This window comes from Salmo trutta, chromosome 10 (assembly GCF_901001165.1).
Source record: "Salmo trutta chromosome 10, fSalTru1.1, whole genome shotgun sequence".
Lineage (NCBI taxonomy): Eukaryota > Metazoa > Chordata > Actinopteri > Salmoniformes > Salmonidae > Salmo > Salmo trutta.
The window spans coordinates 18,843,593-19,131,950 of record NC_042966.1 but is presented as its reverse complement, the minus strand read 5'-3'; the positions used below and the strand labels follow the sequence as shown (position 1 = coordinate 19,131,950).

Here is a 288,358-nt window from a genome sequence, read left to right as displayed (position 1 = left end):
GAGAGAACACAAGTCCTCAGGTTTCAGCCAAAATTGCTCAACACGCAAGCATGGTTCATTGAACTGCCTTCAGTGCAGTGGGTCTACTAGTAGGTCTTGTTTTAACACAGTGTCCATGTCTGACAAACATTGCTTTTTTGATGTACTGTATCACATGCAGCCAAGAACAGAATTCGCAAACAGTTTCTTCCTCCCTCGACCATCCCTCCTACTCCTAATTGAATTGGAAAGCCTACTTGCAAACAATTCAAGATCACAAGACAGTGGTCCATATAAAACAAAAGCAAACCTTTGACACAAAACCCCAAATCCTTCTTAAACTCTTCTTCAATTTTTATGAAAGTTCTACTCAGGTGTTTGTTGGAGATGACGGACAATGTAAAATAAATAAAGACGCATTATTCCCAAAGACTTAATTGCAGACCAGCCATTTCGACCTGGGATGAACAGTCAGCTGCATGCTTCACTGATAGGATCTCCAAAGCAATGGCTCGGGCCGACCAAAATCTCAATATATGAGTTGGTATTCTGTTGTTTTTGCTCTAGCCAATTCCCATAGTCAAGCGGCTGGTATGTCAGCTGAAACCTTTAAAAATACGAGCCTCACAGCCTCTCTGCCGTGTTTTGTTTGGCCTATGGGATAGGCAGCTTTCAGGAGGAGACATCTGAGGCAGCATGTGTTGGATTCTCTGCTCTCCACTTTAATGAAGACCACATCCATAACCAGACGAGGAGGTTGGGTCTATTGGACTGACTGGGTGTGTAGGCCTACCAGCCACTGCACTGGTTCATTCTACTGTATCTGCAGGTGAACCACATGTTGGCTCTGTTGTGGGAGGTAATAGATGGCACCGACATTTCACTCAATCGTCTCCCAAAGCACCCCGTGAACAAGTGTAGTTTGCAACTACATCAAGAGAATAGAGGTGAGGAGCGAAACTGGGATATCTTTCTATTAAACACCATGGAGCTTTTACAACGTCATTTTTGGAAGAACAATTTCCAGACTCATCTAACTGCAGTAAGCCTTATTCCAAACACCTGTTGAGGTTTGGTTGCCTGAAAATCCAATGGAAACCTTGTGCTTTCCGCCCGCCTCAATGACTATGTTAGGTCCCTAGGACAGGTGAGAAGGTTCTGAGGCATACATGCCTTCATGCTGGGAAGGAAATCATAAACAGATTATATTACTTTTTTTATAGAATAATAAAGTGCCTTGATGTTGAGAGTCTGTGTTGCTGTCTACCACACAAATCACATTGCTTCAAAGTGCTTCAAAAGGAGGCATGTGGGACCTGGCGACGCCATTTTGTGTTTGTTGGCCTGCTTGTTGATATGAGTTCTTTATACCCTATAATTGTTCTGATTTACTGATCATTGTCCAGGGTACCGGGATGTCTCGGGCAGGTCTCTGTGAGCACTCCTATCATCCACAGCATGTCTATAATCACAACCACGTGCTATCCCATTCAAATTAACATATGGTTCTAACTTTCCCCCTATTTTGACTAATACATACCTGGGTTGCTGACTAGTAAAACCGTAAAATGAATTCTTCTTTTGTTATTTGCAACACATGAGGATGGTTTGGGAGTGGGGAGTGGAGAGGGAGGAATGTTACTGAGAATGATTTCACCTTGCATGCAACCTGGCTTCATCTCTCTCTACCCTTTATTAATAGTCTGATTGTGTACCTTTGTAACATAGTTGGTACCACAAAGATGTTTAAATTCTCCTCTGGTTTTCTCTGTATCTTTTGTTTTAGCAGGTGTAACTCTATCATTCTAACGTCTTTATCAGGCTTATATGGCAGAGAAAAGATTTTGATACAGTGAAGAAGGAAGCCCCACATCTAAAACAGAAGACGCAATCAATTTCATATGAGAACTTCCTCATACAGCATTCATCCATTCACATACAGTACATTCGGAAAGTACTCAGACCCCTTTACTTTTTCCTCATTTTGTTATGTTATAGCCTTATTCTAAAATTGATTATTTTTCCTCATCAATCTACACACAATACCCCATAATGACAAAGCAAAAACAGGTTTTTAGAAATTTTTGCTAATTTATTCAAAATGAAAAAACAGAAACACCTTATTTACATAAGTATTCAGACTCTTTGCTATGAGGCTCGAAATTGAGCTCAGGTGCATCCTGTTTTCTTTGATCATCCTAGAGATGTTTCTACAACTTGATTGGAGTCCACCTGTGTTAAATTCAATTGATTAAACATGATTTGGAAAGGCACACACCTATCTATATAAGGTCCCACAGTTGACAGTGCATGTCAGAGCAAAAACCAAGCCATGAGGTCGAAAGGAATTGTGTCGAGGCACAGATCTGGGGAAGGGTAGCAAATATTTCTGCGGGGGAGATGGGCCTTGTTCAGGGAGGTGACCAAGAACCTGATGGTTACTCTGACAGAGCTCCAGAGTTCCTCTGTGGAGATGGGAGAACCTTCCAGAAGGACAACCATCTCTGCAGCACTCCACCAATCAGGCCTTTATGGTAGAGTGGCCAGACGGAAGCCACTCCTCAGTAAAAGGCACATGACAGCCCACTTGGAGTTTGCCAAAAAGGCACCTAAAGGACTCTCAGGCCATGGGAAACAAGATTCTCTGGTCTGATGAAACCAAAATTGAACTCTTTGGCCTGAATGCCAAGCGTCACGTCTGGAAGAAACCTGGCACCATCCCTACGGTGAAACATGGTGGCAGCATCATGCTGTGGGGATGTTTTTCAGCAGCAGGGACTGGGAGACTAGTCAGGATTGAGGGAAAGATGAACAGAGCAAAGTACAGAGAGAACCTTGATGAAAACCTGCTCCAGAGCGCTCAGGACCTCAGACTGGGGCCAAGGTTCACCTTCCAACAGAACAACGACCCTAAGCACACAGCCAAGACAAAGCAGGAATGGCTTTGGGACAAGTCTCTATATGTCCTTGTGTGGCACAGCCAGAGCCCGGACTTGAACCCGATCGAACATCTCTGGAGAGACCTGAAAATAGCTGTGCAGCCACACTCCCCATGCAACCTGACAGAGCTTGAGAGGATCTGCAGAGAAGAATGGGAGAAACTCCCCAAATACAGGTGTGCCAAGCTTGTGGCGTCATACTCAAGAAGATTCAAGGCTGTAATCGCTGCCAAAGGTGCTTCAAAAAGTACTGAGCAAAGGGTCTGAATACTTATGTAAATGTGATATTTCACTTTTTTTCAGTATTGTGTGTAGATTGATGAGGTAAATAAAACAATTTAATCCATTTTAGAATAAGGCTGTAACGTAACAAAATTTGAAAAAAGTCAAAGGGTCTGAATACTTTCCGAAGGCACTATATATTAAGTCGTAAAGCATAAGGGACACCTCATTTGATGTCAAAATCAATGTTTTGCTTTGTACACATGTATAGGCCTAAACAGTGATGAACGACTAATGGTTTAAATTAAGATTTTTAAAATATTTTCAGCGTTAGTGTATTGGTAAATTGCAGTCATCTTCGAATTCTGGGCATTTATTTTGTTGAATTCAGAGATTCATTTGTTAACCCTTTACACTCGTGGGAGTCGGCCTGTAGGGATTGGGCTAAACTGAAATGTTTCTTCATGAGTTTTTGGCTCGTGGGGTATAAATTTGCAAATATTTTTTTTTTAAATCAGTTTTTCTTTGTCATTATGGGGTATTGTGTGTAGATTGATAAGGTAAAACAAACTATTAAATCCATTTTAGAATAAGGCTGTAACATAACAAAATATGGAAAAAGTCAAGGGGTCTGAATACTTTCCGAATGCACTGTTAATGCCACACATATTATCAATAACTGAGAATTCAAAATTATCTCTATATCTTTGTCTCTTTCTCCCAGAGTGGAATGAGGTCTCTCTCTTTCGTTTCTCCTCTCCCGTGAGCTGGATCAGAGCTGTATATTGTGTTTCTGTTTTCCTTTCCACTGAGTGGATTTCTCTGCTTGGTAAAATTCACCATCAAAAGCTCTTGTATCCACAATACAACACCTGGAAAAAGAAACTCTCCATTAATCTCCGCTGCCCTAAGAATCTGATGTGTTTAAAGCGCTAGCTACTGTCTACCAAACCACATGTGAGAGCTGGGCCGGCAGCGTAGCGCACTGTGGCAGGCTAGCAGGAGCACACAGCTCTTTCACAAGAACTCTGTGGGTTAGATTCAGGTCATTGTGGCCTTTCTTGACTGAGCGCTTTGTTTAATGTGCCACCGTTAATATCTAATAATAGAATACACTGGAAGTGATGGCCTCATATTTATCGGCAGAGCGGGAGGCGATGGTTCTGCAGAAAGATTTTCATTCCAGATATGTTTTATCTTCCTGGTGAAGGGCTGATGAATTAATAAACATGCCGTGCCTTAGATTAGATTAATGGCAATGTTTACGCAACGGCATTTAATCATACCGTACCACACTGATTACTGGTACCGCCGAGACTATATGCTGCGTACTTAAGTTACCCAAATCTTTACTCACTTTGTGTTTGTGTGTGTGTATGACACAGACCAAACAACAAAGTTAACATCAATTCCAGGTAACCTTTAAGCTTCTTTAATGAAGTTAATTGGTCCGCCTCTAGTGATAGATGATTTTGAGGCAACAATTGCTCTCCTAATTCACCCACATTAATCAATGATTTCCTATTTTGTCAAACCCCTAAGCCCGATCCATAGTATTTCCATCTGATTGCTACTTCCCTGTTGGCAGAGGCTTAGGTGAGCAATAGCTTACAATTACCTCTTAATTCAAATCAAATCAAATTTTATTTGTCACATGCGCCGAATACAACAGGTGTAGACCTTACAGTGAAATGCTTACTTACGAGCCCCTAACGGACAATGCAGTTTAAAAAAATATGGATAAGAATAAGAAATAAAAGTAACAATTAAAGAGCAGCAGTAAAATAACAATAGCGAGACTATATATACAGAGACCGGTACAGAGACAATGTGCGGGGGCACCGGTTAGTTGAGGTAATATGTACATGAAGGTAAAGTTATTAAAGTGACTATGCATAGATGATAACAACAGAGAGAAGCAGCGGTGTAAAAGAGGGGGAGAGGAGAGGGGTGCAATGCAAATAGTCTGGGTAGCCATTTGATTAGGTGTTCAGGAGTATTATGGCTTGGGGGTAGAAGCTGTTTAGAAGCCTCTTGAACCTAGACTTAGTGCTGCGGTACCGCTTGCCGTGCGGTAGCAGAGAGAACAGTCTATGACTAGGGTGGCTGGAGTCTTTGACAATTTTTAGGGCCTTCCTCCGACTCCGCCTGGTATAGAGGTCCTGGATGGAAGCTTGGCCCCGGTTGTTGTCAGTGATCAGGCCTACCACCATTGTGTCATCGGCAAATTTAATGATGGTGTTGGAGTCATGCCTGGCCGTGCAGTCATGAGTGAACAGGGAGTACAGGAGGGGGCTGAGCACGCACCCCTGAGGGGCCCCTGTGTTGAGGATCAGCGTGGCGGATGTGTTGTTACGGAGGCGGGCCGTCCAGGATCCAGTTGCAGAGGGAGCTGTTTAGTCCCAGGGTACTTAACTTATTGATGAGCTTTGAGGGCACTAACGCTGAGCTGTAGTCTATGAATAGCATTCTCACATAGGTGTTCCTTTTGTCCAGGTGAGAAAGGGCAGTGTGGAGTGCAATAGAGACTGCATTATCTGTGGATCTGTTGGGGCGGTATGCAAATTGGAGTGGGTCTAGGGTTTCTGGGATAACGGGATAATTCCCGTGTAGCTGGCTACTGGGAGTGCCGCCTCTGGGGGCGCGTTTTGCTGTTTGCTTATGGCGGAATACAGCTCATTCAATGCTGTCGAAAAATGCAGATGAAAACTCTCTAGGTAGATAGTGTGGTCTACAGCTTATCATGAGATAGTCTACTTCAGGTGAGCAATAGCTCGAGACTTCTTTAGATATCGTGCACTCCTTCCGTGGCCTCCAACTGCTCTTAAACACTAGTAAAAACAAACAAATGCATGCTTTTCAACCGTTCGCTGTGCGCACCCGCCCGCCCGACTAGCATCACTACCCTGGACGGTTCTGAGCTAGAATATGTGGACAACTACAAATACCTAGGTGTCTGGCTAGACTGTAAACTCTCCTTCCAGACTCATATTAAACATCTCCAATCCAAAATCAAATCTAGAATCGGCTTTCTCTTTTGCAACAACGCCTCCTTCACTCATGCTGCCAAACTTACCCTAGTAAACTGACTATCCTAAAGATCCTCGACTTTGGCGATGTGTCATCTACAAAATAGCTTCCAATACTCTACTCAGCATACTGGATGCAGTCTATGACAGTGCCATCCATTTTGTTACCAAAGCCCCTTATACCACCCACCACTGCGACCTGTATGCTCTAGTCGGCTGGCCCTCGCTACATATTCGTCGACAGACCCACTGGCTTCAGGTCATCTATAAGTCTATGCTAGGTAAAGCTCCGCCTTATCTCAGCTCACTGGTCACAATAACAACACCCACCCGTAGCACGCGCTCCAGCAGGTATATCTCACTGCCAACACCTTCTTTGGCCGCCTTTCCTTCCAGTTCTCTGCTGCCAGTGACTGGAACGAATTGCAAAAATTGCTGAATCTGGAGACTTATATTTCCCTCACTAACTTTAAACATCAGCTATCTGAGCAGCTAACTGATCGCTGCAGCTGTACATAGTCCATCTGTAAATAGCCCACCCAATCTACATACCTCATCCCCACATTGTTTTTATTTACTTTTCTGCTCTTTTGCACACCAGTATCTCTACTTGCACATCATCATCTGCTCATTTATCACTCCAGTGTTAATCTGCTAAATTGTAATTACTTCGCTACTATGGCCTATTTATTGCCTACCTCTTCACGCCATTTGCACACACTGTATATAGACTTTTTTCTATTGTGTTATTGACTTGTTTATTCCATGTGTAACTCTGTGTTGTTGTTTGTGTCGCACTGCTTTGCTTTATCTTGGCCAGGTCGCAGTTGTAAATGACAACTTGTTCTCAACAAGCTTACCTGATTAAAAATAAAACAATTATACAAAAATAATAAAAAAAACAGCTGTTATTTACAAAAATACATAGTCTTACCAGATGCCGCTGTTCTGTCCTGCCGATACAGCGTATAACCAGCCAGCTGTATGTTGATAGTGTCGTCGTTCAGCCACGACTCCGTGAAGCATAAGAGTTTTGAATGTCCCGTTGGTAGTTTAATCTTCCACGTAGGTCATCTATTTTATTGTCCAAAGATTGCACGTTTGCTAGTAGAATGGAAGGAAGTGGGGGTTTATTAGATCGGCTACGAATTCTCAGAAGGCAGCCTGCCCTCCGGACCCTTTTTCTCCGCCTCCTCTTCACGCAAATCACAGGGATCTGGGCCTGTTCCCGAGAAAGCAGTATATCGTTCGCGTCGGGCTCGTCAGACTCGTTAAAGGAAAAAAAGGATTCTGCCAGTCCATGGTGAATAATCGCAGTCCTGATGTCCAAAAGTTATTTTCGGTCATAAGAGACAGTTGTGTCAACATTATGTACAAAATACGTAAATAAATAAGTTACAAACAAGGCAAATTTACAAACAAAAAATCAATCGGTTGGGGCCACGTAAAACGTCTGCCTTCTTCTCCGGCGCCATTTTACTGCTCTGAATTTAGATGCTACTCTCAAATGCAATCCAGGCCACACTGCTTCTTCAGCCCACATCAAGCCAGAGAGACAATCATTATTATAGACAATCATTGTGTTATCACACAATACTGCTAACCGTTTGTACTAGATTCATGACAGAAAATATGACAATTCAGATTGGTTTCAGTCCAGCCAGGAGACCATGTTTCAGTAGTACAGCATCGTTGGCCCATCTCTTCAACGGATCCTGGTACCATGAATTGAACTTCATACAGTAATGGAATGACTCCTTGAGAGGTATGAGTGGCAGAAGAGCAGCTGGTCCCTCACAGGGACTCATGGTTAAGGATTTAATCTGTGACATCATCTCATGTCGTTAATTAACTGTTGGAGATAGACGGCAGACGCACAACTATACTAGTGCCACCTCATCCACTTAAAATACATTCAGAGTGAACCATAGTACATGTCCAAATGATGACGTGTCCTCAAGCTCAATTATGAGGGAATGAATGACGAAGAGTTAAATCTACTCAAGAGAGGGTCTGCTCTCTCTCTCTCTCTCTCTCTCTCTCTCTCTCTCTCTCTCTCTCTCTCTACTACAACTGCAGTCAGTGCCCCTTATTTATATTAGCTGCAAACCAACTTCAACTGTACATTCCAGCTAGGTGAGCATAGACTTGGCGAAGGGGGAGCCAAATATTTGAAAGCTTACAACAAAAAGTCAACTATCGATGTCCAGTCAACATGCAGGCAGAACTCTTGGCATAATACAGAACATTTTTGCAACAAAGGTAACGATGCCGTATTTATATGGCTGAGCTCAGAGGTCCCTGCTAGTATACGTTTCAATAAGGTTTTACTGTAACACAAGCACAATGTGAAACTAATTACCAACCAGCCCAGGGTCAGTCGGCACTACAAACAGCGTCTCCTGGCCTCTCAGGTTTTATAACGTATGTCGCTCAGATACAATTATTTATTTTTCTGTTCTCCCATTCAGGGGGATTTTCACCACGCATTAATAAATAATACATGTGTTTACGACTGGTCTTGCGAACTGAGGTAATATTTGCCCTGAGAAATGCTCGATCCATCAACTAATCCTCCATCGTCTTCGAGCCTTTCTCCGTTCGGAGCTGAGCAGCGGTCCGATGATGAATGAACATCTGAGTAATTTCACGGTTGAATTAAGAGCTTAAAACAACAGCAGAGGAAAGTACATCGGCACACATTCCACCTGTTGCCTAATGAGACAATGCTGGGCCCTAGCTGTTATTGTGTTTTTATTTTCACATCTGAGATATAGCTTTTGGCAATTGTGTAGAAAGCTCTTTTTGTAAGATGCCATGAAGTAAACAAATGCTTAGAACAGAACATTACCATATCCACTGAAGTATAACTGCTGTCTTCAGATCTCCGGCGTGAACACTATCCTATACATTAGTTACAATTACAGTTTTTAGACATACATTTGTTTGGCAACATAGCCATTCACCAGGTGGACGATATGAGGGGAACATCAATGTACTCATGATGACATTTCATTAATCAGTCCTCTTATCATTAGTGTGAAAACGGTGTGCGGGTCCACTTAACTGACCCGACCCAGGATCCCAATTATCCCAGTGATCAAGTGATCATCTCCGCTCACTTCATAGGCCAATCTGCTCCAGATGGGTGTAATCTCCCATCCGTGGACCAATAATCCTCACCAAATCACCATGGAATCCACATGAAAGCAAGGCATGCAGGGAGAAGAAGGTGCGGCATGCCACGGAACCCAGATTGAAACAATATGGTTCTCCACTGCAGGTGTCGGAGAACCCAGACGTGCCAAACAACCTTTTTCCCTCAGACCTCTCCTCCTCCTCATCTCCTCCTCCCTCGTTTCACCAAACGAAAATAGTATTTTTTTCCAGATTTCTATCAGGTAAAGCTGTGGGTTTGTTTTCACATGAAAACCCTGTGAAGAATTACACTCGCATTGAACCACCTTACAAATCGGTAACCGGAACGCTACCCAATCAAGATCTTTGATGTGGGGCCAGTGAGATTTGATTGCAAGTTTATGAGGCTTGTACTCTGGAAATACCTATCCCATAAATAAAAGAATATCACTATTGGTCTCTTCAATCTAAATTTCAGGAAGTCAGTTCTTGGTTGAAGTATTTCAAGTCTCACGTGATGGGAGTAATCGATCATTTGAATCAACCTGCTCTTGAGAAGGTAATCTGACGTTTAAGGGGTTACAGGAGAACATCTGACTTGGGGTGTATATCAATAGTGCAATCGTGGCTTCATTTCCTTGTTTCCTCTCCTTCATCTGCATTGATCTGGAAGATATGGATCTGGATGCATTAGGAACTTGCTGTCCAACTTTTTTATGCCAGTGCAGGATAGAGGAAAGGAGACAAGGAGAGGAAACCACTTAAGCCTATCAAGGGGCACCCATAAAGTCCTCTGACTGAGTCACGTCTTCCATACTGAGCAGTGGAGGAGGAAGATTTCTGTGTTATTTCATTGCAGTGAAAGATGCCCTATGAGCTACAATGGGAGGGTATAGGCATCTGTTGCCAAACTTGTGTGAACGATGCCATCCTGTGGACTCTTTCAACACCTTAAAAGACTTGGTATGACTTGGCAAGAGATCTAGCTCTCTTTTCAACTCTAAATCATGATATAAGCAAGATACAAGATACAACAAGTCAATTCAAAGTTTTTTTAATGCTAAACCCGGCAGAGATTCTTTGAAATTAATAAGGCTGCATGTTGACCTTTAAACAACATATTAAAAGTCTACATTAAAGTTTCCCCCTTCACAAACATAACACTGATTAAATCACGATTTTGCAGGCTGTGCTTTTCTACTTTAACCGACTAGGGTGGTCATATGTGATGCTGCGTTTAGGAGTTACAAGGTTATAACGACTGCCAGAATCACACGTGAGAAGCATTCATTCACCCCGAGAGAGAAGGGGAGAGTTCTCATGATTAGATGCCGACTAAGAACATGACCGTCTGGCTAGAGGCCAAGTTTGAGACACTGCTGGGTTTATGTTAACACACACACAGATGGATGTGCACACACACACACACACACACACACACACACACACACACACACACACACACACACACACACACACACACACACACACACACACACACACACACACACAGAGCGTGAGTGCTGTGCGTGTCCCAGTGGTGCTTGCTGAGGGAGGTGTGTATTGCGTGTTTCCGCGGCTTGCTGCTGTTAAAGAGGTGTGAGGGCGGCTGCGGACTGCAATAAAATCCTAGACGGTCACTGTAACCGTCTTCTTGCTGGGATCTAACTCCTGTAAAACTGGACTCACATTTAACCTCTTAACTGTATTTTCCCTGCTGACATTTACAAAGTGTTCACTTACAATGAGCCTCAGAAACCAGACATTAGGATTATCTTATCACCATTACATAGTTGCGTAAATTAAAAAGGCGACTATGACCAAATCAGCCTTATCTTTACTTTATATTTGGACTCTGTCGTCAAGTCTTTGGCAAGAGCACCGGGAGACATGGTCAAGATCCTGAGGCATTTTACTGTTGTTTCTTTTCTCCACTCTCTCGCCCTCTCTATCTGTCTCAGGACTGATTTGAAAGAAGAAGAAGGGAGAGAGAGAGAGAGAGGAGAAAAAATGAATGGCTAAAAGTTGAGGAGATTCCAGTTTATGTTTGTCTGTCTCTTCCATTACTTTTAGCCACACATGACATCATGGAAAAGAAGTGAGGAGAGGAGAGGAGTGGGCTTGAGGAGGAGTGAAGTGGGAAGAGGCTGTATTTCTCTCAGCGTCGTTCCTTCGTTTCGCAGGGAGTCCAGGGGGATACATCATTCTAAAAATACACGTTTATATCACTGGATTCCGCAAATACTTTCATCTTCAGACCCTTGTGATGCCAGTGGCATTTAAGCTGGTTTGATTAGGGCTGTGAAGTTGAAAAGCAGAGCGTACAGATATTTCAACGCAGATTAATCATCAGGTGGCTTTAATAAAATGTTCAAACAATCTTGTTTTATCTGGCGCGGGAAGGAACTTGGCAGGGACTCACCGTACATACTTACCTATTTATCTGGTATGTATGTTGGTAGAAAATATAAGTGATTTACTTTAAAAGAGGCCTGTATGTAACTTTAAGTTACAAAAGAAAATAACCAAAATTATTTTTGGTCTTAGATTCACGAAAATCTTGATATAATTTGTTATCTTGTGTGATTGATTCAGCCAATCCAATCAATCTGCTGATCACTATCATCAGTATCATCGTGGGCGGCAGGTAACCTAGTGGTTTGACCATTGGACTTCGATCGAATGCCCAAGCGGACAAGGTAAAAATCTGTCGTTCTGCCCCTGAGCAAGGCAGTTAACCCACGGTTCCTAGGCCATCATTGAAAATAAGAATGTGTTCTTAACTGACTTGCCTAGTTAAATAAAGGTAAAAAAAATCGATCTATCTTTACATGATCTGTGTAGTAATATTATTCGTATCTCAGAGCCATTTGCATTGCTAGTTGTAGCCTAATGTTAGCTAGCTAACACATAACCTGGTTGGTTAGCTACTTGCAGATTCATGCAGGGTAGTTACGTTATGAGTTGGGATTATGGTTCATTGTTTAGCTTGCTAGCTACATGTCTAAACAAAAGACTCCACTATGCCAATTTCAATAGAATGTTCATGATGTCACTGAGACAACTGTCGATAGACATTGCTGGTAAATTTACTCTGGCTATCTACTCCGATTTCAGAGCACTCTCCTCCGAGAGTGCTTGAGCACAGAATAAATTACCAATTTACGAACGCTCAACACCCGTTGAATATGGCCGGTGTCAGTAAACATTGTCAAAAAAGCATCATTAAATAAATGCCAGCAGCACAGTTGCCGTCACCAATGCTCTGGATAACATAAAAACAGCCTAACCAGCTCTACTAGGGCGAGTAAAATGGTCAGAGTGAGCTGTTCTCTCAGTTGTGTCTGGAAGTAGCTAGCAAGCTAGCCAACGTTAGCCAGCTAGCTTGGGTGCTTGACTGCTGTTGTTAGGTCAGAACGCTCGGATCAACCCTACTCCTCGGCCAGAGCATCCAGTGTGCGTTTACGAACTGACAATGTGACAACACTGAGTTTACAATCGCCCAGGGCACACTCTAGCGCCCAGAGCACACTCTAGCACTCCAGATTAAATTTACGAACACACCCGTAGTATAAACCAGCCTTTAGTCTTGAAATCTTTGGTTGTTTAGTACATGGCCTCACATGTGAATCCTTAAGGAGATGGTTGGGGCTAAAGCTTAAGAGTGTGTGAACGATAGGTGTAGACAAAGAAGAGCTCTCCAGTAGGTGTACCAAAGCATTCAAGGGCCATTTTCTCAAAAGCTGAGGTAACAAGTTTATTAACTTTCAAAGCAGAATTACTTTCCCATTGTTCCTCAACTGTAGTGTATGATATACCATTTTGTAGCTGTGAGTCTCTACTTGTATGCAATGTAAACAACAACATTTCAATGTTGCTACATAAGAGTGAATCGAGCCGGTCGGTCACAAATGTTAGTCCTGTTAACATTTTCATTTAACTAGAATTATAACTAATATTATTGAAACTCACCATTCTTGCCCCCATTGGTTGAGGGATGCTTCCTGGTTGTGTGGTTACTGGGGTCCTTCCTGTCCCAGGGGTCCTCATCGTCCTCTTTAGTCTTTAGGTGTCCAGGACTTTGCCTGTTCTCTTTACTGTGGACAGACAGCTCAGTAGTTTTCACTGCATTCATGTCGCACACTGCAACGCTGTGTTCCCCTCTGGATGACTCCTTTACTGGGGGTCCCCCTGTCAGAGAAAGAGAGGACACATCCTGTCACGACTCCATAGGTTGATGTCATAATAACACAGAGGTCACCATGCTGGATATTGTTGCTGCCTCAGCGTCTGTCAACTCCAGATTAAAAACAACAACTGGTCATTTCATATCCAACTGACGTCACAAGACGAGAAATATACGCCATAGATAAACGTCACACAACGAGAAATCTACGCCTTGACATTTTGAACGACGCCGTGGTTCTAAACCATTATGTCAGTGTGTGCCGTTCCAACAGCCCTACAGCGTTTAGTATTGTCTTTGGTTTAGAAACCATCTGAGCCTGCTGAGACTGGAGACAGCACAGCGACCAGCACGCTGCATGCGTCTGTTTGTTTACAGAGCTTAAGCCCATGGACACGTCCTGCTTCTCTCGCCATCCACCCTCCACCGCCACAGCAGCCAACTTCTTAATTTACAGAATTTACAAAGAGCAGACCTTCTTCCCCCTCTGTGCAAATATTAAACACACCACACTCTCCAGATTCAGGAGCTTTGAGAGCCCCCACAACGTGTCGAGGTGAAAAACGAGGCCCCTCACTCTCGTCCGTAGACTAGCCAAGTCCTCTGTGCTGTTCTGTCTGGGCCCCGTACATCATCATCCACTGAGAGGCCTCACAGGCCACCACAAACATACATCAGTGTTTTCTTTAATAAGCTCTGTTTGGAGAACCACTCTGATGCTTAGAGGACAATCATTCCCTCATATGTGATGCCTCATAAAAATAGCAGAGGTATCAAAAAGCTAGGCTACGTCAGCTGGTCTGCCCGCTTAGAGTGTTCAGTAAGTAAAGGCCAAGATTGGAGGGAGAAAACTATGAAAAATCTATTGAATAATGAAATAATCAGTTCAAAAGAAAACAATAGTGTAAATGTATAAAGAAAACATATTTGAAAGGAATTAAACAAGTGTAATGCTTGGTTCTGCTTCTCTGCCAATAACACTTTACAAGTTCAACTAATGGTCCCAACTAAATCCTTTCCACACTTGTTAACAATACTGCACTATGATTCAAATAAACTTTTACGCCACAGCCATTCACCAAGACTTGACCAAACAGCCCTGTGAGGGAGAGGAGAGCCCATCGGATACACACTTATCTGTGTGGTAAGACAGATACAGTATCTCGTCCCACAGATACGTGTAGAGTTCGTTGAGCAGACAAAAAGGGGGCTTGTGTACGGTACATAAACATGAGCTAGGGGGAAACAATAACAAAGCCCAGCATTTACCTCAGAAATAAGACAACACTTACAGTAAATTATCCTCCATAAAACAGCAGAACAGAGAAAAAATGCCTTCATGCAGTCCTCCTTTAATGAGGTCTTAACTGATGGGCCGGAGGTTGAAAGCCCACCCATCGCCATTGACCGAGGAAGCCCACCCTGGCCATTTTATATAACAGGCTGGGATGGCTGGGACTGATGTCCTGTGTGGCCTACATGGCTCAGCTATAGGATGAGAACTACACCTTTTTCTTTGTAAAAAACGTTATTCCCTCAGTCAATCCGTTTTAGGTGGTAGGGGAGAGGGCTGGGTAAATTGAGCCATTTTTACATCCAGCATCACTCCATCAAGGGAAATATAGTATTCTTTCTAACAAAGATATCTACATATAGTTCAGGATGTTGTGTATCCCTGGAAATAATCAGAATGAATGTAAACATTACAGTTTTGATAACATAGCTTGTCCAAATAAAGTGGTCTCTTGGCTTCAGGACAGGGTAAATTAAGCCGCCTACACATTTCTGTACTGGATGAAATATTACCACTACCTTTTTAAAACCATGTCTATCTTTATTTTCCAAATACAATTCAACACAATCGCCTTTTTGTCTTTTAACCCTTTACACTTGTGGGAATTGGCCTTTATGGATAGGTCTAAATTTAAATGTTTCTCACAGAAAAAATATGAAAATGTGAAACCATGGTAGAAATGAGTGCTGAGCGATTGACCGACATTTTGGTTAATCGCTCAGTCGATTCAATTACTTGAATTCCATTAGTTGTTTTTGTTGTGAGCCCAACTCACTGTTTCTCTGGAGAGAAATTGAATCATTCAAATCACGAGAGAAATCAACCCAAGAACTATGTGAGACGCTGGGCTGAAGGGAATTGTAGTTTTCACTAAGCAAATATTCAAACTAGTACAGCCCAGAACATGATAATTACCTACTGCGACAATAATCCATTGAGACATTTTTTCCGGCTCAGGCAGAGACTTTTTACGCCTGCTTTGTTAGGTTAGATGCACACAGACTGCAAGAGAGAGGAATGTACACAACACGACAATGAGAGAAAGGGACAGAGACAGTTCGTGAAAGTATGCCTTATCTTCTTTGAAGAACTTGTAAAATGATTTTGTCAGACAGCTCTGCAGCTAGCTTAGCTAAATAGATGACTAAAGACAGAACAGTATGGGGAGTACAGAGATAACGTTGTCTGGCTGTTTGGCTGCTACTGCCTGAGCAGAGATGAGATGATGACTTTAAGGAATGAAAAGTAATAAAGGCATCTAATAAAAACAAAGTAATATATAACTAAAATATTGTATTATTTAATAGTCATTTCCTATTTTTCTATTTGTGTCTACCCAATGTGGACCTGACAGAGAGAATAGAATATTTTCAATGTTTTGGCAATTCAATGTTCACTATTTTGGATCTTTGGAATTTCCATTAAAAAAATATACAAAATATTTGATATGTCATTATATCATAATGCATTTAATATATACAATTTTTTATCTACACAGAAATCGAAAACCATGATTATTGTTTTTCTAATCACACCGAAACCGAACAAGAGAAGCACTAATCGCTCCGCACTAGTAGCAATTGAAAGGGAACAGTTATGAGATAATGGGGAAATGATTAGACCAAAGGTGGGTACACAACAGTTCAGCTGACACAAGACTGAATCCAAACATTACACTAACCATGTTCCAATCCACCATTTTTTTCATGCTAGTAAAGTCATACCTTATAATATTTTTTTACGACAGCTGTGATGGAAACAGGAAGTTTCAGTACAATTTTATAAATGCTGATAGATCAAATTAATTATGCGAGAAATGGCAGTGGATATATTGATATAATAACCATCATATCGAAGTAAACTTGGAGTCACACGATGACATGGTGTGTGGTCCTCCCACTATCACTCGGGAAATCATGCAGTTTATTAGGCTACAGATGAAATAAATGATGATGAACTTCACACCGTGGTGAAAACGCACTGTGATCTTGATGCTCCTTTCCAATAAATATCGAGGGTCTGATTCTAGTGACGTGATGATCGATGCTTGACTTCCGTTTGACAAATTGAAATATTATCTTATCCATAATAATCTCATTATGTAGACTAGCCTACACGCACTGTATCTGCGAGCTGTTGGCTAGAGCACACAGTGCCAAGACCAGAGTAGGAACATTTACAATTGAACGTAACAATTTTTGTGACGAAATTATTGGTAGAGTTGAAAATGCAATGGAAAATATTGAGCTTTAGATTTTTATTCGGTACATGGAAACTTAAGCGAAAAAGTACATTTTGTGTGCATTACATCATCACTCACTGACTTTAATCTGTTTGGTGGAAACAAACCACTGGTGGGAAAATGATCATATTTTCTTTATGCAGATTTTAGAATAATCGCATGAAAATCTGATGCCAATTGGATGGAAACCTACTACTATTGTTTTTTTTGTGCATTTTACATTTACTGTACTTTTTTCTGGGTATTTTCAGTAACATGATAAAAAATATTCCTGGAAGATGTGGGGTAGGTGCAACATAAGACAGAACAATGACAAGGGTTTGAGTGAGAGGACTGACTGGTGTCTCCAAGTGGACACACACCTCTCCACAGTGTGCACAGTTCCTAAGTCATTTCAATCAAAGAAGTGTTTTCAACTATAAAGTACTTTTTTTTGTTTTCCTAGCTGTGCCGTTTAGGAACTACACCAAGCACACTTGTAGTTGTTTCATTTGAAACACAACCCTGCAATCACATATTTACTGTTGTTGTTAACGCAATCAAAAAAACTGTCCATTATAAATCGCAATCTGGAGGGCATGATTTGAAAGCTTGTTCTATTTCCAATATGACTAGCTAAACTATATAATACAATCTAACAGTGTTAGGCTTTCACAAGGCAACTCAGAGAAACAGAGTTATGAGTACATTCAGGTGCGTGTGCGGCAAATTGTTCTTCACAATAAACAAACATAGGCTCATTCTGTTCAGAACAACCCAGGGTGTGACACCATGTCATCTTATAACTGCACAGCGAACGTAGTGATCACAAACATTGACACTGTATATGACATTCGTTTTTATGATTTGGAAATGTGAAGTACACATTTGTACGGCTTGCTTGTACGACATCAAAGCGGTATTTACTATAATCCTCAACGTCTCATCTTTCAACATATGTAGAGTCATCTTAACTTACAGCATTTCCATAAAAAAACTGCCCAATTACCGGGAGGGATGGGGGCAATTTCTTGTCACACGTGGAGCTCAAGTTCAGAACGCCTGTCAGTCAAAACCCCTACGTCGCTGTGAAGCTGTCACGCCCTGGCCATAGAGAGGGTTTTGTTCTCTATTTTGGTTAGGCCAGGGTGTGACTAGGGTGGGCATTTTATGTGCCCTTTTCTATGTTTTATGTATTTCTTTGTTTTGGCCGGGTATGGTTCTCAATCAGGGACAGCTGTCTATCGTTGTCTCTAATTGGGAACCATACTTACGTAGCCTTTTCCCACAGGGTTTTTGTGGGTAGTTAATTTCTGTTTAGTGTTTGCACCTTACGGAACTGTTTCAGTATTCTCTTTGTTATTTTTGTTTTAGTGTTCAGTTTATTAAAGAAAGCATGAACACTTACCACGCTGCGTTTTGGTCCGATGATTCTTCCTCTTCAGATGACGAATACTGTCACAGAAGCGCAGAGCCAGGGCTCTGACGTCATGTATAGCATGTTACTGTACAGCCACTACGTTCCAATTTATTAGTGCCCAAATCTGCACTTCGTAAGCTGTATACAGGTACAAGTGTAAAGGGTTAACACCTAACAAACTTTTAAAATACTTTTAACATAGGCCATGCCATGTTGCTACCGCATATCCCAGCGATAATGCCTTGCATTATGCCCTTGAAAGAAAACACTTCAATTTGCTGAACTTGCAATTGGCTCAAACATTGGCTCAATTTACCCCATGGTCATTGGCTCAACTTACCCCAAGATAAAACATTTTGACTATATTAGCCTACACACCTACAAGGATGCACTTTCATGCTAGGTTTAGGCCCTCAAATTGAAGATTATATATAGAACAATGTTAAACTTATCTACCTTGGTTTAGATACAAGCATCATGAATCCTGGTGAAAATTGGTGAACATCTTTTTTTTTAAACTAATTTGCTTACCACTTTCTCCAAATTATACATTTTTTGTATGGTAACCTAGAAACAAGAGTGGCTCTGCTTACCCCTTTGGCTCAGCTTACCCCACTCTCCTACAGTCAATGTGATGAAACATTGGAAAAGCTCCAAAGTAGTTCTAGAACTAGAAAGAGTTCTAATTCTATGTTCTGAGCTCATCTCTAGATATGTCCCCAGGCAATAGGTCCAGGGTAAGGTGGGAGTGAAGTGCACGATGTGGCTAAGGGGCTCAAGCCACCCAACTCTGACGCTGTAAAAAACCGAGACCCCCCTCATCAAAATACTTTTATTTTATTGTCTGATGTTATCTGGACGCTTAGAGTGACCGGAGACCTGAGTTACAGACCAATCAGAGGTAAGAAACAAGTCTGAAATGTAGACTTCCATCTAGGTGTAAAGAGGGCCTCCTATTTTTCCCCTTCGGTACGGGGGACGACCTGTGTGTTATCTTCCTTTCTAATGACTAACAGATAGAGTCGTGAAGAGTAAGTCACTGTCTTGTCATTAGACATGGTGCAGTTTCTCCCTCTTCTCCTGACCTTATCAAATTCCCTTAGTTTGGGGGTAGACCCCTGGATGTGCTTTCTTCCACTCTCTCTAATGAGAAACAGATCAAGGAGTAATGCGAGTAAGTCTCCTATCTGTGTCATCTGTGCCACGTTTCACGTTTCAGTGACTATAATGGCTATTCCAGGAATATATTATGCCGTAAAGCATTAGTGACACTGTTTGTTTGTGCGGTCAAATTAGATGTTATTGTCATTAGGTATCTATGTCATCTGACAGCATTTACTTTCCCTTTTCTTTTTAAAGATCAGCTTTAACATTGCAGATAAATTGAGGCTTCCATCAATGTAATTGTCTGCATCATTTTCAATACCGCATATATATGTTTTTTTAACATTAACATTAAATTAACATTAACATTAACATTAAATTAACATTTTTGTTTTATTCTATAAACTACTGACAACATTTCTCCCAAATTCCCCTCAAAATATTGTAATTTAGAGCATTTATTTGCAGAAAATGACAACTGGTCAATATAACAAAAAGATGCAGTGTTGTCAGACCTCGAATAATGCAAAGAAAGGAAGAGTTCAGTTCTGGAGATCGGTGATGATCAGGTCCCAGATAATCACCGATCCTCCACCAAATTTCACAGTGGGTGCGAGACCTGGGAGCGGCCTACAAGCCACAGTGTCTCACACCCACTGTGACATTTGGTGGAGGATTGGTGATGATCTGGGGGTGCTTCAGCAAGGCGGTCACGTACAAGGTTGTCCTGGAAAAAAATTTGCTTCCTTCTGACAATGTTCCCCAACTCTGAGGATTGGTTTTTCCAGCAGGACAATGCTCCATGCCACACAGCCAGGTCAATCAAGGTGTGGATGGAGGACCTCCAGATCAAGACCCTGTCATGGTCAGCCCAATCTCCAGACCTGAACCCCATTGAAAATCTCTGTAATGTGATCAAGAGGAAGATGGATGCTCACAAGCCATCAAACAAAGCCGAGCTGCTTGAATTTTTGTGCCAGGAGTGGCATAAAGTCGCCCAACATCAATGTGAAAGACTGGTGGCTAGCATGCCAGACGCATGAAAGCTGTGATTGAAAATGTACATTTACATTTAAGTCATTTAGCAGACGCTCTTATCCAGAGCGACTTAAAAATTGGTGTATTCACCTTATGATATCAAGTGGAACAACCACTTTACAATAGTACATCTATATATTGTTTGGGTGTGGGGTGGGGGGGGGGGGGGGTAGGGGGGGTTAGAAGGATTACTTTATCCTATCCCAGGTATTCCTTAAAGAGGTGGGGTTTCAGGTGTCTCCGGAAGGTGATGATTGACTCCGCTGTCCTGGCGTCGTGAGGGAGCTTGTTCCACCATAGGGGTGCCAAATCAGGGTAATTCCACCAAATACTGATTTCTGAACTCTTCTTAAGTTAAACCATTAGTATTGCGTTGTTTAAAAATGAATATGAACTTATTTTATTCTCAATTTTCAAGGTCTGACAACACTGCATCTTTTTTGATATTTTGACCAGTTGTCATTTTCTGCAAATAAATGCTCTAAATGATAATGTTTTTTATTTGGAATTTGGCAGAAATGTTGTCAGTAGTTTATAGAATAAAACAAAAATATAAATAGCAAAACCAGTGGTCTCTTAATTTTTTCCAGAGCTGTATATATAAAATATATATATATTTTTATATACATTTCCTTTATTATTTTCCCCTAACCCTACTCGGTAGGGGTGGTATACAGACAATAGCCCTATTTGGAAAAATACCAAGTCCATATTACTGCAAGAACAGCTCAAAAAAGCAAAGAGAAACGACAGTCCATCTTTACTTTAAAACATGAAGGTCAGTTATGTTATGGTTGTATCCCCCATATTCAGTACATTCAGAAAGTATTCAGATCCCTTGACTTTTTTCACATTTTGTTATGTTACAGCCTTATTCTAAAATGGATTCAATTACATTTTTTTCCATCATCAATCTACACAAAATATCCCAAAATGACAAAGCGAAAACAGGTTATCAGATATTTTTGCAAATGTATTAAAAATCTAAAACAGAAATACCTTATTTACATAAGTATTCAGACTCCTCACCATGACACTCAGGTGCATTGAGATCAGGTGCATCCTGTTTCCGTTGATCACCCTTGAGATGTTTCTACAACTTGATTGGAGTTCACTTGTGGTAAATTCAATATATAAGGCCCCACAGTTGACAGTGCATGTCAGAGCAAAAACCAAGCCATGAGGTTGAAGTTTTTGCTAACCTGCCCATGTTAGCAAAAAATGTCTGCAGCATTGAAGATCTCCAAAAACACAGTGGCCTCCATCATTCTTAAATGGAAGAAGTTTGGAACCACCAAGACTCTTCCAAGAGCTGGCCGCCCGGCCAAACTGAGCATCGGGGGAGATGGGCCTTGGTCAGGGAGGTGACCAAGAACACGATGGTCACTCTCACAGAGCTCTAGAGTTCCTCTGTGGAGATGGGAGAACCTTCCAGAAGGACAACCATCTCTGTAGCACTCCACCAATCAGGCCTTTATGGTAGATTAGCCAGATGGAAGCTATTCCTCAGTAAAAGGCACATGACAGCCCAATTGGAGTTTTCCAAAAAGGCACCGAACGACTCTCAGACCATGAGAAATAAGATTCTCTGGTCTGATGAAACCAAGATTGAACTCTTTGGCCTGAATGCCAAGTGTCACATCTGGAGGAAACCTGGCACCATCCTACGTTGAAGGATGGTGCCTCGCCTGGTTCACTAACTACTTCTCAGATAGAGTTCAGTGTGTCAAATCGGAGGTCCTGTTGTCCGGACCTCTGGCACTCTCTATGGGGCTGCCACAGGGTTACATTCTCGGGCCGACTCTTTTCTCTGTATATATCAATGATGTCGCTCTTGCGGGTGATTCTCTGATCCACCTCTATGCAGACGACACCATTCTGTATACATCTGGCCCTTCTTTGGACACTGTGTTAACAAACATCCAAACAAGCTTCAATGCAGTACGACACTCCTTCCGTGGCCTCCAACTGCTCTTAAACGCTAGTAAAACTAAATGCATGCTCTTCAACCGATCGCTGCCCGCACCCGCCCGCCTTGCATCACTACTCTGGACGGCTCTGACTTAGAATATGTGGACAACTACAAATACCTAGGTGTCTGGCTAGACTGTAAACTCTCCTTCCAGACTCATTAAGCATCTCTAATCCAAAATTAAATCAGGAATCTGCTTCCTATTTCGCAACAAAGCCTCCTTCACTCATGCTGCCAAACATACCCTGGTAAAACTGGCTATCTTGCCAATGCTTGACTTCAGCGATGTCATTTCCAAAATAGTCTCCAACACTCTACTCAGCAAATTGGATGCAGTCTATCACAGCGCCATCCGTTCTGTCACCAAAGCCCCATATACTACCCACCACTGCGACCTGTATGCTCTCATTGGCTGGTCCTCGCTACATATTCGTCGCCAAACCCACTGGCTCCAGGTCATCTATAAGTATTTGCTTGGTAAAGCTCCGCCTTATCTCAGCTCACTGGTCACCATAGCAACACCCACCCGTAGAACACGCTCCAGCAGGTATATTTCACTGGTCATCCCCAAAGCCAACACCTCGTTTGGCCGCCTTTCCTTCCAGTTCTCTGGTGCCAATGACTGGAACGCATTGCAAAAATCACTGAAGTTGGAAACTTATATCTCCCTCAATAACTTCAAGCATCGGCTGTCAGAGCAGCTTACCGATTGCTGCAGCTGTACACAGCCCATCTGTAAATAGCGCATCCAACCAACTACCTACCTAATCCCCATATCTGTTTTTTGTTTTTTGTTTTTTCTGCTCTTTTGCACACCAGTATTTCTACTTGCACATCCTCACTGCACATCTATCACTCCAGTGTTAATTGCTAAATTGTAATTACTTCGCCACTATGGCCTATTTATTGCCTTACCTCCTTACTTCATTTGCAGATCCTGTATAAAGATTTTCTATTGTGTTATTGACTGTACATTTGTTTATCCCATGTGTAACTCTGTGTTGTTGTTTTTGGCGCACTGCTTTGCTTTATCTTGGCCAGGTCGCAGTTGTATATGAGAACTTGTTATCAACTGGCCTACCTGGTTAAATAAAGGTGAAAGAAATATATATTAAAAAAATATATATAAATACATAAATGTAGCATCATTCCACGTTTGGTGTGATTTGGTACTGTGGCTCATGAGAAGATGATTTTGAAAGTATTTTTGGCATATTTTAACATATTAGCTTATGTGCTAATGTGCATCTACTGGTATAGTGTGGGCATCTTTGAATTCATCAACACTATTTCCTCAAACTATTTAGAGACTATTGTGATGAGTCAAAAGACCACATTTGGGGTAAATCTGACTTTTATTCTATGAGAATTTTGGGGGGGATTATTTTAAACATTAGTGCAAAGGCCCCACAAAGGCCCTGAGTTGAACGTAGATTCCACCAATGTAATCTTACAGAAAGCGCTTCACACATCTAAGATATCCTCCAAATCCTCTCTATCAGTTTACGGGTCCTCTGACTGACAAATTATTTTTTTGAGTGGTTTCTCCAGGAATGTTTTCTTTCCTTTTGTATCTTTCCTGATTCTCTCACACTCTCTCTTTTCTTATTTCTGTTCTTCCCCCTGTTGGACCACCAGCTAGGCTGAGGGCTGACTGGCTGGCTGGCTACATTTATTTATGTTGGGGTTAAGCCAGGAATTCCTGATTGGGAATTTACTGAGGAATTAATAGAGGGATTCTCTGTTGAAGCTAATTAGCATATTTGTGTTTCTTATCATATTCTATTATGGTACTATGATAGTTGCTGGCAAACAAACTGTGATGCTTGAGGTATGTGCTCATATTTTTTAACTGTGTTATTTGGATGCACCTATTGTAAGCTGCTGTAGATACTATTATCTGCTAAATGATTCTAAATGTAGCAGTTGTACGGCATCTTATCCTGGACTAATTCTATATTTAACTGCTTCAGACTTTGCTCTACCATGACTTACTTACTTCGAACACTTAACGGAGTCTGAAAGAAACACATTACTCTGGTCCATGTTTGTGGACAGGCCCCAGTGGAGCTTTAGAGTAAGTATCAGTAAGTAGTGTTTTGCTCTCTCGTACTAACATAGAGTATTTCCCTGTGGTCTTACAATGTCTAACGTGACCTAATGCTTCCTGCTGGACAATCCATAGAACTTAGGAAGAAGGAGAGGACGAAGGAGCCTGAATCCAGCAGCATGATGGGTAATATGAGGATGACATGTGAGCGTGTATCAATGAGTGGTGACATTCACTGTTTCAAACATAGACATAGATTGCATTCACATTGGTGTTCACCATCTCATTCTATGTGATGAATTATGTCATTCTTTGGCTTTAACTTGATACAGTGCCCCCTGGCAAGGCGCAGGCATGTTTTTATCCCAAACTGTGATCTCAAACTGTAGAATCCAATATTAGCAGCCAACATTGTCATAGTCTGTGATTTGTGTGATAGACGACTACAACCGGAGCCGTTCCACGTGCTCGAGAGAGAAAGAATGTTAAAAAAAGATGGTGTTTCAGGATTTGTTTGAAAGTAAATAGACTTTGGACTAATGAAAAGGTACTGGTTCTATGTACGCCTCGCTTTGCAGCTCCGACAAGTTGTTATTAAATGATTTTTTAACAGAGGATTTGGCAAGATTTAGAACTTTTGCCATTCTATAATAAACAATGGCATGGACCATATTGAAAATATTTACTTAATTTTCCAAAGTGACTTATGGCAACACTGGCCACTAAACAGAGTGTCGTGAGTGTTATGGCGTCAGGTGCCACGGACTGTATAAATACCGCCTGTACACTTGTTTATAGGAAAAGCCCATCTGGCTTTGGCTAACACAGGCAGCCCGCTCTGGTGACCCCTCGGCTTGTTCGAATGGAAAATATAACAGGAGTATTGCTAAGCGGGGATTGCAGTTACAGCAGTCAATTGTCAAGTGACGGACAAGATAATGTTGTAAAAGACTGCAGACTCCAGATCTGAAAACCAAGCCCCTCTCCCAACGAGTAAACACACCGACAGGAGGCTTTTGAAGAACTATCCAGGGGAAAAAACGTATTGTCTCTCTTTTTCATTCCTCCCATTTTGGGGGGGTTATAAATGATTACAGCGTTATAGAAGCTTAGCAAAATGAAAAAGTTCAAGTAGGTGATGACTGGACGAGTGAACCAAATATGTATTTCCTGCTTGTTTCATTGATATATAGCTATGCGTGTAGAGAGTAGGCTGATTTTAGGATAAATGCCTTCACTTTACTGCAAGTCTCTATTGTAGGTACACTACCGGTGAAAAGTTTTAGAACACCTACTCATTCAAGGGTTTTTCATTATTTTTACTATTTTCTACACTATGAAATAACACATATGGAATCATGTAGTAACCAAAAAAGTGTCAAACATCAAAATATATTTTATATTTCAGATTCTTCAAATAGCCACCCTTTGCCTTGATGACAACTTTGCACACTCTTGGCCTTCTCTCAACCAGCTTCACCTGGAATGCTTTTCCAACAGTCTTGAAGGAGTTGTGGATTGGCTGCCTTTCCTTCACTCTGTGGTCCGACTCATCTCAAACCATCTCAACTTGGTTGAGGTCGGGAGATTGTGGAGGCCAAGTCATCTGATGCAGCACTCCATCACTCTCCTTCTTGGTAAAATATCCCTTACACAGCCTGGAGGTGTGTTGGGTCATTAACCTGTTGAAAACCAAATGATAGTCCCACTAAGCCCAAACCAGATGGGATGGCATATCGCTGTAGAATGCTGTGGTAGCCATGCTTTTTAAGTGTGCCTTGAATTCTAAATAAATCACAGACAGTGTCACCAGCAAAGCACCCCCACACCATAAAACCTCCTCCTCCATGCTTTACGATGGAAAATACACATACAGAGTTGATCCGTTCACCCACACCACGTCTCACAAAGACACCGTGGTTAGAACCAAAAATCTCCAATTTGGACTCCAGACCAAAGGACAAATTTCCACAATTCTAATGTCCATTGTTCGTGCTTCTTGGCCCAAGCAAGTCTCTTCTTCTTATTGGTGTCCTTTAGAAGTGGTTTCTTTGCGGCAATTCGACCATGAAGGCCTGATTCACACAGTCTCCTCTGAAAAGTTGATGTTGAGATATGTCTGTTACTTGAACTCTGTGAAGCATTTATTAGGGCTGCAATTTCTGAGGCTGGTAACTCTAATGTAATTATCCTCTGCAGCAAAGGTAGCTCTGGGTCTTCCATTCCTGTGGCGGTCCTCATGAGAGCCAGTTTCATCACAGCGCTTGATGGTTTTTGCGACTGCACTTGAAGAAACCTTCAAAGTTCTTGAAATTTTCCAGATTGACTGACCTTCATGTCTTAAAGTAATGATGGACTGTCGTTTCTCTTTGCTTATTTGAGCTGTTCGTGACATAATATGGACTTGGTATTTTACCAAATAGGGCTATCTTCTGTAGCCCCCCCTACCTTGTTACAACACAACTGATTGGCTCAACGCATTAAGAAGGAAAGAAATTACACAAATTAACCTTTAAGAAGGCACCTGTTAATTTAAATGCATTCCAGGTGACTAACTCATGTAGCTGGTTGAGAGAATGCCAAGAGTGTGCAAAGCAAAGTCTTTAAGGCAAAGGGTGGCTATTTGAAGAATCTCAAATATAAAATATATTTTTATTTGTTTTTTGGTTACTATATGATTCCATATGTGTTATTTCATAGTTTTGATGTCTTCACTATTATTCTACAATGTAGAAAATAGTAACAATTAAGAAAAACCCTTGAATGAGTAGGTGTTCTAAAACTTTTGACCGGTAGTGTATTACCCAGCAACAACATTGGAAAGGCAACAGTGATTATTGCTGAACAGTAAATCAAAGACAATATTTTCTTAAATATATGTGGGTTTTTCCTGTCAAAGCAAATTTGATTCACATCTTCACATGGTGACAGAAACAAACTGAAACTGTCTCCATTCTCTAAATCAGTTCTCAGGGATGTGCTGTACGCAAATAAACAACTGTAGAAACGATCTCTGCATTCAATCCACAACAGCGCCAACCTACCATCTCCCCTCATTCTCCTAAATCTCAGACTTATTCGAGGTCATTCAACAAAGGATTATGAAGCTTATTCATTTGGAAAGATATTACACAAACCAAGCTTTTTTGTTAACTTTTACCTTTTTTATGACCACTGGTGGTTTAGTCTAGTGGGCTCCTAAAAGGCGGTGTGTCTGACAGCTGATACATACACACCCCTTCTGTAACTTATGGCAGATTACAAATGTAAACTGCAGGGGAGAGTTCACAGGTCAGATGTTTTAAATAAACAGGCACAGGGTGGAAAAAATAACTGTTTGGGTGTATATCAGTAGAGAGGATGTCTTTGTCACTACCTACACTAACTTAAAAACAGTGTGTAAGTGAGGCTATGTTATGATGGGAGGGAAAATTGAGACGGAGAGCATAGACCGTGCTCCGGAAGATATGACAATAAAATCCAAGGCTTTTTTTCTCATCATAGTGTGTATACCATTTCAGAACCCGAAAATACAAATAAACCAATCAATTGTCGAACTGATTTCCTCACCTGTTTGTAAAGTGGTTGAGTATATATCTGTGATGGACATGACATGAGGCAGCAACACAGAAGCTACTATGTCTGTGATCTATCTAACAATGCAGCTGCAGCTTCTAGTATTCCCCTCCTTCAACACTGTTTAGCTCTATGGGCTTCATAGGCATCAATCACCGGAGGAATTGGGCCGGGGTGTTTCATCAACACTCTACACAGCAAAACAGTGAAGGATGTCCCAGGCCAGGACCACTTATGCGTAAATTCAACAGAAAATAACTAGAATACCCCGTGCTAAGAGCTTGCGTATGTCTGGCCACAAACGCCAAGAAAGATTAAGATATCTGAGAAAAGAGGATTCTCTAATACTTTACAGTTCACCAGATGTAGCTCGGGTGTTATGACAAATATACTAACCATGAATCCATCAGCTCCTCCCTTCCAATACGTACCGAATACATCAAAGACTTTAGACACGTGATACGGGGCAAACTACTAAAAAGTCATACACCTCAACATTTTGAATTCTACTTCAAAGAATTCCGAATCCTACTTCTATGGATTCTACATAGTGTAGATTTGTTGTTCTATGTACTCTAAATCTATGGATTAGGCCAATACACTGAGTATACAAAACATTAAGAACTCCTGCTCTTTCCCTGACAGACTGACCAGGTGAATCCAGGGGGAAGCTAGGATCCTTTATTGATGTAACTTGGTAAATTCACTTCAATCAGTGTAAATGAAGGGGAGGAGACAGGTTAAAGAAGGGTTTTTAACCTTGAGACATGGATTGGGTATGTGTGCCATTCAGAGAGCGCATGGGTAAGACAAAATATTTAAGTGCTTTTGAATGGGGTATGGTAGTAGGTGCCAGAACTGCAACACTGCTGGGTTTTTCACGCTCAACAGTTTCTCGTGTGTATCAAGAATTGTCCACCACCCATACAGCCAACTTTACACAACTGTGGGAAGCTTTAGAGTCAACATGGGCCAGCATCCCTGTGGAACACTTTCGACACCTTGAGTCCATACCCGGTGAATTGAGGCTGTTCTGAGGGCAAAAGGGGAACTCAATATTAGGAAGGTATACTCAGTGTATATTATGGATTCCACATCAAGTGCTTCCCAACACAATACAAGCAGAAAACATTACAGAACTCTGAGCTCAAGGAGCAGGCAACTCAGGGATGTCAAAATCCCAGAGCTATTCTCTTAAATCCACTGATAGGCTACCCGGCAGTATTCACTTCCAGCATGTCAACCAGCCCCAGCCAGCTAGAGCAGCGGCTGGGGCACACACACACACACACACACACACACACACATACACACACACACACACACACACACACACACACACACACACACACACACACACACACACACACACACACACGTCTCTAGTTATATGTTTGTCAGACGTGCTGTGCATGTTATTCCTAATGATACACGCTGAGGGATGTTCCTTAGCCTCACTGTCTCCTAGCTGCTGCTCATGTGATGTGTAACACAGTGTAACAGTGTTACGTCTAACAAACCTCTCTGGCCTTGTCCTGCTCTCCATCCATTCAACCCGCACACACCAGAGCAGAGCCGAAAGACTTTGATTTATGCCAGAGCTACGTGCAAATTTAGACATATTTATTGTTATAATAACTCTGAAATAGTATGATTAAAATTCATAACACACAGTACTTTTGGTTTTATTTGCCTTTCTCAAATTAAATAAAAAAGGAGGAACGACCGTGACCCAGGATTATAGTCTAAGTTTGGTCCAAATCTCAGGAACACAAAGAACTTTGGAAAAGGTTTATTTTTTGGGAGACGGGAATGGTGAACTGGATGTGAAAACGTATTTACATGTGACGAAATAAATGTATGCTCCTTGGCGTCGTAACGTCCATTTTCAAAGTGAAGTGGTTGATATTCTCGTAACTTTATTGGCTACCGCCACATGGACAGAAACCCATCAATAAGATGTAGTGATGTTACCTATCCTCAAGTTTCATCAAGGGCAAAGCTTAGCTAAATAAATCTTAATCATCATAATACAGCATTATTTTATATTCTCCAGTAAATGGGTATCATTGAACAATGAGGTATACATTGTAGATCTTCTAGCACTGTAAATGGTATTCACTCATTTCAAAATGTTATCAACAAGATGGCCTATGTTTATGAATCTTTCAAGGTCGGCCAGTAAATCTGCATTGTTGTGACAAAGACATAACCCACAATATCTTTAAACTACATGTAACTGTTACGCCCTGATCTGTTTCACCTGTCCCTGTGATTGTCTCCACCTCCTCCAGGTGTCGCTTATTTTCCCCAGTGTATTTATCCCTGTGTTTCCTGTCTCTCTGTGCCAGTTCGTCTTGTATGTTAAGTCAAGTCAACCAGCGTGTTTTTCTCCATAATCCTTTTCTATTCAATTTTGCCAGTCCTCCCGGTTTTGACCCCTGCCTGACTCTGGACTACTTTCCCGCCTGCCTGATCATCCCGCCTGCCCTGACCTTCAATCTGCCTGTCCTTCGGTACCTATTGGACCCTGAACTAGTTTTGACCTTTTGCCTGTCCACGACAATTCTCTTGCCTACCCCCTTTTAGATGAATAAACATTGTAAGACTCCAACCATCTGCCTACTGTGTCTGCATCTGGGTCTCGCCTTGTGCCTTGATAGTAACTGCCAAAACAAAGGAAACACCAACATAGTATCTTAACAGGGTGCTGGGCCACCAAGAGCAGCCAGAACAGCTTCAATTCACCTTGGCAGAGATTCTACCAGTGTCTGGAACTCTGTTGGAGGGATGTGACACCATTCCTCCACCAGAAATTCCATCATCTACCTTAAGGGTTCAATTGGGTTCAGATCTGGTGACCGAGACAGCCATGGCATATCGTGAAACATCAGCAAGTTGAGCAGTCTTTGTCACTGAAGATCCTGCCAAACGTGCCCCAACAATCACCCCTCTTTCACAGTCACTGAGATCTCTTCTTCTAGCCACGGTAGCCAAAATAATGAGCAAAAGGGCATTTCTATACATGGCCCTAAGCATGATGGGATGTTAATTCCACACCTGTGTGGAAGCATCTGCTTTCAATATACTTTGTATCCCTCATTTACTCAAGTGTTTCCTTTATGTTGGCAGTTACCTGTAATGTACCATGATAACATCTCTTTCACAAAGCTAGCCTATACTCCTCTATCAGCGTATGATTGCTTTATTTAATAGTGACACAGTGGCTGGGGATAACACAGTCAGTAATACAGTCAGTGACAGCGGTCAGAGATTTGTCCAACTGATAGCAGCTCATCCTGTAGTAACCTCCTTAGTAGTGATGGGGGAGGGAGGGGGGGGGATCTAGACAGTTACATATAGGGCTATTCTTTTTGACAATATATCGTATCGTATTGACAATATCGCAATATTATTTTAGCGCATGTTGGCTGTACCTGAACCAAAACTCCAGTATTTTACCTTCATAGTTTGTTCTCCATCTTCTTTTTAAACAGGGAGCCACTTTTTTTTCAGCATTTTTTATTTCCATGACTGAGCTCATGGCTCTCTCTTGTCCCTCTGCAGCAGTCATATGGTGAGCAATATGTTTGGACCATGGAATCGCAATGCACATAGAATAGTGAGAATCGCAATGCACAGTATTGTCACCCTATGCACAAAAAGCTTTTTACTATCAAATTTTGTGCACAAATTTGTTTACATCCCTGTTAGTGAGCATTTGTCCTTTGCCAAGATAACCCATCCACCTGACAGGTGTGGCATGTCATGAAGCTGTTTAAACAGCATGATCATTACACAGGTGCACCTTGGGTTGGGGACATCAAAAAGACACTCTAAAATGTGCAGTTTTGTCACACAACACAATGCCACAGATGTCTGAAGTTTTGAGGGAGTGTGGAATTGGCATGCAGACTGCAGGAATGTCCACCAAAGCTGTTGCCAGAGAATTCAATGTTAATGCCCCTCCACAACCCAGACCACCTGTAACCACGCCAGCCCAGGACCTCCACGTCCGGCTTCTTCACCTGTGGGATGGTCTGATACGAGCCACCTGGACAGCTGATGAAACTGAGTAGTATTTTTGTCTGTAATAAAGACGCTTTTTTGGGGGGAAAAACTCATTCTGATTGGTTGGGCCTTGGTCCCCAGTGGGTCAGCCTGGCTCCCAAGTGGGTGGGCCTCTGCCCCCCCAGCCCCACCCATGGCTCCGCCCCTGCCCAGTCATGTGAAATACATAGACTAGTGCCTAATGAATTTATTTCAATTGACTGACTTCCTTATATGAACTCTAACTCAGTAAAATCGTTGAAATTGTTGCATGTTGTGTTTATATTTTTGCTTGGTATATATGAACACAGCTGCCACTTCATGAAATCTGCTAGATGCAGTCTATCATAGCGCACTGCACTTTATTACAGGTGACAATTTTAGTACTCATCCCTGCATTCTCTACCAGAAAGTTGGCTGACCCTCTTTGATGTCACGTAGGTTGATACATTGCTATGTTTTCATTTATAAAGACATTTACAAAAAGTCCCACTACACCTAACATCTACACTAAACTTTAGACTTACAAGTTACCACACCCAGTCTCAGGTATGGCTAACTCTGGAAATTCCCCTGCTCTCTACTGACTCAGGTAAATCAGCTATTAGTTTTCTTGCACCTTATTTGTGGAACAATCTTCAAAATGTTGTTAAATGTGATGTTCTGGTGCCTCTAGGGCCGTTCAGAAAGCTGATTGAGGACCTTACTAACTGATGAATGTGATGTTCTGGTGCCTCTAGGGCCGTTCAGAAAGCTGATTGAGGACCTTACTAACTGATGAATGTGATGTTCTGGTGCCTCTAGGGCCGTTCAGAAAGCTGATTGAGGACCTTACTAACTGATGAATGTGATGTTCTGGTGCCTCTAGGGCCGTTCAGAAAGCTGATTGAGGACCTTACTAACTGATGAATGTGATGTTCTGGTGCCTCTAGGGCCGTTCAGAAAGCTGATTGAGGACCTTACTAACTGATGAATGTGATGTTCTGGTGCCTCTAGGGCCGTTCAGAAAGCTGATTGAGGACCTTACTAACTGATGAATGTGATGTTCTGGTGCCTCTAGGGCCGTTCAGAAAGCTGATTGAGGACCTTACTAACTGATGAATGTGATGTTCTGGTGCCTCTAGGGCCGTTCAGAAAGCTGATTGAGGACCTTACTAACTGATGAATGTGATGTTCTGGTGCCTCTAGGGCCGTTCAGAAAGCTGATTGAGGACCTTACTAACTGATGAATGTGATGTTCTGGTGCCTCTAGGGCCGTTCAGAAAGCTGATTGAGGACCTTACTAACTGATGAATGTGATGTTCTGGTGCCTCTAGGGCCGTTCAGAAAGCTGATTGAGGACCTTACTAACTGATGAATGTGATGTTCTGGTGCCTCTAGGGCCGTTCAGAAAGCTGATTGAGGACCTTACTAACTGATGAATGTGATGTTCTGGTGCCTCTAGGGCCGTTCAGAAAGCTGATTGAGGACCTTACTAACTGATGAATGTGATGTTCTGGTGCCTCTAGGGCCGTTCAGAAAGCTGATTGAGGACCTTACTAACTGATGAATGTGATGTTCTGGTGCCTCTAGGGCCGTTCAGAAAGCTGATTGAGGACCTTACTAACTGATGAATGTGATGTTCTGGTGCCTCTAGGGCCGTTCAGAAAGCTGATTGAGGACCTTACTAACTGATGAATGTGATGTTCTGGTGCCTCTAGGGCCGTTCAGAAAGCTGATTGAGGACCTTACTAACTGATGAATGTGATGTTCTGGTGCCTCTAGGGCCGTTCAGAAAGCTGATTGAGGACCTTACTAACTGATGAATGTGATGTTCTGGTGCCTCTAGGGCCGTTCAGAAAGCTGATTGAGGACCTTACTAACTGATGAATGTGATGTTCTGGTGCCTCTAGGGCCGTTCAGAAAGCTGATTGAGGACCTTACTAACTGATGAATGTGATGTTCTGGTGCCTCTAGGGCCGTTCAGAAAGCTGATTGAGGACCTTACTAACTGATGAATGTGATGTTCTGGTGCCTCTAGGGCCGTTCAGAAAGCTGATTGAGGACCTTACTAACTGATGAATGTGATGTTCTGGTGCCTCTAGGGCCGTTCAGAAAGCTGATTGAGGACCTTACTACTGATGAATGTGATGTTCTGGTGCCTCTAGGGCCGTTCAGAAAGCTGATTGAGGACCTTACTACTGATGAATGTGATGTTCTGGTGCCTCTAGGGCCGTTCAGAAAGCTGATTGAGGACCTTACTAACTGATGAATGTGATGTTCTGGTGCCTCTAGGGCCGTTCAGAAAGCTGATTGAGGACCTTACTAACTGATGAATGTGATGTTCTGGTGCCTCTAGGGCCGTTCAGAAAGCTGATTGAGGACCTTACTAACTGATGAATGTGATGTTCTGGTGCCTCTAGGGCCGTTCAGAAAGCTGATTGAGGACCTTACTAACTGATGAATGTGATGTTCTGGTGCCTCTAGGGCCGTTCAGAAAGCTGATTGAGGACCTTACTAACTGATGAATGTGATGTTCTGGTGCCTCTAGGGCCGTTCAGAAAGCTGATTGAGGACCTTACTAACTGATGAATGTGATGTTCTGGTGCCTCTAGGGCCGTTCAGAAAGCTGATTGAGGACCTTACTAACTGATGAATGTGATGTTCTGGTGCCTCTAGGGCCGTTCAGAAAGCTGATTGAGGACCTTACTACTGATGAATGTGATGTTCTGGTGCCTCTAGGGCCGTTCAGAAAGCTGATTGAGGACCTTACTACTGATGAATGTGATGTTCTGGTGCCTCTAGGGCCGTTCAGAAAGCTGATTGAGGACCTTACTACTGATGAATGTGATGTTCTGGTGCCTCTAGGGCCGTTCAGAAAGCTGATTGAGGACCTTACTACTGATGAATGTGTTGTTCTGGTGCCTCTAGGGCCGTTCAGAAAGCTGATTGAGGACCTTACTACTGATGAATGTGATGTTCTGGTGCCTCTAGGGCCGTTCAGAAAGCTGATTGAGGACCTTACTACTGATGAATGTGATGTTCTGGTGCCTCTAGGGCCGTTCAGAAAGCTGATTGAGGACCTTACTACTGATGAATGTGATGTTCTGGTGCCTCTAGGGCCGTTCAGAAAGCTGATTGAGGACCTTACTACTGATGAATGTGATGTTCTGGTGCCTCTAGGGCCGTTCAGAAAGCTGATTGAGGACCTTACTACTGATGAATGTGATGTTCTGGTGCCTCTAGGGCCGTTCAGAAAGCTGATTGAGGACCTTACTACTGATGAATGTGTTGTTCTGGTGCCTCTAGGGCCGTTCAGAAAGCTGATTGAGGACCTTACTACTGATGAATGTGATGTTCTGGTGCCTCTAGGGCCGTTCAGAAAGCTGATTGAGGACCTTACTACTGATGAGTGTGATGTTCTGGTGCCTCTAGGGCCGTTCAGAAAGCTGATTGAGGACCTTACTACTGATGAATGTGATGTTCTGGTGCCTCTAGGGCCGTTCAGAAAGCTGATTGAGGACCTTACTACTGATGAATGTGATGTTCTGGTGCCTCTAGGGCCGTTCAGAAAGCTGATTGAGGACCTTACTACTGATGAATGTGATGTTCTGGTGCCTCTAGGGCCGTTCAGAAAGCTGATTGAGGACCTTACTACTGATGAATGTGATGTTCTGGTGCCTCTAGGGCCGTTCAGAAAGCTGATTGAGGACCTTACTACTGATGAATGTGATGTTCTGGTGCCTCTAGGGCCGTTCAGAAAGCTGATTGAGGACCTTACTACTGATGAATGTGATGTTCTGGTGCCTCTAGGGCCGTTCAGAAAGCTGATTGAGGACCTTACTACTGATGAATGTGATGTTCTGGTGCCTCTAGGGCCGTTCAGAAAGCTGATTGAGGACCTTACTACTGATGAATGTGATGTTCTGGTGCCTCTAGGGCCGTTCAGAAAGCTGATTGAGGACCTTACTAACTGATGAATGTGATGTTCTGGTGCCTCTAGGGCCGTTCAGAAAGCTGATTGAGGACCTTACTACTGATGAATGTGATGTTCTGGTGCCTCTAGGGCCGTTCAGAAAGCTGATTGAGGACCTTACTACTGATGAATGTGTTTGTTTTTTTATGACAGTGTTTTTCTTTCTGCTTGCATTTTGTATTTATATTGATGTGTGTATTTCCTGATTTATGTCATTCAGGACTCATCTGTAAAAGAGACCTTGGTCTCAGTATGACTCCATGATAAAATAAAGGTTAAATAAAACATTTAAAAAACAGACTCCCCGCTGATGCTGGCACCGTGAGTGATGTCCTGTGTGTTTAACTTGTTCAACACAAAGAAGCTGTGTAATATAAATACATAAGGTAATATAAATACAAAGGAATCTGGTGCTGGAGGTAGCGTGTGCACTTGCGTGTGCAAGTGTATGCATCACTGTGACTATGACTGTGTGTGTGTGTGTGTGTGTGTGTATATATATAACTGTGTGTGTGTCTCTGTGCGTGACTGTGACATTTGGGTTGTGCCTCCCTGGTCCGTCTCCAGCTCCTCTGGCTGGCACTCGCTGTGTTTAAAACTCGCTCCCGGAAAGTTTACACAGAGTGTACTTCTGCCTAGCTTTGTGTGACAAGCTTTAACGCAGCATACCCATCAGCAGCTAAACAGCCACGGACCTCCCTGGACTCACACACACACACGCACGCACGCACCCACAGGCACACACACACTTTCCATTCATGCATTTCAATTTCCATGCGTTTCTCAGCTTCCATTGTTCCCCGTCTCAGAAAAGGTTTGTTGACAATTAATATAGACTCTGTTTGTCAGGCTGAGAGCTTGGTGACGGTGTATTTGTGTATTATTATTATTATTGTTGTTTGTCGTGAGTCACATTCTAGAATGGCCAGAACCAAAAGAAAAAAATCAGTCACACTTGAAACTTCTGCTCAAGTGCATCACTGGTCTTTTGAACTTCGCAGCTCACCAAGCCAGCCATGTCCATTTCAAATATAAGGTCACGCTGAAATCACTTTTCTAGTGTGTGTGTGTGTGTGTGTGTGTGTGAGAGAGAGAGACAGAGAGAGTTAGAGAGACAGAGACGGAGAGAGAGACAGAGAGTGTCTGTCCGCCGCTAAAGATTGTAGAGTATACTGTAAGTAACACTCTTGTCTCGACGAATGGAGTATAGTGTCCTATCTTATCACAGGAAGTGGAGTGTCTGCTTCCACCTATCAAGCCTTGGCCCTCATTGAGACAGCACACCTGCAGGCACTATGACAAACCTAAACAAGCCTTTTTAAACATCTCACACACACATTCCAGGAACATGATATTCCGAGGTATTCGCTGGATATATGATTCTGCATTTGTTTTGGTTGGGGAGGAGTAATATCCCCAGTTTGATGTTAACTAACGCTTTAAGTGTATATAAAAGTGGTCTTCCATGTCTTCCATTCGCTCATTGTGTAAGGTAGCAGTAAAATATAGTAATAAAAGTCACAATATGTAGTGTGAGGGAAAGTATATTGTACGTCATAGTCCTCGATGAGGGCTGGGTTGAGTGTTCTTTATGACTCATTACAGATATCCCGAATAATAACGTGCCGTGCATGAGGTTATTTCTGGGAAGCCCTATCCATACAGAGCAATATTTACATATTTTATTTTTTTATTTCACCTTTATTTACATGATCTGTTAGGAAAACATTCTAGGTTATCCTAAGCAGTGGTAATACTCTGTGTTCTATATTAGGCAGAAAGAAGTAGCTTTGATGTAATAGGAAAGCCATCTAGCCTAGTACTAAGCTAGTTGATATACAGTATATCAAAAGCAACTGATAACCTCAGAACATGCCTTGTTTGATCGACACCGTTAAGATGATGTGATAATATTGGAAGCATAATCATTCAAATACACACAGTCTTGGCAATACAACTGCTTTCACCTCATTTAAAGAGTTAATGGGGGGGGGGGGGGGGGGGATTTGACGATGGGCACAACTTTCACTGGGCACGGGGGGACATGACCCCCCACATTCTGAAATTGCATTTTTGCCCCCAACCAGTTGTATCATTGCACTGTGATACAAAACGTGTCAGCGGTGTGCTTTAGGACCATGTGGACGCTTCAGAGTGTTCAAGTCTCCAATTAGAGGCAGGGAAGTAGGGAATTAGCTAGGGAAACTGACAGATCAATAACGTTACATTCCTATGCTAACTAATAAAAACTCACGTTGCGGTGAAAAAACGCCAGAATATCGGTCTTCAATCATTTGGCTGCTGGTTTCATCGTTTGATTCAGGTCTAGTGTGATTGAGGCCAAAGATAATAGCTAAAGTTATTGAGCAATCTAGCTAGCTAATGTTTATCTAATGGTACATCTAATGTTATCTAATGGTACAACGGTACATCATCAAATTTACTTCTGTTGAAACAGGACAAAACAAAGGCTACAAAACATTTCCATACACACAACAGCTGTTAGATACTGCTGCCTAACAGATAGCTCATCATCCCTAACAAAACCTAACATAGAAATACAAACTAGAACATAACAACATAGAAAAACTAAACTAGAAAACCCCCCTGTCACGCCTTGACCTACTCTACCATAGAAAATGGTACGCCCTGTGGTCAGGACGCTTTCTATGGTCAGGACGTGACAGTACCCCCCCCCCCCAAAGGTGCGGACTCCAAACGCACCAACACAAAAACAAAAAAAACTAATGAAAACGGAGGGTAAGGGAGAGTGACAAATGTCTATGGCGGCTCTGGTGCAGTACTCAGAACCTTCTCATCCCACGGATCCTCCAGCAGAGGAGGCGGCTCCGGTTCGGGGCGTAACCCCCGCTCCACCCGCTGATCCCTCCGCTTTTGTGTCACCGGACTCTGGATCGTCGTTGAAGGACCCGGACCGTGGATCATCACTGGAGGTTCTGGACTGCAGACCGCCGCTGGAGGTTCTGGACTGCATACCGCCGCTGGAGGTTCCGGACTGCGGGCCGTAGCGGGAGGTTCTGGACTGCGGGCCGTCTCAGGAGGTTCCGGACTGCGGGCCATCTCAGGAGGTTCCAGACTGGGAACTGTCGCCGGAAGCTCCGGACTGGGAACTGTCGCCGGAAGCTCTGGACTGGGAATGCGCACTGGAGGCCTGATGTGTGGGGCTGGCACAGGCTAGTAACACGCACCTCAGGGTGAGTAAGGGGAGAAGGAACAGGACACCCCGGACTGGACAGGCGCACTGGAGGCCTGATGCGTGGGGCTGGCACAGGTGGCGCCAGGCTGGTAACACGCACCTCAGGACAAGTATGAGGAGCAGGCACAGGGCGTACCAGGCTGGATAGACTCACTGGAGGCCGGGTACGTGGGGCAGGCACAGGATATACTGGGCCGTGGAGGCGCACTGGAGGTCTCGAGCGTAGAGCTGGCACAACCCGTCCTGGCTGGATGCTCAACCTAACTCGACAAATGCGGGGCGCAGACACAGATCGCACTGGGCTGTGAATGCGCTCTGGCGACACAGTGCACATCACCGCATAACACTGTGCTTGCTTCGTCACTCGCTCCCCACGGTAAGCAGGTCTCCAACCTTACTCTGCCAATCTCCCCGTGTGCCCCCCCCCCCCCCCCCCAAAAAAAAAACATTTTTGGGGCTGCCGCTCGCACTTGCCTCGTGGTTGGTATACTGCCTCGTAATATCGCCACTCTGCTTTCGCTGCCTCAATCTCCTCTTTAGGACGGTGATACTCCCCAGCCTGCCTCCAGGGTCCTTTCCCGTCCAATATCTCTTCCCAAGACCACTGGTCCATTCCACGCTGCTTGGTCCTTTGGTGGTGGGAGATTCTATCACGGTTGTCGTAGGAAGGAGCGGACCAAAGTGCAGCGTGTGTGTCGTTCCACATTTTATTTTCACTGTGAAACTATGCAATACGTATAAATAAACTGAATAACAAAACAACAAACTGTGACGCAGAGGTGAAACATACACTAACTCAAAGACAATCTCCCACAAACCCAGGTGGGAAAAACCCCTACTAAAGTATGATCTCCAATTAGAGACAACGAAGACCAGCTGCCTCTAATTGGAGATCATCCCAAACAAAACCCAACATAGAAATACAAAACTAGAACATAACAACATAGAAAAACTAAACTAGAAAACCCCTCTGTCACGCCCTGACCTACTCTACCATAGAAAATAACAGCTTTCTATGGTCAGGACGTGACAGTCATGGTGCACAGTCAGTACACAACACTGTGCTCATCCTGTCTTAGCAGGATCAGATGGTGACAGGTGTCAGACAGCCAGGGAAGACCAGTCTATGGAGCTCAGGTGAATTTTGCAGTATATTATAACAATCAGTGAATGGATACAAAGTTCCATATTGAGTTGATGGGTAGGATACAGTCTGGGATCTGGGAATGATGGTAATTTCAATTATTGAACCATTGATTCTATTCTTGGATAATATACACCAAGGTAATTCTTTGTCATGCCTCATCTGAGCAGGATCAGAGGTGACAGGGGTCTCATCAGGGTCAGGCAACAAGGGAAGACCAGTCTGTGAACTCTTACAGATACAACACTTTATTCTCTCTGTGCAGCGAACACAAGACAAACAAGAATCTTCAAAGATTGAAACTATTTTAATGCAATCTGACAGACCTCTAAAGTTGATTTCCAAACTGTATCAATGGTTGATTGTGTCATTGGGAAAAGCCTCTAAGTATGTAAAACAGAAATGTGAGGAGGACCTGTGAGACGCTATTGATGATGATGAATGGATACAGATATGTTAGAATGCCCAGTCATGTTCATATAATCTCAGACATAAATTACTGCAGTTTAAGACCATCCATAGAATGTAGTATATGCCAGTGAACCTGAATATCATGCACTCAGAAATTGTATTATTCTGCTGGGGGTGGTAAAGGGGACATATTTGCATATGTTATGTTCTTGTGAAGGATGGCTGAATTCTGGCAAAGAGTATATTCTTTTATCTCAGCATGTCTACAGATTCTCCCTTCTCCCTGTTTTTGTTTGCTTGGAAATGTTGATACTGGAAACGGTTATCGGAAGAAACTGTGTAACTTAGCATTAATAGCAGCTAAGAAATGCATTGCCATTAACTGGAACGATGGAAGACATGTCATGGTATGAATCACTAGAATTGATTTATTACAAGATTAAGGGTATACTGTGGAACTTTCATACGGTCTGGACGCCTTATATGGAATACTGTACGACAAAAGGAGTCTGTATTGAAAACATGTCCACATCAGGGGAGATACCCATTTAGGCAATCCCTAGCTACTCAGTCCTGGACCTGGGGGTCTGCCGTACTGTTGGTTGTCACTCTGGCCTTGGCCTAACTCACCTGAAGACAATAAAGAATGTTTCACTAAGATCCTACATCTGAGTGGGGTGTGTTGGGTTGGGGACTGCAGCGGACCCCTAGGGGCAGGACAGGGTGACCCAGCTATATTATGTGCAAGAAAAAAGAGCTCTCCAGTATTATTAGGCCTATGATATGAATTATCTGGAGGGTGTCCTGTTTCTGTGTGTTAATGTGTAGGGTGTATGGGATTTTGGGTTTTGGGTTTTTATTTTCCAAACCTTTAACTTTTGTTTTCCAAACCTTTCCCTTGAGACAAAAAGATGGGAAAGAAGTTGCATTGGGGAGAGAGTGGAGGTATTGACTAGACTGGTGGGGGTCAGGCGTGCAGGCAGCTCGGGCTGGCTGGGCAGTCTGGCTTAAAATTGATATAGAGGATGTATTAACAGACAATGAACAAAAAAATGTTAATTTGTTAGGCTGTTGGTTAAAGGTGCAACACAATATTAATTATTGAATTATCATTGATCTAGGTCAATCTTATCACTCAACATATTTAATAATGATCACTTACCTAGCTTGATGACTGTGGTCATTTTTGCTTACTTTTTGTTGTTCTAAATAGAGACGGCTAGAAGCGCCATGGTCATATTAGATTGTGTAGAAATTATGGATGCAATTTCAGTCAATTATTCTACTGACTAACTGTTCCTCATTAACCAGTCAACAAACAGTAAAAAAAAAAACTCTAAACTCTAAAATGAAGTGACCAACAGAATATTCTATCAGAGATTTGTATATAATGACGAGATGCATATGTTTCCACCCTAACAATGGGAGTCGTCCTAAGGCGGGAAGGCAGGCGACAAGCTTAGGCCGGAAATAAGCCCATAGAAACGCATTGGAATTATTTTACAAAAGCTGGTTTCACTCCAGTAGCCTACAGGCTTTGAAGAGCTACTTTCGCGCTGTCCATGTTTCTTTTAGTGTGGTGCTCTTTCTTTATTTAGTTCCCTTCGCTTCTCTCTGCCGGTCCCTCTCCGGAGTACCAAATTCCAAAAACTGAGATAGCAAAAGCTCAGGTTGCCCAGCCCGGCGGAGATACAATCTTCGGCAAACTAGACTCTTTATGCTGTGCGCGTGTGATAAATAAGATGCATGACGACTAACGAAAATACACACGTGGCAATTTAATTCCACACAATTATGCAAATTCACCTATATACATGTAACGCCCTGGCCATAGAGAGGGGTTTTTTGTTCTTTATTTTGGTTAGGCCCGGGTGTTACATTGGGTGGGCGTTCTATGTTCCTTTTTCTATGTTTTTGTATTTCTATGTTTTGGGCCGTGTGTGGCTCCCAATCAGGCACAGCTGAAGCTCGTTGTTGCTGATTGGGAGTCACACATAAGGACCATGTTTTTCCTTTGGGTTTTGTGGGAAATTGTTTCTGTTAGTGTTTGCACCTGACAGGACTGTTTTGGCTGTCAGTTTTCTTGTTTTGTAAAGTGTTCACGTTGGTCTATTGGTCTCTCTCTTCAGACAGCCCTCACAGAATTACCCGCCACAAAAGGACCAAGCAGCGGAGGAAGGAGCAGCACCAGGAGAGCAGCATGATGGACTCATGGACGTGGGAACAAATCCTGGACGGAGAGGGACCATGGACTCAGGCTGGGGATTATCGCCTCCCGCAGTGGGAGATCGAAGCGGCGAGAGCAGAGAGGCGATGGTATGAGGAGAGAGAGCGCAACAGGCACGAGAGGCAGCCCCCAATATTTTTTTTTGGGGGGGGGGCACACGGGGAGTGTGGCAGAGCCAGGATTTAATTCTGGGCCAACTCCCCGTGCTTACAGGAGGCAGCGCAGTACTGGTCAGGCACCGTGTTATGCGGTAAAGCGCACGGTGTCCCCAGTACGCGTTGATAGCCCGGAGCGCTACATGCCAGTCCCCCGCAAGTGCCATGCGAGAGCAGGCATCGGGCCAGGACAGGTTGTGCCAGCTCAGCGCGTCTGGTCTCCAGTGCACCTCCTCGGTCCAGGTTATCCTGCGCCGGCTTTGCGCACTGGGTCTCCAGGGCGCTGGGAGGGTCCAGTTCGCCCAATGCCTGTTCTCTGCCCGTGCCGGGCCGAAGTGGGCAGTCAGGCTGGAGTATGGGTAAAGAGCGTAAAGGCCAGAACTCCAGTGCTCCCCCACAGCCCGGTTTATCCTGTGCCTTCTCCTCGGTCCAGGCCTCCAGTGGATCTCTCCAGCCTAGTCCGTCCTGTGCCACCTCCCAGGACTAGGCCTCCAGTGGGTCTCCCCATCCTGGTTAAGCCTGTGCCTCCTCCTCGGACCAGGCCTCCAGTGGGTCTCCCCATCCTGGTCCGTCCTGTGCCACCTCCCAGGACTAGGCCTCCTGGGGGTCTCCCCATCCTGGTCAGTCCTGTGCCTGCTCCACGGACCAGGTCTCCAGTGGGTCTCGCCAGTCAGGAGCTGCCAGAGCCGCCGGCAGTCAGGAGCTGCCAGAGCCGCCCGCCAGTCAGGAGCTGCCAGAGCCGCCCGCCAGTCAGGAGCTGCCAGAGCGGCCCGTCTGCCCGGAGCTGCCAGAGCGGCCCGTCTGCCCGGAGCTGCCAGAGCGGCCCGTCTGCCCGGAGCTGCCAGAGTGGCTGCCAGAGTGGCCCGCCTGCCCGGATCAGCCAGAGTGGCCCGCCTGCCCGGATCAGCCAGAGTGGCCCGCCTGCCTGGATCAGCCAGAGTGGCCCGCCTGCCCGGATCTGCCATCGCCGCCCGCCATCCGGGCGCAACAAGGGTCGCCCGCCAGCCGGGCGAAGTCAGGGACGCCCACCAGACCTTTGGCGCGGCCAGGTGCGCCACCTAAGAGGGCGACGCCAAGGGTGGGGCAGAGGCCACGTCCCGCACCTGAGCCACCGCCGTAAGAAGGCCCACCCAGACCCTCCACTTCAGTGTCAGGTTTTGCGGCCGGAGTCCGCACCTTGGGGGGGGGGGGGGGGGGGGGTGGGGGTACTGTAACGCCCTGGCCATAGAGAGGGGTTTTTTGTTCTTTATTTTGGTTAGGCCAGGGTGTTACATTGGGTGGGCGTTCTGTTCCTTTTTCTATGTTTTTGTATTTCTTTGTTTTGGGCCGTGTGTGGCTCCCAATCAGGCACAGCTGAAGCTCGTTGTTGCTGATTGGGAGTCACACATAAAGAGCATGTTTTTCCTTTGAGTTTTGTGGGAAGTTGTTTCTGTTAGTGTTTGCACCTGACAGGACTGTTTTGGCTGTCATTTTTCTTGTTTTTGTAAAGTGTTCACGTTGGTCTATTAAATTCTTATGATGAACACTAACTCCGCTGCACCTTGGTCTCTCTCTTCAGATAGCCCTTACAATACCGATAAGCATGACCGGTCAAATGTATTTTCGGCAGCTAACTGATTAATGGTTAACCGTTAACATCCCTAGTAGAAATGCAGGAAATTAGCTATAGACGCCCCAAAAAATAATAGGACCCCCAGATCCCCCGGTTAAGTTATGTCCCCCCCCACTTCTTAAACCAAAGTTGTGCCCCTGTCAAAAACCTTTCAGCAATCTTTTTGACTACACTCACTCTCTTTTCAAATGAGGACATAGAACCAAAGCCCTCTGTAAGATCACACACTGAGTTCACTGGCCAGACAACTTCTGAAAACATCCACTTTGAAGCGTGGTTGTTCGTGTTAACCCCAATATGTTACAACTGACAAGGGACGGTTGGACTGAATCTGCAGTTCAGAAACACTACTACAGAGGCTCTGTGTGTACCTGCACATTTTTATTTGATTAATAGAATCCAAAAGAACTGAAAACCCAGACTTAACAAAACTAAAGCGTACATCTGCTTTGTGTTAGTCTGAGCCTACAGAGTGTCGTGTAAGCTGTACAATCAGAGTTCACTACATTTTAATGCACAGACTGTCAGACCGTGTATGTTTTTATCAGTCTCCTAGTTCAGCTGTGGTTCCAGGGTGTCTGGCAAATGAGCTGATTTAAAGATATATGACTGCCAATGATCATATTTTTCGCTTTAACAACAAAATCTATAGACCTACAGTATGTTATTTGCTGCATCCATACTTAGCTTATCTGTTCAGTCCTCTTTAATTTTCAATTAGCTTTATATTTAGGCTACTATTACTCAATGGTAATGTCATTAATCAGAATTATAAGCCTGTTATTTGGGACCTCAGGTCTCTCAATGATGATGTAATGGTCTCCAGCTCTACTCTAGACTGAAGCGAACAGGAAACAGGAAACAGCAACAGTAATTATGAGTGACACTGAACACAATTCCCTGACTACCAAGGTCTCCTTCAGTTAGGAACCTTGAAACCACAGCAGACCTGGCAACTATACAGTACAAGACCAGACCTGGCAACCGCATAGCAGATCTGGATTAAAATAGTATTCATTTTCTTTCAAATACATTAGGTGTAATGGAACAAATAGAGTATTCCCAAGTGAAAAAAACTTCCTGTCTAACAACCAAAGTAAGCTAAATCAAGTGCTCCTTGAGTATTTAAATAAAAACAAATACCATTTAGATCCAGGGCAACCCTACTGAAACAGACCTGGCAACCCCACAGAAACAGACCTGGCAACCCCACAGGACCAGAGCTGGCAACACAACATTACCTTGTCAGCCATTACCTCACCTTAACATGACTCTGAAAAGTGAATTTATGTTAATCAAATTGTCTTAGGAATGGGAGCATTAGTGTTCTACATGTGTCCTTCTACTCAACAAATCACCAGCCTAGCTGTCAGGTGTGCATGTAAAACTCTTTAGTGCTCGTACTGTTTTCAAGTGTAACGTAATAGTTTCCTGCTGTACAGTCTGATTAGCTAGAAAACAAATGCCTGCTTAAAGTGCAGATATGTAGAGACCATGTAAAAAAAAAAAAAAATTCAGCCCATCCCAGTTGGTGATGGTTTTATGACTTTCCCAACACTAACTGATTATCCCTGAAACCACCTGCCTGCTGATGACAAAGTGTTCAGTCCACTTCGACCTTTGGTGCTAACGAGTTCAATAGCAACAACACAGAGCAGAGACGATCCACTGATACACCCAAGTACATTCCTCCACACAAACATTTACGTGACACGCCACAGGAGCATCTACACCCTCAGCTCTAATGCGGCCCTGTGAAGCTACTTGACAAGGACCATGTGTGGAAATATTCCTCCAAATGTCTCTTTTCCAAGCGGTTATGAATATGTGTATATCTGGAACTGTGAAAGTCAGCCAGGCTGCCAGGTCCGAGGGAGCCGTGCGTCGGTGAGATCTGAGCGGATCGGCTTTATCGGACCCTTTGAAGGTGGAGAGGAGATTATCAAGGTGTTGCTCTTGTTTAATAGGTGTCAAACGGCTGGGAGAAACACACAGCACACCTTCAGCAGACCCACAGCCAAGGAGGGTGAGTAGGATGTTCCACTCAGTGTTAAGATCATTCAAATAAATGAGGATTCACTTGAACTGAAACAATGTGTATGTCTTTTGGATTCATCAATATGCTGTAATCACACGTGTGTGTGCGCAGTTGCATGTGCATGCGTGTGTGTGTGTGTGTACACACACGTGCCAGCGGGTCTGTACGCGTGTGTTTGCGTTTGTAATCTAAACATCACAGAAAAGTTGGTAGACTGTAGCACACTCACTCGGTTTCATTGTTATATTTGTTCAAGAGGGAACTTTCTCTACTACTCTGACTGTTTACAAAAATCTAGAGCAGATAAGTCCTCACAGAATTTACAGCAGATGATGTCATCATAATCGGAGCCTGTTGTTTCAAGTGCACGTTCGTAATAGAATAAATACCTCTATTTCAGACAGAGAAATTCAAAAATGTAAATTTGGGACAAGCAGAGATGCCCAAGGACTAATATGGTGATTGCGTTGTGTCTAATTGGCAAGAGGTAGTGATTAGTAAACAGTCAAAAATGTGGCTTCGTTTTACTCTTGTTACAAATGTTCCTCTATCTCGCCAAAAATACTGCTAAGTAACCTAGATAGTCCTGGATTGTGTTCAGTAAGCACAAAATGGGAGAAATGGAGGAGGAACTATCTGAGCTTGTCCAACAGAAGCGCTCATTTTAAGTTTTCCATTTCAAAATGTTGTTTTCCCTTTGTACCCACTGAACACTACCCAGACAGGGTCTTGATATCATCTTATAGGGAGCTGCCATTTTCATATACAATAAGTCAGAGGTGTGTTGCTCATGGATACCATACAAAGATGTCTGGTCATCTACTCTTTACAAGAACAGTCAAACAAACAGAGAATTGTCTGCTTTGTCTGAGGAAGCACAGACAACACTGTATTTCATGAAACGAGCAAACACACACATACCCCCCCACTCGCTCCTCACACACACACACACACACACACACACACACACACACACACACACACACACACACACACACACACACACACACACACACCCCTCAGCTAAGAATTGGCTGTCTGGCATGTTTGCAGGGGTATTCAACTCTTAACCTACGAAGTCCGGAGCCTGCTGGTTTTCTGTTCTAGGAAACACTGTCACCACTGATAAATCCATGATCATTTAGAATTTCAATAAGCATTTTGAAATTGTTGCAACCCGTATTACTAGCCCGTTCAACCTCTCTTTCGTATCATCTGAGATCCCCAAAGATTGGAAAGCTGCCACGGTCATCCCCCTCTTCAAAGGGGGAGACACTCTAGACCCAAACTGCTACAGACCTATATCTATTCTACCCTGCCTTTCTAAGGTCTTCGAAAGCCAATTTAACAAACAGATCACCAAAAAATTCGAATCCCACCATACCTTCTCCGCTATGCAATCTCGTTTCCGAGCTGGTCATGGGTGCACCTCAGCCACGCTCAAGGTCCTAAACAATATCATAACTTCCATTGATAAGAGACATTACTGTGCAGCTGTATTCATCGACCTGGCCAAGGCTTTCGACTCTGTCAATCACCACATTCTTAACGGCAGACGTTGAGCCTTGGTTTCTCAAATGACTGCCTTGCCTGGTTCACCAACTACTTCTCAGATAGAGTTCAGTGTGTCAAATCGGAGGGCCTGTTGTCCGGACCTCTGGCAGTCTCTATGGGGGTGCCACAGGGTTCAATTTTCGGGCCGACTCTTTTCTCTGTATACATCAATGATGTCGCTCTTGCTGCTGGTGATTTTCTGATCCACCTCTACGCAGACGACACCATTCTGTATACCTCTGACCCTTCTTTGGACATGGTGTTAACTAACCTCCAGACGAGCTTCAATGCCATACAACTCTCCTCCTGTGGCCTCGAACTGCTCTTAAATACAAGTAAAACTAAATGCATGCTCTTCAACCGATCGCTGCCTACACCTGCCCGCCCGTCCAGCATCACTGCTCTGGACGGTTCTGGCTTAGAATATGTGGACAACTACAAATACCTAGGTGTCTGGTTAGACTGTAAACTCTCCTTCCAGACTCACATTAAGCATCTCCAATCCAAAATTAAATCTAGAATCAGCTTCCTATTTCGCAACAAAGCATCTTTCACTCATGCTGCCAAACATACCCTCGTAAAACTGACCATCCTGCCAATCCTTGACTTTGGCGATGTCATTAACAAAATAGCCTCCAACACTCTACTCAGCAAATTGGATGCAGTCTATCACAGTACCATCCATTTTGTCACCAAAGCCCAATATACTACCCACCACTGCGACCTGTATGCTCTCATTGGCTGGCCCTCGCTTCATATTCCTACTACTTTGGCTGCCTTTCCTTCCAGTTCTCTGCTGCTAATGACTTGGAACGAATTGCAAAAATCACTGAAGCTGGAGACTCATATCTCCCTCACTAACTTTAAGCACCACCTATCAGAGCAGCTCACAGATCACTGCACCTGTACATAGCCCATCTGTGAATAGCCCATCCAACTACCTCATCCCCATACTGTTAATTTATTTTTCTCCTTTGCACCCCAGTATCTCTACTTGTACGTTCATCTTCTGCACATCTATCACTCCAGTGTTTAATTGCTAAATTGTAATTATTTCACCACTATGGCCTATTTATTGCCTTACCTCCCTTATCTTACCTCATTTGCACACACTGTATATAGACTTTTTTTATTGTCTTATTGACTGTATGTTTGTTTATTCCATGTGTAACTCTGTATTGTTGTTTGTGTCACACTGCTTTGCTTTATCTTGGCCAGGTCGCAGTTGTAAATGAGAACTTGATCTCAACTAGCCTACCTGGTTAAATAAAGGTGAAATAAAAAATAAAAATAAAAAAACATCTAATTATTAAAATCAGGTGCGCTAGATTTGGGTTGGAGTGAAAAAACCTACAGGACGGCATCTCTCCAGGAACAGGGTTGGAGAGCCCTGTTGTACAGGATGGTATCTCTCCAGGAATAGTTGGTGAGCCCTGCTGCACAGGATGGTATCTCTCCAGGAACAGGGTTGGGGAGCCCTGCTGTACAGGATGGTATCTCTCCAGGTACAGGGTTGGGGAGCCCTGCTGTACAGGATGGTATCTCTCCAGGAATAGTTGGAGAGCCCTGCTGCACAGGATGGTATCTCTCCAGGAACAGGGTTGGGGAGCCCTGCTGTACAGGATGGTATCTCTCCAGGTACAGGGTTGGAGAGCCTTGTTGTACAGGATGGTATCTCTCCAGGAATAGTTGGAGAGCCCTGCTGCACAGGATGGTATCTCTCCAGGAACAGGGATGGAGAGCCCTGCTGAACAGGATGCTATCACTCCAGGAACAGGGTTGGAGCACCTTGCTGTACAGGATGGTCTCTCTCCAGGAACAGGGTTGGATCGACCTGCTATACATGATGGTATCGCTCCAGCAACAGGGTTGGAGCACCCTGTTGAACAGGATGCTATCTCTCCAGGGTTAGGTTTAGAGTGCCCTGCTGTACAGGTTGGTATCTCTCCAGGAACAGGGTTGGATCGACCTGCTATACATGATGGTATCGCTCCAGCAACAGGGTTGGAGCACCCTGTTGAACAGGATGCTATCTCTCCAGGGTTAGGTTTAGAGTGCCCTGCTGTACAGGTTGGTATCTCTCCAGGTACAGGGTTGGAGAGCCCTGCTGTACAGGATGGCATCTCTCCAGGATGCTATCTCTCCAGGAACAGGGTTGGAACGCTCTGCTGTACATGATGGCAGCTCTTCAGGAACAGGGTTGGAGAGCCCGGCTGTACAGGATGGCATCTCTCCAGGAACAGTGTTGGAGAGCCCTGCTGTACAGGATGGTATCTCTCCAGGAACAGGGTTGGAGAGCCCTGCTGTACAGGATGGTATCTCTCTAGGAAAAGGGTTGGAGAGCCCTGCTGTACAGGATGGTATCTCTCTAGGAAAAGGGTTGCAGAGCCCTGCTGTACAGGATGGTATCTCTCCAGGAACAGGGTTGGAGAGCCCTGCTGTACAGGATGGTATTGCTCCATGGACAGGGTTGGAGAGCCCTGTTCTAGATATACAACACCTTACCTGAGCAGAGAGAGAGAGAGAGAGAGAGAGAGAGAGAGAGAGAGAGAGAGAGAGAGAGATCAGATGAGGTGTTGAAACTGAGGAAGAGTCGCTATCAGGACATTCAAAGCCTGAGCAGACACAGTATTAATGGAATAATGTAAACACTACGAGAGATTACTTTCCATATCATTTTGGATAAGTCTGAATGTGTGTAGATCTATGGAAAAAGGATTCTCATCAGACAGGTCACTTCGATTCCTCCCATGTGCTATCTCCTATGCAGGAGTAGCCCATCACAATGTTTCACGGTGAAGTTTTATTGTAATAAAGAGAGAACGACTTACAGCGTTTTGACCATCGCCTGGGAAAACCTATAAAACAGCTTTATCAGAACATAAATCAGAGATCCTTTATCCTTTAGATGTATCGTTGTATTCACCCAGCACATGAGGAATTCTGAATGTGCCACTAAGATTGAATCTTTAAAGTTTAGTGGCCCACAACGTGTGTGCATGTGTGTGTGTGTCATGTGAAGCACACCTGTGTTTACAGATGTAGGATCTTAATTTGATTACCCTGTTGCAGAACTTTTCTACAATGCAGGAAATGTAAAACTTGTAGTGCATTTGAGGTTTGAAAAGGCTTCTGAAGTTTGTAATTTACACTTTGAAATTTCAGACTTGATTTTCCGTCACAAAAAATGTATCAACCCCTACAAAAATGTATTATAATCCATATAATAATTCACATTTCCTGTTGCTGCAGGATTATTTTCCTGCTGTAAGCAAACTGGCTCAAATTAAGATCCTACATCTGTACAGGGTCCAGGGGCAGTGATCCACAGTGTAACCACAGATACTGGAGAGGGGTCATAGCTGTACAGGACACCCCCGAGAGGGAAACAAACAGTGAGGTGTCACAGTGAAACCTGCTCCCTCTAATTGGCTGCTAATTAGTGAATGGGTCTCTGGTCTCTGGTTGTTATTCTGAGAGGGCTCTGTCTGACAAGGGTCAGAAGGTTGGAGGCCCATCACACATACAGTGAACTCTGCTGCTCATGTGCTGCCTGGATACCAAGGTGACAGGTGAATGAGAACGGAGGACAGTAGGCCTGTCTGTGTAGTGTCTTAGCTAGTACCTTTAAAAAGGTATTCATCAAAATGACTGCAAGTCAGCGTGTAAAGCTGTGTGTAACTCCCAAGATAGACTCGTACTTGATAGACTCGTACTCTCTGGTGCTCTTTTAAAGTGGTTCACTGTAGCTCTTAAGCCTGAGCGAAAGAAAAAAAAGCATACCTCTAATGTGAACTAATTCATCTGAGAAGAACACTTCACGCATTCAGTAGGTGACACACGGCCCTTTGTCTTCTAAACACATCTCAAATAAAAGTTCATTTTTGTTCAAAGCCACCATCATTTCTGTGCAAAGTTCTATGTTATGGTTTGGAGAAGTTACACAACGCAGTGTAAATTGTTTACTTTAAACCTCTGCTGGCTTTTAGAAAGTCAACTCACCGTTGTTTTAGTGCGACATACCAAAGGGAGACTGTGATTAGCTTCAAACACCTTGTGCTTTGAATTACCTGCTGGCTCGTTGGATTTAGTTTAGGAATCTAGCCATTGACCTTTTTCAAGCATTTGATTCATTTCCATATATTGTTGACTCAAAAACAATGAATGCAGAATGGATGTCCTGGGGACATGTAACTAACTATGTTCTTTAGATTATGTCATGGTAACCTTACGTCACCAATGAACACCAATATTAGGACAGTTGTTATAAGTTTAGAGGGTGAGCAAGCTATACAGAGATTATAAATGTCCAGGTAGACTTTCTCGTCAATTCACAGTTAATCTATGAAAACCAACAACATATATCAACTATAAAAACGCAACTTCAAACAATACAGAATACTTTATAGTGGATGAGGTGCGTTTCGCCCCAAAGCGCTTTGAGCGCCTGGTAGAAAAGCTCTATATAAATCCAATCCAGTCTTATTATCAGGGTCTCAGCCAAGCTGACACGAAACAATGCACACAGCCACAGCGTTGCACGTTGTTCATCTATGAAGACCAATATTGTTGCAACAACATATCAACTCAAAATGTGATATGAGAACGCTGAACATAGAGCATCACAGCATTACCACGTTCAGCCTACCAGAGTGCTCATCGGTCTCAGTCAAGCTGACATGAAACAACAGTGACTAGTAGCCCGTCACATGTTCTGGGACAGTGGCAGTGAGAAGCAGCTGTTTTCTCTCAGTAAATGCACCATTACAATGTTTGTTTCCCCCTCATTATGCAGAACTAAATAAACAGGATCGTCCCACTGCAGGCCCTGTTCTCTGTTGTGAAAGTGATTGTTTTGCCTAAAATACATTGTGTAATCATAATACTGATTCAGGGTCTGCTACAGATGTCACTATGACGTTTAGAATAAAGACGTGGCATAACGGAATATTCTCAAGGTCCCGGAAATAGCACAGTAATTGCAGGGGTCTGGTATTTCAATCTGTTCTAACGAGCCCTCAAACCTACCGTCCTACCTGTCAATCACCCAAATACATTTTTCAAAACATGACTTACGAAAAGACATATAATTGATCACAATAATGACGGCAGAGAATTGTTAATGATTATTCCGTTTCATTGTTTATGTTATTTGTTCTGGAATGTTCTGGAATGTTAATGGGGCTCCTGACCACCAAAGGCATCAATTAACTCTAAGGTCTATGTGTTTTCTATTTTGTTGATCACTTCTTGACAAACTATGTTGGAGCACCGTTAGAGCAAGGAATCGACCAATGATTCGTGTTTCACAATACTACCATAGGGTTCATATTCCATGGATAACATAATCACCATCATAAAAACATCCTCATCATCATCAAAATCATGTTCAATATACTGTAGGCCCACTCCCCTTCCAGAGGGAATATTTAGATAAATACATACATATATCTACTGATTATTTTGACAGTATCTCACATAATCTAAATGGAGCTGGCTTCTCTTTGGATTAAAGAAGATCGAAGGATATGGATATGACCGTGCAAAGGTCTACTCCGATTCAGAGAATAAATCTCGAAGTCTACTCATCTAACGCCAAGAATCCAGCATAAGACATCTAAAGCCGAGCAGATTAGGCAGTACTTTCTCTTTATTAACATTGCTCTGTGTGCAATAATGTACGCGTGTGTGTTTACTTTTTTGGGGTTTTGAGACTTGGCTCGAAGCTCCCTCTTTTCCCATCGTTTGACATGTAAACATAGCATGCAAAACACAATTAAGACCTTAACCCTCAACCTTCATCCCAAGGACAGAGAGAAGGAATCAAATACGACAAAGAAATTGCTCAAAGGAGATAGCGTTTAGTTCTGTATGTTTATCACGGCTATAGAATAAAGGAAACCCATGTATATTATTATTACTCCATACGGTTGCTTGTCCCTTCGCTCCCTTCCCTCGTCACAACGACTATGTTTTGACGGAGCACGGTGATGGCTGTTGCCGCAGTAATCCCTGATTTCCTATAACGGGCGGAGCGCAGCAGGCCGGGGCCTGGCAGAGCCCCTGACTAATAGCTTTCTTTTCAAATGACTGCTTTGCTACACAACTTCAGAAGGAGGCAGCGAGCGTGAAATTCAATTATGCTGCACACGCTCCGCGGCTTTCGGCCAGAGTTGTCCTCTCTAATCCGCACCGTGCCCCCGAGGATTCTCCACAGACAGACACCCCCCTCAGGTTCTCTCCCTCTTGTTCTTTTCTCTCCTGGCTCTCCCCCTTTCCCACGGATTTCCCCACTCTTTTCCCTGGTTTTCCCCCCTAGATCTTCTACTCACTCTCCCCTTCAGGTTCTCTCCCTCCAGGCATATCTCCCCCTGGCTCTTTCCCCTCAATTCCTCCCAGGCTCCCTCCCCAACCCTCTACTAGAATTCTCCAGTCCTCTCCCGGTACCTAACCTGTCCTTTAATTTCCCTTCCCATTCCTCAGGCCTTGTTATGTCCTTAGACCACAACCTCTAGCTAGGTTTAGTCATTCTACATGCCTTACGTCAGTGTCAATAATGTAAAAGGCAATAGGTACTAGAAGGTAACGTTTCCAGCGGATGTGACTAGTCAGCTTGTATTGCTCTACATGTGACTACAACTGTCAACTTGTGTGGGTCTCAAAACATAAAGAGCCCAATGGATACTGATTGGCCACTGAGGTAAGGCTGAGGTACTGTACTTTGGCTGCCTACGAGGAAGTCAAAGGCTAGACTTTATGAAGGCTAGAAATTATTGAATGTTACCGGAGTTGTGTCCGGGAAAAAAAACTAAAATAAAATTATATGACATTTTATTTGACACATGTGCCGAATACAACAGGTGTAGACCTTTCAGTGAAATGCTTACTTTACAAGCCCTTAACTAACAATGCTTTAAGTTAAGAAAAAGAAAGTGTTAGGTAAAAAATACATAAGTAAAAAATGTAAAATAGAAAATAAATGTAACAAATAATTAAACAGCAGCAGCAGCAGTAAAATAACAAGTGAGACTATATACATGGGGTACCGGTACAGAGTCAATGTTCGAGGTAATTGAGGTAATATGTACATGTAGGTAGAGTTAAAGTGACTATGCATAGATGATAAACAGAGAGTAGCAGCAGTGTAAATGAGGGGTCTGGGTAGCCCTTTGATTAGCTATTCAGGAGTCTTATGGCTTGGGGGTAGAAGCTGTTAAGAAGCCTTTTGGACCTCGACTTGGCGCTCCAGTACCGATTGCCGTGCGGTAGCAGAGAGAACAGTCTATGGCTAGGGTGGCTGGAGACTTTGACAATTTTTAGGGCCTTCCTCTGTCACTGCCTGATATAGAGGTCCAGGATGGCAGAAGGCTTGGCTCCAGTGATGTACTGGGCCGTACGCACTACCCTCTGTAGCGCCTTGCGGTCGGAGGCCGAGCAGTTGCCATACCAGGGAGTGATGCAATCAGTCAGGATGCTCTCGATGGTGCAGCTGTAGAACCTTTTGAGGATCTGAGGACCCATGCCAAATCTTTTCAGTCGCCTGATGGGGAATAGGCTTTGTCCTGCCCTCTTCACAACTGTCTTAGTGTGTTTGGACCATGATAGTTTGTTGATGATGTGAACACCAAGGAACTTGAAGCTCTCAACCTGTTCCACTACAGCCCTGTCGATAAGAATGGGGGAGTGCTCGGTCCTCCTTTTCCTGTAGTTCACAATCATCTCCTTTGTCTTGATCATGTTGAGGGAGAGGTTGTTGTCCTGGAAACTACACAACCAGGTCTCTGACCTCCTCCCTATAGGCTGTCTAGTCGTTGTCTGTGATCAGGCCTACCACTGTTGTGTCATCGGCAAACTTAATGATGGTGTTGGAGTCGTGCCTGGCCATGCAGTCATGAGTGAACAGGGAGTACAGGAGGGGACTGAGCACGCACCCCTGAGGGGCCCCTGTGTTGAGAATCAGTGTGGTGGATGTGTTGTTTCCTACCCTTTACCACCTGGGTGCGCCCCGTCAGGAAGTCCAGGATCCAGTTGCAGAGAGAGGTGTTTAACCCCAGGGTCCTTAGCTTAGTGATGAGCTTTGAGGGCACTATTGTGTTGAACGCTGAGCTGTAGTCAATTAATAACATTCTCACATAGATGTTCCTAACTCAATTAGGAGATTGAACCCTCTCTTAAATGTTGCCTACCTCAAATAAAATAAATGAAGTATACATTTAATTCACGTAGATATCCAAAGTTCGGGCAATTGTATTTGATTTAACAACTTGTCTCACACTTGAAACTCAGCAAATAAATGAGAAAATGACATGTTTCAACAACGTTCAAAGTAATCCTATGGGTTTTCGGTGAGTTTGTTACCAAGATTAGGTTTTATGAGGACATTTGGTCAAACAAATAAGTTGATCTGACTCTGACCTGAATGCATTTGTGTGGGGGAGCACATACTGTACGTTACTATCACTGTGACCTCTACTGTGACCTCTACTGTAACTCCTGTCCTCTACTGGGTGAGTATGACGCGTGTCTGAGACACTGCTCATGTTCACGTGGGAATGAAGAACAGAAATCCCAATTTCTGAAATCCCCTCTTTGCTCTACGGTAAGAACATTCATACGTTATCTAGTATCTAGAGTGTTCTACACAGCTTTCTTATGGGGACTGACTGACCATCAGGCAAGCATACCACAGCACACTCTGTTCCGAAAGAAAGTTAAGATTGGCCATCTCCTGCAAGCTAGCCGAGACTGATGAGTAAGTTAGGTCCAATGTTAGGATTTCTCTCCGTGTCTCTCGGTTTCTCTCTTTCGCTCTCTCTGGTTCTCTCCTTCTTTCTTTCTCTGTATATTTCCTCCCTTTCCATCTCTTCTTGGCCTAATCACTGTCTCCATGCTTGAGGGGTGAAAACACTGGTCAGGTCAGGACCTGACGACAAAGACTAGACGTGTTTTCTGACACAGATGAGAGGATGGGGGCCAGATATGGAGGAATGGAGGTGGGGAGGAAGGAGGGGGGGCCTCCATGCCAGACACACGGATCGGCCAGGATGGCCAAGAAATGCAGGGGAGGTTTCCTGCCCCGGATCCTGGGTTGGGAACAGTGTATCCCATATCCCACTCTACTCCCATCCCCAGATCCCCGGAAACACAGAGCCACAGAGCAAGGGAGCCAGTAGGGCTGGAGCGGAGCAGGAGTCAGGGAGCAGAGTGAGGAATCACACCGTGTTCCTGTACCCACATACCTTCCTCTCTCTCAGCTAGCTGGTTTTTCTCGCTCTTTCCCTCTCTCTCCCCTCTTCAGGAGTCTAGTTGGACCAGAAACACAGTGAAGGGTTCCAGTGTGTGTGTGTGTGTGTGTGTGTGTGTGTTTGTGTGTGTGTGCGCTCAGAGGAGTCCCTTGGACCCAGTGGTTAACCACTGATTTGCACTAATGACACGCTGCTGTGATTTGTGCTACAATTTGCTGCGTGGCAAAGTTGTCTGATTCTGATGTTGATGTATGAGTCACAGAGGCTCTGAAGCTATGCCGAACCTTTCCAGCTATGGCCTGCAAAACACAGAAATATAGACCTATCCCCTATTCTGACTGTGCTGGAGTTACTGTACTGTTGAATGTTCATATTATATAATTCATGAGAGAAACACGAGAGATCATATATAAAAAGCTTAACAGGGCCACACAAATGAGACAAGGGGGTGAAGTATCGAGACTGGAAAAGATTGAGGTTGATAAGGGACATTAGTATTCCCTTATCTTATCCCATAGACGGTTGTAGTATGGGAAATCCCATCGGCCTGTTCCCATCAAGAAAATGGGTCATAGGGGTACAAGAGACTAGGGACACATGAATCACCTCGTTAAATATCGTCCCCTTAAATCTATCTGCCGTTCAACAACTCACTCCACGTGACCCTTCACACTGTCTGTTTACATGCTTCTATTGGTTGACGGCAGAGCTACAGTAGAGGAGAGTCTCTCACTGTGGGATTGAGTGGCGACCCTAAAAAAAACCTAAACAAAATGCCTCTGGGACCAGTCCAAAACAAGAGGCCATATAGGGGGTATGGGGTGGAGAGGGGGAGGGTAGCTGGACTGGACTGAGGGGAAATCCCATAGAAAGACTCTGTGTGTGTCCCTGCGTGTGTGTGTGTGTGTGTGTGTGTGTGTGTGTGTGTGTGTGTGTGTGTGTGTGTGTGTGTGTGTGTGTGTGTGTGTGTGTGTGTGTGTTTGTGTGTGTGTGTGTGTGTGTGTGTGTGTGTGTGTAGATTCCATCCAGCCAGCCTGTAGTAAGAGACCCTGATGTACTTAGCAGCAGCTGTAGGGACAATCTCTGGCTATTGGCTGCTCTGCTGCTGTACCCGGCCCGTCGTGTCTGTTTGTGGACCATCAGATGGGAAACAAGGCAGACCAGCGTTCTCTGGAGGTCCTGAGGGACAAAGAGACCCAGACCGACCCACAGGATGGGGACATTGCCAACATGCCAAGATACCAATGCTAGAATGCCAGGGCACAAACTGCCCTGAATGTCTGTTACATAGGATTACATCAAGGTGTAGACAAAGCAGTTTCTCTTTTTTTTTTCTGCTATACTGGAATTGTCACTTTTTGTCACTTTATCCTATTGCTGTCAGCACAGGAGGCTGCTGAATGGAGTGAATGGAATTAAACAAATGAAAACCATGTGTTTGATGAGTTCAATACCATTCCATTTATACCAATCCAGCCATTACTATGAGCTCGTCCTCCCCAATTAAAGGTGCCACCAACCTCCTGTGTTTCTCGGGGCGTGAGCTACTTATTGAAATCTTGAAAATAGAACCACAGCCTAATTGTGCGCTCAAGCAGGGCGAGCCTCTCGCAAACCTGGTGCTTCCATTGAAATGAATAGGAGCATCTCATACTAGGAAAAGTTACGCATCTGGTGTAGCAGGCCGTAATGCAGAAGACGGTGTACGTCATCCTGCCTGTCTTCTCTGTGGGACAAAATTACTGTGGTTCTCAGTTGTCGTACAAGATGGATGTAACAATGCTAATAGTGAGTGGATGAAAACACGTTCAGGAACCTCTTCACGATCACCATCGCTCTTCACGATCGCCATCGCTAAATGTAACATGTATTGGGGGGTTTATGGCTGTGGGAATTATCTGATAACAAACGAAATGCTTGAAGTTATGACAAATTGTCTATACTCTATATGTGTGTACTGTATATGTACATTGTATATGTTCCGAGTGCAAATTAACAACATATATGCTCCTATATTTATCTGAGAGTGATGTATTATATTAGTAACAATAATAGCATCAATATCGATAACTGTATCAATATCAATTACTGATCAATCGACCAATAACTAGTCATATCTGAAAGCGAAATGTTCAGCACATCCACCCTTTGTTCCAGTCAGAAGGGAAGTTCCTCCTTGTTTTGAGTGATCTTTCAGTTTGGTGAATGTGCCACGTCCAGTTTAGTAATATCATAAGCAAACACTGAGCCCTTCACTGAGCTATGAATCATAAGTCATAGAAGACGTGTATTAAGGCGGGAGGGAGCCCTGTATGAGAATGTGCTAGCGTGGATTTAGACCTCGCCATGTCAGACTGTGTGGGAAACACAAAGAAAGGGGCAGGGACAGTCACAAGGGTCACCCTACTCCCAGAGATCTCTCTCTCTTTCTATCATCTCCATCTCTTTCTCTATATACAGGTACAGTGACTTCAGAAAGTATTAACAGCCCTTTACTTTTTCCACATTTCGTTGTGTTACAGCCTGAACTTAAAATGGATTACATTGAGATGTTGTTTTACTGGTCTACACACAATAATAGTGGAATTATGTTTTTAGACATTTTTATAAATGAGTCAATTCAACCCATTTGTTATGGCAAGCATACAGTAAATACGTTTAGAAGTAAAAATTTGCTTAACAAGTCACATAATAAGTTGCATGGACTCAGTCTTTGTGCAATAATAGTGTTTAGCATGATTTATGAATGACTACCTCATCTCTGTACCCCACACATACAATTATCTGTAAGGTTCCTCAGTCGAGCAGTGAATTTAAAACACAGATTCAATCACAAAGACCAGGGAGGTTTTCCAGTGCCTCACAAAGAAGGGCACCTATTGGTATATTAGTAAAATAAACAAAAGCAGAAACTGACTATCCCGCTGAGAAAGGTGAAGTTATTAATTACACTTTGGATAGTGTATTAATACACACAGTCACTACAAAGATACAGGCGTCCTTCCTAACTCAGTTGGCGCAGAGGAAGGAAACCGCTCAGGGATTTCACCATGACGCCAATGGTGACTTTAAAACAGTTACAGACAATGCAGTTACTCCACAATACTAACCTAAATGACAGAGTGAAAAGAAGGAAGCCTGTACAGAATACACATATTCTATAGCATGCATCCTGTTTGCAATAAGGCACTAAAGTAAAACTGCAAAGAATAAGGTAAAGAAATGTTAGAGGCAAATCCAAAACAACACATCACTGAGTACCACACTTCATATTTTCAAGCATGGTGGTGAATGCATCATGTTATGGATATGCTTGTCATCAAAAAGGACTAGGGAGTATTTTAGGATAAAAAGGAAAACGGAATAGTGCTAAGCACAGGCAAAAACTTACTGAAAAACCAGGTTCAGTCTGCTTTCCAACAGATACTGGGAGACAAATTCACATTTCGGCAGGACAATAACCAAAAACACAAGGCCAAGGATTTGCTTACTAAGACAACATTGAATGTTCCAATATGGCAAGACTTGAAAATGGTTGTCTAGCAATGATCAACAACCAACTTGACAGAGCTTGAAGATTTTTTAAAAGAATTAGGTGCAAATATGTACAATCCTGGTGTGCAAAGCTCTTAGATACTTACCCAGAAAGACTCGCAGCTCTAATCGCTGCAAAATGTGATTCTAACGTATTGACTCAGGGATGTGAATACTTAAGTAAATTAGATATTTCAATAAATTAGCAAACATTTCGAAAAACATGTTTTCACTTTGTCATTATGGATGGTGTGGATGGGTTCAAATATTTTCTCTTACACACCCACATCACTGTCCCTAAATACTTCATTTACTTACATTTCTATGTCTCCCACCTCTCACACTCTTATTCACTCCTTCATCTGCTTTCTCCTCAATACCCATCACACTCTCTCTCTCCCTCTCGCTCTGTTTAGTCTAGCAGTTTATAAACAATATACAAAAGGTCAGCCTCCTATCAAAGTATGTTTATAAGATTAGCAATATGTCTTTGATGTGTGTGTTTAATGATTGAGGATTACTTACAATTTTAATTTCCAAAGAAGCAAACAAATGTGGTGTATTATTCAAATGTTATATGATGTCAGTATTTATATTAGAGCGTCATTTTCGAAAAACACAACACAAATAAAACTATTATTTAGTTGCTATGCTGAGAATCACAAACACATCGTTGGGCCTTGGTCACATTGCACCTGTTAATAAAGCACGGGCACTAGCTGTTTTCTGAGCCTGGGAGGACAGAAGATAGAAATAGCTTTCCCATGAGCTTTGGGTCTAAAATAAAGAGCAGTGGCAAGGAACGCCCACTGCAACAGAGAGACGACCTCTGTCATGGGAACCATGTCAAACTGTCTGTTAACTTCTGAACAGGATCTACTGTACAGAATACATTTAATACCTGTATTGACCTCGCTAATGGTATGGTCATTTATCTTTGGTGGGTAAATACAGTGGTAGAAGGGAGGAAGAGTGTATGTGTGTATATGTGTATGTGTGTGTGCGTGTGTACTAGCAGGAGACCCCTACGAGGAAGGACTGCGCTGTAGCTTTGTGTCACGTCCTGACCATAGAGAGCTCTTATTTTCTATGGTAAAGTAGGTCAGGGCGTGACTGGGGGGGTTTATCTAGTTCTATGTTGTTTGGGTCTAGTTTCTTTTTTCTATGTTGGGGTTTTTGTATGATCCCCAATCGTTGTCATCGTTGTCTCTAATTGGGGATCATATTTAAGTAGTTGTTTTTCCCACCTGTGTTTGTGGGAGATTATTTTGAGTTAGTGCATGTAGCACCTCTGTCGTCACGGTTTGTGTTTTGTTTCTAGTTTATTGTTTGTCTTGCAAAGTTTCACATTAAAATAAAAGATGTGGAACGATACCCACGCTGCGCCTTGGTCTCCTTCCTATGACGAACGTGACACTTTGTCTTAAGAACCCCAATGAAAGTTATCATTACTCACTGTGCATTTATTTCTAGTGTTATTATTTTTTATGTTTCATATTAGTTCTATTTTTTTCTCTCTGTATTGTTGGGAAGGGCCAGTAAGAAAGCATTTCACTGTTAGTCTAAACCTGTTGTTTACGAAGCATGTGAGAAATAACATTTTATTTTATTTCCAGTTCAAAAAGGTTCCTTGAGCCACCCGAGTGGCGCAGCAGTCTAAGGCACTGCATTGCTGTGCTTGAGGCGTTACTACAGACCCGGGTTCGATCCCAGGCTATGTCACAGCCGGCCTTGACTGGGAGACCCGTTAGGCGCCGCACAATTTGCCCAGTGTCATCCGGGTTAAGGGAGGGTTTGACCAGCTGGGATTTCCTTCTCCCATCGGCCTTTAGCGACTCCTTGTGCCGTGTTGGGCGCCTGCACGCTGACTTCGGTCGGCAGCTGGACAGTGTTTCCTCAGACACATTGTTGCTGCTGGCTTCCAGGTTAACCGAGCAGTGTGTCAAGAAGCAGTGCGACTTCCATATGGGAGTTGCAGCGATGGGACAAGGCTGTAATTAACAATTGGGGAGAAAAAGGGTTAAAAGTACAAAAAAAAGGTTCCTTGAGGAAACCCTCTGAAAAGGGTCTTCAAGCAACCCCTGTGTAATAGTTCAAACCGGAACCTTTTTGTGATGAGAGGGGTTCAATTTTGAACCTTTTTAATAATATATTGTAGACCTCTACGATATATTAGATTGGAGGCGTTGCTTTCAGATAGTTATTTTTGGCCACCCGTTAGCGTAAATGTCATTCCTGTTCATCATGTTAAGTTTGTACACCACAAAGGTAAACTTTCCTTGAATATTTATGCATATTACATATTCTAATATACTATTAACATGGCTGATTACATACTGTATAGTAATAAAGTGGTAACTATTCAAACTTTGGGATTTTCATAGGCTCTTGAAGAACTCATACACCTCTGTTAGCCTCTTTGAAGCTACAAAACAGTAAGGGTTCAACATGTGATAACAATACAACAGATGAACAGGAATAACATTTACTCTAACGGGAGGCCAAAAAAAGGTATCTTAAAGCCTTAAAGCCTCCACTCCAGGGTTCCTCCAGGAACCTGTTGCTACAATTACCCATTAAAGGTTCCTCCAAGAACACCTCAACTAACCGAAGGTGCTACCCATTATCGAGATGGCAAACAAGTACACAATGTTAGGTAAAGCAATAACACTTACACAATGCAACGACCGTTTATTAAAAGGAAACTGGAGGAGATTCCATGAAAATTAGTCAACTGTCCGGTTGTTGTAGCGACAGTAGAGCATCCGTTGAACCGAAGCGCAGCACACAGACAGACAGGGCGACCGGTACACCTTTTTCTGGTCTTCTCAGGCTGTGCTCTACTTCAATGATGATGACTCTGTTTTGGCCATGACTCCCTTTTTCCACTGCTGAAAAGTTATTCATAATCCTCCTAATAATTCAGTGTTGTACAGAGAGAGGGGAAGAGAGAAAAAGAGAGAGAGTATTCACAATCTAAATTTGAAGTTCTTCAGAAGTGAATGGGTTTGTCATCTGCTGTAATAATAACAGTCAGTTTTCCATGTCTCTGGGCCTGTAGGGAGGCTGTTTACATGGGGAACACTAAAAGATCCAGAGGGGAGACAACAGCCCCAGATTCTCCCCACCCGCAGGGCCTCGTGGGTGGGCAGGGTTTCGCCCAGACACCCCCTGACGCACGAAGATCATCCAGAGGCGTGGACAGATAAAAAAAGAAGGGGGAAATTGACAGATTCTATGCCAAATGGCCTATTTAATGACAAAGCCCTTTCAACTTTTGTTATCTGGACCTAAGAGCTTGTCACTTTAAAGGGGAAAGTTGAAAAATGAAAAGATTATCCATAAACAAGAGACTGTGGAAACCCCCTTTCATCTATGTGGTCCAGTTAAGTGAGGGTCATAACGACAAGGTCAAACGCTGAAGGTTAGAGGTCAGAGGTCATGGTGGGAGCTAAATCAAAGGTCATGAAACGTGACAACACTTACAGCTTTACTGCACATCTGACTGTGATTTTGAATCTAAATATAGCCCATCACTTTCACTAGCAGGGGAACAAACTGTATAGAAACTGAATGCACAAACTGATGAAAAAAACTGTTCATACAATCAATTGCTCTTTAGGTATAGCCTACCAACCGATACATCCAGCAAGTAGACTAGTCCTATCTTAATCTATGACAATTAACACTACAACTTAGACTACACAGACTGTGTGTAGTGCAGTCTCTTCTCTCTTCTCTCCAGGTGTTTCTGTGCTCTGACTCCCTGTTCTCTCCTCTTCTGAACTCCTATGACTTCCCCCTCTGGGGATAATTTATGGAGAGAACCCTCATCCAACTCTACTGTCTTCTACAGTACAAAGCTTTCCTCTTCCACCTGATCTTCATTACCCTGCTATAACACATGTTTATGAGGATCCACATCTTGTATCTTGTATCTTTTCCATAGACAAGAGTTCATAGAGCAACAGGTTAGAGACTGGAGATGAACCAGTAAATTACATGGGTCGGAAAAATGTAAGTTCTCTTTAGATTCCTAATATATGTGCAGTGCCCAAGATCATCATTTTGTATTGCCTGTAACATCATAACTATAACATGTATTGTATCTCTGTGCATGTGTGTGACTGGTAGGCTATAGATAATATATTTCCCTGGAACAAAAATGTTCCAGATATTTACTTAGCTTGTGTTGAGTGGAGTCTAGGCTTTCATCGTTAATCCTAAATAAAGACCCGTTCTCCACGCAGGAGCTCATGCAAGGCCATAAATCATTCCTATTTATATGCACCTATATTTCTCCTATGAAATGGTAAACAAGTCAATCTCTTTTCAGCATCTCAGATATGACTGAGAACTCAGACCAGAAAGCTTTTTACAGTAACTCTTGTCAAGGAGAGTTCTGACAAGCTTTACTGACGTTTTTATGAACCTCGGAAGAAAAAAGATTTTCCCAAACAACAAAGCACTTCCCTTCTCTTTGGGAGTATATTAAGATTTTTCAAAATTATCAGACAAAACCTTTAAAGTGCGGCTGAACTTCCTGGTTTGGCCTAGTTTTAGATTTGGTTCATTAAGAAATGCTAGAGACCATGACTGAATTCAAACATGAGTTGGTTTCGGGGGTGTGGTTTGATGTGGTTGTCTCGTGTTTGTGTTTGCAGGTGTGAAGAGTTAGACAAATAATTTTGCAAATTAGCTTCAGCCGGTTGGTGTGTGCCCTTGCAAAGTTAGTTTCACTTGGATAGCCGATCTCCGTGGTTAGTTAGGGACCGTCAATAAATTACACAATGTAAATTAAACAATATTTCACCTTTAGTTCTCATTAAATTCTTTAAAAATATTCATTTTTACAATTGAAACTTGGTTTGAGGCTTTTAAAGTCACTGACATTTTTAACTATTGGAATTTTAACATATTGTCCCATATACATACAATGTGGAATTTACCGATGCTCCCTAACTAGCCCCATAGGGATATTCAAAGTCAACCCAAATTTACTACGGGCATTACAATCGGGTTGCGTGCAGCTGCACTTCGAATTGATGATTACTCGTGTTCTGCCAGCTGTGGGCATGTGTGCAGGATTGAAACAAACCCAACCTTAATTTATGTTGTGATGCAGTCACTACCACAAATCTCACCAAACTCAGTTTTGGACGACACTGATTTTATGACCAAAGTGATCCTATTTACTGTTTCTGACTCATATCGATGCCACATAGTTTTTTTTTAAATGACAAGTTGGTTTAAGGGCAATTGCTCTTTAACTTTCACAGGCTTTCCTATTCTCAGTGTGTTTGACACTAAGATGGCTGGATGTTCTCAATAATTTCTTATTCATTAATAGATATCTCATTATAGGCTCATTAGCCTAGTGGTTAGAGCGTTGGGCTAGTAACCGAAAGGTTGCAAGTTCAAATCCCCGAGCTGACAAGGTACAAATCTGTCGTTCTGCCCCAGAACAAGGCAGTTAACCCACTGTTCCTAGGCCGTCATTGAAAATAAGAATTTGTTCTTAACTGACTTGCCTAGTTAAATAAAGGTAAAAATATGAAGATGTTGGCCCATTTCAGCATAGAAATCCAGTCTATTTCTATGCATTGCAGCTGCAGTGTGCTCATATAGCGTCATTACTATATCACAGCTCTTGGAACTAAAATGAGATCCCTGACCTCAGATTGACCTCTGTGTTGACTTTTGACCTAAAGGAAGTGCCACATGGGCTAATCCCCTTTTAGGACAACACATTAACCTCTCCATGTCCTGGAGAGGCTTTGATGGAAGCCATGATCCCCCCCAAAACACTAGTATGCTGCTCTAATACACAGGCTACAATAAAGAAGCACGATACACACAAAATACAGACATGAAGATACACACACTAAGCTGCCCTATCACCTGGTTGTATGTGTGGGTGTGTGTGTTTCATAATGCATGCCGTCTGACCTTAACAGCGAAGCATCTTTCCAGGAAATAGAATGAGAAAAATGCAAACAAAAATAGACGTACAAAAAGCAGAGGGCTGTTTCACTCTAGCTAGTTAGATGTTATAGTTCTCCTGACGCCAAGCGGTTTGAAAACAAGGCTGCTGCCGCAAAACCCTGACATGGACAAGGCCTCATGTGCTTGTCTGTGAGATGTCAGAGAAAGCACAACTTAGTAAATGTCAAACAACTACTAAAACGTAATCGCATACTACGAGCTGCTGTTATATCATATTGACATTAGTCACGTTCTCAAGCAACTCCATTATTTGGTTGAACATGCAAAATGATTGATGTTAGAAATAAAATAAACACTTGATATTAAACATTCCCTTTAAATATTTTATGTAATGGGAACTTGGTGTAAGTTGGCACTTTAAGTTGAAGAGAAATGTGTCTGGTCCCTAAAGGTTTTCAATGAAGTTCTGAAACTGTGAATGACACCGAGGAGGGCTATTCATATTCCACTTACTTGTTTTCACAGGGGACAAACACGCACCCACACACACACACAGTAAGGCATGGGTGCGCACACACATGGGACAAACACACGCACACACATTCATATTCCACTCTCTAGCTTTTTTGACACAGGCCAAATATCACTTTGACTGACGGGGGAATGTGTTGTTTTTAAGCATTGAAATGAGTCTAGATTTGAACCCATGGACACATTCTGATGAAAGTGACACAGAAATGTGTATGTGTGCCAGAGCACTGACTATTTTTATACTATAGCGTAGATATGCCAAATTAATAAAGGCATTTTAACTTTTCACCAGTTTACATTTACATTTCAGTCACCAGTTGAACAGTGTCTGGCAACTTTGAGTGTGAAATAATATTTGGCCTCAAACAAACATCTCAACCATAAAAGGCACAAGGCTTCCAGTTATTTTGGTGAAATGTTACTGTTGGCTTAATTACAACAACAAAAAACCTTACCTGTTCACAGGTTGTAGCTTGACATTCTCCACCTACGTACATTCGTGCCTCAGAGTTGTGTCTTCAAATCTGTCACAAACACATTAAAATGTATGTTCATTTAGTACAATTATATTTAGAGCATTATGTTGGATGCGCCATCATCAGAATCATCAAGGGGATTCCTTCCTAGGGAGGGACAGGGGCTATTTTTGTATTTCAGAGATCTGAACCAATCATATCGTTGTTGTATTGTGGACGGTTGGTTTACATCAGACAGTGATTGATAACCCAGAACAGTTACACAAGTCAGAGGAGACGAGAGCTCCCATCAGTCCAGAGGCTTTGAATCACATGGGTATGGTTGTAAACATGTTCCTCTCTCTGCTGAGGCAACAAGCTGCCAAGTAAATATCCATGTAATCAGCCAGTCTGCCCGTAAACACAGGAGAATAAGAGGATCAGAATGTTCGCACAATTCATGTCAATCCCGGCATCGCCAACACCACCGATATTACCGAGCAGGTACTGGGAGAGGGGGCCATGGCCACTGTCCAGCTATTGGACTAAGGCTTGATTTGAGAAATCCAGAACAGAGTGTTTCTGTTTATTATGCAACCTGGTGGTTCCAAAAATACAACACAGGAGAGTATTCTGCCAGTTTTTCCAACTGCCTCAGAAGGATAGAAACCTACCTGACTGTCTGTTGAAAACTGGTTGGACTTAATTGCTTTTAGTTGGTGCTTCATAAAACATTTGAAAGTGAGTAGTGACAGCTCCACACACACACACACACACAAATGCACACAGACACGGAGGTACACATTAACCTACGCATACTCCCTCAGTCTATTTGACTGTTTTATTGCGAGAGAGAGAGAGAGAGAGAGAGAGAGAGAGAGAGAGAGAGAGAGAGAGAGAGAGAGAGAGAGAGAGAGAGAGAGAGAGAGAGAGAGAGAGAGAGAGAGAGGACAGCAGAAGAGACATATGAGTAAGTAGGTGGTGGCCGCACCAGATACTGACTGTTACTCATCACGTTCTGTGAATCATTTCCACGCAAACTGTGAGATTTCTCGATATGAACGTTTGCTTGAGAGTGTGCATAAATGTACACACGGGGGTTGCAACTCAATATTAGAAAAGTGTTCGTAATGTTTTGTACACTCAGTGTATATGTTGAAAATTTGTGAAATTGTGAGAGTAATAATTAAAATTAAAATCGATTTAATTGTATTTCCACTGTAAATTCATGCAACACATCTTGAAAGGCTATATCATATAATTTGACCATATCAGTGCATTTGTTATTCTAATAATCCACATAAAGTGAAGTAATTTGTTAAATTGGAGGCACGTGTGAAATACTCTACAAGATACTGTAAAATCAAATGAGAGATGGCTGATCTTGCTCTGTTGACAGATTTGGCATAAGCTGCATTTAGCAGAAAACATGTTTTTAGAGACAGTTGGGACTGTTTTGCAGAAAGTAGATTGGCTCATCAGATATCGTTTTACAAAACCAATCTTATAGGATTTCTGCGAGGATTTAATACCTACTTTAGAAAGGCAAACACATGCCATTCCGGTACACATCCAAGTGCTATCCACCCTCTGGTTTTTGGCAACGGGCACTTTTCAGTGGGCATCTCACAGGCCTCGATGAGTCAATGTTTTGGATGTAATCATTAGCAAAGCGACCAGTTACATACAATTTCCATCACACAACAGGTTGAAGTCTATAGGTTTTTTTTTGCCATCAGGGTTCAAAATACGAATGGAGCAACAGACGGCACCCACATCGCCATAAAAGGACCATCCCAAAACTAGTTCAACCTATGTGAACAGAAAACGCTTCCACTCACTTAAAGATGCAATATGTAAGAATTGCTCCACCATTTCCTGGTTGCTAAAATTATAATACTTCGCCTAATTTCAGGTTATGTGACAAAACAAGCACTCAGAGTGTAGAGAATCGATTCTGATGATTCTGTGCTTCCAAATTTGTAGCAACAGTTTGGGGAAGGACCTTTCCTGTTTCAGCATGACAATACCCCCGGTCACAAAGCCAGGTCCATACAGAAATGGTTTGTCAAGATTGGTGTAGAAGAAATTGACTGGCCTGCACGGAGCCCTGACCTCAACCCAATCAACCCCACCTTTGGGAAGAATTGGAAGGCCGACTGCGAGTCAGGCCTAATCGCCCAACATCAGTACCCGACCTCACTAATGCTCTTGTGGGAGAATGGAAGCAAGTCTCCTCAGCTATGTTCTAACATCTAGTGGAAAGCCTTCCCAGAAGAGTGGAGGCTATTATAGCAGCAAAGCGGGGACCAACTCCATATTAATGCCCATGATTTTGGAATGAGATGTTCAACGAGCAGGTGTTCCAAACATTGAGGCTAAGAACATTTGGTATTTATCAATGGTTTTCTACTACCGGTGTGTGTTTGACGCTCATAAGATTGTTTGATATATCACACTTTTCTATGCGATCAAACATTCTTAGTTCCGATCGCGAGTATTATTTTAGAATCGTTTCTACGGAATATCAATAAATTTGTGGCCTGCTATCATCTGGTATAAACACATTCTTTCCCATGTGATAAGAACTCCACTAAATAGTTTAGTGGGAAATTACGGCAAATTAGAGCAATGGCATTTTTCTCAACCATTCTGATGACAGCATGTATTTGGATAGGGAAACCTGCCAATGAAAACAGGGACAGACTTTCACATTTGCTATCTCATAACTCTCAGTCTTACAGAATATTATACTGTTCAAATTAATAAGAGCGCAGGGACTGAACATCAGGCAATAACGAAACTACCATTTACATCTAATATTATAGCTAATAAACATCACAGACAGACTTCCCCCTAAAGATTACAGGAACTGAGAAAAGACATGAGATGAACAAGGTACTGAAAAGGTGACATCCAAGTGTCCACTTCAAGTGCTCCTTAAAATGGTCCTATATTCATGGCATTATCCATATCCCGTCATCCATCTCACAGTCTTAGAAAAAAATTAGCTACCTAGAACCTAAAAGGGTTATTCGGCTGTCTCTATGGGAGAACTGTTTGAGGAACCCTTTTTTGTTCCAGGTAGAACCCTTTTGGTTCAAAGTAGAACCATTTTTGTTCCATAGAGGGATCTACATGGAACCCAAAAGGGTCCTACCTGGAACCAAAAAGGGTTCTCCTACGGGGACATCTGCAGAACCCTTTTGGAACCATTTTTTCTAAACTCAGCAAAAAAAAGAAACGTCCTCTCACTGTCAACTGCGTTTATTTTCAGCAAACTTAACATGTGTAAATATTTGCATGAACATAACAAGATTCAACAACTGAGACATAAACTGAACAATTTCCACAGACATGTGACTAACAGAAATTGAATAATGTGTCCCTGAACAAAGGGGGGAGTCAAAATCAAAAGTAACTGTCAGTATCTGGTGTGGCCACCAGCTGCATTAAGTACTGCAGTGCATCTCCTCCTCGTGGACTGCACCAGATTTGCCTGGTCTGGCTGTGAGATGTTACACCACTAATCCACCAAGGCACCTGCAAGTTCCCGGACATTTCTAGGGGGAATGGCCCCAGACCTCACCCTCCTGATCCAAACGTTCCCAGACATGCTCAATGGGATTGAGATCCGGGCTCTTCGCTGGCCATGGCAGAACACTGACATTCCTGTCTTGCAGGAAATCACGCACAGAACGAGCAGTATGGCTGGTGGCATTGTCCTGCTGGAGGGTCATGTCAGGATGAGCCTGCAGGAAGGGTACCACATGAGGGAGGAAGATGTCTTCCCTGTAACGCACAGCGTTGAGATTGCAATGACAACAAGGTCAGTCAAATGACACACCGCCCCAGACCATGACAGACCCTCCACCTCCAAATCGATCCCGCTCCAGAGTACAGGCCTCGGTGTAACGCTCATTCCTTCGACAATAAACATGAATCCGACCATCACCCCTGGTGAGACAAAACCGCGACTCGTAAGTGAAGAACACTTTTTTTGCCAGTCCTGTTTGGTCCAGCGACTGTGGGTTTGTGCCCATGGGCGACGTTGTTGCCGGTGATGTCTGGTGATGCCTACAGGCCTACAAGCCTTCAGTCCAGCCTCTCTCAGCCTACTGCGGAAAGTCTGAGCACTGATGGAGGGATTGTGAGTTCCTGGTGTAACTTGGGCAGTTGTTGTTGCCATCCTGTACCTGTCCCGCAGGTGTGATGTTCGGATGTACCAATCCTGTACAGGTGTTGTTACACGTGGTCTGTTACACGTGGTCTGCCACTGCGAGGACGATCAGCACTCTGTCTTGTCTCCCTGTAGCGCTGTCTTAGGTGTCTCACAGTACGGACATTGCAATTTATTGCCCTGGCCACATCTGCAGTCCTCATGCCTCCTTGCAGCATGCCTAAGGCATGCCTAAGGCACGTTCACGCAGATGAGCAGGGACCCTGGGCATCTTTCTTTTGGTGTTTTTCAGAGTCAGTAGAAAGGCCTCTTTAGTGTCCTAAGTTTTCATAACTGTGACCTTATTTGCCTACCGTCTGTAAGTTGTTAGTGTCTTAACGACCGTTCCACAGGTGCATGTTCATTAATTGTTTATGGTTCATTGAACAAGCATGGGAAACAGTGTTTAAACCCTTTACAATGAAGATCTGTGAATATATTTGGATTTTTGCGAATGATCTTTGAAAGACAGGGTCCTGAAAAAGGGAGTTTCTTCTTTTGCTGAGTTTATGAGTGCAGTACCCATTCCTGACAGCTTTCCTTTGGTCTTTTACAGGCGGCTTGTTCTGATATTTCACCTGATTATCTCACCTCATTTGCTCACATTGTATATAGACTTATTTTTCTACTGTATTATTGACTGTATGTTTGTTTTACTCCATGTGTAACTCTGTGTTGTTATATGTGTCGAACTGCTTTGCTTTATCTTGGCCAGGTCGCAGTTGTAAATGAGAACTTGTTCTCAACTTGCCTACCTGGTTAAATAAAGGTGAAATAAAAAATAAAAAATATTTGCAAGTGTGTTGGCCAGCCAGGGTGAGGCTATTGTTACCCACACAGGAGGACTGCCAGGGAACCCAAAAGCTCCTCTATTAAACATGATTACAATAGGAACACTCTGTACCCAAACACACCAGACATGGGATTCTAACAGAACACTAACTGGATCTATAGGTTATGTTGTTCCTGAAACAGCCCTGATGGAACGTAGAACTCTGTGCCAAGACCAGATCAAGCCTTCACTACCTCTTGGGTCTAACTAACCTAACACACAGACAACACTGCCACCGAAAACACTCCTCTGCTAACATTAAAGCAATGACGACACGAGGTTGGTAGGCTTGATCACCGACGACGATGAGACAGCCTATAGAGAGGAGGTCAGAGACCTGGCAGTGTAGTGTTAGGACAACAACCTCTCCCTCGACAAGACAAAGGAGCTAGACTACAGGAAAGAGAGGGCCGAGCATGCCCCCATTCACATCAACAGGCTGTGGTGGAGCGGGTCGAGAGCTTCAAGTTCCTCGGCGTCCACATCACTAAGCATCTATCATGGTCCAAACACAACAACACAGTCGTGAAGAGGGCACAACAATGCCTCATCCCTCTAAAGGCTGAAAAGATTTGGCATGGGCCAGCTGCACCATTGACAGCATCTTGACTGGCTGCATCACCGCTTGGTATGGCAACTGCTTGGCATCCGAATGCAAGGCGCTACAGAGGGTAGTGAGTACGGCCCAGTAACAGGCGGTGTCAGAGTAAGGCCCTAAAAATTGTCAAAGACTTCAGCCACCCGAGTCATAGACTGTTCTCTCTGATACCGCACGGCAAGCGGTACCGATGCACCAAGTCTGGAACCAGCAGGATCCTGAACATCTTCTACCCCCAAGCCATAAAACTGCTAAATAGTTAGTTAAATAGTTAACCAATTTAACTGGATTTAACTGGACTTATTTAACTGGACTATCTGTATTGAACCTTTTTGCAGTAAATTTGACTCATCACATACGCTGCTGCTACTGTTTACTATCCGTCACTCTCTTCCTACTTATATGTACATATCTACCTGAATTACCTCGTAGCCCTGCACATCGACAAGGTACTGGTACCCCATGTATATAGGCAAGTTACGTGTTTTTTTACTTTTCTGTTATTTCTCTTATTTTACTCTGCATTGTTGGGAAGTGCCCGTAAGTAAGTATCTCACTGTTACTCCCACCTGTTGTTTACGAAGAATGTGACTAATAACGTTTGATTTGATCTCAGGGTAAATGGTGCGTCAAGCTGTAACACTTCACGGCTGTCAAGGAAATCCTTTCACCTACCACAAAGAGGCTTCTGGGAATACTGTATGCAGAGCTCTATGCCCCTACTGTAGAAATGTACAAGTAAACCCTGATCTGGTAAATTCAGTTTCTTGAACTTAACTTTTTCAAGAAAGGATTATGCACTTCCAACACTAAAAAGCTGTAATTTCATTATCTTCCATTATAATTTTATCCAAATGACAGGCTGAGGTTCTTCCTCTAACTTCCCCACCACTGCACGGTTAAACGACTGCTCAATTACCAGCCTGAGCCTCGGCTGGAAGCGGCCAGCCATGACGCCGGCCACAATGGAACCAGGTAGCATTCAGCAGGAAACATCAGCTCAGCCAATTAGCCATGAGCTCATTTGTTGCCAAAACAGCCATTAATCCGAGTGGTCAGTGTTGGGATGGGGTACTAAAGCCCTCTGGGCTCCTACAGGGGTGAGATGGCTCTGAGAGACAGAGGGAGGATGGTGAGAGAGAGAGACAGAGGGAGGATGGTGAGAGAGAGAGAGAGAGAGAGAGAGAGACAGAGAGAGACAGAGAGAGACAGAGGGAGGATGGTGAGAGAGAGAGAGAGAGAGAGAGAGAGAGAGAGAGAGAACAATTCAATCGATCTTGGTTCAACAACATTTATTTTTTGCCTGAATCCTTAAGTCGGTCTTGAGATCGCCTGATCTGATCCAAGACAAAGATGATTCAGGTGTGAAGGTTGTCTAGAAGAATGTCTGAAATGACAGTTTTGAACATATAAAAGGTATTTTTTAAGAGCTGCTCCCCAAGACTTGGCATTGAAATCACCTTCTCCATTTTTATGAGGGGATAAATGAAGGATTTTATCATTTTTCTATCAGTTTTCACTCATAAAAATGACACAACCAGACAACCATACTTATTATAGAGAACAACTATTGCTTTATAATATCTTTGTTATTACATTGTTTCCAAACAGTTGTTGTTCTGATTTGATAGGTACACTGTAAGACTTGTCCTGTGGCCATATGACCCATTCCATCCCTCTCTCTCTCCTGAGCAGATGGAGCATGTTCACCTTTCCTGGGTGACAGGGGCCAGGACCGTGTCGAACTCTCCATTTCCATATCTCTCCCCACCCCCCTGCAACTCCCCAACTCCTCTCTCTCTGTTTCTCTTGAAACTTCCATCACTCTCTCTCCCTCATCTACTTTCTCTTCACTCTCTTTTTGGCTCTTTGTCTATATCCATTTATATGAGGTGTTGTCATACCTACAGATAACAGTATACAAGTACATATCAACAATGTAAAACATTTACTGTAAAACGTACAGTAACTTACTGTCAGCAATTGGCCAGAAAGTTACTCTAATTTATTATACAGTATAGCTACTGTAATCCATTTTAAGGTAATCAATTTTACGGAACCAACATTTTTACTGTAATCAAATTTACAGAATATAGCTGGAATTACACATGCAGCGACATATTACCCAGTGTTCTTTGCAAGTTTACATTTTTATATTACATTTAGCGGGCGCTCTTGTCCTTAACAACTTATTCAGTGCATTCAACCAAGGTTGATTAAAAAAAACACATATCGCAGTCACAGCAAGTAAAACTTCTTTGTAACCGTTACTTAAAATGTAGTTGTAGTTCAGGTCTTCAAAATATTTGTAATTACAACAAGATATCTTATGATATATGTCTGATGGTCTCTGGATAGTGCCAATACAATACTAAGATATTCACGGTAACTCCATGCCAGAGCAATGAAACACAGTGCAATACAGTAAAAGTGACTATAAAATGTAAGAAAATTATTTCTACAGTATTTTGCTGTAATTACAAGGGATTAGAGCAAGCAGGTTTCTATAGGCATTTGAAAATTACAGCATATTAATAAATATTCCTCCTGACAGAGCTGGTGTAACTGAGTCAGGTTTGTAGGCCTCCTTGCTCGCACACGCTTTTTCAGTTCTGCCCACACATTTTCTATGGGATTGAGGTCAGGGCTTTGTGATGGCCACTCCAATACCTTGACTTTGTTGTCCTAAAGCCATTTTGCCACAACTTTGGAAGTATGTTTGGGGTCATTGTCCATTTGTCAATCACCACCTCCCGGAGACACCTGAAACCCCACCTCTTTAAGGAATACCTGGGATAGGGTAAAGTAATCCTTCTAACCCCCCCCCAAAAAAGATATAGATGTACTATTGTAAAGTGGTTGTTCCACTGGATGTCATAAGGTGAATGCACCAATTTCTAAGTCGCTCTGGATAAGAGCGTCTGCTAAATTACGTAAATGTAAATATAAATTTGGAAGACCCATTTGCGACCAAGCTTTAACTTCCTGACTGATGTTGTTGCTTCAATATATCAAAATATTTTTCCTACCTCATGATGCCATCTATTTTGTGAAGTGCACCAGTCCCTCCTAGAGCAAAGCACCCCCACAACATGATGCTGCCACCCCCGTGCTTCACGGTTAGGGTGGAGTTCCCCGGCTTGCAAGCCTCCCCCTTTTTCCTCCAAACATAACGATGGCCAAACAGTTCTATTTTTGTTTCATCAGACCAGAGGACATTTCTCCAAAAAGTACGATCTTTGTCCCCATGTGCAGTTGCAAACCGTAGTCAGGCTTTTTTTAGGGCAGTTTTGGAGCAGAGGCTTCTTCCTTGCTGAGCGGCCTTTCATGTTATGTCGATATAGGACTCGTTTTACTGTGGATATAGATACTTTTGTACCGGTTTCCTCCAGCATCTTCACAAGGTCCTTTGCTGTTGTTCTGGGATTGATTTGCACTTTTCGCACCAAAGTACATTCATCTCTAGGAGACAGAACACGTCTCCTTCCTGAGTGGTATGACGGCTGCGTGGTCCCATGGTGTTTATACTTGCGTACTATTGTTTGTGCAGATGGATGTGGTACCTTCAGGCATTTGGAAATTGCTCCCAAGGATGAACCAGACTTGTGGAGGTCTACAAAAAAAAGATTCTGAAGTCTTGGCTGATTTCTTTTGATTTTCCCATGTCAAGCAAAGAGGCACTGAGTTTGAAGGTAGGCCTTGCAATACATCCACAGGTACACCTCAATTGACTCAAATGATGTCAATTAGCCTATCAGAAGCTTCTAAAGCCATGACATCATTTTCTGAAATTTTCCAAGCTGTTTAAAGGCACAGTCAACTTAGTGTATGTAAACTTCTGACCCACTGGAATTGTGATACAGTGACTTGTAAGTGAGATAATCTGTCTGTAAACAACAACAACGGGGTGGCAGCGTAGCCTAGTAGTTAGAGCGTTGGACTAGTAACTGAAAGGTTGCAAGTTCAAATCCCCGAGCTGACAAGGTTCAAATCTGTCGTTCTGCCCCAGAACAAGGCAGTTAACCCATGGTTCCTAGGCTGTCATTGAAAATAAGAATTTGTTCTTAACTGATTTCCCTATTTAAATAAAGGAAAAAATATGAAGATGTTGGCCCATTTCAGCATAGAAATACAGCATACCATTTGATGTTCTATATCACTTGCACTTTAGACCTCAATAAAGATGTCTAAACAGACAATGACTACAGGGCAAAACAGATCAAAAGAACATGGCTAGCCATTCAACCATTAAAGGTTTGAAACTTGCTGTCACTCTGATCTGTCCCCTATGTAAATGTAATTGTTAGGGAATTACTACCACATATATCACTTACATTGGTACAGCACTCTAACTAACAGATGCAACAAATATAGCTTCTTACAAGACACGCCTCAAAATATGTTAATGAATGAGAAACAACAATACCATGTACCCAATAGTGTTCAAAAGGTTTTTGGCACTGGTAGCAATTGGCCAGTTCGTTACTGTAGAGATGGGATCATCAACTAGATTCAGCCGCAGGCCGATTTTTGGTTGGGGGTCCGGAACATAATTCAACGTAATTTGTAGATGTCAAATTGACCGCAAGAAGCTCAAACAGATATAATATTTGACTAAAACGTAATAATGCTTACATTTGTATATGATCGCGTCTTTTAATTATGCGTGGGAATACTTGTTAACAGATTTCCAACATTAAAATATTTTGGAGCTGGTTTCGTGGGCCAAATTCATTTGGGGAACCCTGCTGTAGAGTTTCAGGACAAGGTTTGTAGAATTCCTAAAATACAGTATATTACCGTATTCTGCGGGGGGATAGCATTCTCACTAACAGGTGCAACAAATATAGCCTCTTATAAGGCGCCCTTAAAATAGGTTAATGAGACAGAGACTCCTTCCCCACCACAACATTTTTCCATAATGCACCATAACTAATACTGTAAAACACATTTAAGGTATTTTACTGTGCATTCTACAGTGTTTTACTGTTGAAATTACAGAAAGGTCTTACAGTGTGCTGTAAAACAAATGTCCGGTATTTTACTGTGAATTCTATGGCAATCTACTGTATTCAGTTTATACAGTTATCATACTGTTGATTAATACAGCAAGTTACTGATAAAATTACAAAAACGGCTAACTGTAATATAAACAAAAGACAACTGGGAGACTTCAATCTATATGAAATAGTTCGATATGAGATAGCTAAAGATATTGACATTTAAAGATGGAGTCTGCACCAGGGGGCAACAGCAGCACTGTCCGCCCCACGGCCATTGTTATTGTTGTTGTTTTGTTGACAAGCACAGGTGCGGTGCATCACGCATCCAGGTAAAAATGGTTTTGCTCCTGTTCTATCGCACGTGCAATGACGTCAGAGGGAGAGAAAAAACTCTGTTCGTTGTTTGCAGTAACTTATTTGTTGTCGTAATAGCGCAAACGGACGCGGCAGTTTCATCATTAAGGATTCCAGCTTTAAGCTGTTGTAATCCATGTTAACCAGTGTTTTTAATTACATAACAAGGGAAGCTTTGTTATGAGTTCTTGTAAGGGAGCAAAATTTACTTCTGGGCAGAAAAAAATGCTTGCCATAAAACTGCCAAGCATTTGTCAAGCAAGCCGTTATTGATCTCTGTCAAGTAATTACACACTAAAGCTGAAGTAAATAGCCAAGACACTAGTATTTCCTCCATGTAAACTGTTAGGAAGTTCAACGCTGGAAGGAGTAAACATGGGAAGCCCCCCATTCTGACATTGGAAATTCGTTCACATTCACTAGGCCAGTTGTATTGTTTGTTTACATGGGGCTGGGGTGTCCAACAAACAGATGATCCCCTTTCACCACAACTCGTATAGACAGACCAGATAGACTGTTTGTTTACTTCTGTTGAGCGCAAGTCATTGGTGGGGAATGCAGGCTGTTTAGGGCGGGATGCCGTTGATGTTTTCTGTGTGTGGCTGGTACTTAGGCCCCATAGTACTTATGTTCTACACATGTTTGTACTTCAGGGCCACTGTATGTAAACTCGGTACGAAAACCAATTTAGAAAACATGCAAGGTAAATAAGAAAATCGCAAAATGTTTATGCAAATGTGATCAGTAAACTAATGGTGCTTTGTGTCAACAAATATTGATTGAAAACATCTGTATGATGTGTGAGCTCACTGCATTCTTACAGAGGAAGAATGTTGCATTACAACACTAGTCCAATCACTCAGAATCCATATCCTACTGCCAAAGTGGAGAAAAAATAAAACAAATGTATCAGTTAGATTACAACATATGCCAATTCTGTAGTAGTTCATTACAACATGCATAATAAAAAAAAAAAAATCTAAAATATCTATCAGAGAATGTTAGAGTAGGTTATGCGTTCGGTGTATGTCTTATCTTCATGTAAACTAACTATCATATTTACAAGTCCGCTATAAACATGGAGTAATGTTGTTTTTAGAGCATTCTTTGATTAAAATATTTACAGCATATCTGATAGTGGTGATGTTGTCCATTTAACTGTGACCAGATGTTTAGGTACATTCCTCAGCCAATGATTTTAGAACACCCGGGCAGAACACTCACAACTCACACCTACAACTATGAGTGCGTCAGACTGAAAAAAACTACATTCAACGGACAGTGCACATTAATCAACATTTCAGGTTCAACCTCAATGTAAACGTGCCGGAGTTAGCAACAAAGCTAATTTTCATCTGTAGATATCACATCTCTCTACTCAATCTTACATTGTTACATATTTTTAGACAAGAGCTATTTAATCATAACGCCAAGTATGCTTTTAGTCACCAGTTCAAATTGTCTGTTTAATTCTAAGGCATTAGAAAAGGCAAACATTAATTTTTATAAAGGAAACACTGTTTGATCAAAGAGATAAAACCATTTCAAATATTAATTATTAAGAGGTGCCATAAACATTTAACAGCTTAATAGTACCTTGTTGCTAACGTCAGTTGTTCATAAGTGTAACATACAGGTAACTGCCAAAATAAAGGGAACACCAACATAAAGCGTCTTAATAGGGTGTTGAGCCACCACGAGCTGCCAGAGCTGCCAGAACCGCTTCAATGCACCCTGGCATAGATTCTACAAGTGTCTGGAACTCTATTGGAGGGATGTGACACCCTTCTTCCAAGAGAAATTCCAACATTTGGTGTTTTGTTGATGGTGGTGTCGCTCCAGCATCTCCCATAAGCATTCAAGTGAGTTGAGATCTGGTGACTGACTGACAGACACACACACACACATGCGCACATACGCACGCACACCCTGTAAACCCCCAATGCTCCTTTGACACCCCTCTTTCAAAGTCACTGAGATCTGTTCTTCTAGCCATGGTAGCCAAAATAATGGGCAACTGGACATTTTTATAATTTAGCAGAAACTCTTAAACATGATAATAAGCATGATGGGATGTTTTAATTGCTTAATTAACTCTGGAACGACACCCGTGTGGAAGCACCTGCTTTCAATATACTTTGTATCCCTCATTTACTCAAGTGTTTCCTTTATTTTGGTAGTTACCTGTAGCATTTCCCTTAAACACTTCTCTTGTGATTTGAAAGAGATATCAAGCCTGAGTTTACTGTCCAATAATTGTCTGCAAGAGTAAGGACAACATTCACCCAAAAGAGGAACTACCAAAACCATTAGTTCTTGGCTGAATGCACGTTCACAATGACGCCTCTAAAGTGATCGTAACCACACAAATATTAAGAATCTCAATCTTCATACAGTTGAAGTCGGAAGTTTACATACACCCTAGCCAAATACATTTAAACTCAGTTTTTCACAATTCCTGACATTTAATCCTAGTAAAAATTCCCTGTCTTAGGTCAGTTAGGATCACCACTTTATTTTAAGAATGTGAAATGTCAGGATAATAGTAGAGAGAATGATTGATTTCAGCTTTTATTTCTTTCATCACATTCCCAGTGGGTCAGAAGTTTACATACACTCAATTAGTATTTGGTAGCATTGCTTTTAAATTGTTTAACTTGGGTCAAACGTTTTGGGTAGCCTTCCACAAGCTTCCCACAAAAAGTTGGGGGAATTTTGTCCCATTCCTCCTGACAGAGCTGGTGTAACTGAGTGAAGTTTGTAGGCCTCCTTGCTCGCACACACTTTTTCAGCTCTGCCCACATATTTTCTATAGGACTGAGGTCAGGGCTTTGTGATGGCCACTCTAATACCTTGACTTTGTTGTCCTTAAGCCATTTTGCCACAACTTTGGAAGTATGCTTGGGGTCACACCTGAAACCCCACCTCTTTAAGGAATACCTAGGATAGGATAAAGTAATCCTTCTAACCCCCCCCCCCCCCTTAAAAGATTTAGATGCACTATTGTAAAGTGGTTGTTCCACTGGATATCATAAGGTGAATGCACCAATTTGTAAGTCGCTCTGGATAAGAGCGTCTGCTAAATTACTTAAATGTAAATGTAAATGTTAAATGTCATTGTCCATTTGGAAGACCCATTTGCGACCAAGCTTTAACTTCCTGACTGATGTCTTGAGATGTTGCTTCAATATATCCACATAATTTATCCTCCCTCATGATGCCATCTATTTTGTGAAGTGCACCAGTCCCTCCTGCAGCAAAGCACCTCCACAACATGATGCAACCACCCCGTGCTTCACGGTTGTATTGGTGTTCCCCGGCTTGCAAGCGTCCCCCTTTTTCCTCCAAAGATAACGATGGTCATTATGGCCAAACAGTTCTATTTTTGTTTCATTAGACCAGAGGACATTTCTCCAAAAAGTACGATCTTTGTCCCCATGTGCAGTTGCAAACCGTAGTCTGGCTGTTTTATGGATGTTTTGTGTCTTCTTCCTTGCTGAGCGGCCTTTCATGTTATGTCAAAATAGGACTCGTTTTACTGTGGATATAGATACTTTTGTACCGGTTTCCTCCAACATCTTCACAAGGTCCTTCGCTGTTGTTCTGGGATTGATTTGCACTTTTCGCACCAAAGTACGTTCACCTCTAAGAGACAGAACGCATCTCCTTCCTGAGCGGTATAACGGCTGCATGGTCCCCTGGTGTTTATACTTGTGTACTATTGTTTGTACAGATGAACGTGGTACCTTCCGGCATTTGGAAATTGCTTTCAAGGATGAACCAGACTTGTGGAGGTCTACAATTTTTTTTCTGAGGTCTTGGCTGATTTCTTTTGATTTTCCCATGATGTCAAGCAAAGAGAGTTTGAAGGTAGGCCTTGAAATACATCCACAAATATACCTCCAATTGACTCAGATGATGTCAATTAGCCTATCAGAAGCTTCTAAAGCCATGACACCCTTTTCTGGAATTGTCCAAACTGTTTAAAGGCACAGTCAACTTAGTGCATGTAAACTTCTGACCCACTGGAATTGTGATACAGTGAATTATAAGTGAAGTAATCTGTCTGTAAACAATTGTTGGAAAAATTACTTGTGTCATGCACAAAGTAGATGTCCTAACTGACTTGCCAAAACTATAGTTTGTTAACAAGAAATTTGTGGAGTGGTTGAAAAACGAATTTTAATGACTCCAACCTAAGTGTATGCACTGTACACTTCTGACATCAACTGTATGTGCTTTATAAAACCAGGTGCACAATCTACTGTAGATGGCCCCATATATCTGGCTTTATGGCCCCTCTCCCTTTCCTGTCTTTTTCTAGGTCTTGATGATCAGTGGCTAGATCTCGATAAGGCCAATAAAGCTGTATTTATTTCCACAGTCTCTTTATCAGGTTTACTCCAGAGACCTTATCAGTGTTTGCCACTTTGTAGTTTAGTGGACGATTTTTACTGATGCTGAACAGTACCTTATCAGCACTGGTGTCAAACAGCTTAGGTGAAACGGGACCACATTGACATGAATGGCGGAATAATTCTAAATCAATCGGTAAGATGTTTATGTCGAGTTTAAATACCATAAGTATTGGGCATTAGAGTCCCAAAAGACAACCTAAGAGAAGATTTTACACAATATAACCACATGAATCCATCTAGGATTTTTGATTGGTATCATTTACATATTTACAGGTATAACTGTAAATAGGGAAGCTGGTAGCCTAGTGGTTAAGAGCGTTGTGCCAGTAACCGAACGGTCGCTGGTTCGAATCCGAGAGCCGACTAGGTCAATGTGCCATTGAGCAAGGCACTTAACCCTAATTGCTCCTGTAAGTCGCTCCAGATAACGGCGTCTACTAAATGACTATAATGTAATAATGTAAATACAGCAAAAGTCATTATGAAGCAAAATATCATGTACCTGACATTAGATCATATGTGCCGTGACTGCTTGGGTTTACTATAGTTCAGCCAGAGGTGGTTGATCCACTATCTAAGAAAAAGTACACATAGACAAAGAGACTCACAGCACAAGTAGAAGCCTTTGATGTCTTAGAAAAACCGGTAGCAAATATTTAGTGCAGGTATCAATGTGTAGGTCAAGAAACCTGGAATTAACCAAGGGAAGGGTAAAATACTCTTAAGCATCTCAGTCCGAATGTGGATTATTTCTCATGAACTCAATCCCTTTAAGCCTTGTCACAAACCCGCCAAAGTCTTAACCAGATTCAGCTGCAACAATCCATAATGACAACTTAAACCATTTTGCGCACAGTAGCAGATCAAACTTATTAAAGTTTGTAAAGGTGTTGCTGAACTTGGCAGGAGCCTATATCTCCACTTCGGGGGCTTTTGAAGCTTATTTCCAATGTTTTATCTCCCCTATCAAAATACCACCTTTTCAATGAAAGTCAATGTCCATATTAGGTACTAAACGTCTGCTATAAATACTGTAATATTAAAAATGTTGATATGAAAAGTGTTAATTACATACCAAATAACTTTGCTGAACTTGCCTAGAGAATTATGAAAGACAAATACAGACACTAGACAATCTTCTTTAGTGTGTAATATGACTGGAAATAAACAGATCATAATCCTAAAACATAATTAAGACATACCTGTAACGTTGCAGCAGCGTCTCGCTCTAGCCGGGGTCTCCATCGGAGGACAGCAGGGGCAGGCTCACTGTGTATGTGTGTCTTACCGTCAGACCAGAGTCTGGCTTCAATAGTGTCTCTGATGCTTATTCCTCACTCTCTTTCTCAGATGATTGCAGTCTGTTATTTGTAAAGATATTTGAAGTTGAATTGAGTTCGAAAGCCAAAGGGTTGGTTCAGGCTGTAGTCTTCTGGTCTCTCTCTCTGTTTTAGCAAAGACTCATGGAGTGCAGGGGCTCCATTCATGGGGAAGTCTCCCTCTGCCTGAGGTGTCCAGCGAGGTTTGTTCTGGACCGGAGCAATGGCAGTTTCATTCACAACTCCTTATTACAAGAGAGACTTGCACACTTCAGTTGACCTCAGAGGTGGTTGCTGCGAGAAGGAGAGTATAAATATTTGAAGGTTTTTGAAACAGACAGTGAATTGTTTCATTGTATCAGTTCCTGTCTTGATCTACACTCAGTAATACAATTTAGCTGTTTTCTATGGCCACAGCACCGTCCTGCTACTGTGAATGTGCATAACATAGGCTAAGTGAACAAGTATACTAAGCAATTGACTTATTACTCTGGACAAGGGGAATACTCCTATGAGAGTTTATATCATGCTAATAAAAACACAAATATTCAACTACACCCAGCCAACCTGTCAAAAGTACTCCTATTTCTTAGGTGATAATATACCTAAGTTCCCTTTAAATGTGCTACATGTTCTAGAGAAAGAGCAGTTCTATCATGTTGTAAATGATGTGCTGTATGTACTGCAGGACCAGTATGTGCGTGTGAGATATTGAATAAAATTGACAGTACCTCACACGATACAGATTAAAACTAAGCACAGATCACCAGTCAAAAACAGATGTTTTACATTTGGCCCTGCTTCTGCATAACTTAAATACACACACACTTCTGTGTTTATCATAGTATTTAACCAATGATTACAACGCGATTACACGTCATATGACAAAACATGATCTCAGAAAAATGGTATTAAATGAATGACAGTGTCTCTGACAGAAGCCAAAGACAGACAGTTATCAGAGGTTGATAAACACAGGCCGGTGCTTCTTTCATTGGAGGCATGGTAACCAGAGGGAAAACAGGCTTTCTCAGGAAAATAGCAACTTTTTTGACTGACCAATAGTAACAGCCAAAGCCCTGCCTAGTGACTATGGTCACTTAAATGGATAAATGTAACCGTTATCTACCAGGTAAGTTAGGCCTATTGACAAATGAGTACATAGATGGGATGTAGAGTGAAAATGCAAGGTGTGTTACTACTCATAGCAGCTCACTGTGTGCATAACTTTGCGTGCCTGTCACATTGCTGTTAAAACACACTTCTGTGCATTGTTCAGATCTTAGCTCATCCTCCACTAACAGAGACCTCCTGCAGGTTTGAATAAAATAGACTGCTACTGTCAGAGTCATTCTGGCAGGGTGGTTCTTGTTTAATAGTTTCTACCCAATAGTCAGCTATGTCTCCAATATGATGATAAACTGTGTGTGACAAGAAAGAGCCCTATGAAACATTAGTGAAGCACTCAGCCTAAGCCCCAAAGACTGAAATGGCATTCACTCCATTTAAATGATCTGTCTGCTAATAAAACTTCTGTGATGTGACTTCTCCTCCGTCCAAAGCTGCTTTTATCTGGGCCAGAGATAGGGAACATTGAAGTTAACAAAGCCATCTCCCGCTCCCAAATATATCCAATATAAAAACGACTCCAGGCCCTAATGGCTTACAGTACCTCTCAGTGATATTCAGCCTAAATCAAGCCTCTCTATGGCCTCCGCTGGATTTCACAGGGGGAAACATGAAGCGCAACAATATTGTTACTTCAACTGAGAGGAATTTGTGGGCACTAAATCAAAAACACAAACCCCAGGAGGGGGATTGGGCCACTGGAGACTGTCGAAATCAGACAGAGCAACAAACAAACATTCACACACACACAAACACCAACCTCTCCACTACAGCTCGGTTGTTACCAGCTGTCATCAGAGAAAGACAGAACCACCACTTGCCAGAGACCCGCCTCAATCTTTACACCCTGCTTTCTGTTTACATATAGAAGCCATGGACCACTGCAGGCTTTATCTGAAACACAACACATTGTCATGTCCGCTCATTTCCTCAATGTACAACAGGGCCTCTTCAGTTATCACCCTGGCCAATGCTCCTCTGGACCGTTTCCCCCTTTCCTCGTCGTCAATGGCAACTCCTGTCAAGTTACAGTAATGTGCATGAGCTACTGTTGAATGGGACTGAATGGACTGAGTGTGTCCTAAAGCAAGTTACTCTGAAAGTTATTTTGCGATCAGGGCCCATTGTTGTTATAGACTGAAACATGTTTTGATACATAACAGCCCCATATCAAGGAATCATTGTCACAAGCTCCAACTAGTCAGCTTTTTAAGGCCTACTTCGACAGCTAAGCGTCTCTTCTTTGACAACATGTAATCCCAAAACTGGATCTGTATTTGATTACAGAACAATACCCAGAAGGCAGTTTGAACCAGGACACTTAGGAAGCAAAAACAAACAAAAACTGTGTCATTGAACTAAATCGTGTTTTGCCCATAATAGTAAGTCAACTAATTCTTAAGCTATGAAAATATCTGAATGCGCAGCGTTAGCTCATATTGCATGGTGCAATCACTTTATTAATAGGCAAAAGCAGTTTGTTTGGATATCATATCCCCATGATAATTGAATCCAAATGTTTTGAAAGGAAAGTTTATCCAGGACATGACTGTTAGCTATATTACAGATTAATTGATTTGGTCTATTCAGAGTCAATAAACAGGGGATTGGGGGGGGCGTTGGAAATGCCTATAAACACTGACCTTGGTCTCTGTGAACCTAGAGAGGCAAGAAATCCTATATATTTCTGACATACTTTCATGGATGAGTCAACAAAAGAAAACTGCATTATGTTCTCTATGGCTACAGAACTGATAATTATTTCCCAAATAGTCATCTACTGTGTGTGTGTGTGTGTGTGTGTGTGTGTGTGTGTGTGTGTGTGTGTGTGTGTGTGTGTGTGTGTGTGTGTGTGTGTGTGTGTGTGTGTGTGTGTGTGTGTTGGTTCTTCTGTCCTTGTGGGACCTAAAATCCCCAAAAGATCCCCACAAGGATAGTGGAACAAGGAAAATTCGCCCTCATGGGGACATTTCCCACATCCCCATAAGGACAAAGGCTATTTTAAGCTTAAGGGTTTGTTTTAGGGTTAGGGTTACAATTAGTGTTCGGGTAAGGGGTTAGTGGTTAAGGTTAGGAGTTAGCTTTAGGGTTTTGGTTAGGGTTATAGGTTAAGGTTTAGGGAAAATAGGATTTTGAATGGAAATTAATTAGGTCCCCATGAGGAAGGATAGTGTGTGTGTCTGCGTGTGTGTACATTTGTAATTATCGTTAACATCTAACATAGGCAATTCACACACTGACAGACAAATAGATTACACCTACTAGGCCTACATAACAAAAATGTGCAGTACGACACACAAACATGTATACAATTATACATAAACATACCTATACCATATACAGACTATAAAGTAGGCTTGTGCAAACAAATATACAGACAAAACAAACATCTAGACCTCTGTGTCCACTAGCTTCTAGCTCTGTCCTGGTCTGCATGTGGGGAATCGAGCAGCTGCTTTTGATTATCAGTAACCGGATTCACTTGTTTTAATTTAACTCACTACTGTAGCCTTGTTCCATAACACACATCAGAAACATGATTATCCACCAGCTTCATGTCCAATTTCCTCTTCAGTAAGGGCCTAAAGGGGAGAGATGAAAGCCTTCACACCCATTTGCCTACTTTAATAACTCACTACTATAAACCATGCAAACCACACACACTGCCATCTCATCTCTTTGCATACTGAATATGAAGGGACATGACTTCAGTCCTCTATTTTACTGACTACAGTCCGACCCAATCCCCTTACCTGGTGATGACACTGCACGTGTAGAGCTGACCTCTTATCAGCACAACATGCCATTCAAAAACATAGTTCTGACCTATTAGTGGTCAACCACGCTCGCCATGATATCACCGAAGTAGTAGCCCAACTGTGCTTTATGATGTTGACTGTCCACTATAGCCATAACGCACAGGAGGTTGGTGGCACCTTAATTGGGGAGGATGGGCTCGTGGTAAGGACTGGAGCGGAATCGTATCAAATACATCAAACACATTTCCGTGTGTTTGATGCCATTGCATTAGCTCCATTGCAGAGATTATTATGAGCCATCCTCCCCTCAGCAGCCTCCTGTGCCATGATGTGCCTGGTTATTTCACAGTCAACTCAGCTAACAATCCAATGTACTCTCTCATATCATCTGTTCTCCATGGATACTTTCAAAGACATATTCTACCATAATATTATTACCTCACACTACAACAACACAGGTCAGACCCTAGGGGAGGATTGAGCCAAAGGGTTAGTTGAGCCACTTCTGTTTCTAGGAAACCATACAGAAAATGAATCATGTGACCAAATAAAATAAGTCCTCATTTCATGGAGTCTGTGAAGGAAGAAACAACATGGAAAAAGTAGTGAGCAAGTCAGGTCCCCAAAAATTATTTTCACAAATTCAAATTCATTTATTGTGTTATTGTAATGCGGGTCGTATAAAGGGGACCAAGGCGCAGCGTGTAGAGTGCTCATTACTTGACTTTAATGAAGACACTTAAACAAAAACAACAAAACAACAGTCAACAGTTCCATCAGGTACACTTGACAAAACGGAAAACATCCCACAAAAACCCAGGAAGAAAAACCCCTACTTAAATTTGATCTCCAATCAGAGGCAACGAGGACCAGCTGCCTCCAATTGGAGATCAACCCCCCCAAAAAAACATAGAAATAGAAAACCTAGAACACAAACATAGATATAGAAAACATAGAAAAAGACAAAACACCCCCTGTCACGCCCTGACCTACTCTATTATAGAAAATGACATCTTACTAGGGTCAGGACATGACAGTTATAGGTTTCATGATTCTTTTAAACCAAAGTAGATCGTTTTCAGATTGTTTTATACCAGTGGAGGCTCCTCAGAGGAGGAAGGGGAGGACCATTCTCCTCAGTGAATTTAATAAAATAAAATAAACATCCAAAAAGTTATCCTTTTTAGATAAAACTGATTAAAATATATTCACGTCACCAAATAATTGATTAAAACACACTGTTTTGCAATGAAGGTCTACAGTAGCTTCACCAGCACTCTGTAGGGTGGCACTATGGTGTAGCTGGAGGATAGCTAGTTTCCGTACTCCTCTAAGTACATTAAATTCAACACAAAACCTAGGAGGCTCTTGGTTCTCACCCCCTTCCATAGACTTACATAGTAATTATGACCACTTCCGGAGGATGTCCTCCAACCTATCAGAGCCCTTGCAGCATGAACTGACATGTTGTCCACCCAATCAAAGGATCACATAATGAATCTAGTGCTTAAAGCATACGCTACAGATAGCTAGCACTGCAGTGCATACAGTGTGGTGAGAAGTTTACTCAAAGAGAGAGAGACAATAGTTGAACAGTTTTGAACAAATTCATTTCTTAAAAAATGAAGGACAAGCAGATAGAGGGATTTTGTTGTATTTTTTTCACTTTCGCTTACTTAGCTAGCAAATGCAGCTAGCTAGTTTAGCCTACTCAAACACCCGGCTCAAACAGAGAGGGATGCTATGTTAGCTAGCTGGCTTTGGCTATCCAACACTGGAACTCTTCCAAGCCAAGGTAGGCTTTTGTTTTAATTAACTCATTGTTGACTATGAAGTTAATATGGTGACAACAATGTAGGCTGTGTGCAGCAGTTAGCGGTTATGATATGAAGGTTTGGAATGGAAAAGTTTTTTTGTTTGGTCGGAGAAAGCTGATATCTTGTGCACAAGCAAAGGGAAAAGGTGAAAGGAGGAGAGGGCATATATGCGAGAAGGAATACAATGATCAAAGGGATCATGCTGTTTGTATGTGGCTGCTATGAACGTGAACTGTGTTTGCATGTGATCAGGGGTGTATTCATTCTGCCGATTCTGTAGAAAAACATTTCTTAAATGGAAGCAAACGGAACGAAACGGGGATAAACAAACCTGAATTTGTCTAATAGAAACTCTCGTTTGCAACTGTTGGACTAATGATTACACCCTAGATCAGCTAGATTAAGGAAAGAGTGTGCAAGGCAGTATTAAATGTGTCAATGTCTGTCCACTTGACAAAAAAAAGTGCACTTACGTTGTAAACTTTCATTCATAGGCTAGGCTGTAGAAACCTCATGATGGGTATAGAGACAATGCAAGTATCATGTAGTAGCCTAAACCTATTGATGTTACATTGAACTGCGTGAATTGAATATGAATGACAGTCATCCAATATGCTGTAATAGAAATAAGGCCATGCCCATAAAAAATTATAAATCGTCCTCCCTCATCTTAAACGGCATCGACCATCACTGTTTTATATATCAGTTGGGGTCTTCAATATGAGGTTCTAAACCTAGCATGAAAGTGCATCCTTGCAGCTGTGTGGACTAATATAGTCAAAATGTTTTCTATGGCAACCATACCAATTATATTTGATATTTTTACCATTTATGCATAATATAGTATTTTTGCAATGTATGTCATGCATATGAACTCAAGCAAGGGCTGGGCAATATGGTCAAAATATCATATCATATTTTTTCACATTTTTGACGGTATGACGGTATTTTATGTTGTGAATAATAAAAGTTCTACATCTGCTTTATGAGTAAGTAGTGTGTGACCCTACAGTGGAAACACATACATTCTAAGTGATTTCAATGGGTTTTTCTCCATTTTTATACTGTTATATACTGTTCAATTCAACTTCAACCTAAAATAATTTCCTGCATTTCCATCAATGTCTGCATTTCCTGCACTTACATCAATGTCTGCATTTCCTGCACTTCCATCAATTTCTGCATTTCCTGCAGTCATTTGAGATCATTTCCACACTGCCACAATATGGGCAAAAAAACTAGGCCTTATTTGTAATCAAATGTTGCAATTGTGATTTGACTTGCGATTTAGATCAAAACACTTGGGTGAGATTGTTGGAATCATGGAAATAGAATGTTTATTCTAATTCTATAGTGGACACTTTGTTGTTTGACAAGACAATGAATGAAAATGCCAGGGAGGAGTTATTGTGACAGGCTAGGAACGAAGTGATGTTCAGTGTTTCCTAGGGGACCTATAATCTTTGGCTACATTAAATGTTTCTTCATGTAGCCAACATATTCATGCTTCGCCTATTCCTCTTTGGTTTAGAAGATACTGTTGCACTAACAACATGCTGATTTAGGCCTACACCAGCACTGGTATCAGGCTGTTTTAGCTAGCTATGTTTGCTCTAACTCAGTACATATATTAGCTAGCTTGCTAGCCAGCTAACTAGTGATTAGCATTAGCAGCTAACGCGATGTAACTAAAACTTGATAAGAAAAGACAAACCAGCTGTTTGCAATGTAAGAAAAAACGAATAGTGCAGTTATACACCACTTGTGGACTTATATTAAGAATCAAAGTGGAAACATCGTTGTCATCAACATTGTTGCATGTGCTGAATTGCCCATGCAGACTGAAAGCATTGTCTAGTGGTCAACCAACAACAAATGTGCTCCTTGAGTGACAGGTGGCAGGGCTAGGTCTGTGTGGAAAGCGGCATGGAGCGAGAGAGAGAGCAGAGAGGGATGACTCAAGTAGCGGTGTAAACTTTAAACATGGACATTACACACAGCATATCACAGTTAACAAACCAAACATTCAAATACCGTTATAGATGGTAAATTAAAAACCCAAACCGGTGCATCAATACCGGTATATAGGTAAATATGGTATGCCGCCCAGCCCTAACTCAAGATAGTGCATTTTTATTGTTACAGGGCAGACATCATCATGCCCCGTGTATACAAACAAAACAAGCAGGGGTCTAGACCCCTTTGAGGTTCTTCCAGCCAAGGAAGGGAGAGAAGGGAAGAAGTCCATTTGAGCAGCAGCAAGGGATGAACAAAGACTGAATGACACTGAAGAGGTACATTAACAAAAAAGAAAATGAACATGTACCTGTGCGAAAGAGAGGCGATGATAGAGTAGCAGAGGCACACAAGGTCTCATCTGGTGACATGGAGTCTGAGCTTGCTAAACATATCAAAAATCTAACGGAACAGTTTACAGAACATCTCACAGAACAGTAGCCTCAAATGCAGAGAACCTGCCATGAATTGGCACATCGAAACAACATCCCTGTCCCAAACAACTGGTCAAGAAATGGAAGGGTAAGGCACCACTCCAGAATTTTCCATTAAGTGTTTAATTGGGTTGATATCTGGTGACTGACTCACACACACACACACACACACACACACACACACACACTTTGAACCCCCTAGCTCTTTTGAGTCCCCTCTTTCAAAGTCACTGAGATCTCTTCTTCTAGCCATGGTAGCCAAAATAATGCACAACTGGGCATTTTTATACATGACCCTAAGCATGATGGAATGTTAAATGCTTAATTAACTCAGGAACCACACCTGTGTGGAAGCACCTGCTTTCTATATACGTTATATCCCTCAATTACTCAAGTGTTTCCGTTATTTTGGCAGTTACTTGTCCAGTATACCACACCCCCATTCCATGAATTAAACTTTGACCTACCAGCACCATCACAGAACACCGTCATCCACCCCAAGGTGGCTCAATTTACCCTGTCCCTTAACTCAAATTACCCCGTAAATGGTGCCAAGAGACCACTTTTTTTGGACAACGTTTTCAAAACTGTTATGTTTACATGACTTCTGATTATTTCCAGGGATACATAACATCCTGAAATATATGTACATATCTTTGTTAGAAAGAATACCACATTTCCCTTAACCTAATGATGCTGAAAGTAAAATAAAAAAAGAGTAAGTGTCATCATACCCCACTCTCCCCTCTCTATGGGTCAGACACACTAACATAAACATCGAATAGTCCTGCGCTTATGATTTGCTGTATTTCTAAATTGATGTGAGACGTCAGAATTGCGCACGCTTTTACTGTCATATTTAATATTCTAAAAGTGAAATAAAACGTTACACTAATAACCGAATTCCTTAGCTGAGATCCCATTTCACTGATAATTCACTCCCAAAACACTGCTCATCACGCGCACAGATAGACGTTTGTTTCATTACGCATTCCATATTTATTATAGAGAGTAACTTTTGTATAAAAACAAAGAAATACCTGTGGGAACCGGATGGTAAGGGGTACCTCTTTGTTGCATTTTACTGGAGCTGTCGGGAGTGAAGCGACTAAGCGAGACTGCCATTTGCACTTAATTCAAAAGTCCATGAAGATGTTTCGAAGCTGTTCAACGGAGTGCTATTCTGAATCCCTGGGACGTCCCTACCCTAGAACCTTAACCCTTACCCTAAACATAACCTTAACCCTTACCTAACCTTAACCCTTACCTTAACCATTTTAAATGTCAACTTCAATGGGGGGGTATGAACGTCCCAAGGATCCCAGATAGCACGGACAGTTCAACTAAGCGGCGCTCGACTGTCACGGCAAAAGCCGTGCCAAATGTCAGAGTCACTCAATCTTCAGACAGCGTTGAAAATAGGACAGTGGCGGCAGCCAGCAGGGCAATCGTGAGAAATAGAGACGTCATTACTCTGTTTGGTATGTAGGCTTGGGGAGTGACGTCTTCTCTTTTAACATTAGGATGACCAATATGTGATGGAATGCAAAGAAGAAAGTGACGTGATTTGAGAATTAGAAATACCAATGTGAAATCAAACCAATTACTTAAATAGATGTGGACTACAGGTGCTACATACAGTATGCATCACCTAAATCATTTTGTCAAGACATTGCATGTGAGGTAGGCATAGGGTCTATAATGTATTTTTATTCCATTTGAAATATATTTTAATACGTGACATATATTTCTAAATGTTTTTGTAATACATAGATTTGTATGGAAATATATTATTTGGCCAATTCTTTACATTTCACTTTTTTTGGGTATGGGGCAAGTCAAAAATAAAGAATACACTTCCATAATGACATGAAAAGGTATAGACCTATACATAGTCCTATTTAGTAAGGCTACATTACACATGAAGATCATCTCCAAATCTATATCTGGTTGAATCATTATTTAGGCATAAATACCACAAGGATAGGCTTAGACTACAACATGTCCTACCCCCTGAAATTAGCTAATTAGCTTTACCTACAACCCATTAAAAACCTTGTGCTCCTCAATTTACCTCTGTGTTTGCCTCTCAAACTCGGTCATGTCTAGATCAGAAGTAGAAAATGTTTGTAGTTTAGCTAACCCTAACCATTTTCCTAACCTAATTCTCTTTACCTGCTACGTTAATTATCCTAACATGCTGCGTAGGCTAAGTTCTCCTACCTGCTATGAAAAGTCAAATCTGGCAGAAGCTGTATTTCTTCTAGCCAAAACCCTCATACTCCGACCAGGAGTTATTTACATTTCTTTAGCTTAACCTTGGCGTTTTTATTGTAGGCCTATAACATAATCACATTTTACCCCGGACATTGACTCTGTACTGGTACCCCCTGTATATAGACTTGTTATTGTTATTTTATTGTTACTTTTTATTACATTTTTTACTTTAGTTTATTTAGTAAATATTTTCTTAACTCGATTTCTTGAACTGTGTTGTTGGTTAAGGGCTTGTAAGTAAGCAATCAACCAATCACATTTATTTATAAAGCCCTTCTTATATCAGCTAATGTCACAAAGTCCTGTACAGAAACCCAGCCTAAATAAAACCCCAAACAGCAAGCAATACAGGTGTAGAAGCACGGTGGCTAGGAAAAACTCCCTAGAAAGGCCGGACAACATTGTTGTATTAGGCGCATGTGACAAATACAATTTGATTTGTAACTTTTAATCCACAAAACAGAGTAGTGTCACACCCTGATCTGTTTCACCTGTCTTTGTGCTTGTCTCCACTCCACCCTGATCTGTTTCACCCGCCTTTGTGCTTGTCTCCACCCCCCTCTAGGTGTCGCCCATCTTCCCCATTATCCCCAGTGTATTTATACCTGTGTTCTCTGTTTGTCTGTTGCCAGTTTGTCTTGTCAAGCGTACCAGCGTGGTTTTCCGTATCTCTGTTTTCTAGCCTTTCTGGTTCCGACCTGTTCTGCCTGCCCTGACTCTGAGCCTGCCTGCCTGACCATTCAGCCTGCCCTGACCTCGAGCCTGCCTGCCCCCCTGTACCTTTTGGACTCTGAGCTGGTTAAAGAACTTCTGCCTGTCCTCAACCTGCCTATTCCCTGCCCCTTGTATTTTAAATATCAGCGACTCGAACCGTCTGCGTCTGGGTCTTGCCCTGTGCCGTTATAGTACGAACTGGCCATGACTGACCCAGCAGATTCGGACCGGCTCCGCAACGCTGTCTCTCTGCAGGGAGCAACCATTGTAAAATATGAGGAGCTACTTTAGAGCCTTATGAAAGGTCTCCATATGCTGCCGGGACGCCATAACCAGGGTTTCAAGACATTACTAGAGCAATTCTGTGGACTATCTATAAGGCAGCATGCCACAACGGAGACGTCCCGGACGCTCAGTAATTCCCCTGCCAGTGATGATTTTGTACAGCCTACCCCGGCTTCCCGAGAACCCGGCTTACCTCCTCCTGAGCGCTATGTTGGCGCCAAGCGCCTTAATTCTAGGCAGGCCCGTTGGGCCCTGTTATTCACCAGGTTCAACTTCACCATCTCCTACCGCCCAGGGTCCAAGAATGTGAAGCCGGACGCTCTCTCTCGCCTGTATAGTTCTGCTGCCACACTGTCTGACTCTGAGACCATCCTCCCTACCTCATGTCTGGCAGCTACAGTTGTCTGGGGTATCAAGAGCCTGGTTCGCAAGGCACAACGTTCCCAGCCCGGACCCTGTGTTCTGCACCCTCATTGGGTCGTCGGCCAGCCTGTCCTCCGGGTTTCATCCCCAGTCCAACGGCCAGTCGGAGTGTGCCAGTCAAGACCTGGAAACTGCGCTTAGGTGCCTCGTCTTGACCAACCCCACCACCTGGAGCCGGCAACTTGTGTGGGTGGAGTACACCCGGGACACTCTTCCCTGCTCGCCCTTGAGTCCTCCATGGGTCATCAGACCCCGCTCTTCCCAGAGCAAGAAGAGGTCAACATACCCTCGGGCCAGATGTTTGTCCGCCGCTGTCAGCGTACCTATAAGAGAGTTCGGTCTGCTCTTCCCAAGGCCACCTCCAGGTATTGTCGACAAGCGGACCACCACCATACTCCGGCTCCCCACTATCTTCTCGGGCAGAGGATATGGCTGTCTACGTGGGACCTGCCCCTCTGGGTGGAGTCCCATAAACTTTCTCCCCGTTTTATTGGTCCTTTCCTCATCTCTAAAGTCCTTAGCCCCACTGCTGTTCGTCTTCTGTTGCTCCATACCCTCCGTATACATTCCACTTTCCATGTGCCCAAGATTAAGCTCTTGTCTCGTCCTTTGTCTCCTGTTTCCAGGCCCACCCCTCCTCCACGTCTGGCGTACACGGTGGGACGCCTCCTGAGGGTTTGACCTTGAGGCAAGGGTTTCCAGTACCTGGTTGACTGGGAGGGTTATGGCCTGGAGGAGAGGTGCTGGATCCCAGATAAGGACATCCTGGACCTGGCCCTCATTCCCGAGTTCCACTGCCAGTACCCCAGTCAAGCAGGTATGTTCCCAGGTAGTACTCAAAGTGGCGCCCCTAGAGGGGGGGTGCTGTCACACCCTGATCTGTTTCACCTGTCTTTGTGCTTATTTCCACCCCCCTCCAAGTGTCGCCCATTATCCCCAGTGTATTTATACCTGTGTTCTCTGTTTGTCTGTTGTCAAGCCTACCAGCGTGTTTCCATGCTGATGTTTTTCCTATTCTCTGTTTTCTAGCCCTCCTGGTTCCGACCTGTTCTGCCTGTCCTCGACCTGCCTATTGCCTGCCCCTTGTATTTAAATAGGTATCAGACGCGAACCATCTGCCTCCTGTGTGTGCATCTGGGTCTCGCCCTGTGCCGTTATAAGTAGGCATAGGCTAGGCCTAGTTAGACTAATTATTGTAGAATGTTCAGTTTTTTTTAAGTTGAGCTGAGTGGGCTATTTATATAATCATAGAGTTTTATGGAAACTCATTATAGCAGGTCATGATCACACCTCTCTCTGAAGTATTTGGCTAACAGCAACTGATCTATGAAACATATTGAACTCATCCTTTTCCATATTCCCACTGCCCGCAACCGCAAGGCTCTCCAGAGGGTGGTGCGGTCTGCCAAACACATTACCAGGGGCAAACGACCCGCCCTCCAGGACACCTACAGCACCCGATGTCACAGGAAGGCCAAAAAGATCATCAAGTACATCAACCACCCGAGCCACTGCCTGTTCACCCCGCTACCATCCAGAAGGCGAGGTCAGTACAGGTGCATAAAAGCTGGGACCGAGAGACTGAAAAACAGCTTCTATCTCAAGGCCATCAGACTGTTAAACAGCGATCACTAACACAGAGAGGCTGCTGCCTATAGGCATAGACTAGAAATCACTGGTCACTTTAAGGAATGGAACAATAGTCTATTAATAATGTTTACATATCTGGCATTACTCATCTCATATGTATATACTGTATTCTATACTATTCTACTGTATCTTTGTCTGTTCCGCTCTGACATCGCTCATCCATATGTATATAGTCTTAATTCATTCCTACTTAGATGTGTGTATTGGGTATATAGTGTGTAATTTGTTAGATATTACTTGTTAGATATTACTGCACTGTCGGAGCTAGAAGCACAAGCATTTCGCTACACCCGCAATAACCTCGGCTTATCACGTGTATGTGACCAATAAAATGTCATTTGTATGACTGTTGCAGTTTGCTTTCTTAATAACTGACCAGAGAGCAGTTTTGTTGTGTTAGGGAGAGCAATTCCCAAATGTATCCATGTTGGCAGTTAGAAAGAGTGGGATCACAGCCACCTCACCTTACAGTGTGTTTTTTCCATGAATGATTACCTGGTGAACTGGTAGTCATGTAAGCATGTCTATGTGTGTGAGTGATCTGGGGAGAGAGAGGCCTTCTTGTGCCAGAAGTTAAAGCTTTGAAGCTCATAGTTTGCATGTGTGTTATTGGCTATCCTCAGTCTTGCATAGCATCACCACTATTACCTTGGTCGGTCTTGCGTGGCATTAACTGAGTGTACAGTACCAGTCAAAAGTTTGGACACACCTACTCATTCAAGGGTTTTTCTTTATTTTTACTATTTTCTACATTGTAGAATAATAGTGAGGCATCAAAACTATGAAATATCACATATGGAATCATGTAGTAACAAAAAAAGTGTTAAACAAATCTAAATATTTATATTTGAGATTCTTCAAATAGCCACCCTTTGCCTTGATGACAGCTTTGCAAACTCTTGGCATTCTCTCAACCAGCTTTAGGAGGTAGTCACCTGGAATGCATTTCAATTAACAGGTGTGCCTTTAGTTAATTTGTGGAATATCTTTCCTCCTTAATGCTTTTGAGCCAATCAGTTGTGTTGTGACAAGGTAGGGGTGGTGTACAGAAGAAAGCCCTATTTAGTAAAAGACCAAAGTCCATATTATGTCAAGTACAGCTCAAATAAGCAAAGAGAAATTACAGTCCGTTATTACTTTAAGACATGAAGGTCACTCAATCCGGAAAATTTCAAGAACTTTGAAAGTTTATTCAATTGCAGTCGCAAAAACCATCAAGTGCTATGAAGAAATTGGCTCTCATGAGGTCCGCCAAAGGAAAGGCCCAGAGTTACCTCTGCTGCAGAGGAAAAGTTCATTAGAGCACCTCAGATTGCAGCCCAAATAAATGCTTCACGGAGTTCAAGTAACAGACACATCTCAACATCAACTGTTCAGAGGAGACTGCGTGAATCAGGCCTTCATGGTCAAATTGCTGCAAAGAAACCACAGCTAAAGGACACCAATAATAAGAAGAGACTTTCTTGGGGCAAGAAACACGAGCAATGGACATTAGACCAGTGGAAATCTGATGAGTCCAAATTTGAGATGTTCGGTTCCAAATGCTGTGTCTATGTGAGACGCAGAGTAGGTGAACGGATGATCTCCGCATGTGTGGTTCCCACCGTGAAGCATGGAGGATGAGGTGTGGGGGTGCTTTTGCTGGTGACACTGTCTGTGATTTATTTAGAATTCAATGCACACTTAACCAGCATGTCTACCACAGTATTCTGCACCGATACACCATCACATCTGGTTGCGCTTAGTGGGACTATCATTTGTTTTTCAACTGGACAATGACCCAAAACACACCTCCAGGCTGTGTAAGGGCTATTTTACCAAGAAGGCGAGTGATGAAGTGCTGCATCAGATGACCTGGCCTCCACAATCACCCAACCTCAACCCAATTGAGATGGTTTGGGATGGGTTGGACCGCAGAGTGAAGGAAAAGCAGCCCACAAGTTGTCATGCCCTGATCTGTTTCACCTGTTCTTGTGATTGTCTACCCCTCCTCTAGGTGTCACTTATTTTCCCCAGTGTCGCTTATTTATCCCTGTGTTTCCTGTCTCTGTGTGCCAGTTCGTCTTGTATGTTTTCAAGTCAACCAGCGTGTTTTTCCCGTGCTCCGGTTTTCTATTCTCTTTTTCTAGTCTTCCCGGTTTTGACCCTTGCCTGTTTTTTGTGGACTCCGTTCCAGCCTCCCTGACCCTTCTGCCTGCCCTGACATCGAGCCAGTCTGCCACTCTGTACCTCTTGGACTCAGAATCTAGTTTTGACCTTTTGCCTGTCCACGACCATTCTCTTGCCTACTCCTTTTGGATAAAAATAAACAACTAAGACTCTAACCATCTGCCTCCTGTGTCTGCATCTGGGTCTCACCAGATGCCATTATAAAAGTGCTCAGCATATGGGGGAACTCCTTCAAGGACTGTTGGAAAAGCATTTCTCATGAAGCTGTTTGAGAGAATGCCCAGAGTGTGCAAAGCTGTCATCAAGGCAAAGGGTGGCTACTTTTAAGAATATAAAATATATTTAGATATGTTTAACACTTTTTGGTTATTACATGATTCCATAAGTGTTACTTCATAGTGTTGATGGCTTCACTATTATTCTACAATGTAGAAAATAGTAAAAATAAAGAAAAACCTTTGATCATGTCCAAACTTGACTGGTACTGTATGCAAATGTTATGATCCATTTGAGCATATACAACCAATGTTCTGACTGATGCTGGTCCATCAAAGCTTTTTAACTCCAATCTTGCCTGAATGGACAACAGAAAACAGGTGTTATCAAACTAAACTTATTAACTGTAATTCTCATATTAAGATAATCGCTGTAGAGAATTACCTGTGGGACCGATATAATATATCAAACCATCTGTTCAAACAAGAAACAGGTTGGTATGTAGTCTAAGTGATGGTAAGTGAGTTACCCTCTTGATTGAATCAGGTCAATGAATGAGCTAGTTGAATATCAATGCTTCATCGGTACTAGAGGGGAGTAGTATGGGCTGACATGACGTCACTGCATACTTCCCATGAGTCATAGGCTGGAGGGTAGAAGGCAGAAATAAGAGTTCAGAAAGACCTTATGATGTTATAATTTAACGTAGGGCATGCCACTTTTTTATAAATAACAGCAGAGCCAGACAGAAATAGCGGCTTCTATTTTAGTTCGCTGTGTTTCTGTTGGATGCTTTCGTCTGGGGTGTGCATGCGAGCAGGCGAGAGAGCGGAGAATGTGTTTTGTTTCTCATTCTTTTCCTTGAAAAAGGAAAGAAAGAAGAGAGGAGAGAGCAGCCGGAACCCTTCGAAATAATTTTCAATCTGTAGAAAACTACCTACAATTGTCTAAATGATTAAACGTTCAGCAAACGATTGGAAAGAAGCTCTCCTCCAACCAACAGTCCAGAGTAAAGAAATGCTCATTTTGGTGTGATTGGAAATTGGTTGTTTTTTATAGGTCTTGGTTCCTTGCCCTTCTCTCTGTCATTCCAGATATGAGTATCTTTTAAATAACAGAGAGTAAATTGATTTAGTCTCATTTCAAAGCTCCCCACAATCCCTCAGACTGTAACAGTGGGTTTGGAGTTACTTCTAAGCCCTACTCTCATAGTTTGTGTTACATGATCGTGACAAAGGTCAGAAGTTATGTCGTTTTTCATAGTGAATCTTAATTATACACTCCAATAGCAGTTACAGTACCATGAATCACCATTATGTGAAGACATTATGATGTGAAGACATTAGTCATTCCTCTCAAAGTGGGCTGGTTCCCTCCTCTCTCTCACTCACTCACTCACTCACTCACTCACTCACTCACTCACTCACTCACTCACTCACACACTCACACACTCACTCACACACTCACTCACTCACTCACTCACTCTTTGTCTCTCTTTCTAAATCCCTCTCTCCCTCTCTCTGACTTTCTTTCTGTATTTCTCTCTCTCTCACACTCTTTCTCCGGTTGAAGCTATATGGTGTCCAATTACACACAAACACACATATACACACACACAAATCACCCCAGAACAGTGTCTGACAGTGATATGTGGTATGGGATCCCTCAGATCAACATATTTCCTTTTATTCAAACGTCTCTCCGGTTTTATGCTATACATAAGAGTCCAAACCTGTTCAGTAATAATAACCTCTTCACATGATTATTTCATCTACATTATGAGAAACCTCATCACCTGGTTCAAATATTACAACCTTGGATGCAGTGGCCCCGGCCAGCAGCCGCTCAGAGAAGTCCTGATGCCAAGTCAATGAGGAGCTCTTCAATGAGATGATTTGATGACAGAATTAGAGATTGACTTGAAAGGTTGAATATTTTATGTCTGGGTCCCAGTGCCAAGATGTTCTATTGCCTGACTTGGATGCAATCACTGTGTCGCCGAGGCATGGTTAGAGGGATATACTGCCACGTTCAGGTCAACTTCGCCCGTAGTGTAAAGCTCTAATGGCGTGGCAGTTTCAGCTCATGTTTGCTTAGGAAGAAAGATTGAACATAATAACAACATTAGTAAATGATAAGTGACTCAAGCAGAGTTGAAAGAGTAGAAACCAATGAGGCACCTACAGTACTGCCTGAACGGACTCCCATATGATGTAATGTTTCTCGAAGGCAATAGGGCAAGCACTAACACATGAAAGACGTTGGAAATTGGAAACAGATTTATAGATTTGACCTGACAAGTGTGTTTGTATGTATCCTGTTGTATGTGTGTGTGTGTGTGTTTGTGTGTGTGTGTGTGTGTGTGGGTGTGTGTGTGTATGTGTGTTCCAGCTAGTCAGGTGGCCCTCCTGAATTACAATTCCACACACACTAACACAGACAGGGCCAGGAAAGTCTTAATGCACAGACATGAGCCCCGAGGTGCAGTCTGCCTGCCTGCCTTTGTCAGCCAGCCGAGCCACCAGCCAAGCTCTATAAGACTCAGATCTCTCTCAATCTGCAGCCACTGAAGTGAATTCTGCCCAGTTGTTTCTAATTAGGGCCCAGCTTCTGGGATCAGCCCAGCAGATACCTTCGTTCTGAACAGACGCTGTGGACCTCCTTCTATAAACAACCAAACCGTCTGCTTTCTGATCTGACTGGGCCTCATCAGACCCACACACACATGGACACACACACACACACACACGGACACAGACGGACACACTAGGTCTCATGAGACCCAAACCCCCTATCCGCTGTTCGCCCTGCTCGCCCCAGCCAAAATGTCTACACGGCTTCGCCGCTCGCTACACTTTTGACTTATAATCTTATTTTAATATTGGTTGATGTCACAGAGCAAGTATCCCTGAAGATAACTGTGTGTGCCAGGATAGATCTAAACACAATGTCTCACAGCAAGATCCCTGAAACGCAACAATGTCAGAACTAGTGCTATCAAACCATCTTTCTGGAGCAGCACTCAAGTGCTTCCATTTCGATATTTACTCAACATGCCTGTAGTCTGTCTCGCTCTCTCACCTTCTCTCTTGTTCTCCTCTCCTTCTTTCTCACTCTCCTCTCGTGTGCACATTCTCTCTCCCTCTCCCTCTCTCTCTCTATCCCTTACTCAGTTGCTCCCTGAGTAAGTGAAAAAAAAAACATTCCAAACCTACCTGCAATATTCACAAACAGTTCCGAGCTATTTTCCCTATCCGTCTCTCTTTTTCTAAATCTGATAATCTGAGAGGGAGAATAATGTGATTCACCTTTGCATTATCACCCTAGCTTCAATGAAGGCTATTATCATCTTCTTAGGTTACCCATCCAAAGCCTACAGTTATGAATCTTAATAGATCTGTCTTTGAAGCCTGTATCACACAGCATACTTTAGTGAAATATATTCATCCTCTGTTGTCACACTTTGATTACTAAAGGAGTGAATCAAGAAACTGTTACAAGCGCTTAATATTGAGCAAGTCAAGTAAAGGACAGCTAGGTTACGAGTCTTTCATCAATGACATACGGTATTATTTCATGATATTTATGTTATAAGCTGGGTTATTTCTATGCCAGTACTAATAACTTTTAGAAGCTCTACCTGATTTTTGCAATAGATACATCCTTATCAACCAGGTGAAAAGAGGTTCAGCATTCTCTCCATACCAAGGCTGCCTGGAGTCAATTCCATCTCAATTCAGGAGAACTAAAAGTACTGAAACTCTCATTCAAGAATTGAAAAAGTGGCATATTGGATTGTTCAATTCAATCCACCCATTTATTTGAACAATATACTGAATTGAATTGTATTTCATTTTCAATTCGTAAATATAAATGTGTTTAAATTCATGATTTGACAAATTGACCCACACCCTGCTCCCTAGAACCAGGGCTAGAAGAAAAGATTGCACAATACTCACTCTGATCATTCAACAGAAGACCTGTTGCTGTAGAGAAGGGGAATCCTGATCCACCTTAGGGATGTCCTCACCCGACCTCCCCCAGGTTCAGATAGTACTGTAGTGACTGAGGTGTGAGTTCTCACCAAGTATTCTCCCCTTCCTGTCGCCTTGCTAGAGCCCAGATCTGGTACTAACTCTAAGTGTATTTATAATCAGCACTGCGTTGTTTGCCGACCGTGTCCGGGTTGTTACCAGTCTAGGGCCTTATCACAGAGCTCTATTTGAGAGCGTGGTGAGGTCATCGGACAAGAGTGATTTCTAGAAAATCATCTGAAACGATGGGTAATTAAGTGTTTCGGTGGTCACCTTGGTAACGATACAAGGCAGATACGATACAACACAAAGACAAACTATTCAGATGTTCTGGATTTCATTCATATCCAGTTATTGCTTAATCATCACAACTTTTTTCATTCTCAGGTACAAAAATCAAACACGTAAAAGAATCACGGATGTACTGTATAGTGTGCTTAGCATTGATGAACAAGTATAATTTGGGGTCAGACTGGGTCTCTCTGGGTCATATAATATTGACTACAGATGTAGGATCTTAATTTGATCAACCTGTTGCGGGACAACTTTACTGCAACGCAAGAAATATAAAACTTGTAGTGTATTTAAGGTTTAAATAGGCTTCTGAAGTTTGTCATTTCCACTTAAACATTTTTGACTTGATTTTCCCTTACAAAATATGTATCAAACCCTACAAAAGACATTGAAATTAGTAGTAGACAACAGTGTAAACTCTTCAGTGGGTATGTAGCAAATTATTATTTAATAACTGCCAATAATGTAATTGCTGCTAATAATGTAATAATGTTTGCCTTTATAATGTAATAAATGCTGAATGCATAACATACTACAGTTTTTGTGCATAATGTAATAATTGTATTATTATTATTACACTATGCGTTGATTATTACATTATAAAGTGGTTTTAAAAATGCATCAATAGTGTAATAACTTCAACGAATAATTTAAAAACAATCTAAAATCGCTCTCTTTCTTTAATGGCATGTCTATTAAAACCTCTAAAAGTCTATGCCTTTGGGGGTTTGGAATTGTTAAGATGGTCATTTAGCTATTTGATTTGGATTTTTTTGGACCCCTGTAGGTATAAAAAACGTTCTATAAAAAAATGATTTGATAAAATATTGGATTTGTCCTTTAATACTATAGCCCATAGAAATGCACTGAATAACACATTCTAGGAGATATAAGAAAGCTAAGCAAATACTTTTGTTATTTTTCGACACCTACAGTTGAAGTCGGAAGTTTACATACACCTTAGCCAAATACATTTAAACTCAGTTTTTCACAATTCCTGACGTTTAATAATAGTAAAAATCCCTTTTTTAGGTCAGTTAGGATCCCCAATTTATTTTAAGAATATGAAATGTCAGAATAATAGTAGAGAGAATGATTGATTTCAGCTTTTATTACTTTCATCACATTCCCAGTGGGTCAGAAGTTTACACACACTCAATTAGTATTTGGGAGCATTGCCTTTAAATTGTTTAACTTGGGTCAAACATTTTGGGTAGCCTTCCACATGCTTCCCACAATAAGTTAGGTGCATTTTGGCCCATTACTCCTGACAGAGCTGTAGGCCTCCTTGCACGCACATGCTTTTTCAGTTCTGCCAACAAATTTTCTATAGGATTGAGGTCAGGGCTTTGTGATGGCCACTCTAATACCTTGACTTTGTTGTCCTTAAGCCATTTTGCCACAACTTTGGAAGTATGCTTGGGGTCATTGTCCATTTGGAAGACCCATTTGCGACCAAGCTTTAACTTCCTGACTAATGTCTTGAGATGTTGCTTCAATATATCCACATAATTTATCCTCCCTCATGATGCCATCTATTTTGTGAAGTGCACCAGTCCCTCCTGCAGCAAAGCACTCCCACAACATGATGCTGCCACCCCCGTGGGTCCAATCGGGACGTGTTAGGGTACGGGTCGGATATAAGTTTTGTCATCGGGTCCGTTTGGACCCTAGTGAGAAGATTGCATATCAGTTGAGATTTTCGTAGTAGTTTGCAACAAAAAAAGCACGCACATACGCACGCACACACACACACACGCACACACACACACACACACACACACACACACACACACACACACACACACACACACACACACACACACACACACACACACACTGACTCACTGACTGACTGGGGTTATGGGTGTTTATTGGAGGGTCAATCGTGTAATTTGAAAGTCTTGATGTACTGCTTCAGGAATGTGGTTTGGTTTGTAGTCAGCTATTACTGAAGCATGAAACTTCATATGCATAAAAAAAGATAGTGAAAATTGCATTATTGATTAAAGTTATTATACTATTTATGGAAAAACATCTACCATCTTCATAATGTAATAGTCAACACATAATGTAATAATTATTACATTATGCTCAACAAAGTTATTATGTTTGTGTTCAGCATATTTATTACATTATTGGAAAAGTATTTCATTATCAGCATTTATTACATTATAAATGCAAACATTATTACGTTATTAGAAGATATTACATTATTGGCATTTTATTACATTATCAGTTGCTAAAGGGTGGTTTATTTTTGACAGACAGGCTGGTCTCTGGGAAAATTGGAGCTGGTTAGAATGATGGCAAGTTAGCAGGCATTAGGAGCTCTGTGGGATACCCACAGGCTAGCTCATCTGATATGCTGTAGAGGTGAGGAGTAATATATTCAAGTCCGTCTGGTATACATAGTAAGCTAGAGCAGTTAGCTCAGCACTAAAGCTTCAAAACAGTCTGAGGATCAGAGATGTAAAGTAACTAACTACAACTACTATACTTACTGTAATTGAGTAGCTTTTACAACTATACCTTTTTTGTATTTTTTTGTCAATAATTTGACTTCTACTTGAGTAAAATGTCATTGAAGTAACAGTACTTCTACTTGAGTAGGATATTTCAGTACTCTTTCCACCCCTGTTGAATGAGCGAAAGAGGGAGTTTGTGAGTGAGTGAGTGAGTGAGTGAGTGAGTGAGTGAGTGAGTGAGTGAGGGAAAGATTATGAATAGGTGAGTGAATGTCAGCCCCATAGACAAGTAAGTAACAGAGGGGTGAATGAGGGATTTTATGGGTGATAGACATGTTTATCTGTAGAGTCTGAAGTACAGTATATTGAAGTCTGGCAAATGTATTATTTTTTAAAAAAAGCAGAGGTAAACTGAGCCTTCAGGTGACCAAAAGCCCTGTCCGCCCCAGCTGACCACTACATTCGCACCGGTCCCCCCTTCAGCAAGGAGGTAATGGGAGCCGCTACCTGACCAAAGACCCGGATAAACCTCTGGTATTAGTTGGCAAACCCTAGGAACCGCTGCACCTCCTTAACCGTGGTTGGAGTCGGCCAATTACGCACGGCTGAAATGCAGTCACCCTCCATCTCCAACCCTGACGCGGACAGGCAGTACCCTAGGAAGGAGACGGACTGTTGGAAGAACAGACATTTCTCAGCCTTAACGCATAGGTCATGCTCCAACAGTCGACCAAGCACCTTGCGCACCAGGGACACATGCTCGGCGTGTGTAGCGGAGTATATTAGAATGTCATCTATATACACCACTACACCCTGCCCATGCAGATCCCTGAAAATCTTGTCTACAAATGATTGGAAGACTGATGGAGCATTCATCAACACGTACGGCATGATGAGGTACTCATAGTGCCCAGAGGTGGTACTAAATGCCGTCTTCCACTCATCCCCCCTCCCGGATACGCACCAGGTTGTAAGCGCTCCTGAGATGCAATTTGGTGAAGAAGCATGCCCCGTGCAATGACTGTCACACTGGCTGTGAGCGGCAGCGGGTAACTGTACTTCACCGTGATCTGATTTATACCTCTATTGTCAATGCACGGCCGAATGTACAGTCGGGGGAAAAAGTATTTGATCCCCTGCTGATTTTGTACGTTTGCCCACTGACAAAGAAATGATCAGTCTATAATTTTACTACTACGATTGATTGCTTCTGTGGAGAAGCAATCAATCGATCAGATTCCAAACTCTCCACCATGGACAAGACCAAAGAGCTCTCCAAGGATGTCAGGGACAAGATTGTAGACCTACACAAGGCTGGAATGGGCTACAAGACCATCGCCAAGCAGCTTGGTGAGAAGGTGACAATATTTGGTGCGATTATTCGCAAATGGAAGAAACACAAAAGAACTGTCAATCTCCCTCGGCCAGAGGCTCCATGCAAGATCTCACCTCGTGGAGTTGCAATGATCATGAGAATGGTGAGGAATCAGCCCAGAACTACACGGGAGGATCTTGTCAATGATCTCAAGGCAGCTGGGACCATAGTCACCAAGAAAACAATTGGTAACACACTACGCCGTGAAGGACTGAAATCCTGCAGCTCCCGCAAGGTCCCCCTGCTCAAGAAAGCACATATACATGCCCGTCTGAAGTTTGCCAATGAACATCTGAATGACTCAGAGGACAACTGGGTGAAAGTGTTGTGGTCAGATGAGACCAAAATGGAGCTCTTTGACATCAACTCAACTCGCTGTGTTTGGAGGAGGAGGAATGCTGCCTGTGACCCCAAGAACACCATCTCCACAGTCAAACATGGAGGTGGAAACATTATGCTTTGGGGGTGTTTTTCTGCTAAGGGGACAGGACAACTTCACCGCATCAAAGGGACGATGGACGGGGCCATGTACCGTCAAATCTTGGGTGAGAACCTTCCCTCAGCCAGGGCATTGAAAATGGGTCGTGGATGGGTATTCCAGCATGACAATGACCCAAAGCACACGGCCAAGGCAACAAAGGAGTGGCTCAAGAAGAAGCACATTAAGGTCCTGGAGTGGCCTAGCCAGTCTCCAGACCTTAATCCCATAGAAAATCTGTGGATGGAGCTGAAGGTTCGAGTTGCCAAACGTCAGCCTCGAATCCTTAATGACTTGGAGAAGATCTGCAAAGAGGAGTGGGACAAAATCCCTCTTGAGATGTGTGCAAACCTGGTGGCCAACTACAAGAAACGTCTGACCTCTGTGATTGCCAACAAGGGTTTTGCCACCAAGTACTAAGTCATGTTTTGCAGAGGGGTCAAATACTTATTTCCCTCATTAAAATGCAAATCATTTTCTAACATTTTTGACATGCGTTTTTCTGGATGTTTTGTTGTTATTCTGTCTCTCACTGTTCAAATAAACCTACTATTATAATTATAGACTGATCATTTCTTTGTAAGTGGGCAAACGTACAAAATCAGCAGGGGATCAAATACTTTTTTCCCCCACTGTATCCCTGTCCCAGAGATTCGGAGACATATGTTTCCATAGCCACCATCTCCTCCTGTGACAGAGGATACACGTGACTCCTGGGAAGTGCTGCGTGGACCAGTAGATTTATCTCACAATCCCCCCGTCGATGGGGTTATAGTTGAGTCGCCTTCTTTTTACAGAAAGTGAGAGCCAAATCGGCATATTCAGGGGGGATGTGTATGGTGGAGACCTGGTTTGGGCTCTCCACCGTAGTTGCACCTATGGAAACACCTACACACCTCCCTGAGCACTGACGTGACCATCCCTTAAGAGCCCTCTGTTGCCACGAAATAGTGGGGTCATGATAGGCCAACCTGGGAAGCCCCAACACCACAGGAAACGCAGGAGAATCGATCAGGAAGAGACTAATTCTCTCCTCATGACCCTCCTGCGTTATCATACATAGTGGAGCTGTGACCTCCCTAATCAAGCCCGACCCTAAAGGACGACTATCTAAGGCACGTACAGGGAAGGGCACATCAACAGGAACAATAGGGATCCCTAATCTAAGTGCAAATGAACGGTCAATAAAGTTCCCAGCTGCGCCTGAATCTACTAGCGCCTTATGCTGGGAATGCAGAGAAAACTTTATACATACACACGTGCGCAACAGGGAGCTCTGGGTGAGTTGGGTGCCTACTCACCTGGGATGATCCACCAGTGCCCTGCCTGCTGCCTCGACTCCCTGGGGAACCTCCCCAGCACCGACCAGCAGTGTGCCCTCTGCAGCCACAGGTGGTGCAGGAAACGGCCCCCCCTCCGGTCACCCTTAGAGCAGCACCTCCAAGCTCCATAGGTGTAGGATCAGAGGTGCTGGGGGATGGAATGGACGGACCCCAATCCGGACGTCCGCGGGTGGCCAACAGGTTATCCAGCCAGATGGATAAATCCACCAGCTGGTCGAGGGTAAGGGTGGTGTCCCTGCATGCCAGCTCCCGACGAACGTCCTCACGTAGACTACACCGGTAATGGTCGATCAGGGCCCTCTCATTCCATCCCGCGCTGGCAGCCAGGGTCCTGAAGTCCAGTGCGAAGCCCTGCACGCTCCTCATCCCCTGTCTAAGATGGAACAAGCGTTCCCCTGCCGCTCTCCCCTCAGGTGGATGATCGAAGACTGGCCGGAAGCGGCGGGTGAAATCCTCATAGCGGACCAATGCTGCGTCTATTCCTCCCCATTCGGCGTTGGCCCACTCAAGCGCCTTCCCAGACAGACAGGAGATGAGGGCAGACACGCTCTCGTATCCCGAGGGAGCCGGGTGGACGGTTGCCAGGTAGAGCTCCATCGGGAGCAGGAAGCCCTGGCACCCGGCAGCCGTCCCATCATATGCCCTCGGGAGCGAGAGCCGAATCCCACTGGGTCCAGGTGACGGAGGGGTGGACAGCGGTGTGGGTTGGGGTGAAGTTGATAGGGGTGTGGGAAAACCCCCTCTCTCCCATCGCTCCATGGTGTGCTGCTGGACGCGCTCCTCCACTGGTAACGGAGGACTGGGTGCACCTGCTGACTCCATATGAGGTGCGTGTTTCTGTCAGGTGTCAGTGTGCAGTGGTAGGACGGAGTCAGGTGCAGGACACAGAACTGAGTAAAATATGTACTTTACTCGAAAAGAAACAACAATAATTTCCACACAGGGAAAAGCACACCAGCGCACAGAAGTCTAGAACACTAAGCAAAGAACAAACACGCACAAAACCATGGGGGAACCAGAGGGTTAAATAATATAAATAATAAATTATAACATAATGGGAACCAGGTGTGTACAATCAAGACAAAACAAATGGAAAAAGAAACGTAGATCGGTGGTAGCTAGAAAGCCGGTGACGTCAACCGCCGAACGCCGCCTGAACAAGGAGAGGCACCAACTTCGGAGGAAGTCGTGACAGTGATGATCAAGGTGATGACAAAGGAGTTGTGTAAAGCCAAAGCAGAAACAGACTGGTATTCCAAGCTACCTCACGTCATTGCGCCACTCTAATGATTCAGCTGTTACGAAGACAAATGCGTGACTCAATGGTTTTTCTACCTCAATTATAACCATATTCTCATTTATGAAAAAAAGGTTCTAAAATGTAAAAAATGCTCTCTTGAAATGTGTGGAGAAGTCGGCACCACCACTGATTGATGGAACTGTTACAGGGTCTACCTAACAATCTAACAATTGTCTAAATTTAGATCTGATTCCGTATTGCTGTTCTCCCCCCTGTCGGTCTATGTGGCCCGGGACCTAGTTATTACATCAGTTTTAGCCGTTTTGAGTGAGTGCGCTCAAGGACTGGGCTGAGAACACAATGTCATCCAACCGTAACAGAAACTGTTGGTATGTTGAACCTAACCCAGCATGGGGTGTAATGACAAAACAAGCACGATTATTCACATCCAGATATATTATACTCTACCCAGTGCAAACTGAAAACATGCTCATATTAGTGCCTGTCTCTTCGCACAGGGTGGTATGGAAGGCCTGAGAGGCCAGAGATCTGGGTTGCCTCAAAGCCCCATTTAAAGTCCTAAAATCTTTATTAACAAATTATTATATACATTCCTATCACAATGGATAAAAAAACATTTTTTGTGTACAGGTGGTATAGGTTGATTTCAGTAAAAAGATGAAAGCGCAAAATAATGGCATCTACTGACAAACTCCTTTACAAAGTCCTTGGCTTGCTAAATTATCCACGGGGAATCAAATTGTCAAACGTTTGAAAGTACCGTAGTTCAGAAAACATTTTCATCTAAACACATAGTTACATTTATCTCTAATCTGATATACTTGATTAAATAAGGCTTTCAACAGCAACCAGCAATGGTGGCCAAATATCTGTTTTCTCCAAGCCTGGATGCTTAAGTGAAAGCCCTTAGATGTGCATTGATCAGACATGTCTTGGTGGGCTACAAGTAGGTAAGCTGAACTACACACGATTTGAGGAAGGGGAAAAGAGGTATTGCAAAGCATGCTATTCAATATATTATTACAACCATTCAGAGGGACTCTGTGGGTTTGGAACTCTGTAAGTATTACTTTCCTCTGACTGTGACTGGACCACACTGCCTCCCACAGACTACAGGCCCAGTAACTACATACAGATGCTAGGATGTTGCTTCACTGAGTGATGATACCTATCAGAGGACTAAGACTATTCTAGAAATATTGGCACAAACAGTTTAGAAGACGCCGGAGAAGTCCCGTTCATTCCATATCAGCATGATAGACATCAAAGAATTTGAAGGGAGATGGGCTAAATGATCTGTCCTGTTTGGTGCAGTCTTGTTTTCTGTGTCTGTCTCCCATTGAAAGAGATGCGAATTGGACTTGTTCCCCCCCTTAAGGAACAAGGCAATGGATCCAAAATACTGCCATGATCGTCGTTATTGAAGCTATATTAGGCCTGTATTGGATTACCCCAGTTAGAAACCACCTGACCCCCCCCCACAATGTGCATGTTTATAATGTGATGAAGGCACATAACAACTATCTTATGTCAGGGAGTAATGCATTCAGACTGTTCAATAGCAAATGCCTTTCATGCACACTGGATTTATGACTTGGTCGCACAGGCGGTTTATTTAATATATCAAAAGCGTGTATCAATGGTTTGGAAAGTGTTCACACGCCAAGGCACAAAATTAGATTTATGAACTTTATAATCAACATCCTTTCAACGTCTCTAGCTGTGTAACATGTAAGCCGTTTGTTCTGCTACACGTTACTGTTGTTTCTTCCCCATGGTTCGTCCGTGCGGTGATTACCAGATTTCACACTGCAAATCGCATGTAAGAATACAACGTTAACATTTTTGCTGACATCATATTTATATTAAACATATTTTTGTTCTATAATGTGTGTATGTTAGCTTTAAGGTGCATTGGTTTGGGAGGCTGAAAACAGATGGTTTCAGAGCAAAAGGGAATCATTTGAGAAATGTTGAACGGTATATTTTCAACAAACAGTTTTTCATAACTTTTAAACTTTTGCCGCAACTAACTTTAAAAGCCTTGATAGAGTGAGTCTAAGGCCATAACTTAACAGGCGTGTGTATACATGTATTTAAAGGCTTATGACAAACAGTGACAAATAAAATTGACATTTTTCTCTCTGCTTTCTCCCGGGTGTCTAAACATCATGTAGTCAGTGACTTTAATATGTCAAAGGAGTATGAAACATATCCTTTCCTAGCCAACATAAACACACCACTGTTGTTTCTAAATCTACTGGGACATCTCCACACAGTCAAGCTAGGTTGCACAGCTTACAGAAGAATCAATTTATGATTTGTCTTCAGTCCGCTACAAAGGTCTTCACTTCAGTAGTTTCATAGCTGTTGGACCATGGAAACAACGCGGCAGGAATAATGGATGTCTCTCTAACACTATCCAGGGTTATAGGAGTCGTAACATAGCTAAGGCTTTTGACATTTGACATTGTGCTTGTTGGTGGAGTACGCATATAGAAGTTTACATTTTTTAAATTCTAATTTTTCATACTTCTTTGAATAACATGTCTATTTTCTCAGACTTTTATCATATAATTTTACGATTAAGAGAAATACAGTGTATTAGTCATACTAACAATACATTAATATTAGACTAAAATGTCTTCTCTGTCACTTAACATGTTTAAATTATATAACATAACTCTTATCAAGCTATTTCTTCTCCATTTTAGATCATACAGACTTTATGACTGACTAAACATGTCTGATTGAGTGACTATTTGAGTCGATAGCCATAATGCGCACTTACATTTACGCCATTTTAGCAGAAGCTCTTATCCAGAGCGACTTACAGTAGTGAATGCATACATTTCATACATTTTTTTTCGTACTGGCCCCCCGTGGGAATCGAACCCACAACCCTGGTGTTGCAAACACCATGCTCTACCAACTGAGCCACATGGGTCCAGTACATACAGTACCTGCTGTATTGGTACTTAAAGGCCCAGTGCAGTCAAAATTCAGTTTATCTGTGTTCTGTGTCATATTTGTACAACAGCTGATAAAACTAACATTGTAAAAGTGTAAACAAATGTGATCAGTGTTATTTCCTGATAGTTTCTGGTTGAAAATACAATCTACACAAGAACTTCTAATCAGCAGGTTTTGCATAGGTGGAGTTATGGCCTGCCTAGTGACATCACCAGGCAATATAAGTTAATAGACCAATAACAAAGAGCGTTCCAAATCTCTCTGCCAATAACCGCTAGTCTTCAGGTTACATATCCCTCTGATTAGGCCCCTCTAATTAGGTCCCTCACTCTGAGTGCTCCCAGGCAATCCTACAATGGTTCCTCCTTGTCCCGAGCTTGCACTGCAGGACTTAGAGGTACCAAGCGTCACGGCTTCATTGCTCCAGACCACCACAAGGGGGAGTTAGAGCACTCATTATGCATTTGGGTCCCAAGAAATTTATATGACCAATCATATCGTGTGATTCCAATGACGAAGTTTAACGCGAGCCACCCTTGCCTTGTGGAGTTCTTCAACAAAGATGGCTGACAAAACATTATGGTGGAACCAGATGTAAGTTGTTATAACATCATAACGAGTCAAGCAAAAAATGTACAATTGAGAGGAATATGTTAGTTATTGTAGAGACAAACGTTTGTGCATATTTTTTGGTCATAAAGTTAATTTACGAAAATTGCAATTTAGCAAGTTATCTGACTAGCTAACATTAGCCAGCTAGCTAGTGTCAGGAGAATGAATTTGTAATTTGTGTTGTTTAATGTTTTAGGGACTGCTGAGAAAACCAGCAAACCAAGATGTCGTCTTGGGAAACAGTGGATGTAAAGAATCTTCTTTAAAAGTTATGTCATACTGCGGCACACCCTGCGTGCTGCTGCAGCATTCTGTGGCACGTCATATAATTCTCAGCCATTTCTTCTGTTACTGCAAGTTATTGCTAGTTTGACCACCAGAGGGCATCTTTGAGAAGCATTTGATAGTATTCAGTATTGGCATTACTAGAGAATGTAAAACCTTTTTTGTAATAACATAGTATATGGAATTGATTTTAGAATTCTTTCTTGGGAAATGTTTGTTTCTTTTTGACAAATTTAATAGAATCCTTAAGATTCTATTGATGCCCCAATGACTCAATCTAAGTAACATCATTTTAAAAAAAAATCTAAATCCGTCAGTTTAAACTAGAGATTTCTCTGAATCCACCGCATCCGCATATGTCGGCCTTCATCGTCAGCGGTAAAAGGTGGCCGAGCTTCAACAATGTTTGTCAGACCACATAGACGTCTGTAGCGTCTGAATGGTTTGGCCTACAAACTACTATGACCACTCTATGGAAAGATGAGACTCTCACGAACATGATGGTGTTCTCTTCAGACGAGCCCGTGGAACTCATCTGAAGTTGGTGCCGCTGATGTGCCAACTTCTGTCTGTAGTGTCCTGAACAGTTTGGGCTACAAACTAATATGAAATCGAATAAAATGTTAATTGTCACGTTTCGTAAACAACAGGTGTAGACAGTGAAATGGTTACTTACGGGCCCTTCCCAACAATCCAGAATACAATAAAAAAATGTAATAATAATAATAATTTTAAAAAATTGTAACATGAGGAATAAATACATCATGAGCAATGATAGCTTGGCTATATACATAGGGTATCAGTACCTAGTCGTTGTGGAAGGGTACAAGGAAATTGAGGTAGATATGTACATATAGGTACTGTAGGGGTAAAGTGACTAGGCAACAGGATAGCTCATAGACAGTAGCAGCAGTGTATGTGATGAGTGTGGAAGTGTGTGTGTGGCGAATGTGTGCCTGTGTGTACATGTTATGTGAGTGAGTGAGTGTGTGTGTGTGTGTGTACAGTATGTGTTGAAATGTCAGTGTAAGTATGTGTGAGTGTGTGGGTAGAATCCAGTGTGTGTGCATACAGTCAAAAAGAGTCAATGCAGATAGTCCGGGTAGCTATTTAGCAGTCTTATGGCTTGGGGGTACAAGCTGTTCAGGAGGCTTTTGGTCCCAGACTTGGCGCTCCGATACCATTTGCCGTGAGGTAGCAGAGAGAACAGTCTGTAACTTGAGTGGCTGGAGTCTTTGACCATTTTTAGAGCCTTCCTCTGACACCGTCTGGTATGGAGGTCCTGGATGGCAGGGAGTTCAAACCCAGTTATGTACTGGGCCGTACACACTACCCTCTGTAGCGCCTTGCGGATGCTGAGCAGTTGCCATACCAAGTGGTGATGCAGCCAGTCAAGATGCTCTCAATGGTGCAGCTGTAGAACTTTTTGAGGATCTGAGGGCCCATGTCAACTCTTTTCACCCTCCTCAGGGGGAAGAGGCATTGTTGTGCGTTGGTGTGTTTGGACCATGATAGGTCCTTAGCGATGTGGACACTTGAAGCTCTCGACCCACTCAATTACATCCCCGTTGATGTGAATGATGGCCCTCCATTTCCTGTGGTCCATAAGCTCCTTTGTATTGCCCATGTTAAGGGAGAGGTTGTTGTCCTGGCCTTCTCCCTATAGGCTGTCTCATCATTGTTGGTGATCAGGCCCACCACCATCATGTCATCAACAAACTTGAGGATTGTGTTGGAGTAGTGGGGAGCCACAAGTCGTAGGTAAACAAGGAGTACAGGAGGGGACAAAGCACGCATCCCCGAAGGGCCCCCGTGTTGAGGGTCAGCATAGCGGATGTGTTGTTGCCTACCCTCACCACCTGGGGGTAGCCCATCAGGAAGTCCAGGATTCAGTTACTTAGGGAGGTGTTCAGTATGGCACTATGGTGTTGAATGCTGAGCTGTAGTCAATGAACAGCATTCTCAGGTAGGTAGTGTGGAGTGCAATAAAGCTGGTGTCATCTGTGGATCTGTTTGGGTGGTGTGCAAATTGGAGTGGGTCCAGGGTTTCTGCGATCATGGTGTTGATATGAGCCATGACCAGCCTTTTTGTAGCATTTCATTGCTAAAGAAGTGAGTGCTACGGCATGGTAGTCATTTGGACAGGTTACCTTGGCGTTCTTGGGCACAGGGACAATGGTGGTCTGCTTGAAACATGTCGGTATTACAGGTCAGTGAGAGTTTGTAAAGTGAAGCCACTTGCCAGCTGGTCACCGCATGCTCTGAGTACGCGTCCTGGTAATTTGTCTGGCCCTATGGCCTTGTGAATGTTAATATGTTTAAAGGTCTTACTTACATTAGGAACGGAAAGCGTGATCACACAGTTGTCTGGAACAGCAGGTGCTCTCAGGCATGGTTCAGTGTTGCTTGCCTTGAAGCGAATAAAAAAGGCATTTAGCTTGTATGGTAGGCTTGCGTCATTGGGTAGCTCTCAACTGGGTTCCCCTATTGTAATCCGTGACAGTTGCAAGCCCTGCCACATCCGACGAATGTCAGAGCCGGTGTAGTAGGATTCAATCTTAGTCCTGTATTGACACTTTGCCTGTTTGATGGTTTGTCGGAGGTTGTAAGGGGATTTCTTATAAGCGTCCAGATTACTGTCCCGCTCCTTGAAAGCGGTAGCTCTAGCCTTTAGCTCAGTGAGGATGGCTTCTGGTTGGGATATGTATGCACTGTCACTGTGCGCACGTCGTCAGCAATGTACTTATTAATTAAGCCGGTGACTGATTTGGTAAACTCCGTAATGCCATCGGATGAATCCCGAAACATATTCCAGTCTGTGCTACTGAAACAGTCCTGTATTTTAGCATCCACTTTATCAGACAACTTCAGTATTGAGCGCGTCACTGGTACTTCCTGTTTGAGTTTTTGCTTGTAAGCACAAATGATGAGGACAGTAATGGTCAGATTTGACAAATGAAGGGCAAGGAAGAGCTTTATATGTGTCTCTGTGTGTGGAGTAAAAGGGATATAGAATGTTTTCTCTCTAGTTGCTCAGGTGACATGCTGGTAAAAATAAGGTAAAACGCATTTCAGTTTTCCTGCATTAAAATCACCTGCCACTAGGAGTGCTTCCTTTGGATGAGTATTCTCATGTTTGCTTATGGCCCTATACAGCTCGTTGAGTGTGGTCTTAGTACAATCATCATTTTGTGGTGGTAAATACAGTAGACAGCTATGAAAAATATAGATGAAAACTCTCATGGTAAATAATATGGACGCTGCTCTTCTGTCCTGCCAATGCATAGAAAACCCAGCTATCTGTATATTATCCATGTCCTTGTTTAGCCATGACACTGAAAACAATAGTATATCACAGTTCTTAATGTCCCGTTGATAGGATAGTCTCGAACGGAGCTCGTCCAGTCTGTTCTCCAGCGATTGCACATTCGTCAACAGAACAGAGGGTAGGGGCGGTTTAGTCACTCATTGCTGTAGTCTCATCAATGTGCCCGCAGGGCGACCTCTATATAGACGTTTTGTCCTCTTCAGAATGTCGGGGATTAGGGCCTGGTCCGAAGTGAGTAGTATGGCCTGTGGCGAAAACTCATTGATGTAGAAGTCTTCTACGTCAATCGGCTGAATTGGGACTTTTAACATAACAGACATGTTTGAATCTGTCATGTTTTCCATATTCCACACACACCCCATGCACGTTTTTGGTGAGCAGTGCGAGAGGGAGAGAAAGAGAGAGAGAGAGATAGAGAGAGCGAGATAAGGAGAGAGACAAAGAGAGAGAGAGATATAGAGATAGAGAGATAGAGAGGTAGATATAGAGAGAGATAGAGATAGAGGGAGAGAGAGGGAGATGGAGAGAGAGAGAGAGATGGAGATAGAGAGAGGGGGAGAGAGAGAGAGATAGAGAGAGAAGGGGTGAAGGAAATGATCCATCACCCGAGGTAAACTGTAAACAGCCTAATGACACGTGGCAATATAAAATGGAAAATTCAAATAAACACCAGTGGGCCTGTTTGGAGGCTGCCCTGGTACAATAGCCCAAACAATTGGGCATTTGAGTAATCATTACCAACCATAACTCAGAGCAGTGGCCATGTTAAATAAACAGTACACTTCTGGAAGGCATATACAACTAGGCCCACATTTACTTTAGGCGGATTACAGGAATCTGTGTGGTATGGGACACTGGACAGCCCTGGGGTCCTTGGCATCCCTGAAATGTCATATCAGTATCTTATAAGTTTTAACCAAAGGAAGACCCCCTACCGTTACAATGTAGACAAGAAACCCTTACGGCTAGTTAAAGACGGTCTACTGCATGCTAACCTGGTCCAGCTCTGTACGTGCTTTAGCCAACTCTGACTATCATTATAGTGTATGAATACCCATACTGTATTGCATACACAATGTATACACACAAAAGTGGATACACACACCACGTTTGCATAGCACAGCACTCGCACTTCCCATACGAACACCGCTGTACAAGTATAAGTCTGTTTCATCTTAAATCTGGCCCTTGTTGTAGGCTAACTTATGAGACGGTAAAAAGAGAGAAAACGCACCTCTCCCTCCTCCTTTCTCTCTCCTTTCTCTCCTTTCTCTCCCTCTATCCCTCCCTTTCCTTTGCCTCCACCTTCCAAGTCTGAAAGACTTTGTTATAGATCCAGAATTGATTTATAAAAGCGTAAACTGGTGTGTGTCCAGGAACATTCTCCACACTGACCTCATGGGTGAATTCCTGAGCTCTAATTGACTCCTAATTGGGGCCTGATTACATGGCCATTAGACAGAGTTCAGCAGAAACAACATGGCCGACCCCTCGGCGTGCTTAACTCGAGCTCTCACTGCTGCCAATTACCTTTATACAGCCCAGGTAAGGTGTCATTGTGGGGCTAAAGCCCGCTGCTATCTCTAATGGTCACTGGGCCCTCTGTCATTGTTTGAACAGTCATGAAGGAGAGGGGGAGAAACGGCACGTACCGTACTGGAGTATAGATGGAGAACATGTTGAAAGGTGTTTGTCGCTTTTAGAGGAATCCAATAATTTCTCAGTTTGATGTTAGCCATGTGTTGCTGTTGGTAGAGTTTTGTGTAATGTAGTGCTTTAGTGACTGGCTGAAATTGAAAAATTGGAAAGCCATACATTGAACTTAAGTCTTAATTCACTTTTTAGTCAACTCATTACCTCAACTATATGTTTCAGTCTTCAGTAGCTGAACAACATGACAGACTTTTGAAAGATGTTCTGTAGTCCATGGCCCTGGTTGTCAAACAAACTCTAACCCTCCCTAACTGGTTCCTCTTTCATACTTCACAACATTTGAAATGAAAACCATCACGGCCATCAGTGATTTTTCCCGAGGTTTGAGTTGTCAGCCACATGTCCATTCAAACAGCAGGTCAAAACCAAGTCGTTGTCTGAAGATCATAGGCCTGTCTATTTAACAGCAGGGTTTAACACGCATAACAACTGGACTGGCCTCTATGAAGTCTCTGTGTACAACGTGTGAAAAAAGTTTCATATTGATGTTATTCTGCAGGTCCCCGGGCGGCCATTACTAACCCAATATTCTGTTGCAGAGTGAGAGGGCCTCCAGTCTGTTGCTCTTGGCCACTCACCAAAACATGAAAGCATGAAAATGATCCATCCAGTCATGGAGCCCCACAGCGCCATCAGTGTTTCCTACTTACACAGACATGTGTGTGTGTGTGTGTGTGTGTGTGGACATGGTTGAAACTAGCACCCCCCTCCCCCCCCCCACCCACCACCACCTCTACCAAATCTCCCCAGAAAAGAGTAACAGGGCTATTTGCAGCTATTTGTAATGCCACATATTTGAATGACCACAAGGTCCAGCGTTTATAGCTGTGCGGAGAGCATAGATAAACAGTGTTGACTTCCTCTAGGCTTGTTATCAGCTTTCTCATACACTCACTGCCCTGCTCTGTAACCCTGCGGCTCTCAATGTGTCATATCCCACTGGAACACTGGAGGATGGGGCCCAGAAATAGCCTGTGTGTGTGTGTGTGTGTGTGGGGGTGTGTGTGTGTGTGTGTGTGTGTGTGTGAGTGTGTGAGTGTGTGAGTGTGTGAGTGTGTGTGAGTGTGTGAGTGTGTGAGTGTGTGTGTGTGTGTGTGTGTGTGTGTGTGTGTGTGTGTGTGTGTGTGTGTGTGTGTGAGTGTGTGTGTGTGTGTGTGTGTCTGTGTGTGTGTGTGCGTGCCTGCGCCTGCGTGTGACAACCATGGGAGAAGCCTTAGCATTGTTGTCAATAAAGCTACATTAAATCTTAACTTCCAAATGGTGCATCAAAGATGGCTGCCAATCCACCCACCAGAGAATTTAGACTTGAATTGGAATGTGATGAGGAATTGAGATGAACGTGAGGGGAATAAGGTTTGGGTAAGGGCTGGGTTTAGGAGTGTAAGGGAACAAGGCTTGGATGAGAGCTGGGATGAAGAGTGGAAATCAAGCTTGAGTTGACCCTGCACTGTGGGGTCTGTGTGGTCTGTGGGTTTGTGTTACATGTATGCTTTACAGAAACAGATGTTTGTGCTGATGGAGAGTGGCATGTCTTCAGCAACGCTAGACTTTGCGTCATGTTGCACCGATTACACAACTTTGCCAAGAATGGCTTGGAACTATACAAATGTGAATCACTATTTCGCTCACATATGTGTGCACGTTTTAGGTGTGCCGTGTACACGTCTCAATGCCAGTGTAGCACAGCCAGTGAATTGAAGGAAAATTGATTCTAGCAGAAAATAAATCAAATGGAGAGAGAGAGAGAGAGAGAGAGAGAGAGAGAGAGAGAGAGAGAGAGAGAGAGAGAGAGAGAGAGCTAAAGTTCTCAGTGAGTTATACTTTAACCCCCTCCTATGGTTACTCATAGTACTGATTGGGCAGGAAACTGTCTCTGTGTGTACCACTTCTGTGTACAGCCAACCGTGGAAGAAGGAAAGAAATCATGCCAGAAACCTGTTGTGATGAGTATGTATGTTTGGTGATGTTGCTAACATTAAACATGACAGGCTTTTAGAGAAATATTAAAGATGTAATTTACCTGTTGAGAAGCAGCAGACTGCGGTGATTTATGTGAACATGGTCTCTACTGATTGATCTATTTAGAAACAAAAACCATTACACTATAAAAACACACTGTGGTTTCTTCAAATCGGTACCTGAATAAGGAAGCATGTCATGAGAAGGTTTGCCAGGTCACCTGATAAACATACCCACATCCTTGGGGAAGGCCCTTTCCTGTTTCAGCATGACAATGCCCCCGTGCACAAAGCGAGCCAGGCCTACTCGCCCAACATCAGTGCCTGACCTCACTAATACTCTTGAGGATGAATTTAAGCAAGTCCACGCAGCAATGTTCCAACATCTAATGAAAAGCGATCCCAGAAGAGTGAGGTTGTTATAGCAGCAAATGGGGGACCAACTTTATATTAATGCCCATGATTTTGGAATGAGATGTTCGACGAGCAGGTCATGTAGTGTACAACTGTCTCCGCGGGGAACCAGGGCTATTGCTCAATACAAGCCATGTAGATCTATGGTGTTTATCTGGTGTTATTCCAGGCTGATTACATGTACACTATAAACAGGGTCCAGTTTTCCTGGTCAGGCCATGCGATCAGGAAAAACTCAAAGCCCTTTCACCCAAAAGTCACTGTGAAGTAATTTTTCTCTCCATCAGACACTGGAGTATTCAAGGACTGCACACCGGTAGCTGACAATGGTGTATTCATGAATACACCACTAAATACACTGGAGATTATACTACTGATGAAGAACAGTAATATGACACACAGAGGTTACACAAATGATAGACAGCACAAGCACATTCACATCCAACTGATTGTAATCAAATACTGTGCATAAAGAAAAACAATGTGCTTGATATTTTGTTAATTTAGTTTCTGTAGGTTTAATGAAAGATTGGTGTTACAGGATACTGATATTATTGTTTTCTACCTGTTGTCTGTACAGTGCTTAGTGATTAGCCCAATAACCTATACCGAATAAAAATATAAACGCAACATGTAAAGTATTGGTCCCATGTTTCATAAGCTGAATTAAAAGATCCCAGAAATGTTCCATATGGACAAAAAGCTTATTTCTCGAAAATGCTTGGCACAAATTTGCGAGCATTTCTCATTTGCCAAGATAATCCATCCACCTGACAGGTGTGGCATATCAAGATGCTGATTAAACAGCATGATCATTACACAGGTGCACCTTGTGCTGGGGGACAATAAAAGGCCACTCTAAAATGTGCAGTTTTGTCACACAACACAATGCCACAGATGTCTCAAGTTTTGAGGGAGCGTGCAAATGGCATGCTGACTGCAGGAAAGGCCACCAAAGCGGCCACCAATGTTCATTTCTCTACCATAAGCTGCCTCCAACGTAGTTTTAGAGATTTTGGCAGTACGTCCAACCAGTCTCACAACCGCCTACCATGTGTATGGCATCATGTGGGCGAGCAATTTGCTGATGTCAACGTTGTGAACAGAGTGCCCCATGGTGGAGGTGCGGTTATGGTATGGGCAGGCAGGCAGAAGCTACGGACAATGAACACAATTGCATTTTATCGATGGCAAGTTGAATGCCCAAAAATACTGTGACGAGATCCTGAGGTCCATCGTGAGGCCCATTTTTTTTAAAGGTATCTGTGACCAACCAATGTATATCTGTATTCCCAGTTGTGAAATCCATAGATTAGGGTCTAATTTATTTATTTAAATTGACAGATTTTCTCATATAAACTGTAACTCAATAAAATCTTTGAAATTGTTGCATGTTGCGTTTATATTTTTGTTCAGTATACAGTGAGGGAATAAAGTATTTGATCCCCTGCTGATTTTGTACGTTTGCCCACTGACAAAGAAATGATCAGTCTATAACTTTAATGGTAGGTTTATTTGAACAGTGAGAGACAGAATAACAACAAAAAAATCCAGAAAAACGCATGTCAAAAATGTTATAAATTGATTTGCATTTTAATGAGGGAAATAAGTATTTGACCCCCTCTCAATCAGAAAGATTTCTGGCTCCCAGGTGTCTTTTATACAGGTAACGAGCTGAGATTAGGAGCAAACTCTTAAAGGGAGTGCACCTAATCTCAGTTTGTTACCTGTATAAAAGACACCTGTCCACAGAAGCAATCAATCAGATTCCAAACTCTCCACCATGGCCAAGACCAAAGAGCTCTCCAAGGATGTCAGGGACAAGATTGTAGACCTACATACACAAGGCTGGAATGGGCTACAAGACCATCGCCAAGCAGCTTGGTGAGAAGGTGACAACAGTTGGTGCGATTATTCGCAAATGGAAGAAACACAAAAGAACTGTCAATCTCCCTCGGCCTGGGGCTCCATGCAAGATCTCACCTCGTGGAGTTGCAATGATCATGAGAACGGTGAGGAATCAGCCCAGAACTACACGGGAGGATCTTGTCAATGATCTCAAGGCAGCTGGGACCATAGTCACCAAGAAAACAATTGGTAACACACTACGCCGTGAAGGACTGAAATCCTGCAGCGCCCGCAAAGTCCCCCTGCTCAAGAAAGCACATATACATGCCCGTCTGAAGTTTGCCAATGAACATCTGAATGATTGGGTGAAAGTGTTGTGGTCAGCTGGGTGAAAGTGTTGTGGTCAGATGAGACCAAAATGGAGCTCTTTGGCATCAACTCAACTCGCCGTGTTTGGAGGAGGAGGAATGCTGCCTATGACCCCAAGAACAACATCCCCACCGTCAAACATGGAGGTGGAAACATTATGCTTTGGGGGTGTTTTTCTGCTAAGGGGACAGGACAACTTCACCGCATCAAAGGGATGATGGACGGGGCCATGTACGGTCAAATCTTGGGTGAGAACCTCCTTCCCTCAGCCAGGGCATTGAAAATGGGTCGTGGATGGGTATTCCAGCATGACAATGACCCAAATCACACGGCCAAGACAACAAAGGAGGGGCTCAAGAAGAAGCACATTAATGTCCTGGAGTGGCCTAGCCAGTCTCCAGACCTTAATCCCATAGAAAACCTGTGGAGGGAGCTGAAGGTTCGAGTTGCCAAACGTCAGCCTCGAAACCTTAATGACTTGGAGAAGATCTGCAAAGAGGAGTGGGAAAAAATCCCCCCTGAGATGTGTGCAAACCTGGTGGCTAACTACAAGAAATGTCTGACCTCTGTGATTGCCAACAAGGGTTTTTCCACCAAGTACTGAGTCCTGTTTTGCAGAGGGGTCAAATACTTTTTCCCTCATTAAAATGCAAATCAATTTCTAACATTTTTGACATGCGTTTTTCTGGATTTGTTTGTTGTTATTCTGTCTCTCACTGTTCAAACAAACCTACCATTAAAATTATAGACTGATCATTTCTTTGTCAGTGGGCAAACGTACAAAATCAGCAGGGGATCAAATACTTTTTTCCCTCACTGTAGATTGTTGCACCTGCATGGGTGAGAACAATGAAGTCTGCATGAATGTTATACATTGTGTTAGAGCTGAAGACCTTTCCTTCAAATATACAGGTGAGTTCATTTTGAGTGGTAAGAAATCCCCTGGGACATATGTGACATGTTTTAGTGACTTTTTTGGTTTTTAATGTTGCCAGAGCCCTCTAAAGATGGAAGAAATTCCAACCTCAACGGGGGCTGTGCCTCAGCCGACACATGCCGCTTGTCTGCGAAACTCCCCTTTACCACTAACTGCAGCCGTTGTAAAGGGAGTCCGTGTAATAAAGCCATGGGGATGAGTCTGAGCTCTCTGCCTCTTCTGCTGGGTCTCCTCATCATCTCACTGGTCTAGTTAGTGGGAGGATTCATGTTATCCCAACCATTGGTGATATGTGTCCACAAGATCAGGGAATGTTGAAGGTTAATTTGTTAGTAGAAATTCGGAAGGATGATGATTTGTATAATGCTTTTAAAATAAATTGTAAAAAGTAGGCAGTTTTAATATTACATTTTTTAATGGTGCTCTTTACTCTGTATTGGGATATGATTTTTTTACAATATTTTATTCTATAAATGCTCTTGGAAGACTAATAAAAACAATTTACCTTTAAACAGACACTGTGGTTTATTAATATTAGGGAGTGTGTACTGTGAGGACTTCACTCAGATGTATGTCTGGAGTCTGGAGAAGACATTCTGGATACAGCTCAAGTCTGAGTAAACATTTTGTTAGTTGACCATTGTGAAAATAATTAGACTGAATTATTTTTCTTTAAACGAAGGGAAGAATAAAATTGATAAAATAAAAAAAAATACTCAGCAATCTACACAAAATCCCCATAACGCCAAAGCGAAGACAGGTTTTTAGAAATGTTTGCAAATGTATTAAACTAGAAAAACTGAAACTCATTTATATTTACATCCTGTTTCCATTGATCATCCTTGTGATGTTTCTAGAACTTGTGGTAAATTGAATTGATTGGACATGATTTTGAAAGGCACACACACGTGTCTATATAAGGTCCCACAGTTGACAGTACATGTCAGAGCAAAAACCATGCCATGAGGTCGAAGGAATTCTCCGTAGAGCTCCGAGACAGGATTGTATCGAGGCACAAATCTGGGGAAGGGTACCAAAACATTTCTGCAGCTTTGAAGGTCCCCAAGAACACAGTGGCCTCCATCATTCTTAAATGGAAGAAGTTTGGAACCACCAAGACTCTTCCTCGAGCTGGCTGCCCAGCCAAACTGAGCAATCGGGGGAGAAGGGCCTTGGTCAGGGAGGTTGAACAAGAACCTAACAGTCACTCTGACAGAGGTCTAGAGCTCCTCTGTGGTGATGGGAGAACCCTCCAGAAGGACAGGGAGTCAATGCTGAGACCAAGATATTTTTTTTTTTTACAGATGTGCCCTGTAATTACAAAACTATACACATCAAACGCAAAATGCCAAACAGAACATAGAAAATAGAGATCATAGAAAACAAACATATTCATCATTAATAAGGTCCTTCATCAGCAGTCTGAACTTGTCACAATATCCATCGTGGATTTGAAAGGAGGACCAAGGCGCAGCGGAAGTGTGGACACTCATGTTTCTTTAATTAACAAAACAAGTAAAGTATCCACTGGAAAAAAAACAATAAACAAAACAATGAACAGTACTCACGATACGACAGTGTAGCAGGCTAAACCAAAAAAAGCAGTGCTCACCACAATTCCCCACAGCCCCCCAGTGACAAACATACTCCTACATATATGACTCCCAATCAGGAACAACGATCCCCAGCTGTTCCTGATCAGGAGTCACAAGACACAGAGAACATTCAAACACACACACACACACGACTGCCACGTCCTGACCCCCAAACTACTACAACAGCTCCATCTGCTGGTCAGGACGTGACAGTACCCCCCCCCCCCCTCAAGGTGAAGACCCCGGAATGCACCTAACCACAAAACAAAACACCAACAAACAAAATCCCCAACAAAACCCATTAACACTAACCCTTAAACAATAAGGGAGGGTGGCTGCCGTCACTGACGGCACTGTGCTACACCCTCCCTCCCCAACCCACCTATCCTGGAGGTGGCTCAGGTGCTGGCCGTTCCAGGCTGTCGGGGCAGTCTGGCCTCTCGGGGCAGTCTGGGCAGTCTGGCAGCTCGGGGCAGTCTGGGCAGTCTGGCAGCTCGGGGCAGTCTGGGCAGTCTGGCAGCTCGGGGCGGTCTGGCAGCTCGGGACGGTCTGGCAGCTCGGGACAGTCTGGCAGCTCGGGACAGTCTGGCAGCTCGGGACAGTCTGGCAGCTCGGGACAGTCTGGGCAGTCTGGCAGCTCGGGACAGTCTGGGCAGTCTGGCAGCTCGGGACAGTCTGGGCAGTCTGGCAGCTCGGGACAGTCTGGGCAGTCTGGCAGCTCGGGACAGTCTGGGCAGTCTGGCAGCTCGGGACAGTCTGGGCAGTCTGGCAGCTCGGGACAGTCTGGGCAGTCTGGCAGCTCGGGACAGTCTGGGCAGTCTGGCAGCTCGGGACAGTCTGGGCAGTCTGGCAGCTCGGGACAGTCTGGGCAGTCTGGCAGCTCGGGACAGTCTGGCAGCTCGGGACAGTCAGGGCAGTCTGGCCACTCCGGCAGTTCAGGGCAGTCTGGCCACTCCGGCAGTTCAGGGCAGTCTGGCCACTCCGGCAGTTCAGGGCAGTCTGGCCACTCCGGCAGTTCAGGGCAGTCTGGCCACTCCGGCAGTTCAGGGCAGTCTGGCCACTCCGGCAGTTCAGGGCAGTCTGGCCTCTCTGGCGACTGTTGACTGGCGGGCAGCTCTGACGACTGTTGACTGGCGGGCAGCTCTGACGACTGTTGACTGGCGGGCAGCTCTGACGACTGTTGACTGGCGGGCAGCTCTGACGACTTGACTGGCGGGCAGCTCTGACGACTGTTGACTGGCGGGCAGCTCTGACGACTGTTGACTGGCGGGCAGCTCTGGTGATGGTTGACTGGCGGGCAGCTCTGGTGACTGTTGACTGGCGGGCAGCACTGACGACTGTCGACTGGCGGGCAGCTCTGGCGACTGTTGACTGGCGGGCAGCTCCTGCCCCGTCAAACAGCCCTTGTGCCCCCCCCTAAAAAATTATTGGGGGTGCCTCTCGGTCTCCCTTACCCGTCGTGTCTCCCGGTCCTCGCCAGCCTTCTTCCGCTGCTTGGTCCTGTGTTGGTGGGGAATTCTGTCACAATATCCATCGTGGATTTGAAAGGAGGACCAAGGCGCAGCGGAAGTGTGGACACTCATGTTTCTTTAATTAACAAAACAAGTAAAGTATCCACTGGAAAATAAACAAAACAATGAACAGTACTCACGATACAACAGTGTAGCAGGCTAAACCAAAAAAAAGCAGTGCTCACCACAATTCCCCACAACCCCCCAGTGACAAACATACTCCTACATATATGACTCCCAATCAGGAACAACGATCCCCAGCTGTTCCTGATCAGGAGTCACAAGACACAGAGAACATTCAAACACACACACACAAGACTGCCACGTCCTGACCCCCAAACTACTACAACAGCTCCATCTGCTGGTCAGGACGTGACAGAACTACTCTAGAGCAGGGGCTCCCAACCTTTTTCCCAGGGCCCCCCTTTTCCCCTCATGACATATTTTAGATAGGCTATCTAATAATAATAATAATAACAGTAGATAAGGAAAATAAAGTCTAGACCTGATTTCTGCAAATGTTATTCCGCTACCAAATATGTTTTTTTCTGATAATTTATATGAACCTTGAATGTTATTATGCATATTCTCTTTTACAAAAAGTGAACAGATCAATTGATAGAGACCGAGTCACACATTGTATAAGATTACTTCCCAAGCAAAGTCCAATTTCTTTGACTCCACCATCAGTGGTGTAAAGTACTTAAAACCTGTTGGGGCTAAGGGGCAGTATTTGCACGGCCGGATAAAAAACGTACCCGATTTAAACTGGTTACTACTCTTGCCCAGAAACGAGAATATGCATATAATTAGTACATTTGGATAGAAAACACTCTAAAGTTTCTAAAACTGTTTGGATGGTGTCTGTGAGTATAACAGAACTCATATGGCAGGCCAAAACCTGAGAAGATTCCATACAGGAAGTGCCCTGTCTGACAATTTGTTGTCCTTCTGTTGCATCTCTATCAAAAATACAGCATCTGTGCTGTAACGTGACATTTTCTAAGGCTTCCATTGGCTCTCTAAAGCCGCCAGAAAGTGGAATGGGGTGTCTGCTGTCTCTGGGTGAAGAACAGCAGGAGAGTTTGTCAGTGGTCAGCCTGGGGACAGTGAGACTGAGATGCGCATTCATGAGAATTCACAATTTTTTTCTTTCAGCCTTTGAATGAATACAACGTTGCCCGGTTGGAATATTATCGCTATTTTACGAGAAAAATTGCATAAAAATTGATTTTAAACAGCGTTTGACATGCTTCTAAGTAAGGTAATGGAATATTTAGAATTTTTTTGTCACAAAATGCGCTCGCGCGTCACCCTTCGAATAGTGACCTGAACGCACGAACAAAACGGAGCTATTCGAATATAACTGGCTATACCAGCCATAACCCGGTATAGCCAGTGCCTGCTGTGAGCACTCGGCCCTTAGTGCGTCTCCCCAGTCCTGTGAGACCGATTCCTGCTCCTCGCACTCTCCCTCCAGTGCGCCTCCATAGCCCAGTACGTCCTGTGCCTGCTCCCTGCACTATTCCTCCAGTGCGCAGCCATAACCCAGTACAGCCAGAGCCTTCAGCGGCGGTCTGCAGCCCAGAGCCTTCAGCGGCGGTCTGCAGCCCAGAGCCTTCAGCGGCGGTCTGCAGCCCAGAGCCTTCAGCGATGATCCATGGTCTGGTTCCTCCAGACATACAGAAGCGGGGGGATCTGCGGGCGGTGGGGGTACTACACCCGGAATCAGAGCTGCCGCCATAGACATTAGTCACCCACCCTACCCTCCCTTTGTGTTTTGTGGTTGTTTTTTGTTTTTTTGCATTCGGAGTCTGCACCTTTGGGGGTACTGTCACGTCCTGACCTACTCTACATTTTCTATAGTAGAGTAGGGCAGGATGTGTCTTGGGTTGTTCTATGTTTTCTGTTCTAGTTTATCTATTTCTATTTTGGGATTGTTTGGGGTGATCTCTAATTGGAGGCAGCTGATCCTCATTGCCTCTGATTAGAGATCATATTTAAGTAGGGGTTTTTCTCATTGTTTGTGGGTTATCTTTTGAGTAGTGTGTTTTCCTCTCTGTGTCACGGTTTGTTTTGTGTTTTCAAGTTATTTATGTATTGCATTCAGTTTCACATTTAATCAATATGTGGAACTACAAATACGCTGCATTTGGTCCGCTCCTTCGAACAGCTGTGACAAAGTCATAATACTTGCCAACTATCTGATATGAGATGAATTGAAAAGATTGTAGAATTTCATCAAATAGTTCTACACTGGCTTATTTATTTGCTAGGCCTACATGTGTTTTGCTTAACTCGGGAATGGAGTGCATTGCATAGGAAGATGTAGGAATTGTACTGTATGTTCTTTATTTTCTGATACATGTATTTTGACTTTGTAACCTTTACTGTGTATGACCTTTGAGTGTTGTTTAGAAACTGTTAGGAGGAGGGTGCAGAGATCTAGCTACAAGATTTCATGCCCAAGGAAATCACATTTCCTTTCTATTGCTTGTTTAACAATAAGTGGAAATTCATCTCAAGAAGCCTGGCGTTTACATCAGTGAGAATAGTTTCACAAGGGTAAGCCTATAGTATTATAATGATTTGTAGTAGTTCGACTGATCAATAGCCTTTTGTCCAAATAAGGTAAAATATTTTATTAACATGGATGTAGGGTCTAAGGACTGTAAGATAGACAGTAGAAAGTGAGTACTTTTTTGTTTGGATTTCATACAGTACTCTGCGTGTTTGTCACTCACTTCTACTCACATTTGAGTTCTTGAACAGAACCACTTCCATCCAGTTATTTTTACTTCATAGCTATCCAAGATGAAGCTAATCCTGACAATCTCCTTCACCTTCACACTGTTCTACACAGGTAACCTTTTAAATTGTGTTTTCAATTTGTTATTGGCGTCAATATGTTCACCTTATTTCCACATACAATAGTAGTTGGTATACAAGTCTATCTGTTAATTATTAGTTAGTGTTTGATCAATATTTAATGTTTTTTAACTTTATTCCTGTTATGTGGTGTAAACTTTATTAGCAGACACACTACAGTGCTACACTTGTGAGTCTGATGAGTGCAGTAAAACAACTTTAGAGATGTGTTCTGGAGGAGAAGTGTGTTCCACTATGACAACAGTATTTGGTCATTTAGGTAAGTCTGGTTTGGTGTTGAGTCTGTCCTTGTAATGAATGGTTGCAATAAATTCCAGGCTGATTACACTGTAAATATGGTCCTGGTCAGAAACTCAAGGCCCTTTCACTTTAAAGTCACTGAAGTCACTTTTACTCTCCATCAGTCACCAGAGTCTCTAAGGAATGCACAACGAGAGAGGAAACCTGTGTGTTCATGGATGCAACAACAAAAATATCAATCAGTGGTGGATATTCACACACTTCCAATACCGGGTACTGCTGCAGCACGGACGGCTGTAACAAGAATACTCTCCCTGGTAAGATCATACGTCATAAAGTTTCTATTTTCTTAAATTCACAAGCTCTCAGAATCGCAGTGACGTGGTGTCAGTATTTCATAGAAACAGTATGGGCAACATGTTAGTTTAACATTGTGCATAGTGAAACACTTACCATAAACCTCATAATAATCTGACAACATGATTTAATTTTCTACTTTTCTTCAACAATGTGCGTTTATAAAGAGGCAACTCTTTATGAATCGCTCAGTTCACTAAACTCACCTCCTTATAACACACATTGCTGAAGAAAAGTTTTAAACAAGATTACAATGTGGTTTATGGCTCTTTTGAATTAGGAAAATGTTTCCCCTATGTATTGTCAGTGCCTGATAAGTGGAGACTACTACTGATATAGGACAGCAGGTAACCTAGGAGTGTTGGTGGGAAGTGGGCTGGCAACCGGAGGGTTGCTGGTATCAAATCCTAGCTCCACCACTGTGGCAGCCCCCCGCACCGCTCCAAAACATGTATTTACAGTATGTCTTTCGGAGGGGTTCGTTTATAAGTGGAAGTAGGTTGGACCACTTGATTTGCCCAATAAAGTGATCTTATCTTAATAAAGGTGCCACGGTTGTTGTAAGAAACGGACCAAGGCGCAGCGTGTGAGTTCCACATATTAAAGTGAAACTTCTTCAACAAAACAAATAACAAGCAACAAAATGTGACTTCGCGGTGCAACAAGCACACAACCAAACAATATCCCACAAACGCAAGTGGGAGAAATGGCTACCTAAATATGATCCGCAATTAGTGGCAATGATTACCAGCTGCCTCTAATTGGGAACCATACAAAACACCAACATAGAAATAATGAACTAGAACACCCCCCAGTCACGCCCCGACCTACTACACCATAGAGAACCAAGGGCTCTCTATGGTCAGGGCGTGACAAAAGGACAGAACAGTGACAACACATGCTTCAGATGTCATAAGTGAATGTTTCTTTGCTTAACACAGAGGCTACACAACTGAGACAACACAAGCACAGCCAAACACTCCAACCGATTGTAATCAAATAATTGATCAATCAAGGTCTTGATATTTAGTTTAAAATATGTAGGTTTAATTAAGAACTGGCTTTACAGGATACTGACGTTGTTGTTTTTCACCTGTGGTACAGTGCTCAGTGACAAGCCCAATAAACTACAATGTTACACCTGCAAGAGTAAAGAGGATAAAGTCTGCAACACAATTGTACAATGTGTTGGAGTTGAAGACCACTGCTTCAAATATACAGGTAGTTCATTTTCAGTGGCATGAAATCCCTCGGAAAGTATTTAACATCTGCCTTAATGACTTTTTTTGTTTTTCATGTTGCCAGTGCCCGCTGGTGATGGAAGTAATGATGGACGACACCTGGGCTGTGCCTCCGCTGATGTATGCCACTGGCCCGAGACATCCCCCTCTATGCCTAACTTCAACTGTTGTGAAGGGAGTCTCTGTAACAAAGCCATGGGGATGAGTCTGAGCTCTCTGCCTCTTCTGCTGGGACTCCTCATCTCACTGGTCTAGTTAGTGGGAGGATTCATGGTAATCCCAACCATTAAGAGTGATTAGTGTTGTGTCCACAAGATCAGGAAATGGAGGTTAATTTGTTAGTAGGAATTAGGAAGGATAATGATTTGTATAATGCTTTTAAAATAAATAGTAATATGTAAGACAGTTTTAGTACCTTTAATTTGGCACTCTACTATGTAGTGGGATATGATTTTCACATCACTGTATTCTATAAATGCATATTATTGCTATACCACTGCAGTGTATGTTACATAATGTATAGTACAAAGCTCAAGGTTCCACCATTCCTCTCTCATAGGGCCCCGATCATACCTTTCCTACGCACTTCTCAGTAGTTGGGATTTCAGAATTTCCTTATGAAGGTGCATAACGGGCCTTACAGGTATGGTTTCCTTGAGTGCACTGAATAAACAAATGTAATTCGGCTGCTGAAAACCCTCCCACTTGCCGGCCAATATATTTTCTCATGGAGTTTTCATTCAGTAGGGCTTTCAGTACATGTATCTTCAGCAATCCCTTTAAAGCTATAATATGTAACTTTTTGGGTGACTTGACCAAATTCACATAGACATGTGAGTTATAGATCTTTCATTTCCATTGAAAGCAAGTCTAAGCTGTAGATCTGTTCTGTGTACTATTTCTATGCTTCCCGTTCTGAAGTTCCATTTTTGCATAGTTTATTTTTGGTTTTGTACACCACTTCCAAACAGCTGAATATGCAATATTTTTGGTTATGGAAAATATATTTCACAGCGGTTTAGATGGTACAATGATTATCTACACAATGACTGCTTGTTATGTCACATTATCTGAAATTACGAGAACTATTAGAATTCTTGCAAATGGCAGAGTGATTTCTGCACAGTGCGTCTTTACAGTGTACCTTTAAGTAGAATTTTGTGGACAGACCAGAATACATTGAGAGAATGGGTTCAGAAAATAGGAATCAATGAGGGAAAGCCAACTAAATATATGCATATTCGTCACCATTTCAACACCAACTGGTAAATGTAAAAATACTCTGATCTTGTAGATTATTTAGGCACATTTTAGGGTTAGGAAAGTATCAATCATAAACAGGTTTGGAGAGCCTTTATGCACAAAAGACACAGAGTACAAAATATTAGGAATACCTGCTCTTTCTATGACAGACTGACCAGGTGAATCCAGAGGAAAGCTATGATCCCTTATTGATGTCACCTGTTAAATCAATCCACTTCAATCAGTGTAGATGAAGGGGAGGAGACAGGTTAAAGAAGGATTTTTAAGCCTTGAGACAATCGAGACATCGATTGTGTATGTGTACCATTCAGAGGGTAAATGGGCAAGACAAAAGATTTAAGTGCATTTGAATGGGGTATGGTAGTAGGTGCCAGGCGCACTGGTTTGAGTGTGTCTAGAACTGCAACGCTGCTGGGTTTTTCAGCTCAACAGTGTGTATTTTTATTTTATTTAACCTTTATTTAACTAGGCAAGTCAGTTAAGAACAAATTCTTATTCATGGCCTACCCCGGCCAAACCCTAACCCGGACGACGCTGGGCCAATTGTGCGTCACCCTATGGGATTCCCAATCACGGCCGGTTGTGATACAGCCTGGAATCGAACCACAGTCTGTAGTGATGCCTTTAGCATTGAGATGCAGTGCCTTAGACTGCTGCACCACTGGGGAGCCCAAGAATGGTCCACTACTCAAAGGACATCCAGACAACTTGACACAACTGTGGGAAGCATTGGAGTCAACGTGGGCCAGCGTCCCTGTGGAACGCTTACGACACCTTGTATAATCCATGCCCTGACAAATTGAGGCTGTTCTGAGGGCAAAGGGGGTGCAACTCAATATTAGGAAGGTGTTCCTAATGTTTTTTACACTCAGGGTATGTTGATGAATCAAAAATACAGTGGTTTGATTAATTTTGAAAATTGCCACATTCAAATCTTTAACCCATGGTAATGTTGGAAGATTAGTGTATATACAATGATAGTAGGGAGAATAGTGTGCAATAGTAGGCTATTGCCTCGTCTATCGCCTGCACTAACCATGGAACTGTGTGATAACACAGCCAAGTACTGTGCCATGTGTCGGGTTCAAACTGTTATGGCTTGGTCTGCACTCAGCTCCATAGCGATTTAATTAGCCTACATGTCTTTTTGGTAACACTTTACTTGACACCCAGTGTCATAACACGTTATGAAACGGTCATAACCATATGTCATACCAGCTGACATTACGTGTAATAACTTGTCATAATATGATTATAACACTGTCATGACACATATATTTAGACTTGTTGTGACAAATTTCATTATTTTATGGCTGGTTATGACACCTACATAAGAGTGTCAAAACCCATAAAACCTACCACACAAGGCAAAACATTCCATTACACCATAGCCTACGTGTCAACAGTATGTTTATGTTATATAACATTTTCTTAAATGTATCATATTACATTTTCATTGTAATTGCATAGACATTGATGTCAGACATGCACCTACCCCAATGCTCTGTTGCTGACGACTGGGATGAATGCAGGAGCAGATTTCAGGAGCAGGACAAGACACCCTCTTTTTTGACTGATGGCTGACATAAGGGCATGTACGTGATAGGCCTATCTGGTTTATATGATTATGATGGTCATAGTGCTTCATGGCAGTGTCATAAAGTGCATTTTCCACATGTTATTTAAAATGTTATTTCCACATGTTATTTAAAACCGACTGTAAAGATTTTATTACAACAACAACAAAGGATTTTAGAGACAAAATTTCAAACGCAAGGAAACTGAATAAATGTGAGGTTTGACATGCATCTAAAACACGTGTCATTTATACTTACAATTCCCTTATCCAAACTGATTACTCATTTAACTAGCTCTTATCAATAGCTCTTATCAAGTTACTTCTTTCAGAAAAAAACAAAGTAGATGTTTTTTCTCACTTGGAACCGGTATGTTCGCTAGACCTTATTCATGTTTTCCTTGTGCGTAAAGGTGGTGGAATTGTTAGAGAATTGAGTCAAAGTCAGGATACAATGTATCTGTAGACATACCTCTGCCACGCCTTCATTTATCTGATCTCCACCCCAAATGAATAGAGGGTCAATAGCACGCTATTCTCATGCTTAGGTTTAAGGTCAGAATACGTACTCTATAGAGAGAAAAGTGCATAAAAAGGGAATAGCGTTCCATTTACGCGCTTAAAACTCAGGTCGGAATTGGGACCATAGTGATGGGGTAATCCACGCTATGTACGGTTCAAATCAAATCAAATCAAATCAAATTTATTTATATAGCCCTTCATATGTCAGCTGAAATCTCAAAGTGCTGTACAGAAACCCAGCCTAAAACCCCAAACAGCAAGCAATGCATGTGAAAGAAGCACGGTGGCTAGGAAAAACTCCCTAGGAAAAACTCCCTAGAAAGGCCAAAAACCTAGGAAGAAACCTAGAGAGGAGCCAGGCTATGAGGGGTGGCCAGTCCTCTTCTGGCTGTGCCGGGTGGATATTATAACAGAACATGGTCAAGATGTTAAAATGTTCATAAATGACCAGCATGGTCAAATAATAATAATCATTGTAGTTGTCGAGGGTGCAACAAGCACGTCCGGTGAACAGGTCAGGGTTCCGTAGCCGCAGGCAGAACAGTTGAAACTGGAGCAGCAGCATGGCCAGGTGGACTGGGGACAGCAAGGAGTCATCATGCCAGGTAGTCCCGAGGCATGGTCCTAGGGCTCAGGTCCTCCGAGAGAAAGAAAAGAAAGAGAGAAAGAGAGAATTAGAGAGAGCATATTTAAATTCACACAGGACACCGGATAAGACAAGAGAATACTCCAGATGTAACAGACTGACCCTAGCCCCCCGGCACATAAACTACTGCAGCATAAATGCTGGAGGCTGAGACAGGAGGGATCAGAAGACACTGGGGCCCCATCCGATGATACCCCCGGACAGGGCCAAACAGGCAGGATATAACCCCACCCACTTTGCCAAAGCACAGCCCCCACACCACTAGAGGGATGTCTACAACCACCACGGTTAATAACAATGTGGGTTTCCTAATTTGTGTTTATGTTTGTTTTACATTTTCTGTATGATTTTTACTTTTTAAAGTACTCTCGGAAGACTAGCCATTGGTGGGCTAAGAGAGGTCCTAATAATAAATAAACTATTAAAAAACCCTGTGTTTCATTCAAACCTGAATGAGGGAGTGTGTCCTGAGAGTGCTTGACTCAACAGGTGTGTCTGTCTGGTCTGGAGCAGAATCCTGGACATACTGTACACTGAGGCTACAAAACATTACAAACACCTGCTCTTTCCATGACATACATAGACTGACCAGGTGAATCCAGTGAAAGCTATGCTCCTTTACTGATGTCCCTTTGATGAAGAGGAGGAGACAGATAAAGAAGGATTTTTAAGCCTTGAGAAAATTGAGACATTGATTGTTTATGTGTGTCTTTCAGAGGGTGAATGGGCAAGACAAAATATTGAAGTGCCCTTGAACGGGGTATGGTAGTAGTCACGTTCAACAGTTTTCCGTGTTTATCAAGAATGGTCCACCACCCAAAGGACATCCAGCCAACTTGACACAACTGTGGGAAGAATTGGAGTCAACATGGGCCACCATCCCTGTGAAATGCTTTCAACACCTTGTATCAAATCAAATCAAATCAAATTTATTTATATAGCCCTTCGTACATCAGCTGAAATCTCAAAGTGCTGTACAGAAACCCAGCCTAAAACCCCAAACAGCAAGCAATGCATGTGAAAGAAGCACGGTGGCTGGGAAAAACTCCCTAGGAAAAACTCCTGAGAAAGGCCAAAAACCTAGGAAGAAACCTAGAGAGGAACCAGGCTATGAGGGGTGGCCAGTCCTCTTCTGGCTGTGCCGGGTGGATATTATAACAGAACATGGTCAAGATGTTAAAATGTTCGTAAATGACCAGCATGGTCAAATAATAATAATCATAGTAATTGTCGAGGGTGCAACAAGCACGTCCGGTGAACAGGTCAGGGTTCCGTAGCCGCAGGCAGAACAGTTGAAACTGGAGCAGCAGCATGGCCAGGTGGACTGGGGACAGCAAGGAGTCATCATGCCAGGTAGTCCTAGGGCTCAGGTCCTCCGAGAGAAAGAAAGAAAGAAAGAAAGAAAGAAAGAGAGAATTAGAGAGAGCATATTTACATTCACACAGGACACTGGATAAGACAAGAGAATACTCCAGATGTAACAGACTGACCCTAGCCCCCCGACACATAAACTACTGCAGCATAAATACTGGAGGCTGAGACAGGAGGGATCAGAAGACACTGTGGCCCCATCCGATGATACCCCCGGACAGGGCCAAACAGGCAGGATATAACCCCACCCACTTTGCCAAAGCACAGCCCCCACACCACTAGAGGGATATCTACAACCACCAACTTACCGTCCGAAGACAAGGCCGAGTATAGCCCACAAAGATGTCCGCCACGGCACAACCCAAGGGGGGGGCGCCAGCCCAGACAGGAAGACCACGTCAGTGGCTCAACCTACTCAAGTGACGCACCCCTCCCATGGACGGCATGGAAGAACACCAGTAAGTCAGTGACTCAGCCCCTGTAAAAGGGTTAGAGGCAGAGAATCCCAGTGGGAAGAGGGGAACCGACAAGGCAGAGACAGCAAGGGCGGTTCGTTGCTCCAGCCTTTCCGTTCACCTTCACACTCCTGGAGTGTAGAGTCCATATCCGATGAATTTAGGTTTTTCTGAGGGAAAAAAGAGGTGCAACTCAATATTAGGAAGGTGTTCCTAATGTTTTGTAGACTTAGTACACTCAGTGTAGATCAAGTAATTGACCATTATGAAAATAGAGTCTATATGAATGTTAAAAAAAACATGATTTGTTCCAGCTTGACCTTACTGTGAGCATGATTTGTTCCAGCTTGACCTTACTGTGAGCATGATTTGTTCCAGCTTGACCTTACTGTGAGCATGATTTGTTCCAGCTTGACCTTACTGTGAGCATGATTTGTTCCAGCTTGACCTTACTGTGAGCATGATTTGTTCCAGTTTGACCTTACTGTGACCATGATTTGTTCCAGCTTGACCTTACTGTGAGCATGATTTGTTCCAGCTTGACCTTACTGTGAGCACATAAAGGAATGCAAAGGTGACATTCACACAAAAAGGACGCCGTGTCAGCAGCAAATGTGTTGAGCAAATGTTGTATATTTTGTTTGGCAGACCTTTGTGTCCTCTATGATAAACCAACCACTCTACAGCCCTTGGGAATATGGAGATAAATGTCACATTATAACAATACTGTACCTGATACATTTGGGGGAATTTGGGAAATGAATGATTAACTTATGTGGATAAGAAACGGTTTGAATAGGCTGAACTATCAGTAAATGATGTGAAACAGTTGAAAGACTCTTGAAAGACAGCTGTATTTGTAAGGAGCTCAGTTCATTTGTACCTCATAGCGGTCTATCTGTCCACGATGAAGCTCATCCTGGCCATCTCCTGCACCTTCACACTGTTCTACACAGGTAACTTACTGAATCCATGTAGATTGATTCTTACATATTTGTCAGTAGACCCAACATGTCCATTTGTACACCTTAATTTGACATACAGCAGTTATGTTCAATTTGATGTATAATAACATGATGACGATCACAATTGATGAGTTTAGTTAATTATCTGTTAAACGAATCGACCACAATTGACATATATGTTTCTTTTTTTCATAATCTTGGATGTTTTGGTTTCTAGCTGACATGCTCAGTTGCTACACCTGTGAGCCCGAGGATGAAAACTGTCGGACAACAGTATTAAAGAATTGTTTGAGAGCAGTATGTTCCACCTTAACAAGAATAGAATATCCTTCAGGTAAGTATGGAGTTGAGTCTGTTCTTGTAATAATGGGTTGTAATAAATTCCAGACTCATTACACATTGAAATATTTTTTCCCCCCAACATATTTGTATTTTATATTTCAAATGTACAATTGCACCGTTGTTACAGTTTGCATTGGGAATGATTTTTAACCTCTTCTCTCTCCATCAGATTCCATCAGAGTATCTAAGGGTTGTACATATGTAACCGAAACCTGTTATTTCATGGATAAAGTAACAGAACTGTCACTGAACAACGGATACTCACACGCCTCCCAATCCTCGCTTTGCTGCAACACGACAGGCTGCAACATAGACACCCTCCCTGGTAAGAACACCCATCTAGTCAAATTTACAAGCTCTCAGCTCTCCACTGATGGTCTAGTTTGAGAAAGGCAACGCTTGATATTTATTCGTTTGCGTAGGTTGTTATTTAATGACATGGTTGTTAATCTGTGCTCTGGGCAGCCCTCAGTGACAAGCCCAATCAACTACAATGTCACACCTGGGTGAATGGTACTTATGAAGTTTTGCAATGCGTTGGAATTGAAGACCACTGCTTCAAATATAAACGTGAGTTCATTTTCACTGGCATGAAACCCCATGAGACATGACACGTTTGAATTATTTTAATACTCTATTTCTAGATTTCCAAAGAGACATTGACAACAAGACATGTTTTAGAGTCTTTTTTTGTTTTGCATGTTGCCAGAGCCCACTCCTGATGGGGGAAAAGACACCATCTATGGAGGATGTGCCTCCAGTGACTCATGCCTCTGGTCTGAGATGCCCAACCAGACTGACCTCAACTGTTGTAAAGGGAGTCTGTGTAATAAAGCCATGGGCATGAGTCTGAGCTCTCTGCCTCTTCTGCTGGGTCTCCTCATCATCTCACTGGTCTAGTTAGTGGGAGGAGTCATGGTAATCCCAACCGTTGGTGTGATATCCACAATTAATCAATGTGTCAGTACATTGGTACATCTAAGAAATTTGAAATATAAGTAATATTATTGTGTTTGGATGTTAATTTATTCGCAAAAGAAATGGAAATTGTAGAATTGTTTTAAAATCTGTAGTCACTCATATCACTCTTTACTCTTTACTTGTACGTTACGTTACTGTATATTATAAACTGGGTGATACGAGCCCTGAATGCTGTTTGGCTGACAGCCGTGGTATGTCAGACCGTATACCACGTGTATGACAAAACATGAATTTTTACTGCTCTAATTACTTTGGCAACCCGATTATATTATGCCTTTATATAATTAAGCAATAAGGCCCAAGGGGTTTGTGGTATATGGCCAATATACCACGGATAAGGCCTGTATCCAGGCACTCTGTGTTGCATCGTGCTTAAGAACAGCCATTAGCCAATTTATATTGGCCATATACTACACCCCCTTGGGCCTTATTGCTTAATTATATAATGGCATAATATCACCACAAAACTATGTTACATACGGTACAATGCAAAGACCAAGGTTGCTCCCTCTCTCTCATCAACTTCAATTGTACTCTCTTCCTAAACAAAGGTCTTACACATCTGAAAGCAGTAAAGGAAAAGGAAATAGAGAGAAGGACCACCAAACATCTGATGCTAAACCAAAGAATGTTAACGAGGCCATAAATAGATTTTTATACCTTTTTACTATGTTTGATATGATGCCATTATCGGGTGAACGTAGCAGGGTAAAGTCAGGTCTGATGGGGCAGAGAGTAAACAGATTTAGGAGATGAGTTTATTCTCAGGTATATGATCATACCCTATATTTGAGCTTCTCTTAGTTTTTCCTGTACTGCTTTTTAGTTGAGGTTTGTAGCTAGCTGAGGGTTGTAAGATGGCAGTGTGTACCCATTTATATCAACAGTTATTATCAATCGTTTATTATATGCTTAATGTGCTTTGGGACCAATAAAATAAAAGTAAATCATCCTTTATGTGGATGCCTGTCATCTTTATTTGTTTATTTTGTAAAGATGAATAATCCCACAGTGGCTCAGACACAGAGGCATCAGTGGTAATGTACATAACCATGCGAACGGATAGCCACCCGGCTAGCTGTTAACAACAGCCCTCTTGTATCAATGACGAAGACCCTCTTTGATTGTGGAATGGAAAGCCGGACCCTGGGCTGGTCTGGTTGTTGCCTTTGGTCTGTCATGCTAATCTTCAAAGAGGGAGACGAACTGAGACTCCTTGGTCGATGGGTTCCGGGCACACACATACACTGGGTTCCCGGCACACAAACACATACACACACTCGCTCGAACACACTCGCCCACACTTACGCAGACACACACACACACAGACACTCTCTCTCCCTCCCCCTTTCTCTCCTATGGAGGTCTATGTTGTTTACTCAGAGTTCACTTATCCCTTTGAAAGTGGACAAAAGAGGACAAAGACAAATATTGTATGTTATGCTGCTGATAATGCTTTTATTTCCTCCCCACATCAGACCCCTGAATGATAATAAACACTTTCTGTTTTCTTTTGCCAGATTTGACATGTATCATCATGATGTTAGGATTGCTGATATTTACTGTACGTGACAGAAAGATGGAAAAACACAAACTGTTCATTGGTGGTTTGATCTTTTTAATCAGGAACAGAGAAAGTACATCTCAGATAGTGTATAATGAATGAAGTAGTAGTGCAATATTTAGTGTTTATGGCCAATGCTTTTATGTCCCATTTGCTTTTAGATTTATCAGTCTTTAAAGCTTCAAAATGTTATGTTCATACTATTTTCACAAGGAGATAGGATTGCTTGATGTGCTTTACATGTCAAAGTAAATAGAAACGTAAAACCTAACTAAAGTTCCCAAATAAGGTCATACTTTATTAGGGTCAGCTATTGGTTAGGACCAGCCCTTGCCCTTAATAGAGGTCACTGGAGTGGTTGGATGAGGACGACCAGGGTAGCTGTTTGTACTCCACTGGTGCCACTTTGTGGCAGGTATTGGCTATTGCATGTTTCTGTATTTGGGATAAGATAAATGGTCCGTCTATGGCCCTGACGTCTTGCTCAACATTATACGCAAAAAAATGTGGGATAGCCCAATACAAGGTCTACGATAGGAGACTGAAATTATTTTTCCTTGAAATGGTGTGGTGGTAGGCTACCCTGCATGTTTCCTTTTGCGCACAACGTTTTACCATTGTTTATCACCTGCTGCAGTGCTTCTCATGTAGGCTAAAGTGAATATTCCCCTCTGTCTTGAGAAGTCGGCACACAAACAGAAAGCGCGACTAGTTACCTAGTTAACCTATCTGGAAGAATGACATGGGTCAGAGCCAGGAGGTAGCTTTTGTACACCAAGCAACGGATGGTTCATTAATGCAAACACAGCGTTACTATGGAGGCCAGGGCACAATCCCTGTATACACAAACCCCCTCACGCCACCGGGTCACTGGCAGTGGGCTTAAGAGCCGAGGAGGATAGTAGAACAGGGCCAACATGGAAGATTCTCCGGCGGAGGACAGGAGATTCGAATTCATAGAGAAGTACGTGTTAAAAACTCTAAAACTGAAGCAAGACCGGTGGCAAAAATGTATTTCCACCGATGACAACAAGCAAGTTATTCTGGAGTTCTTGGACAAACCCGACCAAATTACACTGGTCGTGTCTCTGAATGCAGCAGGCCACTTGCTGCCCACTGTCGGGTTTCCAGCGAGCGTTAAGAACAAGGGTGTTTACTTCGTCAAAAAAAGCAAGACAGCTCTAACCCCTGACTCAGTGAAAAGTCATTTGGTATATGGAGACTTGTCCTACGCGCCGCTTGACCAGTTTTCTGCACTAGTGGAGGAGGTAAGAATGAAAGTAATGCTCACTGCGCAGGACAGCTCACCGATAACAGGTGTGTGTATGTTACAAACAATTGAACTAAAATCAACGACAATACTTTACACAGGCATCTCATATTATTTTTAGGTAATGAAATGAGCAGTGGTGGAATAAGTACCCAACTGTCATACTTGAGTAAAGGTCAAGATACCTTCATAGAAGTAAAAATGAAAGTCACCCAGAAAAATACTTACGTCTGAAAAGTAAATATAATTGCAAAAATATATTTATGTATCAAAAGTAAAGTATAAATAATTTCAAATTGCTTATAATAATCAAATCGTACAGCACAATTTCCTTGTTTTTTTAATTTACTAACGGATAGCCAGGGGCACACTACAATACTCAGACATAATTTACAAACGAAGCATTTGTGTTTAGTGAGTCCTCCAGATCAGAGGCAGTAGGGATGACCAGGGATGTTCTCTAGATAAGTGAGTGAACTGGACCATTTTACTGTCCTGCTAAGCATTGAAAATGTAACGAGTACTCTTGGGTGTCAGGGAAAATGTATGGAGTAAAAAGTCCATTATTTTCTTTAGGAATGTAGTGAAGTAAAAGTAAAAGTTGTCCAACATATAAATAGTAAAGTAAAGTACAGATACCTAAAAAAACGACTTAAGTAGTACTTTAAAGTATTTTTACTTAAGTACTTTACACCACTGGAAATGAGTGAATAATAGCTATTATTATTATACATTATTTTGTAATACTCTTTACTGTGATAAAGTTGCTGTTATACTTATTCTCCCCCTTATTCCTTTCAGGTTGTGGTCCCATTGCTGTCCAACGGCAGGAACCATAGTGAATGGCCTCAGGTGGTGTCCCAGGACATTCAGCGCCATGTTCATTCCCTGAAGACCAACGTGTTTGTGGTGTCTGGCCAAGTGAAAGGCAAGACTCTGCTGCCTTTACCACCTGGGGCAGAGAGAGTGGAGCAGGCTGCCCTGGAGAGGGACAAGAGGTAACCTAAATGACCTGCTGTCTCATATTATTACAGGACATTACGACACAGTAGAGTTATGCATTATAACGCGTAATAACATTAGTGTTCAAATATATAGGTGTGTTATAACATATACACCTGTATTTCCCCAGACTTGATAGATATCAACATGCTTTATTATTCAGCTGGTGTCACCAGATCCTTAGGCTACCCTAACCCAGACCTAACCCCTAACCCCAGTCTCAAACCCCCTATCTAACCCATGTTATCGCCGCCTACAGGGGAGATGTAGTGGACAAGAGCATCATCCATGCCATTGAGTCAGTGGTGATAGAGTGGAGCCACCAGATTCGTGGGGTCCTGAAGAAGGACTCGTCTGAGCCTCTGCTGGAGGGAAACAGTCCCACACCACACACTGAGATTAACTTCTGGAGGAGCAGGTCAGTACTGTAGTGGGCCTACACTATATGCCATGGCCCTGCGTTGTGCTCAGTAGGCAGGAAACAGTAGGATTTTTTTTTTTAAACAGTGACCCATATATAAACAAACTTTTTTTTCTCTCAATATGTATGCATATAAAAACGAATGTATATGGCACTACTTGTTTCACTCCAATTAACTTCTCTGTATAGATATGCAGACCTGGAGTGCATCCACTCTCAGTTCAAGTCCTCCAAGGTCACCAAGATGGCTGAGCTGCTGGATGCCATGGAGAGCAGCTACTACCCTGCCTTCAAAGACATGCTACAGGATGTTCTAGCAGGTAAATTAAAGCCCCATTTGAACAAATTGGCGATAAAGTAAAACCGCACTGTGGGTTCAACTAATGTTAATGCTATATCGGAGGTGTTCATTAGGTGCTACTAAAACTAAGACACCATGCGAGCTTTCTACTATCTTTGTGTCTGAAGGGACTGGGGACCCCGGATTGTCCTACTGTATTAGAATGTAGTGAACTTGAACTTGTGTGTGTCTGATTCTGTATCTGTCTGTGTGTGCGTTTGTGTGTGTGCCCCAGCCCTAGAGGAAGCTAAGGACATTTGTACGTACCTTCGTCCGCTGCAGCGTCTCTTTGAGGACCTGGAGAATGTGGAGTTTCCTGAGGTCAAGGGTCAGATCGGGCCTCTGATGCACGTTGTGTGTCTGGTGTGGTCCAACTCACGCTACTACAACACCCCAGCACGCCTCATCGTCCTGCTACAGGAGACATGCAATCTACTCATACAACAGGTACATGAATACACAGTCAATCATGTAATAGTGGTGGTAGTAATAACTCTATGAAGTACTTTTCATCCATTTTGCAGTAATGCAACATATTCTCCAGTTGCATTGAAAAACAATGTTTTTTTTTGTTTTTAAATGACTTTCATGTTTTGATGTGTGTGCTTTACTTACACGACTTACAAGACTGTGCCCATTATTAAATTCATACAGTCTCATGAGGATATATGAACGTTGTGGATTTGACTGCTAACTGCTGTTTCGATTGTTGTATATGTATAGAAAGGTGAATAGATGTACATGTATATCTATGGATATGGTCTTCATTTGACATCGCAAACTCTGATTTGTCCTCCACCTCAGGCGCGGGTGTATCTGAGCCCAGAGGAGGTGCTAAAGGGAGACGTGTCTGAGAGCCTGCGGAAGGTCCAGACCACACTGGACATCCTAAACACCTTCAGACTGACCTATGAGGAGAAGAGGGCCAGCCTGGGCCAGTACCAGAGGAAGGGCAGGGAAGTCCGACCGTGGGACTTCCACCCGCTCATGGTCTTCTCTGGCCTCGACCACTTCATCGACCGGGTAAAATCCATTGAGGTGAGTGTCAATGAATAAAAACAGAGTTTACTTTTTTTAATATATTTTTTTATTTCCTTTAGAAAAATGTATGGAATATTGAAACACATGAACTTATTGAACACATCAAAAATAGTGAAATTACACCCTACAGACATCAATATTGTACAGATATCAGGATTCATATCTATTCAGTCCGAACCCACATTAATAAGCCAAACATACTGTGTACTAGGGTTGGGCGGTATTAAGATTTTCATACCATCATACAGTTAGTTCCTGTACCATACCAGGATATACGGTATTACCGGCAGTGCACACAAGGGGCACTATTTCTTTCCAAACCCCTCAAAAATAGCAAAGAAAAGTATTGATCCAAGCTAGCCACCAAAATACCCTGGTATACGGTATATACTGTTTACCATAAACACCATAACCACAGCCAATACACTACATTAAATGCTTGATGTTTAACAGGGTCTCCTCTGTGTTTGTCCCTCTCTGTCCCTGTCTGTAGGATGTCCTCCTGACAGCAGTAGACCTGTTAAAGCTGGAGAAGGTGGAGTTTGGAGGCATCCGAGGCAGAGCTCTAAGCCAGCAGGTCCTGTGGCTCCACCAGGAGTTCCTGGACACATATAAAGTCCTCACTGAGAAGCCCTACGACTGCCTCGACGTCAACAATACGGTACAGCAGGGTTCCCCAACTGGCAGTCCGCGGACCGAATTTGGCCCCCGGGTGATTTTATTTGGCCCCCGAAGTTTTCTGAGCAAAAAAAATATATGTCATATATATATATTTTTTTGTGAATTGTTTGACATAAAAAACTGTAAAAATACCAGAAAAAAATCTGTTCCAATTGCTTGTTCCAAAGTATTCCCACGCAGAGATATATGTGATTTTATATAAATCTAAGCAAGGTTTGAAATTATTATGTTTTATTCAAATATTATATCTGTTTGGGCTTCTTGTGGTCAATTTGCAAATTATTTGTAATTATGTTCCGGCCCCCTGACCATCCACTGAAGAAGAAATCGGCCTGTGGCTGAATCTAGTTAATGATCCCTGCGTTACACTGTAATGAAGAAGGAATATGGGAACAAGGGGCAATAATCTACTGTAACATCAGATATGGTTAATATTGGCCAAACACATTTGAGGTGAAGTAATTTCTTTGTGGGCTGTCTAAAAGGCTGTAGAAAAGGGCTTGAAAGGGCTGTCTAACTATCTATCTGACTGTGTGTGTCTCAATGTAGGAGTTTGAGGCAGACGTGTGTGAGTTCAGATGTAAGGTGGAGGATACAGACCGTCGTCTGGGAGCAGTCTTCTGTCAGGCCTTCGATGATGTCTCTGGACTGGAGCACGCATTCAAGGTGAGGAGAGGCTACACACACACACCACACACATACCACACACACCACACACACACACACACACACACACCACACACACCACACACATACCACACACACCACACACACACACACACACACACACACACACACACACACACACACACACACACACACACACACACACACACTGATACCCTACTGTTCTCCCTGCAGGTGCTGGATATGTTTGGCAGCCTGTTAGAGCGCCCCCTCGTGGCAGCGGATGCTCTGGACAGATATCCTCTCCTTATCAGCCTGTTTGACAGAGAGCTAGACTGCTGCAAACTGCTCTTCAACAAACACACACACACACAGGAGGAACTGGGTAAAATACCTTGCTTTTAACTCATACCATTTTCTATCATCATTTCGTACCAAAGTAATACATGTAAAGAAATCATCAACACTCTTGCTACGATGAACGTTTGACCGTTTACTAGTTTACCTGCTACTGTTATCACTGCTGCCATGTGATACTGTTTCTCCAGAACCTTTACCTCTCTAGTTAGTTCTACAATGTGTGTGTTTCTATCCCTCCAGGTTATACTCTTGTGAATAGGAACATGCCAGCTGTAGCAGGAGGTATGAGGTGGGCTCAGCAACTACAGGAGAGAATCCAGATCCCCTTCTCCATGTTCAGATACATCACCTACCCGTGAGTCTCCTCTCTCACCCCACATCGCTACTTTACCCGTTAGATTCTACTGCTGGTGGTTGTACCAGTATTAGCTTAGCAGAAGTTCAGCCTTTGCGTGTGGTGGTTTCCTCTCAGGTGTCTGGAGTCTACAGCAGGAGGAAGAGCCGTACGGAAGTATGAGGAGATGATGCAGTTACTGGATAGGTATTTGAACTCTATTTTATCTCTGTAACTTCTCATTTCTTTTATAGTATTTTATAGTATTTTATAGTATTTTTCTTCAACCCTCTCCCCCCCGGGATCTTATCTGCTACTACTTTCTGAACAACTCTATTGAAATGCGTTTAAAAAGGAAATCCTGTAAGCTTTATAGAAATCCAGCATTTCTTTCTAATGTAAATCAGTGTAGTGGATTACGTGTATGGAAGGCAGGGCCACAGCGGAGTAGTATGGAGACATGGAGCTCCAGTCGTGATTTATGTTTTCATTGTGGCGGTGTGGTTCTGTGGATTATTTCACGGAGCTCTCATAATCTCATATGCTCTGTCGTCATACTAATACCCTGTGTACAACGGCCCTACACGTCCAACATAGGAACCTGCAAGACAAAGCATTCTATTGTGTTTCAATGATGTTCTCTCTCTCTCTCTCTGTGTGTGTGTGTGTGTGTGTGTGTGTGTGTGTATGTGTGTGTGTGTGTGTGTGTGTGTGTGTGTGTGTGTGTGTGTGTGTGTGTGTGTGTGTGTGTGTGTGTGTGCGTGTGTGCGTGTGTGCATGTGTGCATGTGTGTATGTGTTTGTGTGTGTGTGTGGGCATATTATTGTTATTTTATAGTGTTACTATTTTTTGTTGTTGTATCTATTTGTTAATTTCCTTACTTTTTAACGGCATTGTTGGGAAAGGGCTCGTAAGTAAGCGTTTCACGGTAAAGTCAACACTTTTTCTATTCGCCGCATGTGACAAATACAATTTCATTTGATATGCGCACGTACACACATTACCACTCGCATTCCGTTGCATCAAATGTGCAGTATCACCCATTTCATTGTTGTCCCTGCACCCAATCTAATATACGACGATGAACAACGTGTCCCCTGCACCCTGCTCACTCCAGTCAGACTTTAGGAACCTTGTTATACTGTTGTAATCAGCAGCGCTGCTTACATATTCCAGTCAGCTATTAAAGGCATTCACACACACACACACACACACACACACACACACACACACACACACACATACACACACACACACACACACACACACACACACACACACACACACACACACACACACACACACACATGCACACACATGTGTACACACACACACACACACGCAGTCATTACGCTAACACTAAACAGTGTGATTTATAGTTTTAGCCCAGGCGTTTGATTGCCTCAGCGTCTGCTGTGCCTAACTCGGGAGATGAACCATCAGCAGGAATCCAATAAGAACCTCAGTGCTCTGAAGCCCTCACCATAAACAGTCTATTTACAGATTGGTACAGCCGTCCGGGAGCCTGACATAATGTCTGTTCTCTGTAGTGAATGAATCCGTTTAGTCGTCCCCGACTGTATGTTCCTCCTCCTTTACTAGACTCCCTGTGTAAGTGAGAGATGAAATAAATGAAATCAGCCACCTGAGCCTGCTCACCCCGCTATGATCTACAAGGCGGAGACAGTACAGGTGCATCAAAGCCGGGACCGACAGACTGAGATACAGCTTTTTCGTTCCAGGCCATTAGACTGTTTAACAGTCACCTCTAGCCTTATTTACTGTTCTCTCTCTACCCTGCATCTTAGAGACTGCTGCCCGATGTATATAGAGAACACTGGTCACTTTAATAGTGTTTACAAACTGTTTTACCCACTTTATACTGTAGTCAAGTCATTGAACACTGGTCACTTTCATACTGTTTACATACAAAACACACCATTATATGTCTATATATACAGTACCAGTCAAACTTTTGGACACCTACTCATTCAGGGGTTTTTCTTTATTTTTACTATTTTCTACATTGTAGAATAATAGTGAAGACATCAACACTATTAAATAACACATATGGGATCATGTAGTAACCAAAAAAGTGTTAAACAAATCAAAATATTTTTTTTATTCTTCAAAGTAGCCACCCTTTGCCTTGATGACAGCTTTGCACACTCTTGGCATTCTCTCAACCAGCTTCACCTGGAATGCTTTTCCAACTGTCTTGAAGGAGTTCACACATATGCGGAGCACTTGTTGGCTGCTTTTGCTTCACTCTGCAGTGCAACTCATCCCAAACCATCTCAATTGGGTTGAGGTCGGGTGATTGTGGAGGCCAGGTCATCTGATGCAGCACTCCATCACTCTCCTTGGTCAATTAGCCCTTACTCATTGTCCTGTTGAAAAACAAATGATAGTCCCACTAAGTGCGAACCAGATGTGATGGCATATCGCTGCAATGCTGTGGTAGCCATGCTGGTTAAGTGTGCATTGAATTCTAAATAAATCACAGACAGTGTCACCGTCAAAGCACCCCCACACCATCACACCTCCTCCTCCATGTTTCACAGTGGGACACACACATGCAGAGATCATCCGTTCACCTACTCTGCGTCTCACAAAGACACAGCCGTTGGCACCAAACATCTCAAATTTGGACTCATCAGACAAAAGGGCAGATTTCCACCGGTCTAATGTCCATTGCTCGTGTTTCTTGGCCCAAGCAAGTCTCTTCTTCTTATTGGTGTCCTTTAGTAGTGGTTTCTTTGCAGCAATTCGACCATGAAGGCCTGCTTCACGCAGTCTCCTCTGAACAGTTGATGTTGAGATGTGTCTGTTACTTGAACTCTGTGAAGCATTTATTTGGGCTGCAATTTCTGAGGTGCAGTTAACTGCAATGAACTTTTCCTCTGCAGCAGAGGTAACTCTGGGTCTTCCTTTCCTGTGGCGGTCCTCATGAGGGCCATTTTCATCATAGCGCTTGATGGTTTTTGCAAATGCACTTGAACAAACTTTCAAAAGTTCTTGAAATTGTCCGCATTGACTGACCTTCATGTCTTAAAGTAATGATGGACTTTCGTTTGTCTTTGCTTATTTGAGCTGTTCTTGCCATAATATGGACTTAGTATTTTACCAAATAGAGCTATCTTCTGTACACCACCCCTACCTTCTCACAACACAACTGATTGGCTCAAACACGTTATGAAGGAAAGAAATTCCACAAATTAACTTTTAACAAGGCACACCTGTTAATTGAAATGCATTCCAGGTGACTACCTCATGAAGTTGGTTGAGAGAATACCAAGAGTGTGCAAAGCTGTTATCAAGGCAAAGGGTGTCTAATTTGAAGAATCTCAAATATAAAATATATGTTGATTTGTTTAACACTTTTTTCATTACTACATGATTCCATATGTGTTATTTCATAGTTTTGATTTCTTCACTATTATTCTACAATGTAGAAAATAGTAAAAATAAAGAAAAACCCTTGAATGAGTAGGTTTGTCCAAACTTTTGACTGCTACTCTATGTTTAAGCAATAAGGCCCGAGGAGGTGTGTTATATTGGCCATATACCACAAACCCCCGAGGTCACTTATTGCTATTATAAACTGGTTACCAGCAGTAAAAATACATGCTTTGTACTACCCATGGTATACTGTCTGATAAACCACGGCTGTCAGCCAATCAGCATTCAGGGCTTGAACCACCCAGTTTATAAATATATACACTGCTCAAAAAAATAAAGGGAACACTTAAACAACACAATGTAACTCCAAGTCAGTCACACTTCTGTGAAATCAAACTGTCCACTTAGGAAGCAACACTGATTGACAATAAATTTCACATGCTGTTGTGCAAATGGAATAGACAACAGGTGGAAATTATAGGCAATTAGCAAGACACCCCCAATAAAGGAGGGGTTTTGCAGGTGGGGACCACAGACCACTTCTCAGTTCCTATGCTTCCTGGCGGATGTTTTGGTCACTTTTGAATGCTGGCGGTGCTTTCACTCTAGTGGTAGCATGAGACGGAGTCTACAACCCACACAAGTGGCTCAGGTAGTGCAGCTCATCCAGGATGGCACATCAATGCAAGCTGTGGCAAGAAGGTTTGCTGTGTCTGTCAGCGTAGTGTCCAGAGCATGGAGGCGCTACCAGGAGACAGGCCAGTACATCAGGAGATGTGGAGGTGGCCGTAGGAGGGCAACAACCCAGCAGCAGGACCGCTACCTCCGCCTTTGTGCAAGGAGGAGCAGGAGAGGCACTGCCAGAGCCCTGCAAAATGACCTCCAGCAGGCCACAAATGTGCATGTGTCTGCTCAAACGGTCAGAAAAAGACTCCATGAGGGTGGTATGAGGGCCCGACGTCCACAGGTGGGGGTTGTGCTTACAGCCCAACACCGTGCAGGACGTTTGGCATTTGCCAGAGAACTCCAAGATTGGCAAATTCGCCACTGGTGCCCTGTGCTCTTCACAGATGAAAGCAGGTTCACACTGAGCACGTGACAGACGTGACAGAGTCTGGAGACGCCGTGGAGAACGTTCTGCTGCCTGCAACATCCTCCAGCATGACCGGTTTGGCGGTGGGTCAGTCATGGTGTGGGGTAGCATTTCTTTGGGGGGCCGCACAGCCCTCCATGTGCTCACCAGAGGTAGCCTGACTGCCATTAGGTACCGAGATGAAATCCTCAGACCCCTTGTGAGACCATATGCTGGTGCGGTTGGCCCTGGGTTCCTCCGAATGCAAGACAATGCTAGACTTCATGTGGCTGGAGTGTGTCAGCAGTTCCTGCAAGAGGAAGGCATTGATGCTATGGACTGGCCCGCCCGTTCCCCAGACCTGAATGCAATTGAGCACATCTGGGACATCATGTCTCGCTCCATCCACCAATGCCACGTTGCACCACAGACTGTCCAGGAGTTGGCGGATGCTTTAGTCCAGGTCTGGGAGGAGATCCCTCAGGAGACCATCCGCCACCTCATCAGGAGCATGCCCAGGCGTTGTAGGGAGGTCATACAGGTACGTGGAGGCCACACACACTACTGAGCCTCATTTTGACTTGTTTTAAGGACATTACATCAAAGTTGGATCAGCCTGTAGTGTGGTTTTCCACTTTAATTTTGAGTGTGACTCCAAATCCAGACCTCCATGGGTTGATAAATTGGATTTCCATTGATTATTTTTGTGTGATTTTGTTGTCAGCACATTCAACTATTTAAAGAAAAAAGTATTTAATAAGATTATTTATTTCATTCAGATCTAGGATGTGTTGTTTAAGTGTTCCCTTTATTTCTTTGAGCAGTATATATTCCGGTCTCTGACAATGCTCGTTCTGATATTTCTTAATTTCTTAGTTTTCTGGATTATGTGTGTATTGTATATTTTTACAATTGTTTTATTGTTAGGTATTACTGTACTGTTGGAGCTAAAAACACAAGCATTTCGCTGCCCCTGCGATAACATCTGCAAATCCATGTACGTGACCAATACATTTTGATTTGATATGTCTGTGTTGTTCTCAATCCTCATTTTGGTTTAGTCGCTTTCGCTGCATGTTTCTGTTTGATACTGAAGATCAATCTTTTTTTTTAATACAGTGGCTCATTAGAGAAACAAATGTCTGTTATTACAGTTTATTGAAATCTGCAGTAGCTTGTTTAGCAGAAACGGTGTAATAGGAATATGTTGCTTGTTTTCTTAATTGATCAACTAACTTACTCTCCAAACCAGTTTTTCCCAACTCCTGTCCTCTAGTACTCCCAACAGTATACATTTTTATTGTGGACAAGCACACCTGATTCTACTTTCCAACTAATCATCAAGCCCTTGACAAGTTGAATCGGGTGTTTTTGTCCGGGGCTACAATAAATCTCAACCAACTAATTCTCTAAACCAGGGGTATTCAACTCTTACCCTACGAGGTCCAGAGCCTGCTGGTTTTCTGTTCTACTTGATAATTCATTGCCTTCACCCGGTGTCCCAGGTCTAAATCAGTCCCTGATTAGATAAGGAACAATGAAAAAAAGCAGTGGAACTGGTTTCGAGGTCCAGAGTTGAGTTAAACTAACTAGCTTTGTTAACCAACTACCTCCCTCAGTTACTCCCGTCAGCTGTTTGATGTATGGACTGAGACGGTGGGAGAGAAGTCCCAGTACAATCTCAACCTTCCCCTCATCAGCCGAGACCCAGCTACCCGCCTCATCTCTGTCAATTTCAACCCACAGGTACTATAAACGTAACTCCGTCAGTTTCAACCCACAGGTACTGCTAGGGGAAAATTGTATTCAAAATTACTGTAAATTACATTGTTGCTACAGCGAACTTGTTATTTTTGCTCTCCCCCTCTACCTCTCTCTCTTTCTCTTCCTCCTACCTCCTCCCCCTGCAACCCCACCTCGCCCCTCTCCCTCCCCCCAGCTGGTCTCAGTCCTGAGAGAGGTGAAGTACCTGAAGGCCAGGCAGACAGAGTCCATCCCGGACACTGCAGAGCAGATGTACACTAGCAGGGGTCAGCTGTGGCAGTACATAGCCAACCTGGAGCTCACTGTGAGGAGATACAACAAGGTGGTGAGCACGGTTCTGGAGGTGGAGCACCCACTGGTCCAGGGTCAGCTCAGAGACATCGACACGCATCTCAGAGAGGCAGAGGAGGACATCAACTGGAACAGCCAAGGTGCCCTGATGTTTCAACTTGGGCAAAAACAGTCCACATTTTCCTTTTCTCTTGGGCTTGGCTACAGTACTCTACTGTTCTACTGTAACCAGGCACTGCAGGAGTCATATATTCTCCTCACATGCCTTTTTCCTGTTGTTCCCTCCATCCTGGTCAGTTCCGGGACGATGTCATGACATGAGACCCCAGGAGAGAAGATGTGTTTGGAACAGATGACTAAGCCACAGTGCTTCAATCATTGATTGATACAGTGTGATTCAAACAGTGTTGTTAGGGAGGGTTGTGGTGGTGCCTACTGTAGGACCCACAGCTTCCTGAAGGACAGGGTAGAGAAGCCTGTGTGGCTCAGTTGGTAGAGCATGGCACTTGCAACAGCAGGGAAGTTGGACAATTCCCACAGGAGACCAGTACAAAAAAAAGAAGAAAAAAATATATCCACTCACTGCTATAACTCGGTCTGGATAAGAGCTTCTGCTGAATGACTAAAATGTAAAAAAAAAATGTACATTTACGACTACAGTCTCAACGTCAACAGTGAAGAGGCGACTCCGGGATGCTGGCGTTCTAGGCAGAGTTGCAAAGAAAAAGCCATATCTCTGACTGGCCAATAAAAAGAAAAGATTAAGATGGGCAAAAGAACACAGACACTGGACAGAGGAACTCTGCCTAGAAGGCCAGCATCCCAAAGTTGCCTCTTCACTGTTGACGTTGAGACTGGTGTTTTGCAGGTACTATTTAATGAAGCTGCCAGTTGAGGACTTGTGAGGCGTCTGTTTCTCAGACTAGACACTCTAATGTACTTGTCCTCTTGCTCAGTTGTGCACCGGTGCCTCCCACTCCTCTTTCTATTCTGGCTAGAGCCAGTTTGCGCTGTTCTGTGAAGGGAGTAGTACACAGCATTGTGCGAGATCTTCAGTTTCTTGGCAATTTCTTGCATGGAATAGCCTTCATTTCTCAGAACAAGTATAGACTGATGAGTTTCAGAAGAAAGGTCTTTGTTTCTGGTCATTTTGAGCCTGTAATCGAACCCAGAAATGCTGATGCTCCAGATACTCAACTAGTCTCAAGAAGGCCAGTTTTATTGCTTCTTTAATCAGAACAACAGTTTTCAGCTGTGCTTACATAATTGCAAAAGGGTTTTCTAATGATCAATTAGCCTTTTAAAATGATAAACTAGGATTAGCTAACACAACGTGCCATTGGAACACAGGAGTGATGGTTGCTGATAATGGACCCCTGTATGCCTATGTAGATATTCCATTAAAAATCAGCCGTTTCCAGCTACAATAGTAATTTACAACATTAACAATGTCTACACTGTATTTCTGATCAAGTTGATGTTATTTTAATGGACAAAAAATGTGCTTTTCTTTCAAAAACAAGGACATTTCTAAGTGACCCCAAACTTTTGAAGTTTGTAGTATGTGTAGTATGTGTGTGTGTGTATATATATATATAATTTCTTATGGAACATGCCAACCAGATCGTATTTTATAACTTAACTAGTCAGGTTGGCAATAGAACAGGCTTTGAAATGATGCCCACCTGACCCAGATAGTGATATATAATGGTCCGTTTCTGCGTAAACAACAACAATAATTGTGTAATGGCAGGGATGCAGAGTTGTGTTCCAAACAAAACAACTACAAGTGTGCTTGCTGTACTTCCTCATCGGCACAGCTAGGAGAGATCAAAAACGCACCTTATAGTTGAGGGCTATTTTTTTGTCCCTTTAAAGTGCATTGAAATGACTTAGATTAAACGTAGATTTGAAACCGTAATGGCCCTTTAACGTCCATTTTCTACCCCTGTTTGTGACCAGGTATCTGGGAGTACATCCAGGAGGTGCGTGAGTGTGTGTGTGACCTGGAGAGGAGGCTCCAGAGGACCAAGGACCACGTGGAGGAGATCCAGGGCTGCATGAGGGCCCTGGCCAGCCCCCTCTATGACCGAAGGGAGGGCAAGAGAGACACCCTGCTCAGCCTGGACGACAGGGCTGACAGGCTGGAGAGGTGTTACGCCCAAATACGCTCTTCCGGAGAGAAGATACACTTCCTGCTGAAGGTGACTATGCCAAATAACATGAAAGTCATAAACACTTCTGGCTTTGCAGGGAACTTTATTGACCATATTAGGAGTTATGTGTTAGTCAAAAGTTAAGAATTTGGCAACTTTTGCAAATGTTTTGTTGTCTGAGTGAGGGAAATGCTGTGAATTAAGAGTACTCAATTTATGTTGAAAGATGAGACGTTGTGGATTATAATTAATACTGCTTTGATGTCATACAAGCAAGCCAAACACCCGCGAGTCCAAATGTGTACTTCACATTTCCATACCATAAAACATGTCATATGCAGTGTCAACTTTTATGGTCATTATGGTTGATGTACAGTTACAAGATGACACAGGGTCATACCCTGGGTTGTTCTGAACAGAGTGAGCCTACGTTTGTCTATTGTGAAGAAAATTCACAGCGGAAACACGCACGTGTGTGCACTCAATGACACCTTTCTATGCTCACCAAAATGACGATCTGTTTCTCCGAATTGCCTTGTGAAAGCCGAACACTGTAAGATCGTATATTATAACTTAACCAGTCATATTGGCAATAGAACAGGCCTTCAAATGATGCCCACCTGACCCAAATAGTGATATATAAGGGTTTGTTTCTGCGTAAACAACAACAGGGATGCGGAGTTGTGTTCCAAACAAAGCAACTACAAGTGTGCTTGCTGTAGTTCCTCATCGGCACAGCTAGGAGAGATCAAAAAAGCACCTTATAGTCGAAAGCTATTTTCTGACCCATAGAAGTGCATTGAAATTGCTTAGGAACTGTGCACACTGTGGAGAGGTGTGTGTCCACTTGGAGACACCAGTCAGTCCTCTCACTCAAACCCTTGTCATTGTTCTGTCTTATGTTGCACCTACCCCACGTCTTCCAGGAATATTTTTTATCATGTTACTGAATGTATCCAGAGTATTTTCAGATGTTGTTATCAACAAATGCTGTGAAAAGTACAGCAAATGTAAAATGCTGTGAAAAGTACAGCAAATGTAAAATGCACAGAAAATCAAGTGTAATGTTTGGATTCAGTCTTGTGTCAACTTTAATCTAATGATATTCCCATAAACTCCACTCTCTTCCCTTTCAATTGGTACTATGATTATGCATATGCTTGACATATGTCTTATGTAAGAAACATTTCAATTTAACCCTATCCATATAGGCCAATCCCCACGAATGTAAAGGGTTAAAAGGTGTTCATTTCTTTATACAAATAAAAGGTGCATGTTCTGTGTACATGTTACTCTTTGATTTTGAGTGTGAATGTCTTCGTTCTGTGACAGAGTAACCTGGAGTTGTTCAGAGCAGACCCAGGTTCTGAGGAGTGGCGATCCTATGTGGAGTACATAGACGACATGGTCATAGACGGCTTCTTCAACAGCATCGAATGCTCCCTCAAGTTCTTCCTCGACAACACTGGTGAGCAATGATCTGTTCAGCTTGAATGATCAGTACATTTGTTTGTGTATTCACCTCAGCCTAGGTTTGACTAACAGTCTGGCGAGCCCTCCTGAATGGAAGACGTGCACTTTGTACGAGATTCACACATTTTTGTGAAACACCCCTTCTTCCCTCCTTCAGACCAGCGTGGTGGTGTGGCCCCTCTGTTTGAGGCCCAGCTGGACCTGAGGGTCCCTGACATGGTGTTTAACCCTTCGCTGGAGTACGGAGCTGCCGATGGCTTCTATGACCTGGTGGAGAGCCTGGTCAATGACATCTACAGGACTTCTTCTCTGGTGCCACGCCTGGCCGCGCACAGCAGCGTCCCACACTACCAGGTACTACATCACTACCATGGTTGCAAAATTCAGATAACTTTCCCCAAATTCCCCGGGATGACATAACCAGGATTTCTGGAAAACCTGAGAATTTTGGGGAAGTTACCTACATTTTGCAACCTTACATCTATGTCAAACAGTTTACACTCATGCTGTTTATATTCATGCTGTTTATATTCATGCTGTTTATATTCATGCTGTTTATATTCATGCTGCTCAGACACAAGTTGGTCTCATGAAATATGCCGTATTATTATTATATGTCAAGTTTGTCTAATATTCAGACGGAGATCAATATTCAGACGGAGATCAATAATCCACCCTAAAAGGGACACTGAGATTCTTTTTTTACCATGTTTATGTCTCTGCCTGCAGTATCAAGGAAGTTAGCAGTAGCTTCGCAAGCCAATACTTACTAGCGTTAGCGCAATTACTGGAAGTCTACAGGTATGCACACAGAGACATAAAAATGGTATGCACGAGTTCGTCTGACGCTTAATTGCCAGAATCTCCCAGTATCCCTTTAACCCATAATCTAGAATGTGTATTGTATCTATAATCTATCATCTATAAAATAATTCTAATCTGCCGACTATCAGGCTGTTATGGAAGACATGGCTGATTTGGCGGACATGCGCCAGCTGCTGATGGAACGTGTGCAGGGCGTCATGGCGACGTGTTGTGAGTTCCGTAACTCTTTGGAGCGCTATGCATACCTGTACGTTGACGACAGGAAGGAGTTTATGCGCCAGTTCCTGCTGTACGGCCACGTGCTGACCAGTCAGGAGATAGAGGCTCATGCAGAGGATGGAGTCCCAGAGAACCCACCTACACTGGAGCAGTTTAGAGAGCAGGTGGATGGGTAAGGGAGATAAATAGTGTGGGTTTTTGAGTGTGTGTGTGCAAGTGTGTATGTAATGATGACTCTCTGTGTGTGTGTGTGTGTGTGTGTGTAACCCCAGATACGAGCGTATCCATGAGGAGGTGCAGGGTCTGGAGCCAGTGTGTGTGTTCCAGGGGTGGATGAGGGTCGATGGACGGGCCTTTAAGAGCGCCCTGCTCAACATCGTCAGGAAGTGGAGCCTCATGTTCAAACAACACCTCATAGACCACGTCACAAACAGGTAGGCAGACTCTGACTCCACCAATATCCCACACAGGTTGTTAGGCAGATAGCAGAGGATTCCGGGGAGAAAAACCACTCTGTCAAAGTATCCTTCTACTTCATGTTGCCTGTCTTGTTTTAAACATTCTCTCTCTCTCTCTCTCTCTCTCTCTCTCTCTCTCTCTCTCTCCTCTCTCTCTCTCTCTCCTCTCTCTCTCTCTCTCTCTCTCTCTCTCTCTCTCTCTCTCTCTCTCTCCTCTCTCTCTCTCTCTCTCTCTCTCTCTCTCTCTCTCTCTCTCTCTCTCTCTCTCTCTCTCTCTCTCTCTCTCTCTCTCTCTCTCTCTCTCTCTCTCTCTCTCTCTCTCTCTCTCTCTCTCTCTCTCTCTCTCTCTCTCTCTCTCTCTCTCTCTCTCTCTCTCTCTCTCTCTCTCTCTCTCTCTCTCTCTCTCTCTCTCTCTCTCTCTCTCTCTCTCTCTCCAGCCTGTTAGACCTGGAGGAGTTTATCAGTCTAGCAGAGCAGGGGCTGGGTCACAGGGTGGAGCAGGGCGACTATGGTGGCCTGGTGGGGGTCATGGGTCACCTGCTGGCCGTGAAGGAGAGGCAGGGTGGGACGGACGCCATGTTTGAGCCGCTCCAACACACCATTACCCTGCTCAAGACATATGAACAGGAGCTGCCTGACGTGGTCTACAAACAGCTAGAGGTGACCCTTGTCCAAAGTTAATCCATCAAACTCCTACCTCTCTCCTTCCTCCTCCTCTCATTTCTCTGTCCCCTTCTGTCCTTCCTTTTGGCACTCATCCCTCTGTTTTGTCCCACTCCCTCTTTGCTCCTTCTGGTGGTACTCATCCTCCTCCCGATACTCATCCCTCTCTTCCTCCTTTCTCTCTGTCCAGAAGCTATCAGAAAAGTGACTAATGTCTCTGTCCCTCTTTCCTCCTAGTACTTAACACACATTGTCCCCCTCTCCCTCCTTCCTCTGCCTTACACTTGTCTATTTCTCCCTCCCTGTAGGAGCTTCCAGAGAAGTGGACCAACGTGAAGAAGCAGGCGGTGGTGGTGAAACAGCAGGTGGCTCCACTCCAGGCCAGCGAGGTGGCCGGACTACGCAGGAAATGTGCCTCCTTCGACGTGGAGCAACACACCTTCAGAGAGAGCTTCAGGAAGAACGGGCCCTTCAGGTGACACGCGCGGCTGCACACACAGGCTGAATTACGTTGACGTAAAGTTGTCCTCTCCCTTGTGTCCTCATTCAATCCTCAGTCCTAAACAGTCCCATAGCTGCTACCCCAGGACGTGTCCTATTTGATCTTAAAGGGCTGGATACTGTAGGTGTAAGCAATGTGGTTATGGCTCCACATCCCCAACCAGGGGGCTAGCTAAAAACATTGTTTAAACCCTTCCGCAAGCAAGACAGGTTTCTCTCCGTCATGGGCCACCATTGCAAAGATCACAAGTTGTTGTTCCTTCCTGTCACACCTCTACATCAATCAGTCTATAATTGTGCAGTGAACAGTTAATGACACAACGCTTACACATTAGGCAAGCATAATTGAATCTTTGCATATGCTAATTGCCCACAGGTAGTGGCACTCCATCATGCTGTCTAATTACTTAATGAATTATGCGCATAATTGTTCCTCTGTAGTGACATGATTTTCTCATTAATGTCATGGATGTCCGGGTTGATAATTGACTGTGTGTGTGGTGTCGGGCCTGGGTAGCCAACCTCCATACCAAACATGACTTGACAAAGTAGTCAGCTGAAACGGTAACAGACTGGTGCTCAGTCTGGTATGATGTAGGTGTGTCAGCAAGACCCTCTACACAAGGGGCTTTGAAATCGATTTTCTCCCTGGTAGTTAATACATTTATAATGTCAGGTTAACTTAGTATCAATGTGAAAGCATATCAGATGCTGAGGGAGTAACCTTGCTGTGTGGTTCCTCTGTGTGTTATTGTAGGTTTGACAGTGAGAACCCGTATGCCATGCTGAATGCATCCCACAAACAGATCCAGGAGAAGGAGGCTGTGATGGCCGGGCTGGTGGAGTCTGCCAGCCTGTTTGAGGTGACTGTCTCTGATTACAGACAACTACGACAGTGCAGGTGAGACAGGACTACACTTTTTCGAAACTCTTTCCCCACAAGGTTTCTTCCTTCATAGAGAGTTTGTCCTTCTACGGTTTTCCCTTAGAAGATCCAGGCCGGGTTACTGTAAAGCACTCGGTGTCAAATGTTTTTGTGAAAAGTACTATATTAATACAGTTGTTTGATTGATGTACTGTCTGTCTGACTGACTGACTTATTGTTATATCCTGTGGTTCCCCAGGCGTGAGGTGGGGCTGCTGAAGGAGCTGTGGGACATGATAGCTGTAGTAGACAGTACTATGGTTGCCTGGAGGACCACACCATGGAGAGACATCAACGTAGAGGACATGGAGCTGGAGTGTAAACGCTTCAATAAAGACATCCGAGCATTAGATAAAGAGGTGAGAGGGAGAGATGAGGAGGTGGAGGAGAAATAAGTGCAGAGGGGAGAAGAGGAGAGGGAGAGAAAGTGAGATATTACATTGGCCACAATCAAAAAGGAAAAACCCATTGTAAAAGAACAAGTACATTTCCAAATGCATTTCTCACACCTTGCCTCTGCCTTACTTTTCCCTGACACTCACCTCTCCCGACAGTGTTTTTGGGGGTTAATGCTGAATTGTATCATAAAAACCCTTCTACTCCCTAGGTGCGATCGTGGGAGGCGTTCTCAGGTCTGGACAGCAGGGTTAAGAACCTCCTGACCTCCCTCAGGGCCGTAGCAGAGCTTCAGAACCCTGCCATACGGGCCAGACACTGGCACCAGCTAATGGCTGCCACCGGGGTGCGCTTCACCATGGACCAGGAGACAACACTGGCGGACCTGCTGCAGCTCAACCTGCACAACTTTGAGGAGGAGGTGAGGGGCATCGTGGACAAGGCTGTCAAAGAGATGGGCATGGAGAAGGTGCTCTCTGAACTCAACTCTACATGGACCGGTACAGTATAGAATACCCTTAAACTGAGCTCAATTATGACTTTTGTCAGACTCCTGTACTTTTCATGTTTAATCTGTGATTGATTGGTTTGGTTGACTGACTGACTGATTGGTTTGGTTGACTGACTGACTGATTGGTTTGGTTGATTGACTGATTGATTGGTTTGGTTGACTGACTGACTGATTGGTTTGGTTGATTGACTGACTGGTTGGTTTGGTTGACTGATTGGTTTGGTTGATTTACTGACTGATTGGTTTGGTTGACTGACTGACTGATTGGTTTGGTTGATTGACTGACTGATTGGTTTGGTTGATTGACTGACTGATTGGTTTGATTGATTGACTGACTGATTGGTTTGATTGATTGACTGACTGATTGGTTTGATTGATTGACTGACTGACTGATTGGTTTGGTTGATTGATTGACTGCTTGGTTTGGTTAATTGACTGACTGATTGGTTTGATTGATTGACTGACTGATTGGTTTGATTGATTGACTGACTGATTGGTTTGATTGATTGACTGACTGACTGACTGATTGGTTTGGTTGATTGACTGATTGATTGGTTTGATTGATTGACTGACTGATTGGTTTGATTGATTGACTGACTGACTGGTTTGGTTGATTGACTGACTGATTGGCTTGGTTGATTGACTGATTGATTGGTTTGGTTGATTCACTGACTGTTTGGTTTGATTGATTGATTGACTGACTGATTAGTTTGATTGATTAACTGACTGACTGGTTTGGTTGATTGACTGACTGATTGGCTTGGTTGATTGACTGATTGATTGGTTTGGTTGATTCACTGACTGATTGGTTTGATTGATTGACTGACTGATTGGTTTGGTTGATTGACTGACTGATTGGTTTGGTTGATTGACTGATTGATTGGTTTGATTGATTGACCGACTGACTGACTGGTTTGGTTGATTGACTGACTGATTGGTTTGGTTGATTGACTGATTGATTGGTTTGGTTGACTGACTGACTGATTGGTTTGGTTGATTGACTGACTGGTTGGTTTGGTTGACTGATTGGTTTGGTTGATTTACTGACTGATTGGTTTGGTTGACTGACTGACTGATTGGTTTGGTTGATTGACTGACTGATTGGTTTGGTTGATTGACTGACTGATTGGTTTGATTGATTGACTGACTGATTGGTTTGATTGATTGACTGACTGATTGGTTTGATTGATTGACTGACTGACTGATTGGTTTGGTTGATTGATTGACTGCTTGGTTTGGTTAATTGACTGACTGATTGGTTTGATTGATTGACTGACTGATTGGTTTGATTGATTGACTGACTGATTGGTTTGATTGATTGACTGACTGACTGACTGATTGGTTTGGTTGATTGACTGATTGATTGGTTTGATTGATTGACTGACTGATTGGTTTGATTGATTGACTGACTGACTGGTTTGGTTGATTGACTGACTGATTGGCTTGGTTGATTGACTGATTGATTGGTTTGGTTGATTCACTGACTGTTTGGTTTGATTGATTGATTGACTGACTGATTAGTTTGATTGATTAACTGACTGACTGGTTTGGTTGATTGACTGACTGATTGGCTTGGTTGATTGACTGATTGATTGGTTTGGTTGATTCACTGACTGATTGGTTTGATTGATTGACTGACTGATTGGTTTGGTTGATTGACTGACTGATTGGTTTGGTTGATTGACTGATTGATTGGTTTGATTGATTGACCGACTGACTGATTGGTTTGGTTGATTGACTGACTGATTGGTTTGGTTGATTGACTGATTGATTGCTCCAGGTATGCAGTTCCAGTACGAGCCTCACCACCGTACCCAGGTGCCCTTGCTGCGCTCGGACGAGGACCTGATTGAAACCCTGGAGGACAATCAGGTCCAGCTGCAGAACCTCATGTCCTCCAAGTACATCGCCCACTTCCTGGAGGAGGTGTCATTGTGGCAACGGAAGTTATCAGTGGCGGACGGAGTGATATCCATCTGGTTCGAGGTGCAGCGTACCTGGACCCATCTGGAGAGCATCTTCATAGGCTCTGAGGACATCCGCTCACAGCTGCCCGAGGTCAGACACACACACACACACACACACACACACACACACACACACACACACACACACACACACACACACACACACACACACACACATGCACACACATGCTCAAAGACACACACACACACACACACACACTCGCATATGCATGCACACGTGCACTCCCATTTCACAAGTTTGTTTTTTATCCTTCATAAGGGCTCTGTCTGTACCACTTTCATGCATGTTAATGAATAAATAATTAGTCTAAACACCAGCCTACTTTGTAAATCAGAGTTATACATTTCCTTAATTACCTTGATGATGATGCTATTCCTCCGGTTCCAGTGGTAGTCGTAAAGCCAGATGTTTGTAGTTAATATCTCTCTGTGTGATTGTCCTCTGGGAACTCCTATCCCCTGGCCGGGCTCCCACAATGCAACTCTCCTCAGGACTCCAAACGCTTTGAAGGGATTGATGCTGATTTCAAAGAGCTGGCGAACGCAGCCCATGAAACACCCAACGTGGTGGAGGCCACCAATAAAGCAGGCCTGTTCAGCAAACTGGAGGACATTCAGAGCAGGTGGGGGAAGGAGAGGGAGTCTGTGGTGGTGTGATGGGATTCTCCTTCTCACAGTGCACTGAAATTCGTGTTAGAGGAAAGAGAATGATTGTGTAATCGATAGAAAAAGGCAACACATACAAATGTAAGAACTTACCCATGGATGTATTTATACACTTGCACATATTCACACAATTCACTGATAATGACTGTGTGTAACCTTGTGTAGACTGTCTCTGTGTGAGAAGGCCTTGGCTGAGTATCTGGACACCAAGCGTCTGGCCTTCCCCAGATTCTACTTCATCTCCTCTGCTGACATGCTGGACATACTGTCCAATGGAACCAACCCACTCCAGGTACAAACCTATACCCATTAGGTGTATCCACAAAGCCTCTCAGATTAGGAGTGCTTATCTAGGATCAGTTTAGCCTTTTAGATCATATTGAATACAATTATATTGACAGTTTGAGACCTGATCCTAGATCACTACACTAATAATGAATACCGACAAGTTTTTTGCTCATACCTGTTGGACTCTGAGTCTCCACAAGAGAGCAGTGTTGGTCATAGTTTGCCAGAGTCTTTACACCTCATCCTGGGAATAAGAAAAAGGCCTAAATTATTCTCTTCTCTTCAGTGTTGAAGGATGGTTGAACAACGACGTTTGTTGAAACCTGTCAATAAAGCGTGGTCCTTACTTTTCCTGACATTAGTCCCTACTCGTCCTGCTCCGTCCCTAGGTCCAGAGACATCTATCCAAGCTGTTTGACAACACAGCTAAGATGCAGTTTGAGACTGACACGGAGGGGAACCCTACTAAGACAGGCCTGGGCATGTTCAGTCGGGAGGAGGAGTATGTCTCCTTTAATCAGCCCTGCGACTGCACCGGACAGGTAACACTATTATGGGGGACAGGGATTTGACGATGTTAGCATTTGTCAGATGTTCTCAGTCCAATCTGTGAAGTATCAAAGCATGTAAATCAAATGTATTAGTTTCCTATTAGTCCCCTTCATTTGAATGAAAAGCCAGTTGTGTATATTCATGTTGTCTGATGCCCCTCGGTTCTAAAATGACAAACATATTAATAGTATGGATGTGTAGTATGTCATCATTATGTGTGTGGTTGCCTTCAGGGGGAGGTGTGATTGCACTGTGTTCTATGTCATCATTACCTGTGGGGTTGTCTTCAGGTGGAGATGTGGTTGAACCGTGTTCTGGAAACCATGCGGTCAACAGTGCGTCATGAGATGACAGAGGCAGTGATGGGCTATGAGGACAAACCCAGAGAACAGTGGCTGTTTGACTACCCCGCTCAGGTAATACTGTATTACATTAGAATTAGAAGGTTTGTTAGAGCAGGGCTGTCACAAAAGCCTGCACACCAAATAGCTCTCCAGGAGGAGGGTTGACCACACCTGCCATGACCTGTGTCTTTTTATCGATCTGTGTCGTGCACTCAGCTCTGTAACTCGAACGTCTGTCTTCCTCTGACCTTTGACCTCTAACTTCTAATGTGTATATCGCCCTCTAGGTGGCCCTGACGTGTACTCAGATCTGGTGGACGTCAGACGTGGGCATGGCCTTCTCCCGTCTGGAGGAGGGATATGAGAACGCCATGAAGGAATATAACAGGAAGCAGGTCGCCCAGCTCAACACACTAATCTCCATGCTGATTGGACAGCTGTCGCCGGGCGACCGCCAGAAGGTCATGACCATCTGCACCATAGACGTCCATGCGAGGGACGTGGTCGCTAAGATCATCACTCAGAAGGTATCAGTTTTAGTTTGTTTTCAACCTTTTCTCAATTCTGAAATTAACATAATGATAAAGGCTTTAAAAAAGCTTTGCAACTTTAACGAAGACAGAAAGTGTTTTGGATGTTTGTTTTTTTACTCATCCCTGTTTTTCGTCTTCTTCCAATTCCCTCTCTCTCTCTCCATTCCCTCATTCCCCCATCGCCAGGTGGAGAACTCTCAGGCGTTCCTATGGTTGTCTCAGCTACGTCATCGCTGGGATGAGAAGGAGAGACACTGCTTCGCCAACATCTGTGACGCCCAGTTCCTCTATTCATACGAGTACCTGGGCAACACACCACGACTTGTCATAACCCCTCTGACTGACAGGTACGGTTGTGGGTCAGGTCGGCTGTGGGCAGGGTGGCTACTTTGATGAATCTAAAATATAAAATATGTTTTGATTTTGTTTAACACTTTTTTGGTTACTACATGATTCCATACGTGTTATTTCATAGTTTTGATGTCTTCACTATTATTCTACAATGTAGAAAATAGTCAAAATCAAGAAAAACTCTTGAATGAGTACAGTTGTGTCCAAACTTTTGACTGGTACTGTACATGTAAGAGATTAGCTAGCTAGCCGCTCTAGCTAGCTAGTTAGATGGCTAACATTATAGGTTTAGAGTCACGTCTAACAATAAAAATCATTATTTTCTAATCGATTTTTGGGTTCATCATTTCTGTAAATACTTTTTATGCATGCTTATAATTTATGCATGCTTATGTTATAGTGATTCACTTTTTCAAACTTTGAAAATGCATATAAGTATGCTCTTAATGCAGTTATGCAGTCTAATACACCTACTGTTGGATTCCAAACTTGTTTAGCATTATCTAGTCCAAATATGGCACGATTCCACTGTTTTTATCCATTAGCATCACTTTCAATGAGGAACTTTTATTTTGAAGGTGAACCGCAAATTCACTATTGTGGCTAATCGTTTTTTTAGGCAAGTCAGTTAAGAACAAATTCTTATTTACAATGACGGCCTACCAAAAGGCAAAAGGCTTCCTGCGGGGACGGGGGCCTGGGATTGTTATTGTGGTTAGCTTCTCATATGTAGGGACAAGCGGGTACCAGGGCCAGAGGACTGACACATTGGCCAACATTCCAATAGAAATGTATTATATAGAACAAACATGCCTCTCTGATTCTAAGGAATCATGTCAGTTCTATTCATGCCATTTCTATCTGCAACTTATTCTCTTGGGGGAAAAAAAGAATCATAAGAAAAATGTTTTGTTGTTTAGCACCTTTCATACAAGCAATTGCAGCTTGAACTGGGTTACTACATTATTGTGGGAAACATCACAGATAAAGTCTGAATATAAAAAGTGGATTTATGACCTGTTTCTGTAGTCCTCTGGCAAACTGTGCTGTGGCTGTGGAACTGACCATTAGCCTATTCCCTTTGAAGCCAGAACAAAGCACCACAAAGACAATGGTGTTTGAAGGCTGGATCACTGATCAGCGGCCATGTGCTCGTAGAGGCAGCATATGGCCAGAGACTGTGCTCTATCTCGTTATCTCTGCCTGTCAAACTTCTGACCACTGACCCTCTGTCATTCAGCTATACTGGAGTCAGGGAAAGTTTGATATAAAGTTGTCATTCATTCACAGATGGCTACTGGCCAACTTAAACAGTTTGATTTCAGGTTTCAGGTGTGTTTGGATTTCAATCACATCATTCTGGAAGTGGTGTTTATTAAGGATTGTGATGGCATCCCCCTGGTAGAAAAACAATGATGTAATCATACATACACAATACTTAAAGTGTTTCAGCCCCTTCTGAGAACTGTGTTTAGGCATTTTAGGTATTCAGAACAGGCAGGTGTGTAGCCACCCAGACAGTTGATTGTGAGATATATGGCCATATTTCCAAAATGACTATAAAAACGTTGGCAACAGTCTCTGGATGACACAGATTGGATCGTTTGTCTTCCGGTAGCTTGCATATCTCTTTAACACACACTCTCTCTCTCTCTCTCTCTCTCTCTCTCTCTCGCTCTCTCTCTCTCTCTCTCTCTCTCTCTCTCTCTCTCTCTCTCTCTCTCTCTCTCTCTCTCTCTCTCTCTCTCTCTCTCTCTCACAGTATATTGTCTATTTACCCTGTGCTTGCTGAAATGATTACCACATTGATTTCAGAGGCGAAACAATGCATTTATATTGATGATCAATTTCAGATTTGATCGTCTCTATCAGGCCTCCTAAACACCTTAGTGTGCTATTTAAACATGCAGATTATTGTTGCATTTAAATGCCTGCTTGTTATTTGACTTGAGTTAATCAGCCTATGAAGTGAAGTTATTATTACTAAGAATGTGTGTGTGTGTGTGTGTGTGTGTGTGTGTGTGTGTGTGTGTGTGTGTGTGTGTGTGTGTGCGTGTGTTTCCCAGGTGCTACATCACTCTTACCCAGTCCCTCCACCTGACTATGAGTGGTGCTCCAGCAGGCCCAGCAGGCACTGGCAAGACAGAGACCACCAAGGATCTGGGCCGAGCCCTTGGCATCATGGTCTATGTATTCAACTGCTCCGAGCAGATGGACTACAAGGTGGGCTCCCACTCCTTCTGCAGACAGGCTATGAATCATCTAAGTCAGGGATGGGCAACTTTTGATGGGGGTGGGGGCCACAAAAAAACAACTCATCATGAGGGCCCGCAGTTGCTCACGGGTCTGCGTACCCACATCCATACCTCCCACGTTGTGGGCAAAACATCTTAGTGGCCCCACTCTTGACAGCAGAGAACATTTAAAACACTTTTTTAGAGTTCATTTTGTGCAATTCTACACATTTTGCCACGGAGTGTAGAGCAAATGTTGCTATTTAAAGTAAGTTTGCTGCAATTCTAAAAAAAAATTCATGAAGTGGTGAGGAAAATGTGCTGTTTTACAGCTAATTTCCTGCAATTCTACACATCTTGTCATAGGGTGGAGAGAAATGTTTGCAGTTTTTAATATATCTGAGTGAGACTGACTAACAAAATCAATGGGTGCCCCCCGGACGATAATTCGACCATGATAACAAGTTTGGATAGCTGGCCGCTGAACTAATTTAGCAATCTAAAAAAAGTTAGCTGACATGGGCTAATTGACTATCAGTGACTGACATAACGAGAGTAAAACTGCTGATGCACAACCACATTTCGAAATTGCACCTTGTGTAGTCTACTATTCTAACTCTCAACAGTAAGTTGAGACCCCGACTGGGTTTTTTGGCGCGGGGGGGATTAATCCGAGGGCCTTCAAAAGGGGGGCGGGCCGCCAGTTGCCCATCCCTGATCTAAGTCCTGCTTCTCCAACTCTACTCGGTGTGGATATCTGACACGGAGATGGAGGGGAGAGGAGGGTAAAGAGAGCTCCCTGTCTCTCTCTTTCTGTCTTCTCCTCCTCTCTCTCCCTCTGTCCTTGAAGGAAGAACATAACAGTTCAACCTGATGGATGCATTTATTTTGCTGTTAAGTGGTGTCAGACGCCCTTCTCAGTGTTCCTGCTTCAACACACACGCACACGCGCACACACACACACACGCACACACACTCACACTCACTGCATATAGAGTGGTCAATAGAGACGCAGGCACAATCTCTTCATACAGCTTGTTGCTGCCTGCCTAGACAGGAGAATTATTATTGCCCTTCCCACTCTACACACACACACACACACACACACACTGCATTGATGTGTCAGAGAGAAGTGCTAATATGCACCAGGAGATGCAGCGGTGGTGTAGTCATACAACCAAGCGACACACACAGTCAGGCTTGGTTAGTATCAGGGCACTGCCCTATAATAGAGAGGAGAGACTTGGATCCTACCTCTCTCCTGTCTAGTGAATCTCAGGAGGCTGTTTCACCTGCACAGAAGTTTGGGTTCTGTGTCTGTGGAGAAAACTGATGGTGTGCGTTGGCATTTAACCTTTTTCATATTGGAATAGACAGACGGCAACAAAATGTCACCCGTTTAGGCAAGAAAGGTTAGGCCCTTGCTTTTGTGGTAAATCTCAAATGTCTGTTGTCGTTCTTACCTTCAATTTTACTCTGTATAGAACACATCTCTTTCTCTCTTCTCTCTCTCTTCTCTCTCTATCTCTCTCTGACCCTTCCTGCAGTCGTGTGGCAACATCTATAAAGGCCTGGCCCAGACAGGAGCGTGGGGCTGCTTTGATGAATTTAACAGGATCTCTGTGGAGGTGCTGTCTGTGGTCGCTGTGCAGGTAAGCATGTCCCTGGGCTAATCATACAGTGCGCTCCAAAGGTATTGGCACAGTGACCCTTTTTATTTTGTCTCTGTACTGTAAAGAAGAATATAATATGTTTCTAAACACTTCTATTGCAGATAGTCCTGAATGAAGTGTGAATAAGGATGAGTGAGAAGGTTACAGACGCACAAATATCATACCCCCTCCAAAATGCTAACCTCCCCTGTTGTTGTAATGGTGAGAGGTTAGCATGTCTTGGGGGTATGATGTTTGTGCGTCTGTAACCTTCCCACTCATCATTATTCACGATTCATTCAGGACTATCCATAATCATAGTAGCATCCACATGAATGTAGATGTGTTTACAATAAAAGTGACTGCTAAATTGTACAATACATTATTTACCATTCATTTCTATTGGGCACAATACATTATTTACCATTCATTTCTATTGGGCACAATACTTTTGGAACTTACTGTATACAGTACTAATAAGTCATGATTGCATTGAGTTAGCACAGTACACGTTCATATTTTGTCATCATTGTAATGTGTATTGTTGCAAAACTCATAACTAGCCTACGGGTATTGTTGCTCTCACTTTGTCTAGGTGTCCTAGGCCTAGTTACATGACCTGCAACTTAAATGAATGTGTGCATTTATGTGACAAATCAGCATTTGAGGATGTGATGGATACATGTGCCCAGGGAGACATCAATCTCACCTAGGTGAAAAAAAGACTCTTAAAACTTGTTAGGGCTAGGGGGCAGTATTGACACGGCCGGATAAAAAACGTACCCGATTTAATCTGGTTACTACTCCTGCCCAGTAACTAGAATATGCATATAATTATTGGCTTTGGATAGAAAACACCCTAAAGTTTCTAAAACTGTTTGAATGGTGTCTGTGAGTATAACAGAACTCATTTGGCAGGCAAAAACCTGAGAAGGTTTCATGCAGGAAGTGGCCTGTCTGACAAGGTGTTGTTGTTCTTGCTTCTGTTTATTGAAGAGTCAGGATCTTAGCTGTAACGTGACACTTCCTACGGCTCCAATAGGCTCTCAGAGCCCGGGAAAAACCTGAACGATGACGAGGCAGCCTCTGGCTGAAACACATTATCGCCTTTGCCAAGTGGCCCATCAGAGGACAAAGGGCTTAGGCTCGTGCCCGAGTCGACCCAGTGATATATTTTCTTTCGGCTGTTTACCTAATTGCAGATTCCCGGTCGGAATATTATCGCTTTTTTTACGAGAAAAATGGCATAAAAATTGATTTTAAACAGCGGTTGACATGCTTCGAAGTATGGTAATGAAATATTTAGAAATCTTTTGTCACGAAATGCGCCGTGCGCACGACCGTTATTTACCATTGGGATAGTGTCTAGAACGCACGAACAAAACGTTGCTGTTGGAACATAACTATGGATTATTTTGGACCAAACCTACATTTGTTATTGAAGTAGAAGTCCTGGGAGTGCATTCTGACGAAGAACAGGAAAGGTAATCAAACTTTTCTAATAGAAAATCTGACTTTGGTGAAGGCTAAACTTGGTGGGTGTCTAAATAGCTAGCCCTGTGATGCCGGGCTATCTACTTAGAATATTGCAAAATGTGCTTTCACCGAAAAGCTATTTTAAAATCGGACATATCGAGTGCATAGAGGAGTAATGTATCTATAATTCTTAAAATAATTGTTATGCTTTTTGTGAACGTTTATCGTGAGTAATTTAGTAAATTGTTAGTAAATTCATCGGAAGTTTGCGGGGGGTATGCTAGTTCTGAACGTCACATGCTAATGTAAAAAGCTGGTTTTGATATAAATATGAACTTGATTGAACAAAACATGCATGTATTGTATAACATAATGTCCTAGGTGTGTCATCTGATGAAGATCATCAAAGGTTAGTGCTGCATTTAGCTGTCTTCTGGGTTTTTGTGACATTATATGCTAGCTTGAAAAATGGGTGTCTGATTATTTCTGGCTGGGTACTCTGCTGACATAATCTAATGTTTTGCTTTCGTTGTAAAGCCTTTTTGAAATCGGACAGTGTGGTTAGATTAACGAGAGTCTTGTCTTTAAATAGCTGTAAAATAGTCATATGTTTGAGAAATTGAAGTAATAGCATTTCAAAGGTATTTGAAAATCGCGCCACAGGATTCAACTGGCTGTTACGTAGGTGGGACGAATTCGTCCCGCCGGTCCTAGAGAGGTTATTAAAACCAACAATCCCCCAGTAGCATCACGGCTTGCAAACTGGGAACACTCACTGACGATCACCTTAATTGGTAGCACCTGATGTGCTTATCAACCAGACTCAGCATTTGGACAAGGTTGCTGCTGCCCCCTGGGGGATGGAGTATGAAAGTGTATCCTGGATAGTGTGTTTGTCTATGTCCTAACACTTACCTTAACCCATATCATAACATTATGTGCAGTAGATAATGCTGATAGGGTTTCATCATCATCAGACTGGCAGTATAGCACTGCACAGCCAGTTTCTCTGCCCTCTCCCCGGCAGCTAGCTATGAAAGGAAACATTCTCAATAAGTCAGAGTGAGAGAGAGAGAGAGAGAACTTTGAAATTGTAAAGCGGCAGAACAGAGCAATAGATGGGCGTTAGCAGGCGTATTGAATAATAAATCAAACTATGCTTCGAAAGGATGAAAGGAAGAAGACCTTGGATAAGACTGGCAGAAAACAATAAAATGGTTCTGAGGGGCGCTCTCCCACCCGCTCCAGTACCCTCTTCTCCTTCCTCTGCGCTTCACCCAGGTTGTGTTCATAACAGCATGCCACAGAAAACATTTTAAACTGTTTTGCAACGGAACAGCAAAATTAGCGTTTCTCATTGGACAAGTCCAGGTAGTGCCTCCCTCCCTTTTTCTCAGTGTGTTTTTCTTCTGTTCTTTGCTTAATGAATACGACCCACCCGTCTTCTCCATAAGCGAATGTCAGAGGAAGGTGTACAATAATCCATTCTGTTTAAGGGGAGAGCAGGCGCCATAACGTTGCTGCAGTTTGTGAGTGCGTTCGCAGGTGGCAGGATCAATTCTCCATTAGGTAAAGGGCAGGGAAACAGAAGGCAGCACAGACACAGCTGAATGGAGACAAATGAGCTAAATTCAGCCCCTCTCTTCTCCTCAACACAACTGTCTGCTGGTGAAATTGTCTGCAAAATACCAGACTGGATGATGAATAATGACTAATGGGTGTATAATTATGGGAGTGCTGTTTCATATACACAGAGTCAACACAGAATTTTCTAAACTAATCTATTTTACCACACCCTGTACAGTTGAGATCTTGGGTTCAGCCAAGGACACGGAAAAGTTAATCTCATTCTTACTGTACACATCCTAGACACACACACACACACACACACACAGAGAGAGATGTAGGATATGTGAAATGATGAGGGTGAACTAGTGTTGCCGTTTCATCATTTCAGTAAACGCTAGCTTATAGCAAATATCATTGCCGCGTGAATACCATTACATTTTGTTTTGTTTGGTGATTGATTACGAGTGGTTGTATCTTACAAGATCACCTACCTACGGGGACATCCGCAGAACCCTTTTGGAACTATTTTTCTAAACTCAGCAAAAAAAGAAACATCCTCTCACTGTCAACTGCGTGTATTTTCAGCAAACTTAACATGTGTAAATATGTGTATGAACATAACAAGATTCAACAAATGAGACATAAACTGAACAAGTTCCACAGACATGAGACTAACGGAAATGAAATAATGTGTCCCTGAACAAAGGGGGGGGTCAAAATCAAAAGTGGTGTGGCCACCAGCTGCATTAAGTACTGCAGTGCATCTCCTCCTCATGGACTGCACCAGATTTGCCAGTTCTTGCTGTGAGATGTTACCCCACTCTTCCACCAAGGCACCTGCAAGTTCCCGGACATTTCTGGGGGGAATGGCCCTAGCCCTCACCCTCCGATCCAACAGGTCCCAGACGTGCTCAATGGGATTGAGATCCAGGCTCTTCGCTAGCCATGGCAGAACACTGACATTCCTGTCTTGCAGGATATCACGCACAGAACGAGCACTATGGCTAGTGGCATTGTCATGCTGCAGGGTCATGTCAGGATGAGCCTGCAGGAAGGGTACCACATGTGGGAGGAGGATGTCTTCCCTGTAACGCACAGCATTGAGATTGCCTGCAATGACAACAAGTTCAGTCCGATGATGCTGTGACACACCGCCCCAGACCCTCCACCTCCAAATCGATCCCGCTCCAGAGTACAGGCCTCGGTGTAACGCTCATTCCTTCGACGATAAACGCAAATCCGACCATCACCCCTGGTGAGACCAAACCGCGACTCGTCAGTGAAGAGCACTTTTTGCCAGTCCTGTCTGGTCCAACAATGGTGTGTTTGTGCCCATAGGCGATGTTGTTGCCAGTGATGTCTGGTGAGGACCTGCCTTACAAGAGGCCTACAAGCCCTCAGTCCAGCCTCTCTCAGCCTATTGCGGACAGTCTGAGCACTGATGGAGGGATTGTGCGTTCCTGGTGTAATTCTGGCAGTTGTTGTTGCCATCCTGTACCTGTCCCGCAGGTGTGATGTTCGGATGTACTGATCCTGTGCAGGTGTTGTTACACGTGGTCTGCCACTGCGAGGACGATCAGCTGTTCGTCCTGTCTCCCTCTAGCGCTGTCTTAGGCATCTCACAGTACGGACATGGCAATTTATTGCCCTGGCTACATCTGTAGTCCTCATGCCTCCTTGCAGCATGCCTAAGGCACGTTCACGCAGATGAGCAGGGACCCTGGGCATCTTTCTTTTGGTGTTATTCAGAGTCAGTAGAAAGGCCTCTTTAGTGTCCTAAGTTTTCATAACTGTGACCTTAATTGCCTACTGTCTGTAAACTGTTAGTGTTTTAATGACCGTTCCACAGGTGCATGTTCATTAATTGTTTATGGTTCATTGAACAAGCATGGGAAACAGTGTTTAAACCCATTACAATGAAGATCTGTGAAGTTATTTGGATTTTTACGATTTATCTTTGAAAGACAGGGTCCTGAAAAAGGGACGTTTCTTTTTTTTGCTGAGTTTAGTTCTTGACTGTCTTATATCTCTATATATCTCTGTATATCTATATATCTGTCCTGTCCAGGTGAAGAGCATCCAGGACGCCATCCGAGACAAGAAGCAGAGGTTTAACTTCATGGGCGAGGAGGTGAATCTTTTCCCCTCTGTAGGTATCTTCATCACTATGAACCCAGGCTACGCTGGCAGGACCGAACTACCTGAGAATCTCAAGGCCCTGTTTAGGTAACACACGGAACATGCACAAAAGTGTTTCCTTGTTTTTAAAATGCTATAATGTCATTTTTTAAACAATGAAATGATGAGACTGATGGAAAAAGAAAGATGAATTACCCCTTTCAAGGCATTCACCGTGGGATGTTTATGATATTGTTAACGGAAGAAAAGCTGACAAACGACAATGAATATATTTCAGTCCCACAGTTACATGTAGTACTCTTGGTGAACTGAATGTCCCCGACGGGATTTGTACCAGGGTTGACTGGAAGCTACATGACTGTGTCAGCCCTCTGAACTAAATCTTACTCTCTCCCTCCTTCCTTCTCTCTTTCCCTCTATACCCCCCTCCCTCTCTGTAGGCCTTGTGCCATGGTAGTACCAGACTTTGAATTGATCTGTGAGATCATGTTGGTCGCTGAAGGTTTCCTCGATGCCAGAGTCCTGGCAAGGAAGTTCATCACCCTCTACACACTCTGCAAAGAGCTGCTTTCCAAACAGGTACAGTATGCTTCAGATCCCTGATCTTATGCACTAGCTCCATTACAGCCTGGTCCCTTGTCTGTTTGTGCTGGCTTGCCAACACACATGGTCATTGTGGCAAGACAATGACCATACAGTAGGAGTTGGCAAGACAGCACAAACAGATCTGGGACTAGGCTAGGCTAGCTCCATTATGTCCATGATGATTATTACTATAAAATGGCTCGATATAGAGAAGAACTACAGCTCCATACAGAATCTGATATTCCAGATCTGAAACAGGAAGTGGATGAACATTACATTTGATACTCTGCATGGCCTGTATGTGGTGCGTGGCAATGAGTGTTACAGAACATGTATTTGACACTCAGCATAGAGTAGGGCTGTTGCTGTGACTGTATTACCACCACACCGGCAGTCATGACTCATGTCCGAGGTAAAATTCGATGTGACTGTTGAGTCATGGCAATCTCTTGTTATGCACTCTGGACATGCATTAGTAGTACGATCATCAGGTCGCTAATGGCCTGGTACTCAGGGCTCTATTTAAGCAATAAGGAATGAGGGGGTGTGGTATATGGCCAATATATCACGGCTAAGGGATGTTATTTTGCACGACGCAACGGGGAGTGCCTGGATACAGCCCTTAGCTATGGTATATTAGCCATATATCACAAACCCCACGAGGTGCCTTATTGCTATTATAAACTGGTTATCAATGAAATTGGAGCAGCACAAATACATGTTTTTTCATACCCGCTGTCAGCCAATCAGCATTCAGGGCTCGAACCACCCAGTTTATAATATGAAATAACTTGCTTTGTACAAACTTGTGTGTAACAAAGATATATGTATAGGTTAACGTGTTAGAATATCTTGTTTGGGCCTCCTGAGTGGCGCAGTGGTCTAAGGCACTGCATCGCAGTGCTAGAGGCATCACTACAGACCCTGGTTCGTTCCCAGGCTGTGTCGCAACCGGCCGTGACCGGGAGACCCATGAGGCGATGCACAATTGGCCCAGCGTCATTTCGGGTTAGGAGACAGTTTGGCTGGCCTGGATGTCCTTGTTCCATTGCGCTCATAGCGACTCCTTGTGGCGGGCTGGGCGCATGCACACTGTACGGTGTTTTGTCCGACACATTGGTGCGGCTGGCTTCTGGGTTAAGTGAGTAGTGTGTCAAGAAGCAGGGTTGTGTTTCGGAGGATTCATGGCTCTCAACCTTCACCTCTCCTGAGTCTGTACGAGAGTTGCAGCAATGGGACAAGATTGTAACTACCATTTGGATATCACGAAAAAGGGTAAAAAGTACAAAACATGTTTATATTGTTTGACCATTTTGACAATTTTTCTGGTTTCAGCTGAAACCAGAAAAAAAGGACACAATCATGTTTGGCATTTCAAAACAACAAAGACTGTCTAGTAAACAAGCACTTTCGGAAACTTTTTGTACAACCATTTCTATCCCTTCCATTACATTTCTATCCCTTCCATTACACATCTTTGTCATTCTTGGAAAAGGAAAATGCCCCTTAAATATTAATGTTCCATCTCTCCCTGGTCTCCAGGACCACTATGACTGGGGGTTGAGGGCCATCAAGTCTGTCCTGGTGGTGGCTGGCTCTCTGAAGCGGGGTGACCCAGATCGGCCTGAGGACCAGGTCCTCATGCGGGCTCTGAGAGACTTCAACATCCCTAAGATCGTGACGGATGACATGCCAGTGTTCATGGGGCTTATCGGAGACCTGTTCCCTGCTCTGGACGTCCCCAGGAAGAGAGACCTGGAGTTTGAGAAGCATGTCAAGCAGTCTGTGTTGGACCTTAAATTACAGGCTGAGGATAACTTTGTACTGAAGGTGAGTTGTAATTACCGGTAGACCAGGGTGGGCTGTTTCAGCCTTTAGAGAGTGTTGGTTGAAAGTTATGTTTCCATGTTGATGAATGACTTAATGAATGATACAATTCATATAACAAGTGACCCAGGCCTAAAATCATCCAAAAAAACATGAAAGTTTCCGGTTTTTGACGGTAGATGATAGCCCTATAAGAACACAGCCCATAATACAGTAATGTCCCTGACCTTCAATAACACTGCCAGGGAAAATAAACCGCACTTCAATCTTGGTAATTAACAATAAAACAACAAATTCAGCTGTTGCGTTCCTCTGCTACTAGTTCCCGTTTCTCCAAAAGCCAACCTGGTGTTGCACTGTACTGTATCAGTGGTAAACACACATTAGCGTCAGAGCAGTCTGGGTTGTGGATGAATCGGCCAAATATACCCAACCCAAACCCTCCGGTTATACTGTAATAACGTCCCAGGTGGAAAGGTCCACCGTCCTCATTCTAGCCATTATGCTGCGTTCACACACACACACACACACACACACACACACACACACACACACACACACACACACACACACACACACACACACATACAATGTCAGAGACAGAGGAAAGCAGGGCCAGGGGAAATGAGTGCAATCTGCAGCGGGTCAAAGCGGCATGGTAGCAACGTAATGACACTCCATCACACCGCTGTACCGCAAGAGCAGCTCATAATCCTGCCACTGTCACAGACACCACACATGGATATAAACAGGGAGGGAACAGGCTGATGAGACAACGGCAGGTCAATAATGATCAATTTGTATCGTCTGAACCTTACACTCTCTGTCTCTGTCGGACACCCTATTCCCTGAAGCCATGTTAAACTATATTATAGTGCACTACTTTTGGCCACATTCTGTTGGTCAGTAAGATCAGAGTGAAAGGAGGAAGTCCAGAGGGGGAATGGGTTTATTTGACTTTAGTGTTAGCCTCTCATAATGTTAGCCTGTTGTAGTGTTAGCCTGTTGTAGTGTTAGCCTCTCATAATATTAGCCTGGTGTAGTGTTAGCCTCTCATAATGTTAGCATGTTGTAGTGTTAGCCTCTCATAATGTTAGCCTGTTGTGGTGTTAGTCTCTCATAATGTTAGCCTGTTGTGGTGTTAGTCTCTCATAATGTTAGCCTGTTGTGGTGTTAGCCTCTCATAATGTTAGCCTGTTGTGGTGTTAGCCACTTGTAGCGCTAGCATTAGCCCCTGTCAGCTGCCCACACATCAAATCTAATATCAATGTGGGTCTTTCGGATGCTAACACTATGCTGAGGGTGAATAGCTTGAGTCAATTGCATTGATTGAGAATGCCATCAGTGAGTTTCACTGTGAAAGGAAATATGATTTTCTCTCGCGCTCTCGCTCTCTCTCGTTTTCTTACCGTTACAGAGACTTTGATATTTGCCACACTGTACTTTAATCTGTTATTTTCTCAAGTTCCTGTCACATCCACAATTCAAGTTGTTCATATTTTGTGTATCAAAGTGTTTCTGATATTAATGAGGTGAATTTGATACATTACATAACACAGATGAGGCGATTTTAGAGGTAGCATAATGTGTTCTTTCCACACTGTTTGCTGTTTGCATTAAGCAGTTTTTTTTGTTTTTTATTTCACCTTTATTTAAATAGGCCATGGTGGCAAAGTAATTACAATATAGCAATTAAACACTGGAATGGTAGGATGTGCAGAAGATGAATGTGCAAGTTGAGATACTGGGGTGCAAAGGAGCAAGATAAATAAATATATAAATACAGTATGGGGATGAGGAGATTGATGGGCTATTTACAGATGAGCTATGTACAGGTGCAGTGATCTGTGAGCTGTTCTGACAGTTGGTGCTTAAAGCTAGTGAGGGAGGTAAGAGTCTCCAGCTTCAGAGATTTTTGCAGTTCGTTCCAGTCATTGGCAGTCAATACTGCTCTTTCACTGAGCTGTAATGTGAGTGACACACTGTATGGTACTGATCTACTCTGCTGCATTGCAGTGTACCATACCATTCTGCATAGCAATACCATACTATTTGTCTCTCCCTTTCTCTCTCTGGCTCTTGCTCTCTCCTTCCTTCCCCCAGGTGGTACAGTTGGAAGAGTTGCTGGCAGTGCGCCACTCTGTGTTTGTGGTGGGTAACGCAGGCACAGGGAAGAGCCAGGTGATGAGGTCTCTCCAACGGACCTACCAGAACATGAAGCGAAGGCCCGTGTGGGCAGACCTCAACCCCAAAGCTGTGACCAATGATGAGCTGTTTGGCATCATCAACCCTGCAACCAGGGAGTGGAGGGATGGTGAGGGGAGGGCATGATGTTGACGGTTATGATGGTGATGGTGATGATGATTGTCATGATGGTGATGATGACATGGCCAACATATAGACCTTTGATACATGTCTGTTTTCCAGGTCTGTTCTCTAACATCATGCGTGAGCTGGCTAACCTCAGCCACACTGGGCCTAAATGGATCGTACTGGATGGAGACATAGACCCCATGTGGATTGAGTCTCTCAACACTGTCATGGATGACAACAAGGTGTGTGTCTGTCTCCCTGTCTGTGTTTCTCTGTCCGTCTGTATAATAACTCTCTGTACCTTTCCCTGCATTAGGTGTTAACCCTGGCGAGTAATGAACGTATCCCTCTCAACCCGACCATGAGGCTGGTGTTTGAGATCAGTCACCTCCGGACTGCTACTCCTGCTACTGTATCTAGAGCTGGTATGCTAGTCTTTCACCTCCTACGTTACCTCTCCTCCTCTCCTTATCCTATCCCTGTCCCCCTGCTCTCCTCTTCTTTTGTTGTTATCCTAGACCACATATTTCACAGTTAGATCACATTTGACATGTATTTGTACGTACTGTGTAGTTGCCTGTTTACATGTGACTACAGAGTAACAAGCTCTGCTTGTCCCTCCAGGCATTCTGTATATCAACCCGGCAGATCTGGGCTGGAACCCGCCTGTATCCAGCTGGATTGACAGGAGGGAGGTCCAATCGGAGAAGGCCAACCTGACCATCCTGTTTGACAAGTACCTCCCCTCATGTCTGGACACCCTCAGGTCCAGGTAACGCATCAGCTGTCAGTATGGAGTGGTTCATAGTGATCTAGATGGTTCCTCTGGACTGAGGGGAGAGACACTGTAGACATGGAAGAGGGTGAGAGGGAGTAAGAAAGGTTAGAGAGAGAAGACAGAGAGGGCGAGTGACAGAGAACAATAGGCCTAAATAGTGTCAGACATTAAAAAAAGATATATATATATATTTATTTCACTGATGGTCTTACCCCTATGTCTGTAATGTGTGTGGTCAGGTTTAAGAAGATCATCCCAGTCCCGGAGCAGAGTATGGTCCAGATGCTGTGCCATCTGTTAGAGTGTCTGTTAACCCCAGAACACACCCCTCCAGACTGCCCTAAGGAACTCTACGAACTCTACTTTGTCTTCGGTGCTGTCTGGGCCTTCGGAGGTGCCATGTTCCAGGACCAGGTCTGATGGTTGAATGATTGCTATGATTGTGGTTGGTCCTCTGTAGCTCAGTGGGGCTTGCAACACCAGGATAGTGGGTTAGATTCCTAGGACCACCCGTACTTAAAATGTAAGTTGCTTTGGATAAAAGTGTCTCCTAAATGGCATATATTATTATAAAGTATTTTTGTGAGACACATTCCTACGTAGTGGATAAGTGCTTTCCCTGAGTCAAAGAATAAAATAGATTGCTTCAGAAAAAGTGGTATACTTTTATCATGGGTGCAAACGCTTTAGTAAATCGTCTTCTAATTCGCTCTCCAACTCCCCTCAAAGCTTCAGATGATGAGAATTGCTTCACATATATTTCAGTAAAGTATGGTGGTTTTCAATGCGAGGACTCCGTACTGTATTGCAGCTTCATCTTCAAAACTAAGTGTATTCCACTCACAGTCCTAAACACTATACCCGGCTGAATTTTTAACCAGCCGCGAACAAAGTGACGAGCGGTTGCTAAGCAACCCAGACAGCTCCGTACAGTAACCATGTCCATCTAAGTTATGGGATAAAACAGTCTCTCCTAGCATACCAATGTACTCCACTTTATTTCCTTATCTACACTGCATTTATATGCTAAGTGGGTTTATTGACTGTAGAGCAGGGCCTGAACACAGTAGACAGCCTGGAGAGAGGGAAAGGAGAGAGGAGAGAGAGGAAATAACAGCTCAGGGATTTTTATTTTTTACTGATGGATACCCACTGGCCACAGACGTCATTTCAACATCAAGTTTGGATTTACATTAAGGTTGAGTTGTTAACTAACGTGAATTCAACGTGAAATCAACAAAAAATGTCCCCAAGTCATTGGATTTAGGTTAACATTTTTACGTTGATGACTTTTTGAAAATCCAATCACTTTTCCATGTTGAATCAACGTCATCACATTGAATTTTCTTGTTGAAATGACGTAGAAACAATGTTAACTCCACCAGTTTCCACCAGTGGGTAGTTGTTCCACCAGTGGGTAGTTGTTCCACCAGTGGGTAGTTGTTCCACCAGTGGGTAGTTGTTCCACCAGTGGGTAGTTGGATAGGAGTGTCTGTTTCATTTGATTGTTTTTTAATGCAGGCCCAAAGTGATCGCAACGCAATAAACCATGGCTTCCTCTCCCAGAAGTATCTCAAGACTATTGAGATTGACCCAATGTTCTCTCCCTGTGTGTGTGTGTGTGTGTGTGTGTGTGTGTGTGTGTGTGTGTGTGTGTGTGTGTGTGTGTGTGTGTGTGTGTGTGTGTGTGTGTGTGTGTGTGTGTGTGTGTGTGTGTAGTTGGTGGACTACCGTGTGGAGTTTAGTAAGTGGTGGGTGACAGAGTTTAAGACCATCAAGTTCCCCTCCCAGGGGACTGTGTTTGACTACTACATTGACCCCGACACCAAGAAGTTTGAACCCTGGTCCAAGATGGTGCCCAGGTTCGAGATGGATGCTGATATTCCTCTACAGGTACGGTAAAGTCTTGTGTTATTGGTGTCACTTCATGTCACTTCTATGGTGACATTATATCATGCATTAGCTGCTTCAAAGCTCTTCTATGTAGTCATCGACAGTCTACAGTAAAATATCTTCTCATTACATATTCTTTACAATTTAGTATTTTACCAGATGCTCTTCTCCAGAGCAATTTACAATAAGTGAACATCGGTGGCATAAATATTGCACAACATTCGGCTTGAAGGACCACAATAAGTAATGGTTTAGGTTGTAACTGGAGTTGAGTAATCTGATCCTAGATCTGTGGAGAAACACCAACCTGTAGAGTATCTACAGTCTGAACTCTGTCCCCTATCACCCCTCTCCCAAGGCATGTCTGGTCCACACCGCAGAGACTATCCGCGTCCGTTACTTCATGGACCGCCTCTTGGAACGCCGCCGGCCCGTCATGCTGGTCGGGAATGCCGGTACTGGGAAGTCTGTTCTGGTCGGAGACAAACTGGGATCACTGGACCAGGAGAAATACATGATCAAAAACGTCCCCTTCAATTATTACACCACCTCTGCCATGCTACAGGGTAGGGAATGGTCTGCTATTACTACTGTACAACTGCAAATAAATATACTGTAGCCTAGCTGGTTCTCTCCATTCCCTCTTTCTACACTCATCCTCATCCATCTTTCTACACTCATCCTCCATCCATCTTTCTACACTCATCCTCATCCATCTTTCTACACTCATCCTCCATTCATCTTTCTACACTCATCCTCATCCATCTTTCTACACTCATCCTCATCCATCTTTCTACACTCATCCTCATCCATCTTTCTACACTCATCCTCCATCCATCTTTCTACACTCATCCTCCATTCATCTTTCTACACTCATCCTCATCCATCTTTCTACACTCATCCACCATCCATCTTTCTACACTCATCCACCATCCATCTTTCTACACTCATCCTCCATCCATCTTTCTACACTCATCCTCCATCCATCTTTCTACACTCATCCTCCATCCATCTTTCTACACTCATCCTCCATCCATCTTTCTACACTCATCCTCCATCCATCTTTCTACACTCATCCTCCATCCATCTTTCTACACTCATCCTCCATCCATCTTTCTACACTCATCCTCCATTCATCTTTCTACACTCATCCTCCATCCATCTTTCTACACTCATCCTCCATTCATCTTTCTACACTCATCCACCATCCATCTTTCTACACTCATCCTCCATCCATCTTTCTACACTCATCCTCCATCCATCTTTCTACACTCATCCTCCATCCATCTTTCTACACTCATCCACCATCCATCTCTTTCTGCACTCATCCACCATCCATCTCTTTCTGCACTCATCCTCCATTCATCTCTTTTTACATTCCCATCCCTCTCTCTTTCCACTCTCATCCTCTCCTCCTTCCCTCTCTCCTGTGCAGCGGTATTGGAGAAGCCCCTGGAGAAGAAGGCAGGCCGTAACTATGGTCCTCCAGGCAGCAGGAGGCTGGTCTACTTCATAGACGATATGAACATGCCAGAGGTGGATGCCTACGGCACCGTGCAGCCACACACACTCATACGCCAACACCTGGACTACAATCACTGGTGAGAGGACGTGCACACACAGACCCTGCAGTCACACACACTCATACGCCAATGTAACAGTGCTCTTCTTGTGTTGTGTACAACCATCGACACGGACTCCAACTTGTAGCACCAATCAATTTATTCTGATAGAAACAGCACAAAATTGCACATAATGCATTGCACGGCTCACCATCCAACAATGTACTCACAAAATGTAGAAAATATATGAAACCCCCCCACCAGACACAGTAAGTTGCTAGCTAGCATTAGCTGGAATTCTCTACAAACAAATACACAACAAATATGCACAGAAAACGCTGCGTTTTATGTGTGATGTTCTAATAATATTTACAAACAAATTGATATAAATTGTACTTTAAAATATCATTTGGGAGTATAAAAAATCACTTTTCAACCAACAACGTACTGCTGGTTTGGTATTTGTTCACTGGGACGATTCAAATTTAAACATCCTCCCTCGTAAGCAAGCCCCGCAAACCAGCCAATAAGGTGCCATGTTGAGTAGGTGAAGACAAGACAAAACTAAAAGCAAAAGCCCATTGTCTTAACAATAAAGTGGCAAGGTGAATCACCAATATAACCCTGTTACACCAACACCTGGATTGTGAGGCACAGCTGAGTGAGCATAATAATTTGCTTTATTTTTATTTTGCTGAACTGATGGTCTGCATCTGATGGTCAGTCTGAGGGGATGGAGAGCGCAGTGGTGAGGCTCTCACCCGACTCACCATCCCTCTCTCCCTCCTTCAACTGAGAAAAGTGGACAGTCTTCAAGCTGATGGCGAAACTCAAGTCGCAGTGCATTATTTCTGCCTCATGCACCAATTAATGTTGTTAATTCGATGTCCAGATAAAGTGAAATATTACTTGATATAAAAAAAGAGACAAGCCGCTTATAATAACAACGCAAGCTTATTGAAACACTTTGCTACTCATTCATTGCAGCTGCAGTGCTGGTTGTAGCATGAGTGGAAGTAGGGAGAACTTGCATTTTATGACTTATAAAAGTTTTGAACAAAGTGTTGACAGTGCTGAATAAATTAAACATGAATTTACTCTTAAAAACAGCAGTGCATTGCTGTATTCGTTGAATCTCTCACTAGTCATGGTTTTAAAAGATTTGAACTCTCAGTTTCAGCTTTGCTGTGTGCTCAAGGCTTCTTTTTACAGTCTATGGCTCAAGGAAACTGCAGACGCTGTGATCTAAGCTATCTGATTTGCCAGCAGTAGGCCTATAGGTGCACTTGATTTGCTCTCTGGGTTCTACCTTCAGACACGTGAAATGGTTCAAAATGGGAAACTTTGCCTTCCCGGCGCTATGGCTGCTGAATCAAGTGCACCTACTGCCAACAGCACGAAACAAATAAAAAAATAGTAACGCAAGGCTTTACCGTAGTTTTTTTTACAGAAATGTTTGGTGATCGACTAGGGATGCTTTGGAGATCAACCAGTTGATCAACCGGTTGGTGACCACTGCAATAGATGAATACTTTATGTCCTATGTATTGTTATCACAGATGGAACTTGACAGTGATATTTTATGGAAAGAATGACGTTCCACTTCATCATTTAAGAACCCCATAAATGTTGGACAATTACAGTAAAGACACATTTGTTCAGAGTTACTGTACCACAGCTCTTTTAAAGAGGGTACTGGCTGGCTAACCCTGCTATAGCAAACCTACTGCAGTGAGTTAGTCCAATAATTGATCTGTTATTCAGCTTACTACAGCAGAGCATGTCTTCAATTTACTATTCAAAGGGACACTCACTGCAGTTGCTGTTACTAAAATATGCTACAACTTAAATGATGTCCAATGTGAGAGCTTGGGCATGTGATTTTCCTTAAAAGGATTGTGTAGCTGGGGCATCAGGCATAGTAAGCGTATTGTAGGCACAGCCACAGGGTTTGTGTGTGTGTGTGTGTGTGTGTGTGTGTGTGTGTGTGTGTGTGTGTGTGTGTGTGTGTGTGTGTGTGTGTGTGTGTGTGTGTGTGTGTGTGTGTGTGTGTGTGTGTGTGTGTGTGTGTGTGTGTGTGTGTGTGTGTTTTACACACGGTCAGCCAGTAGAGTTATGGAGGGTATCTCAGGTATGAAATTGAGAGGGAGAAGGGTGTTACTAAGCTATGCTGGCTTAAGGGAGAGTTGAGGTGTGCACATTGACAGGAGCACATGGAGAGTGTGTTTCTGTATTTCATTGCAATGTGTATGTGCCTGTGCTTTTGTGTGCCTGTGGACGTGTTTAACTATACTTGTGGGGACCAGAAGTCCCCACAAGAATAGTAAACGAACAAAACATTGACATTTTGTTAGTCCCCACACGGTCAAATGCTATATTGAACAAAAATATAAATGCAACATGTAAAGTGTTTCTTGAGCTGAAATAAAAGATCCTAGAAATGTTTCATACACACAAAAAACGTGTTGTGCACAAATTTGTTTACATCGCTGTTAGTGAGCATTTCTCATTTGCTAAGATAATCCATCCACCTGACAGGTGTGGAATATCAAGAAGCTGATTAAACAGTGTCACGTTGTATAAGGATCGGAGACAGGTGCAGGAATGCGTAATAAGGGGTTTATTACTCCACCCAAAATACAACATGTCATGAACATGACACGGGGACGAAGCCCAAAACAAACACGTATATAAAATACACAGGGATGTAACCCAAACAAAAGAACGAGGTTTAAACCTCTAAAGATTACACGGGACGAGACCCGTAATAACACTACACAGGACGAGATCCGAAATAACAAGTGCACCAGCAGCGGGACGACACCGGCCTGGGGGACAACCACAGGGGCGCGGTGCACCAGCAGCAGGATGACACCGGCCTCGGGGACGAACACAGGGGCGCGGTGTGGGTCGGTCAGGGCGCCGACGGTGAAAATCCCTAGTCAGCGAAGCACCGCTCCTCTGGGCCGTCCCCTCCCAACCGATGAGGTAATGGAGACGCCCTGCTCAACGCCTCGAATCCAGAACTTCACGGACTGAGTACGCCGGACCTCCCTCGATGTCCAGAGGAGGAGGCGGGGCGTCACTGGGTCCAGCCTCAGCGAGGGGACCAGGCACCACTGGTCTGAGGAGAGACACATGAAAAGTCGGGTTAATGCGGTAATCAGCAGGGAGTTGCAAACGGTACGTTACCTCATGAACCCTCCTCAGGACTTGGAACGGCCCCACAAACCATGGGCTCAGCTTCCGGCAGGGCAGGTGGAGGGGCAGGTTCCAGGTGGAGAGCCAGACCGGGTCGCCTGGGGAGAAAACAGGCGCCTCACTGCGGTGGCGGTCGGCCTGTTCCTTGTGCCGACGCACGGCCTGCTGGAGACGAGTGTGCACAGCGTTCCAGGTCTCCTCAGTGAGCCCAAACCACTCGTCCACTGCAGGGGCCTTGATCTGGCTCGGATGCCAGGGTGCCAAGACCGGCTGATACCCCAACACGCACTGGAAAGGAGTGAGGTTGGTGGAGGAGTGGCGGAGGGAATTCTGCGCGCATTCAGCCCAAGGTAGAAAATCTGCCCACTCCCCCGGCCAGTCCTGACAGTAACACCTCAGGAACCTGCCCACTTCCTGATTTACCCTCTCCACCTGCCCATTAGCTTGAGGACAGTACCTGGAGGTGAGACTGGCCGTGGCCCCAAGGCATTCCATGAACGCTTTCCATACGCGTGAGGTGAGCTGAGGACAACGATCTGACACAATGTCCTCTGGGATCCCGTAGTGCCGGAAGACGTGCTTAAAAAGAGCCTCCGTGGTTTGCATGGCCGACGGGAGCCCAGGCAGAGGAATGAGGCGACAAGCTTTGGAAAACCGGTCCACAACGACAAGATCGGTGGTGTTCCTTTGGGAGGGGGAAAGGTCAGTGACAAAGTCCACTCAGAGGTGAGACCAGGGTTGTTGTGGAACCGGCAGGGGAAGGAGCTTTCCATAATGGAGGTGTCTGGGTGTCTTTGACTGAGCACAGATGGAGCAGGAAGAGACGTAAACCCGGGCGTCCTAGCCAAGGTGGGCCACCAGTACTTCTCAGACAGGTAGGCGATGGTACGGCTTTCCCCAGGATGACCCGACACAGGCGCTGTGTGCGCCAGGTACGGAGGCGGTCCCGCACACCTGTGGGCACGTAGGCGCGGTTCTCCGGGCACTGTGCAGGTGTGGGTTCCAGGCGCAGGGCCTGCCGTATGTCGGCGTCCACGTCCCACACCACTGGCGCGATGATAAGGAACAGAGGGATGATGGGGGTCTCCTCTCCCTGCCTCTCCTCTGCGTCATAGAGGCGAGACAGGGCGTCAGCCTTCACGTTATTCGAGCCTGGCCTATAAGAAGGCATGAATTGGAACCTGGCGAAGAGTAGAGCCCACCAGGCCTGTCTCGGGTTTAGCCTCTTTGCTGCCCTGATGTACTCCAGGTTGCGGTGGTCCGTCCACACCAGGAAAGGCTGTTTGGACTACTCCAGCCAGTGCCTCCACGCCTTCAGAGTCTTCTTGACCGCCAAGAGTTCCCGGTCCCCTACTTCGTAGTTCCTCTGGGTGGGGCTCAGCTGCTTGGAGTAGAAGACACAGGGCCGCAGCTTTGGAGGGGTTCCGGTACGCTGGGACAGCACTGCCCCGACTCCTACTTCGGAGGCATCCACCTCAACGATGAAGGGGAGTGAGGGGTCGGGATGTGCTGCACGGGAGCAGTGGTGAAGCGTGCCTTGAGTGTCTCAAACGCCCTCTCCGCCTCCGCCATCCAACGAAGTTGCTGGGAACCTACTCTCAGCAGGGAGGCGCGACCACCGTGCTGAAACCCCGGATGAAACTCCGGAAATAGTTGGCGAACCCCAGGAATCGCTGGACTGCTTTCACAGAGTTGGAGATGGGCCATGACATGACTGCACTGACGTGTTGCTCCTCCATCTCCACTCCCTCCGTGGATATGAGGTAGCCCAAAAAATACACGGACCGCTGGAAAAACAAAAATGTATCTTGTTTGACATATAGATCATGCTCCAACAGTCTTCCCAGCACAGACCTGACTAACGAGACATGCTGGTCGCGGTCAGCAGAATAGACCAAAATGTAATCTATATAAACCACTACGCCCCGTGCCAGCATGTCCCGAAACACTTTGTTAATAAAGGCCTGGAAGACTGAAGGAGTATTAAAGAGGCCAAAAGGCATGAGATACTCGTAATGGCCCGTGGTCGTGGAAAAGGCCATTTTTCCATTTGTCGCCTGCACAAATGCGCACCAGATTGTAGGCGCTCAAGTCCAGTTTCGTGAAGTACTGCGCCCTGTGCATTTGTTCGATGATGGTTGGGATAAGGGGTAAAAGAATAGCTGAACTTTACGGTGCATTTATCCAGAGTTCGATAATCAGTGCAGGGGCGCCGTCCCCCATCTTTCTTTTTAACAAAAAAGAAGCCCGAGGAAGTTGGTGACGTAGAGGGGTGGATAAAACCCTGCTGGAGGCTCTCCTGCCCAGTCATGTGAAATCAATAGATTAGGGATTTATTTCCGTTGACAAATTTTGTTATCTGAACTGTAACTCAGTAAAATCATTGAAATTGTTGCATGTTGCGTTTATATTTTTGTTCAGTATATTTCTTGGGGGTTTAAGGTTAATGTTAGGGTTAGAATTAGGTTTGGGGTTAGGAGTTAGGTTTAAGGTTTGGGTTTAGGTTAGGTTTTGGGGTTAAGTTAGGGTTAGGGGTTAGGGAAAATATGATTTTGAATGGTTATAAATTGTGTTTCCCCACAAGGGTAGTTAAACAAGACTGTGTGTGTGTGTGTCAAGGTATGACAGGAGTAAGCTGCTGCTGAAAGAGGTCCACAGTGTGCAGTACGTGTCCTGCATGAACCCTACTGCAGGCAGCTTCACCATTAACCCACGACTACAGGTACACACACAGACAGGCTTACAATCAAGCACAGACAAACACGCATGCACTCACACACACACACACACACATGCATATCTGATGGTGTCCCGTTGTCTCTATTGCAACGTTTCATTAGCATAATTATAAACCCCCATACATACAGTGGGGGAAAAAAGTATTTGATCCCCTGCTGATTTTGTACGTTTGCCCACTGACAAAGAAAGGATCAGTCTATAATTTTAATAGTAGGTTTATTTGAACAGTGAGAGACAAAATAACAACAAAAAAATCCAGAAAAACGCATGTCAAAAATGTTATGAATTGATTTGCATTTTAATGAGGGAAATAAGTATTTGACCCCCTCTCAATCAGAAAGATTTCTGGCTCCCAGGTGTTTTTTATACAGGTAACGAGCTGAGATTAGGAGCACACTCTTAAAGGGAGTGCTCCTAATCTCAGTTTGTTACCTGTATAAAAGACACCTGTCCACAGAAGCAATCAATCAGATTCCAAACTCTTCACCATGGCCAAGACCAAAGAGCTCTCCAAGGATGTCAGGGACAAGATTGTAGACCTACACAAGGCTGGAATGGGCTACAAGACCATCGCCAAGCAGCTTGGTGAGAAGGTGACAACAGTTGGTGCGATTATTCTGAAATGGAAGAAACACAAAAGAACTGTCAATATCCCTCGGACTGGGGCTCCATGCAAGATCTCACCTCGTGGAGTTGCAATGATCATGAGAACGGTGAGGAATCAGCCCAGAACTACACGGGAGGATCTTGTCAATGATCTCAAGGTAGCTGGGACCATAGTCCAACAATTGGTAACACACTACGCCATGAAGGACTGAAATCCTGCAGCGCCTGCAAGGTCCCCCTGCTCAAGAATACATATACATGCCCGTCTGAAGTTTGCCAATGAACATCTGAATGACTCAGAGGACAACTGGTGAAAGTGTTGTGGTCAGATGAGACCAAAATGGAGCTCTTTGACATCAACTCAACTCGCCGTGTTTGAAGGAGAAGGAATGCTGCACATGACCCCAAGAACACCATCTCCACCGTCAAACATGGAGGTGGAAACATTATGCTTTGGGGGTGTTTTTCTGCTAAGGGGACAGGACAACTTCACCGCATCATTTGACGGGGCCATGTACTGTCAAATCTTGGGTGAGAACCTCCTTCCCTCAGCCAGGGCATTGAAAATGGGTCGTGGATGGGTATTCCAGTATGACAATGACCCAAAACACACGGCCAAGGCAACAAAGGAGTGGCTCAAGAAGAAGCACATTAAGGTCCTGGAGTGGCCTAGCCAGTCTCCAGACCTTAATCCCATAGAAAATCTGTGGGGAGAGCTGAAGGTTCGAGTTGCCAAACATCAGCCTCGAAACCTTAATGACTTGGAGAAGATCTGCAAAGAGGAGTGGGACAAAATCCCTCGTGAGATGTGTGCAAACCTGGTGGCCAACTACAAGAAACGTCTGACCTCTGTGATTGCCAACAAGGGTTTTGCCACCAAGTACTAAGTCATGTTTTGCAGAGGGGTCAAATACTTATTTCCCTCATTAAAATGCAAATCATTTTATAACATTTTTGACATACGTTTTTCTGGATATTTTTTTTGTTATTCTGTCTCTCACTGTTCAAATGAATCTACTATTAAAATTATAGACTGATCATTTCTTTGTCAGTGGGCAAACGTACAAAATCAGCAGGGGATCAAATACTTTTTTCCCCCACTGTATACACATAATTGTTTATTTTTCTCCTATTCTCTTTGTAGCGTCACTTCTCAGTGTTTGCCTTGTCCTTCCCTGGAGCGGAGGCTCTTAGCACCATCTACAGTTCCATCCTCTCTCAGCACCTCAGGGGAGAGGGCTTCAGTGCTGCCCTGCAGAAGAGCTGTCCTACCCTGGTCCAGCTAGCTCTGGCCCTCCATCAGAGACTCACCTCCACCTTCCTTCCCACCGCTGTCAAGTTCCACTACATCTTTAACCTCCGAGACCTCTCCAACATATTCCAGGTGATGAATGCAAATTAATGAATGGGTTGATGTGTGCACACACCCACACATTTACAATTTACTATCCCTGGTGAAATGTTTTACATTGATGCAAATGTTCAGTTACTGTACACTCAAAACTAAGACCTAGGGCATTTTCTCCTTCATTCATGAATCGTTCCATTAAAACAGCACCAGTTAAATGTTTTGGCATGTGCACTCAAAACCCATCTCTTTTACTTTTTTAATATACTGTATCAAAGTTTGGATTGGTAGAGTTTTATTGCACCCCAGGCGGTAAAAGTTAAAGTACTGTAACTAATTTCTCATCTAAATGATTATTGATTTAGTAAGGTGTGCCTAGTGTAGAGAAATAAGGCTGAAATTTGCAGAAAAAGAGAGAAGAATGGATTTGCTCTCAGGGGTGTTTGTAACAATTTAATGTATTTAAATGAATATTATATTATACTGTAACCTCTAAAGCTGTCATGAGAGAGAAGCTTATGCGCAATATTTTTCTGTCACGATCCTCAGCGATTCCAGGGGGGCAAAGACTCTCATTTAATACAAGCACCAATACATAATTAATACTCTAAGTCGTTCAACCATAGTACTTTAGTTTTCATAATTCCTTCCCTGAGACCTCCAAGCCTTGGAACTGTTTCAAGTCACACCCTTATCCTCTTATAAAATGTGCATACAGAACGTCAGAATGTACAGTAAGTCATACTTCAAAAGAACAGGTTCTCAGTTATTCATCATTATTAGCCTTAAATCTAAGAGTTTAGGTTTAGCAATTATAATGAGTTGAGGTTTAGCTATTAGAATTATTCTAACTTCACCTTTAACGATGAGGGAGCATAGATTCAACACTAGAGAGTTTATTATCTATAATTACAGACCATGGACTCCAGCCCTGCTGACCCCTTTATGTTACCTTTTAGACCTTTAATCAACGTTGACGGCCGTACAGCATTGATTTCAATAGCAGGGGCCTGATGGGGGTAGAACTCATTAAACTTAGCTTTTGAACTTTGAAGAGTCTCAGTGCTGTGTGTTTTGGTGAAGCCTGCGTTCTAAAGGGTCTGTGTAGTGTCACTGATGTCAAGCGGGTAGAGAGTGTGGGAGAAAGGTAGGGGGGAAAAAAGAGAGAGAGAGCGCAGGATGAATCCTTGTTGTTTTTCAGCTGGGGTAATAAGGAGAAAGTGAGATGGGGCTCAGACACAGCCCATAGTTCTCTTTTGAACTTTTCTCTCCATATGTCTTCACTATTCAGCTGCTAACTAGCTCCAGGGCCTGAGGATAGCTAGCTACACAGGGTTGAAGAGACACAGCCTGCTCACACACTCTAGTCCACATTCCACCTTGTCTGCTTGTCCTCACTGTTTTTAAGAATGGAAAGTTCTTTCATTTACAAATAAAGCTTCTGAAAAGTTTACAAATTATCTTAGTGTCTTCAGACATTGTGTGTGCCCCAAACTTGTTCTTTGAACTAGCTAGTCAGACGAAGTGAGGACTAGTAAGTATTTTAGCGCAATAGCCACGCAGGTCCTATTGTGTTGGTGCTTACCATTACGTCATAGTATTTATTCTATTGCAATTTTGCTGTCCTCTTGTGTTCATTAAAGTTAGCGAAATGTGGATTATTTCTGAAGAGGTTTACCTAAGGAAAATTAGTTTGGTGACTTTTAATGAAGCAGCAGTTAGTTTAGTTTCTTTGTAAACACTGGAACACTGGTACAATCAGCCCAAGGCGACTACTGCCTCATTATCATCAGCTCTAATGAGGAAAACCAAGCTGAGGAACCTAACGGGGGAAAACACTTTGTTACAGCATTTCCAAGGGAACTGTTCAGACAACATTCAAGGTAGTATCTAAGCCTTTCTTCTCTTCACCAGAAATCCTAATATTTTCCAATAGTTACACTCCTCAAGGTAGTTGTCACAAGGTTGTATTGATGTCACAAGAAATGATCAGTTCTTTTTTCCGGTATTCCTCTCTCCTCTTTCTGTCACTCTTTGGTTTCTCTCTGTCCCTTATTGATTGAAATACAACCACAAGGCTATCACTAAACACTTTGTAGTGTTTGTGAAGTTTTCATAGTTACTTCACTGACAACAACTCAAAGCCAGATCCAGCTTAATATGATGACAGAAACACACCATCATCCTATAGGGACACGTTGATGTTTGATAGTTAACTAGATGCCAGTAGCCAAATCCCTGCTAATAGGACAAGAAAAACACTATGTTCCTATAGGGATGTGTTGTGAGAGAACTGCATTCCACAGCACCAGACCGTTAGGAACGCTGCCTATCGTTTGTTTTTCTGCTGTACACGGCCAGCGGGCATAACAGGGATCTGTCTGGCGAACATCACCCTGAATAAGCTCTGGTAGAACAGAAGGAGAGTGGGAATGAGAGAAAGAGAGAACAAGGGAGAAGAAGAGTGATGGGGAGTGATGGGGAGGAGGGAAGGAGAAAAGGAGGGAAGAGAGCAGGAGAGATGAGAGAAAGTTATGTCAGCATGGTTAGGAGAGAGAACTCCATCTACTTTAGGGTCAGAAACCACACGCTTCCAGGATATTTCCAGAAATTTTCCATGGGAAGTTAAGCCTGGCAATTTTGGGAATTTTGCATAAATTCATAAAAAAAATTAGCTTATAACAGTAAATCTTTTTTGCGGGATACACATAAGGCAATTCTAGGTCTTGTGGCATATTTTGGTTAAACTATCCCCAATTCAATGGAATTGCAACCCTCTGCATGCACAGTGCATTCTTCCATCACATGTGCAGTGCACTCTTCCATCACATGATTCTCAAGAGCTGATTCTCAAGATCTTGCACGCTACTGAGATGCTATTGAGCCAACACTACTACAATGTCTGAGCCAAGAACTGCATGCTTTCTGATAAGTTTTGATTACAATACTGGGTGGGGTGAATAGATTTTATATGGCAGACTTTTTTGTTAACTAGTAAATAGTAGCCTACAGCAAAGTGTTTAAATCATTTCTAATTTGTTAACAATTTCTGCTTGTTAATTTTTGCTACCATGTGGGTTTTAGCTTGCTTGAGCCTCCTAACTGAGGAGTGTTAATTCACCTGTTTCCATACGTTTCATTTTAAAACATTTATCTTACAAAGGAGTTGTTTAATCTAACTTTTCTAATCTTTACAGGAAAACGCCACACAAAAATCTGATGTATGGAGACATTTCACTGCAGCTAATGTAGAAGGAAAAGCTGTGTACATTTGCAAATACTGTGCCAAATCATATGTGAAGAATGCAACAAAGATGCAGAATCATCTGACCAAGTGCAAAATGTTCCCTCAAGCTCACGACAAGCAACCTCTGACAAAAGACCCTCTACTTCTATTCGAGGTGAAAATGATGAATCAGACACCTTATCGATAGCAACAGCTCATGGTCCTTCTGGAATCAGACGTTTTTTTGACTCAATGGAGGAAAGTAGTCAGAGAAATGCTGATGAATGTCTTGCTCGAGCTGTGTATGCAACTGGTTCACTTCTGATGCTCACAGGCAATGTGTATTGGAAGAGATTTCTGAATGTTCTTCTCCCAGCATACACCCCTCCAACCAGACATGCTTTATCTACTCATTTGCTGGATGCAGAGTTCAACAGAGTTCAAGTGAAGGTCAAGCAAATCATAGAGGAAGAAGACTGTATTGCAATCATCTCTGATGGGTGGTCGAATGTTTGTGGGCAAGTAATAATTAACTACATCATCTCCACCCCTCAACCAGTATTCTACAAGAGCACAGACACAAGGGACAACAGACACACCGGTCTATACATTGCAGATGAGCTGAAGGCAGTCATCAATGACCTTAGACCACAGAAGGTACTTGCACTGGTGACAGACAATGCTGCGAACATGAAGGCTGCGAACATGAAGGCTGCTTGGTCTAAAGTGGAGGAGTCCTACCCTCACATCACACCCATTGGCTGTGCTGCTCATGCCTTGAATCTGCTCCTCAAGGGCATCATGGTACTGAAAACAATGGATACCCTCTACAAGAGAGCTAAGGAAATGCTTAGGTATGTGAAGGGTCATCAAGTTATAGCAGCAATCTACCTCACCATGCAAAGTGAGAAGAATAAGAGCACCACATTGAAGATGCCAAGCAACACTCGTTGGGGTGGTGTTGTCATCATATTTGACAGTTTCCTGGAGGGGAAGGAGTCTCTCCAAGAAATGGCCATATCACAGTCTGCCCATATGGACAGCCCCATCAAGAGGAGCCTGAAACTCTTGAACCTGTAGCAGTAGCCATTGCACGAATTGAGGGAGACAATGCCATCCTGTCTGATGTTCAGACTCTGCTTGCAGATGTAAGAGAAGAAATCTGTACTGCCCTGCCCACTTCACTGTTGCTCCAAGCAGAGGAAACTGCTGTTCTGAAATACATCAAAATGCGTGAAGACTTCTGCCTGAAGCCCATGCAGCATACATGTTGGACCCCAAGTATGCTGGCAAGAGCATCCTGTCTGCTGCAGAGATCAACAAGGCCTATGGTGTCATATACTACCAGGTCTCGCCACCTTGGCCCGGATGAGGGAAAGGTTCTTGGCAATCTGGCGAAGTACACTTCCAAGCAAGGGCTTTGGGATGGAGATGCAATATGGCAGTCGTGCCAACATATCTCATTAGCCACCTGGTGGAAGGGACTTTGTGGATCTGAGGCTCTTTCCCCTGTTGCCTCCATCATCCTCTAAATCCCACCAACAACAGCCACCTCAGAGCGCAACTGGTCCTTGTTTGGGAACTCACACACCAAAGCACGCAAAAGGCTGACCAATACAAGGGTTGAAAAATTGGTGACCATCCGGGCAAATTTGAGCCTTTTTGAGCCTGACAACGAGCCATCCTCAACAAGGTTGGAAAGTGACAGTGAAGATGAGGCCTCAGAGTCTGATGTTCAAGAGGTGGACATTGAGGAGGTCCAGGGAGAACACATGAAAGCCTGAGAGGAAGACAACCAAAGCTTTAGTTTCTAGACTATCATTTTACAGATGCATGTTGAAAACGTTTTTGGGAGATGTGATGGATCATTCAATATTCCCTTTCTTTTGTTGTTCAGTGAAATCATTCCATGTGAAGAGTCAACTCATTTAATTAATGTTTTTTTTATTTCTATTGTAAGGATTTAATCATTTGCAATTATGTCTACTTACGATAAGGTTTATGTTTCTGTCTCCATATGATATGGTAAATATATCCAATACAAAAAACATCTACATTTAAATGGTATTAATAAAAATGTGCATATATTTCCATTAATTCCCGTTAACTCCCACGGAAAGTTTCACCTCTGAATATTCCCCAATGTGCAACCCTAATTGTACTGTCTGTCTAACGTAGAAAGCCCAGTCCGCTGAGCTGGGGATAGCTGTAGTAGTTAACCAGGGAGGAGGGGAGGCGTTGTTTGGAACCCAGAGCGACTGGTCGGCAGAGAGGAGTGGAAACAAGCCTCAGACGAAATCAAATCAAATTGTATTGGTCACATGCTTTGTAAACAACAGTTGTACACTAGCAGTGAAATGCTTACTTACGGGCCCTTCCCAATAATGCAGAGAGAAAATTATATATATATAATTCAGTTCATATATATATATAATTTTCTCTCTGCATTAATTTTCTCTCATATATATATAAAATAGAAAAAGTATAACACAAGGAATAAATACACAATGAGTAACGATAACTTGGCTATATACACGGGGTACCAGTACCAAGTCGATGTGTAGGGGTACAAGGTAATTGAGGTTGACTTGTACATGTAGGTAGGAAAAAAGTGACTAGGCAACAGGATAGTAACAGTAACATCAGCGCATTTGATGAATCAAAAGAGTGCAAAAAGGGTTAATGCAGATAGTCCAGGTAGCTATTGGTTAACTATTTAGCTAACTGTTTAGCAGTTTTATGGCTTGGGGGTAGAGGCTGGTCCTAGACTTGGTGCATCGGTAGCAGAGAGAACAGTCTGAAGGCTCTGACTCATACCCATCCCTCTCTTCTGTGGACAATGATAGAGGGGGAAGAGGGGTGGGGAGGGGGGGCTGCCAAACGATGACTGGAGGAAAAGGAGAGGAAGATATTACCCAGACACCTCCAACGCACTCCGTTACGACAGTCATCATCAGATCGGATTCAGTTGGCTGTAACACGCGAGGCGATGATGACGACGTTGATTTGCATACGTCCTGCTGCCTGGAGCACACAGCATCTGTTAGTTTGTGTTTCATCTCCCTCGGTGACGGGCCGCAGAAAGGGACAAACAGTGCCGGGGCTTCACCGGGCCTATTCCTCATGCTAGGGCAGCTGCTGGGAGAGGAGATGGGATTACACTGAGACATGGATGAGTTCTAATCTTCCCCTGTGGGACAATGTTAGTGTTTAGCTCATCCAGAGCAAAGCATATCATCTTAGATTAGTTAGACATTCATCTGTTGGAAGGTATTATTTGATTGATCTGAAGTGTATGTCATTCAGTTCATTTGGGAGCGTGTAGGAGATGCCAGGGTTTAGCTTGTGAAGAGAAACGTATGATGAATAGTCTTACTTTTATGAAATATTTCTCTCTTAAACAGTGATTGCTCAGAATATATACATGAAATCAAACCAAGAAGTCCCATTGAATTATTTTTTTTACTTACATAAACCCCTGGTCTTACGTTCTCTCACTCTCTTTCTACCAGCATTTAGACCCAACAGCGATCGATTTACCCACGTTTACCTTACAGAATCGGATCCTTTTTAAGGTACACATTGACTTTATCTGCATCCTGTCCTGTCCAGGGTATTCTGTTCTGTACCAGTGAGTGTCTGAGGGGTCCTATTGATCTGGTGAAGATCTACCTCCATGAGTCCAACCGTGTCTACAGAGACAAGATGGTGGAGGACAGAGACACACAGGCCTTTGATAAGCTGCAGGCAGACACTGTGAAAAAGTTCTATGAGGTAAGGAGAGTTTTACCAAGTTACACCCAGAGAAATAGAGACGCACACGCAGGCACGCACGTGGACGTACACCCCTACACACACGCAGGCACGCACGTGGACGTACACCCCTACACACACGCAGGCATGCACGTGGACGTTACACCCCTACACACACGCAGGCACGCACGTGGACGTACACCCCTACACACACGCAGGCACGCACGTGGACGTACACCCCTACACACACGCAGGCACTCACGTGGACGTACACCCCTACACACACGCAGGCACGCACGTGGACGTACACCCCTACACACACGCAGGCACGCACGTGGACGTACACCCCTACACACACGCAGGCACGCACGTGAACGTACACCCCTACACACACGCAGGCACGCACGTGGACGTACACCCCTACACACACGCAGGCACGCACGTGAACGTACACCCCTACACACACGCAGGCACGCACGTGAACGTACACCCCTACACACACGCAGGCACGCACGTGGACGTACACCCCTACACACACGCAGGCATGCACATGGACGTACACCCACAGACACCAGCACGGGCACACACATTTCACACACACACTTCACACACAGGCATGCAAACACACTCTGGCTCACACAGACACACACACACACACACACACACACACACAGTTGAGGAGAGACTTTTACCAAGTTCAGCAGAGGAAGACGGAGCAAGAGGTGGAGGGGGAAAATCATTAGACAGCCTGCTCAGAGTCGGAGGCCGGACATCAGTGACCAGCGCAGCGAGGAGAGGGAAGAGGAGAGGAATGGAGAGAATAGTAATCAGGAGAAGGGTCTGCCTGTCAGGGCCTGGGCCACCAGCCCAGCAAATTGGAAAACATTTTAATGGTTTTCTGACCGCTGTGCCCTGACTCCCTACCCTCCTGACTTTATCACAAACACACTGTTCATGCTTACAGCCAGGGAACTGACACCTACACACACAGGGGAATACACGCAGACACACACACACACCCTCAAGTTGATCACACACAAACTTTTCTGCAGCGAGGGAACACACACCACCACCACCACCACCATCACCACCACACACCACCACCACCACACACACCACCACCACCACCACCACACACCACCACCACCACACACCACCACCACCACACACCACCACCACCACACACACCACCACCTCCACCACACACCACCACCACCACCACCACACACCACCACCACCACACACCACCACCACCACACACGACCACCACCACCACCACACACCACCACCACCACCACACACCACCACCACCACACACCACCACACACCACCACCACCACACACCACCACCACCACACACCACCACCACACACCACCACCACCACCACACACCACCACCACACACCACCACACACCACCACCACCACCACACACCACCACCACCACCACACACCACCACCACCACACACCACCACCACCACACACCACCACCACCACACACCACCACCACCACCACCACACACCACCACACACCACCACCACCACCACCACCACCACACACCACCACCACACACCACCACCACACACCACCACCACAACACACCACCACCACCACCACACACCACCACACACCACCACCACCACACACCACCACCACACACCACCACCACCACACACCACCACCACACACCACCACCACCACCACCACCATGTCAGCTAGTTGTTTCCAAGTGTTCTCTAATGAGAAAGAGACAGAAGAAAGGAGAAAGTTATCACAGTTCCCCTCAGATGAACTGCAGTCTTAGGGAATACACTGTAGGAATGTACATTTCCTCAAACAGAAGCCTACGTTTAGAAACATCCTGCTGTCATACATAATTGAAGTGTTAAACATAACTAGTAAAAGTGAACACAGAGTAGCCTACTCCAGAGTGATTCCATTTAACCGTTCCACTGTAGGTAACTGAGGCTCTGTCCTAAAATGGCACACTGTTCCCGATATAGTGCACTACTTTTGAACCAGAGCCCAGGCCCTGGTTCAAAAGTAGTGCGCTAAATAGGGAATAAGGGGCCATTTGGGATGCATACTGAATGTGTCTCCCCACAGGATATGGAGGAGACGCTGGAGCAGGCCAGGGAGATGAACATGTTCTGTCACTTCGCCTCGGGGGTGGGGGAGCCCCGGTACATGGCTGTCCAGTCCTGGAGCTCCCTCAACAAGACACTACTGGAGGTCCTGGACAGCTATAACGAAGTCAACGCTGTCCTCAACCTGGTTCTGTTTGAAGACGCTATGGCTCACATGTAGGAAGGAGAAACCTCTATTTGGCTTTTTAATGTACTTATTATAGGTCCATTATAAGTCCCTCTTTTGCTATATCACTAATAAAACAGAAATGAACTGAGAAACACTTTTAATGCCGGATCATCAGTAAATAATGGCGATTGCCTCTTAAAACCTCTGCTTTTGTCCCTCTCTCTTTCCCCTCTTGCTCTTTATTCCCCTCCCTCTCTCTCCCCCCCCCTGTAGTTGCCGTATCAACCGTATCCTGGAGTCTCCACGTGGTAACGCTCTATTGGTCGGCGTGGGCGGCAGCGGCAAGCAGAGCCTCACCCGATTGGCTGCCTTCATCTCCAACCTGGAAGTGTTCCAAATCACCCTCAGGAAAGGCTACGGCATCCCTGACCTCAAGGTACACGCACTCACACATGCACGCACACACACTCGCACGCACGCACCTGCATGCACTGACCGAGACCATTGCATATTGCATGACTTAAACTACAAATGTTCCCCATTCTGTTCTTCTGGGAACTTATGTCTAGCAGCTGACCAGCTAAATGCTCCCTCTCTCCCTTCTCCACTCCCTCCCTCCCTCCACACCTCTCTCTCTCTCTCTCTCTCTCTCTCTCTCTCTCTCTCTCTCTCTCTCTCTCTCCCGTCACCCCCCCATCAGACTGACCTGGCGTCCCTCTACATCAAAGCTGGCGTGAAGAATGTTGGCACGGTGCTGCTAATGACTGATGCCCAGGTGGCAGATGAGAAGTTCCTCGTTCTGGTCAACGATCTTTTGGCATCGGGTATGATTGGGATGGGGACATTGGGGAGGGGGGTTGGCATTGGGGTTGGCTGGGACATTGGGGAGGGGGGTTGGCATTGGGGTTGGCTGGGACATTGGGGAAGGTGGTTGGCATTGGGGTTGGCTGGGACATTGGGAAAGAAGGCTATGTGTCACTCTGTTGGCATTAGGTAAGGCAGGGGAAGCCAGAGCCATATATATAGAGCTTCAATATACTGTATCTGGCCTTGCCAATAGCTGCCTATGTAGATGAATGAGAGGAGAATACTCTCTTTCACAAAGAAGAACAGCCAGTTACCATGGCTTTGTGTGAGTCTGCTGAAACACTGCTGCTGCATCACTGTTAGAGGTGATGCCAAACGCAAATGTCCACCTCCGGATAGACAAACAAGTCAGTTCTAAACTGCAATTCTATTCCATTATTCAGATGGATGAGGAGGAGACATGGAAGTAAAAACCTAAAGAAACAGAGGATTTTTTTCTCCTCTCTGTCTTCCTCTCTGTGAGTCTGAGTTGCAGTACTGTAATAGTAATGCTCAGAGCTTCACCGTAAATCAGTAATGTGAGTCATCCAGTCACTAGGACCCTCGCCTGTCACTACCTCCTGTTTACACCCCTTCTGCGATAGAGGAAACAGTGCCACTGTTTGCCCCAGGACATTCTGTTCTTGTTTTGTTGATAAAGCATCCAGCATGGTAAAAATACATTTGCAGGACCTATTCTGCTCTTCTGTCCCGCATGAAGTGATGTGCAATTATAGAAGGGGAAAAAAACAGTGTTCGTTGTTTGAAGTAACTTCTTTGTTGTTGTAATATCGCAGGTTTAACCTCATCTGAATGTTCTATTGTAGGTGAGCTCCCTATTGGTTTAGACCTGAATGTTCTATTGTAGGTGAGCTCCCTATTGGTTTAGATCTGAATGTTCTATTGTAGGTGAGCTCCCTATTGGTTTAGATCTGAATGTTCTATTGTAGGTGAGCTCCCTATTGGTTTAGACCTGAATGTTCTATTGTAGGTGAGCTCCCTATTGGTTTAGATCTGAATGTTCTATTGTAGGTGAGCTCCCTATTGGTTTAGATCTGAATGTTCTATTGTAGGTGAGCTCCCTATTGGTTTAGATCTGAATGTTCTATTGTAGGTGAGCTCCCTATTGGTTTAGATCTGAATGTTCTATTGTAGGTGAGCTCCCTATTGGTTTAGATCTGAATGTTCTATTGTAGGTGAGCTCCCTATTGGTTTAGATCTGAATGTTCTATTGTAGGTGATCTCCCTATTGGTTTAGATCTGAATGTTCTATTGTAGGTGAGCTCCCTATTGGTTTAGATCTGAATGTTCTATTGTAGGTGAGCTCCCTATTGGTTTAGATCTGAATGTTCTATTGTAGGTGAGCTCCCTATTGGTTTAGATCTGAATGTTCTATTGTAGGTGAGCTCCCTATTGGTTTAGATCTGAATGTTCTATTGTAGGTGAGCTCCCTATTGGTTTAGATCTGAATGTTCTATTGTAGGTGAGCTCCCTATTGGTTTAGATCTGAATGTTCTATTGTAGGTGAGCTCCCTATTGGTTTAGATCTGAATGTTCTATTGTAGGTGAGCTCCCTATTGGTTTAGATCTGAATGTTCTATTGTAGGTGAGCTCCCTATTGGTTTAGACCTGAATGTTCTATTGTAGGTGAGCTCCCTATTGGTTTAGATCTGAATGTTCTATTGTAGGTGAGCTCCCTATTGGTTTAGACCTGAATGTTCTATTGTAGGTGAGCTCCCTATTGGTTTAGACCTGAATGTTATATGATCGGTGAGATCCCCATTGGTTTAGATACTTCAACAACATGTGAGTGTTCCAATAAGTTACCCTATATGTGGGATGCACAGGTAGCATCTATGGCACTAGTGCTTAGAAATGTACATTTCCACGTAGTCAAATTGTGACATGCTAGTAATGGTCTGCAACAGAAACCTGCATACACAGTAGCCCCCCAGGACTGTACATTACGCACCCTGTCTCGGTGTGATGTGAATGTTCTATCCCAGGTGAGATTCCTGACCTGTTCCCAGATGACGAGGTGGAGAACATCATCGGGAGCGTCAGGAACGAGGTGCGAGGACTTGGAATGATGGACACCCGGGAAAACTGTTGGAAGTTCTTCATCGATCGAGTCCGCAGGCAGCTCAAGGTGACAAACTGTCTTGCTCAGGGACATGGAGCGTTTCTTTGAATTTCATATCTCTCTCGGTATAATAAGTTGAGAAACGTTAATAATAATAATTCAAATGAAACTGGTCTAGAAGTGGTTGTAAACAGGTTTTTGTAACCAGCTTTGCCTTCTGAGTTGTTACCACCTCCTGTGTCAGACCATAGAGATTATATTATTCAGAAGTTCATGACATTTTTCAGATACATTTTTAGTAAGGTCTAGTCTTATTATATTGCTGTGAGAGCTGTGGTTTGGGTATGAACTGTAGGCCAGCATTTCTCTCTGTGTGACTACAGTCCTGATGAGATCGTGCCACCACTATACCCTGTTGTCTGAGGGAAAGCGTCAGGCCAGGGGTCAGCAGTATTATTATTATGATGAGGTTTGGAGTAGAATAAATGAGGGTAGTAGGGTCCCATGGGTCGGTGTTTAGAGAGGCTGGATCACACACATATATACACACACACACACACACATACAAAGGTGCACACACATACACACAGGCACACACATAAACACATACAGCTGGATTCCTCATCCCTGTGCTAGGTAGGTGGCTGTGTGTTTCTCCCCTGGGGGCAGTGGGCTGACGGTGTGTGTGTGTGTGTGTATGCGTTTCTCTGTGTGTGTAGGTGGCCCTGTGCTTTTCTCCAGTGGGCAGTAAGTTGCGGGTGCGTAGCAGGAAGTTTCCAGCTGTGGTTAACTGTACAGCCATCGACTGGTTCCATGAGTGGCCACAGGAGGCGCTGGAGTCTGTCAGCCTCAAGTTCCTCCAAGAGGTCGATAACATTGAGGTGAGATCTCTCCTTCTCTCTCTTTTTCTCTCTTTTTCTCTCTCGTTCTCTCTCACACTTTTCATTCCCACTCTATCTCTCTCATTCTCTCTCTCTCTCTCTCTCTCTCTCTCTCTCTCTCTCTCTCTCTCTCTTTTGTAATCATCCACAATAAAACCTCTAACACTCTACCTCTGTTGTCCTCCCAGCCGGAGCTGAAGGAGTCAGTGAGTAAATTTATGGCCTACGTCCACGTCAGTGTGAACCACACCTCCAAGGAGTACCTGTCCAATGAGAGGCGGTATAACTACACCACGCCCAAGTCCTTCCTGGAGCAGATCAAGCTGTACCAAAGCCTGCTGGCCAATAAGAGCAGAGATCTCACCATGAAGATGGAACGCCTGGAGAACGGCCTACAGAAACTCAACAGCACCTCCGCTCAGGTCAGACCTTACCTTACTTTATTCTAACTTAACCTACTGTACCGGCCTCTTCCTCACCTTAACCATCAAGATGGAGAGGCTGGAGAATGGCCTGTAGAAACTCAACAGCTCCTACACTCAGGTAAAAATATACTCCATATATTCTCTTACCTTACCTCCTCTGTATTCACAAGTTTCCTGAAGCCCAACAGTACCTCAACCTGTGCTCCTCCATACACGCCCTTACCAAGTTGATGCTGATGCCTGTATAAGTACCTTTATGCGTTCATGTTTTTCGTGTACTGAACTGTACACTGAGTGTACAAAACATGCTCTTTCCATGACAGACTGACCAGGTGAATCCAGGTGAAAGTTATGATCCCTTATTGATGTCATTTCTTAAATCCACTTCAATCAGTGTAGATGAAGGGGAGGAGACACGTTAAAGAAGGATTTTTAAGCCTTGAGACAATTGAGACATGGATTGTGTGTATGTGCCATTCAGAGGGTGAATGTGCAAGACAAAAGATTTAAGTGCCTTTGAACGGGGTATGGTGGTAGGTGCCAGGCACACCGGTTTGAGTGTGTCAAGAACTGCAACGCTGCTGGGTTTTTCAGCTCAACCGTTTCCCGTGTGTATCAAGAATAGCCCACCACCCAAAGGACATCCAGACAACTTGACACAACTGTGAGAAGTATTGGAGTCAGCATAGGCCAGCGTCCCTGTGGAACACTTTTGACACCTTGTAGAGTCATCAACAAATTGAGGCTGTTCTGAGGGCAAATGGGGGTGCAACTCAATATTAGGTTAGGTGTTCCTAATGTTTTGTACACTCAGTGTATGTTCACTGATTCAACACAAAGGGACATGAACACATCAGCGAGTCCCACACGCAGGACAGTCTAATTATAGTGTTGGTGACACACCCTCCAACGTTAAAAGTATTAATGCATTATAACGTGTCACCAACCCCATATAGGAATACCCAGCAGGTCACATACATACATTACAGTACATACTTACCCTGTAATTGTGTTGACTGTTCATTACAGTTCCACCCCCTGACCCCTTTTACAACGGGCTTCATTAATGCTCTTTCTATATGTGTTCACGTCCCTCTGACAAGCCTCTTGCAATAAATGTACTTGTTTTGTAACATCAACACTTAATACAGAAAGTCAGAGGTCGGCTGTCTGGTAAACAACAATAAACAAGGTTGCAGGGGGTTAAAGCGGGGAGATGAGGCTGAAAATGACTCATCGGCTCCCCAGAGAACATATTAAAGGGATTCCTGTGGGCTGTGTTCAGCTCCTCTGGTCTGGATTTTGGTCTGTTTTTGCGGCAGCCATCTTGGATGATGAGTGTTAATAGTGTTTTAATGAGAGCAGAGAGAGAGTGGGTTGGAGCTGAGATGCGCTGATACCACAGGATGTATCTGGGAGCGGATCAAGGGAGCTGAGATCTTGCGCTATACACACACATGCACATACACGTGTGTGTGTGTTGTGTGTGTGTGTGTGTGTGTGTGTGTGTGTGTGTGTGTGTGTGTGTGTGTGTGTGTATGTGGCTCCTAGACTTCCTTCTATTAGTGTAGAGTTGAGTGGGCGAATAGTGCTCTTATACTCTTTATAATGAACCTACACACACACACACACACACACACACACACACACACACACCTCTTCTTTTGTCTCTCTGACACTAATCGCTGTGGGAGGCTAATGTCTCATCTCCAGTCGTGTAAATGTGAGGGTTCTAACCTCCAATCTACCCTCATCCACAGATCCCTGACAGGGAGCCAGATAAAGGAAAAATAGGTTATATATAAAAATGATTTAAAGGCCAAATGCAGCCGTTTTTATATCAATATCAAATCCTTTCTAGGTAACAATTGAGATGTAGATTGTATTTTCAACCAGCAACTATCAGGAAACAACACTGATCCAATTTTTTCACACTTGTACAGTGTTAGTTTCATTAGCTGTTGTACAATATTATAGAAAACGCAGGAAAAACTTAATTTCGACTGCACTGGGCCTTTAATGATTAAGGGAAAATAGTTCTGCTTTTTCAACCACATGTTTTCTGTTCTGATAACATGATCTGATGAGTTCTGGTGTATCGGTCCCAGACTCCCAGTCTGATGAACTGGTTATGGTGCTGTAGGGGAAAATACCTGCTCTCCTGTAAATTAGATCTTGGAAATAACTTTAGGTTTGTTTAGATCCACCTGGACAGTATTTCATCTTCCATAGAGGGAGGGCGGTAAGGCAGTTATACGGATTTTAATTGATAAAGACAATACACTCTGTCTAGAAGCACTCTCTATCCCTCTCTCTCTCTCTCTATCCCTCTCTCTCTCTTTCTCTCCCTCTAATTCCCTCCATCTCCCCCTCCCACCCATCACTCTGATTGCTCACTCGGTGCTCGTCAGGTTCTGTCTGGGTTGATTTCATCAGGACCCAACAGAGACATCTTCTACACAACACCCTCAGCTCTCTCACATCATGTTTAGTTAATTATCTCAAAGAACAACAAAAATCACTCTGTTTTATTTCCCCTGTGCAACATTTTGACGAAGTCAGATGGTAATGTAGAAACATGCACGCATTCTGTGGAAATTCTGTGTTTCAGGTTTTCGTGTGTGAGTGTGAGTGTGGCATGAGTGTGTGTTTGTGCATGCATGCATGCGTGTGTGTGTCTGTCTGTGTGTGTCTGATTACAGTTCTAGCGCCTAACGCTATTAAATTATCCAGTAGATACAGTTGAAAGTCGGAAGTTTACATACACTTAGGTTGGAGTCATTAAAACTCGTTTTTCAACCTCTCCACACATTTCTTGTTAACAAACTATAGTTTTGGCAAGTCGGTTAGGACATCTACTTTGTGCATGACACAAGTAATTTTTCCAACAATTGTTTACAGACAGATTATTTCACTTATAATATACTGTATCACAATTCCAGTCGGTCAGAAGTTTACATACACTAAGTTGACTGTGCCTTTAAACAGCTTGGAAAATTCCAGAAAATGATGGCATGGCTTTAGAAGCTTCTGATAGGCTAATTGACATCATTTCAGTCAATTGGAGGTGTACTTGTGGATATATTTCAAGGCCTACCTTCAAACTCAGTGCCTCTTTGCTTGACATCATGGGAAAATCAAAAGAAATTGTAGACCTCCACAAGTCTGGTTCATCCTTGGGAGCAATTTCCAAATGCCTGAAGGTACCACGTTCATCTGTACAAACAATAGTATGCAAGTATAAACATCATGGGACCATGCAGCCGTCATACCACTCAAGGAGACGCATTCTGTCTCCTAGAGATGAATGTACTTTGGTGCGAAAAGTGCAAATCAATCCCAGAACAACAGCAAAGTACCTTGTGAAGATGCTGGAGGAAACCGGTACAAAAGTCTCTATATCCACAGTAAAACGAGTCCTATATTTACATAACCTGAAAGGCCGTTCAGCAAGGAAGAAGCCACTGCTCCAAAACCGCCATAAAAAAGACAGACTACGGTTTGCAACTGCACATGGGGACAAAGATCGTACTATTTGGAGAAATGTCCTCTGGTCTGATGAAACAAAAATAGAACTGTTTGGCCATAATGACCATCGTTATGTTTGGAGGAAAAAGGGGAACGTTTGCAAGGTGAAGAACACCATCTCAACTGTGAAGCATGGGGGTGGCAGCATCATGTTGTGGGGGTGCTTTGCTGCAGAAGTGACTGGTGCACTTCACAAAATAGATGGCATCATGAGGGAGGAAAGTTATGTGGATATATTGAAGCAACATCTCAAGACATCAGTCAGGAAGTTAAAGCTTGGTCACAAATGGGTCTTCCAAATGGACAATGACCCCCAGCATACTTCCAAAGTTGTGGCAAAATGGCTTAAGGACAACAAAGGCAAGGTATTGGAGTGGCCATCACAAAGCCCTGACCTCAATCCCATAGAAAATGTGTGGGCAGAACTGAAAAAGCGTGTGCGAGCAAGGAGGCCTTCAAACCTGACTCAGTTACACGAGCTCTGTCAGGTGGAATGGACCACAATTCACCCAACTTATTGTGGGAAGCTTGTGGAAGGCGTCCGTTTGACCCAAGTTAAACAATTCAAAGGCAATGCTACCAATTACTAATTGAGTGTATGTAAACTTCTGCCCCACTGGGAATGTGATGAAAGAAATAAAAGCTAAAATAAATCATTCTCTTTGCTATTATTCTGACATTTCACATTCTTAAAATAAAGTGGTGATCCTAACTGACCTAAGACAGGGTATTTTTACAAGAATTAAATGTCATGAATTGTGAAATACTGAGTTTAAATCTATTTGGCTAAGGTGTATATAACCTTCCGACTTCAACTGTATACACTACCGTTCAAATGTTTGGGGTCACTTAGAAATGTCCTTGATTTTGAAAGAAAAGCACATTTTTTGTCCATTAAAATAACATCAAATGATCAGAAATACAATGTAGACATTGTTAATGTTGTAAATGACTATTGTAGCTGGAAACGGCAGATTTTTTTATGGAATGTCTACATAGGCGTACAGAGGTCCATTATCAGCAACCATCACTCCTTTGTTCCAATTGCACGTTGTGTTAGTTAATCCAAGTTCATCATTTTAAAAGGCTAATTGATCATTAGAAAACCCTTTTGCAATTATGTTAGCACAGCTGAAACTGTTGTCCTGATTAAAGATGCAAGAAAACAGAACATGGCCAAGATGTTCAAATGTTCATAGATGACCAGCAGGGTCAAATAATAATAATCACAGTGGTTGTTGAGGGTGCAACAGGTCGGCACCTCAGGAGTAAATGTCAGTTAGCTTTTCATAGCCGATCATTCAGAGTATCTCTACCGCTCCTGATGTCTCTACAGAGTTGAAAACAGCAGGTCTGGGACAGGTAGCATGTCCGGTGAACAGGTCAGGGTTCCATAGCTGCAGACAGAACAGTTGAAACTGGAGCAGCAGCACGGCCAGGTGGACTAGGGACAGCAAGGAGTCATCAGGCCAGGTAGTCCCAAGAAATGGTCCTAGGGTTCAGGTCCTCCGAGAGAGAGAAAGAAAGAGAGAAAGAAAAAAAGAAAGAGAAAGAGAGAGAGAATTAGAGAGAGCATACTAAAATTCACACAGGACACCGGATAAGACAGGAGAAATACTCCAAATACAACAGACTGACCCTAGCCCCTCGACACATAAACTACTGCAGCATAAATGCTGGGGGCTGAGACAGGAGGGGCCGGGAGACACTGTGACACCGTCCAACGATCCCCCCGGACAGGGCCAAACAGGCAGGATATAACCCCACCCACTTTGCCAAAGCACAGCCCCCACACCACTAGAGGGATATCTTCAACCACCAACTTACCATCCTGAGACAAGGCCAAGTATAGCCCACAAAGATCTCCACCATAGCACAACCCAAGGGGGGTGCCAACCCTGACAGGAAGATCACGTCAGTGACTCAACCCACTCAAGTGACGCGCCCCTCCTGCTTTGTAGGTTAGCAGTAAAATCTTGAAATCAGCCCTTGCCTTAACAGGAAGCCAGTGTGGAGAGGCTGATCAATTTGATGTTATTTTAATGCTTTTCTTTCAAAAACAAGGACATTTCTAAGCGACCCCAAACTTTTGAATGATAGTGTACATGTTATCTCTCCATTTGTGTCCCCTTTTTGACCATTTGTCTGCTTTGACAAAATCATAGATTTTTTAAAGATCAAAATTATGTGAATGATAGAATGATGTCTGTTCTGAGTGTTGGGTCTTAAAAATGTTTGGTCCTGAAAAAACACACATCAGAGATTCTATTAGTCGATAACAGATTCCTTTTGTGTGTGTAATATATATGTTGATTTCTACTTATAATACATTATCAGCATGACAAAAATGATCAGCAATGCAGTTTTCCTGTCATCACAGATCTCATATAAGGCATGTGATACTCTGCTCTCCACCTGTCACAATCACAGATAGAAGAATCAACCAAACCTCAACCATGACCTGCCCTCTCCTATTCTCTCCTGTGGTAGGTGGACGACCTGAAGGCCAAGCTGGCTGCCCAGGAGGTGGAGCTCAAGCAGAAGAACGAAGATGCTGATAGGCTGATCCAGGTGGTCGGTGTGGAAACAGAGAAGGTGGGTGCTACTGTTAAACATTGGTGGTGGTGGGTGGGTCGAGTTCCCCTCATCATTCCCTAAACAATGTATTGTAAAGTGCTTTTAGCATCTGGATATTGCAGTCCACGTTTTCTAAAGCATTATTGTGAATCACTTTGAGACTTTGTGAGAAGCATTGCTGCATACTACAATAATTCCTACGTCCTTTTTCTTTGATCTGTGACCAGGTGTCTAAAGAGAAGACTGTGGCGGATGAGGAGGAAGAGAAGGTGGCGGCCATAGCGGTGGTGGTCACAGGGAAACAGAGAGACTGTGAGCAGGATCTGGCCAAGGCTGAACCAGCCCTCATAGCAGCACAGGAGGCCCTTAACACTCTCAATAAGGTGCACACACATGCATGCACACACAAACACACAAATACACTCACAGTTTGATACCTTATGGGTTTCATTTCCAGTATATCAGATTTTAAATGGAATTATGGTATTTTCTCCCAAAAATCTACTAAAATATTCACGGCTCAATGTCCAGCGGTCTCTTACTATCTAGCCCTATAGCCGTTCTCTGTTGGTTTTATATGAGAGAGCTGTGGGATTCACTAAGCACCTGAGTGGTTTAAGGTGTTCTGTGTTCACCCAACCAGAACTGACATCTCTTTCCCAGCTAGGCTCCAGCTAGGCTACCCCCTCTAAAGACTCCAATTAATATTCTCTGTTGTTTTCTTCTTCTTTTTCTTCTTCTTCTTCTCAAAGTCAGCAAACTGTTCCTATTTTTATAAACTTATTTTTTTCTTCTAGAATGCCCTGACTGAACTACTGATTAATTGCTGATAACTACTTTATTGAAAAGTGTATTTACTGTGATACAGTATGTGGTTGTCGCCCCTATCTTAAGATGAATGCACCAACTGTAAGTCACTCTGGATAAGAGCATCTGCTAAATTACTAAAATGTCATATAAATGTAACTGTAGTCCTTTGAATGAAATCCAGTTTTTCGTATTTTTTTATTCATCCTTCCCTTGCACTGAATAACCTGGCAGAGTGGAAGTCCTTCAAGTGCATTCCAGTTTTTAATCTCTGTCATTGCCTCTATCCCTCCTTCTCATTTTTCATAATAGCCTGGTCAAGCTGATGTCCTCCAAATGCACTCTCTATTTCAATCCATTCTTCCTTCCCTCCATCTCTCCCTCCAGAACAACCTGACTGAGCTGAAGTCGTTTGGTTCTCCTGTGGTGGCTGTGACCAACGTGACCGCTGCGGTCATGGTTCTGATGGCCCCGGGTGGCCGGGTTCCTAAGGACCGTAGTTGGAAGGCTGCCAAGGTGATGATGGCCAAAGTAGATGCCTTCCTGGACTCCCTGGTCCATTTCAACAAGCAGAACATCCCAGAGCCCTGCCTCAAGGCCATACAGCCCTATCTACAGGTAGAGTACAGCCTTACCTGCTGGTAGAGTACAGCCATGCAGCTTTACCTACTGGTAAAGTACAGTCTTGCAGCGTTACTTACTGGTACGGTCATACAGCCTCAACTACTGGTACAGTCATATAGCCTTACCTACTAGTAGAGGACAGCCATACAGCCGTACATACTGGTAGAGTACAGCCATACAGCCGTACATACTGGTAGAGTACAGCCATACAGCCTTACCTACTGGTACAGTCATACAGCCTTACCTACTGGTAGAATACAGCCATATAGCCATACCTACTGGTAGAGTACATTAATGCTGCTTTACCTACTGGTAGAGTACATTCATACTGCCTTACCTACTGGTAGAGGACAGCCATACAGCTGTACATACTGGTATAGTACAGCCATACAGCCTTACCTACTGGTAGAGTCATACAGCCTTACCTACTGGGACAGTCATACAGCCTTACGTACTGGTAAAGTACAGTCTTACCTACCGGTACAGTCACACAGCCTTCTAGTACAGTCATACAGCCACTGGTACAGTAATACAGCCTTACCTACTGGTACAGTCATAGAGTCTTACCTACTGGTAGAGTACATTCATACTGCCTTACCTACTGGTACAGTCATACAGTCATACCTACTGGTAGAGTACAGTCATACAGCCTTACCTACTGGTAGAGTACATTCATACTGCCTTACCTACTGGTACAGTCACACAGTCATACCTACTGGTAGAGTACAGTCATACAGCCTTACCTACTGGTAGAGTACAGTCACACTGCCATACCTACTGGTACAGTCACACAGCCGTGCCTACAGTACTGGTACAGTAACACAGCCTTACCTACTGGTCCAGTCATACAGCCTTACCTACTGGTACAGTCACACGGCCGTACCTGCTTGTACAGTCGCACAGCCTTACCTACTGGTACAGTCACACAGCCGTACCTACTGGTACAGTCACACAGCCTTACCTACTGGTACAGTCACACAGCCTTACCTACTGGTACAGTCATACATCCTTACCTACTGGTACAGTCACACAGCCTTACCAACTGGTACAGTCACACAGCCATACCTACTGGTACAGTCACACAGCCATACCTACGGGTACAGTCACACAGCCATACCTACTGGTACAGTCACACAGCCTTACCTACTGGTACAGTCACACTGCCATACCTACTGGTACAGTCACACAGCCTTACCTACTGGTACAGTCATACAGCCATACCTACTGGTACAGTCACACAGCCTTACCTACTGGTACAGTCATACAGCCATACCTACTGGTACAGTCACACAGCCTTACCTACTGGTACAGTCACACAGCCTTACCTACTGGTACAGTCACACAGCCATACATACTGGTACAGTCACACAGCCTTACCTACTGGTACAGTCACACAGCCTTACCTACTGGTACAGTCACACAGCCATACATACTTTACTGGTACAGTCACACATTCCTACCTACTTGTACAGTCACACAGCCTTACCTACTGGTACAGTCACACAGCCTTACCTACTGGTACAGTCACACAGCCGTACCTACTGGTACAGTCACACAGCCTTACCTACTGGTACAGTCACACAGCCTTACCTACTGGTACAGTCACACAGCCTTACCTACTGGTACAGTCACACAGCCTTACCTACTGGTACAGTCACACAGCCTTACCTACTGGTACAGTCACACAGCCTTACCTACTGGTACAGTCACACAGCCTTACCTACTGTTTTATTTTAGGGAATTTGATTCAGAATAATTCAGTGACGATAGTCATATTATTGTGATACTTTATTAAATTGTCTTTTGAGGAAGGTGGGAGTGTTGAATCTGTTGAGAGTACCCAAGAACTCAACATGCAAGACCAGTTGTACTTACCAGCTTGCATAACCTAGGATATGATGTCAAGCAGCACATTTTAGTTGAACGTGTTAATCGTGTCCCTCCACCCCATGCCACTCTGCAGGACCCAGAGTTCCAGCCCGAACTAGTGGCCTCGAAGTCCAACGCTGCGGCGGGCCTCTGCTCCTGGGTCCTAAACATCGTCAAGTTCTACCAGGTGTTCTGTGAGGTGGAGCCCAAGAGACAGGCCCTGAGCAAGGCCAACGCTGAGCTGGCTGCAGCCCAGGAAAAACTCACAGTCATTAAGACCAAGATCAACGTGAGTTAACCTAACACTGGTCAGGTTGAATCTGATTTAGAAACACTTCTTAGACTTGGTTTTATAGTCCACTATATCGTGGTATCAGAATTCACATTGTGAAAATCTAATTCATCTAATTACCTAATAGTAAATTGTATGTTTCTTTAAGGGAGTATAAAATACATTCTATTCAGAGGCTGTTATATGCACCAAGAAATACATCTCAAGATGACAATCCCAATAGCTGTAAATAAAGCTGTGAGTCAACGGCCTATTGTGTATTTGACATTCAGACCCTCATCCTCAGCCTCTATGCAGTCCCTCTTTATGAAGTCAGATCATGTAGCAGCCCTGCCGTAGCAGCCGCCTTGCTGTCTGCCAACGTCCAACCCTGAAGAGTTTCTAGTTTGGACTCTAATAAGTTCCAAATCCACTTTTTTCCGCCTGTCATTTGTTCAGCTGTCAGCCGAAGCGTTTGTGTAGAAAATGGCTCCTGAGCCTGGGGGAATTAGTAATCCTCAGTATCATATAATATGAACCTGTGTGTCTCCACCAATTAATTGTGTTTGTCCTTGTAATAACTGCCTCCGTATGCCTAATAAATCATTTGTGGAAATTGATCACATTTCAGCAACTTTCAGAAAACTGTGAAAGTTTTGTTTCATCCGGAGTAGCTTGTCGTCGGGTAACAAGCGTTTAGATCATTTTAAGTTTTATCTGTCAACTCACCAAGCAATCTCTCTCTCTCTTTCTCTCTTTCTCTCTTTCTCTCTTTCTCTCTTTCTCTCTTTCTCCTCTCTGTGTGTGTGTGTGTGTGTGTGTGTGTGTGTGTGTGTGTGTGTGTGTGTGTGTGTGTGTGTGTGTGTGTGTGTGTGTGTGTGTGTGTGTGTGTGTGTGTGACAGCACCTTAATGAGAACCTGGCCAAGCTGACAGCCAAGTTTGAGAAAGCCACGGCCGACAAGCTCAAATGCCAGCAGGAGGCTGAGTCCACCGCTCGCACCATCTCTCTTGCCAACCGCCTGGTGAGTTGGCCAGACACACACACACACACACACACACACACACTTACCTGGGGGCATACACATCGCCTGCTGATCAGTATTCAGTAAGGAGATGTGTTGTGTTGACAGTGTGAGGGTGATAATCTACATTATCCACTTGATGAGAGACAGGCCAACAAAGGAATAGAGGGATCAGCATTTTCTAAAAGTGTCAAACAACATTGTAATCATTATTGCTAAGTTAAGCTTATTATTTCCAAACCAGCTGTGTTCTATAACTTTATCACACTTCTATTCATTGATGTTATTGTAATTAAGACAGGCTACTGACGGTATATTTTTTTAATGAGTCTGCAGCTAGCAGGGTGCAGTGTGGGTAATCAGTGTCACTCAGGGCAGAATGCTAATTGTAGAGCCTTAACTTTGACTTTTGTGTTAATCATGCCTTGGTATCAATATGAGATTTGAATGAAAATTCAAGATTCTTTTTAGAATAATTATTTTATTTGACTAGGCAAGTCCGTTAAGAACAAATCCTTATTTACAATGACGGCCTACCCCGGCCAAACCCGGACGACGCTGGGCCAATTTTGCGCCGCCCTGTGGGACTCCAAATCACAGCCGGATGTGATGTACAGCCTGGATTCGAACCAGGGACTGTAGTGACACCTCTGGCACTGAGATGCAGTGCCTTAGACCGCTGCACCACTTGAATTGTGATCTGTCCTGTCTCACTCCATGGTTATGTGTTGTGTCCTGCCGTGTCACATTGTGTTGTGGTCTGTAGGTAGGTGGTCTGGCGTCGGAGAACGTGCGTTGGGCGGAGGCAGTGGAGAGTTTCAGACGTCAGGAGAGGACTCTGTGTGGGGACGTCCTCCTCATCACAGCGTTTGTCTCCTACCTGGGATACTTCACTAAGCGCTACCGACAGCAGCTCATGGACAACACCTGGAGACCATACCTCAGTCAGCTACAGGTGGGACAACGCACACACAGAGCCATATGCATACACACACACACACACACACACACACACACACACACAGCCCCCCCCCCCCCCCCATGAATCTCGAAGAGGAGGGTTGTCCACCCCTGATCCATGCCATTTCGATGCCTGTGGCTTCCATGCTTGTTACTAACCACCGTCCCCCATCCCACCTCCCCTCTCTCCCAGGTGCCCATCCCAGTGACCCCCGACCTGGACCCTCTGACCATGCTGATGGACGACGCTGACATCGCGGCGTGGCAGAACGAGGGCCTGCCGGCCGATAGGATGTCCACGGAAAATGCCACCATCCTCACTTCCTGCCAGCGCTGGCCCCTCATGGTGGACCCCCAGCTACAGGGCGTCAAGTGGATCAAAAACAAATACGGAGAGGATCTACGCGTCATCCGCATCGGACAGAGAGGGTGAGTCACAAGATGGCAGCTGTTCTGGAGAGAGTTTTTGAAGAGGGTATATAATGGGCTCTCCTTGACAATCTTAATAGAGACCATAATTGCCTCCTTTATTGGGCAGAGTGGGTGAGAAAGACTTTACACAGAATCACTTCCTGGTTTAATAAATTGCTATAACGATGTAGATTAAACATTTTCTTCAATAAAATTTCCACATCATTACCATCACAGATAGTGCAGGAGACGGTTCAACAAGCACAGTACAAAAAGTCTTTAAAATATCGGGTAAAACTGATTAAGGCTTAAGCTCTTTCTAGTGACTGTAAAACTCCTATTCACGGGTCTGTGTTGACTTCTGTGCATGTGTCTCTCAGGTATCTGGACTCCATAGAGAGAGCTCTGTCTGCTGGTGATGTGGTTCTGATTGAGAACCTAGAGGATACTGTAGACCCTGTTCTAGGGCCACTACTGGGGAGAGAAACCATCAAGAAGGGCCGGTGCGTGACTCTCTAAGTGATTTCCAAAGCGTCTTCCATCAAATCTGAAACCTGCTTTAAAATAAATGTCAGCCAGTTCCAGTAGGCTGAATCCTACCATGTGCATACCTACCTTGAACTGTCACTGTCATAACTTGAAGCGAGAAGTTCATTGACCCATTTGAAATTTGAATTTATCCTAATACAGCATGACTTCAATCATCACACCTACAACTCCTCTCCTCTCCATCTACCTCTCCTTAGGTACATAAAGATAGGAGACAAGGAGTGTGAGTACAACCCCAGCTTTAGACTGATTCTCCACACTAAGCTGGCCAGCCCACACTACCAGCCCGAGCTCCAGGCCCAGTGTACCCTGATGAACTTCACCGTGACCAGGGACGGTCTGGAGGACCAGCTACTGGCTGCTGTGGTCAGCATGGAGAGGCCTGACCTGGAGGAACTCAAGGTGGGGCACCGTTAGCATTTCACCTTAGTCTATGGTGATGGTCGTTAGCTAGGTTTCCACCCCCCCCCCAACATTTTTTCAAGGGAATGATAAAATATTTGCATAACAAATATATGCACATTTTAACTGCGGTAGAGTGTTTCCTTCAAACTGACTGGATGGTTTTGTCACAAAAACTGTTGCGATAAATAGCGAACTTGCCCAATCTCGTCTTGGTGCATGCTGTGGAGAGGGTAGGTTATATGATGTGATATGGATAAGAGCAAGATACAGTTTATTTGATAATTGGCAGCCAATCACCGATCATCATGTCACCAGCATACAAATAATACCCCAGGTATTTATTGGAAATTTGCATCAAGCTCATCACCGTCCATCACTTAATCACCATGTGGTTACAATAGTCATTTACAACATTAACAATGTCTACACTGTATTTCTGATCAAGTTGATGTTATTTTAATGGACAACATATTTTTTTTGCTTTTCTATCAAAAACAAGGACATTTCTAAGTGACCCCAAACCTTTGAATGGTGGTGTGTGACGAGCATAGGTTACTGGAAGTGGGGAATCAACAGTGAGGATACTGTAGGAACATATGGTGTGGCTCTCCCTCGGGTATCGAAACGAGCTCCAGACATTTACCAGTCAGACACTCAAACCAGTCAGGTTTCATTTAGTCTTTTCATCTTTCGTCTTCAGATACCATCTGAGAGTTACACTGTCAAGAGTTGAGCAGGGTTTGATGTCTCTTCTCCTTAGGTGTAACTAACAACAGATTCATCAACACTGACTAGAGTCAGCGACTTTTTGCAGCCTCTCATCATTATCTCGCTCCTCTTCTTTTAACAAAGTTTTAACATCACAAGCGGCAGCGTTAGAGCCCGCGGCAGCGAGCTCTTTGATTCCAAAAACAATCGTCAGACGCTTTGATTAGCGAGACGTTAACTGGAAGGGTGATAATTATTGGGCCCTGGGTCCATCACGTAGAGAATATTGTGTGTGTGTGCGCGTTTGCATGCGCGCTCACATACGTCTGTCTGGTCTCGTCACTTAACTAGCCTCATCAACTGCATCTTGATGAGCAACTACTCAGCACTGCAATAATAATGTCGGTAAACTAGCCTGTCGCTTCAGTAACAACTCAGCATTACATCTCAAATGACACCCTATTCCCTACGCAAGTAGTTCACTATTTCTGACCAGAGTCAATGGGATGTCACCTTGAACTGTGTACCAAAATAGCACACTATTTTGTAGACAGTGCATTACATTTAAACGTCATCCTCTGGTTGGGAATACGGTGTCATTTGAGATGCTTGCCTTCCAGCGTTGAAGGTAATGAGAGTGGACCGTTGTTATGTAGGGAGAGAGAATGGCCAACATGTGCAGTATCTGAATGCAGGTAACTGGAAGAATGGTCTTGATCAAAGCCCAGGAACTTAATGATGCCATATGCTCACAGCATGGACGATAACCAGGATCGGCTTTGTGTCCACGGCCGTTGGATATGGACGGCCGGAAGCCTTTAGATAGGACAGTCACTGAAACACTGCTACTATCAGCACCCCTGTCCATCCCTCGCTTTCAGTAATACACAGACACATGCACGCACACACACGCACACACACTTGTCTTAATCTCCCTATCTCTTTCCCCCACTCTCTCCCCCCCACCGCATTAAACCAAATCAGAAAGCCCAACTTTACTCAGAAACACATTCGGCTGACGGCAGTGTTTTGGGAGAGATCAGGAACTCTGATAATTGTAAAACTCAGTCAGCGGGTCGGAGCAGAGCGGAGTGGAGATTTACGGTAGCAATGATTATATTTACATCCAGTGGATTTCATTCAGCCTGCTGTTTGTTGGCATTGGGCCTCTGTAGGGAGAGTTTAGTCAGACCTGTAGGCTTTCTTCATCTGAAGACAAATCATCATTTTTAATAACTGGAAAACACACATGCACACACACACACACACACACACACACACACACACACAGATGGGCACACACACACAGAGAGATGGGCACACACACACACAGATGGGCACACACACACAGAGAGATGGGCACACACACACACAGATGGGCACACACACACAGAGAGATGGGCACACACACACACAGATGGGCACACACACACAGAGAGATGGGCACACACACACACAGATGGGCACATACAAACACGCACACACACATACACAGAGATGGGCACACACACACACACACACACACACACACACACACACACACAGAGATGGGCACACACACACACACACACACACAGAGATGGGCACACACACACACACAGAGATGGGCTCACACACAGAGATAGGCACACACACACACACAGACGGGCACACACACACACACACAGACGGGCACTTACAAACACAAACACACACAGAGATGGGCTCACACACACAGAGATGGGGTCACACACACACAGAGATAGGCACACACACACACACAGATGGGCACACACACACACACACACACACACACACACACACACACACACACACACACACAGATGGGCACACACACACAGAGATGGGCACACACACACAGAGATGGGGTCACACACACACAGAGATAGGCACACACACACACACAGATGGGCACACACACACACACACACACACACACACACACACACAGATGGGCACACACACACAGAGATGGGCACACACACACAGATGGGCACATACACGCACAGAGATGGGCACACACACACACAGAGATGGCACACACACACAGACGGGCACACACACAGATGGGCACTTACAAACACAGACACACACACAGAGATGGGCACACACACACAGATGGGCACACACACAGATGGGCACACACAAACACAAACGCACACAAAACAGCAGTGTTATTTTAAGCTGCCTGTGTGTCCCCTCAGCAAAACGCAGCGGTGAAGTGAAATGTGATTTAATGAAGCTTGTTTAATTAGCATTTCATGAAGATGGGAGGAGAGGAAGAAGAAGAAGAGGAAAAAGAGGGGAAGGAAAAGACGTGATGTGGAACTCTTATCTTTTTAATTAACGTTAAAAGTTAAGCAGGGTAAACGCGTGGCTAACTCCATGCACCTGCTTTCCAAACAATTCCCAGTAGAATTTGTTTATTTGGTTATAACCTGTTCTGTGTTCCCCAGTAAACAACACGTTTCCTCTCTACTGACTGATAACAATCACAGTACTGATAGGAGGCTGTAAATAGAGCCTGTCTGTAGACCTGTTTATTGTCTCTGAATAAACTTCATGTCATTATTCCTCTAATGAGTTTAGAGTTTAGCTACTGAGCTGAATAGGATAGTTTGGATACTGGATGCTGATTAGTTGATAGGCATTAGTTATTCATGATAATCCACGGGTAATAATATAATATATGCCATTTAGCAGACGCTTTTATCCATAGCAATTTAGTCATGCAAGGATCCATTTTACATACGGGTGGTCATGGGAATCGAACCCACTACGCTAGCGTTATAAGCGCCATGCTCTACCAACTAAACTACAAAGGACTGTAATGCCTGATAACAGTTACATTTGAAATATTCCCTTTCCCATAGTCCAGCCAGGCAATTCATAAACTTTATCTCCACTGGAATAAAGATGTTGCCAACATTAGATGTTTTATTCAAACAGCGGGGGTTTGTATAAACCTTGCTGCGCTTTGCGTTCACGTCGAGCCTACGAACAGCTGTAAACGGTGTATTATTCTCGATAATCCATGGGTTCTCTTGCCTTATTGCTTAATGAACTCATCCAAAGTCCAGTTAAGAAGTGTTAAATGTCAACACTCCATTTTCAGAGAGGGGGACACCCATAGAAACCCCCTAACGAGTCTAATAACGTCCTCCCACTCCTGTGCAGTGTTTTTGTGTGTGTGTGTGTGCGTACATGAGTGTGTGTCTGATGCAGCCTAGGAGAGTGGGAGAGAGAGGGAGAGAGAGAGCGTTTTCCATATTGCCTCACCAGGGCTGTTCACTGGCTCTCAGTAATCATCTGCCTGAAATGATAGATGTATTATCTCTTTTTAATCCCAATTAGGGATTTCGACTATCTGGTTAATTGTTTGTTTTTCCCAGGCCGGGTAATTACGTGAACAATATGCCGACTGAGAACTAAACATTAATAACTGACTTGTTATTAAAAACTGGGGGTGTTTTGATGTGGAGAGCTTTGCCATCGTACAGTGGAAAAAGAGGAGAGACAGAAGAGAGGAGAAGGTCAAGGTCGTGACGTGAACTCACAGGGCAAATTGCTTCACTTGAACCCCTCCTCCAATTATACATATACTTGTTTCTCCAATGATGTACCTCCAATTATATACAGTATGTCCTTGACACCATTCTTGTTACTGATTTGGAACACATCGGCATGTAATTGTTTTGGGACTAACTAGAATCAATCGCCCAACCAGGTTACAACTAAGAAGCAATCAGTAGAAGAGCAGGAAGACTGTGCAGGAAAGTTTTGGGGGGGATGAAACGGCAGGAGGCCAAGCAGAGCGAAGGACAACGAAACAAGGGTCCTGTCTATCTTTGAAAAGTGAAAGTTTTGTGGTACCCTGGCATTTTAAAACAAAGGGTGTTAAAACCAAAGCATTGAGGCTTTCTCAGAAGGCCAGGTTCACCTCTCCATATGGTGTGCGATGATTAATACCCCTTAATCCAGGCCATGTGCAGGCATTCAGGAGTGATTTTGTGTATGCCTCGGTGTGTGTGTGTCTGTGTGTGTGTGTGTGCGATCCGTCCAGCGTCTGTCCGTGTGTTTGTGTTTGTTTGGTTGACCATCAAAGCCTGTGGATCCTGCAGCAGCATCGACTCTCTCATCAGACGGCAGCAGGGTGGTGGAAGTCTGTTGGCCGCTGCTTGATGTCCTCAGCCTTGAGAGGAAGACATTCTAATCCACCCCAGAGCCTCCTCTTCATCTATCCAGATAGCCCATGCAGAGACCATTGATTGCTTCTGCCTTTGAGGCATCCTTCAGTATGCCTGCGCTGAATTAAGCCCCCATCATCACCTTTAATGTGTGTTTATCTACCACCAGCAGTAATTAGTGTCCCGAATCAACGATGGGCCACACGTAGTTCAACAGTGTTTCTAATCAAACATGACCATCGTCCAACCCTGAGCAACCCATCGCCCTTGGTGCATTGTTTACCTCAAGGAACTTTTGAGGTTCGCCAAGGATAGAATAGAATAGACTAGAACTTTCCTGTCCACCCTGAGAGCGACATTAGCATTTGGCTTCACCTCACGTCATAGAAAATAACCCCAATTCAGCCGCTACGGAAGAGAGAGGATTTGTTTTAATGGCTGCCATTTACGCCTCTCTCTGTTCTCTGTCATTTTGTGTTTCAGTTCTTTATTTGGGTTTCTTTGAGTTTGTTAATCTCGCCTTTTTGACCCTTGTATGTAGTGTCTCTGTGCATTTTATTTCATCTGTGTTTTAGTCCAATCTTTATTTGCCATTTGTTTATTTCTGTCTGTATGTTACTGTAGTGGAACCTGACGAAGCAGCAGAATGGTTTTAAGATCACGTTGAAGATCCTGGAGGACAACCTGCTGTCCCGTCTCTCCTCCGCCTCAGGGAACTTCCTGGGAGACACAGAGCTGGTGGAGAACCTGGAGATCACCAAACGCACTGCCGCAGAGATAGAGGAGAAGGTTCTCTCTCTTTTATTATCTCTATTTTTAACTCTGTTTCTGAGTCTCTGTCTCTCTCGCTTTTTCTCTTTCTAGCTTTCTTTCTCTCTCTCTCATCTCTGTGAAATAGCAGGAGAGGAGAAGATGGTTTTGGAGTTTAGGATGGTTTGAGTTAATATTGGAGCGGGTCTGGGTTGAAATATTTAAGCCTGAGGTAGACTGCCATTAGGGTTTAGCTTGTGCCTAAACTGATTTGACGGGAGAGGGGAACCTATGCTCTCTGACATATACAGTTGAAGTCAGAAGTTTACATACACCTTAGCCAAGGTCAGTTAGGATCACCACTTTATTTTAAGAATGTGAAATGTCAGAATAATAGTAGAGAGAATTATTTATTTCAACTTTTATTTCTTTCATCACATTCCCAGTGGGGCAGAAGTTTACATACACTCAATTAGTATTTGGCAACATTGCCTTTAAATTGTTTAACTTGGGTCAAACTTTTCGGGTAGCCTTTTACAAGCTTCCCACAATAAGTTGGTTGAATTTTGTCCATTCCTCCTGACAGAGCTGGTGTAACTGAATCAGGTTTGTAGGCCTCCTTGCTCGCACACGCTTTTTCAGTTCTGCCCACACATTTTCTATATGATTGAGGTCAGGGCTTTGTGATGGCCACTCCAATAACTTGACTTTGTTGTCCTTAAGACATTTTGACAGAACTTTGGAAGTATGCTTGGAGTCATTGTCCATTTGGAAGACCCATTTGCAACCAAGTCTTAATTTCCTGACTGATGTCTTGAGATGTTGCTTCAATATATCCATATAATTTTCCTGACACCTATTTTGTGAAGTGCACCAGTCACTCCTGCAGCAAAGCACCCCCACAACATGATGCTGCTGCCACCGTGCTTCATGGTTGGGATGGTGTTCTTCGACTTGCAAGCCTTCCCCTTTTTCCTCCAAACATAATGATGATCATTATGGCCAAACAGTTCTATTTTTGTTTCATCAGACCAGAGGACATTTCTCCAAAAAAGTATGATCTTTGTCCCCATGTGCAGTTGCAAACCGTAGTCTGGCTTTTTTTATGGAGGTTTTGGAGCAGTGGCTTCTTCCTTGCTGAGTGGCCTTTCAGGTTATGTTGATATAGGACTCATTTTACTATGGATATAGATACTTTTGTACCTGTTTCCTCCAGCATCTTCACAAGGTACTTTGCTGTTGTTCTGGGATTGATTTGAACTTTTCGCACCAACGTACGTTCATGTCTAAAAGACAGAACGCGTCTCCTTCCTGAGCGGTATGACGGCTGTGTGGTCCCATGGTGTTTATACTTGCGTACTATTGTTTGTACAGATGAACGTGGTACCTTCAGGTGTTTGGAAATTGCTCCCAAGGATGAACCAGACTTGTGGAGGTCTACAATTTTTCTTCTGTGGTCTTGGCTGATTTCTTTTGATTTTCCCATGATGTCAAGCAAAGAGGCACTGAGTTTGAAGGTAGGCCTTGAAATACATCCACAGGTACACCTCCAATTGACTGAAATTATATCAATTAGCCTATCAGAAGCTTCTAAAGCCATGCCATCATTTTCTGGAATGTTCCAAGCTGTTTAAAGGCACAGTCAACTTAGTGTATGTAAACTTCTGACACACTGAAATTGTGATACAGTGAATTATTGTCACGCCCTGACTTTAGAGAGCCTTTTTTATTCTTTATTTTGTTAGGTCAGGGTGTGACTTGGGTGGGATATCTAGGTTTCTGTTTCTTTGTTGGCCTAGTATGGTTCCCAATCAGAGGCAGCTGTTTATCGTTGTCTCTGATTGGGGATCATACTTAGGCAGCCCTTTTCCCCACCTGTGATTGTGGGATCTTGTTTGTGTGTCATTGCTTTCTGCACTGCATGTAGCTTTACGGTCGTTTTTGTATTTTGTTGTTTTTCCCGGTGTCATTGTTAAATACAAGAAACTGTACGCCTACCACGCTGCACCTTGGTCTCATTCCAACAACGGACTTAACAATTATAAGTGAAATAATCTGTCTGTAAACAATTGTTGGAAAAATGACTTGTGTCATGCACAAAGTAGATGTCCAAACCGACTTGCCAAAACTATAGTTTGTTAACAAGAAATTTGTGGAGTGGTTGAAAAACGAGTTTTAATGACTCCAACGAAAGTGTATGTAAACTTCCGACTTCAACTGTAGTATGCAAAGGTACGACAAAGCTAGACGTCTGCTCTCAATGCTACTGTAAACCCTAAGCAAGTGGGGACGCCGTACCTCTGCACCTTTTCGGAAAGATCTCTCTCTCTCTCTCTCTCTCTCTCTCTCTCTCTCTCTCTCTCTCTCTCTCTCTCTCTCACTCAGCAATGGTACTTTATTAACCTTTTACTGCAGTGGGCCAAATCAGGGTCACGGAGAGTGTTTCTTGGTAGTCTTTAACAAATCTACTTTGAAACAAAAGTATACACCTCACACACGTGGTTATAGGCTTAAAAAAAGAAGAACCTGCACCATGTCAGATAAAAAAAAAAACATTGCGTTATGAAAAATATTAATAACATTCCACCCATGAGGCCACTAGAGCGTGATTTGGTCATTTGGCTGCAGGACAGGGTAATCTCCACATCTAGCTCTCCACCTCTAGAGACGATCCTACAGATGTTTTTGAATACACAGTATATTTAGATACTGATGCAGAGGCTCCTGCTCACTGCTTACTGTCCTCGCTTACTGTAGATCGAAACGTTGGCACAATCACAAATTGTGAAACTTGGCAAGTGAGCAGTAGAAAAGCTCTTCATTAGGCTCAAGGACACCGCTTAGAGACTGAGATGTGAGAGTGGATTCCTTTACAAAGTGCCACTACTTTGGTAATACTGGCGCAGTATGTTGAGTAAATGTGTGGCAACATATTTTTCACCTTCTCAATAGGCATGTTGAATTGGATCATTAAATTGGAAGGGCTGCTTTGTTCAGTGGGAGATGATGTTATTGTACTCTCTGTTATAATTTGCTATAATTTCCCTGGCTGGTGAATGAATCCTATGTGTGTTTTACGTGTGTGTTAATGTGTGTGTGTGTGTGTTTGCTGTGTGCGTATTGCAGGTGAAAGAAGCCAAGGTGACTGAGGCCAAAATCAACGAGGCGCGGGAGCACTATCGGCCCGCGGCAGCCCGAGCATCCTTATTGTACTTCATAATGAACGACCTCAATAAGATCCACCCGATGTACCAGTTCTCTCTCAAGGTACACCCACCTCTCTATTGACCTGACCTGTTATTGACACTCCCTAGTGAGCACACACACAGTTCACTGTTCTCTCTTTCTCTAGGTACTTTCTCTAATAACCCACCGTGTTTCTCCCGGCCTCAGAGCTCCCCAGTGAGCTAAGTCTTTACCCACGCTGCTCTGTTTTCTGCCTTTTCCTCCATTAGCTCCCAGTGTTTTATGCTTTCTGCTCTTTGTGTTTGTCGCTTCCTAACGCTGTTATGCTTCACCTAATGTCCCTGCTATTGTCACCCTCCAAAGCACTGAGGAGTCACGGGGTGAGATATGGTTTGCAATCACACTGCTCTCTGCAGGTAGCTAGCCACCCTGGGCCGACTGTAGAGAGTTTAAAGGCCCAGTGCAGTCAAAAACATGATGTTCCTATATTTGATATATATTTTCACACTATGAGGTTGGAATAATGCTGTGGCAATTTGAAAATGATGATGCCCTTTTAGTGTAAGAGCTGTTTGAAAAGACTGCCTGAAATTTCAGCCTGTTTTGGTGGGATGAAGTTTTGGCCTGCCTGGTGACATCAAAATTAGTTCACCAATAAGAAAAAGAGTTACAAACCTCTCTTCCAATAACAGCAAATGTTCCGTTTTCCCCTCCCACTCAAACCACTCCCAACAAAATTCTTGCTTGAGAAATTGCTCTTTGCTAAGAAGCTTTTTTTTACCCTGTTTTCTCCCCAATTTCTTGGTATCCAATTGGTAGTTACAGTCTTGTCTCATCGCTGCAACTCCCGTATGGACTCGGGAGAGGCGAAGGTCGAGAGCTGTGCGTCCTCCGAAACACAACTCAACCAAGCTGCACTGCTTCTTGACACAATGCCCACTTAATCCGGAAGCCAGCCATGTCAGTGTGCACTGCGCCCGGCCCACCACAGGAGTCGCTAGTGCATGACAGGACAAGGACATCCTTGCCGGCCAAACCCTCCCCTAACCCGGACAAAGCTGGGCTAATTGTGCGCCTCCCCATGCGTCTCCCTGTCGCGGCCTGGACTCTAACCCAGAATCTCTAGTTGCAGAGCTAGCACTGCGATGCAGTGCCTTAGACCACTGCACCATTTGGGAGCCCCTCTTCTGGACAATTTTAATTGAAAACAATCACAGTAAGGTACTTAATTGTTACCCAGAAATGATTTGATATTGAGATAAAAACGGCTGCATTGGACCTTTCATCAGATGAAATGTCTCTGCTGTAGATAAAACACACAGGGCAGACTCATATATTTTAAATACAGTCTGTTGTACATTTGCCAGCCAGCTTGTACTTTAGATATGTTTCAGGAAATAAATCATTTGGGTTCTAGAAGTGTGTCTGCTATCCATTGTGTTTTTATGCTCCAGGCGTTCAGTGTGGTGTTCCAGAATGTTCTATCCATAGTGTTTCTTATCCTAGGCAGTACTGAGTCTGTTCTATCCATTGTGTTTCTATGCTACAGGCGTTTAGTGTAGTGTTCCAGAAAGCGGTACTGAAGGCCCAGGCAGACGAGGTGTTGAAACAGAGAGTGTCTAACCTGATAGACAGCATCACTGTCCAAGTGTTCCAGTATACCACCAGAGGCCTATTCGAGTGTGATAAACTCACATACATCGCACAGCTCGTCTTCCAGGTACACAGAAAGTCAGAGTTCAAAGTTCAATAAAAGCTTTATTGTACATTTTTGGTCAAATATAAATGTTTTTACATGTCATAACATAGTGACGAATGTTAGCTACTGATCATTGCCCTTTAAAACTGCGGTCTCCTTTTTTGTCTTTAAAAAAGAACAATATAGGAATGAATGTTATTTTGACAGTATATGTTTTTTGTCATTGTGAACCCAGATCCTGTTGATGAATAAGGAGATCAACCCTACAGAGTTAGATTTCCTGCTGAGGTATCCCGTCCAACCAGGAGTGACCTCTCCTGTCGACTTCCTGTCCAACCATTCCTGGGGCGGTATCAAGGTGAGACAAACAGGATGTGAAGATGTCAGACCTTCACAGTTGAGGTTGAAGACGCTTTTAACCACAGATCTAAGATCAGTTTACCCCACAAAAGCCAAACCTTTACCATCAGGGGACAACATGCTACTTTAAATCAGTGTCTAGGGGTAAATTTGTCCTACTACATACTTTAGAACAAACCATCCACTGACTATCCTTGTCATTTACGTATGACTGAACTCCCCTTTTCCCCTGTAGTTATTTTAGCACTTAGTCTGTTTCCACTCCATAACTCAGTACATCTGTGGAAGCTAACAGAACATAATGTGTACAGTGAAGTCTACTTCCACTACAATAAAGCAACCTTGGTCCTCCAGTACCCCCAACAGTACACATTTTTATTGTAACCCTGTGTCACGTTCCTCGTATTCTCCCTCATCGGAAGATATGTCGAAATCACTCGATGACCAATACGCAGCGGGTTGACTGTTCCACATCATATTTATTATAGATGGAAACGACAAAACAAAATTAACACGCAAAGGAGAAAGGTGACAGTTTCACAGGTGAAACGAAACACAGTGCGAAATACAATTACCCACAAACACACAGACAAACACACCCTACTAATATAGGACTCCCAATCAAAGGCAACTCAACACACCTGCCTTCAATTGAGAGTCCAGCACCCAACTTACACATAGAAAACCTAACCTAGAACCTAAACCAACACTCACAACCCCACTATACCATAACCAAACATAACTCTGCCACGTCCTGACCAAATATAATACAAAAATACCTAAGTATATGGTCAGGACGTGACACCCTGGACAAGCACACCTGATTCAACTTGTTAACTAATCATAAAGCCCTGGATCGAATCCGGTGTGTTTGTCCAGGGCTCCAACAAAAATTTGAACTGTTGGGTGTACTGGAGGACCGGAGTTGGGAAACACTGCAAAAGACCATTACCGCTAAAACATGTATGAAATAATAAAGGCATGCCATTCTTTTTACAAAAATGTTCATTTGAGAAGTTGCTGCCTCTCGTGGGTTCACTACTCTCACATATATATTAGGGGAAATACCACATTGTTACACCACAGCGGCAAGATTTGTGACCTATTGCCACAAGAAAAGGGCAACCAGTGGTGCACAAACACCATTGTAAGAGGTGGAGTGCGAGAGAGAGGGAGAGAGAGAGAGAGAGGGAGAGAGATCTTTCCCGAAAAGGTGGGGGGCGACGACGTCCCCACTTGCTCAGGGTTTACAGTAGCGTTGAGTGCAGACGTCTGGCTACTGTACGCCAGAGAGCATAGTTCCCCCTCCCATCAAATCAGTTGATGTACAAGCTAAACCCTAATGGCAGTGTACCTCAGGCTTTCGTACTCATAAATATTTCAACCCGGACCCTCTCCACTATTAATGACCCTAAACTCCAAAACCATCTTCTCCTCTCCTGCTATTCCACAGAGATGTCGGTCTAGGTACCATTCATTTCATTCAGTCAGTCTGGTTCTTATCGCGGTTAGGAACATAATCAGTTGGAGAGGATGAGATCCTGTGATAATGACTGGTGGCCGTGGCCCTCTTAGATGATATTAGAAGGATGGGATGGGTAGGAAGCCACAGGGGGCTGTAGTATTTTCTCCTGACCCGAGAATCTGCCAACCCAGATACTGGTAATTAACTCAGTGGAGGAGTTGGAGTGACTTCATCTTAGCTCATTAAGGGCCGTGGTGGGTATTTCCGGGGAAGGAGTTGTGATGTTCTTCGATAGGACCTTGACTTGATTGACAGAGACTGAGAGGACGTGTGTGTGTGTGTGTGTGTGTGTGTGTGTGTGTGTGTGTGTGTGTGTGTGTGTGTGTGTGTGTGTGTGTGTGTGTGTGTGTGTGTGTGTGTGTGTGTGTGTGTGTGTGTGTGTGTGTGTGTGTGACATTCAGAGCACTCTGTGAGGCCACTGTTTTTCAGAGATCCAAAGCTGAGATAAGAACAAATGCTGTCAGATAAAAGTCTAGAGTATGTGCCAGGTTTGTGCTGCCGAAGCATATTCCCCTTTCCTACCCGCTGTTATAAACAGTCTAATGTCTACTCAGCACTATGGTTTGAATAAATACAATTCATATTGGCGTAAGAGAAGATAAGCACTCTGTCTTATTATGCGACTTTTCCAACCCAAACTTTTCTCCTTTGTGGCACTTATATGAGGTAAACAATAAGAGCAAATAACCATTTGTTCATCCTTAGAAAGGTTTCAGAGCCGGTGGGAAAATACTGTGTATATGAATTAACCCCTGCCTATATGTACATTCAGTATCTACCTCAATTACCACATTGATATTGTTATGGTAGTCCTTGACTATAGCTTTATTCCTGTGTTTTATTTCTCATGTGTTTTTATATTTTCTTTATTATTTAACTCTGTATCATTGGGGAAGAGCTTGTAAGTAAGCATTTCACATGTGACAAATACAATCTTATTTTATTTTATGAGAACAAGAAAATAAATTCCAGTTTTGTATACATGGTTACTTTGGATGAGGGACTGTATATCTATGAATTAATCTATATTCACCAGAGTTGTAGTTTCTTGCAAATGTTTAATGCATATTTTTTTGCGTCCGCTTTCCTCTTGTACATTCATCCCTCCATCCCAGTCTCTGTGTTCCATGGACGAGTTCCGTAACCTGGATCGGGACATGGAGGGTTCGGCCAAGCGCTGGAAAAAGTTTGTGGAGTCGGAGTGTCCTGAGAAGGAGAAGTTTCCTCAGGAGTGGAAGAATAAGAGTTCCCTACAGAGACTGTGTATGATGAGGGCCATGAGGCCTGACCGCATGACCTACGCTGTGAGGTGAAAGATCAAATACTTTACCCTCTGACCTACTGTTAGAGGATATACAGTACAACTGTGGTTCTGTTTTTTTTGTGAGGATATCTTTTGAATTTCCCTGTCCCACCAATGAACAAACATAATATAATGTAAACAGCTAACATTTAACCCAGTGGCCATTGACCACAGCTACAGTATGTAATAGTTATTTCATAGAAAAGTAATAAATAGTATGTTTCTATGAGTTCATTTTCAGCTTTTAAACTAACCACCATAAGGCATGAGCAGTGCTCTGCAGTACGAATGTGTGTTATGTACAGATAACTACCAAAATAAAGGAAACATTTACTCAAGTGTTTCCTTTATTTGGGCAGTTACGTGTACAGTACCAGTTAAGCGTTTAGACACACCTACTCATTCAAGGGTTTTTCTTTATTTTTACTATTTCCTACATTGTAGAATAATAGTGAAGACATCAAAACTATGAAATATGTGTTATTTCATAGTTTTGATGTCTTCACTATTATTCTACAATGTAGAGAATAGTAAAAATAAGAAAAGCCCTTGAATGAATAGGTGTTTCCAAACTTTTGACTGGTACTGTATGTATTGAACATATATCATCATGTCTCCCCACAGAGATTTTGTGGAGGAGAAGCTGGGGAGTCAGTATGTGGTTGGCAGGTCGCTTGACTTTGCTGTGTCCTTTGAGGAGTCTAGTCCCGCCACACCCATGTTCTTCATCCTCTCTCCTGGAGTAGACCCACTGAAGGACGTGGAAAAACATGGTAATGGGGTCACCTACACTGTTAACACCAATGTGCTGTCATTACTCAAAAATGTTGAGGAAACGTGATGCACTTAATATCAAATAAAATCAAATTGTATTAGTCACATGCGCCGAATACAACAAGTTCCATACACCTTACATTGAAATGCTTTCTTACGAGCCCCTAACCGACAGTGCAGTTTCAAAAATATATCTGAGTACAGTTATTTCAAATGTTTTTGTAGTCATTACTCTGCTGTGACTTTGGGCGAATTAATATTTAAGATAATTTACTGATTAACCGGTATAGTGTTAATACTATCAACAATATCATTTTACTATCGTTGAGCTCTGGAACCTCAAGATCCCGATCACTCGCAAAATAACTTAATGCCACAAATAGTTAACTCAATGTTTTATTTACTAGAGTAAATAAGTTGGAAAATTAGGTAGTTAACAAAATACAATATCAAGGCAGGGTATAATGGGATTCAATACAGTTATTGAGGTGAGAGTCACAGGTCCATATAAATTAATTTCCGTACTCAACTCAATAGTACATTCACAAGACTTTTGAGGATGATATGGTCTTCTTAATTGAAAGTGAGTGGGCTACATCATTGACATAGGCTTTCACAACTGTGAAATTATAGAGAGCTTCACCAACCACGAATAGACAATGGGCTAGGCTACCAGTTAGCATCCGATGTGGACAATGCCAGGACAGCATTGAACATGGGCTTGTAAATTAGACCTGCCGTCTTGCAATTACTCAATGACTTCCACTAAGTTTCACACACAACGCCACTTTATATAGATAATGTAACAGGGCAAATGACTTGTATGTCGTTGTTGCCTCTAATTTGGGATGAAAATGGAATTGGATGGTTGGCCAAGTCTCTTGCAATAGTAGTCGATGAGGCCAGTGGACTGAAAATAGCTCACAGCCGAAGGAGTGAGATCTCTCTCACTCTCAGTTCTCAGTCCAGGAAAGTAAATTATATTAGAGAACTTCCATACAGTGAATTCTTCCTTTGGTCCAGCCGGGATGGATTGCAAACACAGTCAGTTAGTCTCCAGGGCAAACAGTGCGTTTGCAGGATCCCCTCTGGGATGATTGCTTACATCTAAGTATGATAGGAAAAGTTGATCGGAGTTTGGTTTCCAAGGAGATGGGATCACTCATGGTGTGGCTGCACCTTGAAGAAACTTGATCTCCTCATTTCTTTGCAAATCCTGTAATTTTTAGGGATACTCATATTGAATTTTTTTACCTTTATTTAACTAGGCAGGTCAGTTAAGAACAAATTCTTATTTTCAATGACACTGTCTAGGAACCCACTGTAACGTAACAAAATGTGGAAAAAGTAAAGGGGTCTGAAAACTTTCCGAATGCACTGTACATGAATAAACAATTCAAAAACAATCTACCTGCAGTAGAGCATGCTGGGTAAAAAGGGAATTTGTTATCACACCAGTACGTTTAGGTTCGGATTTTCGAGACTAGCAATATTGGATCACACCGGGACGTGTGAAATGTGAAGCTTTGGTTTTTACTGACCTGGTATAGGAGATATCACAGGTTTACTCTTCAGCAGTGTTTGATGACGAATATTTCAGTACTTCACTATTTGGTCTTATGAAAGATTCAAATGCGATTCAAATGGAAATGCGACTGACAGGGTTATATTGAACAATGTGTGAACAAAATTATTGGGCTGCTGAGGCTGGATTGTAGATAACATGTTTTGTTTTGTAAATTTGTTCCTCCGTACCTTGGAAACACAGTAACCTAGTTTGATGTTTGATTGAATAGTCTCCAAGTATTTTTTATGGTCTGGCGTGAAATCAGCTATCCTCTCATCATGTGATATGAGATCATTCTCCCACTGAAGCTCAGATAATTGGTCAGACACACTCGTTCAAATGCATGTGCACACACACACACACACGCACGCACGCACACACACACACACACACACACACACACACACACACACACACACACACACACAGAGGGGTGTGTATAATTGATGTCCACACCCTTCTGTGCGCGTGTGTGTGCACGTGTTTGCATGCATGTGTATGACTAATTATCCAAGCCCCCCCGTATGCGTGACCAATCACATCAAAGCTAAAGCAGCTAACCAATCAGAGAGGCCTGGTGTAGAGTGTGAAGAGAGGGCCAAAGGCAACACAGATCATACAGAATGAAGAACCCTGAATCTATACACTTTACTTTAGGAAAATAGTGTGGGTCTTTACTAAATTTCAGATGGCCACTTTTTCTTAGGCAATAGTGAATCTACACTGAGAGTACAAAACATTAAGAACACCTTCCTAATATTGAATTGCACCCCCTTTTGCCTTCAGAACAGACTCAATTTGTCGGGGCATGGACTGTACAATGTGTCAAAGCGTTCCACAGGGATTCTGGCCCATGTTGACTCAAATGCTTCCAACAGTTGTCAAGTTGGCTGGATGTACTTTGAGTGGTGGACCATTCATGAAAAACCCAGCAGCGTTGCAGTTCTTGACACACTCAAACCGGTGCGCCTGGCACCTACTACCATACCCCATTAAAATGCACTTAAATCTTTTGTCTTGCCCATTCAACCTCTGAATGGCACACATACACAATCCATGTCTCAACTTTGTCAAGGTTTAAAAATCCTTCTTTAACCTGTCTCCTCCCCTTCATCTATACTGATTGAAGTGGATTTAACAAGTGACATCAATAGGGATAAAATCTATCACCTGGATTCACCTGGTCAGAGCAGGTGTTCCTAACGTTTTGTGCACTCAGTGTATAAATGAAGCACACTTTATAAAAAAGAGATTACTACTTTATTATTAAACTGTCGATCAATTCAATTTTCCCTAAACTGCTATGGATTATATGAATCATTACTGTGTGATCTTTCTTTCAGGCAGGAAGCTGGGCTATACGTTTGACAGCGGTAACTTCCACAATGTGTCTCTGGGCCAGGGACAGGAGGTGGTGGCTGAACAGGCTCTGGATCTGGCAGCTAATGAGGGACACTGGGTTATACTGCAGGTATTCAGATACACACGCATACATGCACAAACACACACACACGCACATAGCCGACTGCCTAAACCAGCCGTTGCTAAGACAACACTGAGCTAATATACAGCTGGGATTCCAGAACAGGCCATGTCGTGAAATGTCATTTTCCTTTAGTGTAATTAAAAAAATGTATTCTTTCCCGTGTTTAAGGTCATATTGTGCTTTGCACATAGTGTTGGCTTTTTGCTCTCCTTTGTGGTTCAACTGCATATGAAATAGTATAATTTCCTGGAGAGAGAGAGAGAGGCCCGGTATTATTCAGTACAGTATCTGGTTCCTCAGTGTGTGTTCTCTTATCTGGAGGGCAAGGCCAGTCAGCGTTTGCATTTTAAGCCAGCTCGTTTGTTGAATCCTAATGGGGAGTATCGACAGATATGAACGACGGCACAGGGCACAGAGACAACTCTTGGAGAGAGAGAGAGAGAGTGTGTGTGTGTACGTGGGGGGTGTCTCCTTTATTCACAGCGCTGGTAAAGCAGAGAATGTCTTGCTATCCCTTTCTTTCTCCTCTCTTTCTTCAACTCTCTCTTACCCAGTCATCACAGACACAAGCAGCATCTCTTTTTCAATCCATCTCTCCTTCTGTCTCTGTGTCTCTCTCTCTCCCAGCCACACACACAGCCAGCATCACAGAGACAAGCAGCGATTGAATTACCTTTGCATAAGACTCCTGATCGATACAACTTAAAAAAGCCTTGTCCCCGTGGCAACCAACCTCAGTCAGTCTGTCTGTCTGTCTGTCTGTCTGTCTGTCTGTCTGTCTGTCTGTCTGTCTGTCTGTCTGTCTGTCTGTCTGTCTGTCTGTCTGTCTGTCTGTCTGTCTGTCTCAGTCGCTCTTCTCATCCTCTGCCACCGTCTCCCCCTCTTTTCACACCCTGCCTCACATTTTCCAAAATGTCTCCTCTTCTGCCTCACATTCCTTCCATCTTTCTAACCTCAGTCATCCCATCCCACTCTCGTATCCAGGCCTTGATCCCACAACAAACACACACACACACACACACACACCTTTTACCTCCCTCTCATCTCCCACTGGTCCCTCCATCCCAGCATCAGATCAGTAGCAGGCTGCAAAGCTGGGTCAGTGGCAGGTTCTCCTTCACTGCAGGTAAATTACTCTGGCCCCTGTTCTCCTCTCTCTCCTATGTTTCTGACGGGAGCATTATCCCTATACCGCTGCACACCGGGCCCTGTCCTATCCCCACTCTTCACAGCCCAATCAGGACCACCCAAAGACACTTTGAGAGATGCAGAAACCCACCTAGAGAGGGAGAAAAGAGAAAAGGCAATCAATCTGGCAGATTGGAGCTGAATAGGCTATATCCCCCAGACCTAGGAATATATTTGAGCTGAAGAGCCCATATCCCCAGTAGTGGGATTCTATTGAGTGGACCTAAAATACCCAAGTCCTCCAGGCACTTACTCCTAAAGGCACAGGGACGCTCACAGTCTAGCAAAATAGATGGAAAGGAAATAGGGCGAGACGCTTTAGAGAAAAAGTTAGTTTCTCTCCCTCTTTTTCATCTCTCTTCACTTCACTCTGTAAGGAGCATGATAGCTTGGGTATTTGGGTAGTGTTGTAATGTTTAATGCAGACCACTTTTTCTTCTTGTGAGTTTTCAGTGAGAGAATGATGTGAACGAGAGTTGAATTAATCAGAGTTGTCACTGTAAGGATCCTATTGCCATAGGCTACATGCCATTTTAAATCCTCATTTCATTCAGCCATAGTCTTTCATTATTGTCATATCATATTTGCCTTTGCGCCCTAGCAGCAGCCTAAGCAGAAAGCTCCTGTAAATTATGTCAATATTTTTGTAATTAATAGATTTTTCTTTACCTACAATCTTTTTTTTTTTAAGAAGTAAAAATGTATATAGCTAATTAATATAATCAGAATCCACTACAAAGTTAAGACTGAAGTTGGCAAGTAATTTGTTTTTTTGGCAAGCTAGCTAACGTTAGCTTGCTAGCTGTTTGATTTGAATGCCAGCCAGTGTCCGGAGGTTGAGGATGGAGAGAAGCCGAAAGCAAGAGGTGTGCAGCGATGAGGATCGTAGTGAGGACAAAGTTACAAGGCTGCTCTTTTAATTATTATTGAAATGTGGTGTGCTTTCTGGCGCCACATGACTGCCGTAGCATCATCCAAGTGGGTGCTTCATTTTGGTAGTAGTGAAGGACTAGCTAGCTAGCAATCTACTACGGAGTACTTGTTTTTTTTGTGTGTGCTTTGTAGCGCTTTGAGATACTTTGAAAAGCGCTATATAAGTTGAATAAATTATTATTATTATGTTATCTACAAAACTATCCCGGTGCTGAATATAGTGTGGATGTTTCTTCTGCAGAATAGCTATATTCTCAAACTCTACAGTCTGTTTGGTTATCCTTAATGTCTAGTCTGTCATTCTGCCCAAGTCTCTGCTCAGAGACATTGTTATAAAGACATAGTCAGGCCAGCTGTGGAGATGCCCTTAGGGCAGAGGGCCTTGATGACTGAGTGTGTGAACAGAGGAAGATGTGGAGAGAGTGAGGACTGAGTGTGTGAGCAGAGGAAGACGTGGAGAGAGTGAGGACTGAGTGTGTGAGCAGAGGAAGACGTGGAGAGAGTGCGGACTGAGTGTGTGAGCAGAGGAAGACATGGAGAGAGTGATGACTGAGTGTGTGAGCAGAGGAAGACGTGGAGAGAGTGAGGACTGAGTGTGTGAGCAGAGGAAGACATGGAGAGAGTGATGACTGAGTGTGTGAGCAGAGGAAGACGTGGAGAGAGTGAGGACTGAGTGTGTGAGCAGAGGAAGACATGGAGAGAGTGATGACTGAGTGTGTGAGCAGAGGAAGACATGGAGAGAGTGATGACTGAGTGTGTGAGCAGAGGAAGACGTGGAGAGAGTGAAGTCTGAGTGTGTGAGCAGAGGAAGACATGGAGAGAGTGATGACTGAGTGTGTGAGCAGAGGAAGACGTGGAGAGACAGCCGGATGGGCCTTGGTGTTGCCACAGGCCATGTTCACTATTGACATCATGTCATAGCAAAAACCAAAATTAGTCGGCGATGGTGACAACATCATTATAAGAACTGGAGGATGGGGGTGCCTAACAGAGAACAAAGAAAATATCTCGAAGGTATTTTTCTTTCTCCTCTCCCTCTCTCTGAGCCTAGGTGGTTTAATTAAGGTGACAGGCTCTAAGGGAGGCCTCAGTCTGTCTGTCTGTCTGTCTGTCTGTCTGTTTAGGCTCTTTATTACACACTCGTTAGTTAGACGCCAACAGGAGATCTTGTTTTTCAAGGCAATGAAAAAGCACCTCAATTTAAAGTTTTAATTTGTGTCTCGTTCAATATGCCGTAAGTTTCTATGCTCCTAACTTGGATCTATCTCAATATTACCCCCTCAGCTTCGGGCTATGTATTCTTCTCACTAAACACACAGGGAAACTTCTTATCGTTCTCTTTCGCTTTTATTTTTTATTTTGTCATCTAACATTTGCGGTGATGTTGCTCCAGAGGATCTCCTGTCATTTGGAAAGAGGGTTAACTTGAACAATCAGAGGGATGATTAAATTTAGAGTGCCGTAGGAGATGAGGAGAAGGCAAAGCAGCTTATGAATTAATGACTGCAGTTATTAGTGGTGTAATTAGATTTGGGTAACACGCGGGCAGCGCTCTGGGCGGTGATGTGATGTGAGGGGCTTGGCTAACTCCTCATCACCATGAGGACTTCCTCTCTCAGAGTTAGGAGTTATCCCTATACAGAGTGGAAATGTTCATTCTGAGGGGAATAGAAAAAGCTAAAAATGCTCAGTCATACCTGCAACAAAAGGTGTTGTGAAGGTAAATGTGGCCTTGCTTGAGGCAGGCTGCCTGTGTTTATTGATGTTGCTGTAATATTTCTCCCTATAGAACATTCACCTGGTGGCGAGGTGGCTGGGTTCTCTAGAGAAGCATCTGGAGCAGCATGGAGAGAACAGTCACCAGGATTTCAGAGTCTTCATCAGCGCTGAGCCTTCAGGGACCCCAGAGGGCCACATCATACCACAGGGCATCCTGGAGAACTCCATCAAGATCACCAATGAACCACCCACTGGCATAAACGCCAACCTGCACAAGGCCCTGGACAACTTCAACCAGGTAACACACAAATAGGCATACAATGTGCGATTTCTCTTTCTCTCTCCCTCTCTTCATTTTCGTTTGCCCGTAAAAGAAGCAGTCCAGACGTCCCATGTTTACGTGCTAGTTTCTCTGTGGTGTTGTCATCAAGTTGCCTATTTGGTGTGCAGTAGCAGCTAACAGATGGAGAGTGTTACCTCTGTCAGTGACCTAGAGTCGTCCACTGTAGTAGAAACATGGCTCTCTATGGGGAAGAGGCAGATTTGGATGGGATGTTAGGATGTTTATCGACAAGCCATCTTTCTGTGAGTGAAATACAGTATGACATAATTATGTGTGTGCATGCCTTCATGTGCTTGCGCGCATGCATTTGTGCTAGTTAGAATTCCACCTCTACCTCATCAGTGCACTTCTGTCTACAGTAAAACAGCTGTTAGCCAGAAATGTAGCTTCTTATCAGCAAGTTATCCATGTATCTCCATCTGTAACCGACCATAACCTACAGGGTTCTGCCTCCATACCAATAATGCAATGCTTAGCTTCCATCCAACATGCCATTTTAAAGTGCTGATGCTTATCTCTCTGATAGTGCATGTTTGTGTGGTAACTAGCACGCTACGCACGCACACGCACGCACACACACACACACACACACACACACACACACACACACACACACACACACACACACACACACACACACACACACACACACACACACACACACACACACACACTCTCAAGGAGGTCCTCTAAGGTACTGTAGAGAGCAGGGAGGGACAATATTCCAATCGTGTACTGTACAGGGTGAAAGCTAATCAATGGTTTGTCTCTATACAGCCAGAACCCTTAGTAACCCACAGTAAGCCAGAGAGATGACAGTGTCTTTTCTCCTTCCTGACCTTTTCAACCAGCAGATACATAAAGCTTTAGTGTCCATTCTCATCCCCTGGCTGTGTGTGTGACGGCCAGCAGAGGACAGGAGACATTAAAGAAACAGGCCTCTGGAATGACAAGGTTAGGATTTTTTGATGTAGTTACACAGTGCTCAGAGGGCTGGAAGACATGTCATTATAGATGTATTATCAGGTCTTGGTTTATGCTTCTTCTTTGCTGGTAGAGAATGTAATCAAGTGTCTGTGTCCCCTAACAGTGTATGGATAGGGAGGCAATGCTTCACTCTCAGCTGTGAGCAGCCAGAGAGGCACTGTGTGCAGAATATTAACTCAATTTCCATGTTTGTGGCGTGTGTGCTCGTTTGTGTGTGCGTGTGTGCGCGTGTGCATACGTTCTAGGAGTCAGCTCCCTTGGGCTCGACAGGGGAAAGCCAGAGGGCCTTCACCACAGTACTCAACCTGACACAAGAGCATTTAAACCCACTGTTTTCATAGAGGTTATTGGCATACTTATTTCACCGTCCCTCCCCAAAGGCCTCGTGCCATCTTACATTCCCCTTATCTGGGTATAATGAGCCAACGGGACGAGATCGCCTGACAAGTAGTAACAATTAAAAAAGAATCTCATCCTGCCGTTTATTTCCATTCATTGTCTTCTTTTTGTACCGCGGAGCCCCGCGTTGCTGGGGACTTCTGCACAGAGACACATCACAGAGAATCAGCCACAGCTTCTTACTTTCAACACAATGCGTTTGTATTTGAAAATCTTCAGAAATGCTACCCGTACTTTTCTGAGGAAGACAGTGAAACAGTGAACTTGGTTGACATTCGTCAGGAAGAGTTTTGAATGTTTGTTTAGTTGTCTGGGCCTTTGTTTTCTTCTAGGACACTTTGGAGATGTGTGCCAGGGAGAATGAGTTTAAGAGCATCCTGTTTGCGCTGTGCTACTTCCACGCAGTGGTGGCTGAAAGGAGGAAGTTTGGACCTCAGGGCTGGAACAGATCTTACCCCTTCAACACAGGAGACCTCACCATCTCCATCAATGTACTCTACAACTACCTGGAGGCTAACTCTAAAGTAACCAGTCCATACACATGCTGTATCTTCTGTGCCACAGTAGTAATAAAGACAACCATGTTCCATAACAGTAATACCCTTTCCACACTATTGTGCCGACACCAAACCAAATTGTGGATATTTTCTTTGGCAACTATGATGGATGTGTAAACCAGGACAACTTAATAGAACTTGGTTTTTCTCAGCTCGATTCGGTTCTGTAGTGTGAAAATTATTTAAGATTCTAAGATGCATTATAACTCATTTTCTCTCTGCGTCCCAGGTGCCATATGATGACCTGCGATACCTGTTTGGAGAAATCATGTATGGAGGTCACATCACTGATGACTGGGACAGACGACTCTGTAGGACCTACCTGGAGGAGTTTATCAAGCCTGAGATGATGGAGGGAGAGCTGAACCTGGCTCCCGGCTTCCCCTTGCCTGGGAACATGGACTATAACACCTACCACCAGGTCAGTAAAGAACCACATCTACCATCAGGTTAGAAACAGAGCTCTACCTGGCCCCCGGAATCTCCTTGCCTGGGAACATGGACTATAACACCTACCACCAGGTCAGTAAAGAACCACATCTACCATCAGGTTAGAAACAGAGCTCTACCTGGCCCCCGGAATCTCCCTGCCTGGGAACATGGACTATAACACCTACCACCAGGTCAGTAAAGAACCACATCTACCATCAGGTTAGAAACAGAGCTCTACCTGGCCCCCGGAATCTCCCTGCCTGGGAACATGGACTACAACACCTACCACCAGGTCAGTAAAGAACCACATCTACCATCAGGTTAGAAACAGAGCTCTACCTGGCCCCCGTAATCTCCCTGCCTGGGAACATGGACTACAACACCTACCACCTGGTCAGTAAAGAACCACATCTACCATCAGGTTAGAAACAGAGCTCTACCTGGCCCCCGGAATCTCCCTGCCTGGGAACATGGACTATAACACCTACCACCAGGTCAGTAAAGAACCACATCTACCATCAGGTTAGAAACAGAGCTGTACCTGGCCCCCGGAATCTCCCTGCCTGGGAACATGGACTATAACACCTACCACCAGGTCAGTAAAGAACCACATCTACCATCAGGTTAGAAACAGAGCTGTACCTGGCCCCCGGAATCTCCCTGTCTGGGAACATGGACTATAACACCTACCACCAGGTCAGTAAAGAACCACATCTACCATCAGGTTAGAAACAGAGCTCTACCTGGCCCCCGGAATCTCCCTGCCTGGGAACATGGACTATAACACCTACCACCAGGTCAGTAAAGAACCACATCTATCATCAGGTTAGAAACAGAGCTGTACCTGGCCCCCGGAATCTCCCTGCCTGGGAACATGGACTATAACACCTACCACCAGGTCAGTAAAGAACCACATCTACCATCAGGTTAGAAACAGAGCTCTACCTGGCCCCCGGAATCTCCCTGCCTGGGAACATGGACTACAATAGCTCCCAGTTAAGTAAAGGACTACAACTACAATCAGGTTACCTAATGATCTTACACTACCTCACATGGCATAAAGCTGGAATATGTCACTTGTTGTATTTTTTCAATGTTCAAAGCTCCAATAAGTTGGTAGAGGTCATCCAATGTGATGCAACAGTAGCAGTGTTGCGCGTCTCGCCTGCCTGAGAACCGCTGTATTAATTGGTTTTCATTTTCCCGGTCGGGTCAGATTTTCCCTCAAGTTTTTGTGGTGCGCACAAGTGACATGTTTTCCATCAGTGAGGAGGCGGTCCCACAGCTCAGGGATATTCTAACGGGTAGTGTTATGATAGCTAGCTAGTTGAGCCCATGGCCAATACTTGGCTAGCGGAGCGAACTAGCTTACAGACATGGCAGACGCATAAGTAAGTAATGTCAATTATTAAATAGCAACCTTGAGAATGTGAAAAGAAATGTTGGTTACTTATCTGTAACTTATCTATAACTATATTGTATACTTGGTTGTTGTGTCAATTGCTGAAGTAAAAAATATCATCCATCATTTATTAGATAGCAACCTTGACAGTCTAAGGTCTAAGTCTGTTGTGTCAATTCAAATCAACTTGTTTTCCCCATTTTCAGCGTGCTGATATTTCTCTCCAACTCTGGAATCTGTTCTGTTTGCCTCTCTGTTATGACAGCAGGAACTTTGCTTCACCACAGCCCTCTTTTAAAAAAAAAAAAGATAACTGCCAAGATTTATATCAGTAACACTCTCTTGCTAAAATGTCTGCCAGCCCTCGCAGCCTGTCCACATTCCTCCCACCAGGTCCCCAGGGAGAGGTTGTATTTAATTATCCCCAGCTCGGGTGTTGTTCGCTAGGCACGTCTAGGCTGACAGAGACACCTGGCATGGAGGTCTGGAGCGTTTTACAGTTGGCCAGCAAACAGATAGAGAGGGAGCTGAGTGGCTGAGACTTAGCTGGAGCGCCTGGAACTGGAAAGGCCTGGTGGTCCCTGGGGGTCTGTTAGGGCATGTCCACTCCCTCATCCATCTGTACTGCCCAAATACTGTACAGGAGAGGAGATGGGGATGGAGGGGGGGAAAGGGAAGGAGGGCAGGCTATGGGATTATTTGAGATACTTCTCAAAGAGGTTTTGAGATGTTTTCAGAACATTTGGGGACCAGGACAGAGAACAGCTTTGACTGGGTCGGTTGACCCAAGTCGGTTGAGTGGGGGGGATTGGATGAGAGAGGGAGAGAAAACGAATACGAAGTAGTGATGAGAGACATTCATGGGTAGCAGTAAGATTCGTAGACAAACAGCATCTGGTGAAGATAAGGTCAAGCACATTGACTGCCTTGTGAGTGGGAGGGGACTGGGAAAGTGTGAAGTCAAAGAGGAAAATAGTGGAAAGAAAGAGGTGGAAAGAAATGAATCGAAGGAAGGCGTTGGGAGGTTGAAATCTCAGAGTACGATTAGTGGTGACCATCGTCGGGAAGTGAACTTATCACGGCATCGATCTTATTAAGGAACTCTCCAAGGGCACCTGGTGGGCCATAGATGACAATAATGTTAAGCTTGAGTGGACAAGTGACAGCGACAGCATGGAATTCAAATGAGGATATGGATCGGTGTGAAAGGGGAAACATTTGAAAATCTCCACTTAGGAGAAATGAGTAGTCCTTTGCCACCACAATGACCAGATGTTCTAGAACTATAACATGTCTCGTTCTTTCCTTTGCTTTAACAGAGCTTGGCAAAGTATATACTATATCTGGCATCCACCATATTTTCTTCGCCAGTTTGTTATCTTCAGACCAGTGCAGATGAAGGACGGGAATTCACTGTAGAATATTGAAATGCACACTCCCACTAATTTGGTGTTCTAACGTGTAATTCCCTCTTCCTCCAGTATATAGATGACACACTTCCTGCAGAGTCTCCCTACCTGTACGGCCTCCACCCCAACGCTGAGATCGGCTTCCTAACGCAGACGTCTGAGAAGTTGTTCCGGACCGTGCTGGAGATGCAGCCCAGAGACGGAGGGGCCGGGGAGGGCAGTGGGACCACCAGAGATGAGAAGGTAGGGATGGACTAACTGTATGGAGGAGGAGCAATGCGACAAGTCATATATAGTTAAACCAGTTTCCTGGACACAGGCTAACAGCCTTCATCCATTGAGATTATCCATTGAGCATGATTTTGTAGTCCAGGCTTCATCTGTGGCCCAGAAACCGGCCCATAGAGTGTAGAGAAAGTTGGACCAATGTTAGAATGATTGCTGCCTCTGAGATTCTAAGTTCTGTGAACTGATTTATATTTTCAAAGTGTCAAACCTGAACCAAACTGATTGTAAGGTAAGGACTGGGTCGTCTTTGGTCCGAGGTTCCATCAGGTCATAGCTCTATAACACCCATCTGGCACTGACAAGAGTTCCATAATACAGCAGACGTCATCTTTACCCCCTGACAACCTATATGGGTTACCTTAACTACACTCTCCCAATGTTTGGACAACCTTATTCCCTTGTTCCCAATCCCCATATGCCTTACCTTAAATACACTTCCATGTGTTACCTCAGAAAAACTAGTCCAATGTCTGAAACAAATATGTTCATAGTGAATGAGCTCAATCCCCCCTTACAATCTAAAGCACTCAGAAAAGTGTTATACTTAATTAAGCAATAAAGCCAGAGGGGGTGTGGTATATGGCCAATATACCACGGCTAAGGACTGTTCTTACGTATGACGCAAAGCAGAGTGCCTGGACACAGCCCTTAGCCGTGGTATGTTGGCCTATTTCGCAACAAAGCATCCTTCACTCACGCTGCCAAACATACCCTCGTAAAACTGACCATCCTACCGATCCTTGACTTCAGCGATGTCATTTACAAAATAGCCTCCAACACTCTACTCAACAAATTAGATGCAGTCTATCACAGTGCCATCCATTTTGTCACCAAAGCCCCATATACTACCCACCACTGCGACCTGTACACTCTCGATGGCAGGCCCTCGCTTCATACACGTCGCCAAACCCACTGGCTCCAGGTCATCTACAAGTCTCTGCTAGGTAAAGTCCCGCCTAATCTCAGCTCACTGGTCACCATAGCAGCACCCACCCGTAGCACGCGGTCCAGCTGGTATATCTCACTGATCACCCCCAAAGCCAATTCTTCCTTTGGCCGCCTCTCATTCCAGTTCTCTGCTGCCAATGACTGGAACGAACTGCAAAAATCTCTGAAGCTGGAGACTCTTACCTCCCTCACTAGCTTTAAGCACCAGCTGTCAGAGCAGCTCACAGATCACTGCACCTGTACATAGCCCATCTGTAAATAACCCATCCAACTACCTCATCCCCATACTGTATTTATTTATTTATCTTGCTTCTTTGCACCCCAGTATCTCTACTTGCACATTCATCTTCTGCACATTCTACCATTCCAGTGTTTAATTGCTATATTGTAATTACTTTGCCACCATGGCCTATTTACTGCCTTACCTCCCTTATCCTACCTCATTTGCACATGCTGTATATATACTTTTTTCTACTGTATTATTGGTTGTATGTTTGTTTATTCCATGTGTAACTCTGTGTTGTTGTATGTGTCGAACTGCTTTGCTTTATCTTGGCCTGGTCGCAGTTGCAAATGAGAACTTGTTCTCAACTGGCCTACCTGGTTAAATAAAGGTGAAATAAAAATAACAAAAATATACCACAAACCCCGAGCTGCCTTATTGCTATTATAAACTGGTTACCAATGTAATTAGAGCAGTAAAAATAAATATTTTGTCATACCTGTGGTATACGGTCTGATATACCTCGGCTGTCAGCCAATCAGCATTCAGGGCTCGAACCACCCAGTTTATAAACTCCAATACATTATGACCTCACCTTTCTAATATGCAAGCTAGCTTTCTGTTTAATGGCCGTTTGATAGATGTAGAGCAGTGACTTCTCCTTGTGTCCCTACACTATCTCACTCTTTACTGCTGTCTGACTTTTAATGATATAGAAGTGTGTGTGCACATACATGTGTGTGCGTATTTGTACGTACATGCGTGTGTGTGTGTGTGCCTGGGTGTATTATGACGGCTGACCTTTACAACTGAGAAACAGAGATAGTTATGTCTTAACAGATGAAAACCATCAGCCAATGCTAGCGAACGATGCCCGTTTGAGCGCTTCCTGTTTGATATGCAGGCTGCCGCGGAGCTGAAGAAGACAGATTCAATATTTGATCGGAGAATCCATAGTTATGATGACCTCCAATCCTTTGTTCAATGTTTCATCCGTTGATTGATCTCTAGTGCTGGAAAATGTGGACACAGACATAAGCTTTCATCACTTATCCAACGGAAATATGAGATGAGGGTTGATTCTCTGGGGATTTGACTTTTATTAAAGACAAACGGCTGCTGTTGTTGCAAATAATTCTCATGAATATTTATACATTTTTTTTCTTCCATAATTTTCTTCTCAAGGAGTCATTAGTGCTTGGAATTCTTATCGTGTTTACTCGACGGATGTAATCTTTTTTTGATTCCCTACTTTTCAGTAACAAAATGTGACACCGGCACTGAGAAATTCTTAACAATGAACACAATCTATCGTTCTGTCATTAATACCATCTTCATAATACATCCCCATATTCAAGGTTAATATTTACCCCCTCTTTTGTCCCTGTCTCTTCACACACACATACACACACACCTTTACCCCAGGTACGGTCTGTGTTGGAGGAGATAATGGAGAAGTTACCAGAGGAGTTTAACATGGTAGAGCTGCTGGGGAAAGCTGAGGAGAGGACACCCTACCAGGTGGTGGCGCTGCAGGAGTGTGAAAGGATGAACACACTCACCCAGGAGATAAGGCGATCCCTACGCGAACTCAACCTTGGACTCAAGGTGAGTCAATCAATCAATCATTCTATCAAGGTCAGCCAATCACAAACAGTCTTCTTTGTCTACTTCTTCTACTCACTCCTCCACAGTTACTTTGAGTTAACTTCAAGTTCATATAATTACTTGTTTTGGGGTAAACAATGCCAGTGTCCACCGGTGGTGGGTGGCTGGGCACTGCCAACACATAGACCACTTCTAAGAAAAAGAAACAATGGCATTGGAGTCAACTTCCCATTTTAGGGTTGAAAAATATATTTTTTGTCATTGGGGTAATGAGTCACGCTCTGTTGGTTGAGCCTGTATACAGTAGCTGTAGCGGTCTGGTCTGCTCTGTTATTATTCCTGCATAACTTTGTGTCACCAGTATTCCTCTGAAACGCAGGCTGTCTTCTTAAGTAGTGGTGAGTCAGCCCTCTGGCCCCTAGTGTGTGTGTGTGTGTGTGTGTGTGTGTGTGTGTGTGTGTGTGTGTGTGTGTGTGTGTGTGTGCGTGTGCGTGTGCGTGTGCGTGCGTTTCGTCTTAAGTGTGAGTCATAGTGAGGATTTGAGAAACAATGACCTTAAACACTGGAGAGAATATATTTTTTTTAAATACATAAAAGTAAAATGACATTTCACGACATGGCCTGTTCTGGAATCCCAGCTGTATATTAGCTCAGTGTTGTCTTAGCAACGGCTGGTTTAGGGTTAAGGCAGGTGGCTATGTGCGTGTGTGTGAGTGCCTTTTCTAAGGAGTTATGAGCTTCGATGCCTCAACACATTTCCTCCGGTAAATTGCCTCGGTGAGTTAAAAGCCATGTACTTTATTTTACCAGTCAAATGTACTCATATTTCGACTTTACTGGGCAAATAAATTGGAACTATCAGAATCTCAACCTTGGCTGGAAGCATTTGGGGGTGGGAGGGGGTGTCCTGACTTGTTGAGGGATCCGAGTGATTTGGGGGAGAGTTAAAAGGGTGACTGGTTCAGGGTTAACGCTCTGCAGTAGATGAGATACATCTGGGAACTCTTTTATCGCCTCAGTAAAAGAGGGTTATGACGGCGAGACATGAATACATTAATTAGAGAGCTACGGTATCATTCGGTGAAGGACACACTGTTTGGCATAGCCATTTAACTTGTTAGCCTCCCTCCATATAATTCTTCTGTTTTCTCTTTTGGCTAGAAAGTGAAGGAAGTGAGTGACTGCTTTTGTTTATGCATGCTTCATCAGCTATGGGTTGCTGTTGCTAGTGGTTACAGGGTGGTATTGCTCAATGACACATAGGATTTCAGTTTTCGTGTGAAAAAGACAACTCCAATAACTGTGAGATTTCTCCTCAGTGTTCTTGCAGAAATCCACAGGAAAAATTACATTATTAATTAAAGTTATTTGAATAAAAAATGTGCCTTACTAATAAAACATTTGACACAAACTTATTCCATAATTGACTGCCAATAAACGTTCTCTGACTCTCATTCCCATCGCTTTTTCTGATTGGTTCCTCCCTCTCAGGGAGAGCTGACTATGACCAGTGACATGGAGAGTCTCCAGACGGCCATCTTCCTGGACCTGGTCCCAGAGTCGTGGACCAGACGGGCCTACCCGTCTATGTGTGGCCTGGCCCTGTGGTTCACTGACCTGCTGGGGAGGATCAAGGAGCTGGAGGCCTGGGCCACTGACTTCATCCTGCCCTCAGCCGTCTGGCTGGCCGGCTTCTTCAACCCTCAGTCCTTTCTCACAGCCATCATGCAGGCTATGGCTCGCAGGTAGGTTGGAATGATAATCGATATTACAGAAATATAGCCTGAAAAAGTGGATTCAATGATACGTGTGCTAACGCAGGCTCGGCACGATCAAAAATATTATCAGATCATGGAAACCAAATTGTTATTCGCTTTGAAATAATGTGAAAAGGACAGTTTTTCTCATTTCAGAACAGTTTTTTCTGTGAGGATAGAATTCACCTTGTACCTAGAATTCCCACTGTCAATTATCACGATAAAAGCTGTTATCATGATACTACTTATCACCAGGGGATTGTGATACAACATTCCATGATGTTCCCATGATTCCTCCTGTCAGGAATGAGTGGCCTCTGGACAGGATGTGTCTGCAGTGTGACGTCACCAAGAAGAACAGAGAGGACTTCAGCACTCCTCCCAGGGAGGGGGCCTACGTACACGGACTGTACATGGAGGGAGCTCGCTGGGACACTCAGGTACAGAGAGGGGTTATATATGTGACATATAGATGACACAAAGGTGACATAGCTAGTGATTGTTGTGTATGTATGTACGTCAGAGGGGGCCTACGTACATGGCCTGTACGTGGAAGGAGCTTGCTGGGACACACAGGTGGGGATGTCACCTCATAGAGGAGTCGTGGCTGACATATCAGTGACTTAAGAGTGTCATAGTCGTGTTGTGTGTGTGTGTATAAAGGTTTCCCCCCTACACTGCATGTGTGAAGAGGCTTACAGTTCATACATGGTTACAGATGGTAGGGTAAAGTAGTATTTGTTTAATTAAAGTTTATCTCAAGGTTACTTCAGTTACTACTGTAGTATGGAATACTGTGTGCGTGAGTGTGCCAGTCAGGCTTTATTTTTATTATATGTATGCATCCAGCTCTCCTGCAGGGTCCCAGTAGACCTGTTAATTAGTGAATGTGTCGAGTATGCACTGGCACACTTTAATCATCCTTATGAGTGGCACTGCTGTGTTCTCTCTTTATTAAAAGCTGGAGACAGACAGACAGACAGACAGACAGACAGACAGACAGACAGACAGACAGACAGGCAGGCAGGCAGGCAGGCAGGCAGGCAGGCAGACAGACAGACAGACAGACAGACAGACAGACAGACAGACAGACAGACAGACAGACAGACAGACAGACAGGGGTATGGGCAGACAGACAGACAGACAGACAGACAGACAGGGGTATGGGCAGACAGACAGACAGACAGACAGACAGACAGGGGTATGGGCAGACAGTCAGACAGACAGACAGACAGGGGTATGGGCAGACAGTCAGACAGACAGACAGACAGACAGGGGTACGGGCAGACAGTCAGACAGACAGACAGACAGGGGTATGGGCAGACAGTCAGACTGAGAGATGAGCAGCGAGGGAGACAGGCGGGCAGTCCGGGAGGGAGGAAGGCAGGCAACGATGGAGACAGTCAGAAAAGCATGAAAAAGTGTCCTCTCCCATCCTCTCCCCCGCACCGCTCCCCTCCTCTCTCCACTACTATCTTCCTAACTTCTGTCTTGCACTCATATTGGCTCCTCTCATCTCCACTCCTCCTCTCAGCCCTGGGCCAGCACTGTGCCAGTGTAGTGTCAGGGTGTAACGGAGTGTGAACGGGAGAGTGAGCAGCATCCCTCCATCTGGAGCCCGGCTCTGGCGCTGCAGCTGTACAAGTCAAAGATTTATGATAAACCAGCTCATCTATATGAATGAGCCAAGCTACTTATTCAGGGGATGCGGACATCAAAGATAGGGGAATACACAGTAGCACTCTGTGTATATAATAAAGATCTAGAGATGATAGTGGGGGGATGGGAAGGGTGTGTGTTTATGTTGATGCTGTGTGTTTGATACTGTAGCTTATTTGCTTTGTCATTTTTTTGTAGGGGGTTTGCAGGTACAATATTCAATTTACACAATTTATACCACACGTACCTGTAGGCTGCCACTCAAAAGAAAATAAAAAAATAAATGCACACAGAGAAATGATCAGATTGATCATACAGGATTTAGTAATAATACAATTGGTATGTAAAGAAAAGAGAAACAAAAAGAGGTGGGCCTACACCTCCATCCCATTCCCCCCAGCCCAACATGTCTCCGTCCAACCTTCCCCTTTCCGCTCCTTCCCACCCCGCCTAGCAAAAATAGAGTGGGAAAGCAGCCTTGTGTTTGGACAATAAGACACTGCAGTAAATAAAACAGAATAAAAACAGCTGTCTTGTCCAGGACCGGTCTACACAGACCCATGCGCTATAGCCAATCAGAGCTACAGTAGCCTTCCCCGTAGCTCAGTTGGTAGAGCATGGTGTTTGCAACACCAGGGTTGTGGGTTCGATTCCCACGGGGGGCCAAGTACGAAGAAAAAAAAAAAATGTATGAAATGAAAATTAAATGTATGCATTCACTACTGTAAGTTGCTCTGGATAAGAGCGTCTGCTAAATGACTAAAATGTAAATGTAAAATGTAGGCCATTATGCAAACAAGCCACACAGCCCTGCCTTCATTCACTTTCAACTGGACTGTGTGTTTAAAGGCAGTTGCAACAGCACGACTTTAGATAATTATAACTCATTCGCCAAAACTCACAAAATACACCGGAATAGATTTCTGCAAATATGTAAACACCTCGGGGGTCCTCTTACATTTGGGAACGTTACAGTCCTATTGATCAAACAACCATGAAAAGGTATTCTCTTTCTCCCTCAGTTATGCACATCATTATCAACAAGATCAACAACTAATTCCAGCCAGAGCAAGATGACATAAAATCTAATGAAGGAACATTCGATAAACCCTCTCAAACTTTTTCATCTATTTGGCCGTCAAAAATTGCAATAATAAACAATGGGGACTGTAGCCTCCTCGTCCTTCTGCAGCTACAGTGAGGGGAAAAAAGCATTTGATCCCCTGCTGATTTTGTACGTTTGCCCACTGACAAAGAAATGATCAGTCTATAATTTTAATGGCAGATTTATTTGAACAGTGAGAGACAGAATAACAACAAAAAAATCCAGAAAAATGCATGTCAAAAATGTTATACATTTATTTGCATTTTAATGAGGGAAATAAGTATTTGACCCCTATGCAAAACATGACTTAGTACTTGGTGGCAAAACCCTTGTTGGCAATCACAGAGGTCAGACATTTCTTGTAGTTGGCCACCAGGTTTGCACACATCTCAGGAGGGATTTTGTCCCACTCCTCTTTGCAGATCTTCTCCAAGTCATTAAGGTTTTGAGGCTGACGTTTGGCAACTCAAACCTTCAGCACCCTCCACAGATTTTCTATGGGATTAAGGTCTGGAGACTGGCTAGGCCACTCCAGGACCTTAATGTTCTTCTTCTTGAGCCACTCCTTTGTTGTCTTGGCCGTGTGTTTTGGGTCATTGTCATGCTGGAATACCCATCCACGACCCATTTCCAATGCCCTGGCTGAGGGAAGGAGGTTCTCACCCAAGATTTGACGGTACATTGCCCCGTCCATCGTCCCTTTGATGCGGTGAAGTTGTCCTGTCCCCTTAGCAGAAAAACACCCCCAAAGCATAATGTTTCCACCTCCATGTTTGACGGTGGGGATGGTGTTCTTGGGGTCATAGGCAGCATTCCTCCTCCTCCAAACATGGCGAGTTGAGTTGATGTCAAAGAGCTCCATTTTGGTCTCATCTGACCACAACACTTTCACCCAGTTGTCCTCTGAATCATTCAGATGTTTATTGGCAAACTTCAGACGGGCATGTATATGTGCTTTCTTGAGCAGGGGGACCTTGCGGGCGCTGCAGGATTTCAGTCCTTCACGGCGTAGTGTGTTACCAATTGTTTTCTTGGTGACTATGGTCCCAGCTGCCTTGAGATCATTGACAAGATCCTCCCGTGTAGTTCTGGGCTGATTCCTCACCGTTCTCATCATCATTGCAACTCCACGAGGTGAGATCTTGCATGGAGCCCCAGGCCGAGGGAGAAAGACAGTTCTTTTGTGTTTCTTCCATTTGCGAATAATCACACCAACTGTTGTCACCTTCTCACCAAGCTGTTGGTGATGGTCTTGTAGCCCATTCCAGCCTTGTAGCCCATTCCAGTCTTGTAGCCCATTCCAGCTCTTTGGTCTTGGCCATGGTGGAGAGTTTGGAATCTGATTGATTGATTGCTTCTGTGGACAGGTGTCTTTTATACAGGTAACAAACTGAGATTAGGAGCACTCCCTTTAAGAATGTGCTCCTAATCACAGCTTGTTACTTGTATAAAAGACACTTGGGAGCCAGAAATCTTTCTGATTGAGAGGGGGTCAAATACTTATTTCCTTCATTAAAATGCAAATCAATTTCTAAAATTTTTGACATGCGTTTTTCTGGATTTTTTTGTTGTTATTCTGTCTCTCACTGTTCAAATAAACCTACCATTAAAGTTATCGACTGATCATTTCTTTGTCAGTGGGCAAACGTACAAAATCAGCAGGGGTCAAATACTTTTTTCCCTCACTGTATACACAGCTAGAGATAAAGGTGTCATTTGGTTAGCTAGCAATAACTTTATCGACTGTTAACCAGGTAGCATATTTCTTGAGTTCGCAAATTCACTCTGGCTATCTACTCCGATTTCAGAGCAGTCTCATATGAGTGTGCCAGAGTGCAGAACAACTGATTAATTCAGGGACACGCAACACCTGCTGAACATGACCGGTGTCAGTAAACATAGACAAAAAAAAAGTAATAGTTAAAAATGCTCTTAACATGTAAACAGCCTAACCAGTTCTGCTATGGTGAGTAAAATGGTCAGAGTGAGGATTCTCTCATTTGTGTCTGGAAGTAGCTAGCTAGCAAGCTAGCCAACTTTAGCCAGTTAGCTTGGGTCCTTGGTCGGGACATGCATGCATTGGCAGGCAGTCACTCACCCAATCCTTCAATGGCATGACATGACATCCTCCTCGCAATCTAGCTAATGTTAGGCTCTGTGTTTTTAGCTTGCTACAGAAATAGGTTCGCTAGCCTATTAGCCACGTTATGACTGACTTGTGATCATTTCCCTTGCTAGTTTGATTGTTTTGACATTCCCAGCCGTAGTTACATTCGTCAATTTTTGTCCCGAATATTGAGTCATTGAAACTGAAACATTGAATCCCAAATGGAGGCAGCAAACAATGTACCAGACCAGCTGTGATTTACAACCTGATAGCAATATATTTTGGACTACCAAGAAATGTATTGGTGAATTATATGAATCATGCATTGAACTGCATCCATCTATTCTGCCAACAGTGCCTTAGTGTACATCGTGGAACGTTGAGTCCAATAGAACCTATTTTTAAAACCTTTTATGGAGTCGATTTTGAAGCATAAACTGTGAATTCGATATGTTTGACTGATATTATGATTGTCTGTTTGTTTCATATCTGGAAAGTAGTTAAAACGCTGCCAGTTCCACTTTAAACTTTAAGTGACTGTCACGTCCTGGCCTGTATAAGGGTTAATTGTTATTGTAGTTTGGTCAGGACGTGGCAGAGGGTATTTGTTTTATGTGGTTCAGGGTGGTGTGTTAGTTAGGAGGGCGTTTGATTTATTATTTCAGGGTTTTGTGGTTGTGGTCTATGTTTATGTATTTCCATGTGTAGTCTAGTGAGTGTGTTTCTATGTTGGGTTAATTGGGGTGGACTTCCAATTGAAGGCAGCTGTTTGGTGTTGCCTTTGATTGGAAGTCCTATATTAGTTGGGTGTGTTTGTCTGTGCATTTGTGGGAGATTGTTTCTTGTTTTGCTGAGTGAGCCTTTCAAGACTGTTTCGTCGTTCGTTTCGTTTTGTTATTTTTGTATGTTCATTTTTGAGTAAATAAATGTCAAGATGAGCGTACACATACCTGCTGCGTTTTGGTCCTCCATTTCCGACGACAAGCGTGACAGAATCTCCCACCAACTAAGGACCAAGCAGCAGAGGAAAGGGGAGTTCGAGTTGGACTGGCGGGAGAGATGGACCTGGGAGGAAGTTCTGGACCTTGGCACTAGGCTGGGGAGTACCGTCGCCCACGGGAGGAAATTGAGGCAGCCAAGGCAGAGAGGCGGAGGTACGAGGCCTTGGAAGCGCTGAGGGAGAAGCACGAGAGGCACCCCCAAGAAATGTTTTTGGGGGGGCACACGGGTAGTTTGGCTAGGCCTAGGAAGAGCCGGAAGCCAGCTACCCGTGGTTATATGGAGGAGCGTATGAGGTGGAGAGCGCCATGTTTCGCTGAGGAGCGCACTATCTCACCCATACGCACGCACAGTCCGGTGCGCGTTATTCCAGCCCCTCGCAGGTGCCGTGCTAGAGCGGGCATCCAGCCTGGTAGGAGGATGCCTGCGCAGCGCATCTGGTCGCCGGTACGCCTCCGAGGACCAGGCTACCCAACTCCCGCTCTACGCACGGCTACCATCAGGCCCCTGCACAGCCCAGTCTGCCCTGTACAAGCACCCCGCTTGTACAGGGCTACTAGTTCCATCCAGCCAAGACGGGTTGTACAGGAGGTAAGATCAAGACCGACTGTGCGCCTCCATAGCCCTGGGTTTCCAGCTCCTGTCTCTCGTGCGGACCCGGAAGTGTGTCAACCCAGTCCGACTCGTCCTATTCCCGCTCCCCGCACTAGCCTGGAGGTGCGTGTTCACAATCTGGTACGCCCAGTACCAGCACCATGCACCAGGCTTCAAGTGCGTGAACCCAGCCTCGCCAGTCAACAGTCACCAGAGCTGCCCGCCAGTCAACAGTCACCAGAGCTGCCCGCCAGTCAACAGTCACCAGAGCTGCCCGCCAGTCAACAGTCGTCAGAGCTGCCCGCCAGTCAACAGTCGCCAGAGTGGCCAGACTGCCCTGAACTGCCGGAGTGGCCAGACTGCCCTGAACTGCCGGAGTGGCCAGACTGCCCAGAACTGCCGGAGTGGCCAGACTGCCCCGAACTGTCGGAGTGGCCAGACTGCCCCGAACTGCCGGAGTGGCCAGACTGCCCCGAACTGCCGGAGTGGCCAGACTGCCCCGAACTGCCGGAGTGGCCAGACTGCCCCGAACTGCCGGAGTGGCCAGACTGCCCCTCACTGCCGGAGTGGCCAGACTGCCCCTCACTGCCGGAGTGGCCAGACTGCCCCGAGCTGCCGGACTGCCCAGACTGCCCCGAGCTGCCGGACTGCCCAGACTGTCCCGAGCTGCCAGACTGTCCCGAGCTGCCAGACTACCCCGAGCTGCCAGACTGCCCCGAACTGCCAGAGTGGCCCGACTGCCCCGAACTGCCAGAGTGGCCCGACTGCCTGGAACGGCCAGAACCGGAGCCACCTCCTGATATAGGTGGGTTGGGGAGGGGGGGTGTAGCACAGTGCCGTCGTTGACGGCAGCCACCCTCCCTTCCCTCCCTTTTAGTAGAGGGGAAATTTGTTTTGTTGTTTGGGGTTGTGGTTTTTTGTTTTTTTTTGTTTTTTTTAAGGTGCTTCCGGGGTTAGCACCTTTAAGGGGGGGGTACTGTCACGTCCTGGCCAGTATAAGGGTTAATTGTTATTGTAGTTTGGTCAGGACATGGCAGAGGGTATTTGTTTTATGTGGTTCAGGGTGGTGTGTTAGTTAGGAGGGCGTTTGATTTATTATTTCAGGGTTTTGAGTTGTGGTCTATGTTTATGTATTTCTATGTGTAGTCTAGTGAGTGTGTTTCTATGTTGGGTTAATTGGGGTGGACTTCCAATTGAAGGCAGCTGTTTGGTGTTGCCTTTGATTGGAAGTCCTATATTAGTTGGATGTGTTTGTCTGTGCATTTGTGGGAGATTGTTTCTTGTTTTGCTGAGTGAGCCTTTCAAGACTGTTTCGTCGTTCGTTTCGTTTTGTTATTTTTGTATGTTCATTTTGAGTAAATAAATGTCAAGATGAGCGTACACATACCTGCTGCCTTTTGGTCCTCCATTTCCAACGACAAGCGTGACAGTGACTGAATACTTTGTGTGCCAAACGTGATTTTTTTTTGCAATGGGAAGTAATAGTTGTACATTTTGATTGGGAAATGATTAATGGTTATGTTTTTGTATTCTTATGATTGGGACCTACTTGCTTATTATGTCCAGGTGAATGGATTGCTTATTCTTTAACATCATGCTGTGTGTGAATGCTGTCTTTCCATTGGCCCAATTCTGTGGTATAGTGGTGCCTGGAGAAGGGGGTATACTCAAATGTTGCCAAAATGTTCACAAAATGGCCCGCCAGGCGAAGGAAAGGCACCCTGTATGAAAAGTTTTCCTGTTTTTTTTAATGGATTTTCCTATAGTTTTTTCAGATATTCACTCTCAATCGCTTTTTTTTTATAGACCATCACATTTAAGTCCACAACAATGCTTAAACCACATCAATCTGATTGGGTGGGCCTGTCAGGGCCTGGCTCACCAGTGGGTGGGCCTCTGTCTATCCAGGCCCATCCATGTCTACGCCACTGATGCAAACAGGGCACGATGACAATTGCACATCACAAATAGCCTACTAAACAACACTTCAGACTAAACTTTTTCAGTACCTGGTTTGCATACCCATTGTTGTCTTAGTTAGCATTCACTGGTAGATATCATAAGTTGAAACGTCTTTCCTACCCTACCGGCTACCGATGTCATTGTTCTGTGAGCTGCTCCATGCTAAAACCTGTTCAGAGCTGCACGCTCCTGCTGTCTGCAGATGATATTCCTCTGAAACTAGGCTGTGTGTGCGGCACGCATGTGAATAGATTTCACATGCTTTGCGTTTGTGTAGGCTACTGATTGTGTAGTGTCATGACGTTGGCCTGTGGGTAAGGTTTATGAACCCCCCCATAAATACCTTTCTCCCTTCCCCTCTCTTACTGACCCTACTGAAGGACTGCTGTCCTGTTAAATATAGAGAGTCTGGGAACATCAAACAAATGGGGAAAGGAACCATCTTTTGATAATAAAACCAGTTGGAAATATGCTTGATAACGTAATGAGTATGTATGTCAGTTCATTGTTATCTGGGACATTATGATTGATGACAGGACGACATAAACTGTACCTGAGAAAGTATACACCCTCTAGTTATCAGAGTCACATGGAATTGTTATGCAATTGAAATGTTTGATATTGAAATTGTTTGTTAGGAGATTAAATGTAATTTTAGCTTCCAAATGAGAGAATTGGGTTTTCATAAGGAAAGTGCCCTGCCCGATCAGTGGCCCAACCCTGTGAAGAGACATGGGGTTATAAACGATGAAACACCTCCCTCCCCCCTCTCCACTATATAAGCCTTTGACGAAAAGATAACCAGTTGTTCCAGTACGGGAGGTCTGCAGCCTCTACGTTAGAAGGACAGACACATATCAAGGACAGAACTAAGCCAACCTCGGCGTGAGCTTTGATGGCGAATGGTATGAACTTTGAGCTTATTCACTACAGAAGTGATACTTCCTAGCCGTTGAGTTAGCCGCTGCTAACGTGGGCTAGGAAAGGACGGACGACGGATCCAGTCTAACAACCAGACGAAGATACCACCACGTATCCAATTTGCCACCATTGACATTCTTCCACTACAGGAAGATCTGTTGGCCAACCCGGCCAGCATCTACGACCAACCTACCGAAGCGCAGCTCAGAGTAAATATTTATTGCATTTTCCTTTTCCAAATGGGCGGTAATTTAGAATGCATAAGATAATGTATTTACGATAGCATAGCTGCTGTTTCTTTGTTCCTAAATCTTCCCGCCCTTTCATTCAAGCCAACCCCCTTTCCTTTGTGTAACCAGCCATGATACAGGTTCCGTCCACCAGGACGTTTTCTGTATGACATCATATGTATTCTGTGTATTTGTAATTCTGTGTGATTAGTTAGGAATTTAGTAAATAAATAATTAAACCCAATTTTGTATTGCTGATTCAACTTGTTAGCCAGGGTTCGTGAAGATAACCAAGAATTGACAACTTTCATTATGAGACTGAAAAGAAGATAAGGGTTAATATTGACTGCTATCGATGTAAAATATTACTAAGTATTTTAAGAGTTTATTCGGAAGATAACGGCTCTATAAACGTTCTTCTGTGGTGTCCCGACTTTCTAGTTAATTACATTTACATGATTAGCTTAATCAGGTAATATTAATTACAGAGAAATAATTTTATAAGTTAGCATGTCATATCACTTAATCCGGCATAGCCAAAGACACGACAGTAGGTATGATTTCTCTATTGTAGTACGTAATTGATAAGTAGTATACCTCCACTACACTACTTTGATACGCATCAGTAGGGATAAAAAGTGAGTATACGCAATGCCCTCTGAAAAAAAGTGTGTGTATACAGTTTATACCTATGAATAGCCTCCACTACACCACTGGCCCTTTGTTTTTTTTACAAAAAGTGCACTCCTACATGAGTACACTGGTATTATGGTTGCTGTCCTTTCATAATCATGAACTTGTCACACACTGAAGACCTATAGGTTCACCACTGTACTAACCTGTCACACACTGAAGACCTATAGGTTCACCACTATACTAACCTGTCACACACTGAAGACCTATAGGTTCACCACTGTACTAACCTGTCACAAACTGAAGGCCTATAGGTTCACCACTGTACTAACCTGTCACAAACTGAAGACCTATAGGTTCACCACTGTACTAACCTGTCACACACTGAAGACCTATAGGTTCACCACTGTACTAACCTGTCACACACTGAAGACCTATAGGTTCACCACTATACTAACCTGTCACACACTGAAGACCTATAGGTTCACCACTGTACTAACCTGTCACACACTGAAGACCTATAGGTTCACCACTGTACTAACCTGTCACACACTGAAGACCTATAGGTTCACCACTGTACTAACCTGTCACACTGAAGACCTATAGGTTCACCACTGTACTAACCTGTCACACACTGAAGACCTATAGGTTCACCACTGTACTAACCTGTCACAAACTGAAGGCCTATAGGTTCACCACTGTACTAACCTGTCACACACTGAAGACCTATAGGTTCACCACTGTACTAACCTGTCACACACTGAAGACCTATAGGTTCACCACTGTACTAACCTGTCACACACTGAAGACCTATAGGTTCTCCACTGTACTAACCTGTCCCACACTGAAGACCTATAGGTTCACCACTGTACTAACCTGTCACACACTGAAGGCCTATAGGTTCACCACTGTACTAACCTGTCACACACTGAAGACCTATAGGTTCACCACTGTACTAACCTGTCACACACTGAAGACCTATAGGTTCACCACTATACTAACCTGTCACACACTGAAGACCTATAGGTTCACCACTGTACTAACCTGTCACACACTGAAGACCTATAGGTTCACCACTGTACTAACCTGTCACACACTGAAGACCTATAGGTTCACCACTGTACTAACCTGTCACACTGAAGACCTATAGGTTCACCACTGTACTAACCTGTCACACACTGAAGACCTATAGGTTCACCACTGTACTAACCTGTCCCACACTGAAGACCTATAGGTTCACCACTGTACTAACCTGTCACACACTGAAGACCTATAGGTTCACCACTGTACTAACCTGTCACACACTGAAGGCCTATAGGTTCACCACTGTACTAACCTGTCACACACTGAAGACCTATAGGTTCACCACTGTACTAACCTGTCCCACACTGAAGGCCTATAGGTTCACCACTGTACTAACCTGTCACACACTGAAGGTCCTATAGGTTCACACACTGAAGACCTATAGGTTCACCACTGCACAAACATAACTATAATGGATGTAAAGGCTGTTATGGTACTGTATTAATGTTTTAAGAAAGGAGTGTATATATTTGGCTTGGCGAAGCGGTTTTAGGGCTGACTAAATGGAAGCTGATAATGAGTTTTTTACTCCGCTGGAAGAAATTATGAGTCCTCACTGTCCGAGACCGAGTCAAGACCTAGTACAAATGTATTCGACACAGAGACAAGACCGAGACACTCAATATGTGGTCTCGAGACCTAGACCGGTCTCGATTACTACAACACTGGAAAATAGGTTTATATATTTTGTTTGTATGTACACCACATGGCCAGAAGTATGTGTAGACCCCTTCAAATTAGTGTATTCAGCTATTTCAGTCACACCCGTTGCTGACCAGTGAATACAATTGAGCACACAGCCATGCAATTTCCATAGACAAACATTGGCAGTAGAATGGCTGTAACGGTTGTCGTCGGGAATGGATGACCAAAACGCAGACGGGATGTGAATGCTCATCTTTCTATTTAATTAGAATAAAATGAACACAAAAACAAAGAAACAATAGACCGACAGGAACAGTTAGCAGGCTAACATAAAGCAGTGCTAAAACAACAACCCACAAACCCCAGGTGAAAAACACAATCCTAATGTATGACTCCCAATCAGGAACAAAGATACTCAGCAGTTCCTGATCAGGAGTCACAAGACTAACACAGAAACAGACATACTAGAAAACACATACAGACTTCTTCTGCCACGTCCTGAAAAAAATACTACACAACTACTCCCTCTGCTGGTCAGGACGTGACAGTACCCCCCCCCTAAAGGTGCAGACCCCGGAATGCACCTTAAAGAAAACAAAAATCCCCAATACCACAACAAAAAATAATACCCCCTAAACAAAAAAGGGAGGGAAGGGAGGGTGGCTGCCGTCAACGACGGCACTGTGCTACACCCTCCCTCCCCAACCCACCTATCCTGGAGGTGGCTCTGGTTCCGGCCTCCTGCCCTCCAGGTTGTAGGCAGACTCATTGGGGTCCGGGTCGTAGACAGACTCAATTTGTTGTGGATCGTGGGCAGGTTCCCTCATTTCCACGCTGTAGGCAAACTCATTCAAAACACAGTTAGTCACATTCAGTTCTGATTCGTAGGTAGACTCCCTCGGTTCCGGGTCGCAGGCAGACTCCCTCGATTCCGGGTCGCAGGCAGACCCTCTCGGTTCCGGGTCGCAGGCAGACTCCTTTTGTTCCGGGTCGCAGGAAGTCTCCCTCGGTTCCGGACTAGACACTGTTGCCGGATACTCTGGACTGCACACTGGTGCCGGATACTCTGGACTGCACACTGGTGCCGGGCTCGAGGCTGGGCCGACGCACTGGAAGCCTGGTGCGTGGGGCTGGTAGAGGTGGTACCAGGCTGAAGACACGCACCCTAGGGCTAGTGCGAGGAGCGAGAACAGGCTGAATAGGACTAGGCCGACTCATGGGAAGCTTGGTCCGGGTTGCTGGTACTGGTCGTGCCAGACTGGAGGAACTCACTTCTGGGATAGCACGAGAGGCGGGAACCGGAAAAAGACTGGGCCATGGAGGCGCACAGGTGGCCGTGACCGCACCCCCTGCACAACCCGTCCTGGCTGGATGGAACTAACAGCCCTGTACGAGCAGGGTGCTGGTACAGGGCGAACTGGGCTGTGCAGGGGCCTGATGGTTGCCGTGCGTAGAGCGGGAGTAGGGTAGCCTGGTCCTAGGAGGCGTACCGGCGACCAGATGCGCTGCGCAGGCATCCTCCTACCAGGCTGGATGCCCACTCTAGCACGGCATCTGCGAGTGGCTGGAATGGCGTGCACCGGACTGTGCGTGCGTATGAGCGAGATGTTTTGCTGAGGTGCGCACTATTGCGCCCTCCACCTCCTACGCTCCTCTATATAATCACGGGTAGCTGGCTTATGGCTCTTCCTTGGCCTAGCCAAACTACCCGTGTGCCCCCCCCAAAAAAATTATTGGGGGTACCTCTCCGGCTTCCTCGCCAGTCGTGTACCCCGATAGCGTTCCCGGTCCTCACCAGCCTTTCGCCGTTCCTCCCTCTCTCTTTCCACCTGTCCCCATGGAAGGCGATCCTTTCCAGCCTGGATCTCCTCCCAAGTGTAGGAGCCTTTTCCCTCCAAGATCTCCTCCCAGGTCCATTTCTCACCATAGTCCATGTACTCAGCGTTCCTCTCCTTTTTCCGCTGCTTGGTCTTGTTTAGGTGGGTTGTTCTGTAACGGTTGTCGTCGGGAATGGATGACCAAAACGCAGACGGGATGTGAATGCTCATCTTTCTATTTAATTAGAATAAATTGAACACAAAAACAAAGAAACAATAGACCGACAGGAACAGTTAGCAGGCTAACATAAAGCAGTGCTAAAACAACAACCCACAAACCCCAGGTGAAAAACACACTCCTAATATATGACTCCCAATCAGGAACAACGATACCCAGCTGTTCCTGATCAGGAGTCACAAGACTAACACAGAAACAGACATACTAGAAAACACATACAGACTTCTTCTGCCACGTCCTGACCAAAATACTACACAACTACTCCCTCTGCTGGTCAGGACGTGACAATGGCCTTAATGAAGAGTTCAGTCACTTTTAACGTGGCACTGTCATAGGATGCCACCTTTCCAATAAGTCAGTTTGTAAAATGTTTGCCCTGCTAGAGCTGCCCTGGTTAACTGTAGGTGCTCTTATTGTGAAGTGGAAACGTCTAGGAGCAACAGCGGCTCAGCCGCTAAGTAGTAGGCCACACAAGCTCACAGAACGGGACCGCCGAGTGCTGAAGTGCATAGCGCATAAAAATTGTCTGTCCTCGGGTGCAACACCCACTACCGAGTCCCAAACCGCCTCTGGAAGCAATGTCAGCACAAGAACTGCTCGCCTGGAGCTTCATGAAATGGGTTTCCATGGCTGAGCAGCCACACACAAGCCTAAGATCACCATGCGCAATGCCAAGCGTCAACTGGAGTGGTGTAAAGCTCGTCGGCATTGGACCCTGGAGCAGTGGAAACGCGTTCTCTGGAGTGATGAATCAGGAGGAATAATGGTCTGAGCTGTTTTTCATGATTCGGGCTAGTCCCCTTAGTTCCAATGAAGGGAAATCTTAACCCTACAGCATACAATGACATTTTAGATGATTCTGTGCTTCCAACTTTGTGGCAACAGTTTGGGGAAGGCCCTTTCCTGTTTCAGCAAGACAATGCTTTGTGTACAAAGCGAGGTCCATACATAAATGTTTTTTGGGGATCGGTGTGGAAGAACTTGACTGGTCTGCACAGAGCCCTGACCTCAACAACATCAAACACCTTTGGGATGAATTGTAACGCCGACTGCGAGCCAGGCCTAATCGGACAACGTCAGTGCCCGACCTCGCTAATGCTCTAGTGGCTGAATGGAAGCAAGTCCCCGCAGCAATGTTCCAACATCTAGTGGAAAGCCTTCCCAGAAGAGTGGAGGCTGTTATAGCAGCAAATGGGGGAACAACTCTATATTAATGCTCATGATTTTGGAATGAGGTGTGCGACGAGCAGGTATCCACATACTTTTGGCCATGTAGTTTAAGTGTTGGGCTTTATAGATTGTTTAAATGTATGTGTTGGGCTTTACAGTCATGCACGTGAGCTCAATTTCGAGTCTCATAGCAAAGAGTCTGAATACTTATGTAAATAAGGTATTTCTGTTTTTTATTTTTAATACATTTGCAAACATTTTTAAAAACCTGTTTTTGCTTTGTGATTATGGGGTTTTGTGTGTAGATTGCTGAGAATGCCAAGGTCAGATTTGTCCATATGCTGTTCCAGTTAAAGGGTTGTTCAGATTCACTTAGATCTGTGGAAGTACAGTAGCTTATTAATAAGCCAGTTTTGTCTTTGCAACAAATAAATATCTATTCTCTCCTAATGGTGACGGTTGCTGTTATCTTTTTATATTTATATCAACCCCATACACCTTCAAAACGATAAAAGATGATAATTTGTCATGAATTTCAATGAGATGGGACCCTCATTATTACTATTTACCTAAATACACAAGGCTATCAATGTTTAAAAGAACACAAAAAAAAATGTACAGCCGACTGCTGATGCAATTAGGGCTGTAATTCAGACGGACGTCATAAAGTTGCTTTGTCTCTTCGTCCTCCAAGCTTCTCCTCCAAAGTCATAAGGATTTACATTTGTCTCCTGGAGTCAGCGAGCTTCGTGGTGGAACTTCTGTCTCCTGGACACTAAGTGGAGAGAGGATTAATTAGTGAGATGGACCGCTCTGTTTCCTGTTTGAGCGTGTTTGGAAAGTCTGCTCTGAAAGGCAGGAGAAGACAGGATAACTTCAGACCTAAAGTGACTTTCACACACTGTTCAAGGGTACCCCAAATATTGAGCCCCTAAAGAGTCCTTCTGCCAACTCAGTCAGATTAATTTAATTACATTTGCTGTATTGTTTAAGAAGGATTTAATTCACTTCGACCAAATACAACCTTCAGGAAATAAAATTACTTTAGTTATATGGTAATACTTAATTTTCACAATATTCCTGTTGTTTGTCCTAAGGGCACCTACACTGAAGAAAAGTGTACATTTTGAGACACTATTTTCTCAAAAACAATGTCATTGTCCTCTCTCCCTCTCCCATCAGGCTGGTATGATGGTGGATGCCCGTCTGAAGGAACTGACCCCCACCATGCCCGTCATCTTCATCAGAGCCATCCCTGTGGACAAGCAGGAGGTACGTAACGTCTACCAGTGTCCTGTCTACAAGACCAGACAGAGAGGACCCACCTACGTATGGACCTTCAACCTCAAGACCAAAGAGAACCCGTCCAAGTGGACCCTAGCTGGGGTGGCCCTGCTACTGCAGATCTAAATGCATGTTTTATCTTGTAGATCCAAAGTTCTAAACATACTGTGACGTTTCAGTCAGAGACCTTCATCAGACATATTCTTGCCAGAACAGCTTCAGAATGTAGTCGATTTGACTGACCTTTTTCTTTGCACATAAACATGAACCTAGCTAACTGTACAGCACACTTTTTTGTGTGTTTTAGTTGTTACTATTTGAGTTTTAGTTGAGTTCTAGATTGATCTCACTTGTCGAAAGGAGGAAATGTTCCAGTCGAAATGAGGAATGAGGTGAGAAGGGTCAAAAGAAAGATGTATTTAGTGTAAAAGAGAAAAGAAACCCTGCACCAATAGATAGGTTTGTCCTGTAATACTTACATCAGTATAATCCAAACATAATCTACTCTGGAGACCTCAAATAGTAGTTTCTTCTTTTTTTAAACACCAATTTTGTAGAATAAAGACTTTTATACTGAATCATCTAAGAGTGCAGTCAGGTGTTTTGTGTTCACTGCTTTGCTCCTCTTTTCCCTCCATTTTCTCTGATCTACAGTCATTCTCTCTAACTTTTTCAAAGCAGTCTTCTCCACCAACCACCTCCTTCCTAAATAACCTTCCCAACTCTGAAGCTCATTCTGCAGTCTCACATATACTGTATACCCATCCATTGCACCCAGACATGTGCATACTGCACACATACACACACACACACACACACACACACACACACACGGACACCATAAAAGGATCATGAGGAGGGATTCATTTTATCGTGGTGGTGTATAAATTATGATGCCTCAGCTATCTCTATTTCTCTCTCATCAGCTCCGTCTCTCTGGTGTCTCCTTTATCCAGTTATTGGAGGGCCTTAACAAAGCGCCATGAGACGGAGAGGCATGAGGAGGAGGGATGGAAAGAGGGAGGAAAATGAAGAAAGCAATAATGCAATGGGAGGCAATCTATGTAGAACTTGCAAATTACACCTTCAGGTAGTGTTATGAAAATAGATTGTGCCTTTGCCTATGTGGCGCATACCGGTATACACAGTACAGATGACGCATGGGACTCAGGAGAAATTATTACCCTCTTATAAGCTTAGAAGAAATAATTCAAAGTGCTCTTGAAGCGCTGCGTTTTTGTTGACTCTTTCTATTAGGGAATGCAGTAAGTACTGTACACACACTGGTGTGTGACGTAAAGTAGAATTTGAGCTCTTTGGACCAAAGGGAAAGTTAGCTCCTACCTGCCTTCAAACAATACTGTTATGTCATGTGGGTTTCATAACCACGCCTTTATAAAAATGCAATAATGATGAGACGGGAGACAGGAATCAGTTTAACCATTTTTCTGGAACGTGCTAGGTCTAGAACACATACAACACCCATGATGCTTTGCGTCACACCCCCAATACACCACACCTTCTCCCCTCTGACTTAAATTGTAACCATTATGAACAACAGTCCTGAAAAGTTGACTGTGAGCCCCCAGGTGACAACAGAGTGTAACAGTTTTGGACCACTCACGACTGGTGTTTCTGTCAATGTAGCTTTACTCAGCAGTAACTAATCTGTGTGCCTTTTCCAGATGACATCCTCTGCAGTCTGGACAGTGTAGGACACAGGACCAGTCTGAGCAATGACTGTAGCAGGAACCCACTTTGTTCCGCTGAGGTAGTTCCTAGCTAAGAGTTTCTCCAGGATTAAAAGCTTGGTCCTTTGCTCGCAGTTCATGATGTTTGACTTGGCTCTCCTGTAGACATTGCATTGTCTCCTTTTCTTTCGGAGGTTTGAGTAGGTTGAAGCTTATGCGTTGCTCCCGTTTCTACTATCTGCAGGAACTCATCTGTGTGGAAACTTGCAGGAAGGAACAGACAATGGTGGCAACGTCAGCTATCGTAATCTGCACAGACAAGCTAAACGCCTTTTATACACTATGTTCCCCACCCCTGCCAAAGAGGTTGGACTTTTCTATAAAAGCTGAGAGCCAACTCTGTTCGTTGGGCTCTTAACTCTGCACCATTGAGTGATTGTTAACTGCTCCATTTTTGCACATCTCATAATAAAGTTGTTTGAAGAATCTCTCTTCTGGTTAGTGTGTGTGCTGACAACAACAAAGTCCACCTTTGCATTCTTCTTGCAGCAAGTGACGGAATCCCAGTATGCGGTCCAAAGATGCTTGTCTGCGGACAATGTCTGCGGACAAAAAAAGGTGAACTTCCTCCCATATAGAGATACTGGTGAAACGTACGCACTCAAAAACAATGCCTACACTCTTAGAAAAAAAGGGTTCCAAAAGGGGTCTGCGGCTGACCCAATATGAAACCATTTTTGGTTCAAGGTAGAACTCTTTTGGGTTCCATACAATGTTCCCTCTTCAGCACTGAGCAAATTTCAGGTCTGCTGAGCGCAAACTTGAATGTTCTGAAAATGTTGTGCAACAGCGTTTACTGTGAACACTGAGACTGTACCCGCTTTAAGTTGCAGTTTTACAGTAGCCAAGTATGCTACTGTGGCTATTTGATCACCTACCAGAGCGGCCTACCATTAAAAACAATGGAGAAAAATGTCACGCCTACTCACACTCCCCCTCTCCAGCGCTCGACGTCGCCGGTCTACTAACCACCGGTCCTGGCACCATCATTACACACACCTGGACCTCATCATCACCTTGATTACTCTGCCTTTATTTAGCCCTCAGTGGCCTCAGTCATCAGGCAGTATTGGTTTTGTCACGTTCAGTACGCATCTCCTGCTTTGTTTATCTGCCTTTTATTACTATTAAACTCACCTTCTGCACCTGCACCCTGACTCCCAGCGTATACGAAGCAAAACATGCATCTCATAACATGGAAATAGCTGTTCTGTCATTCAGTCTACAATATCAGCCAATGTGTGATGTTCAATGTAGGCCTACATTCCATGAGACTTTAGAAAAAAACATGCCAGGCTTAATATTAACCTGTTTATCCACTTGTCCTTCAGATAAGGTGGTGACTGAAAATGTGTTGTTTGATGCAAAAAAACATTATTACAGAGAATCAGACAAATTATGCTACTCTCTGCCTATTGGCTACTTGGCTTATTCAAGACCGTCTCAAAATACAGCACTGCCCCTTTAAGACATAAAAACTCTTAACCTGACTCTCTTTTCAAAGATGGCTAGAAATGCACACATCTTGTAGGAAACAACCACCTTGATTACTCTCCCTTTATTTAGCCCTCAGTAGCCTCAGTCATTAGGCAGTTTTGTTTCGGTATGTTACATTGAAAGTGGCTAATATTGCATTGATTCGATCACAATTCCAACAGTGGAGCGAAAAATTGATAGTGTTAACTAATCTTGTGCTTCTCTGCCGGGCTGCTATTTCTTGTACGCAGCAGTCCGAGGGGAGCTGTGTGCCCGAGCACGCGCTCAGCTTAGAGGGAACATTGGTTCCATGTATAACCCTCTGACATGGGACACGCCTGCTCCTACACCATATGGACTAGCATCACAAGCTAGTTGGCTGGGCAATGCAGCGTTGAATTGTGTCAGTGCCGCAGATTTCAGTAGTGTTTCCTTGGTTTTCACGAATGATTCCAAGCATTGTTCTGTCCATTTCCATGTTTTGTCCTGACGAAGAAACCGATGCAGTGGCTTCAGCTTCATTGCTGAGCTTGGGATAAAGCATCTGTAGCAATTCAGTAACCCCAGGAGGCAAATATGCTGACGTTGTCTTGGACATTCTAACGTTCTGAGGAGCTGGGACGTCCAAGATAGCCTTGTCATTGGACAGAGCCTTGTGGAGGCCCGTAGCTGCGATGATGTGTATGAGGTATTCAACCAATGATTGGAAGAATGCATATTTGTCCTTACAAACTCGCAGTCTGTAGTCCTTCAATCTCTGTAAGGTCGCATTCAAGTTCTGGTCCTCTTCGTCCTTTCTGGTCCTCTTCGTCCTTTCCAGTAACGCAGATGTCATCCAGGTAGCATTGTGCTCCTGGCAATCCACTCAAGATCGGGTCCATTGTCCTTTGGAACAGAGCTGGCGCACTTGTGATTCCAAATGGTAGACGACAGTACTTGAAGAGCCCTGTGTGTGTCATGATGGTCAGCAGCACCTTTAACTTTTCATCTACTTGCATCTGAAAAGGCGCTTGGCAGAGTTCGATTTTGCGGAACTTTTGACCCCCAGCTATGTCCTTGAAAAGGTTGTCAATGTGTGGTAGCGGATACTGCTCAGCGGACAACACAGGGTTAACTGTGACTTTAAAGTCTTCACATATCCTGATGCCCTCCTTCTTAAGGACTGACACAATGGGTGTTGCCCATTCACTCATGCTGACTGGAGTACTTTGTTCTTGACTAAAGCGTCCAAGTCACCCTTGACTTTTGGTCTGATAGCTATGGGTTGTGCTTTCAGAAACTTTGGTTTCTTGTCTGGCTTAATGCTAAGCTTCCCTGTGATGTCTTTCATGCAACCCAGCTCTCCATTAAAGACTCCTCCATGTTTCTTTAAGATGGCAGGGAAGATCTGTGTCTCCATGTATTATTGTAGACACTAATGGCCAGTCCAGTGTGATTGTCTCCACCCACGAATGTCCCAGTAGGGATGGATAGTCTCCTTTCACGAAGTAAAATGACAGCTTTTCAGTTTGTCAGTTTAATTGAACGGTGACCTCAGTGATGCCTCTCACGGCAACAGATTCACTTGCGTAAGTCTGGTTGAAGTGGAAGGTGTTTCAGTGTCTTTTTGTAGACTGGGTCTGACACGAGATACAGCTGCCCCCGTGTCAATCTCCATTCACACTGTTTGCCTCTCTAGCAACTGAGAGACATAGTAGCCGTGCGGTTCCCCAGCAACAGTCAGTATATTCAGTGACTTCCTCATCTGATGAGTAACTCACCTCTATGTTCTCTTGCTCAACAGCGTGAACATATCCCTTTTTCTTTCCTTGGAATGTCTCTTTCTTGTTATCAGTCTTTAATGTTTTCTGTGAGCTCCTTTTGTTTCTGCAGGCTCGTTTGATGTGGCCCTTTTTACCACAGGCTCCGCAATCCATGTCCTTATACCAGCATGTAGATGCCTAATGTCCCGCCGTGCCACAGCGGAAGCATGTGCCTTGATTTCCCTGCCTCAGATTTTCAGTTGCAACTCTGTGCACTCGTCCTGATGAACTCAACTGCTGAGCTTCATGAAGCAGCTACTTGACATCATGAAGTGCAGCATAATAACCTTCAGTACCTCATGAATTATAGCTTCTGAAATGGTTCAGTAAGGATGGGTTTTCGGGCAATAGCGAGTTACAAACCATGAGTCTTTAAAGGCCAAAAACAGCATGGCCATTCATATTTCATTATTTAGGGAGAGCTTCTGGCATGGAAGTGTGGGGCGAGAATGTTAGAATGTTGGGGTTGGTTGGGAAAGAATCTTATCAAAGGGGCTCCTGCTCAGAATGGCAAAGAAGGTTTAATCATCTCCTGAGCCACACGCCAGCCGGTTGCTAGGTTACAGGTCAGTTCTGAGAAACTGCTAATGTGAAAAGCTTGCAATGGTTTGCTGTGTGTAACATGAAAGCAAGTGACATACTAATTTGGAGGAAATGGCTGCAGTTCTTCAGTTGCCTTTGGTAATGACAGGGATCATGCGGTCTATTTTTCCCTTGCCCCAGGCCCCTTTGCAATCATTCATACATTACCTTCAGACATGCAAAACTAAATCAGGAGTCAAAAGTTATCACCTCCAGCACTGCATAGTCACATTCAGATACCGTAGTAGCAGGTCATGAAAGAATGGAAGCTAATATTTTACCCCAATAATACCCATAGAGTTTAACCCCCTTCTTCCTTTCTCAGTTTTCAAAATAGGTTTTTCTTCTTTTTAAAGCTAGACATTGATGTTCATTATAAAATGTCACTTGTTCTCAGAAATACTTTCTGTGAAAACAGCAGGGAAGGTGGCAGCCAAGACGGCAAGCTTCTTCAATAACGAGCAAGTGCTACCTGGGGGGTTTCTGATTTGTTTTGTTTTTACCAAGCAAAAAGGATTGGATGCCAACTTCAGTATTATACTTACTTGTATTAATATAACTTAAATAACCATTTATCGATAGTATTATCAGATATTAACACCAGCAAAATGTTCCATCAGACTTTCATTTTGCTCTCTATCCTGATGTAACAGGTTTGGTTATGTTTCCACTTGCCACTGCAGAAATATGTATTCAATGTTTATGTATTTCTATTGGTTGGTTCAAGTCAATAAGTTGTTATGTCATTGGCTACGCTTGAAGACAGAGGCAGATTGTGAATGTCAATTCTTCCCAGTCTGATATTTACATGCAAGTGGTAAGTCACGTTCTGAAATAGTGCATTCCATTTACGTATTTACAATGTGTATGAGTTTACTATGTACTTTTCCTGATATATATATATATATACACAGTACCAGTCAAAAGTTTGGACACACGTACACATTCAAGGGTTTTTCTTTATTTTTACTATTTTCTAAATTGTAGAATAATAGTGAAGACATCAAAACTATGAAATAACATATAAGGAATCATGTACTAATCTAAAAAGGGTTTAACAAATATAAATATATTTTATGTTTGAGATTTTTCAAAGTAGCCACCCTTTGCCTTGATGACAGCTTTGCACACTCTTGGTATTCTCACAACCAACTTCATGAGGTAGTCACCTGGAATGCATTTCAATTAACAGGTGTGCCTTGTTAAAAGTTAATTTGTGGAATTTCTTTAGTTCTCAATGCGTTTGAGACAGTTGTGTTGTGACAAGGTAGGGGTGGTGTACAGAAGATAGCCCTATTTGGTAAAATACCAAGTCCATATTATGGCAAGAACAGTTCAAATAAGCAAAGAGAAATGACAGTCCATCATTACTTTAAGACATGAATGTCAGTCAATCTGGAAAATGTCAAAAACTTTGAACGTTTCTTCAAGTGCAGTCGCAAAAACCATCAAGCGCTATGATTAATCTGGCTCTCATGAGGACCACCACAGGAAAGGAAGACACAGGAAAGGAAGACCCTCTGCTGCAGAGGATAAGTTCATTAGAGTTACCAGCACCTCAGAAATAGCCGCCCAAATAAATGCATCAGAGTTCAAGTAACAGACACATATCAACATCAACTGGTCAGAGGAGACTGCGTAAATCAGCCCTTCCTGGTCGAATTGCTGCAAAGAAACCACTACTAAAGGACACCAATAAGAAGAAGAGAGTTGCTTGGGCCAAGAAACACGAGCAATGGACATTAGACTGGTGGAAATCTGTCCTTTGATCTGATGAGTCCAAATGTGCAATTTTTGGTTCCAACCGTCGTGTCTTTGTGAGACGCAGAGTAGGTGAACAGATGATCTCTGCATGTGTCGTTCCCACCGTGAATCATGGAGGAGGAGGTGTGATGGTGTGGGGGTGCTTTGCTGGTGACACTGTCAGTGATTTATTTAGAATTCAAGGCACACTTAACCAGCATGGCTACCACAGCATTCTGCATCGATACGCCATCCCATCTGCTTTGTGCTTAGTGGGAGTAACATTTGTTTTTCAAAAGGACAATGACCCAACACACCTCCTGGCCTCCACAATCACCTGATCTCAATCCAATTGAGATGGTTTGGGATGAGTTGGACCGCAGAGTGAAGGAAAAGCAGCCAACAAATGCTCAGCATATGTGGGAACTCCTTCAAGACTGTTGGAAAAGCTTTCCAGGTGATGCTGGTTGAGAGAATGCCAAGAGTGTGCAAAGCTGTCATCAAGGCAAAGGGTGGATACTTTGAAGAATGTCAAATAGAAAATATATTTTGATTTGTTTAACACTTTTTTGTATACTACATAATTCCATATGTGTTATTTCGTAGTTTTGAAGTCCTCACTATTATTCTACAATGTAGAAAATAGTAAACATAAAGAAAAACCCTTGAATGAGTCAGTGTCAAACTTTTGACTGGTACTGTATATACGTAACAAAAATATAAATACAAGGTGCAACAATTTCAAAGATTTACAGATAATATAAGGAAATCAGTCAATTGAAATAAATAAATTAGGCCCTAATCTATGGATTTCACATGACTGGGAATACAGATATATGTCTGTTGGTCACAGACACCGTATAGAAAAGGTAGGGACATGGATCAGAAAACCAGTCAGTATCTGTTGTGACCGCCATTTGTCTCATGCATCGCGACATATCTCCTTCAAAGAGAGTTGATCAGGCAGTTGAATGTGGCCTGTGGAATGTTGTCCCACTCCTCTTCAATGGTTGTGCGAAGTTGCTGGATATTGGCGTGAACTGGAACACGTCGATCCAGAGCATCCCAAACATCCTCAATGGGTGACATGTCTGGAGAGTATGCAGGCCATTTTCAGCTTCCAGGAATTGTGTACAGACCCTTGCGACATTTGTCCTCAAGATCTTGTCACGGTATCTCTTTGCATTCTAATTGCCATCGATAAAATACAATTGTGATGGTTGTCCTTAGCATATAGCTGCCCATACCATAAACCCAAAGCCACCATGGGGCACTCTGTTCACAACGTTGACATCAGCAAACCGCTCACCCACACAACGTCATACACGTGGTCTGCGATTGTGAGGCCAATTTGACGTACTGACAAATTCTCCAAAATTACGTTGGAGGCGGCTTATGGTAGAGAAATGAACATTCAAATCTCTGGCAACAGGTCTGCTGGACATTCCTGCAGTTAGCATGCCAATTGCACGTTCCCTCAAAACGTGACACATCTGTGGCATTGTGCTCTGTGACAAAACTGCACATTTTAGAGTGGCCTTTTATTGTCCCCAGCACAATGTGCACCTGTGTAATGATTTTGTTGTTTAATCAGCTCCTTGATATGCCAGATCTGTCAGGTAGATGGATTATCTTGGCAAAGAAGAAATACTCACTAACAGGGATGTAAACAAATGTGTGCACAAAATTAGAGAGAAAAAGCTTTTTGTGCAAATGGCCAATTTCTGGGATCTTTCATTTAAGTTCATGAAACATGGGACCAACACTTTACATGTTATGTCTATGTTTTTGTTCAGTGTATATGTACAGTATATACAGAGCTTTCAGAGACTATTCACACCCCTTTACTTTTTCCACATTTTGATGTGTTACAGACAGAATATAAAATTAATTAAATTGGGATATTTTGTCACTGGCCTACACACAAAACCCTATAATGTCAAAATGGAATTATGTTTTTTGCAAGTGTTCAACACCTTTGTTATGGCAAGCCTAAATATGTTCAGGAGTAAAAATGTGCTTAACAAGTCACATGAGTTGCTTGGACTCACTGTGTGCAACAATAGTGTTTCACATGATTTTTGAATGACTACCTCATCTCTGTACCCCACACGTACAATTATCTGTAAGGTCCCTCAGTCGAGCAGTGAATTTCAACAACAGATTCAAACCAGGGAGGTTTCCCAATGCCTCGCATAAGGGAACCTATTGGTAGATGGGTAAAAAAAAGCAGACATTGAATATCCCTTTGAGCATGGTGAAGTTATTAATGACAGTTTGGATGGTGTATCAATACACCCATTTACTACAAAGATACTGTGCATTTGGAAAGCAGACCCCTTGACTTTTTGCACATTTTGTTACATTACAGCCTTATTCTAAAATTAATTAAATATATTTTTTCCTCATCAATCTAAACACAGTACCCCATAATGACAAAGGAAAAACAGATTTTTATCAATTTTAGCAAATGTATAAAGAAAACCCCCTGATATATCAGATTTACTTAAGTATTCAGACCCTTTACTCAGTACTTTGGTAAAGCACCTTTGGCAGTGATTACAGCCTCGAGTCTTCTTGGGTATGACGCTACAAGCTTGGCACACCTGTATTTGGGGAGTTTCTCCCATTCATCTCTGCAGATTCTCTGCAGGTTTTCATCAAGGATCTCTCTGTCCTTTGCTCCGTTCTTCTTTCCCTCGATCCTGACTAGTCTCCCATATCCCATCAGCACGATGCTGCAACCACCATGCTTCACTGTAGGGATGATTCCAGGTTTCCTCCAGACGTAATGCTTGACATTCAGGCCAAAGAGTTCAATCTTGGTTTCATCAGACTAGAGAATCTTGTTTTTCATGGTCAGAGAGTCTTTAGGTGCCTTTTGGAAAACTCCAAGCAGCCAGTCATGTGCCTTTTACTGAGCAGTGGCTTCCGTCTGGCCACTCTACCATAAAGGCCTGATTGGTGGAGTGCTAAAGAGATGGTTTTCCTTCTGGAAGGTTCTCCCATGTCCACAGACGAACTCTGGAGCTCTGTCAGAGTGACCATCAGGTTCTTGGTCACCTCCCTGACCAAGGCCCTTCTCCCCCAATTGCTCAGTTTGCCCGGGCGGCCAGCTCTAGGAAGAGTCTTGGCGGTCCGAAAATTATTCCATTTAAGAATGATGGAGGCCACTGTGTTCTGGGGGACCTTCAATATCTGACCAAAAATTGTACTTTTGAATTCCGTAAAGTGAGTGTGGAAGAGGTGAAAAAACTATTGTTGTCTATCAACAATGACATGCCACTGGGGTCTGACAATCTGGATGGAAAATTACTGAGGATAATAGCAGACAATATTGCCACTCCTCTTTGCCACATCTTCAATTTAAGCCGACTAGAAAGTGTGTGCCCTCAGGCCTGGAGGGAAGCTCATTCCGCTACCCAAGAATAGTAAAACCTCCCTTACCGGTTCAAATAGCCGACTAATCAGCCTGCTACCAACCCTTAGTAAACTTCTGGGGGAAATTATGTTTGTCCAGATACAATGCTATTTCACAGTAAACAAACAGACTTTCAGCACGCATATAGGGTAGGACACTCAACATGCACGGCACTTACACAAATGACTGATGATATGTTGAGAGAAATTGATGGGGGCTGTTTTATTAGACTTCAGTGCAGCTTTTGACATTATCGATCATAGACTGCCGCTGGAAAAACGTATGTGTTATGGCTTTACACCCCTTGCTATAATGTGGATAAGAGTTACTTGTCTAACAGAACACAGAGGTTGTTCTTTAGTGGAGGCCTCTCAAACATAATCCAGGTAGAAGCAGGAATTCCCCAGGGTAACTGCCAATTTTCAATCTTTACTAACGACGTGCCACTGGCTTTGAGTAAGGCTAGTGTGTCTATGTATACGGATTACTCAACGCTATACACGTCAGCTACTACAGCGACTGAAATGACTGCAACATTTAAGAAAGAGCTGCAGTTAGTTTCGGAATGGGTAGCAAGGAATAAATTAATCCTAACTATTTCCAAAACTAAAAGAAAAAAATTGTAGACCTCAATATGTCTGGTTCATCCTTGGGAGCAATTTCCAAACGCCTGAAGGTACCACATTCATCTGTACAAACAATAGTACGCAAGTATAAACACCATGGGACCACGCAGCCGTCATACCGCTCAGGAAGGAGACGCGTTCTGTCTCCTAGAGATGAACGTACTTTGGTGCAAAAAGTGCAAATCAATCCCAGAACAACAGAAAGGACCTTGTGAAGATGCTGGAGGAAACAGGTACAAAAGTATCTATATCCACAGTAAAACGAGTCCTATATTGACATTACCTGAAAGGCCGCTCAGCAAGGAAGAAGCCACTGCTCCAAAACCTCCATAAAAAAGCCAGACTACGGTTTGCAACTGCACATGGGGACAAAGATCGTACTTTTTGGAGAATTGTCCTCTGGTATGACGAAACAAAAATAGAACTATATGGCCGTAATGACCATCATTATGTTTGGAGGAAAAAGGGGGAACACCATCCCAACCATGAAGCACGGGGGAGGCAACATCATGTTGTGGGGGTGCTTTGCTGCAGGAGAGACTGGTGCACTTCACAAAATAGATGGCATCATGAGGGAGGAAAATTATGTGGATATATTGAAGCAACATCTCAAGACATCAGTCAGGAAGTTAAAGCTTGGTCACAAATGGGTCTTCCAAATGGACAATGACCCCAAGCATACTTCCAAAGTTGTGGCAAAATGGCTTAAGGACAACAAAGTCAAGGTATTGGAGTGGCCATCACAAAGCCCTGACCTCAATCCCATAGAAAATGTGTGGGCAGAACTGAAAAAGCGTGTGCGAGCAAGGCCTATAAACCTGATTCAGTTACACCAGCTCTGTCAGGAGGAATGAACCAGAAATTACCCAACTTATTGAGGGAAGCTTGTGGAAGGCTACCCAAAACGTTTGACCCAAGTTAAACAATTTAAAGGCATTTGAAATCAATCATTCTCTCTATTATTATTCTGACATTTCGCATTCTTAAAATAAAGTGGTGATCTTAACTGACCTAAGACAGGGAATTTTTACAAGGTTTAAATGTTAGGAATTGTGAAAAACTGAGTTAAAATGTTTTTGGCTAAGGTGTATGTAAACTTCCGACTTCAACTGTAAATAAGCTATTTCTGTTTTTAAAATGTTACGTTCGTCTGAAGAAGGAGACCAAGGTACAGCGTGGTAGGCAAACATTTTTCCTTTATTAAAAATGAACACCGTCAAACAACAAAATACAAAAACGAATGTAAAGTTCTGCAGGCTACACAGATACCTAACAAAAACAAGATCCCACAAAAACCCAGTGGGAAAAGGCTGCCTAAATATGATCCCCAATCAGAGACAACAAAAAACAGCTGCCTCTGATTGGGAACCATATCAGGCCATCATAGAAATACATAATCTAGAATGCCCACCCAAATCACACCCAGACCTAACCAAATAGAGAAATAAAAAGGCTCTCTACAGTCAGGGTGTGACATAAAGTCTGTTTTCGAATTGTCATTATGGGTTATTGTGTGTAGATTGATGAGTGAAACGCAACTGTAATGTAACATAATGTGGTAAAAGGGAATTGGTCTGAATACTCTCTGAATGCACTTCATATGGAGTATTGTGTGTAGGCCAGTGCCAAAAAAGCCTCATTTTAACTCATTTAAAATTCAGGCTGTAACATAACAAAATGTGTGAAATGTCAAGGTGGTGTGAATACTTTTTGTCTGCAGTGACAGAATGCCTGGATTAGTGATCTGAATTCCTAAACAGTGTCTAGGTTTCCTGGGTTTTAACTCTGTGAATCCTCTGCCTCTCTGGGTCCCAGTCAGTCCTTGTTGTGAGGACCAACCATCTGTGAGCAGTGTTAGCATGGCGCTAGCTGGGTTCTGGCTGGGCTCAGGCCTCTGTGAGCAGCTTTAACATGGCACTAGCTGGGTTCTTGCTGGGCTCAGGCCTTGGGTAATTAACTCTGACAGAGTTGATGAGCTGCTAATTAAATGTTTATCTGGATTTGGCATCTGTCGTTAAACAAAACGTCTGTTAGCTGTCTCTCCAATCTGAGGATTATCAAGAGTGAGAGCTATTGGGCCTGGATCCCTGTGCTAGGGGGAGATAAGGTTGGAATTATGGATTTGGCAGCAACATTTTCAACATAGAAATTGTTTTTTACTCAGGTTTCTTTCAGCTGATGGCAGTTCCTTGTTTCCTCAATGAAGATGGACTTGTTCATTTGGACTTGTTCACTGCCACATGGACACTTCAAGACAGTTTATTGTAGAGAATAGTTTCTTGTAGAGAAGTTTTAAATGTTGCTATTATCATCTTATTGCTGTGTATTAAGTTTTAAGATCCCCACTAAGATGCCAATACGGTATGTCAGATTAATGCCAAAATATCAGTTTAATGTCTCTGAGTTCCAGCACCAGTCCTAATTGCATGATTAACTAACCAGCATCCCTCTCAGGGTGTGGAGATCCCGCCAGCTCAACCCTTATTGACTAGTTTGCAGGTGGATTAGAGGTACAAACAGCAGCAAAGATCCCTCTGAACGCACTATTACACAGATATCCATAACATAGATTAGCATAGGCCTGTGGGTCTTCAGAGGTGTGTGAAGGACAAATGTATTTTTTACTTGGGAAAGGTGAAATATGGAGTTCTATATGTTTCTCACTCATATCGTTCATTGGAAATGTGGCACATTGTCCTCTAGGTTATCCCATGTGCTGTGTGTATGGGTTGAGAAGAGGAAGGTCTCAGTCTGTTGTAGGACATTTGAAGGTTTCCATGGATTGCGATGCAAACTGGCCAATGTTTCCTTCCTTCCCAATCAAAGATGACAATTCTCTCTGAGGGAAGAATAGGAATGACAAAGGCACAGGGACAAATGGAAAAGCAACGATAGCTAAAACCGAATATTTCCAGAACAAAAAAGTCCTCAGTCTGCCCTCAACTTTGTCAGCATTAAGACTGGAGGAGTGATAGAATGAAAAGTTTTGTATTGTAGAACGAGACGCTGTTTTTAAAATGTGGAGACCGTTTGAAAGCTTCTGATTATGTTATGGAAAGCCCTGTTCTTGGCCTGGTTCCCTTTTCTCACAGTGGATATGGCTTTAACTTCAGTCTCCGTACCCGCCCTCCTGGGCATCTTAGGCCTACCTTTTACACTCCAGCTTATTCCCCCATCCATAGATTTCTTTTGATTGGAGTGTCATATTTTCATCTAAATGCTGATCGGTTAGAGGATTGGGTGCAAATTGGAAACGGAAACTTATTCTGGCTTAGTTCCCTACGCTTTTGTATTTGTGAACCAATGTGATTGCGGGGGCCTCTTTTGTGTTCTGTGAGAATTCACGTTCGAAACCCAGAGTTCAATGAATTTTAAGAAGGTCCTTAAATTGCAGTGGCTACCATACTAATTCAGATGTCAGAAGTAAAGAGCTGCGGTAGCCTGCATCTGTGGCATATTTCTTACTGTGGCAAGGCTGTCAAGGTAAACTGTCTGTCAACGTGACAGACTATATGAAGATGGTGCCGATAGACATGGCAGCTCTGCTTCTAGCTCCTATGCATCTTCACAGTATTTTGTTTTGGGATAATTAGCCCAGAACGTTTTTGGGTTATTACATACAGCCGGAAATAACTTTTGAATATCAGAGCGGCAGTAACTCACCAGCATTCCGACCAGGAATACGACTTTCCCGAATTGGATCCTTTGGCAATTGAACTTATCCCAGAGGCTGCCCCAAGACACCACCGGCGGAGAAGAGGTATTGTGTGGACTTCTAGTCCAACTAAGGAGGCGTGCACACCATCCACCGCTTCCGAGTATATTACTCGCTAATGTTCAGTCCCTGGACAATAAAGTAGACAAGCTCAAGGTGAGGATCTCCTTCGAGAGAGATATCAGGGACTGCAACATACTCTGTTTCACGGAATCATGTCTCTCTCTGGATATACTGTCGTTCATACAGCCAGCTGGGTACTCAGTACATCACGCAGACAGGAATAAAGAATTCTCAGGGAAGAAGAAAGCCGGAGGTGTATGTTTCATGGTTAACTACTCATGGTGTGATTGGGATAATGTACAGGAACTCAAGTCCTTTTGTTCACCCGACCTAGAATATCTCACAATCAAATGTTGACCTTATTACCTCCCAATATAATTATCTTTGTTTATAGACACAGCCGTATATATTCACCCTCAAGCCGATTCCACATCGGCCCCCAAGGACGTACACTGGACTTTGCGTCCACCAACGTGGGCTACTCACGAGGACTATGGGCTCTCCTTCTCCGTGGCCGACGTGAGTAAGACATTTTAGCGTGTTTACCCTCGCAAGGCTGCCGGCCCAGAAGGCATTCCTAGCCGAGTCTTGAGAGCATGCGCAGACCAGCTGGCTGGAGTGTTTATGGACATATTCAATCTCTCCCTATCCCAGTCTGCTGTTCCCACTTGCTTCAAGATGTCCACCATTGAAAGTAAAGGTACTGTAACCGAACTAAAAGACTATCGCCCCATAGCACTCCCTTCTATCATCATGACATGTTTTGAAAGGCTAGTTAAGGATCATATCACCTACACCTTACCTGACACCCTAGACCCACTTCAATTTGCATACCGCCCCAATAGATCCACAGACCTACTGCACCTACTTATTCAAGGGTTTTTCTTTATTTTGACTATTTTCTATGTTGTAAAATAATAGTGAAGACATCAAAACTATGAAATAACACATATATTTTATATTTGAGATTCTTCAAAGTAGCCACCCTTTGCCTTGATGACAGCGTTGCACACTCTTGTCATTCTCTAAACCAGCTTAATGAGGTAGTCACCTGGATTGCATTTCAGTTAACAGGTGTGCCTTGTTAAAAGTTAATTTGTGGAATTTCTTTCCTTAATGCGTTTGAGCCAATCGGTTGTGTTGTGACAAGGTAGGGGTGGTATACAGAAGATAGCCCTATTTGGTAAAAGACCAAGTCCATATTATGGCAAGAACAGCACAAATAAGCAAAGAGAAACGACAGTCCATCATTACTTTAAGACATGAATGTCAGTCAATGAGGAAAATGTCAAGAACTTTGAAAGTTTCTACATATGCAGTCGCAAAAACCATCAAGCGCAATGATTAAACTGGCTCTCATGAGGACCGCCACAGGAAAGGAAGACCCAGAGTTACCTCTGCTGCAGAGGATACGTTCATTAGAGTTACCAGCCTCAGAAATTGCAGCCCAAATAAATGTTTCACAGAGTTCAAGTAACAGACCCATCTCAACATCAACTGTTCAGAGGAGACTGTCTGAATCAGGCCTTCATGGTCGAATTGCTGCAAAGAAACCACTACTAAAGGACACCAATAAGAATAAGAGACTTTCTTGGGCCAAGAAACACGACTAATGGACAATAGACTGGTGGAAATCTGTCCTTTGGTCCAATGAGTCCAAATTTCATATTTTTGGTTCCAACCTCCGTTTCTTTGTGAGACGCAGAGTAGATGAACGGATGATCTCCGCATGTGTGGCTCCCAACGTGAAGCATGGTGGAGGAGGTGTGATTGTGTGCGGGTGCTTTGCTGGTGACACTGTCGGTGATTCATTTAGAATTTAAGGCACACTTAACCAGCATGTCTACTACAGCATTCTGCAGCGATACGCCATCTCATCTGGTTTGCGCTTAGTGGGACTATCATTTGTTTTTCAACAGGACAATGACCCAAAACACCTCCAGGCTATGTAAGGGATATTTGACCAAGAAGGAGAGTGATGGAGTGCTGCATCAGATGACCTGGCCTCCACACTCACCTGACCTCAACCCAATTGAGATGGTTTAGGATGAGTTGGACTGCAGAGTGAAGGAAAAGCAGCCAACAAGTGCTCAGCATATGTGGGATCTCCTTCAAGACTGTTGGAAAAGCATTCCAGGTGAAGCTAGTTGAGAGAATGCCAAGGGTGTGCAAAGCTGTCATCAAGGCAAAGGGTGGCTATATTTTGATTTGTTTAACACTTTTTGGTTACTACATGATTCCATATGTGTTATTTCATAGTTTTGATGTCTTCACTATTATTCTACAATGTAGAAAATAGTAAAAATAAAGAAAAAACCTTGAATTAGTAGGTGTGTCCAAACTTTTGACTGGTACTGTATATTTATACTCCGGACTCTGACATTGATCGTCCTAATATTTATATATTTCTTAATTCCATTTTAAATGTGTGTGTTGGAGCTAAGAACACAAGCATTTCGCTACACCTGCAATAACATCTGCTAAATAGGTGTTTGCGACCAATAAAATTTGATTTGATTATGATCGGGATAGGTGTGACCACCCCTGAGAAAAACAAGATCACTTTGTCGTGGGAAAAAATGAATCGCACCTCTAATTTGTGTTCTCTTTTACTAATGAAATTATGTATTTTCATGTATTTTCACATTTTGATTATTCTATGAGATATCACTTGATTGAATATGTACAGGCAAGGAAAGGCTACAGTTTTCTAAACTTTCTCATGTGTAAGTGTATGAAAATCTGACCTTCAGCTCTCACTCAGCCCTTTCAAACCCCTGCAGGTATTGATTGGTCATGCTGGTCAGCTGTACCAACTTAAAATTATATGATTGACTAATGCTATTTTTCATACACATCAACAAACAGAGCACAAATATAGTCGTTTCAGAAGAGTATTGTCTGTTTAAAAAAATATGGATGGTTTATTTGACCCTACTGCAACAAGCATATAATCCATCACCATGTTTTTCAACTTCTCATATTTGTCAATGGAACACAGTTTACATCCAAATATGAACAGTGGTATATTTTTTATCAACA

General features: G+C 43.6%; 5 protein-coding genes across 16 annotated transcripts in view; 3 read left to right on the top strand and 2 right to left on the bottom strand.

The window, feature by feature from the left end:
* The window catches only part of myocd (myocardin), a 133,815-nt gene extending 39,476 nt beyond the window's left edge, over positions 1-94,339 (bottom strand). For 3 of the 4 annotated variants that reach the window (XM_029764756.1, XM_029764757.1, XM_029764759.1), the window contains exons 1-4: positions 94,180-94,339; positions 84,869-85,279; positions 68,243-68,311; positions 13,280-13,498 (exon numbers count right to left, since the gene is read on the bottom strand). In XM_029764756.1, the coding sequence (XP_029620616.1) occupies positions 13,280-13,442 (163 nt within the window). In that variant the 5' untranslated portion in view covers positions 13,443-13,498; positions 68,243-68,311; positions 84,869-85,279; positions 94,180-94,339. The remainder of the gene's footprint in view (positions 1-13,279; positions 13,499-68,242; positions 68,312-84,868; positions 85,280-94,179) is intronic. The other variant, XM_029764762.1, reaches the window with a different exon arrangement.
* A 37,365-nt stretch (positions 94,340-131,704) lies between these two features.
* LOC115200854 (phospholipase A2 inhibitor and Ly6/PLAUR domain-containing protein) lies at positions 131,705-135,095 on the top strand. 4 transcript variants are annotated; one of them, XM_029763979.1, is made up of 7 exons: positions 131,705-131,738; positions 132,088-132,234; positions 132,442-132,532; positions 132,707-132,817; positions 132,963-133,115; positions 134,260-134,376; positions 134,461-135,095. In XM_029763979.1, exons 3-7 carry the CDS (start codon positions 132,484-132,486, stop codon positions 134,649-134,651), a joined length of 621 nt encoding a protein of 206 aa, XP_029619839.1. In that variant the 5' UTR covers positions 131,705-131,738; positions 132,088-132,234; positions 132,442-132,483; the 3' UTR covers positions 134,652-135,095. The 4 variants fall into 4 exon arrangements, with proteins under 4 accessions (XP_029619839.1, XP_029619837.1, XP_029619840.1 ...); XM_029763977.1 differs by having other exon boundaries at positions 132,704-132,817; XM_029763980.1 differs by lacking the exon at positions 131,705-131,738 and having other exon boundaries at positions 132,161-132,234; positions 132,475-132,532.
* Positions 135,096-141,046: 5,951 nt separating this feature from the next.
* LOC115200853 (uncharacterized) lies at positions 141,047-142,704 on the top strand. The gene is made up of 5 exons (XM_029763976.1): positions 141,047-141,185; positions 141,412-141,528; positions 141,706-141,861; positions 142,002-142,106; positions 142,246-142,704. Exons 1-5 carry the CDS (start codon positions 141,137-141,139, stop codon positions 142,434-142,436), a joined length of 618 nt encoding a protein of 205 aa, XP_029619836.1. The 5' UTR covers positions 141,047-141,136; the 3' UTR covers positions 142,437-142,704.
* A 1,828-nt stretch (positions 142,705-144,532) lies between these two features.
* On the top strand, positions 144,533-270,725 carry dnah9 (dynein, axonemal, heavy chain 9). Of its 2 annotated transcripts, XM_029764754.1 has the most exons (76): positions 144,533-145,349; positions 146,153-146,349; positions 146,613-146,771; positions 146,964-147,094; positions 147,350-147,561; positions 147,919-148,152; positions 148,649-148,816; positions 149,386-149,502; positions 149,698-149,848; positions 150,064-150,178; positions 150,296-150,364; positions 156,251-156,377; positions 156,571-156,826; positions 158,649-158,890; positions 160,175-160,310; positions 160,473-160,669; positions 161,269-161,531; positions 161,632-161,793; positions 162,255-162,477; positions 162,789-162,955; positions 163,739-163,882; positions 164,106-164,265; positions 164,514-164,802; positions 166,594-166,871; positions 167,294-167,424; positions 167,633-167,759; positions 168,145-168,297; positions 168,598-168,723; positions 168,939-169,178; positions 169,371-169,531; positions 171,602-171,758; positions 173,317-173,421; positions 178,535-178,692; positions 179,046-179,184; positions 180,733-181,020; positions 183,121-183,331; positions 183,445-183,572; positions 183,647-183,755; positions 183,955-184,102; positions 184,348-184,522; positions 185,828-186,001; positions 186,360-186,567; positions 187,437-187,602; positions 193,384-193,486; positions 195,254-195,493; positions 202,296-202,457; positions 204,544-204,740; positions 204,967-205,129; positions 205,394-205,517; positions 207,546-207,688; positions 208,342-208,503; positions 208,692-208,925; positions 214,947-215,051; positions 215,261-215,416; positions 216,228-216,458; positions 218,428-218,622; positions 219,508-219,627; positions 220,394-220,582; positions 220,781-221,016; positions 221,379-221,501; positions 221,745-221,949; positions 227,472-227,636; positions 230,724-230,864; positions 232,333-232,503; positions 232,718-232,840; positions 235,483-235,676; positions 236,295-236,443; positions 239,355-239,482; positions 243,408-243,635; positions 245,399-245,590; positions 245,853-246,044; positions 248,939-249,109; positions 251,751-251,933; positions 253,425-253,678; positions 253,995-254,130; positions 270,036-270,725. In XM_029764754.1, exons 1-76 carry the CDS (start codon positions 144,999-145,001, stop codon positions 270,261-270,263), a joined length of 13,395 nt encoding a protein of 4,464 aa, XP_029620614.1. In that variant the 5' UTR covers positions 144,533-144,998; the 3' UTR covers positions 270,264-270,725. The 2 variants fall into 2 exon arrangements, with proteins under 2 accessions (XP_029620614.1, XP_029620615.1); XM_029764755.1 differs by lacking the exons at positions 144,533-145,349; positions 146,153-146,349; positions 146,613-146,771; ... (10 more) ...; positions 158,649-158,890; positions 160,175-160,310 and having other exon boundaries at positions 160,481-160,669; positions 161,403-161,531; positions 270,036-270,263.
* Positions 270,726-288,213: 17,488 nt separating this feature from the next.
* shisa6 (shisa family member 6) overlaps positions 288,214-288,358 on the bottom strand; it is a 73,489-nt gene continuing 73,344 nt past the window's right edge. For all 5 annotated transcript variants that reach the window (XM_029764748.1, XM_029764749.1, XM_029764750.1 and 2 more), the window contains one exon: positions 288,214-288,358. This exon is cut by the window's right edge and continues 1,998 nt beyond it. The gene's annotated coding sequence lies outside the window, so the exon portion shown is untranslated.

Bases quoted from the DNA above. Each gene is read 5' to 3' on its own strand.
- LOC115200854 (XM_029763977.1), top strand. From the start codon at position 132,484: ATGAAGCTAATCCTGACAATCTCCTTCACCTTCACACTGTTCTACACA. The intron at 132,818-132,962 runs GTAAGTCTGGTT...ACTCTCCATCAG, and splicing joins AACAGTATTTGGTCATTTAG to TCACCAGAGTCTCTAAGGAA. The intron at 134,377-134,460 runs GTAGTTCATTTT...TCATGTTGCCAG, and splicing joins CCACTGCTTCAAATATACAG to TGCCCGCTGGTGATGGAAGT.
- LOC115200853 (XM_029763976.1), top strand. From the start codon at position 141,137: ATGAAGCTCATCCTGGCCATCTCCTGCACCTTCACACTGTTCTACACA. The intron at 141,186-141,411 runs GTAACTTACTGA...TTTGGTTTCTAG, and splicing joins CTTCACACTGTTCTACACAG to CTGACATGCTCAGTTGCTAC. The intron at 141,862-142,001 runs GTAAGAACACCC...TGCTCTGGGCAG, and splicing joins CAACATAGACACCCTCCCTG to CCCTCAGTGACAAGCCCAAT.
- dnah9 (XM_029764754.1), top strand. From the start codon at position 144,999: ATGGAAGATTCTCCGGCGGAGGACAGGAGATTCGAATTCATAGAGAAG. The intron at 161,794-162,254 runs GTAGGCAGACTC...CTCTCTCTCCAG, and splicing joins ATAGACCACGTCACAAACAG to CCTGTTAGACCTGGAGGAGT. The intron at 171,759-173,316 runs GTGGGCTCCCAC...CCCTTCCTGCAG, and splicing joins CCGAGCAGATGGACTACAAG to TCGTGTGGCAACATCTATAA.